The 288,358-nt window shown below is 37.5% G+C and overlaps 8 protein-coding genes, 1 long non-coding RNA gene and 1 pseudogene across 19 annotated transcripts; 9 read left to right on the plus strand and 1 right to left on the minus strand.

Annotated features, from left to right (window-relative positions):
* Nucleotides 1–3,057: 3,057 nt before the first annotated feature.
* On the plus strand, nucleotides 3,058–8,197 carry LOC145963862 (LIRP-like). The gene is made up of 3 exons (XM_083086145.1): nucleotides 3,058–3,233; nucleotides 5,292–5,574; nucleotides 7,876–8,197. The coding sequence occupies exons 2-3, from the start codon at nucleotides 5,292–5,294 to the stop codon at nucleotides 8,031–8,033; spliced, it is 441 nt and encodes a 146-aa protein (XP_082942271.1). The 5' UTR covers nucleotides 3,058–3,233; the 3' UTR covers nucleotides 8,034–8,197.
* A 4,835-nt stretch (nucleotides 8,198–13,032) lies between these two features.
* LOC145964107 (odorant receptor 30a-like) lies at nucleotides 13,033–16,120 on the plus strand. The gene is made up of 7 exons (XM_083086516.1): nucleotides 13,033–13,063; nucleotides 13,517–13,786; nucleotides 13,897–14,365; nucleotides 14,912–15,011; nucleotides 15,327–15,449; nucleotides 15,770–15,925; nucleotides 16,070–16,120. Exons 1-7 carry the CDS (start codon nucleotides 13,033–13,035, stop codon nucleotides 16,118–16,120), a joined length of 1,200 nt encoding a protein of 399 aa, XP_082942642.1.
* A 16,467-nt stretch (nucleotides 16,121–32,587) lies between these two features.
* On the plus strand, nucleotides 32,588–35,547 carry Shu (inactive peptidyl-prolyl cis-trans isomerase shutdown). Its single transcript, XM_083087687.1, has 6 exons — nucleotides 32,588–32,798; nucleotides 32,897–33,146; nucleotides 33,373–33,833; nucleotides 33,908–34,096; nucleotides 34,180–34,291; nucleotides 34,370–35,547. The coding sequence occupies exons 1-6, from the start codon at nucleotides 32,755–32,757 to the stop codon at nucleotides 34,652–34,654; spliced, it is 1,341 nt and encodes a 446-aa protein (XP_082943813.1). The 5' UTR covers nucleotides 32,588–32,754; the 3' UTR covers nucleotides 34,655–35,547.
* Nucleotides 35,548–35,775: 228 nt separating this feature from the next.
* On the plus strand, nucleotides 35,776–37,789 carry LOC145964675 (pancreatic lipase-related protein 2-like). 2 transcript variants are annotated; one of them, XM_083087689.1, is made up of 5 exons: nucleotides 35,776–35,863; nucleotides 35,983–36,422; nucleotides 36,754–37,105; nucleotides 37,179–37,425; nucleotides 37,650–37,739. In XM_083087689.1, exons 1-4 carry the CDS (start codon nucleotides 35,824–35,826, stop codon nucleotides 37,394–37,396), a joined length of 1,050 nt encoding a protein of 349 aa, XP_082943815.1. In that variant the 5' UTR covers nucleotides 35,776–35,823; the 3' UTR covers nucleotides 37,397–37,425; nucleotides 37,650–37,739. The 2 variants fall into 2 exon arrangements, with proteins under 2 accessions (XP_082943815.1, XP_082943814.1); XM_083087688.1 differs by having other exon boundaries at nucleotides 37,179–37,789.
* Nompc (no mechanoreceptor potential C) lies at nucleotides 37,439–60,392 on the minus strand. 5 transcript variants are annotated; one of them, XM_083087681.1, is made up of 16 exons: nucleotides 60,326–60,378; nucleotides 58,053–58,526; nucleotides 57,715–57,816; nucleotides 55,920–56,021; nucleotides 55,383–55,499; nucleotides 54,134–54,334; nucleotides 52,580–52,963; nucleotides 51,323–51,643; nucleotides 49,856–51,083; nucleotides 49,403–49,578; nucleotides 48,649–49,077; nucleotides 46,512–47,544; nucleotides 38,767–38,894; nucleotides 38,534–38,682; nucleotides 38,113–38,278; nucleotides 37,439–37,854 (listed from the first exon to the last, which is right to left on the minus strand). In XM_083087681.1, the coding sequence occupies exons 2-16, from the start codon at nucleotides 58,380–58,382 to the stop codon at nucleotides 37,645–37,647; spliced, it is 5,076 nt and encodes a 1,691-aa protein (XP_082943807.1). In that variant the 5' UTR covers nucleotides 58,383–58,526; nucleotides 60,326–60,378; the 3' UTR covers nucleotides 37,439–37,644. The 5 variants fall into 5 exon arrangements, with proteins under 5 accessions (XP_082943807.1, XP_082943806.1, XP_082943809.1 ...); XM_083087684.1 differs by lacking the exons at nucleotides 37,439–37,854; nucleotides 38,113–38,278; nucleotides 38,534–38,682; nucleotides 38,767–38,894 and adding exons at nucleotides 41,602–42,190; nucleotides 42,538–43,269; nucleotides 43,598–43,865; nucleotides 45,670–45,783 and having other exon boundaries at nucleotides 60,326–60,392; XM_083087680.1 differs by lacking the exons at nucleotides 37,439–37,854; nucleotides 38,113–38,278; nucleotides 38,534–38,682; nucleotides 38,767–38,894 and adding exons at nucleotides 40,654–41,306; nucleotides 41,438–41,705 and having other exon boundaries at nucleotides 60,326–60,379.
* On the plus strand, nucleotides 60,033–68,085 carry Acsf2 (Acyl-CoA synthetase family member 2). Of its 2 annotated transcripts, none has more exons than XM_083087686.1 (9): nucleotides 60,033–60,167; nucleotides 62,195–62,357; nucleotides 62,842–63,367; nucleotides 64,612–64,795; nucleotides 65,569–65,778; nucleotides 66,430–66,564; nucleotides 66,712–66,825; nucleotides 66,913–67,149; nucleotides 67,535–68,085. In XM_083087686.1, exons 2-9 carry the CDS (start codon nucleotides 62,255–62,257, stop codon nucleotides 67,832–67,834), a joined length of 1,809 nt encoding a protein of 602 aa, XP_082943812.1. In that variant the 5' UTR covers nucleotides 60,033–60,167; nucleotides 62,195–62,254; the 3' UTR covers nucleotides 67,835–68,085. The 2 variants fall into 2 exon arrangements, with proteins under 2 accessions (XP_082943812.1, XP_082943811.1); XM_083087685.1 differs by lacking the exon at nucleotides 60,033–60,167 and adding an exon at nucleotides 60,195–60,403.
* Nucleotides 68,086–69,166: 1,081 nt separating this feature from the next.
* On the plus strand, nucleotides 69,167–76,404 carry LOC145964293 (medium-chain acyl-CoA ligase ACSF2, mitochondrial-like). 2 transcript variants are annotated; one of them, XM_083086884.1, is made up of 9 exons: nucleotides 69,167–69,252; nucleotides 70,680–70,842; nucleotides 71,165–71,690; nucleotides 72,927–73,110; nucleotides 73,877–74,086; nucleotides 74,743–74,877; nucleotides 75,030–75,140; nucleotides 75,228–75,464; nucleotides 75,850–76,404. In XM_083086884.1, exons 2-9 carry the CDS (start codon nucleotides 70,740–70,742, stop codon nucleotides 76,147–76,149), a joined length of 1,806 nt encoding a protein of 601 aa, XP_082943010.1. In that variant the 5' UTR covers nucleotides 69,167–69,252; nucleotides 70,680–70,739; the 3' UTR covers nucleotides 76,150–76,404. The 2 variants fall into 2 exon arrangements, with proteins under 2 accessions (XP_082943010.1, XP_082943011.1); XM_083086885.1 differs by lacking the exon at nucleotides 69,167–69,252 and adding an exon at nucleotides 69,985–70,051.
* Nucleotides 76,405–78,332: 1,928 nt separating this feature from the next.
* Nucleotides 78,333–84,396, plus strand: LOC145963931 (medium-chain acyl-CoA ligase ACSF2, mitochondrial-like; annotated as a pseudogene). Its single transcript, XR_014436315.1, has 9 exons — nucleotides 78,333–78,364; nucleotides 78,927–79,089; nucleotides 79,415–79,937; nucleotides 81,173–81,356; nucleotides 82,071–82,280; nucleotides 82,893–83,027; nucleotides 83,173–83,283; nucleotides 83,371–83,604; nucleotides 83,966–84,396. The product of XR_014436315.1 is annotated as a medium-chain acyl-CoA ligase ACSF2, mitochondrial-like (transcript).
* Nucleotides 84,397–85,183: 787 nt separating this feature from the next.
* Nucleotides 85,184–87,136, plus strand: LOC145964229 (splicing factor U2af 38 kDa subunit-like). The gene is made up of 5 exons (XM_083086718.1): nucleotides 85,184–85,356; nucleotides 85,451–85,538; nucleotides 85,842–85,908; nucleotides 86,069–86,357; nucleotides 86,448–87,136. Exons 1-5 carry the CDS (start codon nucleotides 85,313–85,315, stop codon nucleotides 86,680–86,682), a joined length of 723 nt encoding a protein of 240 aa, XP_082942844.1. The 5' UTR covers nucleotides 85,184–85,312; the 3' UTR covers nucleotides 86,683–87,136.
* Nucleotides 87,137–108,915: 21,779 nt separating this feature from the next.
* On the plus strand, nucleotides 108,916–198,724 carry LOC145963718 (uncharacterized). 3 transcript variants are annotated; one of them, XR_014436239.1, is made up of 3 exons: nucleotides 108,916–108,962; nucleotides 141,018–141,122; nucleotides 198,658–198,724. It is a non-coding gene; the product is annotated as an uncharacterized LOC145963718 (long non-coding RNA). The 3 variants fall into 3 exon arrangements; XR_014436238.1 differs by lacking the exon at nucleotides 108,916–108,962 and adding an exon at nucleotides 134,981–135,047; XR_014436240.1 differs by lacking the exon at nucleotides 108,916–108,962 and adding an exon at nucleotides 135,378–135,492.
* Nucleotides 198,725–288,358: the final 89,634 nt, after the last annotated feature.

The following is a 288,358-nucleotide window of genomic DNA, read 5'->3' on the forward strand; positions in this document are numbered from 1 at the left end:
TATGATCATATAACATTACCTTCGAGCAATTTTTATATGAACTTGTAATATTCCGTATCTTTAATTGTTTATAAAATAATATATCTAGCTAAATCAGATACAGTGCATATTATGGAGCAAATAAAATTTTCTTATAAACTTTACAAAATACAAAAATTTTTATAAACTTCACAAATACATCCTCTTATCATTTAGGAACATCTTTACATCATACATAAATTACAGTATTTATTTTAAAGTAAAGCAACTGTTATATTTCAACTTTAATCACAAATTTTTTATAATAAAATAGTATGAATTTAATGATATTTTGAGATATAAGTGGCACCTATTATTAATTTAATTGGTACTTTTTTCAGGATGCCGGTTACACTTTATATGGGTCGAACACCTTCAAGAATATGTTTGACGAATATGATCCTGTATTCCAATCACGCTACAAGATAACTAATTACAAAGATTGCATGGAACATGTCAAAAATTCGTCGACCGCTGTATATGTCGGTGACTGCTACGATTTGTATTACAGAATCAAGAATCTAGATCTTATTAGATCAAAAATGTTGCGTCCGATGATGGCATCGTATATCACCCGCGAGAATTGGCCACTCTATAATCGTGTAAACGATATTTTACATCGGATGATGCAAGCTGGCTTACTGAAGAAAGCTCGAAATGAGATTCACTGGGAAATGGAACGCGAGGAAGAGAGAACCGCTTTAACGAAAAAAGGCTTCAATGTAATTTCGCTAAAGCAGCTAACATTTAGTTTTTATATTCTTGGACTTGGATACGTTTGTGCCATTATAATCTTTGTGCTGGAGTTGGCAATCGGTGGTTCTGTTCCCATATGTCAAAAGTGGAAAGTGATCGGGAAAGGAGAAAAGAAAAATACGAGAAAAAGAAATAAATCTGGAACGAACGGTAAATTTTCAATTTTCAATATTAACATTAAAAACCGACTTGCAATTTAAAAGATTGTGTAAACAACAAACTTTCTCAGCGAAGAAATAGTGCATATTTGAATCATGCACATCAACAGATAACGAAAATCAAAAACGATATGTGTCACAACGACAATGATACCGACGACAACGACGACAACGACAACAATAACAATAATAACAATAATAATCACAGTAGTAGAACCACAATAATTACATGTGGCTAATCTTTCTTCGCAATTGCTGAGATACGCATAAGAAATATGCGAAAACATTTATTTCCGTTACTTGCACTTCACGCACAATTTAACGCATAAATGCGTACTCTCATTGTTATGTTCTGCATAAAATTACAGCACAGAATTCCGTATAACGGAGTGTGTTTTAATTAATTACGAATTACGTTTAACAACATCGGAACACTATTTCGATTTCAAGGCAATTTATTTTTAATGTCAAGATCAAACTATGGAATTGATTATTAAATAATAATCTTTCTCAAAAATTTATTTTTAAAACATTTACATATATTAATCGATACTTGACAATTGCTATTGTGCTCGATCACGCTGGATAGATTTCTTGACATGTGTGTGTGTGAATTATATTCATTCAAAGAATCATATATATTATAGACGAACAACTAAATTAACTCCAACAACTAAATTAAAAAACTTTATCGTTCATGATTCACGCAACGGAGTCTCCATTGATCTAGCATAATTTTCCCTCTCTAAAAACTTTTCTATTTAAGAAATAAAATATAATTCTTGATAAATATAAAATAATGTCAAAATGAACAACAATAATGATCGCAATCATTAATCAGTTTATATTATACATTATTTGAATTTATATAGAGAGTTATATACACGATAAAAAGATTAAAGATAATGAATATATGTATATGTTAAAAGTTGCATTTGTTGCCACATAATGAGATATGTAATTTATTTTTAATTAGATTTTTGTAAAATCAAGAAATCGCGCAATTTGATAGCAAAACAACGCGAATCCATATGCAATCGAAGCGATTTAGAGATTTGGGATTTTTCAATTATTTTCTTTCACACCTGTATAACTGCGAGAATACGGAAAGATTTCCCTTGTATGCATTCGCGCTTTAATCGGAAAAGTCGACCATCCCTGGCCGGTTCACACTCAATCGGACATCAGTGCCTATAGTTTAGTATTTTTCCGAGTGTTATATTCACGTGTTTATGCATTATTATTCGTGGCGTCTGCCGGCAGTACTTCGCAGATACTAAGAGAAAAGAGAATAGTAAGAAAATATTAAGAGAAAAGACAAAGACAAGAATAGAAATGCGTTAGTTTTTCGAGAGACAGTAAACGAGAGAGAGGAAAAAAGATCAAGAGAGAATAGTTCCGGGGTTGAGGTAGGAGAGGGAAAGCAATCAAGATAAACGAGTTCTCTTTTCAATTTACGGGACTTTTCGCTATCGTAAAATGCGTCTCTTCTTGAGATTGTCGGGAGGATCTATATGTAGTTCGGTACTCTGTTTACGATCATCGAAGGCGCCAGACGAGAAGCTAATGAACGGCACACACGTTATTATCGACACGTATAATTGTTGTTTAATCTCATTTTATTTAAGAGAATTTGAAGCAGCGATACAGCCTGATATCTTATTTCATGCGCAAAATTATGCGAATTCAAAGAAATTAATAAATTCTTAATCGGTCTACATTGACAAAATTGTAATATCAAAGAGAAACAAGTGCATGAGAAAAAATACATTAACATAATATCTTAAATTTGTGTTCCAAAAAACAATTCATTTCCCGATCTCTTCATTTCACTTTTCATTCACTCTTGCGAAAAAACTAATTTTAAACTTATTGTTAGCTAGTCTCTTAGAAATACCTTACGTAAATGGATTACTGCATTAATAGATTACGAAAATAAATTTAAGAATAATGAGTTATATCATGTACCACGTACGAACTAATTTTCGCCGATAAATTAGGCCAATATATTTTTATTTGTTTTGCTCTCACGGCGTATCGACGACGTGCGATCGCGTTTATCATTTTCGCAGTAAGATGCCACGAGTCTCGTTGCCCGCGTTCGCAAAACATAAACACAATTATTTCCCTCATCCGGGTTCATATTTTGAAAGATGTACGACCTTCTTCAGATCGACGAGAACGACTCACCGACAATCACGCAGTTTCTTTCAGAGAATGAAAAATTATAGTTGGATTACCGTTCTGGAGATTTAAGAAAGATTTCCGGATCAGAGTGCAAAATCTTTATAATCTCTTAAGGTATGAAAAAGAAATTTTAAAGTAGATATTACAAATAACGTTTAGAAATTGCCTCATCAACTTTAAAAACAGAATGTTGATTTAGTTTGGAATTTAATTTCAGCATATATATTTAAAGTTTTATAATAAATCGTGAATATAATTAAAGTTTGATCCATCGGCGCAATAATGCTACGGATTGTAAATGTACGCGTGTTTTCAGCCTTACTAATCGCGAGGAAAAGATAAATAATGTTAGAAATAATTCGACATCAACACATGACATGCGTTATTTCTTTCAGTTATAGCTTAGTTGAACGCTAATTTCTATCGCTATAATGCGCCGGAAATAGAAGTGGTTTGCCCTATATTCGCGTTACGCGTGTTGAAAGGGGCAAGCCAATGTGTCTACTGCGGTAATGACTCTGACACGTCTAATGATATGGTGTTTGCGAATCGATCGCGAATAAATTCCTTCATCAACCTTGAAACATCAAAATAAAAGTGCATTTATATAAATTGAAGCCTAAAACGATATAGTTAAAATTAAAAAGAATACCAATATACAAATTGATATTATATCGAAAGCACATTTAGAGTCGATTTATTGATATAATGAAAATGTTGAGACACTGAGATAGTTATCGCTATTTAGTTGTAAGCTATTGAAATTGAAATTTTGCTTTTTATAAAACAAGCTTCGAAATTTCGTATATTTGTATAAAATATATTTATATATAAAATTATTCGTTCATTAATTCTAAAGACATTTTAATAGACTTTTAATTTTTAAAGCTCAATTATTGATCTTTCTCGATATCTTTACTAAAAACCTTTTTATTTTCAAATTTAACGGAAATACATGCGCACATGTATATGTGTATTTTCGTACAAACTATGAACAATACACGGTGTCATTATTGGAAAGTCACATCCTTAAAAAGTCGCGACACAAATATCGTTAATCCTAACCGAAATATATGAGAATATAATTTTGAATTATTAGACTCGTATTTATTTATATTTTTATATAGATGCCCGTGCATTGTATAAAACCTTTTTATTTCTTTAAAATACAATCTGCATATAATTATCTGTTTGTCCGAGATAGTTTTTGCTGTTTTCACAAATGTAGTTTTCAAAAACGCACTCCTTCGATAAAATATATTGAATGCCTTCAAAATTGTCGAAATAGACGTGAAATGAACATTGCACGTGCAATACCTTAAAATAACAAGATCTCCACGTATCAATCTCCATTTGATTGCGGGATAACATAATACTGGCGCTAACGTGTGAACAAAGGTCACTATCATGGATAAGCAAAAGAGAAGCTTCTCTTTTTTCTTGTTTTGTCGGAGGCGATTCCCGTCGCGACGATTGCGTGACACGCGTGAACGAAAATATGCGGTCTATCTCTTTCTTTCTTGCATCGTGAGATTTATATTTAAGTGAGAGATATCTAAAAATAGAGACCCTACGCACCCTACGCGATCGTTGGAATGCCGCGATATTATATCCGCGATATTATACCCGCATTTAATTAAACCCGATACGTAAACAGAAGCAACATTGGTTATTGAGGTTTCTTGGACGATGAGCGGCATCCATTTCTACGCTTAAGTGGCACCTAAATGTGTCACTTAAAAGGACAGTTAGAAAAATATATAAATATCTCTATGCTGTATGTCGAATATATAAAGAGTAAACATTAAATATATATATCAGTATTTATGAGATTTTATTTTAACATAAACAATTTGTCTGGTCCGCGCGTGTTCTAGATAACTTCATTTTTTAAATTCATTTGGTCGAAGGCTGCATGATGACACCGCTGTTCACAATTTCAATCTACTTTTAATTAACACATGCTTATTATGTTTTATATTCTCTAATTATTTTTCTATTCTTTATTTATCTTTCTATCTCCGAAAAAGCTTATTCCCTCTGATATAAATATAAAATATATAATAAATATTTCTCTGATAAATATAAATATATAATATATTCCCTCCTTTCGTTTTTTAATCCAGCCTCGTGTATGCGTTCGCGTAATTAAATGAGAACGGATACTTTCAGATGTCCACGAACCAATTGAACGTGCTTGTGAGCCTGATGATCGCCATCGCGTTTCTTTTGTCGGAATCAAGAAAAGCAGAAACGAATGGCCACCCCCAGTTTGACCAGAAGCTCGCGAGCGACTCCAGAGCGGCCCCTGAGCAGCAAGAACTAGAGCAAGAACTAGAGCAAGAACTAGAGTCCGATAACTATTGTGGCGACAAGCTCTCTAATACTCTACATACGCTCTGTAAAGGCGTGTACTATTCCTATGATAATAGTATAGATAATAATATAGATCAAGGTAAGCATAAAAGCTAATCAATACAGAAGATATTTTTTTTCGCTTATATACACGAATCCAAACACCAAATAGGATAGATAATATATCGGTAATGGATTAATGAGCAAAACTTTCTATTTCTGTAACAATGTTAAATAATATATTTGTTTCCTAAATGTATGCAATGTTTTCTTTATCAGATTTTAACATTTGTAATTATAGTTGAAGATGATAGTTTAACCAGCATGATTCATTTATGAATTATTTAATGTATCTCTTATTGTTAAAATTTAATCGCATATGCGTGTGTGTTTTATACAATAAAATAGAAGAAATTTTAATTAATTGTTAAATATTGTTTTAATTGCCATTTAGATTATAAATATTTTATAAAATATTTTATAAAAATTTTTTAAATACTTTTATTAATATGATATACTGATAAATCTATTCTGTAATCTATTAAAAATCACATAAATGAGATAGTTGTTTTTTTAAAGAACATGAAATATTTATAATTAGGCATTTTTTTGGACAACGATTATTTATCGGTGTCATTACGCAGCCTTCGACTAAACAAGTTTAAAAAATGAAGCTATCTGGAACGCGCACGGACCAAATGAACTTTAATAATGCCTGATTATAATATTATTGACCATCTCATTTTAACCATTGTATATATGATTTGCGGAAATTCTCGATGGAACGATTTTGCGCATATGTAATAATCATAATGTTTAGAAAGTTAATAGGAAAAGTTTGAAAGATAATATTCACACGCACAGGAAGATTTTTCACGTGCGACAGCAGTCTATTAGTTATAAAATTTGCTTTTTTAATGCAACGATTGGATCATTAATATTAATGTTCGCATTCCTTCTTTCTCGATTAATATCACCCGCGATGATACGACGAATATTTCATAATGCAACTAAAGTGGAATTATCGAGATAAATTATCGTCTAAATTATCAAATACAAATCTGGATGTCGCAAAATATTTGAATGTTTGAAAAAATATATACATGTGTGTGTGTGAAATAATTTTACAATTTAAAATATATTTAATAATTATAATATTAATCACATAAATATATAAAACGACTCGAAAGTACAAATAACGTTTAATTTGTTCTGGACTTCTAATTGAATGGCTCAATATAAGAATGAGGTCAGTCAGTAATTTATAAAATGATCACTTAAATACAACTTCACATTTAAAGTGAACGTTACGGACACTATGGGTTGCTTCCAATTATGAGAGAATTTTTGCTTTAAACCCATCAATTTCTTAATAGCTCCTTAAGCACAATATTATATGAAAGGCGATTAAGCACATGATCAATCTCTGTGCCTGCAATTAACCAATCACCACTTTGTCACTAATGAATAATGCATGTAATGCTCGTATTACGTATTTCCGAGTGGGATCATCTAAGTCGATAAAGGCACTCTCTATAATCGTCACACTTTTAAATATGCCAATAAAAAATAGAAGCATTATAGGAGTATCTCTATTCGCTGATTCAATTTTTCATAGAAAATAAATATAAGAATTTACATCAGAAATTTGCATGAATCTTTTTCGGATACATAAATCAATTTATCACTGGGCTTAATCGGTCAAATAATCTGACACTGAAATCTAGATATACCGTTTATTGACAATCATGGAAAGCACTTTCTAGTCATTTACATCAAATAATATACATATGCCTTGTATGACGCAAATAACACGCAAATATAAAGATACCCTGTCTTTTTTCTAAAACAAAATTTGCCAATCAAAACTAGCACGATTGTCATTTAAGACATTTTCATTGCTATCAAATTAGATGTTTAACTTTATTAAAGTTGATTTTTTGCTGATTATGTTTATAATTCATTTAAAATATTTAAAAATAATTTATCTTTATAAATTAAATGAATTGTATTTGTGTATATTAATGTGTATCTTTTTTAACTTATTATTGCTAAGAAAGTTTTGAGATTTTTAAACAATAATATTCTATCTTGAGTATTTTCCGAACCGGGAAGAAGCGAATACCGACTACCGCTAAGGGTATCAACTTTGATTACGTATACACGCAAGATATGATCTTGAAGATGGCATGTGACGAAAGAGCTTTCTAGAAAATCTCAAAACTTTCTTAGATTTTTAAATGAGAAAAAATAAGAAGCAGAATGTAATGAATAAACAATAATAAAATGCCCGTAAAAATTGTTCAATTAAATGGTAATGCATGTAGATAGAGAATGTGGTAGAACGATCTTTTTATATTATTTGTACACACTGCTACAAAAGTTTGCACTTTTCTTTCAGAAATGAATATGGACGATCATCTGTTCGTGCCCCGAACAAGAGCACGGAGGATGTTGAGTAGACCGTTCGCCGGTAGGCGAAGAGAACCGCGAGGCATCTACGAGGAATGCTGTCTCAATAAGTGCACAACAAGCGACCTGTCCCTGTATTGCGGTTAACTGTCCCTAAGCGTTTGTCCGGAAATCAGTAATCCTTCGAACTCCGCTTTACCGCTCGATCACCATGCAATCGAATAATCCCAAACATAAGTGCATATATCCATATACTCATACACACACACACACACACACACACACACACACACACACACATACATTACATATGTACAATACACGTTTGGAAAGTTTACTAGTTGCATCATCGCTCATGCTAGAGACTGATTCTATAATGACGTGATAATTATGTATATATTTATGTAATTTTTTGCGAAGAAACTGATTCTCCTGACGTATGATCGTGTGCGGGATTCTTTTGTTCACGATTTCCTTCCGAAAGATGAAGAGGCAGCGAAGAGAAGGCAAAACTTAAGAAAATGAAAGAAATATCTTAAAAAAATGAGATATAAAAACATCAGAAATCTTATGTTCTTTAAATTAATCGTCATAATATTGTTTAATATTAATTATAATAATATTTAAATAAATATTATTATATTTCTCTAAAATTGAAAATGACTTTTTTGTGAGAATGCTTTTATATACTGTAATAATGTGATAATCTATTATGTAGATAAATTATTATAAAATAATAATTAATAGATATTAATTATTATAAAATAATAATTAATTATTATAAAATAATAATTATAAAATATTATAAAATAATAATTAATTAAAATAATAATTATAAAATAATAATTAATTATTATAAAATAATAATTAATATAAATATTGATAAAATAATAATTAATATAAATATTGATAAAATAATAATTAATATAAATATTGATTAATATAAAATAATTTAAAAATAAAATCTATTTAATCCGATTTAAGTTTTTTCGGTTTTTAAGTCTCGATATTTATTCAAATATTTTACAAATTCGAATATTTTTTGAATAATTCTTCCTTCGTTTACTCTGTCTTTTCTATCATCATAAAATAATTAATGTTTTCGAAATTTCGGACAATGTATTAGCATTATACGTGCAAAACAACATTTTAATAAAAAAAAATTATTTTACTTAAATTGTTGATAATTTAATAAATTGATAGTAAAATAAATTGAACCACACAGGTATTATGACAAATTTCATTTTGTTTCTGTAAATATAATCCTTCCGTTATAAATGTGTGCAGTGATCAAGAGCTCTGGATTACGATTTATAGATAAGCTATAATATACATACAATCGAGAATGTGTAAAAGGAAAGATTAACGATTTCTCGAAAAGACATCAAATTGCAGTCAAATTAAATATTTATATAGCTTATAATTATATATGACATTTATCATACTTTTTATGGTCAAAAAAAGCAGTCAGACTACATTTTGTGGATCAGTCTACGAAAGTTAAATCGGAATAAAGAATCAACAAAGAAAAAAAGAGAGAAACCAATCACGAGTCTATAGTAGGTCATATATATATATATTTATATACACACACACACACACACACACACACACACACACACACATACAGATAAATGCATACACATATACGCAAAGCATAGAATTATACATCGACTAATTATCCATTTACTAATGACATTCTTAAAGAATCATTGAATAATAGGTGGATATTGGAGATACAAGGAGTAAATTGGAAAATTGGAAGAATAATAGTAGGCAGGATTAACGAAGCGAAAGAATCGAAGAATATACATATAAATGACAAACCGCACCAAGGAGAGACTAAATTATATCGTTTAATGAGATCTAATTACCTACTTGCGATAAATGTTTACTTTAGGTTACGCAGCTCGAAAAATTCATCCTATTAAAGATGCATAGAACTGAAAAAAAAAATTTACAACGAAATTAAAGTCTTGATAATATACATCCGCACTAGGATACATCGCGATCTGATCAGAGACATAAAAACTATATGAAAAATTTATTATATGACTAAAATCAAGCGGCTAATACTTTACAAATACTATACTTTATAGGTTCGTCGATATCCTTAACAAAACGTTCAATTTAATGCTGCTGGCACTATTAGTACATTTTGGTATATTGTTTTGTCTTCAAGGTTTTCTGATTATTAACGTAAGTTATGAGAAAGAGAAAGAGAAGGAGACTTATTTTATTTTGATAAATTAAATTAAAATAAAAATTAAAAATCTATTACCACACAACATTCCGTACAACTCATGTAATAAATATTTATCATCAAGCTACAAAATTCTTTTTTAATATCTATTTCCTTGTATACAGGGTGTCCCTGAATGGTCTGTACAAACTTAGTGAATAAGTTCCAGGGACCTAAACAAACAGAAAATGTCCTATAAACATGGGGTCGGAAACGCTTGCTTCTGGAGTTACGACGGTTCGAAGTTTTCCTGCAATAGCTGGAGAAATTATCACGTCAAATCGCATAGGTGTTACAAAACTGTGTTTATTTATTTCCTCGGTTTTGCCACGGACATAACAGGACAGTACACTTGCTATAGCAAATGCTCGAAATGGTCTCCGTTAGATTCCAAGGAAGCCTGCGCACGTCGCCGCATTGTCTGGCGAACCGTCCATTTCCACCGGCATGGCCATACACCAGATGGATATCCGCCACTTCATCAAATGAATAATTTGATTCATTCATGTTTTTAAACACAGTTTTGTAACACCTATGCGATTTGACGTGATAATTTCTCCAGCTATTGCAGGAAAACTTCGAACCGTCGTAACTCCAGAAGCAAGCGTTTCCGACCCCGTGTTTATGGGACATTTTCTGCTTGTTTAGGTCCCTGGAACTTATTCACAAAGTTTGTACAGACCATTCAGGGACACCTTGTATAAGTAGTGATATCTTATATTTTAGAAAATGCTAATTTATAAACTGGTATATATATGTTTTATAATTCTAAGTTTAAAACTCAAAAAAAATGTAATTCATACATGAAAAAATTTGTAAATAATAAAAGTTAATGAAAAGTAAAGTTAATAAAATGTAATTATGCGTACAAACATTGTGTTAATGTATACAAGTGATTGATGAGGGTAGCAATGCTTCTTTCGTGCGAATATGTTGGCTCGTGTCAGTACTAATTAATACGTTCGTTCACATGTGCGTGTATTGCGTGGTCGGCGAAATTCTCATTGAAAAAGTAAGTATCATTTTTTAATTAAGAGAAAAATTTTCACGCGTTAACTATTGATCTGAAACACCGTAATAGATTAAAATAATAATATCATTTATTCAGAAATATATCTCAACGACTATTTCTGAATAAATAATATTAGCGCTTTAATCTATGGCATTTTGCATCAGCGCTTAACGCATAATAATGATGTGATTTTATCTTTATGCCATATGTGACAGAGATCTTAATATACACTTATTTAGATAATAATAATATGTATGCAGTATGAAGACATATGTTATGCGATCTATGATTATGCATGGTATACACTAAAACCGGTTGAAGTCAGAAATCTGATAATGATTCGCGCCGAAAAACCTCTCTATATTACAGGAAAAATATTTCCAATGACATTATCCATGTTTTGTAGAGTAATCAGCTGGTTATATATCCGTACTGCTCGCTAATCAATGATATTTGGACATTGACTTGAATATAATCTCCGACAGACAACAACATTTAATTAATGCATCAAACTGTTTGATTCATGTGTTCAGTGTTTCACGTGACAAAGTGGTATCGCTATAATTCGAACAAAAGAAATTCTCATGTGTATAATCAATTGCAATAAATAATCATATTTATATCATTGAGAGAATATTTTAAATTTTATCAAAACTGTCTTATATATTATTCAAGCTGTTTAATTGATTTAGAATCTCAATAAATTGTAGAGACATGCATTTAAAATGTTTCAAATTAATAATATTATCTCTTTACATATACATATAGACATATTTAATATAGCAATTTACATTTTGAAATTGTTAATAAGTTATTATTTTTCATTACTCACAAAATATATCGATCGCACTTGAAACAGTGAACTGTTAATAAACATCATCTCTCGCACACTCCATTATATTAACGATTTATATCTTGGTAGACACGTAGACACATATACACTACTCAAAAAAAGAAATATATACATGTGTAGGAAAAACTTTTCATAAAAATAACTTTCCCTAAAAATTGAACAATTTTCGTTTCGTTAAAATTCAAACGAAATTTCATTGTAGATAAAAAATTAAAGAAGTATTTTGAAGTTTCAATTTTAAAATAATATTAGTAGTTTAAACAATTTTTTTATTTTCCTTTTCTTTGCTTTCTTTAAAAAAAGAAAATATTATTTATTTCTAATTATTTATTCTTAAAATTATGTATTTTTGATAATCTGCAGCTCGATGAAAAAAATTAACTCGAAAAATTTAAGCTAAATTCCATAAACAGCAAAATAAATTTTTTTTTAATTCTCCTATGATTTTTTTGATCGGGTGTTATATGATTTTAAAATTAAACGGTTTTCTTTTGCACATATTCATTCTATTTTGTTAATTCTTATAATGATCTTAATATTTCGTATTGTCATCTTTCGTTGGTAAAAACATCAAAACTATATCACTCAAATGTATCGCTTGTAAAACTCTGTGATGTCGATTAATTCTTTATATTTTTAAAGTTCGTTTAATAAAAGAAAGACTCGTCTCAGTTAAGTTTCAGAAAATTCAAATTGTTGAAAAAAAAGTAAGTTCAGCGAGAAAAGAGATATGGGAGGATAAATTAATAATAAACGTCGGGAAAATTGGAGGCCGTTACACCTATTATTTATCAATTATTTAACGATGTTATAGGAGGGCTATACTAATTCGATTCTTCGAATTACGGTTTGACACGCGTAAAAAAGACACGGCGAACATTGGTATTTGAAATATTTATGCACATGTCCGTACTTTGCATCGACAAAGTTCGTGGGTTTCAGAACTTTTGCCGTGGACATGCGTAATTGTTGTATCCTAAGAAGTGAGGGAGAAATGCTAAATTCATAAAAAAGTATCAGTCTGCATTTAGCTTCCGACATGGACGATTCTAAGACATTGGCGTACACAGGTCTTTATATTTTTATTCATTTTCACATATTTTTCATATATTGTTATTATTAAACTCTGTAAACTCTGTGTCGTATAATAGATAAAGATATATATTATGTAAAGTTGAGATTCAAATTAACATGGGGCTTTATCTAATATTTTTATATAGCATTATTATAAAAAGTTGGTGATATATATATATTTCATAAATTATATAATCCGACATATTATTTTTCCGGCAATATTAATAAAATAAATAAAAAATTTTGTTTGAAAATTAAGTGGTCAAAAGATTTGCAGGCGATAATTACTTTAATATGTCTCATTTTTTATATGTGAAATTCTATACATTTTTCCGTCTTAAATTATCATCAATTATTCGGGCAATTAATCGGGCAATTATTCCTGGAAGGAAGAAAAAAATTTGTTGCAAATAACGCGCGATTTAAGAAATAAAATGGAATTTACATAGACTTAGATTGGGCGATCGGAATAAATCGGATTTCTCTGAAGATCCTTGGTCTCTGGCCAGACGATAAGTTAAATCGTTGGCAAAAATTTTTGGCAAATCTACGCGCCTTCATTATCTTTATCACAATGTTTATCACATCGGTTATACCCGGGATATTAGCATTGTTGAGGGTCTGGGGTGACATTGTGGCGATGGCAGACAATCTGCAGATCGCTCTACCATTTTCGGTGACTGTCTTGAAATTTATTATTATGTGGTTTCGCAAAGGAGGTAAGTCGACATGAATATGATAGTTTATTTTATCGGTATTTTTACTTTATCTATTTTTCTCAAGAGTATTGAACTTCAAAACCGTAAATTTTGAAATTTCCTCTCCGAAGATCTTGTACCGATCATAAACATGATCGTGAACGATTGGATTAAAACGAAGACAGTGCAAGAACGAGATACCATGATAAAGCAAGCGAAAATCGCGAAAACGATCGTTATGTTCGGATGTATCATGATGAGTTTCGCATCTGTCGCTCTCATCATTCCACCTTGCTTTGGATACTCGGTACGATATCTGACGAATCTCACGGATGGTGCGAAGCCGATGCTGTTCCAAACCTATTACCTTCGTGACATGACAGAGAGCCCATATTACGAAATCGTGTTCGTCGCTCAAGCCACATCGATCATAATGGCCGCGATTTCTTACACGGGCATCGATAATTTTTTGGGTCTGCTTGTATTTCATATCTGCGCTCAGCTGGATATTCTCAAAGTACGATTGCTTAATTTGAACGATTTCAAAAGCTTCAGCACCGGGTTATCCTTCAATATTGAGGATCATCTACGTCTCATTAGGTTGTTCTTTAAATTCTCTCCGTTTAAAAGCTCTGTAATTTATACATTTACATGTAAAGATTTAAACATTATGTTTTGAGGCTCTAATTATATAATATTTATATGATTTTTTAAAAAACTCGAACGTATTCATTCAGAATATATTCTAATGATATTTTTATTATCACATTATTTATATAATTAGCCGTAATAAATGTATAAACCTGTAACAAATAGATTATATATTGTGCATTTTCGTATTAAATGATACGGCTTCAGACGACATCGTTATTTGCCAAAAACTCAATATAAATATATTACACTTCATATCGCAGTTTCATGTAATATACATGATAATTTAATATGTATCGAAAATTTTAACGTCAAAAAATTCTCATTAATACAGTACTTTTGTATCATGTCAGATAAATGCATCGTTTGTAGCTGTCTTTAGACACATATTATACATTATACATCTTAAAAATATGCCTTTAAAACATTGCTTTTATTTAAAATTGTTTATTTAAAATTACTCCATGTTACAGTATGTGATATCTTATATCGTAGATCCGTTGATGTCATCGACAACACGTTCAACTTGATGCTTCTGGCATTGTTAGTGTATTTCGCTATGTTATTTTGTGTTCAAGGATTTCTATTAGTTACCGTAAGTTGCCGAAAAAGAGAAGAGCTATCCTTTCGAACATTGTATAATCCCAGATAGTATAAAATCTCCATCGCTACAATTTTTTGTTGCAACGGAAACGAAGACGCGACATGAAAAGACCGTCTTGGTCGTGATACTTCTCTCAATTCTCGGTGTAAATAATATATACATTTCTGGAAAAATTAGATTATTAAAATAATTTTGATAATATATGTATTAATATTTTGATAATATATGTTTTGATAATATATATATTTTTCGATGTGAAAAATTGCGCAGAAAATCACACATACATATATTAATGCATGTCTATAGATCATTGACGGAGTTAACGGAGATATTTCCTTTATGCGAATAAGTTGGCTCATTTCGATTCTTATTAATACATTCGTTCACATGTGCCTGTACTGTGTGGTCGGGGAGATTCTTATAGCCAAAGTAAGTAATATAAGTATGTAAGTATTGATACAAGTAATTAGTACATTGATATATATTATATATAGCATTATACAGAACTACATATTAATATTTTTCGATTGTTGCAAATCAGAAAAATTTTAATACAAAAGATTTTTATTTTTTAAAAAATTAATACTCTTTTTTATAATATTTAATACTTTTTTAGTTTGATTTTTTAATATTTTCAATTTATTCCTTTTCTAAAGATTTTTATTTTTCATTTTGTAAAGATTTTTATTCTTATTTTTTAAAAGATATGACAGTGCGTCTCCTGTGACAGATTTATAATACTTATTTAGGCCGAAGGAGTGTATTATGCGGCATACAACTATACGTGGTACTCACTGAAACCAAATGAAGCTAGAAACCTGTTGCTGATAATGATTCGTTCTGAAAAACCTCTTCTCATTACTGCGGGCAGAATATTTCCCATGACATTGTCCATGTTTTGCAGTGTAAGACATCCGTAATTCGTTCAAGTGTTCATATAAAGGCGGCTTTTACACAATGGGAATCTTTTTTTCTTTTTTTTTCTTTTGATTTAATTATTCATCATTGTTGTTACTGTGTACGTATATGTTCATACGTCACGTTTTCAGTTAATCAAGACGTCAGCTGGTTACATTTCCGTTCTGCTCGCTAATCGATAATAATTCTTCGCCTGATTCGATTGATCAGAAATTTAGACCATGAGCAATTTAAAAAAAAAGAGATTATGTAACAAAAATAATCATGTCTCTATTTTCATTTGACGTTTATGTGATGGTTTAACATAAAGCAATCATTTTATTAAACGAAAAATTATACATTTATGTATGTATGTCAATTAACAATAAAATAATCATAATTATGAAAATGTTTTTGATAGTATATGATGCGTTCAAAAATGCTTTGCGTTAGCAAGATGGATGATATTATACTTATACTTGTAATAATTTTAAAATTTATATTAAGATTATAATTTTATAATTTTATAACTTATACTATTTATATTAAGAAAGAGAATATACTAATACAATTTATATATGTATTATATAATTTAATTATTATTTTTAAATGTATATATAAGTTTTCATTATTATTTTTAAAAATATATACTATACACATCAAATATTTCCTTCGATTCTTTTATATTTTGTATCTGTATATCTGTGTGTATCTGTGCTGTGTTTGTGACATATAATAATAATAATTTCGCAGTGTAACAATTTTATCAGTTTCTGCAGTTTGCGCGGTAGTTTTGTGTGCATAAAGTGCATTTGTGCATAAAGTGCATCCTTATATGTATAAGTGAATGGTCAATATCGACAGTATTGAAAAATCATTCATATATTCATTCATATATATATATATATATATATATATATATATATATGTATATGTATTATTCATACATTCATTCATAAGAGTGAATGTAATCATTCATTACCGATTGAGAAAGAGCGGGAGAGACCATGGAGATCTCGGAAAATTGAAGAGGTTTGTCCTTTTTCTCATCGCTTAAAGAGAGAAGACTGAGAGATGTCATGGTCTTTTAAGTGATCCCTGAAAGCAATACTCCCTCTATGGACATTGAAAACATGGATATGAACTACAAAGCCAATATCCATGAATGTTCTCAGAGGATAATATATATAATGTGCACAATTTCTGGTTTTTATTCCGTGCTATGTGCACGAAATGCCGGTAGCACCAGTGCTATATAACAAGATACTTATGTATGTAAATTGATAGTAAATAAATTATTCAATCGCGAAAGATACTGTAATATTCAAAGATGAAATAAATATTTTTCTATATTCATTGTCATATTTATATCTTTTTATTTACAAAACATAAAATGCCTGCTGTGGGATAAAAACATTTTTAACCGTATTTCTATAAATCTTCTTAATTAGCAGTAAACTGATCTTTGATATTTATCAATCATTTTTTTAATTATTTAAAAATTTAATTATTAATACATGTATAAAATTTGTCAAATTAATCACTGATTCTTCTGAAGTTTTTATAATTAAGACTCGAAAAATATAGATGTTGCAAAATATTTTAAGTCTCTTCCTTTATATAAAATATAAAGAATTCATATATTCCATTCTAATATAGTTAACATTATTTATATATTTTTATTATAATTTTCATACCAGCATAATACTTTTATGCTTAATACTTTATATAATACAATGTACTAAATTATAAAATTTAATATAATTACAAAATAGTATTACTGTTAATAAATAGGTTGTATGCATACTGTCTTTTAGTTTCTAATCATTTCCAATCACTATGCATTTCTATCCAATATATTCTCTTCTTCTCGAGTTCTTGGATTATTATGGTTTATTGTATTACTTTGTGTTAACATCATAAAAATTATCATCACTTGTCATGCTTATTCTTTCCTACAGAGTCCATCGGAATACTTTCTATGGACACTTGTTCTCAGGTATAGATATTCAAATCACTGTAGTTGCCTTTTCTATTTTCTCGATTATTGTCCCTTTTTCTTTCATTTTATTTAAAAATATTAATATAATTAATATAACAAATATTTATATAATCTTGGTATCTCTCTTAGTCTTCCCCTTCGACCTGTCCGGCATGGGTGACCCTATCAGTAACTACGGTCGGTATTCAAATTCACTTTTATATTTAAGATCATACTTAAAATTATCTTAAATATAAGAAAAGTCTATATGAATATCGGCGTATGTTACCGCCGACTCTCAGGTTCATTAGAGTACTCAAACCTCACCCGGTAAATGCCTTCGTTAAGGTGGAGATACTATCGAGGAGGAAAAATTTTTTATTTTCTTTCAATACAGAATTTAATACAAAAGTTAATGTAAAATATAATATAATTTGAAATGTAATACAAAATAATTTATAACATGGAATAATTTATTACACGAAAATGTCCAAAATATATGTATAATATTTTATAATATAAAATTTACTAAAAATTTTTACATAGTCCAGACAAGATTAGCGATGATTAATCCCTAAGATTATTGAAATTTTAATATATTTTCCTTAGCATTAAAGGAATATTTAAAAAATTTTAGTGATCACCTTATAGTCCTAACAATCCTTTTTATTTCTTTTTTTTTTCGTGGGGAAAATGCTCCTTATGCACACCCTGGCGGGACCTATTTAGCGGTCCCGCCGGGATAGTGTTAGGCTCTCACATACATAAAATTTCGTATTACATAAAAGTACATAAATTTCGTATTACATAAGTACATACAATTTCGCAAAAACGTTCGTATTACTATAAAAATTATTGAGTGTTAACAATTTAATTTTCATCCTTGTATAAATAAAATACCTATAAAAAAATTTTATTATAAATGTTTTAATTATTTTAATATAAAATGGAATATTTCTTATATGTATATGTATTATATATATGTTATAATTTAAAATTATAATTTAAAATCACTATTGATTAATCACTATTGATTCACTATCTAAGAAATAAAGCAAAACGAGAAATATGTATATTTTTAATATATAATATGATTTAATATATAAAATGATAAATAATTTATATAAATGATTTACCATATCTTATTGATCTATCTATTACCGAAACCTCCTTTTTTCTTTTGCCTTCTTTACTTTTGCTCGTGGCATTTGAATTCTCATTACACTTGCAATCGTGTTTAGAGAAAGAATTTGATAATATATGAAACATTTCGCATCACTACTTTACTGCTCAAGAGCCACTGAGCGAATGATCGTACGTCAGAAACATTACCGCGGTACTGTTTATATCGCCAAGATCGACTTATACTAGATTATTGTTTTTATAATTCATCGTTGAAATATTCTATGAGTGATTGCCGAATAAGAAAATTTAAAATTTAATTGGTCAAAATTTATTTAATTCTAATAAGTATCGTTAGAGAAATTATTATAATAAGCATCAATAATCGAAAGATCATAACAAAATTAATTCTCTTATCTCCTTTTATGTATACCCTGTTACAATTTTTAATCGCGGTAATAAAGCATTACGATTCGATAAAGATTTATCGTTTCGATACAGTTTTATGTCGTTAATTAATTTTTAATTAATTGATTTTTATTAATATTTAAAGCAAATTATGTTTCGATATTAATCGTAGTTGTGTTTAGTAAAAAATTACAATATTCGAAGCGTTTCTCACCACTACTTTATTATTCGAGAGTCACCGTGCGAATGATAACAAAGCGGTAACGTATAGCGCGCTACTGTTTATATTTTATATTGCCAAAGTCGAACGCCGTGTTATCGATAATTCCGAAATATTTTATACATTATAAACTATACACTAACGGAATATTAAATTATGGAAGTATTTTAATTTATTGATTAAAATTGATTATTTATTAAACAATTTATTATAGAGCTTTTCGTTATGTTAATTATTTGCATCTATAATTCGATTGTTTTACTTCGTGTTCTCTCACAATCTAAATTATATTTAGATTGTCAAGTAGAACGATAAAGTAACACGGATGAAATAAATTTGTGACTCTAAATATTAAAATAATAATTATTGTCCGTAAAAATCGCAACGATCGAAGTGATTATTTAGTATTTTGGATTCCTATAATTTAATCGATTCTCGATTAAATTGTATATTGTTTAATTAAAAAGTATTGAGAAAATTTAAAGCATTGGTCGAAATATATTTAATTCTAATATTGTTAAAGAAATATTATAATTAGCATCAATGATCGAAAGATCATTACATAATTAACTTCTTTTATCCCCTTTTATGTATACCCTGTTTCAATTTTTAATCGCGGTAATGAAGCATTACGATTCGATAAAGATTTATCGTTGCGATACAGTTTTATGTCGTTAATTAATTTTTAATTAATTAATTTTTATTAATATTTAAAGCAAATTATGTTTCGATACTAATCGTAATCGTGTTTAGTAAAAAAATTACAATATACGAAGCGTTTCTCACCACTACTTTATTACTCGAGAGTCATCGTGCGAATGATAACAAAGCGGTAACGTATAGCGCGCTACTGTTTATATTTTACATTACCAAAGTCGAACACCGTGTTACTGATAATTTGTTACCGAAATATTTTATATATTATAAAATATACACTATCGCGTAATATTAAATTATAGAAGTATTTTAATTTATTAATTAAAATTGATTATTTATTAAACAATTTGCCCTAATTCACCACTCCTTCCCCACTCTCCGTCGCGCGCCTAGTATAAGGTTACAATCGGACGACTCTCGTTGCTTCACCCAAATTGGCCGATTTTCTTTAATTAATTTTTATTACTAATATTGCAAACAGAGCACCTTTCTTCTTAATTTGAGCCAATCTACCTTCACACTTCGGGACTACAAAAAGTTATCAGACATCCTGTATACATATCTTATAGTACGTAAAATACATATTTCGGCAATGAATTTTCAATAACATATAGATAGTGATACGAGTAAAATTACTACATGTTCTATACGAATAAAATTACTTCTTTAATAATACATATAGTCAAATATATTTCGTCGTAAAGTATAATTTATTATTTTAGATTCGTTGAAACTGTTCAAAACGTAACGATATATCCATCAGGTAATCATAATTTTATTAATCGGGTAATAATATTTTTAATAATATTTTACGATAGTAATTTTTTTAATTAAAAAATAATATGAATAATATATAAAAAAATTATAAATCACTTACCACGCAATTTCATTACTCCGTATGTTGTCTGTTCTATATGCCTTTCCCAATATCATTTTCCTCCCTTGTTCGTCCTTTGTTATTTTTTCGTGGCACTCACTCTCGAAAATACGACTAATTATAATTATGGAACGATTGTGAGATACCTTGCACGGCATGCCTCATCGCGGAATAATTATACAAGAAATGCACTTTATTATATTATAAGAGATAGAGAACACACGAGGGACGTATTCGCTCGACATTTATATCGGGCCAAATTCAATACTACTTGTTAAATGCTATTTTCATTGTTGATATATGTATATATGTATATTAACACGAATTATAAAATCGAAAGATTAATGTAATTGAAGTCATGATATGTAATAATCATTTAATTATTAATTCGATAATATACAAAGTACTTTGTATCACTATCTTTGCTCGAGTCACTGTGCGAATAATATCAAAGTCGTGGCATGTAAATATTAGCGCGCTGTTGTTTACGCCACCAAGGCCAAGATGTTATTATCCGTTCATCATCAAAATATTTTACATTCTTTAACAAATATATGCGCGGAATATTAAAGTATAGAGAAATATTTTAGATTATATAGATTAATTACATAATTATTTATGAAAAGATTAATGTATCTTTTATGGAGCTTTTCGTTATGTTAATTATTTAGATGATTCTACCATTCGACGTTTTAAAGTGCGCGTTTTTAATCCGAATTATATTTAAATAATTGAAAAATAGATGAAACGTCGGAAACGAATTATATTTGACTCTATATAAATATCAAAAAATAATTTTCCTTCGTAAAAATTTATTTCATATTAATTAAATCAAAATTGCACATAAATGCCACAGCGCGGTAGTTGGAGCGCAGGAAAGAAACAACACTTCCTTCTTATTAATTGTTGTTTATTTCGAACTAAAAAACTACAAAAATAACGAATATTTCGGATCGTCTTTGACCCTTCCTCAGCACGAGGATTAACAATATAAAATTATATATATATATAATATTATAATATTATAATCACATAATATTTTATTATAATATTCATTGCTGCAATATTTTTTATATTTAAAATGCTCTATATTATATAATACAATGTACTTAATAATAAAGTATAACATAATTACAAAATATATTATTATTATATTATTAGTAAATTTTATAACTATTTGCAAGCTGTCTTTTTATATGTCTAATCATTATGCGTCTCTGTCCAATGCATCTTTTTCTTAGAATCTTCGGATTGTTATGAACTATCGCACTGCCTCGTCCTAAAAACTGTAGAAACGCTTCTTCTTCTTGTGATGTCCATCGGAATACTTTCTGTGGCCATTTGTTGTCTTCAGGCATTTTTAAGAAATATTCAAATTGCTGAAGTCTATTTTTCTTTATTCTTTCGATTATTGTCTCTTTTGCTTCATTTTACAAACATATTAATAATTCATTTTATTCAAAAATATTAATATAATAATATAATAAATATGAATAAATAATATAATAATTTTGGTATCTCTCTTAGTCTGACTCTTCCCCTCGACCTATCCGGCATGGGTGTCCTTGCCGGTAACGACGGCCAGTATTCATAATTCACTCTTATATTTAAGATCGTCTTAAGTAAGTTGGAAAATATTATATAACTATTTATTATATAACTTATTATACAACTTATTTTACTAACTAAACGGAATCTTAAGAAGCAATCTAAGATACTTAAGATTATTTTAAATATAAGAATATAGTCTATATGAATATCGGCGTGTGTTACCGCCGGCATAGCTCTTAGGTTCATTAAAGTACTCAAACCTCCTCACCAGGCAAATGCCTTCGTTAAGGTAGAGATATATCGAGGAGGAAAAATTTTTTTTATTTTTTATTTTTTTTTCAGTACAGGATTTAATAAAAAAGTTAATGTAAAATATAATTTGAAATTTAATACAAAATAATTTATTACATGGAATAATTTATTATACGAAATGAAATTTAATACAAAATAATTTATTACATGGAATAATTTATTACACGAAAATATCTAAAATATACGTATAATATAAAATTTACTAAAAATTTTTACATAGTCCAGACGAGAATGATTAGCGATGATTAATTACGCGACATTTATTATTAATAATAGATATGCAATAATAGAATTTAATGTAACGTAATTATACGTAACGTAAATAATCAAAAGAGTCATTAATAAAATTATTGATCATTTCTACGATTGTAGAAGAAAGTATTTGCATTACTGACGCATTTTGCGCGGACTTATTAAAGACAATATTCAAAGACATGGAAAGAGAGACAAAGCTTCGATGTATAAGTCAACGATTAAATTATAAGATAACGTTAAATTATAAGATAAATCGTGATTTAAAATTCCCGAGAAAACGCGACGATTAAATAAATCGATAATATTCGGAATATTCGATTGCGATATGTATAATTTTTATAATATATAATAATCGAAGCTCTCAATAGACACGAGCGCGATATAATTATTGTCACGTAAATATAGAAAATCGAAGATGTTTCGACAAACATTGGAGGTCTGTAATGTTTGCGAATATACAATTCACCGACCGATATATTTGCGAATTTTTATAAGATAAATCGCGATTTAAAATTCGTGATAAAACACGACGAATAAATAAATCGATAATATTCAAAATATTCAAATGCAGATACGCGAGTGACATACCGGTAATATCCGATAAAAAGAGGAGCGATCTTAAAAATGGAGAACGATTAACATCTTGTTTCTACATCAGATTTCGCAAGATCAATCTACAAAGAAAAGTTAAGTGATCCATTGAACGTCGAGAACTTCACTGTAGGAGGGAACGAATCCCGGATCTTCCGGACTATTCCCAATAGCAATGATTTCAGTAATAAATCAACGACAATTATCCCTCGTCATTATGTTCAATTCACGAAATTGATATGCACGCAGAAAACATGTTCTTCCATTACTAAGAAATATATTTCTTCATTGAAAATTAAATGGATATAACGATTTTTTTTATAGAAATGTGATTACGAACGATTATATTTATAAATAATAAAATACATGCATCATTGGAGTCTGTGTTAAATGTGCGAACAAATAATTTGGGGTACTGTTTGCGCGCGCGAGACGAATCGAACCCGATAACAGCAAGATTTAAAAAATTTCAATTCGAATAGTGTGCAAAATAAAATAAATGAAATAATTTTAAATATATAATTAATTCTAGATTAATTCTCTAGAGATTCTCTAGATTCCTTATTCTTATAACGTTTAAATTAATCATTTTTTTTCTTTTAATCAATCTTACTGATATAGGGGTACCCATTCGATTCGTCTCTAAATTTTTAAGTATTCGCACATTTTATGTAACATTCATATATAATTTCGCGTATATATAATATATCATATTAATCAAAATTATAAAAATATTTTGGATACGTTAATTTGTGCATGTATTTTATTATACATATATATAAAATAGTATATATCTAAAAACTAATATTCTAAAATGGCGATGTCCAATACCTGCAAATAGTTTCTTAAAAGAAACTAAAAACTAATATTAATATCCCCAGTACCTAGAAATAATTTTTCAAATGAGATAATTAATTAATAATTAATAAAATATATTCGTTCGTAATCATTTTTATCCAAAAAGTTAATAAAATTACAATATGAAATTACTTAAAAAATAACTTTATACACAACGCTATATCCATATTTTATCTATTATTAAATCTCTCTGGCATTAAATAATAATAATACCAATCCTAATAATGACAGAACATTTTTAACAAAGAAAAGAATAGATGCATTTCTCTCACATCTAAATATATATTATTTAAATTAATTCGATTTTAAAGAAGCGTATGGCGTTCGTCGTTGTATTACTACCGAAATCATTGCTTTCGGAAATTGCCAGGAAAAACCGGGATTAATTCCATTCTTACAATAAAAATTCCCAATTTTCAACAGGGCACCGAACTAGACGTCGCGAATGGATCTTACAAGAACCGATGAGAAATAATTCTCCATAATGAAAATCGTCTCCTCAGCGGTACGAGCTACGCAACTTTCATTAACGTTTATCTAACGAAAGGAACAACGATAACTCTTTTATTAAAATGATAATTTCGTATAAGAACGCGAAAAGAACGCGGGAAAAACACGGTGTTTTCACAACTGTAATTTATAATTTATTTATAAATATTTTCCGATACGAAATTCGTAAATACACAAATATAACTGAAGAAACAAATTATTAAATTCATAATAATTAACTCGCGATTCTATAATATCGAAGGTGATGGTTAAATTCATAATAATTAACTCGCGATTCTATAATATCGAAGGTGATGGTTAAATTTTGTGAAGCTAATATTTCGTAATAATCGTTGACTTATCATATCGAATCTTCACATTCTTATTCCATATTTCTTTATATTTAATTAACAATATTTAGCAATATTATCTGACGATAGAGACGGCGATAAGATCTTTTATTAATTCAATCTCGTTTGAAAATGCAAAAAAAACGCGGAAAGAGCACGGTATTTTCACAATCATAATTTATTAATTTATTTTACGATTATTTAGTTATGCGCGATATGGAATTCATAAATAGATAAATTTAACGGAAAGCATATCATTAAATTTATAATAATTTGACTCGCGATTCTATAACGAAGGCGTTCGTCAAATTTTGTAAAGCTTATATCTGATCATTAATTTAGCACCGAATTTTTACATTTTATATAAAAATTTTCCGAATTTATTAATGACTCTTTGATATAAAAATATAAACAGTTACTCTTTTATGAGTATTTCAAAAATATATACTATAGAATCAAATATGTTAATTTAATGAAATTACTATTATATCATCATTATACGTACTTTCGATAATTTTTGTGTAATTTACATAAGAATGTATTTACGTAATTTACAATCGTAAATACAATTTCATATAATATAATTATAGTTATAATTGTATTTTATACACATTTATGTCAATAATTAAAAATATCAATATTATGATTAATATACAATTATAACTATTTACAATTTACAAAACACAATTTACTAATTACAAATTACAATTTACAAAATACAATTTATGTTATCAATATCAAATAAATGTACTTGATTTATTCAAATGTTTAATAACATAAATAATTTGACATTGACAGCATTAACATTTGGACTTAATATTATAGCTATATATTAATTTACACATATATATGATATATTTTTAATTTTTAAAATAAAATATAACATGTTAAAATATATCTTAAACATTTATAATTATGCAATTTGTTTAATATTCTTGAAAATAATTTTGATAATTTAAATTTCATTTTTAAAACATTTTTAAAAGTAAATTCAATTCGCGCATGATTAGTTAAATGAAATAAAATGAATCCTACAATTTTAAATATAATTAAAAAATCACGTTGTTCGCCACGGTTTAATAGAGAATAACGAAACGAATGATTTTACCAAAGTCCCTCTCTAATAATTTAACTATCTAACTATATCTTTAACTATCGATGTATTAGTAGAGTTTAATAAGATTTATATAATGATTTAAACAATCGCGATTAATCATTAATAAAATTATCCATCATCTTTTTAAATAGTAAAAAAAATATTTGCACTACTAGCGCAGACTATAAAAGATAATATTCAAAGACGTGGAAAGACAAAGTTTCGACGTATAAATCAACGATTAAATTATAAGATAATATTAAGATAAATCGCGATTTAAAATTCCCGAGAAAACGCGACGACTAAATAAATCGATAATATTCGGAATATCTGATTGCGATATGTATATCTTTTATAATATAATAATCGAAGCTCTCAACAGACACGAGCGCGATATAATTATTATCACATAAATATAGAAAATCGAAAATATCTCGACAATCATTTGAGGTCTATAATGTTTGCGAATATACAATTCACCGACCGAATTACATCCAAATTTTTATAAGATAAATCGCGCTTTTGAATTCGTGATAAAACGCGACGAATAAATAAATCGATAATATTCAAAATACTCAATTGCAGAGGGACAGCGATAAAATTCTTTTGTTAAAACGGTAATCTTGTATAAGAGCGATTAAAAATTTTATATTGATTTTATATATGATCACGCGATGTGTATATACTTAATATGTATATACTTTAGACGGGACTCCCGGTTTCGGTACGAGCGAAAATTCCATTTCACTTACGAGATTCAGCTTCGAGCCAATAGGTCGGGAACGCAACGATACAACGAGCAAGGATTAAGTCCAAACCGGAAAGAAGACGAAACGATTGACGGAAATAGAGGAAAATGAAGTTCACCAACTCTTTTTTGCGCATAATTATCCTATCTCGTATCGAACCTGGACCCGCTAAGCACGATTTCAGGTGCTCCGCCCGGACATATTATGCCTCTCGCGGTTGCTATATGCTACACCAGGCTAGTAGACGGCAAAAGAAGAGGATACCCACATTTTTTAAATGCTAACATTCAGCAATTTAGAAAATGGGGAGGCAACCCCTTTTACCGAGCGAAAATCGTGCCTAGGGGAATCCACTCGACTCCTCGACAGGGTTAACACACGCAGTGCGTGTGGCTGTAGACGAGCAAAGAGAAGGGACCCATTGACGACCATTCCGAGCAATCGATCGAGTTCTAATCAATTCGGGCCGAATCACTTGACGAAGCACGAAGCGCGAGTGTACGTTGCAGAGCAACGTGTGCAAACCCGAACATCCCAGTTAATTGGCATCGGAAGTAGAGACTCGTGACAATAAATGAAATTGGGATTTTATATGAAAAAGTCCAAAAGTTCCGCGAAAACGCGACGACGCGAGAATACTACAACGCGAAAACACGGTAACGAAGCGCTTGCCATCCACGGCACGTTGACAGCACCGACGACGCGAAAGGGTACTTAGCTTCCCATTCAGGCACCTTGAGATTTATCATAAATAAAAAAATTTAAGGTAAACCTCAAGGCACCATCCAAGTACTAAGCCCTCCCACCGCGACAAGGTGTACCCCATGGGAGGGTTATATTATATATAATTTTATATATAATATAATACATAATTTAAAATTTATTTTGTAATATAGTACATAAATTTAAATTCGCAAATATAAATGATAAATAAAAATATAAAAGATAAGAGAAAATCTATTATATAAAGCAATGTTCAAAATAATTGATTTTAAAACTAATTATTGCGCCTAATTAATTTTGTTATAAATTGCGTAATTACAAAATAATTTATATTTCTTAAATATAAACTTTTAAAAATATGATAAATAAAAAATTTCTATTTTTTTATATATGAAGTATTTAAATAAATATATTAACATGAAATATTTTTTAAAATATAAGAAGTATCTGAAAATATTAATTAATAAACATTTTATAAATGTTTTAATTATTTTAAAGTAAAATGGAATATTTTTTATAAGTATATGTATTATATATGTTACACAATTTAAAATCACTATTGAATCACAATTAAAGAAATAAAACGAAACGAGAAATATGTATATTTTGAATATTGTTACGTCCACGGCGGCGACTTCGAGATATCGAAGCGCGTTCAACACAATGGGGCACTCGCGGACCGCATAAGATAAGACACTTTTAACGGAAATTAAGAACTTTAATTAGAAACACAGAATACACAAACAACAAATAATAACAGGGGAAATCTCGCGATAACGACCCGTAATGTAAAACGCGTCCGGATAGCTTGACAGCTATTCTTCGACTCAGCTCACCATCGTTGTTATACAACAATATATACTATTGATAAATAATTTATATGTTGTTGCGTTCGCGGAACGATATATATCGAACGCGCGCGACACAATCGATCGGCACGCTGACGTTCGCGCAGTAAATAATAACGCGATTTAAGGTATAAGAACTTTAATAAACCACGAGTAACATACAAGAATTCGGAATAATCGTAAAACGGATCACAGATAGACGTGTCCGCACAGCTTGACAGCTGGGCTCAGACTCTCTGACAGTCGTTGTTTATACCAACATCTTGACAACGCGCGCGGAAATGATCTTCTTCCGTCGACGTACTTCCCGCCGAAAGAATTCAACAGATGGCGAATACATCCAGAGGGATGGGACGCGGGGACGTAACAATATAATAAATAATGAATGTGATAAATAATTAAAATATTAATGACTTACATCATATCTTATTGATCCATCCATTTCCAAGACCTCCTTTTTTTCTTTTATTTTTTTCACTTTTTCCTTGTGGCACTCCAATTCTCGTTGCACTCATTTGAATTCCTCGTTGCACTTACACTCATTCACGAAAAGTTCCTCGTTGCACTTGCAATTGTGTTTAGAGAAAAAATTCGATAATATATGAAACGTCTCACATCACTACTTCACTGCTCAAGAGCCACTGAGCGAATGATCGTAAGTCAGAAACACTACCGCGGTACTGTTTATATCGCCAAGGTTGACTATGTGAAGAAAGACTTTAATAATATGTGAAACGTCTCTCACGTCACTACTCAAGGCCACTGTGCGAATGATAATAAAGCCGTGTAACATATTAACAATAGCGCGATACTGTTTATCAAGGTCGAACACGGTGTTATTGATAATTCTCTCGTTGCCAAACTATTTTCTGTAATATAAAATATTCGTGCGCTGAATATTAAATTATAGAAGTATTTTAATTTATTGATTAAGATTAATTAATTATTTATTAAACCATTCATCATGAAATCTTTCGTTATGCTAATTATTTGCATTTATAATTCGATTGTTTTACTTCGTGTTCTCTCATAATCCAAATTATATTTATGTATATTGTCAAGTAGAACGATAAAGTAACACGGATGAAATATATTTGTGACTCTAAGCATTAAAATAATAATTATTATCCGTAAAGATTGCAACGAAATGATTATTTATTATCTTAGATTTCTATCACTTTGATTTTTGATTAAATTGTACACATCGCTAAATATGCATTTTAAGATCTATCGTCGCGACACAATTTTGCGTATTATTTAGCATATATAAAATTAAGTAATAATCATATCAAATTATTTCTTAATATACTTCTCAATCGCGTTTAGAAAAGGAATTTGATGAAGCTTCTCGCATCACTATTTTGTTCGAATTCATTTCGCGAATGATAATATAACTAAAACATGTAAATTATATTAATAATATTAATAATATTAATAATATTAATAAATTATATTAATGCGTTATATGTTGCAAAGATCGGACGCGGTATTATTATTAATTTGTTGCAAAAATATTTTATATATAGCATACATATACGCGCGAAATATTAAATTAATTTAGAGAAGTATTTTAAATTATTGATTAATTTATTATACGATTGATGTGTCACGAATCTTTATATTAATCTTGACTTTGCGATTTGACTGTCAGACTGAAAACAATAACGAAATAAGCATATTTAGTCAAGTTAATATTTTTTTGTATAATATCTACATATATGTTATGATTATTATATAAATAAGACATCTAAATAATTTTCTTTTTTTAAGAAAGAGAAAGAGAGAAAGAGGAAAATGACTCGCAGTAATATTAATTACAATTTCGAGAACTTCCTCTGATTATTTGTTATAAACGCCAAGCACAAATTGCAAAGCATGCAAATAAACAGTACTTTTACAAATCTCTTTTATATAAAGCAAAGTGTCCAAAATAAATGTAATAATTTTAAGAAACTAATTATTACGCCCTATTTATATTTTTATTTGTCCGTTGAACAGATATTTAATATCATCAATTGCACAATTATCGAAAAAATTGTTCTTGAATATAACTTTTAAAAAGTGTAATGAATAAAAAATCTAATTCTTATATATAAAATATCTAAATAAATATATTATAAAAAATATTTTATAACATATCTATTAAATGTTAATATTATTATAATTAAATATTAATATATTATAATGTATCTATTAAATGTTAATATATCCATACTTTTCATGTATCTCGTATAAAAATATTTTATTTTATTTTATAATTTTAAATATTTGAAATTAAAATATGGAATGTATGTTATATATATATATATTATACGTGTATGTGTCTTATATATTATATATACGTTATATTGCATGATAATTTAGAATGAATCATTATCCAGACAATGAAAAAAGAACAAACAATGTTTATTATGTGCGAAAATAATATATAAATATGATAAATAATAAAATTACTCATCGCATATGTGTGTTCCGTACGTTGTCCAATGTTTTTCCAGATTTTTTTTCTCCCTTGTATATTCTTCACTGTTTCCTGGTGACACTCATCGTAAATACGATTAATTACAATTCGTAGAATACGATTAATTACCATAGTCTAATACGTGGGACATTTTGCATGCTATTCTTGAGCGCGGAATAATCATATGAAATTCGCACTTTATTATATCATAAGAGCAACATTTATACGAGATTAAAATTAATAATATAGCAGTAATAAACAGAGCGAGTAGCACTAGTACTGTTGATGTATGTATATATAGTATATATGCATAAAATACAAATCTCGTAAGATCAAAAATTAAAATAATGAAAAATCGTGATATAACTATTGTTTAATTAATAATTAATTTATACTTGCTTTTTAGAAAAATTTAATCAAAAGATACTTGTTAATTATAATAATTATAACGAATTATGTTGCAATGTTAGTCACGATCGGATTGGAAAAAGAATTTGGTAATATACGAAGCGTTTCGCACACTACTACTTTATTATTCGAGTGTTACCATGCGAATGATGACAAAGCCATGACATGTATAGCGCGCTTGTTATACGTCGCCAAGGCTAAACATGATATTATTGATAATTCTCTACCGAAATATTTTACGTACTACATATACACGCGGAATTTTAAATTATAGAGGTATATTTTATTTTAAATTAATTATTAAACGATTGATGTATCACGGAACCTTTTGTTAATGATTTGAATTTATTCGATTGTTTTACCGCGCTTTTCTGAAGTCAAATTTTATAATATTTAGTTTTGCATTTTAAAAGACTAACTTAGAACGAACTAAATAAATAAATAAATAAATGATGTTGAGAAAAAGAAAAAGAAGACACATAAATAAATAAATAAATAAATAAATAATAGCGTGAAAAGAGAGAACATACTAATATTTTTATATAATAAATTAATATTAATTAAATTATTTATTTATATTTTTATTTATATTATTTATATTATCAAAGGGACATATATGTTACCCTCTGAGAACATTCGTGGACATTGCTTTTGTAGTTCACGTTTTTAATGTCCACAGAGGGAGTATCGCTTCCAGGGATCACCTAAAAGCAAGCCATGACATCTCTCAGTCTTCTCTCTGCATGTGATCTTGCGTTGCTCTCGTTTTTGAGAGAGAGTGCTCCAGACTTCAGACGAGAGATTCAGGAGGCAAAAGTGAATTGAAAAATACAAGATAAAAAATATCTCTTTGTCATTCTCCGAAGAATCAATTTATTAAAATGGCAAAGCACATATCAGATCCTGCGGCTGGATTCAGACTCGAGTACATTAGAACTGATTAATTTATAATAAACTTGCATAATCCTTACATGCAACCCCATGCTATTTTTATATTTATACGGATTATATCGTTATTTTCAGAGATTTGATAGGCGAAGAAGGGGTTACTTTTGAAATTGGAGAGGATTATATTGGAGAAGATAATGATGACGAAGACTTTTCATTTTCTCCATTCGTACAGTTCAGCAATGAGGAAATGTTAAATATGTTAAACATGAATGATTTCGAAGATGAAAATGATAGAGATGATGAGAAAGGATCTGTATCCCTTTACGGTATGAGCTTTGAAAAGTTAAAAGCGAAGATGACAAGTTTGACAACAGATCAAAAAGTAAATCAGATTTTATATTATTTATAAATTATGTTTTCTTTAGAAAAGAGATATAATGGAGGAGATATATAATATTTTTGATATATTGAAAATACATCAATAAAATTAAATAAAACTAGATAAAACTTGCAAAAATATTCTTAAAAAAATCAAAGTGAAATGTAACCTTTTTGCATGTTTTACCTAAAATGTAAACAATTTTAATTATGAAATTATGTTATGTTAGGTCATGAAATATGTGAAGCAAAAAGGTGTTGGAGAAGTTGTTCCTGCTAATGGTCAAATTACTATTCATTACATTGGATATTTTGAAGACAGAGATGAACCTTTCGATTCAACTTATTCTTCTGGAAAGCCAAGGACGCTGCGTTTAGGCCAAGGATACATTATACCTGGTTTAGAGATTGGCATCAGTACTATGCAGAAGCATGAAATAGCAATATTTTTGATACATCCTGATCTTGCTTATAAAGCTTTTGGATGTCCACCACGTATTCCACCCAATGAGGAAGTAGTATTTGTTGTCCACTTAATTGATTATCTTGATGATGGTTCTGCAGATACTTATCAAAATCTTCAAACAGAAGAAAAGCAGTCTTTTAGACATATAGAAGAGCCAGTGTTACATATGTTTGTGGCTGCTAAGGATTGTTGTGCAAAGTTTAATTTCAAACGTGCAATACGAGAGTAAATAACATTATATTAGAGACTTTCGTATAAATGTAATATGGTCATATCTGTATAATATATTTTTTTTGTAGATATAAAAGAATTATTGACTGCTTAGAAAATGTGCAATTGAAAGATAACTCAGAAGAAAAAGAAATGAATGAATTACTTTCAAAGGCTTATACCAATCTTGGAGTATGCTATAACAAAATAGAGTTACCACGTCTTGCCTGTATGGCTTCTGGACGAGTACCGATACCAACAGCTAAAAGCTATTACAAGTATGCGAATATGCTAATTGATGTAATATTTATAAATTAATCATATATTAAATTAATATCATAATTGAAATCATTTCTTCTAGTTTTGGAAAAGCTTTATTGAGTCTTGGAGAATATCCTGAAGCAATGAAGAAATTGCAAAAAGCTTATACATTGCAACCACATAATGAAGAAATTAGAAAAGCAATTCAGCAAGTGAGTTGAAGATTTTTCAAAATATGTTTCTTCTAATATGTTAAAATAAGATATATTAATATCTTTTTTTATAAACAGACAAATGTGAAACAGCGTCAATATTTGGAAATTGAGAAAAAATTGTGGAAAAATTGTTTCAAGTCTGGAGAAAAACAAAAAATTAACGAATTTCGAAAAGTCATGCGTGATTTTTGCGAAACCATTATCGGTGATAGTGATGTATCAAGACTTTCTCTTCCTGAAGGTCTTACAGAAGAAGAACTTCAACTTGTACGTGAAGAAGCTGCTATATTAGGATTGAATGTTATTACAAATATAAGATATGGCAAAGAAATCGTCTATCTCCAAAAGAGCAAAGTATAAAATTAAGTTTTTGTTTATTAAATTGCAACATTATAGAATTCTTAACAATCCTTAACAATATACTATTGTAATAATGTTAATATTATTATTTTAAGATTTTTTTGATAAATTTTAAGCTTATTTTTTAATTACTTGGTCGATATCTGACAATTTAATGTTGCAATTTTTCAATGAATTGCCAGGAAGATATATAAGATAATTCATATGAGATAAACAAGTCTTGACTCACTATAAGAAAGCGATCCTTAGTATTTTTCTTATAAAAATCCAATTCTTAATAATGTTACAATTTTGCATTGTTGTATACCCTTAATAATTTTAGTATGCAATCATATACATTCCCAAAGATTAAGTATTAATTTTCTATCTTTATAATTTTGATAATTTTAGATGTTTTTTTAATACATGATCTGTATGCCGAAAAAAGTATAATAATTAAGGTTCTCCTTCTCCAGTGAGAAATACAGATCGAAAATACGTCTATTAAATGTCTATTAGATGTTTATAGACGTTTATAGCTGTCTAATAGCCATCTTTCCTATCATTTCTCACAGGTCACAGATAAATAGATTGTAAAAGAAAGTGTCTTTATATTAATAATATCTGTTTATTAAATATAATTATCTGTGTGAATATTGACTTTATATTAAATATTACTTTTTCTAAAACAAAGAAAATTTAAATTTAAATAAACTCGACGTTTTTTACATAAGCAGCATTAAGGAGATTTCAATATGACATATGCCAAAATGGGAGTTTTGCCATCAAAGAAAATCAAATGACAATTGCCTAGCATTAAAATATATCATAAGTTAGTATCTGATACAACTCGACAATATTTTTATACTTTGTTTCTCTTTTACTATTAATAAAATATTTTTGCAAAAATATAATTGTATTTTGTATTTATAATTATATTTATATTTGGCTGATCCTGAAATGTAAGATAGTAAATGAAACTATATCAATTTCCATATGTGGCATATACTGTTTCGATACATTTAAGTATAGAGTAAACAAACGCCGGAAGTTCGTGGAGCATCCTCATTATGTATTTCTTGTTCGGCATAATAAGATGTAATGGATCAAGCGATATAAGGTTTCCGCTGATGTAACATCAAGGTATATAAGAAAAATTTCGCAACGCAATAATATCAAAAAATAGTACAATGTTTCTTATTGCAACGTTCTTCATATCTTTGCTCCTAAGTAATCTGATTTTTTCCATATCTAGTTTCAATTTTCTAATCGAAAATATAATGATTTACTTACAAATTGAGGTGAGAGTGTCGTCCACATTTTCATTATTTTTCATTCATGTTTTTTAGATGTACCTATTAATTCAGTTGATTTACCAAATCATCGACCATCGATTCAAAACTTTCAAGACTTTCGTCCCGAGGAAGGTCTCCTGGAGATCTTCCTGAACCCGATACCAGTCATTTCGAATGATCACGCGGTGATCGGCAACATCATTGATTCGGATTTGAAAGCGGAGGATATAAATTATGAGCTTTACACCAAAGATAATAAAGAGCAATCTGTTTCTCTACGAGAGGGTGATAGTGCACAACTGAAAGAATCGCCGTTTAACTCTACATGGCCAACTAAGATCATCATTCACGGATGGATAGAGAACGGAAATACTTTCTGGATAAATAACATTCGACAAAATTATCTTAGTATCGGAGATTACAACGTAATCTGCGTAAATTGGTTCGCTGGTTCAACCAAGGAATATCTAACGTCTGCCAAACTTACTCGTCAGGTGAGCGAAACTTTCGCGTATCCTACAAAAAAAATTATCAGATCAGTTAATGAAAAGAATTTTTGAAATTATAGTTTTAATGATGCTGCATACATAATCGCAAAATTTATATCAATCACATATTGCGAGATAGAGACAATTTTTTTTAATGCACAGATTATAAATACTATAATATTGATAGATTAATTCATAATTAATTCGTAATTAATTCATAAATTTATATTAAAACAAAAATTGATACATGGCAAAATTCTGGAAATTCCTTTATTCTAATATATCAACTTTTTACAAGAAATTGCACATGTATTACACAAGATTTGTGCGTTTACAGGTAGGAGAATACATAGCTGCGTTTATAAAATTTCTCGGGTCGGAGGTTCAAGTTTCCTACAGTGATATCCATGTACTGGGACATAGTTTGGGTGCCCATGTAGCCGGATACGTTGGTAATTACATGCGGGGAAGACTCGGTCGCATCACCGGACTTGATCCGGCTGGACCAGCCTTTGAGACACCTTATCTGAAAGACGCGGCTGAGCGGCTGGATTCCACAGACGCCGATTTCGTCGATATTATACACACCTGTGCCGGTAGTCTCGGCATCCTCAGACCCATCGGCCACGTGGATTTCTATCCGAACGGAGGAACATTCAGACAACCCGGATGTCCAGTACTTTCAGCCCGTACGATGTCATACATATTTACCTATATAAGCTTTATAATATGTGACCGAACTGATCCAATTTGCATTTTTAGAAACCTGTAGTCACAGTAGATCGCATGAATTTTTCGCCGAGTCTATCGTGCATCCTGACGGCTTTCCCGCTCTATGGTGCGCTAATTGGATAGATTTCCAGCTTGGTAAATGCAGCAATAATTCTACTGTGATGGGAGAATTTGTCAATACTAAAGCTCGGGGTACTTTTTACCTGGAAACCAACGCAGAACCGCTGTTTGGAAAAGGCGAGATATAAAAGGAAGTCGGTGGAAACATTTAGATAACGTAACTTTGCATGTCCACTTATGACACGTATATATATTTTATTACAATTATAGCAATATCGCAGAGAAACGTACAAAAGAGTATAGAAAGTATTTTACTTATATGATATACATATATGTATCTATTACACAAATACGATTACGATATCTAATAGGTAGTAATAAAAAAAACGACGCCTATATATTGCACATATATATATGTTGCATAGATTTTATTTGTTTAAGCCATTCTAGCAAGCTTTGCCGCCCCATCAGACGATTTCTCGATTTCGCCGCAAAACTGCATGCGATATTTTCGACGAATTGTATCCCAATCAACGACGGTGTCTATCCTCGAAATATTACTCAAAGAACTTTGACTGTTGGCCGGACTTGATTGAAGTAATGAAAAATTGACGCTGTCCTTTGTTCGTGGAATTATTCTGTTATTCTAAAAAGACGAAAGAGGAACAGATATAAAGGCCTGAAATTATTTAATAAATTGCATATTTTCAAAAATATCTGGAAATTAAAACTTTGCATATGTAATGATATGTATCCTCGTAAATACGATAACATTAGTAAATTATAACATGTTTACAATATATAAACAATAAAGAATATAAAATGGATATGAAAATTTTAAACAGTCAAATAATTATGAATTGAATCGATACGTCTGCAACAAGCATATCTGATATCTACGTACGCCGGAAAGTGGATATTTCGGAAAGTCTCTTTGATGCACATCGGGTTCCATGTAACCATGAGATCTGCCAATCTTTTGCCTTGCAATTCGTTTCCTTATACAGACGCTCTTGAAATACTCCATCCATGTAGTAATGAGATTTAACGGGGCTGGCGCGGTTTTTGTTCTTGAAAAAAACAAGATTGATAATAAAGGTTTTTTTTTCTAAATTTACAGAAGCGCATCAAAAATCTCGCATCTTAAATTTTCTATGGAAGTCTCCTGTCTCTGATCAAAGAATTACATGATAGTGGAAAGTAAGGAATTTAATTATCTCCATATAATTAGAAACAAAAAACTTAAGTTTTATTTAATTTAAAATTTAAAATTTGAAGAGAGAGAGCAAGAAATTTTATGGAAATGTGAAAACTTATTTACTTACTTTTGCATCTTACGTATTAGTTTGCTGAGGCCATACTTCCATTCGATATCGCTCTGTGATATCACTTTGTGATACGTATCGCTCATCATAGCAATTAATAAGTTTATCAATACTATGACGCTAACGAGCATATATAAGGAGAATGATATCTATAAAGGCGAAAATAATTATTTGTTACATACATATATGGATACATTCGACAGATAATGTGTAATATAATGTCGGTTCCTCACCTTGAAGAAATAAACCGTCCACCTTGGCTGCTGATTCCTTTTGAGCGAAATTGTAAAGTCGTCAGTATCTTTTTTGCCGAAAATGGCAAAGAGAAGATTCTCTGTGATATTGATCGCACTAACTTTAACTGTGCAAACAGAAGAAAAAATCAATAAATTAAATGAATCCTCTTTATTGATAAGTTAATCTTATCATGTATACGCAGCTATACGTTATTAAAAATTATAGATTTATTCCTATGCTAATATACAGCGGTATAGTACAACTGAGTTGGTATGTGTTTATAACTAGTAGCAATTCTCAGATATATTGCATTTATGATTGCAAATTTCGCATTATTCTGATACGAAATAAAAATCATGTGTTACTATTATCGTCGTTTCATTCTGGCTATAAGCAGAAAAATCGTATAATATATATATGTATATATATATGTATTTACAATTCTTGGGCTATTAAAGTCTGTAAAGATTCATGCTGACGATAGTCAACTGTGTTATTCGTTCATTAGTAAAAATTGATCAATCAGAAGAAAAGTCAGCGAGCTTTATAAGATTTAAAACATGCGATGAGATGAGCAGAGCAGTATAGATTTCGATAACAGTAAACATTGAGTAATTGCGATGGTGTTTATATTAGAGAGATTACATCGGTGAAAAAAGTTTTTCAACGCATTCAAATGTAAGATGGATGAGATGAATGCGGCTTGCAACGTGAGAACTGCATTTCGAGTCGTTTTTATGCACCCTGCGTAAAATAGGAAAATTAAAAAGAATCGACAGAGAAATTTTTTTCTGTCAAATTAAAAATCCTTAATAAAATAATTAATAATTAATAAATTATCTTATAAAAATCGAATGTATGGAATTCTTAAGTTATGTCTAGAATTCTTAAGTTTTTTCTCTTTTCTAAATGCATATTTTATTCTGGCAATTAAAATTTTAAAGGAAATCAAATTCTAACTTAATTAAATTAATTATTAAAGTTTTATATTAAATGAACTAAATTATATAATATTAAATTAATTATTAAAGTAATATTTCTATTTTAAAAATAAGAATATTTAATTTCTTTATCAATCTTTTACATTCAATCTAAACTGTTTTGCAAATAGAATGAAGATTAGCAAATTCAAGAGGAAAAAAAATTCAAAATTTCAAAATTAAAATTTGATTTTAAAAATTATATGATCATTACGTACAGAAATATATCCCTTTGCGAATTCATTTTAATTCAACCATTTCTAACAGGGTATACATTTTGACAATGCGTGCTGGCTGAACTTGAATGTGCGTATGATCGGAAGGTGAATCCGTAAAGTAGGCGCGCGTACAACTTTGTTCAACTTCACAATCGACGCATCAGCGAATATACAAGCTACACATCAAAATTATGTGTATATAATGAATGACATGAGCATCGACGAAGGCAATTCTAACATGATGTCGCGATTTCGCAGCCCTATATATATGGATACACATTTTATAGATATGTGTACCGAGCGCGTCAATACGCAAGAATATCGTGAGCAATATGATGCAGGCATAATGATCGGTGCGTGCATCGCATTGCAAGAGAATCATTATATAATTGCGCTATATATATATATATATATATTACATATATATATATATATATATATATATATATATATATGTATATATATAAAATCGATAAAACATTCCAGGCGGAAGAGAGAAAGATTAATAATTAATAATGTTAATGAGAGAGAGAGAGAGAGACTAACCGTCAAACGTGACGTGGAACGATCCCTATGCACACGGGTATTCCCCATGGTAGTCTCTAAAACGTGGTACAGGCAATCAATTAGACTATGGATCACAAGGAGCGGGTTCGCTAGCTTAATAATAACTGTACAAGCGAGGCAAGATCGAACTAGGCGTTTATTTTCAAAGGTATTGACACAAGGTTCTTCACGTTATACGCGATACTGCGATATGTACAAGTACATAAATGCATGCAATTTTGCAGCGCATTTAAAGCGGCGGATCCGCAAAAGCGAGAATCCTTTTCTCTTTCTGTGGCTACAGAGAATATTGTCGGCGAATATATATGTCTCCTTCTCCAGTGTTCCCTTTTCGATGTTCAAGCCCCAAGTAGCTTCGATTTCTCGTCGACACCCTCCAAGGCTGCCAGTGGATTCGGTTCCGTCGATTCCTTGTTCTCTTCGACCGGCTTTTCCTCGACCTTCTCGCCGTACAAGTCTCTGTATTTGCGCCTGACGACCTCCCAGTCGACCACATTGTCTATCCTGACGGTATTCCTGAAGGATAATTGGCTCCCGAGTGGACTCAGGTGACTGACCGATAAGGCGACACTGTCCTTGTGCGCGATTTGTCTACCCTTCACTTTGGACAGCCATTTTGCTCCCATTCTAGAGCGAGGGGACATGCGATTGCTGATCAGGTTCATCAGAGAAGGTCGTTGTTTCTTCTTGTTGAAGCGTTTCTTGCAGAGCTTGCAAAAGTACGTAATCCATGTAGACAACAGATTCAGCGGGGACGGTGCCGTGGTAGTCCTGTTACATGTCGAAAATACGGAATTAGACACAATAATGAAAAACACGATGACAAATCGTGCGATCGTTTGTTCCTTTCTTTTCTTTCGTTTCTTTTATTTTCTTCTCTAGAACTGTTTTTTTTTTCTTACCTGTGCATGTTTCGAACAAGCTTGCTCAATCCGTACTTCCACTCGATGTCCGACTGAGCCTGTATCCGCTGATAAGTATCGCTCATCATGGCGATCAAGAGATTAATAAGCACCACCACCGACACCAACATGTAAATGCCGAAGGCGAGCTTGAAGAGGCCCGTCGTCCATTCGGGCTGGTTCGATTCTACCTTGAATTCTGTGTGCGTCGTCTGACCGAAGATGGCGAAGAACAACAACTCGACCACGTATATGGGACTTATCCTGACTGTAAATACGTATTAATAACGTGTCTCGTAAAAGTCTCGTGTAAATGCGCGCGAACGTATGCAAAGTTTATGCAAAGTTCTCTGCCACTGTTCAGATACATGCTAACGTTGCTACTACTTCAAACGTCGAGAAATGAATCGATTTCAAGCCATACAAGGTATGTTTGCTGCAATTTGCATGAATTCTTTGATTCGTCAGAAAAGGTTCAAGTGTCCTAAGAGAACGAAATTTTTTTTCTAATAGGACGGTTTCTAATTTTAAGCGCATGAGACATAAGAGGAACTAGGAGATTGTGATGTATGTTTCGTGCAATCCCAACTATCCAAGGAACATCTGAAAAATTGAGATACCTTTAGATGAGATGCCTTCTTAGACGTTTGTGTTGTCAGTAATGTTTTATTATATGAACTGTCCGCGTAAACGTTAGTTAAAGTTAACTGTAGCCTCTCAATTAACTCAATAAACTCAAGTAGCCTCTCCATCCTACAGAAAAAAATGTATAGGTTTTTTAAAATTATAAGTCTTACAATTAACTTAAATTGATGTTTACAATAAAAGGCTCTGAAAAAGAGTTTCATCGCACGAATCGAAATTCTGTATCCTAGGAACGCGAAAATTATAATGTCGCGAATGAATGATCCAACATTCAATGAAGCATCGAGCGAGCGGATGTGGTAGGGTTTTAACATTCGCAGGCATTATCTGGTCATGCCATGTGACGGAGAAGGATATGGTGTGTCGACAAAATCAGTTTTCATACTCATATCTGATAAACAACATCAATTATGCATTCCTACGAGATTCACGAATCACATCGGGACTTTACTTACTTAGATGCTTAAAATGCTAGGCCGGTCGTCGCGCAAGGATCGATCCTTTATGGATGGTCTCGCTCGATCGTCGGGATTTGTATCTGCGGTAGCGGTTTATAATTTTACGTAAAAAATTATTCGTGGCGAATGTTTGATGAGTATCTTCTGTACAGCGTTTTGTTTTTTTTTTTAAGTCTCTGTTAAGTACGTAATAGCGGAACTCGCGACTGTATCTGATCGCTCGTTTGCTCGCGCTGCTGTTCAGTATCCGTGGATGACGATGTTTACACAGGCGGATTTGGGACCGTCGTCGCCGGTATCGTCGAGGCGTTGGAAGCCGTCTGCCCCTTCTCATCCTCATTTTCGTCCTCGTCGCTCTTCCCCTCCTTCTCCGCGTCTTCCTTCTCGGGTTCGTTGCCGGTCAGAGCGAGATACTTCTTCCTGATCGAATCCCAGTCTACCACGTTTTCTATTCTGGTCGCTGTATTGAAGGACAACTGGCTACCCAGCGGGCTGAGATGCACCACGGAGAGGGTCATGCTGTCCTTCGGACGGACTTGACCCTTCTTAACCTTGGCCAACCATTTCGCGCCCATCTTCGATCTGGGCGATAAACGGCTGGCGTGCTGCAGCCCCATCATATGCACCAACGACGGTCGTTTACGTTTAGCGGCGCGCTGCTTACATAGCTTGATGAAGTACACCATCCAGGTGGTGAGCAAGTTTAACGGGGACGGAGCTGTGGTAGTTCTGCAACACGCAATCGCGTTTCCTACACGGTGTGCTCCGTTAACCCCGTATGCTTAACAGCGAGCTAGTTAAAGGACCGCATCGAGTAGCATTGTACTTATATAAAAGCGAACGACAACCGCGAACTATGCCTTATCAGACGCGATAGATACGCGATAGATGAACACGAATAGGAACCGCGAAAGATCACGGTTACTTTATTTTTAACGTTAACGTTCTCCGGGCCGCGGACGAGGTAAAAGATAATTCGATATGCTATTTTAACCAGCGCCCAGTTATCATATGCTTATCGCGCTCTTATTCGGGTCTTAAAAGATCGCGGGCTTACCTGTGCATGTTACGGATCAGTTTACTGAGTCCATATTTCCACTCAATGTCCGACTGCGCCTGTATCCGTTGATACGTGTCGCTCATCATGGCGATCAGCAGATTAATCAACACCACTACCGAGACCAACATGTACACGCCGAAGGTCAACTTGAAGAGGACCGAGGTCCACTGCGGCTGATTGTGCTCGACCTTTAGCTCGCCGTGGGTCGTTTGTCCGAAGACGGCGAAGAACAAATACTCGAAGGCGAGTATCGGATTCATCTTTACTGGAATTACGAGGCACACACACACACAAGACGTTTCTTGGTAGCTCTAAGAGCACTTTCTTTCTCCTTAGCTCATTGCCATTCGTGCCATTACAAATTCTGGCTACTACTGTGGGTACTCGCTATTTTATAATATATGAATGCACACGTGTGAGGTTCCATAACGAACGATCGAGCGAGCGAGCGAGCGAACAAACGAGCAAACGGAGGAACGAACATGCTCATGCATCTTTTTATATAGACTCTGGGCCATGCTCTGCAGCTGCAGCTGCGGACTAATGCGCTGGATGCATGCCATGACAATTTCTCATTGCAGACTGCAGCTTCATCGTCCAGTACGTACTGCCACTCGATCTTTCAGCACCTCGTCGCTCGAATTTGCCTTGCTTTTACAACCAATTCGAGTGTAATCGCTTCGCGTGATTCATTTCTTTTTTTTTTCTTTTTTATTCATCGTCTCGCTAAAAGACGAAATTTCGATGAAAATTCTACGCGTTTCAGGACGCGCGAAGAATGTCTTGTTAAACGGACGGAGAGATGCGTTCCGTTTTTTATCGATGCAGCTTCTTTCTCGAGGCAGCCAGTGGTCGAACGATCGGCGGTTTAATCGTACAATCGTGCGTAACCGTGCTGAATGAGAGGGGGGAGGGTCGCGGGTGGAGATTTTGAAACATACCGCACATATGTTTGTAGTGGATAAAAAAAGATGCGGCATGCAGCTCGGGGATGCACGCCCTCCTTGCATGTCTGGCTTGCGCGATTCTTCAAAGGTGAACGCAACATGTCGCGTTGCTTGCATGCAAGGACACGGGAGAGGAAGGGGAGAAATCTTTTTACGTCCAAAGGGCTGTCCTGTCCAGTGTGGAGAAAAATAAAAAAAAAAAGAATACGCGAATACGAGCATTCTTTGTGGAATGGAACGTGGAATCCGTAAGCTCGATCTCTCGAGAATCACACATAAACGTGCGTGCGGTTGATACACATCATGAACTGAGAGACAACATCGGCGTTCACTAGCATAGAACGATCTCTAACAACCTACTAAATAACACAGGTAATATACAGATATGTAGAAATACATACACACACGTACAATACACATACGTGTGCGCTCATGTATGTACACATATGGACGTATACGTACAGCGAGACATGGGGATGCACACGGACAGAGGCTGTGAAAGAAAACACGAGCACATATGCTCCGGCCAATAATGCTAATCGATATCTAATCAATTGCACAGACAGAACGTTGTCTGAGATCAATACAAGATATTCATTCGGTAAGCTGCGACGCGGACACGTAGTCCAGAACTAAAGAAAATACATTTTACGTAAAAAATGTTGAAAAAAAAAATCTTCAAAAAAGCCTACAATTTAAAAAAAAAATAATTCATACGATTCTTGCAATGTTACATTGTGTTATATGTGTGTGTGATATAACATATCCCTTCATATTTATTATAATTCAGATATTCTTAACGAACTCCATCGATCGCTTTCTCTCTTCGTGTTTTTACCGTCGCTTCCGAATCGCAGCATACGAGATGAACGAAGAATAACATCGGGCGTTGCGCTATCTTTTCTGTCTTCTCTTTTTTTTTATTCTTTTTTTTTCATCACATCAGGCAGCAGTCTCAGCAGACAACATACACGCACACACACACTGGCCAAATGCACGATGCAGACGAGACGACACCGAGATGGACCGTGTCCTGCATTCAGTTTCGCACGTGCGATTGTTGTTTAGTTCGCTTTCCGCTTGGTTGCTTCTGATTAATCTTTCTCAACCAGCAAAACTTACTATCTCTGTCGTTATCGTCACAACACTCATTCTTTTTCTTGTAGCGGCCGTAGCGACGAGGAGGCGCCGTTGGTGGCGTCTCCATCATCCATTCCGTAACATTGGCCAACATATCTATCATTGTAATTCATTCGATTATGATTTCGTATCGTTCCGCGTGCCTCTGAGTATGATCGATATAAAGCAGACTTGCTTTTGGAATCTCGATAAATAATAATTATGAAAAATATCTATCGCGCGAATTGACCACAGCATCCACAGTGACTTTTTCGAGACGGGGATAAATTTAGCGGATGGGTGAGGAGAGAAATTTTTCTTCCATAAACTGATATAAAAACTAGTCACTGAAACACCCGCAAAATTCACGCGAGTTTCACTTTAGATTTCGACGTCACATCGAAATCTAAATTCATCCAGAGATTATACCAGTTTTCTAACTCTCGATATAAACTGACACTAGGAATGGAAAGGAAGTTACCAATTTACAGAAAGAGTAAAGGGAACTGTGTCGTTATTTTGGTACCCACGCGAATTAGCACCTGCGTGGGCGAAAGCACGGTCTACATCCTGTTCATAGAACCAGTACCGCGTCCAAGCGATTGCCAATCTAAGATCTAGCCCTACGTATTTAGGTATCTACGTAATGTATCTACGATATCTACAATATATATGTGTGCGCATATATTTATATATGTATATGTATATATATCTTATAGATGGAAAGAGCTGTAAAAAATACAATTACTGCGCCACTAGCTTTCGATTGGCGTCAAATTGTACAATAAAAAAAAGAGATCGATTGAAGAAGGGGAAACATGGAAAAATATGAATCTCGAACTTACCGTCGTCGAACGGCTTTCTCGGTTTTCTTTCCTCCGTACGCGCCTCCTGCGGCGATTGATAGTTCTTGAAGGCCTGATTGAGCGCGACGAAGTGCATGGAGAAGCCGAAGACGAAGATGGCCAAGACCGCGAGAAATCTCGCGAGATCCTTCATAAGATTACCGATAATGATCGCCCATGGCCCGAATAAGTGATGGAACGACAGAAAGTCCAGTATCTGCACGCAAGCTAAAAGGAAACTGAGGGCAAAAAGCTGGTTTCTCAGGTAGAGCAGGGTCGGCCAGTACTGTTTCTCGACGATTACGAATCCCATCAGGTGAAACGCCACGCCGAATATACCGAAGAGCAGCACCGCCAGCTTGATCCAGCCCAGACCGCTCTTGTCGCTAGGATTCGTCAGCTCGAACAGCAACAGGCCCGATAGCATCACTAGCAGGCACCACTCGTACCAGTACGGTATCAAATTCACTCTCACCACTACCGGATAGATCGGCGTGATGCCAACCAGCAGCAGAAAGATCATCAGATAGATGTGCGACGTGAGATACGACATGAACTTGATGATGGGCACGTTATTGTACTTGTGCCCGAGTGGAAGAGCGAACACTACCCAAACGGGCGGGCAGATGATGAAGGCGATGAACAGCAGGATTGTCCGGAATGCGTTCCAGTTCAAACTACCCTGCCAAAGTTCCTGCAGGTAACGCTGCACCACCGTGTGCGCGATTACCTCCTTCTGCTCGTTCTCGATGAGCACGTCCAGGAACTCGACGTTTCGACGATCCATCGACGTCAAGATCTTGCCGGCCGAATCGGCGCCTGCCGCCAGAGCAAGCAATTCGGTAGCCATGGCCTCGCACTGTTTCCCGGCCGCGATCAGATCCTTGGCTCGCTCCTTCTCCTTCTCGGAGAGTTTCATGTAAATATTGGACAGCTTGGCCGCCGTGTCCACCGGTGCGGGCGACACCAGAACAAATTCCTCTATCGGCTTGTTGTTGTGACTCTTGCTGCAGACCATCATGTTGTAGACAAACTGTAAATCCAGCAGTTTACTCGAATTAAAAAAGCTGAATCGAACAAGGAAAGCAAGAAGATTTTTATGATCTCATGATTCTTGACATTGCATAATCATCATTAATTGATTAAATAATTCCAATTCCTTTTTATCGTGTATTCTATTTATATATAAATATTTTTTTATATAAATTATTATAATGAAAAATTTCGAATAATTATAATAAAAATTTCCAATAATTTATATAGATTATTATAATTTAAAATTTCTATTTTTTTTCTAAATGAAATAATTATAGTTGCATCATGATGTTTTAAATTCTTTTACGCTATCTTACAATTAAATTCTCCGATCTACTTCAAGTTGCGGCGAATAAATATATACAGATAAAAATCATGTTTTATGGATAACTCCAGACTTTGATTTGCAGTACTTCGTTTAATTGCTGTGAAGCTTAATTAATCGTATTACGGTAAAGTTTTCTGCAACGGCACGACTGCAGAATTTTATGCAATAGATACTGATCTTGTTTTAAAATTATTTGAACTGAACGCGTGTATTATCAATAAATTTTTGATCACGAAGTCGGTGCAACTGCACTTCGCGTGTGTACCTAACATTAAAGCGCAGATTTATTAGTTCGATTTACCGACTTTGTCTGAGAAAATTAGTAAACTTTCTAAATGTCGTGCATCTCTCGATCCACAAAATGCTACATGGTTTGGGAATTTTTCAAAGTATAATACTTAGTCCCCAATATAATTCTACGAAACAATTGTTATATGATGCCGTGTGACTTTACGATGAAAAGAAGTCTTTAAATTAAATCGTGATATCCGCGATGGAAACTTTTTCATGGATATAAAATTTAAAAAATATATACATAATTTCAAATAAAATAATTTAAATATGTTATTATTTTATATAACACATTATTAAAAGCGTATTTATACTTTACGTAATTTTACGATTGTCATATTGTAAGCTATAAAATCTGTAACTAATCAAAAAAAATTCCCAAATTCGGAAATTATGATGTTTGAAGAAACCTCCTGTTAAGAGAGTTTTTCCTCAGATTTCCCAAATTCTATTCTGCTTATCGATTACAAATATCTTTCTTACCCTTCTATCTTCCATCAGAGCGTACGTATCGTGCTCTTTCTCCATGAGATACTTGAGCACATCGTTGTGACCCTCGGATGCAGCGAACCAGATCGGCGCGCAGCCAAGATTCGTCTCGCTCTTCGGGGATGCACCGCTCTCTACGAGCAGCTTCACCACGTCAAGATAACCGGCGCGTGACGCGCAATGCAATGGCGTCCAGCCGTTCTTGTCGGTCGCGTTTATTTCCGCCCCCTGGCCCAAGAGGACCTCCACCATTTGATAATGACCGTGGGTCGCCGCGATGTGTAATCCCGTTTTGCCATAACGATCCGCACTGTGCAGCAACTCTGCCGATCTGCTTAACAATAGACCCACGACAGTTATGTGGCCGCCGAAACAGGCCAGATGCAGGGGGTTCCATCCGTTCTCCGTCGTCGCTGCGTCCACCTTCAAGTTTTCCAGACTGATGTAAATTTAATTTTCTCAAGAAATTAAAAATTATTAAATTTAATTTTCTCAATTGTGAAATTAATTTTTATATTTTCGCGTAGATCCTCATAAAAAATAGCGATTAAATGGCTCAACTCTTTAATTTCTTCGGCTAATTATATGCGTGAATATTGTTAGAATATATTACTTAGATATCTTATGGTATAATTTCTTAGAGTAATGCCACAAATTAGGATTATATTAATTAAGCTAACCAATTAACTGACTTTTTGTAAAATGTCACAAAAAAGTTCATGATTGATCGAAAATTTTGTTCAATTACCTGAACTCCGGCAGAATTGAGAAGAAGCCGCACGACGTTCTCGTTTCCAGAATAAGCAGCGAGATGAAGAGGAGTCATGCCGGATTCGGCTCCCAATTCTCCTACCAGAGATCCTCCGGTTGGTGGATCAGATTTTACAGTTCCAGGTATATGAGTTAGTAATTCTCTAACCGTATCTAGAAACAATTAAAGATTGATTTGTTAATAGCTTATTTGCTATAAACATGTAAAAATTTTGCGTAAAAAAATCTTGCACTAGTGTAAGTTTGTTTAGTTTTCTATTATTGAGATCAGAATCTCACTATCTTATTAATCAAATATAATCAAAATTATTTTAATTAAATATATTTAATTTTTCAATGTAATTATTAGTAATCTAATATAATTATTGTTAGTATAATGATCATTGATATTCCATAAATAAACATGATATTGCTATTGTCTTTTACTCACCAGCTTGCCCGAAGTAAGCAGCAACGTGAAGCGCTGTGACACCGAGTTTCTTGCTAACTATTTTAAGAGACTGCGACGATCTCATCACTTCGAGTACCTGGCCATGGCCATATTCAGCCGCCAGATGAACCGCGGTGAAACCCGCGCGATTCTCGTCGGAGCAGGATGCTCCGGCCCTAACCAAGACCTTCACCACTTCAGCGTGTCCGCCTTCCGCCGCCAGCTGCAACGGTGTCGCGTCCGTCAATTTATTTCTGGCATTTATCACGCCCTGTCTATCGAACTTCATCAGTTCCTCGATCACCCGAACGCTGCCTTGCATCGCGGCGATGTGGGCGCAAGTGTTGCCGTCCTTGGTGCAGGCCATCACGAGACTGGGATGCCTCTGCAGAAAGAGTTGCACCACTTCGGCGTAGTTGTTCATAGCCGCGGCGTGGATCGGTTTCTGTCCCTGATCGTCCGTGGCGTCTATATTGGCACCGAGATCCAGTAAAAGTTTGCAGACCTCCAACTGGCCAGCTCCCGCCGCCAGATGAAGGGGAGTCTGCTTCCTGAGGGTGAGCACGTCTATCGCAGCGCCGTGATCCTGGATGAGAAAACGAACGAGATGCGTGTAACCGTTCATAGCGGCCAGGTGCAGGGCGGTTCTTCCCACGCGAGACTTGGAATTTATGAAAGCTTTGTTCGCCAACAGCGCGTCGCACACTTGCAAATAGCCGTGTTCGGCGGCTAAATGCAAAGCGGATCTACCCTCGAGATCGAACACGTCGACTCTACCGTGATTGGCGAGGAGAGTCGTCACCAGTTCCATGTGGCCTCGATTGGAGGCGATCAGCAACGGCGTCCAACCCACGGCGTTCTGTCGGTTCAAGGCCTTTTGCACATCCGTGGACGACATCCGACTGATCATCTCCTCCAGGATCTCGTTGTTGCCCGCGAGAGCACAATGATGGAAGGCCGTTTCCTGGGCCTGTTTGGTTTGCAACGAGACATCCGCGCCACTGTCGAGGAGAGCGCGTACAACGGCGCGATCGTCACCAGGGGTGATGACCTCCGAAGGTTCGATCTGAGCGGCGTAATGAAGAGCGCTGGCACCATCGTTGGTTAGGCTGTTCACGTAGGCGGTAGCCACTTCCGGACCTTTCGTGTTCTTTACAAATTCTATCAACTGCCGAACCACATCCGCCTTGCAACCCCTGCAGGCTAAGTGCAAAGGCGTCTCTCCGTTCTGTGAGGAGAATCAGAGTCTCAAAATATAATAGAAGCAAGTTCAATTATTGTGCGTAACAAATTTATCGTATATTTTGACATTGAAAGATATCTTTGAGAAAATAGTGCATGTACATTACTTATATTGATGTAAGTTATTATTGTTCCTTACACAGGATACTTAATTATTCAACTGTTTAATTAATATAACATTATATTAAAAAATACATTTTGGAATTAAAAATCTTGTGGACGTACTTTCGACTTAAACATCGGATCTCCCCCGTCCTCGAGAAGCAAAAGGAGCGTCGCTAAATTTCCGTGACTGGCTGCCACGTGGACGGGGGTTTGGCCGTCGTCAGTTGTCAAATTGGGTCCTGCTCCGGATTTCAGTAACATCAGAGCGCATCTGTCACCGTCGATCACCCTGGCGGCTATGTGAAGTGGAGTTTCCCGAAGTTTTCCACCCCTCACGTGCACTTCCGCACCGTATCCTAAAAGAGTTTCCACGACAGCCGGTTTGGCACTTTCCACGGCTATATGGAGTGCCGTGTAATTATCGTTAGTTATCGCGTCCACCTGTCCATCAAACCCGAAGAAGTAGAAAATGTAAGATGAAATTTAAGATAGAAATACTTTTTAAACTTGGAATAAATTATAATATTTATTCTTGACCTAATTTCTCTAGCAAAATTCTGGCGATTCTAATATATTAATAATAATAGATAAATATTAGGTGTATAACTAAGTCCCCGCCGCTCATAATTAAATGGCTCCAACTGCAAATGTAGTGAAGTTAGGCATTTGTCAATAAAATTGAGTGCGCAAAGATTTATTTTTTGTGAAAGAGATATTTTTTGAATCGATTTAAAATGAAACGTGATAAGTTGTTTTTTCGACATATACTTCTTCACTGCTTTGATTTAAATAAAACTGCAGCTGAAGCTCATCGATTGATTTTTGAAACAGTCACAGCTGACCGCTACCAACAACAATTATACTGATTGAATGATGAATTGATGCGAAAAAGGCCATAATCGACGTAAAGTGATTCTTTTGCATGACAACGCGCGACCTCATGTTGCAAGAATCGTAAAAGAAACACTATTGGAGCTCGAATGCGAAGTTCTCCCGCACCCGCCTATTCTCCAGACTTGGTCCCATCGGATTATCACCTTTTCAATGCAACACGTGCTCGCCGATACACACTTCTCCAATTACGAAGAAGTCGAAAAATGCATCGATCAATGGATTGCTTAAAAAAACAAGTCGTTCTATCGTCGCGGAATCCAACTTTTGTAAAAAAGATGGGAAAAAGTCATAGAAAACAAAGGATTATATTTTGATTAATATATTAACTCATTTTCTTATTGAAATAAATGCATTTTTCAAGCAAAAAACGGCGGGAACTTAGTTATACACCTAATATATAGAATTAAGAACTGAGGAATATGTGGATGGTATTCATATATTCGCCGAGAGAAAATCAGTTTCATATAATGACAGATAACTTACCTTCTCCCCACGTTGCAGCAAAGTGCTAATAATACCCACGTGACCGTACTTCGCAGCCGTATGAATAGATCTAGCTCCACGTTTATTTGGCATGTGCAGATACACGCCCTTCTTGAAGAGCATAGTGGCACATTCCGAGTGCCCGTTCAACGATGCTATATGCATCAGAGTCGAGCCGTCCTTCGTTCTTTCGAAGATACTCGCTTTGAATTTATCGGCGAGCAACTCGATGATGGAAGCGTGGCCGTTCTCCGCGGCCAGATGCATTGGCGTTCGATCCTGATGATCGGTGATGGACGCGGAGGCTCTGACACCGTAAAAATATTTCACCAAAGTTTCGTCACCTTCGGCGCTCGCTATATGTAACGCAGTTTGTCCATCGCCCTGAAATAAATGCTGCGCGCTGAGATTTCTCAAGTAGAATTACATACATGTGTTTTTTCATCACATGTAGAAAATCATATAGAGACTCGAGTTAATATATTTTGATTTAAAAAGTTAGAAAAAATGTTCACTTTTGCATTTGCACTGAATTGGTACAAATAAAAAAATATGTTTAGTGAAATTGAGATTATTCATAATAATTAATTTGCATTTTAATGATTGATTATCATCTTGTTTCTTAATATCATTCATTGTCTTGTACGTGAGAATAGAAATTCCTACGAGCAGCTAATGCTGGTAGCTTCTCTTAATACGTGTCGTCGTTGACTGAAAATTTAATCCTGTCTACGATATTATCCTTGCTCGACGCAGTGCGACAGTTGATCTCATTACGCATGCATGCCCTAGTATATGTCCACAACTTTTTTTTGTGACGCAATTAAGACCTTTGCACTGCTGGTCATATTATTACGCGCCGGCAAGAGAAAGGTTAAAGATCGTAAAATAATTTTGCAAGGTGAATATAATTAGAATAAAAATAATCTTCAGAATGTTTTCATAAATTTCAAGACTGTCTTGTTCTCATTTGGGTACAAAAATGAGTAAACTTGCTGTTCTTTCTACTAATATTTGCAGCAATTTGTAAGTCACTCCAATATCGTGTATGATCGATTTCTCGTCGAGTTTTATACTCAATTTGCTCGCAGCTTTAGCTCTAGCTTAAAGCTAGAGTGGAATTAATAACTGCAGTATACGAAATATTTGATGATTTGTGTCATATTTGTAGCTTCTTCGCAAATTTTCTCGTAAATCTTGTATCAAATTTCTGTTGATTCTATCAATTTTAATTAGAAATTAATTAAATCATAAAAAAATATCTCGTTATACACATATTTACACGTCTAAAATTCTTGAAATTGTTCATGCAGAAAAGATGAAAGAAATATTTCTCCCCAACTGTGACATTATGATTAAAAAAAAATGATTAAGAATTGCGCATAACAATTTGTCGAGGAACGATAAAAAGTTCGCATCGCGACCTACAATTTGCTTTAAAAGTACTTGCATAATCGCCAAAGTTTGAACGACACGGTCTGATTACCGGCTTCAATTTTCCGCTTCATTTAGGTTCTTCGTGCTTTAACGTACATTTAACGTAATTTAACGTACATTTTGCATGTCGACGGGCGCGCCGTAATCTACCAGGATCCGCACCATGTCGATGTCTCTTCTTCTAGCGGCCAAATGCAGCGCAGAATCACCTGCTAGCGTGGTGGCCCGAAGCTGATCAGGCGCTTGCTGCGCCAAAAGTTCCCGGCACATCGATTGATTGCCAGCCTCGACTGCCAGCAAAAGAGGTATCTTTCCTTTCTGCGACGAGAAATGAGATTTGGAAAGAATTATTTGAAAATGAAACATTTTCCTCCGGAAAGGAAGGCACTCGTGGTATGCGAGTAATTACGCGATGTGCTATGTAAAACGGAGAAAGAATTTAAAAAATGACGTAAATGTGAAAAGAAAACACATTACAATTCATTTTTATACTTAAAACTAATTACCATGTAATTAAATGTCTTATAAAATTCAAAGAATATTGTTTTATTTTATTTTATCATCTATGCTTCTTTTTAAATTTTAAAACATATTTTATTTTATCATCTATGTTTCTTTTTAAATTTTAAAACATATTTTATTTTATTATCTATGTTTCTTTTTAAATTTGGAAACATAAATGTTCTCGAGTTGCAGAAAATCATTTATAGAAAAATTTATAGTAAAGAAACATTTATATTAATCATGCAAACTGTTGGAAAGGGGAAAGGTGTCTAAAGGTATTATTTCTCATATAAGACGTCTCTCGACAGGTACTATCGTGACAGGTGACACGAACATTTTTCGTGTTCGTCCGAAACATCTAAATATGCGCATCTCGTCTCGATATATCATGGCTATTGTTTCTTTTTTTCCTGCTGACGGCGAGGATCACCGTGGCTGTCGGCGACCGCCGACGCCTCCAGGATCGGTAGCGTCGTACTATCGCGACGGGGATGTGTGACAGAGAGCAAGAGAGAGAGAAGGAAAGAGAGACAGGGTGGAAAAAGCAAGCTGGAGAAGAGTTATGGCGTCGTTTGGTACCAGGTAGCGATCTCTCGGCGAGCGGCACCTGTCACGCGAGAAACGCGAAATGGGAGCATCGTGCCGCGGCTTATTGCAGACCTCTATCTTCCGCAACTTCCATTTGAAGTTTTGGGGCCACGAATTTACCGAGGTGTCGCACGATTGAAATTCGCCCTGGATGATACCGAGATGATCGAGATTCGACGGTAATTTTCGGAAAACTCCCGAAAAAAAGCACATTTTATCGACGAGTTTATTGGGTTGCACAAGTTTGTGAAATAATGCTGCCCATTAGACTTACCCCGTCGACCTTTAACCTGATGTCTCGTCCGGCAGCGGCCAATAGAGCTCGTAGGATCGACGTCGCGGTACCTGTTTGTCTTGACGCCACCAGATGAACCGCCGTTTGTTGTCTTGGCTGCGTATGTTTCAGGAAATTATAGACATTTTATGTGAGATCGCTTAAGTATAATAAATTTGATGTCAGAAAGTACAATAAATTTGACAGAATTCAACCATTCTTTAACCATTATTAATTATTATTAAATAATTATATTAATAAATTTTAATAAATTATTATTAAATCAGTCTTTAACCATTATTCTGACATTGAAATAGAGTCCAAATAAAGTAGTCACGAAATTTATCCTGTATTTCTGTGTCTAAAGAAATAAAATACAAAATCAAATAACAAAATTAAATTATTTGAAATTATTCGAAGAATGAATCTATATTATATGGAATAATATTTCTTTCAATATTCATATAAGATAAATCTTGCAAAGAAATTCTCTCAAATTTCTTTCTAAATATTACAAAAATAAATATTTATTCGTACCCCTCCTGTAGCGTAGGGATCAACGCCTCTCTTGGACAGCAACAATTTAACAACGTCCTCCCTCGAATACATAGCAGCGATATGGAGAGCATTGTAATTATCCTACAGAAGCCGATAAAATATCTTATATTCCATAAAGTGTTTATCTCTCAGAAAGTCTTATACATAAACTTGCTTAATTATAAAGTTAACATAACTTTATTTTCTTTTCCAAGAACCAATATAATATTTTCAATTAGTTGCATAATTAATCATTTAATTCTTTATATCTATTCTTTTATGTTTAATGTTGATGAAAAAGCGATATTTAAGAAACACGATATAATTAGCTCGATTATTTCGTTGAGTCATAACGGAATTTTATGAAGATGGAATAATAAAAATCATAAAAATTTTGCTCTGCCGCACCCACAAATTCGAGCTAATCTTTAGATGTCAGACTTTCGATCACGCGTATCATGTATCAGCATGCTATTCGAAAATTATATCAGAATCGTGGGAGTGGTAGGCAGTAAATCAATAGCAGTGAGTACATAATGTCTTGCATGTGCTTACAAAGTGATGCTCTAGCATAGTTAATGCTCATCTCTGCAATGCCTTTTTACGAAACACTCCTAACATGCATTGCAAGTAACAGGAATGATGCTAATTATGCTGTTGAAATATTTATTTTTCTACATAATAAATTTTCTTTATAAAAAGGAGAATTATAATCTTTGTTCATCTAAATAAATAATTAAATATGATACATTACATATGTTTATATGCATAAAATTTTCTATTCTGGAGACTTTGAATAACGCAATTAATAGCTGCCATAAAACGTCTACAGTTAGTGATCAGGCCGCAATCTGTACTAATGTAAGGCAAGTCATTCTTGACTTAGCACAAATAAGAAGAGGGGGAAATAAGTCGAGAGAACGATTGCGTGAAGGAGGGCCAAGGTTAAGAGAGGGTTAAGGGACTTGAGTTTACTGATCAAATGAATAAGACAGGCATTCGTGTAAAGGGATAAGTAGGTTAGCCGCCCATCAACTTCAACGAAAAAACGGTCCAATTTTTGGAATAGATTAAAGTCGAATCTTTAGAGTTAGTCATCAAAAAATTTTAACTGCAACTGGTATTTTGTACCCGATAAAAGGTTAATTATATAGCGCGCTTATAGAGTGTAACCTTCTAAGAGGCATTGAAAATGCTCCCGATAAGACTGTGTGTAATAGTATCGAGTTCGAAATGTGTATTATCAGGATATTAATGTTACATTTACTGCAACGGTTTTCACGTCTGACGGAGAGGGTCAATTATAATAAGATGCTTACAATTAGTGCAACCTTCTGCGAGTCATGGGAAATGCCGGAAGGACTATGCCTTATTTATTTCTTAGCACGTGTATGTATCCCTCTTGCTTATTCGGTCAATAAACATAAGCTCCTTGACCTTGGCCCTCCTTCACGCAATCGTATCCTCTACTTGCCCCCTTCCTTCTACTTCCAGTGACTTGACTTAGCACAAATTGCCTGATCATTAGGTGTACACTTTTCGCGGCACGCGTCACCTTTGCAGCTATTACGTGCCAGTGCCACGTAATTCTAACACGAGAACCTATCGCGACGGCATTGAATAAACAAGAGGCATTTAATCAAATGTTTTCTTTTCAAATGGAGTATTTTTCAAAAAAAATTACGTCTTTTATATTTATTTTCCCTTTTACGAAACTGTAGAATTCATTTTTTTTTAATTTATCAAAGAGATAAACAACTTTCTTGATTATTAAACGTGATCATGGGGTACTTGCATTGTTTCTGGCGGTCACGTCGGATCCGAGCTCGATCATCCGATCGAGCAGCGCGCTGCGGTTGTCCTTCACTGCGTACATCAACGGTGTCATCCCCGTCATCTGTGAATTAAAAGTCTTCATCTAGGATCATACAAATCTGTGATAAAATGTGTCCTTTTGCAATCCAAAACTTCTCGCCAAAATTTTCTAAGAATAAATCGTGCGAGAGAAATTTACTTTTGTTCACAAGAACTTTACTTTTTCTCTTTCGACTACTTATTTCATTTGAGTACATTAATTTTTTTTATACTAAGAACTCTTTTTCCAATCATATCAATCGTATCGATGAAACTGACCGGGTCCAGAACACCGGCGAGCGGGACGATGAAGCCATCCTCCCCCGCACTTTGCACCGTCTTCTCCAGAGATTTGAGCAGCTGGTCCACGGGGGCCCACTCGCCGCGAGCCGCCAGGCCCAGAAGCCTCTGGGCCCCTTCCCTGGCGGTCGCTCCAGCGGAGCTAGGCTTGCTTCCGGGCTGCGACGGCTCTCCTCCGGCCGCAGCCCCATTGCTTCCGGTCGAGGCCGAACCACCATCGTCCTTCCCGCCCGACGGGCTCTCCTCTTTGCTGGAGGGATTCTTCTTGTCGTCCTTGCCTCCCGGTGGCTTCTTGCTGTTACTGCTCATGCTATGCTACGATCCCTTCGCGAGCATGGTTCGCTCAAGTGTCCAACTCTCGTTCGAAACTGCACATCGTTAACGATACACGGGAACAGCGAGGAATAAACGGCCACTAGATAGATACTTCTCGGTTTAGTGCGACGTGGAACACTTGGCAAGTAGAATAATATTCACATTTATCACATTTATAATGATTTCGAGAGACTTCGCGCTAATTAGAGGAAAGGCAATCTCGCTTTATCGATAGGAATAATAATTACGAGACTCGTAATATATTTGTAGACAAGTGGGATGTATATGAATCACTTGTAGTTTGTTCCAATAATAGAAATATATAATATTTTAAAATATTCGATTAATATTTTTACAAGTATTATATAAATGTAACACGAGTAAATGTCCCCTAGTTAATTGGGTAAAACGTAACGACTTCTATTGGATATATTCTTCCTCGCGTTTCGTGCGGCAATATCGTCCTGGCACAAATGACAGATTTTCGCATGATTCGACACTGCTAATTATTTTATTATTCGAATGAAAATATATTAACGATACCAAGAGCAAGAATGTTAACGGCACGGTTAGTCTAGTAATTCTGAAGACGCTACGTAGCCGAGAGGGTCGCGAAGAAGAGAGAGGGTTGCTTTTCCTTCGAGCCCTGGCGGGATCGACCAATCGCCGACTCGTTCTCGGTGTTTCATTAGGGTAACGTTGCACCAATACTTGCTCACCCTCGATCTGCACGGATTGCAAATCTCTCGCACACACGGGCCAATCTCGTGGTAGGCCGTGCTAGTCGACGTTGGTAGAAGCTAAGGAAATCAGGCAAGAGGTGGTGGTTCGGGTCGAGGAAGGGCGAGAGTCGCGGAGGGGCTGTTATGGCTGCCGTCGACACGCGACTTCCGGACCAGCCTGGCAGGCACGCTATCCGTCTATCTCGAGTCCACCGGACTCTGCCACGGACTCTGAATAAACGTCCCTCGATTCCTTTTCCCTTTCGCTCGCTCGAGACTAGAAAGACTTGCTTGTGCGTGATCTCTATTTTTCGCTCTCCCGATACATGCTTCTCAGATGTATACTTTCAGCGTGCAGAACAATGCGAGCCGCGTGATAAGAACTTGATGATAAATTACTTAATACAGTGAGTAATATTCCCTCGCGAACTAACTAGTTTGAAAGACTGACCCGAAGATGTTAAACAAATATAATATATTATATATTATATAATATAATATATTTTTTTTAAATATCGAGATAATATTTAAGACGTATTAAAATATGAGATCTTGAAAAAGAATTCTACTTCAAGTTTTCTTTAAATCATAGATAATAATTCTTGCAATTAAGCAAATATTTCTTTTCTTGTATCAATTATAATTTGTACTAGTTTAAAAGTAAAAGAAATGCTCGTTACTCATAAAAAAACATAGCATAAAGTCGATCATGCTTTCTTACGATAAGTCTATCAACTGCTTAGCAATGTAAAAGTAATCTTGAATAAGTAAAAACTATAGATAATAGTACTACTAATGATTCCAACTTCTCTCCTTCTATAAATACATGATAGCGTCAGTTCGAGTCAGTTTATATCAATCAATCGACATCGCTTATATAGACATCGCGTTAATGAAATCATTACAACGTCTTGTCGTGTCTATTCATATATATATATATGATTCTGGGCGAAGAATAAAATATTATCGATAAGAGATTGAGTTTTCAAAGAGTGATTGATTTAGATACTTTGAAGTTGAATTTTTTCGAATAGAATCATAAGTTTTCTTTCTTCTGGTAAAATCACATATATACATACATACATTCACTTTGTTTTACGTCATTGAGATTGTATGGCCAACGCGAGAATCACATTGATAAGCGTATCAGTCGAGTGAAAATATTCTGTTAAAGTTCTCTCTACTGCATTGCAGTGAAAACAGTGATCTACGTACCATATTCTAACGCTTATTCCTACACTCACGATATATTCTGCACTGAATGTACTAAATCAACAAATAAGTGCTTCGACAGTGCGTAGTATATTTGTAACGGAAATGTTTAATGCATGTCCCAGTGTGTGTGAGAATAGAAAGGAAAGATTGTGTAATAGGATAATTAATAGATAAAATCGTGTAAAGAGCAAGACAATAACATATGTCATATCGTGATATTGACGTCATATGTCATTGAAATGTCATTGAAAAAAATTGCGATATCATCCTAAGTTTCATTGAAATATAATTTGATATCGAATTGAAAAAAATATGATAATGTCATATTTAAAACCACAAAAAAAGATTATTATTATTTTAAAAAATAAATAATAATAAACAATGGCTCGAGAAATTTAAAAAGAAAGGTAAACAGTAATAGGCTATATGAGCCAAAACTACTTAAAGAATTCAAGACTGTGATCGGTAAAATTAATAAAATATTAATAATAATTGTTAGGTTTATTAAACATAAGTTAAAATAATATAAAATAAGCGGACGTTTTGATCCCTTTTTGGGTCATCTTCAGCGACATTAACTAAAAATTAAGTTTGTGAAAGACTTAACGCATTACGATAAAAATTGAAATTAAATTAAATTATTCTTCGAATGTAAATAGATCCTCCAACGCAACGGTCAATGATAAAAGTAATCGTCAGATATCCAATCACACTCATCCTCGCAGTTGAAAGACCATAGAGGTGTAAGAGTAGGGACAATCTCATATTTGACTATCTGCAACCATTTGAAATTTTTGTTTCACAACTTTAGAAACAGAGTTTTTTAAAAATAAGAAAATGTATTCGGATGAAAATAATAACCACACTATATATTTTACTGGACCATTTGTGCTCTTGATATACGTTTTAAACGAATGACTAGAAATCTAAAAAATGATAAAGTTTATATTAGTCTAATGGATAATTTTATCAGAGTTCATAAAGATCGAAAACTTTCAAAATCTTTCAAAACTTTCTTCAAGTAATATTGTCTATAAACTCGACTATAAGGATTGCAACGCATCCTATGTTGGTCAAACCAGTAGACAATTACATATTAGAATTTAGGAACATCGTAAACACATAACTGACAATACTTCAATCCGTTCTGTCATTACTGAGCACAGAGTTAATTTTAACCATGACTTTAAATAAGATGATGTCACGAGCCATTTTATAATAAAAGATTAATTTCTGAAATGTTGTTTATAAAAAGACAAGCTAATAACCTTAATTTACAAATTGATACTGAATACCTGCATCATAATTATGTATCTATAGTAAATAAGCTTTCCAATATTTAATATTTAGACTATGTGTGTGTGTGTGTGAGATCCTGTTAATTATTTTATATGTATAGATCTCTATTTTTTATGTGTAATTTCATAATATTAGAAGTTATATTCGCTATGTTCTCTCTTCAGTCGTAAACAACACATACGTTACGATCTTACCATTATCAACGGTTATTTTGAATATTTTAATTTAACAGTTATTTTCTCTATTCTAATGCCTACTAAACACATATATGCACTCGATGTTTAAGAATATTTAATTAGCTTTAATAATAAAGGAATTATTTAAAGTTATTTTCAAAATTTGTAGAAGTTATCGTCATTTTAAGATTTTGATTATATTATCAAAAAATGATCTCTCTCTCTTTCCTTCTTTCGCATGATAATTAATCTAATTATAGAGAAATAATATAAGATTCCATATAATAAATATTTAATATTAAAGAGATAACACTAATTATAAATATAGATTATTTTATCGTAAACAAGATAAAACATAATAATAATAAATTTTTTATTCTGTTTTGGTGTGTAGTTGCAGCGTGTATTGTACTTGTTTACACAAGTGCGACGCAAGACTATCTTTTTTGGAAAGATGCTTCCTCTGTTTAACTCGATTTCACGATATATTATATTCAGAACTGTAAATCGTCACAGCTATTTACGATGTTTTTCTATATTACACACTAATTTTGAAGGTAAGTGAATAAATCAATAGAACAAATAATGATGCGACAATTTTAAAGTTTGTGCTATTATTATATATTAACTATTTTATCTTATCATCTCATTATACTGAAGATTGCGCCGAATCCAGATTATTTCCATATTTGAAAAAGAGAGAAAAGATTTGTTAATTATATTTTGTTTAATTTCCGAAAATATATATAGATGTTAGCACAGATTGAATTAGAAGTGAAATTATATAAATAAAAGACATTATTTAATTCATTAGAAGTCTAAATAAAGATAACAGGATATGATTCATATCGTTAAAACTCCTATACCGTTATTTTAACGGCTATTATCTTAATATGAAGATTAGTTACATAAAAATTTAATAAAAGAAACTATAAATTAAGAAACTATAAAAGAGAAGAAATAGAATCTAAAATTCAAAGCTATATATGATTTAAAAAATGATAGTGTATAGACTTACATTGCGATTAATTGCAATTGCAGTACGATGTCAGCATCGCAAGTCCAACATCCAAACGAGAGCTAATCTTTCACAAGCAATCAAAGTTGCTCATATGTATAATCCCGGCGAATTTCCATTGTCGAACAAAACCGTCGGGCAAACACTCGGCGAAGCTGTTGCAACATGGCCCGAACGAACTTGCATCGTTTCGATCCATCAAAATATTCGATTAACGTTCTCTGACCTTCTTCGACGGGTTGACGCTTTCGCTGCGGGCCTCAAGAAATTAGGAATGAAGAAGGGCGATCGGTTGGGCATTTGGGGTCCGAATGATCTCGAATGGTTCATAACTTCCCTGAGTGCATCGAGGGCGGGATTAATCGTCGTCGCGATTAATCCGGCTTATCAACAGAATGAATTAGTTTATTGTTTGCAAAAGGTTGGCGTAAAAGCGATTGTCTCACCGGACGTGTTCAAAGTGCAGAATTATCCGAGTATGTTGTTGATCGCCAAAGAAGTCTGTCCCATTTTGGAGCACATTATCATTTATTCGTCTAATCATATAACGTAAGAGATTCTATTTAATATTAATAAAATGCTAATATTAGTATCATTTATTCTGTTTAATATTAATATTATTAGAAGAATTATTTCCTATTTAATCACGGAATTGTGGCATGAAAGATTTTGTAATTGATATTGTTTTTGATTGATATTAATATTAAAAATATTTATTATTCACAGAATTCCGTAATCGCATTATTTAATTATTTCAAATAGAATTAATATACTTTGGAAAGCAATGAGAAAGAATAGTTTTTAAATGTTATAATACATTTAATTAAATAAGGTGATTATTGGTTTCTTTCGGTGTTGCTCGCTTAGATAATTGTAAATTTCCACATAATTATTTGTGAACTTTTAATATGTCCACACATTGAAAACATTTGCATCATCGATTCGTGAATATCGCGTGAGTTCTCGCACTTTGACTGACGGGAACCTTTTGCTCGATTTTACGAAATGGATTAAGAACACACTATGAATGTTGTCAAATTATATTTCGTGTGCTCGCATTTTTAGATAGATATATTTTAATATATCACAGACATACATGTTCTATATCATTAGATTTTAAGAATTCTAATATTAATAATTTGTAGTGATTTTTTTATTGTGTGTTCTATACAATTATAAATGTTTTCCTGAGTGCTTAATAACATTCTTTTGTTAGCAAAATATTTATAAATATGAAAATATATAATTATTTAATTATATGTAATTTCTAAATAAATTAGAAAGATTGATATGCTATGTATTCATAAAAATTATATTGATAGCAAATAATTAACATAATGAACATAATATCATAACGATTTCGATATATTTTCTCATAAATGAGGTACAAATGTCCTGTTTGATGACGTAAAAATAGCATATCGATCTGAGGTCACGAAAAAAAAATGAAGAATGAAACGACTTTAAAATGCTGAAAAGGGTGAGGCGGAGTAAAGCGAAACATAGTTTCGATGTCGAGGTGAATGTTAATCAGCAATCACACAAGCACTCTCATCGAAACTTTGTACGTATTTTCATTATATACTTTTTTTATTCCGTGTATTCCGCGTATTTAGCCAGTACTATAGTTCTCCAACTTTCACCGATCAATCGATTTGATTAACAATCCTTGCCGTATGGAAGAATCATGGCACAATTAGACTAATTGCCTCACTGACATCTATCCATTCACACTCGTAAACAACACATCATTGAGAAAGGATGTAAATGATATTAGTACGTTTAATTTATAGCGGTACTCATCGTTTCGCTGATGTTGAAGCTTCGGCGACGAAAGCGGAAGTAGATGCGATCGCGGCGGAACAGGCTGAGATATCTTGCAACGATGGATGCAATATACAGTTTACGTCCGGTTCCACCGGCAAGTCCAAAGCCACTCTCATCTCGCATAGGTCTATTGTAAATAACAGCAAAGAGGTAAAACGATAAAATTAAATATCAGATATATTAATTACTTTATAATTCGGTATGTCAGATTTGTGAAATAATATATTCTGACATAAGCATTATTTACAGTGCTATCTTTTTTTAATTTGAATTAATATGAATATAATAATTTTTTTATTAACAAATTTTTTATCGACAAAGTTAATTTCCTTATGAAATGGAACGGAATGACTATTTTCATCTTATTTTCTTATTTCTCTCTATCTATCTCTTTGCCTTATTGTAATCTATTTACTAAATCCATCTCGAGACCTCTTCATTCATATGTACATAAATATTTGCTTATGTTATTAGCTTATTCTTAATCTGCCTTATTTTCTATGCATGTAATTTTGAGATAATTGAAAGACGAGATTTGTTTCTAATAATAATTTACTCTTATATGAATCAATTTAATTACAGGTTTCTTGTTATTTCAAAAAAATCTTGAATTATATTTTATTTTTTAAAAGAAAATAAAATATATGAGAATACAATATAATATAATACATACAATAAATACAATATAATTAACTTTTTAATATATGTAATTAACTTTTACTCGCTTGTCCTTGGAATTAATGCAATGATTCTTTTAGACTTGTCCTTAGATTCGAATAAACTGCTCATTTCAAATGTCTCGATAAACTTGCAAATCTCAAGATATCTAACATTAATCTGGACTGAGAGATTTGATAACTAGTAATTTTTAATAACAATTTAATATTTTGGAAAAAAATGTTTTGTATTTTTATATGTGACAGAGTGCACGTAGAGCAAAGTTCAACACCGAAAACAAAATATGTTTAAATGTACCATTCTTCCATGCTTTCGGGTTAACAATGGCCAATATACTCATCTTGCACACTGGAAGCACTCTCGTTATAGAAGAACGTTCATTTAATCCGATAAAATCTTTGAAGGCGATAGTGCAAGAAAAGTGTGCCGTAACATATGGAACGCCAACTATGTGGGTAAGCAAGGATAAAAGACAAGGTTAGCTAGATTATTTGAAAAATATCCATTCTACATAGTAGAAAGCAAAAACGCATGATAATATATATTATTCATATAAAAATTGTGCGATTTAATTTAAATATGACATCATAAATTCTCGTCATTGATTAACAGCTAATTCGAACAATCGGAAAATCGTTATGTTGTGTGAAAAAGTATTATATGCATTGTATAAAAGTTACATAAATAATAAATGCAAAATTACACAATAAATATAATAAAAATGTATAACATTCTTATTATTTATTGTATAATTTTACATTTATTGTTCATGCAATTTTGCAACAGTTTTACAATAATTTTATTTTTTACAATTGTATGTAAATGTAATTATTCGTGATTTATAAAAACATGCAATAATAATTGCTGAAATCATGCAGGCTAAGATTTCAAATTGTTAAAATATTAATTCTGAAAAAAGCGTTGCAATTGCTTTTTGTTTAAAATTTATTTCAAATTCATTATATTATTATTAGTATATTATTATTATATTCGATTTTTGCAATTCAATCCAATTTCTTTACAAAAATTAATAAAATTTCTTTACAAAAATTAATAAAATTTAATTTATCCTAATTAAGTTAAATTTTATTTGGCTCTATTGTCAGGTGAACTTACTCGAGGCACAACAACGGTTGCAACTTCCGGTGGACAGTCTTCAAGCAGGGATTATCGGTGGTGCACCTGCGTCTTCTGAACTCTTCAAACGAATACGAGATTTATTAGGTTTTAATGATTTAATGGTAAGTTCACAATCAAGACTATTTATAACATCTTTCGTTTATCATCGTGCGATCAACATTACAACCTTGGGAAACTATTAACGCGCTGATCAGATCTCTTCGAAAAATCCGATTATTATTATAATAAATTTTCGATTATATACACAGAGCATATATGGTCTCACAGAAACAACAGCTGTAGCATTTCAATCGATACGTGGAGAGGATAAGTACTTATCTGAGACCACCGTGGGTTATTTAGGAGATCATGTCGAAGCAATGGTATATATTGCTTTTAATTTCGATACAATATTTTGTTTAAAAATTTACATTAGAGCTTTTAAAGTTTTATTAATGTATTTCATGAAGGTTGTCGATCCAAACGGTTTGCCCGTTGCCTTTGGAAAACCTGGTGAACTTTGGGTACGCTCATATAACAACATGTTAAATTATTGGAACGATGAAGAAAATACAAAGAAGACGTTGACGCAAGATGGTTGGTTGAAAACTGGCGATCAATTCATCTTACAAGAAAACGGATATGGCCTCATAATCGGAAGATTAAAAGACATGCTTATTCGGGGAGGAGAAAATATTTTCCCTAGGGTAAAATTATATAAATATCATTATTATATATTAGTATTTAATTCGCACTATTTGCTATAACCAATTAATATGCGTGTTATTATATATATTAAAAAAGAAAAAATATTTTATAAAAACTCTTTTCGAAAAAAATGATAATCCAAGTATAAATTCTTTTATAGATTTCATCTAAATACGTTTTCTTAGATATATCTAATGATTTATCTAAATATGGCTTTATCTAAATTGAAGATTTATTTTGTTTGCTACTACTGAACGATATCATTATTTTCGATTTGATTTAGATTGCCACTTTTCTGAAGCAAGAATCAATATATTTCATTTTCTGAAGCAATAATCAATATATTTCACTCGTATTAATTGTATATTTTATTTTTTATTATAGGAAATTGAGGATTTTCTAGTGACTCATCCTAAAATAGTGCAAGCACAAGTTATAGGAGCGTATGACGAAGTCTACGGAGAAGAAATTTGTGCGTGCATTCAACTTAGCGACAATGCGAAAATGACAAAGAACGAACTGATAGATTATTGTAAAGGTAAAATAGCACATTTCAAAATACCGCGTTATGTGCATTTTGTAGATGACTACCCAAAAACTACTAGTGGAAAAATTCAGAAGTTCCGTTTAAAAGAACAGTTGGAGAACAGCGGCGTGATACCAACGAGACAAAAGAATTTATGATAATAATAACTCATTTTAGCGAAAATTTTGTGATGAAATTTAATTTTTAAAATTTTTAACTGCATTTGTCAAACAAAATGTTATTAAAATTTTCTATATATAAAATTATTAAATGTTATTAAATTAATGTTATTAAAAGCATAATATTATTGAATGTTATTAAAAGCAGTTCTTATGATGTCTATTTTATTATTTAAATTATAAAATTTATTTTATCGTTGTATAATTATTAATAAATCTTTTCAATTCTTGCAGTGTGTACTAATTTTGTACATCCTGATACACAAAACGATCCTGAATAATAATCCATTATGATTTTCTCGAGAGCGGTTGATAATACAAAAAAATGATAAAGAAATGAAAGAAAGTTGAATAATATAAAAATAATTATCTTTCAATAATCTTATTTTTTTCTTGAATGCCACGATGCATAGAAAAGATGCAATTATACTTTTTGTAGTCAAATCACTCTATTGAATATGTACAAATAGAAACACAATCTGCGTGCAAAAATATAAGATATTCGGAAAATGAAAACTTTGCTTTAAAATATTTCAAGTTTTTTATTTTTTATTTAAGGAGATATAATAAACATATTTTATATCGTTTTAATATGATTGAAAAACGCTCAAAAAGATAGAGCTCCCAGATTGAGAGTTGGACAATGGACTGCTTTATCTTTAATCAGCAATCATTTTAAAACGATATAGAAAATGTTTATTGTATAATTATATACAATATTTATATTCTTATTATGCTATAATTTATATAAGTTATATAATTTATATATAAATATAATATTATATTATATTATATTTTCATTATATTATATAATATTTATTTATATTATTATATATATTGATATTATATAATATATATTATATCTATTATTCTCTCTCCCTCTCTCCCTCTCTCTCTCTCTCTCTCTCTCTCTCTCCCCATACGGAAAATAATTGGTATTAGATATTCACTAGATATTCTCCATAGGCATTGAGGATATCCACGAATATATGAAAAATAGTTATTAGATGCTGTAGATATCCAAATGTCCCCAATTTGAGGTTTCATAAGTATCTCACAGGATATGTATAAACCAATATCCTGCAAATATCCGTATAATATTCAGATATTTATTATATATACATATATAGATTCATTTATTACATGTATATTGATATTTATTTTTGGATCGATATTCGTTCAATGTTCTGTACATAGATACATATATGACGGAATTCGCCATAAAAAAAAATTAGCCGTCTGACGTTAATTTATGGAGTTCTGGAGTTCCTCGCAAAAGCTAGAGGAGATGCGGCTATAATAGTCTGCGCTCTTTGACCGATAAGCCACAACTCGTTGAACCTGTGCCGCGGTCTTATATACTACCTTAGATGAAGTGATTCTTTGCTGATTTATTGGTATTGAAAGATGTTAAAGAATTGTGCTAAAATTTAATGTCCTGTATTTTTGTGTGTGAATGTAGATATGTGGAATATGTGTATATCTAGTGGATTTCTCCTGTAGCTACTTAGTGGATATAGGTAGGTGGATGATATATGTACACAGAAAAAAAGGACATTTTTGAAAATATCTTTAGTTTTAATATGGAAATCTTGAAATGAGATTATATTATATATATGCGTTAATTAACGAAAAATATAATTGCTTGAATAATTACTTGCTTAAATGAAGCCATTTTATATAGTTCAATCAAGGAAAATATATTCTTATGATTTAAGATTTAATTTTCTTCAGTGGAAAGGAAACAATGTTAAATAAGAAATAACATTTTTAAATCAAAGATTGTAATTTTCTTAAAGTAGAATTAAATAATTATATCTTGAGATGACAATTACAATATTGAAATAAGGCTATAATATTGTTGAAATTTAAAATTATTAAATTCTTCTAAGAAGATTATAGATTGTTGCGTATATACGAAACAATGAATGCGTTAATTTAAGTATATAAGTTTTGATTTGACACTTATTTTTTTTCTGTGTATATGCATCTACTTATTTATCTAGTTATTTATAGAGGATATAGACCTCATGTAGACATTTAGACATTTATTAGATATCTATTGGATAAATTTTTCCGTGTGGGAAGTCATACCCTTTGCGCTATGTTCTCCCCTCAGTCGTAAACAACACATCATACATTACGGTCACATCAACGATATTTATCAGCGGTTATTTTGGATATTTTAATTTAACGGTAATTTTCTTTATCATAATGCCAACTAAACACTTATATATGTACTCGACGTTTAAGAATATTTAATTAGCTTTAATAACAAAGGAATTATAAGCTATTTTCAAAATTTGTAGAATATTTAATTAGCTTTAATAACAAAAGAATTAAAGCTGTTTTCAAAATTTGTAGAATTTATGTCATCGTCATTTTAAGATATTGACACGATATATTATCAAAAAATGCTCTCTCTCTCCCTCCCTCCCTCCGTCCCACCCACTCACTCACTCTCTCTCTCTCTCTCTCTCTCTCTCTCTCTCTCTCTCTCTCTCTCTCTCTCTCTCTCTCTCTCTCTCTCTCTCTCTCTTTCTCTGTCTCTCTCCTCTTTCTCTCCTTCTTTCGCATGATAATTAATTAAGGAATTATAAGCTATTTTCAAAATTTGTAGAATATTTAATTAGCTTTAATAACAAAAGAATTAAAGCTATTTTCAAAATTTGTAGAATTATAATATAAATCTAATTATAAATAATATAAGATTCCATATAACATATGTTTAATATTAAAAAAGTTAACACTAATTATAAATATGGATAATTCTTTCGTATACAAGATAAAGCATGGCAACATTAAATTTTTCATTCTGTTTTAGTGTACAGCTGCAGGGTTTTGTACTTGTTTACGCGATACAAGTGACTACCTTTTTGGAAAGATGCTTCCTCTGTTTAACTCGATTTCACGATATATTATGTTCAGAACTGTAAATCGTCACAACTATTTACGATGTTTTTCTATATTAAACGCTAATTTTGAAGGTAAGTAAATAAATCAATAGAACAAATAAAGATGCAACAACTTTAAAGTTTGTTCTATTATCATATGTTTACTATTTTATCTCATCATCTCATTATACTGAAGAATGCGCCAATATAATTCATATATTGTTATTTTTAAAACGTTTGTACCGTTATTTTAATGGCTATTATCTTAATACGAAGATTACATAAAAATTTAATAAAAGAAACTATAAACTGAAGAAACTATAAAAGAAAAGAAATAGAATCTAAAATTCAAAGATATATATGACTTAAAAAATGATCGTGTATAGACTTACATTGTGATTAATTGCAATTGCAGTACGATGTCAGCATCGCAAGTCCAACATCCAAACGAGAGCTAATCTTTCACAAGCAATCAAAGTTGCTCATATGTATAATCCCGGCGAATTTCCATTGTCGGACAAAACCGTCGGGCAAACACTCGGAGAAGCTGTTGCAACATGGCCCGAACGAACTTGCATCGTTTCGATCCATCAAAATATTCGATTAACGTTCTCCGACCTTCTTCGACGGGTTGACGCTTTCGCTGCGGGTCTCAAGAAATTAGGAATGAAGAAGGGCGATCGGTTGGGCATTTGGGGTCCGAATGATCTCGAATGGTTCATAACTTCACTGAGTGCATCGAGGGCGGGATTAATCGTCGTCGCGATTAATCCGGCTTATCAACAGAATGAATTAGTTTATTGTTTGCAAAAGGTTGGTGTAAAAGCGATTGTCTCACCGGACGTGTTCAATATGCAGAATTATCCGAGTATGTTGTTGACCGCCAAAGAAGTCTGTCCCACTTTGAAGCACATTATCATTTATTCGTCTAATCATATAACGTAAGAGATTCTATTTAATATTAATAAAATGATAATATTAGTATTATTTATTCTGTTTAATATTAATATTATTAGAAGAATTATTTCCTATTTAATCACGGAATTGTGGCATGAAAGATTTTGTAATTGATATTATTTTTGATTGATATTAATATTAAAAATATTTATTATTCACAGAGTTCCGTAATCGTATTATTTAATTATTTCAAATAGAATTAATATACTTTCGGAAATCAATGAGAAAGAATAGTTTTAAAATGTTATAATACATTTAATTAAATAAGGTGATTATTGGTTTCTTTCGGTCTTGCTCGCTTAGATAATTGTAAATTTCCACATGATTATTTGTGAACTTTTAATATGTCCACACATTGAAAACATTTGCCTCACCGATTCGTGAATATCGCGTGAGTTCTCGCACTTTGACTGACGGGAACCTTTTGCTCGATTTTACGAAATGGATTAAGGACACACTATGACTGTTGTCAAATTATATTTCGTGTGCTCGCATTTTTAGATAGATATATTTCAATATATCACACACATACATGTTCTATATCATTAGATTTTAAGAATTCTAATATTAATACTTTGTAGTGATTTTTTTATTGTGTGTTCTATACAATTATATATCTTTTCCTGAGTGCTTAATAATATTCTTTTGTTAGAAAAATATTTATAAATATAAAAATATATAATTATTTAATTATATGTAATTTCTAAATAAATTAGAAAGATTGATATGCTATGTATTCATAAAAATTATATTGATAGCAAATAATTAACATATTGAACATAATATCATAACGATTTCGATATATTTTCTTATAAATGAGGTACAAATGTCCTGTTTGATGACGTAAAAATAGCATATCGATCTGAGGTCACGAAAAAAAAATGAAAGGACTTTAAAATACTGAAACGGGTGAGGCGGAGTAAAGCGAAACATAGTTTCGATGTCGAGGTGAATGTTAATCAGCAATCACACAAGCACTCTCATCGAAACATTGTACGTATTTTCATTATATACTTTTTTTATTCCGTGGATTCCGCGCATTTAGCCATTACTATTTCTCCAACTTTCACCGATCAATCGATTTGATTAATAATCCTCGCCGTATGGAAGAATCATGGCACAATTAGACTAATTGCCTCACTGACATCTATCCATTCGCGCTCGTAAACAACACGTCATTGAGAAAGGATGTAAATGATATTAGTACGTTTAATTTATAGCGGTACTCATCGTTTCGCTGATGTTGAAGCTTCGGCGACGAAAGCGGAAGTAGATGCGATCGCGGCGGAACAGGCTGAGATATCTTGCAACGATGGATGCAATATACAGTTTACGTCCGGTTCCACCGGCAAGTCCAAAGCCACTCTCATCTCGCATAGGTCTATTGTAAATAACAGCAAAGAGGTAAAACGATAAAATTAAATATCAGATATATTAATTACTTTATAATTCGGTATATCAGATTTGTGAAATAATATATTCTGACATAAGCATTATTTACAGTGCTTTCTTTTTTTAATTTGAATTAATATGAATATAATAATTTTTTTATTAACAAATTTTTTGTCGACAAAGTTAATTTCCTTATGAAATGGAACGGAATGACTATTTTCATCTTATTATTTTATTTCTCTCTACCTATCTCTTTGCCTTATTGTGATCTATTTACTAAATCCATCTCGAGACCTCTTCATTCATATGTACATAAATATTTGCTTATGTTATTAGCTTATTCTTAATCTGCCTTATTTTCTATGCATGTAATTTTGAGATAATTCAAAGACGAGATTTGTTTCTAATAATAATTTACTCTTATATAAATCAATTTAATTACAGGTTTCTTGTTATTTCAAAAAAATCTTGCATTATATTTTTTTTTTAAAAGAAAATGATATATATGAGAATACAATATAATATAATACATACAATACATACAATATAATTAACTTTTTAATATAATTAACTTTTACTCGCTTGTCCTTGGATTTGATGCAATGATTCTTTTAGACTTGTCCTTAGATTCGAATAAACTGCTTATTTCAAATGTCTCGATAAACTTGCAAATCTCAAGATATCTAACATTAATCTGGACTGAGAGATTTGATAATTAGTAATTTAATAACAATTTAATATTTTGGAAAAAAATGTTTTGTATTTTTATATGTGACAGAATGCACGTAGAACAAAGTTCAATACCGAAAACAAAATATGTTTAAATGTACCATTCTTCCATGCTTTCGGATTAATAATGGGCAACATACTCATCTTGCACTCTGGAAGCACTCTCGTTATAGAAGAACGTTCCTTTAATCCGATAAAATCTTTGAAGGCGATAGCGCAAGAAAAGTGTACCTTAGCATATGGAACGCCAACTATGTGGGTAAGCAAGGACAAAAGACAAGGCTATAGCTAGATTGTTTGAAAAATATTTATTCTCCATAGTAGACAAAGCGAAAACTCATGATAATATGTATTGTTCATATAAAAATTGTGCGATTTAATTTAAATATGACATCATACATTCTCGTCATTGATTAACAGCTAATTCGAACAGTCGGAAAAACGTTATGTTGTGTGAAAAAGTATTATATGCATTGTATAAAAGTTACATAAATAATAAATGCAAAATTACACAATAAATATAATAAAAATGTATAACATTCTTATTATTTATTGTATAATTTTACATTTATTGTTCATAAAATTTTGCAACAGTTTTACAATAATTTTATTTTTTACAATTGTATGTAAATGTAATTATTCGTGATTTATAAAAACATGCAATAATAATTGCTGAAATCATGCAAACTAAGATTTCAAATTGATGAAAATATTAATTTTGAAAAAAGCGTTGCAATTGCTTTTTGTTTAAAATTTATTTGAAATTTATTATATTATTATTAGTATATTATTATTATATTCGATTTTTGCAATTCAATCCAATTTCTTTACAAAAATTAAGAAAATTTCTTTACAAAAATTAATAAAATTTAATTTATCCTAATTAAGTTAAATTTTATTTGGCTCTATTGTCAGGTGAACTTACTCGAGGCGCAACAACGGTTGCAATTTCCGGTGGACAGTCTTCAAGCAGGGATTATCGGTGGTGCACCTGCGTCTTCTGAACTCTTCAAACGAATACGAGATTTATTAGGTTTTAATGATTTAATGGTAAGCTCACAATCAAGACTATTTATAACATCTTTCGTTTATCATCGTGCGATCAACATTACAACCTTGGGAAACTATTTTAACGCGCTGAGATCAGATCTCTTCGAAAAATCCGATTATTATTATAATAAATTTTTCGATTATATACACAGAGCGTATATGGTCTCACAGAAACAAATGTAGCATTTCAATCGATACGTGGAGAGGATAAGTACTTATCTGAGACCACCGTGGGTTATTTAGGAGATCATGTCGAAGCAATGGTATATATTGCTTTTAATTTCGATACAATATTTTGTTTAAAAATTTACATTAGAGCTTTTAAAGTTTTATTAATGTATTTTATGAAGGTTGTCGATCCAAACGGTTTGCCCGTTGCCTTTGGAAAACCTGGCGAACTTTGGGTACGCTCATATGGCAACATGTTAAATTATTGGAACGATGAAGAAAATACAAAGAAGACGTTGACGCAAGATGGTTGGTTGAAAACTGGTGATATATTCATTTTGCAAGAAAACGGATATGGCCTCATAATCGGAAGATTAAAAGACATGCTTATTCGGGGAGGAGAAAATATTTTCCCTAGGGTAAAATTATATAAATATCATTATTATATATTAGTATTTAATTCGCACTATTTGCTATAACCAAGTAATATGCGTGTTATTATATATATTAAAAAAGAAAAAATATTTTATAAAAACTCTTTTCGAAAAAAATGATAATCCAAGTATAAATTCTTTTATAGATTTCATCTAAATACGTTTTCTTAGATATATCTAATGATTTATCTAAATATGGCTTTATCTAAATTGAAGATTTATTTTGTTTGCTACTACTAAACGATATCATTATTTTCCATTTGATTTAGATTGCCACTTTTCTGAAGCAAGAATCAATATATTTCATTTTCTGAAGCAATAATCAATATATTTCACTCGTATTAATTGTACATTTTATTTTTTATTATAGGAAATTGAGGATTTTCTAGTGACTCATCCTAAAATAGTGCAAGCACAAGTTATAGGAGCGTATGACGAAGTCTACGGAGAAGAAATTTGTGCGTGCATTCAACTTAGCGACAATGCGAAAATGACAAAGAACGAACTGATAGATTATTGTAAAGGTAAAATAGCACATTTCAAAATACCGCGTTATGTGCATTTTGTAGATGACTACCCAAAAACTACTAGTGGAAAAATTCAGAAGTTCCGTTTAAAAGAACAGTTGGAGAACAGCGGCGTGATACCAACGAGACAAAAGAATTTATGATAATAATAACTCATTTTAGCGAAAATTTTGTGATGAAATTTAATTTTTAAAATTTTTAACTGCATTTGTCAAACAAAATGTTATTAAAATTTTCTATATATAAAATTATTAAATGTTATTAAATTAATGTTATTAAAAGCATAATATTATTGAATGTTATTAAAAGCAGTTCTTATGATGTCTATTTTATTATTTAAATTATAAAATTTATTTTATCGTTGTATAATTATTAATAAATCTTTTCAATTCTTGCAATGTGTACTAATTTTGTACATCCTGATACACAAAACGATCCTGAATAATAATCCATTATGATTTTCTCGAGAGCGGTTGATAATACAAAAAAATGATAAAGAAATGAAAGAAAGTTGAATAATATAAAAATAATTATCTTTCAATAATCTTATTTTTTTCTTGAATGCCACGATGCATAGAAAAGATGCAATTATACTTTTTGTAGTCAAATCACTCTATTGAATATGTACAAATAGAAACACAATCTGCGTGCAAAAATATAAGATATTCGGAAAATGAAAACTTTGCTTTAAAATATTTCAAGTTTTTTATTTTTTATTTAAGGAGATATAATAAACATATTTTATATCGTTTTAATATGATTGAAAAACGCTCAAAAAGATAGAGCTCCCAGATTGAGAGTTGGACAATGGACTGCTTTATCTTTAATCAGCAATCATTTTAAAACGATATAGAAAATGTTTATTGTATAATTATATACAATATTTATATTCTTATTATGCTATAATTTATATAAGTTATATAATTTATATATAAATATAATATTATATTATATTATATTTTCATTATATTATATAATATTTATTTATATTATTATATATATTGATATTATATAATATATATTATATCTATTATTCTCTCTCCCTCTCTCCCTCTCTCTCTCTCTCTCTCTCTCTCTCTCCCCATACGGAAAATAATTGGTATTAGATATTCACTAGATATTCTCCATAGGCATTGAGGATATCCACGAATATATGAAAAATAGTTATTAGATGCTGTAGATATCCAAATGTCCCCAATTCGAGGTTTCATAAGTATCTCACAGGATATGTATAAACCAATATCCTGCAAATATCCGTACAACATTCAGATATTTATTATATATACATATATAGATTCATTTATTACATGTATATTGATATTTATTTTTGGATCGATATTTGTTCAATGTTCTGTATATAGATACATATATGACGGAATTCGCCATAAAAAAAAAACCGTCTGACGTTAATTTATGGAGTTCTGGAGTTCCTCGCAAAAGCTAGAGGAGATGCGGCTATAACAGTCTGCGCTCTTTGACCGATAAGCCACAACTCGTTGAACCTGTGCCGCGGTCTTATATACTATCTTAGATGAAGTGATTTTTTGCTGATTTATTGGTATTGAAAGATGTTAAAGAATTGTGCTAAAATTTAATGTCCTGTATTTTTTGTGTGTGAATGTAGATATGTGGAATATGTGTATATCTAGTGGATTTCTCCTGTAGCTACTTAGTGGATATAGGTAGGTGGATGACATATGTACACAGAAAAAAAGGACATTTTTAAAAATATCTTTAGTTTTAATATGGAAATCTTGAAATGAGATTATATTATATATATGCGTTAATTAACGAAAAATATAATTGCTTGAATAATTACTTGCTTAAATGAAGCCATTTTATATAGTTCAATCAAGAAAAATATATTCTTATGATTTAAGATTTAATTTTCTTCAGTGGAAAGGAAACAATGTTAAATAGGAAATAACATTTTTAAATCAAAGATTGTAATTTTCTTAAAGTAGAATTAAATAATTATATCTTGAGATGACAATTACAATATTGAAATAAGGCTATAATATTGTTGAAATTTAAAATTATTAAATTCTTCTAAGAAGATTATAGATTGTTGCGTATATACGAAACAATGAATGCGTTAATTTAAGTATATAAGTTTTGATTTGACACTTATTTTTTTTCTGTGTATATACATCTACTTATTTATCTAGTTATTTATAGAGGATATAGACCTCATGTAGACATTTAGACATTTATTAGATATCTATTGGATAAATTTTTCCGTGTGGGAAGTCATACCCTTTGCGCTATGTTCTCCCCTCAGTCGTAAACAATACATCATACATTACGGTCACATCAACGATATTTATCAACGGTTATTTTGGATATTTTAATTTAACGGTAATTTTCTTTATCATAATGCCAACTAAACACTTATATATGTACTCGACGTTTAAGAATATTTAATTAGCTTTAATAACAAAGGAATTATAAGCTATTTTCAAAATTTGTAGAATATTTAATTAGCTTTAATAACAAAAGAATTAAAGCTATTTTCAAAATTTGTAGAATTTATGTCATCGTCATTTTAAAATATTGACACGATATATTATCAAAAAATGCTCTCTCTCTCCCTCCCTCCCTCCGTCCCACCCACTCTCTCTCTCTCTTTCTCTCTTTCCCTGTCTCTCTCCTCTTTCTCTCCTTCTTTCGCATGATAATTAATTAAGGAATTATAAGCTATTTTCAAAATTTGTAGTATATTTAATTAGCTTTAATAACAAAAGAATTAAAGCTATTTTCAAAATTTGTAGAATTATAATATAAATCTAATTATAAATAATATAAGATTCCATATAACATATGTTTAATATTAAAAAAGTTAACACTAATTATAAATATGGATAATTCTTTCGTATACAAGATAAAGCATGGCAACATTAAATTTTTCATTCTGTTTTAGTGTACAGCTGCAGGGTTTTGTACTTGTTTACGCGATACAAGTGACTACCTTTTTGGAAAGATGCTTCCTCTGTTTAACTCGATTTCACGATATATTATGTTCAGAACTGTAAATCGTTACAACTATTTACGATGTTTTTCTATATTAAACGCTAATTTTGAAGGTAAGTAAATAAATCAATAGAACAAATAAAGATGCAACAACTTTAAAGTTTGTTCTATTATTATATGTTTACTATTTTATCTCATCATCTCATTATACTGAAGAATGCGCCAATATAATTCATATATTGTTATTTTTAAAACGTTTGTACCGTTATTTTAATGGCTATTATCTTAATACGAAGATTAGTTACATAAAAATTTAATAAAAGAAACTATAAACTGAAGAAACTATAAAAGAAAGGAAATAGAATCTAAATTCAAAAATATGTATGATTTAAAAAATGATCGCATATAGACCTACATTGCGATTAATTGCAATTGCAGGACGTCAGCATCGCAAGTCCAACATCCAAACGAGGGCTAATCTTTCACAAGTAATCAAAGTTGCTCATATGTATAATCCCGGCGAAATTCCATTGTCGGACAAAACCGTCGGGCAAATACTCGGCGAAGCTGTTGCAACATGGCCCGAACAAACTTGCATCGTTTCGATCCATCAAAATATTCGATTAACATTCTCCGACCTTCTTCGATGGGTTGACGTCTTCGCTGCGGGCCTCAAGAAATTAGGGATGAAGAAAGGCGATCGGCTGGGCATTTGGGGTCCGAATGATCTCGAATGGTTCATAGCTTCCCTGAGTGCATGGAGGGCAGGATTAATCGTCGTCGCGATTAATCCGGCATATCAACTTAATGAATTAGTTTATTGTTTGCAAAAGGTTGGCGTAAAAGCGATTGTCTCACCAGACGTGTTCAAAGGGCGGAATTATTCGAGGATGTCGTTGATCGCCAGGATGTTGTGTCCCACTTTAGAGCATATTATCATTTATTCGTCTAATCATATCACGTAAGAGATTCTACTTAATATTAATAAAATGCTAATATTAGTATTATTTATTCTGTTTACTATTAATATTATTAGAAGAATTCCTATTAAAAGATTTCCTATTTAATTACGGAATTGTGGCATGAAAGATTTTGTAATTGATATTATTTTTCATTGACATTAATATTAAAATTATTTATTATTCACAGAGTTCCGTAATCGTATTATTTAATTATTTCAAATAGAATTAATATACTTTTGGAAATCAATGAGAAAGAATAGTTTTAAAATGTTATAATATATTTAATTAAATAAAGTGGTTATTGGTTTCTTTCGGTCTTGCTAGCTTAGATATTTGTAAATTTCCACATGATTATTTGTGAACTTTTAATATGTCCACACATTGAAAACATTTGCCTCACCGATTCGTGAATATCGCGTGAGTTCTCGCACTTTGACTGACGGGAACCTTTTGCTCGATTTTACGAAATGGATTAAGGACACACTATGACTGTTGTCAAATTATATTTCGTGTGCTCGCATTTTTAGATAGATATATTTCAATATATCACACACATACATGTTCTATATCATTAGATTTTAAGAATTCTAATATTAATACTTTGTAGTGATTTTTTTATTGTTCTATACAATTATAAATCTTTTCCTGAGTGCTTAATAACATTCTTTTGTTAGAAAAATATTTATAAATATGAAAATATATAATTATTTAATTATATGTAATTTCTAAATAAATTAGAAAAATTGATATGTTATGTATTCATAAAAATTATATTGATAGCAAATAATTAACATAATGAACATAATATCATAACGATTTCGATATATTTTCTTATAAATGTTCTGTTTGATGACGTGAAAATAGCATATCGATCTGAGGTCACGAAAAAAAGTGAAGAATAAACTTAAAATGCTGAGATGGGTGAGGCGGAATAAAGCGAAACATAATTTCGATGTCGAGGTGAATGTTAATCAGCAATCTCACAAGCACTATCATTGAAACTTTTTACGTATTTTCATTATATACTTTTTTTATTCCGCGGATTCCGCGTATTTAGCCAGTACTATAGTTCTCCAACTTTCACCGATCAATCGATTTCATTAATAATCCTTGCCGTATGGAAGAATCATGGCGAAATTAGACTAATAGCTTCACTGACATCTATCCATTCGCATCCGTAAACAACAAATCGTTGGGAAACGATATAAATGATATTAGTACGTTTAATTTATAGCGGTACTCATCGTTTCGTTGATATTGAGACTTCGGTGACGAAAGCGGAAGTGAATGCGATCGTCGCGGAGCAGGCTGAGATATCTTGCAATGACGGATGCACTATACAGTTTACGTCCGATTCCACCGGCAAGGCCAAAGCCACTCTCATCTCGCATAGGTCTATTGTAAATAGCAGCAAAGTGGTAAGACGATAAAATTAAATGTCAGATATATTAATTACTTTATAATTCAGTCTGTCAGATTTGTGAAATAATATATTCTGCCATAAAGCATTATTTACAGTGCTTTCTTTTTTTAATTTGAATTAATATGAATATAATAATTTTTTTATTAACAAATTTTTTGTCATCAAAGCTAATTTCCTTATGAAATGGAACGGAATGACTACTTTCATCTTATTTTTTTATTTCTCTATATCTATCTGTTTGCCTTATTGTGATCTATTTATTAAATCCATCTCGAGACCTCTTCATTCATATGTATATAAATATTTGCTTATGTTACTAGCTTATTCTTAATCTGCTTTATTTTCTTTGCATGTAATTTTGAGATAATTAGAAGACGATATTTTCTTTAATAATAATTTACTCTTATATATATCGATTTAAATTATAGATTTCTTGTTATTTCAAAAAAATCTTGCATTATATTTTATTTTTGAGAAGAAGAGGAAACATAATTAACGAAACAACATAATTAACTTTTACCCACTTGTTCTTGGAATCGATGATTTCTTAGATTTGTCCTTAGATTTGACTACTTATTACAAATATCTCGATAAATTTGTAAATCTCAAGATATTTAAAATTAATCTGGACTGAGAGATTTGATAACTAATGATTTAATAACAGTTTAGTATTTTGGAAAAAAATGTTTTGTATTTTTATATGTGACAGAATGCACGTAGAGCAAAGATCAATACTGAAAACAAAATATGTTTAAATGTACCATTTTTCCATGCTTTCGGATTAATAATGGGCAACATACTCCTCTTGCACTCTGGAAGCACTCTCGTTATAGAAGAACGTTCCTTTAATCCGATAAAATCTTTGAAGGCGATAGCGCAAGAAAAGTGTACCTTAGCATATGGAACGCCAACTATGTGGGTAAGCAAGGACAAAAGACAAGGCTATAGCTAGATTGTTTGAAAAATATTTATTCTCCATAGTAGACAAAGCGAAAACTCATGATAATATGTATTGTTCATATAAAAATTGAGCGATTTAATTTAAATATGACATCATACATTCTCGTCGTTGATTAACACCTGACATCGAAAAGTCGCTTCATTGTGTAAAAAATATTATATACATTGTGTAAAAATTACATCAACAATAAATGCAAAATTACACAATAAATATAAATATAAAAATGTATAACATTCTTATTATTTATTGTATAATTTTACACTTATTGTTCATGCAATTTTAAAAGAATTTTATAACAATTTCATTTTTTACAATGTAATTATTTGCGATTTATGAAAACATGTGATAATAATTGCTGAAATTATGCAGGCTAAGATTTCAAATTGATAGAAATATTAATTTTGAAAAGATCGCTGCAATCGCTTCTTGTTTAAAATTTATTTAAAATTTATTATATTATTATTAGTATATTTTTATTATATTCAATTTTTGCGACTCAATCCAATTTTTTTACAAAAAATAAAAATTAATATCCTAATTAATTTAAATTTTATTTGGCTCTATTGTCAGGTGAACTTACTCGAGGCACAACAACGATTGCAACTTCCGGTAGACAGTCTTCAAGCGGGGATTATCGGTGGTGCACCTGCGTCTTCTGAATTCTTCAAACGAATACGAGATTTATTAGGTTTTAATGATTTAATGGTAAGTTGACAATCAAGACTATTTATAGCATCTTTCGTTTATCATTTGATCAACATTACAACCCTTGGGAAACTATTTTAACGCGCCGAAATCAGATCTCTTCGAAAAGTCCAATTATTATTATAATAAATTTTCGATCCTACAGAACTTATACGGCCGCACAGAGATAGGTGCAGTATTTCAATCGATACGTGGAGAGGATAAGTACTTATCTGAGACCACCGTGGGTTATTTAATAGATCATGTCGAAGCAATGGTATATATTACTTTTAATTTCGATACAGTATTCTTTTTAAAAATTTACATTAGAGCTTTTAAAGTTTTGTTAATGTATTTGATGAAGGTTGTCGATCCAAACGGTTTGCCCGTTGCCTTTGGAAAACCTGGCGAACTTTGGGTACGCTCATATGGCAACATGTTAAATTATTGGAACGATGAAGAAAATACAAAGAAGACGTTGACGCAAGATGGTTGGTTGAAAACTGGTGATCAATTCATTTTGAAAGAAAACGGATATGGCATTATAATCGGAAAATTAAAGACATGCTAATTCGGGGAGGAGAAAATAGTTTTCTAAGGTAAAATTATATAAATATCATTATTATATATTTGTAGTATATAATTCTCACTATTTGCTATAACTGAGCAATATGCGTGTCATTGTATATATTAAAAAAGGAAAATACTTTATAAAAACTTTTCGAAAAAAATGATAATCCAAACATCAATTCTTTTATAGATTTCACATCTAAATACATTTGTTTAGATTTATCTAAATATGGATTTATATATATGGATTTATCTGATTTTTAGATTTATTTTGTTTGCTATTATTCAACGATATTGTTACTCTCGACTTGCTTTTAATTGCCACTTTTTCCCGAAGCAATAATCAATATATTTCACTCGTATTATTTGTATATTTTATTTTTTATTATAGGAAATTGAGGATTTTCTAATGATTCATCCTAAAATAATGGAGGCACAAGTTATAAGAGGGTATGATGAAGTCTACGGAGAAGAAATATGTGCGTGCATTCAACTTAGCGACAATGCAAAAATGACAAAGAACGAAGTGATAGGTTATTGTAAAATAGTACATTTCAAAATACCGCGTTATGTGCATTTTGTAAATGAATACCCAACAACTACTAGTGGAAAAATTCAGAAGTTCCGTTTAAAAGAACAATTGGAGAACGGTGGCGTGATACCAACGACACCAAAAAATTTACGATAATAATAATTCATTTTAGCGAAAATTTTATGATGAAATTTAATTTTTAAAATTTTTAATTGTATTTGTCAAACAAAATATTATTAAAATTTTCCAGATATAAAATTATAATTAAATGTTATTAAATTAATGTTATTAAAAGCCTAATATTATTGAATGTTATTAAAAGCAGTTCTTATGATGTCTATTTTATTATTTATATTATAAAATTTATTCTATTATTGCATAATTATTAATAAATCTTTTCAATTCTTGCAATGTGTACTAATTTTGTACATCCTGATACACAAAACGATCCTGAATAATAATCCATTATGATTTTCTCGAGAACGGTTGATAATACAAAAAAATGATAAAGAAATGAAAGAAAGTTGAATAACAATAATTATCTTTCAATAATCTTATTTTTTTCTTGAATGCCACGATGCATGGAAAAGATGCAATTATACTTTTTGTAGTCAAATCACTCTATTGAATATATAAATAGAAACACAATCTGCGTCTAAAAATATAAGGTGTTCGAAAAATGATAACTTCGCTTTAAAATATTTCAAGTTTTTCATTTTTTATTTAATGAGATACATTAAACATTTTCTATATCGTTTTATTATGACTGATAATTAAGAATAAAGCAGTCCATTGTCCAACTGTCCTCTCAGTCTGGAAGCTTTATATTTTTGAGTGTTCTTCATTTAAGTGACACATGTCGGTACTTGATTTTATGAAAATATCGATAATGAGAATATAAAATATCATATTATAATATATTTATATATACATTATAGCATTATACATATACATATATATAAAGAAAGAGGTAGGAGAAAGAAAGAGAGGGAGAGAGGAGAAAAATGGAGAGTACTTATTATCATTGTATAAGGAACTAATCGGAGATCAGAATATCGACAAGCGTAGTGTCGGTAAAGCAGTTTTCTAACATTACTCATGTCGTGCGCGAAATGTTGCGGAGTTTTTGTGTGAAAGCGAGAAAAAATCTCTTTTCTCGTAATACAAAACTGTGAGACTCGCCCGAATCGGATAATTTCGCACCATGGCTGAATATCTGGCGTCAATTTTTGGTACCGAGAAGGACAAGTAAGTAATTTGCCGCATATAATGACAATTTTACGCATTTGATTCTTAGGTTATGATCGCAATGTAAACTTTGAGTCTCTTCCGCCTCTTCCAGAGTCAATTGCTCGTTTTATTTCAAGATTGGCGCCTGTCGACATGGTGATCGTTGTTCGCGAATTCATAACAAGCCGACCTTTAGTCAGGTAAGACTTACTTGCGTATCTTGCGCAATGATTTACACATTGCAATGTTTTTATCTGAAAAAGTATACATTTGCAAAAGGTATATTTCTCCTAATTTGCTTCATTAAGACTGCAAATTTTTTTTGCTAAATATGTTATTCCATGATTCAAAAGCCTCTTACATTTGAGCAATTGAATTTATAAATCAATATCTTTGCTTTGATTGTATTTCGTACCCTGGTGCGATCAAGTTATTTATGGTTCAAAATGATCCAATAATAATTATTTCGCGATGTATCGTTCATGCAAGTCTGTATTCTTCAGACATGTCTACTGCAGAATCTTTACGTAAATCCTCAGAATTCTGCCAAAAGCGCAGATGGATCTCATCGTAAGTACATTGCATTAAGTTTTAATAAAATATATATATAAATATATTATATAAGAGAGATAAAAATGTATTAATAGTCTAATGAGAACATTATAGATATATTGTGCCCAAGATAATTATATCGTGTAGAACATTCTATTTTATTTTTATCTTACAATAGTGGTTGCAAATGTATCGGACGAAGAGATGCAAGAGCATTATGATAACTTTTTTGAGGATGTTTTTATCGAATGCGAGGACAAATATGGCGAGATCGAAGAGATGAATGTGTGTGATAATCTCGGTGACCATCTAGTTGGGAATGTTTACATCAAGTTTCGCAGAGAGGAAGATGCAGAAAAGGCAGTCAACGATCTGAACAATCGTTGGTTCGGTGGCAGACCGGTTTACGCTGAGCTCTCGCCCGTTACTGATTTCCGTGAGGCTTGTTGTCGTCAGTATGAAATGGGGTAGTTATAAATTAAAACGCAATCATAAAGTATGATAGATAATATGTAGCATATACAAGAAAGCGTATATTGTGAATTGTGTATGTTTAGCGAGTGTACCCGCTCCGGATTTTGTAACTTCATGCACTTGAAGCCCATCTCCCGGGAACTTCGTCGATACTTGTACAGCCGAAAGAAGGGCAAAGGACGATCGAGATCGCGCTCGAGATCGCGTGGTCGCGATCGCAGAAGGAGATCCAGATCTCGTGATAGAAGATCCAGATCTAAAGACCGGCGTAAAGGAAGAGACGAAAAAAGCAGGGATGGCCGATCTGGTCGTTATTAAAATAAATTTTTGTCGATGTATTTTTTTAATGACTTTGATTTTATCTTTAAATTGATTTAAATTTCATTTCATGAATTATGATATATATTTGAATAAATTACACAAAATTATTTCTTTGTTATTAAATGTACGAAAGATCAGAAGTATAAATGATTATAGATAAAAGATTACAAATATAATTTGTATTTTGTAAAGTATTACATAATTGATTGTTTTTTTATACCATTGGTATATTTTATCATTTAATAATGAAGTATATCTCTTTCTTTATACAAGTTTAGTGACCACGATATAGAAGGCAGCACTCATTCGACGATGTTCAAGTAGATATAATTTTTACAAATATGCTATAATTATATTCTTTGCATATTTGTATTGTTTAAAATAGTTCATTTTCCTAAGATTAAATTGTATTCATAAATTTTTAGTTTTTAAATTAAAGTTGATAAAAGTATTTTGACAGTGTTCTCTCTTTCTCCTATTTACACACATATTAAGATCTAAATCTACATTGATAATTATATATTTTATGTACAATTTTTATACATATATAAAATATATATATGCATTTATATATTTTTCTTATTTTCGTTATTTTAATAATAATGTATTGTGATGTATTTATAAAAAATCATCTCTGATATTTCAATAATTATTTTACAGAGATCAGAATTTGAAACAGAAGATGTATGTAAATATATATCAGAATATCTTTCTTATCGAATTTTAAATTACTAACATTTTATGATAGAAACTTGTCCCGTTTGCCGCAAGATTTCGCTCGTGGTATCTCGCATACGAATTCTATTTTCTCTTTATACCGGTGCAATTACTTCAGGTATAAATTATTTGAAAAAGTATTTTGCCCGCGTAAATTTCAAGACTATAAATAAAAAAATAATCTATATGAATTTTAAAATAAAAGTTGTTTTCTTTTAAAAATGTACATTTTTATGAAGCACAATTCTCTTATATTACATCAAAATTTGAAACGGAACTCATATTTCAAGATATAAATTTATCAATCTGAAGTCTTAACAAATATTCAAAATAGATATATTACATTGAACATGGAATTTCTCCTGTGATAACTGGTTCCCATCAATAGTAATTTTTTAAAAACAGTAGCTTGCACTTTTCATGCATAATTATTCGCACATCTCAATTCTTCGCTCTTTCTTGATTTTTTTATCTTAATCTGCATCGGTGCGTTGTCTCGTGCCGACCAACTGTTGCTCAACAAGTTGCTGTTGAAAGATGATGCGAAGCTGCGGCGGGCGTGCGCGCAGCCAAGCAAGCGCGGCAAAAAAATTGGAAGAAAGCAAAGAGACAGAAAAAAAAGGAGGGAAAAACGCAGATGAGGGGAGGGACAGCCAAGGATTTCCAAGGAGAATCACGTCTCCTCGAAATTGGCTCATCCGTACCGGGCACGTGTTTCGGCTGGGCCTAATTGGCAGGGCTTTTGGGCGGATGGGCCTCTCACTTCGCTTCAAACCTTCGAACGGGCGTGCATTACCGCAGCAGATGGTGGTCGTGATTGCAGCTGCCTCCCAAGAACACCTGCCTTTTCCTTTGGACGGCTATCGGAATACCGATATCTGTTCTTTTCGCCGCTGTGCATTTCAGCCGGTTTATTTTGCCCTCGAGATTGCTGTGTCAGCTCGTTTTCGCTTGCCGAAGAAATAATTGTCCTGTTGATAAATTAACGCGATGACGAGACACGGTCGATTAATCAATACTTATTCAATATTTGTTCGTGTCCAGAGAAACAAGATTGTCCGCGATATTAACATACGGCCGCGTAAAACGTGGCCAATTTCGCAAAACATATGTATACATGATTATTCGTTCGTGTCCATACGTTAAATTCGACTATGGATGAGATCTGTAAATACATTTGTGGATCATAGTTTAATGCATTATGCATTGAATTTCGATTTTTCAAATCGCCATATTTTCTCTTTTACTTGTTTCATATTTTCGTAACGTTACACGACGAATGAATAAATTATGTTTCATCGAATACAGGGAATATCTTTATGAATTTGGAAAGATGCACATTTTCATCAACAGATACTGAAAATAATGAAATTAATTAAGATCTAAGATCTTAATTAATTTCATTAGATCTAATTTAGATCTTATCTTTTCTTGACTAATTTTGAGTATTTGATTTACGGAATTATTTCACTCTGTATTTTCCTTAACTAAGCTTTCCTTCAACTTTCCTTAAATTTCGGAAAAAAAATTCGTCCGCGAATAAGACGGGAAATCCTTGCGGGCATCAATACGCGAGGATGCAAATTGAAAGCCCAGGAACGGAGTACAACAGTCCGCGAACAGGCTATCTGAGTACTATAATTAATCCTGGCGATTCGCCAGACATCCTGGCCACAAAAGAGAGATTCATTTCTACGCTGCCAGATAATGAGGGCAGAAGGACAAGAGAGACGAGAGAAAAGAGAGGGAGAGGGAGAAAGAGAGAGAGAGGGACAGGTCGGACCTCGAAATATGCGCGCAGAAAATCGTGCACTCACCGGGTCTGACGGGAACAATGGACAGTCCTGACCGCGATTTCCCTCGTCGGGGAAACGAGCTAACGAGCTGTCAAACGTCATCGAGCCGGAAGGGTCTGGGCGCTGTTGAATGTCGGTAGCACCGACGATGCATCTTCGATCGGCTTTCCCGTATCGAGCTTTCCGGAGCAGGACGTGTCCCCGTCTTCCGCTAACTGCGACGAAGATTGGCAATTACGTCGGTCGAGATCGATTTGATATTGAAAACTGGAAACGTTTCAAATAACAATCGGAGAATCTCGGGGAGCCACGTCGGTGGGGCTGCTCGAAGCGCTTCGCGCTCGAAGCGTTTGACCCGCGCGTTTGATATCGCTCTTCCTTATTATTGCAAGTACAAACGTCGTCGTATTAACGTGACGTCAATGTGCAAAGCCCTCCAGTAATGGGTCGTATTAACAGCGGTCAATTATTTCCGCGCTCTCTTCGTCGCCTCTAACGAGATTAAACCGACTTAACGAACGATACGCGCAATCGAACGTCAGTTGCCTTTGCGACATAAATGATTTATGAAAGCGGGGAGGAAACGGGAGGGCTGATCGGGGAAAGAGAGCCATTTCATAAAACACGGATAACACTGCGTGTCGGTGAGAAAAGGGCGGGAAACGCGAGAGAGAAAGAGAGAGAGAGCGCCGTTCAATCTCTCTGTATGAGACGACTGGTTCGATGGTTATGGCGGGGAAAAAAAAATATTACGCAGGACCATTTAATCGCGGGGCATCGAATGCCGCCTGCGAAAAGCCCGAACCCAAAAGCCGGCTTCGAACAAAAAAAAAAGATAGGCAGGCGTGTCCGAAATTCGATGCAGGATCCAGCCGGTGATCTTGCAGGTGATCCGACAAAGACGGCTACGCGAGGAGGGCTACCGGGACGGGCGCATGCATCGGCGAGGAGAAAAATAATAACCGGTGGAAATTTGTAGTACGCGCAACGTGACGACCTAATTGGTATAATGATAAAAATGGCGCGTTTCAGCGTTACCACGGTGAATTCTCGTTTATATGCAAATGCGGCCCGGCCGCGACGCTTCAACGGCTACACCTACCCCGAAACCTTTGCAAAAAGCCGATCCGCTTCTTCTGTTGACGTTAAAACAATCTAGGTGATCTAATCGCGCGAGTCTCGACCGAAAATATGTATCCTGTGCCCCTATAGGTGCGCACCTCGCGTCGCGCGTAATTTTTTTCAGCGGTTATCGGGGATGCTTTTATTTCGAGCTATTTTGCGATAAAGCATGCCGCTCCCCCCAGCCCGCTGATGTTTTCGAATCTGCATACAAACATGAAATTATGTATATCGTGAAATTTTAACGATATATATGTATTTTATTACACGGTTATAATGAAAGCACATCAATCCTGTATATAAAACATACATTGTTGCCGGTATACAATCGAACAGTAACACGAGGAATATAAAATTAAAACAATACACATCACAGAAAATACACGTATATATAGAACATTTAATAAATCTAAACCATTGATATTTTATACGCGCGATAACGAGAGATCACGAGAGATATCTTTGTTCTATTTCATGAAACCTCGTGGAATTGATATGGGACAGAGATATTCCTCTAAAGTATATATTTCGTCCGCTATACTTGTTTTGCTCCCCCTTTTTAAAATCACTCTTGATTAACATATTCCAAGATTCGGGCATATATTTACCTCGGGATACTTTGCCCAACGATGGGGCGATATAGCGAGAGATTTACGAGAGACGTTCTTTACACCCTCCCTCCTTTTCTCTGCTTTAGGAAAGAAAACCGGTTCATCAGAATTCATTGCAATCGGCGTAATCGAAATTTGTTTTTGTTCTTCCTCGATTGTACCGCGATAATAGACAATGACATTGTTAGGGGACGCGAAAGAGAGGCACGAGGAATGAATGGAAAAATGGAAAGAACTGCGCCGGCGAAGAGGGAGACTGTCGTCGTCGAGGGTGAGACGACTCCCAAGAAGGAACCGGAGAATAACGGCGAGTTTAATATGGCGCCTCGGGGCTCGTTTAATCATTTAATCGAGTCCCCGGCATACCTCGGTTCTCCACCGCGTCGTTTGCACCTCGTCCCTTTCTTCATCGCGACGAATACCTCCGTCGAAGGGCCGACGATTACTTAAGGACGAATTCGCGCGCATTCCCTTCCTTTCTCCTCCCCCGTTTCCTTTCGCCTTTCGCTGAGCAGTCGCGAACCCTTTAAGCTCGGCAATATCCGGTTGTAAGCGAAACTCATCGAGTCTGGATCGGTATCCGCGTAGGCTCGAGTCCGGCAATCGTATAAATGATGATCCTAGACAGCAATATTCAAATACAAAGGCTCTGACTAAGCCTTCTCGAGTGCAGGGCAAACACTCGGCGGGTCGTGGGTAACTTATGGGAGCATCGATGTGATGAAAGAATCCACATGACTGAGAGACCTATGTCTTTCGAGTCATAAGGTCATGAATCACGAGTCGCCTAACTTTTATAGACAGCTCTATTTTTTAATTCTAAGCAATTGATTTTTTTTAAAGTAACTATATTCGAGCTTCTCAAACGAACATTATCAGGAGGATATATACAGGGTGTTTCATTTTAATTTCCCCAGGCAAATATTTCGGAAAATAATGAAAATTCGAAAAAATGTTTTAGACAAAAGTTGTATGGTTTCAAGGGGGACATAAGGTGGTGTCATTAATTTGACCTTGAATAGTTACTTGAAAGTCACGTGAAGGTCACCTTCAATTTTTTAAATGGAACTGCCTTTTTATTACATATTCTTGTAGCTTATCTCGAGAGCTTTCCAAAACACTATAATTAAGTTAGTTTTCGTTAAGTACTTTCCGAGTTATGAGGCTTGAAATCATTTCTTAATTTTACATAAACCGTAAAATATCTTGTAAAATATTCATTTTTCGATTACCTTAATACTTTTATGTACAAAATAATGAGAGGAATCAATTGGTGTAAAGAAAACACAGTTGTTTCGAAGAAAAAATATGTAATTTGCAATTAACAATTACATATTTATTCTTAAAAATAACTATGTGTTTTCTTTACACCAATTGATTCCTCTCATTATTTTGTACATAAAAGTATTAAGGTAAGGTAATCGAAAAATGAGTATTTTACTAGATATTTTACAGTTTATGTTAAATTAAGAAATGATTTCAAGTCTCATAACTCGGAAAGTACTTAATGAAAACTAACTTAATTATAGTGTTTTGGAAAGCTCTCGAGATAAGCTACAAGAATATGTAATAAAAAATAGGCAGTTCCATTTAAAAAATTGAAGGCGACCTTCACGTGACTTTCAAGTAACTATTCAAGGTCAAATTAATGACACCATCTTATGTCCCCCTTGAAACCATACAACTTTTGTCTGAAACATTTTTTCGAATTTTCATTATTTTCCGAAATATTTGCCTGGGGAAATTAAAATGAAACACGCTGTATTCCAACATAATTGATATAGAAAAAGCTTCTGAAGGAGAGATCGCTCTTTTTTATAGTTTAAGGAAACATCCCCGCAAAGCATCTCCCCTGGCGCTCTCGAGTCAATACGATTTTACGAGAAACAACTCAGGATTTTATTGAAATTGTTACGAACGCGGGCCTCAGGCTCTCGAATTGTTCGATCAACGCATTCCAGCCGTGCTCGATCGTACGTGAAAAGGGGATGACGACACCGAGGGTGGAAAATAATGGCAACGAGACGCGCGAGAATTACGGGCTTGTCAAAAACGCGACATCTAGCCAAAAAGCAGTTTCGCCTCTCTGCCTCTTCATTTTCCCTTCTCCTCCTCCTCGTCTCTTGGCATCGGTTCCGCTCGGCGGTGCGACAGATTACGCGAGAAGAGGTAAAACGGCGAGAATGGAGAGCGTAATAATTCGGTGCTAAATGCGGAGAAAACCCGGCCACGCTCTGACGATTAGTAGGTGGGCCATAAAGCCCGGGTCAGAGTTCTTCTGGCTGTCGAAAATAATGACGACGGGAGATATTCGGCAAGTATCTCGCGCTCGCAAGTTACCCGAAATTAAATACGAGTGGCTCTCGTTTTTGTGAAGACAGAAAAAAAGAAAAAAAAGGAAAAATACAGTGTTTGGTAGACTTAATGAAGAAAATTAAAGAGGAGGCGATGCAACCGCGATGACACATTTTGTGCCGACCATTTTATTCCATCGTAATCGTTTTGACTTACTAATTGCAATTAATATTGCCAGAGAAGAAAAGCTTCTTGACAAGCAGAGCCGGAAGAAGAAGCGAGGCAAAACAATGGGAAGTAAACGAGCTCTAAAAAATCTGCAAAAGTAGAAGTAGTTGAGGATGTTTAATGGAGCGTCTCGGTAAAGAAACGAGCCGCTGCGCGAGTGCTCTTGAGAATCTTTCTCGCTGCGAGATCGGATAGCTTTGTTCGGAAAATCTCGTGACTTACAATTTGTCGAAAAGATTGGAGATTGAAATGTAAGAGGACAAGATATATTCATCAATTATTGTATTGTTTTTAATCTTGCTTAATCTCCTTCTGACAGACAATTAACATTTTTTTTATCCGCGAGGGGTTGTTTACGAGATTTAAATACATTTTCATGTATAAATTCTCGAAAGCTATTATAAATATAAATTTATAATAAATAATAATATGTATTTTAATCTATTAATATAAAATTGTTCTTATGAAAAAAAGTAATAAAATATTATTATGCTGGCCTTTATTGCCTCTTTTTGCTTATTATTTGATTTATGAATATTAGAGCCTTTTATTTGATTTAAATATATATATATATTTTTACGAAATTATTAATTACAAATTTATAATATAAATTTGTAATTAATAATTTCATGAAAACAATTTTTATATTAGGCTGACTAAACTTTTACAATAGGCTGACTAAAATATCAATCGATTGGAGAATAAAAAATTGAAATGTTTGTAACTAAACTATTGAAACTATCTTATCAGCCACGTTACATATTTCTTTATACCGACAGCAATTTCCAAGATACCTCTTTATATTGCTGAGGGCTTGCGCGCTTCTTTTGTTCAAGATCAAAGAACGCACGAACATACTAGCTATGCCGGATATGAGAATTTGCGCGCGTTTCCGATAGAATTTGTGCGATAGGTCTATTCCGTTACAAATCTTTTGCCGCCAATAAAAGTCTTTATCCGAAAAAGCTTCCGCGGAAAATTACGAGAACGTGGATTCACTATTGGCTTTTCCAACGCGAGGAAACTCGGATGGGACGCGGAAATCCGGTTCCCCGAACGTTTAATTGGGATTTTATACGACGAATTAGACTAAAAGGCTATTCGCGTAGGATCGCTTAACGAGTATGAAAGAAAACCTCGGATGTCCAAGTGTCGCTGGACTCGGGCTGTCTCGCTGACACGTGTGCCCGATAGATATTTAAACCCGTTGACTTTTCAGCTTTTTGCTCGCATAACTACACATCTATAGATGAGACTAAAAAGAAAACATACACACCTGCAAAAGCGTTCGATTACTTTGTACTCTCTCTGGTTTGAAAGAATTACGGTCGTAGAAATCCTTTCGAGCATGTAAAATGAGTTGTACTAAATCTCTCTATATTTAAAACTTTGGAATCGCTTGAAAAATTTTTGTCCTTTAACATATTACATTTTTCTCTTTTTCATCGCGAGCTTTTGTTAATATGAACGATAAAAAAGATAATAGGTAAAAGTTTAATAAAATTAAAAGCTTTATATTATTCCGTAATATACGTGTATCATTTTATATAGACGAAAAAAATTATATTCTCTCTTCAAAATTGAACCACGAATTACGCCGCACTCTGTACATTGGAGATCAACGCACTACACACGCGCTGCACCGCAATGCGGTTCGCGTAGATTAATAACTAAAACATTGGGATATATCCAATGTCGGATCGTTATGAGCAGAAACGTTCGCTTAGATATAGAAAAAAAAAATGATTGGTTGATATTTGTTAACCATATTGTTCGTGTAAAAATTAAGTGACACTGAGAGAGATGAAGCGAAAATTATTACACGTGGTTTTGCGCGAAAGATTATTATTTCAGAGATCCGACATGTAAAAGACGGCGATGCTTGATGCGGTGTCGCGGAGACGATGTCCGGTACGTCGTTACGATAGATTTACGACGAGCGATTTTCTCGTCTATCTGATAGCAGTCGACCAAAAAGGAGATATCGGAAGTAGATGGCTGGGGGAGGGGGTGATGGGACGTCGGCGAGGGGGATGAGGTGGGACCGGGCGGAAGGCACGCTTCGTCGATTTCGAACCCCTTCTTCTCTTCCCTCCTCCTCCCCCGCTTCTGATTCTTCCCACGTCCATTTCCCTTTGTCGATGCGTTTTCCTGCGGTTGCCGGCACTATGGCCGCTCGTCGTCGTGCGCCGCTTTTCTCCCCCCTATCGATCGCGAAACGCGAAATGGGGGATTCCCTTAATTTAGACCCCGTTTTGATGGAACACTCGCCCGATAATGGATTCGGGATGCTTTGACGTTTGGACGTTTCCCCCGTACAGGCTGACTCTGATTTAGTGTGGATTCGACTCCGAAGCGAGGAACAAAGGACCCGTAAAGAGGGCCCTGACGTTGGGCCAACGACGGGTAAAAAGCTGTAAATGTTTCTGATAATTGTTAAGACAAAGTCTTCTCTCTCTCTCTATGATTTTAATCCTACGGATGCCGATGATAGTCGGCAGAATAATTTTACGCGATCTTGAATAAAGGGAAATAACGGTAGGGGAAAGCACTGGAGTAAAACTGCCGGTTTCATCGATAATTAGAAAAAAAAATAAAAAGAAAACACAAAGAAGGATAAATTGGAGAATCACGCGCCGATGTAAATAGAATTAAATTATTTGCTAAACACCGCGTCGACGATGTATGTTTGCGCGACAACAGTTTCAATTAGGTTCACCATTTTCTATTATTTTATTAATGCGCACTGGTTCTCAGATCAACAGGCTGCGCATTTCCTCTCTTTATTTTTCATACCTTAAATTAATTGACTCCAATTTACAGTTGCACGTACGTGGCAATAGTTGATATTTACTCGATTCAAAAAACAACGGTACCATGACAGCCAAACAAAAATTGTCTATATTTGAACAATTATCATTGTTTGCCAAAAACCGACGATATTTTTGAATAATCGCGTGCTGTGGCGGCGCGCACGAAAATGTAAATTTTTCATTCAATAACAAGACGCGATATCACGAGGCAGATGTTACTGCCTCCGTTTTCGCGAAGGTGACTGTAAAAATTGATGGAACCGGTTCCACGGAACCGTACAGATTTTTTTGTATAAATTTTCTGGCTTCATTCAGTATTTGAGTGCATTGTATTCGGCGAACAATAACTCATCTCGATATTGCTAGGCCGGTTCTCCTATCCGATATTCCCTGTGCATATCGATACCGCTTACTCTTTCCTTTCACCGCTTTCCGTCCTTCTTCATAGGTCTCTCCTTCTCTATCTCGCTCTCGCGCTATGTAAATCCCTTCCTGTCTCTCTCCCTCTCCTCTTCTCTCGCCTCCCGTGTTCTCTGTCCTACCTTTTCTGCCAATAAAGTGCATGCCCGTTCGCGATTTTACGAGGCGAGACGAAACTTCGTCTATTAACCCATGACTTATTAGTCGCTGGCTGCGATGCACGCGAGCTGCAAGCGATCACGTCGATGACATATTTGACCGATGAATATAACATATTCATTGAAATGCTAACGATGCAACGAGAGTACGACGTATCGATGCGTCTGCCGCTGGATAAAGTAGATGGGATAGATTTTGCTGAAAGTATTTCATTCAATGTACCTACATTCACCTCTCTTATAGTTTCGAAATAGAATATTCGTGTCTGACCTCGCGAAATCGATCTAGTTCCGATCCATATCGTGGACTGTTTTAAGCCATATACATGTTTTATTTTTAAAACTTTTAAATAATTAAAATACGAAATTGAACGTGATACATCAAACTTTCATGGGAAAAAAAGCACAGTCTTCAAGAATCTCTTATTTAATTATTATCTCTATTACATATTGTAAACAAATCGATTTAAAGCTGCAATCATTTTTATTGCATTTTATTTTTCCTCTGTCAAATCGATACGCCGTTGTAAATTTTTAACCGCTTCTAAATGCGCGCGAGGATATTTTTGCCTGCCATTTAGCACCTGCCCGCACATTCTCTCGGCTTCTGCCACGCTCCACATCTGTCACAATTTCAACGATCTTTCACCGTTCGAGCTCAATCGTCCGATATTTTCACGCAAAATAATCTTTCGGAGATAGCCAGGTGTTTCGAGTTTTAGCAAGTCTCGTCGAAATCTTCAAGCAAATCTGACAGCAGAGAAAATAAAGAGCATAATATATTCTTCAAAATTCTCTCCCTTTCGATGACAAGAATATAAAAGGGAAAATTATGAATTTATCAAAATTCTAGACAAGAATCGTAGAGCAAGCAGTTCAATAAAAGACTCAAACATCTCGCCCTCGGTGTCTTCCCCTCAGAGTTTCCTCCATTCTGTCGGGGATTAAGAATAATCTCCCGGCGTCTTATTATTCGCTCTAGAGGTTTCATGTGCTCTTGTCGCGCGTTTATGTTTGCGCGGCACGTGGACTCTCTCGCTCGTGGGATTCTCTCCTCTCGACAGGATGGCGGGCACGAATGAGAAGCGAGATAATGAAGGATGGAGCAGCCGGTCAGTGTTTGAGAAGCACTAGTCCGGTCCCTGCAGAGTGGTCGGTCTTCTACAAGGCTATCCGGTGGACCCGGTGGCGACTTGGAGCGGGCCACTTCCCGTGGGAGCCCGTTCCATCTATCGCGCTACCTGGCCGAGTGCCTGAGCGCGTGAGTGAGAAACCAGGTTATATGCAGATACGTACTCCCTTGCCCCATATTCTACCCCTTCTCGCGACCGCCATCCCCTTCTGTCTACTTTCCTACGGATTGTCACCCTCGAGGATCTCGCAACGGTACCCCGCGGTACGTGCCACGCCGAGAAAAGAAGTCTTTCCCGTTAACACACACACATATGAGCGCACATGTACACGCACACACATGCTCGTCATCCTCCTTCATGTGATATCCTACAGCTTTCATCCTTCGCGAATCGATATTACGTACAGCACCACGTCTACTTTAAAACCACTCTCGACGTTTTCTCTTTCTCGCTCGCTCGATGAAACCTCGGAATCGGAGACTCCCCGACAATGGCGGGTAGGTAATGTTGCTTTGATATATCGCTTGCTTTTATACCGTGCGATAGACATGTAGATTTTTTTCTCTACACGTCAAGTAGATTCTTCCTTTTCACTTTACCTGTATCGCCGATTCTGCGGATCGCATAAATTTATATTTAATTATTATGCAGAATCTCCGCTTTTTTCCTAATTGATTAAATTGAAGGTAATTTCTCTTTCCAAGAAATAATTTTTGTAAATAATAACTTTTCGCGATTGATAGCAAGATGGAAAATGTCAGAGTTTTGATTCCCAAATAGGGAGATACAAGTTCGATGACTTGTAAGTCCTTCTTACGCACTCTTTCAAAAAATGATGAAATTATCTGAGTAAATAATTTCTCTTTCTAAAAAATAATATTTGTAAATAGTAACTTTTCGCGATTGGCAGCGAGATGGAAAATGTGAGAGTTTTGATTCCCAAATAGGGAGATACAAGTTGTTCGATGACTTTTAAGTCCTTCTCACGGACTCTTTCAAAAAATGATGAAATTACCTGAGTAAGTAATTTCTCTTTCTAATAAATAATATTTGTAAATAGTAACTTTTCGCGATTGGCAGCGAGATGGAAAATGTGAGTTTTGATTCCCAAATAGGGAGATACAAGTTGTTCGATGACTTTTAAGTCCTTCTCACGGACTCTTTCAAAAAATGATGAAATTACCTGAGTAAGTAATTTCTCTTTCTAAAAAATAATATTTGTAAAGAGTAACTTTTCGCGATTGGCAGCGAGATGGAAAATGTCAGAGTTTTGATTTCCAAATAGGGAGATACAAGTTGTTTGATGACTTATAAGTCCTTCTCACGGACTCTTTCAAAAAATGATGAAATTACCTGAGTAAGTAATTTCTCTTTCTAATAAATAATATTTGTAAATAGTAACTTTTCGTGATTGGCAACAAGATGGAAAATGTGAGAGTTTTTATTTCCAAATAGGGAGATACAAGTTGTTCGATGACTTATAAGTCTTTCTTACGGACTCTTTCAAAAAATGATGAAATTACCTGAGCTATCCCGATGGAATGAGAAGCCATCACACGTGCAGGGCACGCGCCTCTGCTCAAGTTACGGAATAAATGATGAAAGCGTAAGTTTTCAAGACCTTCAGCGAGCCAGATCCGTAAAGTTTTCTTTTTTCGAAGGATGATGCGCATCGATCGGCCGGAAGTTTTATGTTGCTTCCGTTTGAAACGATGTTAACGAATCCTTATCGAATTTATGTAGCGGGTAAAGGGTTCGAGAAAGGGAAAGACACGAAGAATCCTCTCGGATGAGTCGTCGAGGCCTCGACAATTTGTCGAGCCTCGCAAAATTTTCTCATTTAATAGCGCAATGAAGGCAAAACGACAGTAATTACTCGTCCTGGCTCGAGTACTCTCGCGATCTTCCTTCGCTGTTTGCGTCTCTCTATTGTTTCTCTGTAACCGACTCGTTATATGAATGAATCCAGCGAATGGACTTCGAGCTCATGCATAATAATCTCCTTTACGCGATACGCCCAAGTGCTCGGTATTTTGCATAAAAAATAGGAAAACTGCGCGTCACGTTAAGGTTCGTCCGATTCAATTGTCGTTACATGTGCTGTATCGAATAATCCAATTTCGATCAAAATTCGCTATCTTTCCCTTTTTTTCACGTTGCATGGTACACTTGCTTCCGCAACACAACTACAATTTTGATAACGCCAGTGTCAATATTTCCGTGTTTTTTTGCAGATGCTTTTTTTCGAAACGTCAAATGTCATCTGCATATAAGGAAACTGGTGTACCATATTATGTATGTAAAAGTGCACGCTTTGCCACGTCTTCAAGTCGGCGATCGATTATTGAAACAATTTCTTTTAGCTCTTTTTGCCCGGTGATTCGCTTATCGAGCGACGAAAAATAGAAAGAAATAATAAAAAGGAAACCTCGCGCGGGTAAACGCTTCCGTCATCATTGACGATGAGTTCTGCCGGCGACCTGGATTCGTCGCGGCGAGATCGTTAATCGCGTTACGGATCGAAGGAGCGCGGACCGATCTCCCTCGAACATCCCGCCACTCACATTTTTCCCTTCTCGTACTTCGTAATTCTCCTACTGCCAGATTCGATTAGACATCTTCCTTCCGCGGCTCGGATTATGCGAGGAGATCTCGCCGGATGGGGAAGAGTTACTCTCACCGTTCCTGGGTTTACCCTGCTTCTTTCGCGCTCGACGTGGAAAAGTTCCCCGCGACTATCTTCTTCCCGAGATCTTCGTTTTCTTTCCGATTTTCCTCTTGAAATATGTATAATGTATATAACCGCTCGTCCATTCCGAAAGTGGGAAACTTACCTCGGGACATTCCTCGTCCCCGCCCCCAGCAGCGGGACTGACTTTTCTCTCCCGGTGTTTCTTTCCGTTCCGGTTACTTCCGAGATTACGAGATTTCATTTAAATTATAATCGCGAGCGCTATAGCGACGACCCCGACCGGAGCGGATTTAATTAATAGCGTCTATAGAAGCGCGAAAAAAGAACGGGCCTCGGGGAGAGGAAGAAATCGCGATTCGCGTTTCGTTAGCTAGGACTTAGCGTGCCAGAGATAGTGTTCTCGTCAAACAATGAAAATGAGACGAACTGACAATTAGTCGGCGACTTCCCTTCGGCTCCGGAAATCCGGCCGTATTTTTAGATTCGCGATTCTGACATGTTACGCGGTATTTTTACTTGTAATGGCACGAAAGATTAGATGTCATAAAATAGAATACATGAATATTATTCGTGTGTCTCTAATTATATTTTTATACTTATCGACAAATATTGACTTGAAATAGAAGCAAGTACCTTAAATAATTGATGGCTCGAATTAATATAACCGAGCGATAAAATCTTTATGGGTACAAACTTAGGCGAGGAAAGCGTACATCCTGGTAGATACTGGATGCCAGGGAGTTAATGTCTCGACGATAATGGCCGACCATAACGCATCTGTATCTCCGCCGCGACTTCAACGAGGGCCAGCATGCGTTCATAAAAAAAGGGTGGTTCTCCTGGTGTTTTTTTTCTTCCCTTTCCACTCGCAAGGGGGTCGAAAGACAAGCGCGTAAGAGAGGCTTTCTCTCTGTCTCTCCCTCTTAAGAGGCCGGCAGGCGATTGTCTGCATGCGGCAGGGAACGGGACTAAACATAAAATATAGCCGGAGGTACACGCCCACGCATCGACGGCGGTTTCCCGCCGTTAAATACCTAAATGCCGTCAGCCCGGGTACGTGCGCGCGGCATGTTAAACGATTAATCGCACTGATTGGATTCCAATTAGTCCGCTAACTGGCACAACCGTCATTGCACTGAATGCCGGGTACTTTCGGATTTTAGATATTACCGCCAATGTGCCCTTTAGTAGACGCGATTCATCCCTAATTCGCGGCACGCGAAGCTCCCGTTCGACGCGCGTACTTTCGCGCGACCCTTTTTGGTACGAAAATCAATTTTCCACAAGTTTTCTCCAAATCCGAGGTAAATGTGTATGTCACATAGCGAAGAAAGAGAAAATATTCTATACTAAATTGAAGGATTTTATAAAAATGATAGAGTCAAATAGTAACAATACTATAATAAAGTAACAAAAATAGCTTATTTTATTAATATCAAAAAATCGTATAAACTCAGACGTGGATAAACAAGATCTAAAGAAGGTCAAAATAAAAATATTAAATTCATACACAGAATGTCCCGCAGGAAATTGCTGAAATAAATCAGCTGTCATATAACAGCTGATGACAGCTGATGATGACAGCTGCTTTAAATATGTCATCCAAATTTTTCGCAACCTTCGAATACATGCGTTACACGAGCGGCACCTGCGTTTACCTGCGATATGTCATGTATTTTACACAGTCTCTTTGCTTTTTTCCTTTCGTTAAACGAGCTTAAATGCTCGCAAGATGAACTTGATAAATTTCACAGCGCAACGAGCTCGAGTTACCTTTCTCGCTTTTGCGCCAAAACTACGCGAGTCGTCTCGAAATCACGCAGCGGATTCGCGCTCTTACTAGCCGCTAAGCCGAACTAAGCCCCGGCAAAGTGTCGCCGACTTAAAGCACGAACGACCGTCCCGGTTAAGCCGCCTCGCTTTCGAGCGCGTGTAAAGTAATTCCGTTTAGTCTCATGGTGAATTAATAAAGAGTCAACCCCGAGGAACCGTCTGTGTGATTCAGCATCAACGGAGTGGCCCGTTTTGCTTGCGCGGGAGTTCTTCCTTACTTTTCCCTCGTGTCGAGAGATGCTTCCCTTTCGGTCCACGTGTGTTCGCTTCGATTCGAAAGCCATTTCGAAGCGACGATTTCAAGTAAACTGTGGCTGAACTGCAGGCGACGATTTTCACCGTGCTAGCAGAAAAAGGGACGGACAAATTGTGTATTTGCGTATTTACATTCAATTTCGTGGAGTCCCCTTTGAGGAGGAAGAAGGCGTATGATGAGGGCTCGAGTGATAATCTTATGTAGGTCGCTAATAATTTTTTGAGGCTGTAAAGAGGAGAGTCTCTCCTTCTATTTCTAACGTAATTATGGACTTTGATGATCTTGCTGAATAAATTGAGAGGTTCCTTGTTAAGTTTAAAAATTTCCATACTTCAGAATACAAGATCGTTATATAAGCTTTCGCGTATTTTGAACTGTTATCCTACAGCGTATTGAAAGCACGTTGTGCGGCATTTTATTGATCATTATACGAGTGTTTGAAGAGTGTGTTGAATGGCAATCAAGTGCTAATGCATCGCCTCTCGGAGGCTGCATTCTCTGCCAAGCGTGGCGAGTTTTCTTAATACGGATTAACTCAAGTACATTCAGCGAATGAATTAGTCGGATTCCGTTTCTACGGAGAAGAGATCCCTCGCAAAGGGACATGAGAGAAATACAGAGTATTTTGCGAGAAAGCACGGAAACTGGATTGAAAGTTTCACGAGAAATTTTTGTTTGTGAGCGCAAATTACCTGGTTTTCGAGATCTTCCTTCCGTTTGCGCATTCTTTTTAGCGTCTCTCTCCCGTTTCCGCAAAGTTGCGTCTCCCACAGTAATGGGACTTTCTACATAAGAAAGAATAACTGGCTACGACAGATGCTGTAGGAAAAATATAATATATATTTTACGGAAAAATATTTTTAAAATATATCGCGCGAAGAATTAAGAGAAATATTATAAAAATATCGCGTGTATCTAGGTTGCAAAATAATTTGTAATATATTATCGATAGATAAAAATTATATCGATGCGAAGGTAACGAAAAAAAAAAAAAATCGTTATTCGAATAAAGTGGAATGATAATCGCTCTCGCATAAGTGGCCTTTATCCGCGTATAAAGGTATTTTTAAGGATTTGTGAGCTCACTTGATAAAATTCTCTCTATTCCGGCCCATTTGCCATGAACGGAGGTCTACTCAGACACGAGAGATTATCGTCCCAAAGGATGAAAGGAATACGGACGCGCACGATAGATGAAATTATTAAAGGGATATTCGGCGCGCGGCGTCGTTTGAGCGCCGGCATTTCGACATTCGCAGAAAATTTATGTGAACGAGCCCCTGATCGATTACCGTGGCATTCAAAGGCGTCCCTCGTGTTTCTGTGTAAGTGGAGATAAAACATGAGGAGTCGCACCGCCCAGAATTATGCAGATTATGTCGCTGTAGAGAGGATGGGGTGGTGGCTGGCGCGAGCCAAAGAGTCGAGGGGGAGTCTCTTAATAATCCACGAACTCCACCCTTAATGAAGAGTCGCGATGAAACCGCGCCGCTTCTTAACGATCTAATCGAATGAATCATCTCGGCAGCAGTTGCGTTGCTAATGCTGTGACACACATCTTCATTGTTACGCACAAATATACACTCTCCGCGAAAAGGATATACATTCGAGATTCGTTAATCAATTTATAACGAAGTAACTCCCTCGCACATGCTTTATTTCAAACAATATACGAGTACTCTATTCCTCTTTAGATTGCTCGCGGGTGAGTAATAGTTGAGCTAAATTCATTTTACCGAGCAATTAGTTTGGTTCATAAACAAAGCCAGTTGTTTGTCGTAAAAACAATGGGATCATTCATTCATCAACAGTGACTTCATGATAATAATAATAATATAATAATAAAATAGTAATGTATAATGATAGCAATTAATTATAATAATAATAGTTATAATTATAATAATATAATAATATAAATTAAAATATAAATTAAAATATATAAATTAAAATATAATAATAATAAATAATGATAATAAATAAATAATAATAATAATTATAATAACAATAAAATGATATAATAATAATAACAAAATAATAATAAAAAATCGTGAATGCGAGAATAAAACGCAAGTTGCAGCGACGTAATACGTGGATATTAAAAAAATTGACGTGCGGGATAAACAAGAATGCGAATGAAATGTTGGGATGGGAATGCGATATATCCGTCGATCGCGACGAAGGCAGATTCGTCCCCGAAATTGCGTCCCTTGAGCCTGCTGACGCTTCACACGCGTCTCGCAACAACGAGACGTTGATGAATCACAACGGCGATTACGACGCGGGTGGTAACACGGCGCTACACAGATTACAGGAGATGCTGCTTATTACACAGGCAACGCCGGAGGATGGCGCATACATAATGTCGTGGTGCACGCGCTCTTGTAGCTCGTGCACGCATCGCCGCGTACGTGTACGAAGGCGTACACGTGTGCGCCATTATACGAGCGGAATTAGGTTATACCGGAGTCGGTTAGCTAATTATTGGGCTTACGCAGTCATTTGGCCGGTTCAATGCCTGGAGGATCTAATTCGCGCTACTTTCCCTACGCGAATAATGCAATCTTCGGCCCAACTTTATCTCCCGATATGCGCGAATTAAATCGCCGTAATAATCCGCAACCTTCCGCCCAACACCGGGAACAGAGAATTTAGATACTGGGATAATATTTATTCTAGATTGTTGGTGGAACGCGATACATATCGTGATTTCCATTGTTCCCGTTCTCCGCAAACGTTGTTAAAGCATTCAACGTTATGTTCGAAAGCTACAAACGCAAACGCGATATTCTCATGCTGCGATACCTATTTTGCGGGGAATTCATTATCTCGATTAATGGTAATTAATTATGACAATGGATCGATTAGAATGCCACGCAACTGCTCGCATTATCGTATACACGTGGCGCGATTAATGGACGCGGAAAAGTCGGAGGCACTCGCGTATGTAAAGTACCTCCTCGGATATTTATCCGCGGGTCGAGACGAGGGGACGGGATAGCGTCGACGGAGGGATATTGTCGGAGAGACGGAGATAACGGGGGGTGGTCCAGGTCGGCGCACCGAGATTGGAGTCGGCCAAGTCGGTGAGACACTACCGTGTCCCGGTGTTACGGTCGGAAACGAGCGGCAGAACGCGATGAAGTGTGCATTATGCAACGGTTTATGCGCATCGCGCAGCCCAGGCTCTGCCAACTCGCTCGTGAAGCGACCGACCGGCCGACCCTCTCCGCTCCATCGGCCTATCTAGGAGCGCATCCGCGAATTAATTAGTCCCCGGAGCGCAGACCGTATGCCGCATACACAGAAAATTGTCGTCGTATGGGTCCGGCGAGAGAGAGCGCATTTTAATCGATAGGTCCGGTGCCGATCGATCGCGCTATTATTATGTATTGCCTCGCGGATATTCCTGACCCGGTCCGATCCGGACGATTATTCGATTTATCGGCGATCGCGCCGTTAACGGGCGCGCGCGCGAATTAGCGAGATTGTTTTCTAACGAGGCGCGCACACACACACACATATGCATGCACATATGCACGCGCTTGTATAACACGGAATTAACAATCCGGCGGTGGCCTGTATCCGATCGCGTTCGATATCTGACGCGTATTAACGTAGTTGGCCGCGGATTTTCGGAAATATGGCGGTCTGGAATGCGGCGGGTATGCGACACGCGGTCCTGCGGACCTCTCCAACTAATTGCACATTCCGACAGAGGGGAAGGTCTTCCCGGTCTTCCGAGAGAGCCTTCTTGATTAAATGTTCTATCTTCTTTCCGGTGACGTCTTCGACAAGCCGCCGCATGATCGATGTCGACGCACGAACGTTCGCGTATTCTCCACGATGAAAAATCGCCGAGTCTAGGGTACTTTCAAGGATAAATGTCTTTTTGCCATAATTTAAGTGTTTATACATTTGAGTAAAAATTAATTTCAACAGATCATTTCCTTTTCGATATGTTGTATAGAAGATATACTCCTAAGTAATACAGGCTTTGAATTTTGTGTAAATTTTTCTCTTTTGATTCTTGATAATAACTTTGAGGTAAAATTTTATTAATGAAAATAACGATTTTCTAGAAAAGAAGATTTTTCTAATGATTTCAACTTTGATATGTATTTTCAAAATCATGATTTTTAATCATTTTTTCATCATTGATAAGCATTTATAATTAAACTCTTTATCACATTAAACATTTACTTAAAGATTTAAATATGCAGGTATATCGAATTCATTCTAATTTCAATTTAGAATCAAAAATATATTTGGGTTAAGTTAGAATTTTTTTCGGAGATGCCCAAAATTCAAAGCATGGATTATTTAGGGATGTCTCTACAATATATGTCAGAAGGAAAATGGTCTGTGCTTTTATCATAATTCATTAAATTTATATCGAATAAGAACGTTATATGATTTCCATCTTCCTGTTTATCATTAAACATTCATTTAAAGATTTAAATAAGCAGGTATATCGAATTCATTTACTTTAAACTTTCTTTTTTGCGGAAAACTATATATTTTATAGTTTTATTCTATTATGAAATAAGGAAAAGAGAGGGAGAGGGAAAAAAAGTCTGAAAAAAAAGAATTAATCAAATCTAATTTCAATTTAGAATCAAAAATATATTTGGGTTAAGTTAGAATTTTTTTCGGAGATGCCCAAAATTCAAAGCATGTATTATTTAGGGATGTCTCTACAATATATGTCAGAAGGAAAATGGTCTGTGCTTTTATCATAATTCATTAAATTTATATCGGATAAGAACGTTATATGATTTCCATCTCCCTGATTGTTCGTAGATGAGCATAACTTTTAACGAAAAATCCCGACGGTTGAATTTAATTTCTGTCAAGATTCATGTAAAAAACTGGCGCAACAATTTTTCGTGATATGAGAAAATTCGCGATAACGAACGATCTGGATAGATTACAGTCGTCGTCCATATTAAAGATAACCGGCGTCTGTAGAGGATCGTTGAGACATATCGTTTATCTTGAAGAGGATTTCTGAATTACGAATAGCCGGAAGACACTTATTTCAACAAAGTTTAATCATGACATCTTTGATAACTTTAGTTTCACCATTTCCCAAGTAGTCTTTTACCAGGTAGCTTTCAGGACGCATTTGATTCAAAGTAACATCGTTATTATCCGTTTCTGTATGGTGCACGTTAAAGTTTCATGAATTAATATAATAATTTTCTCACAATGAGGAGGGATAATATCATTTATATTATACATGGGAAAATCCCGCGGTAACGAATGGCTCACAAATTACGATAAACTCAATCACAACTATCGGCGAATGAATGTAAGAAGCATCCGGAGCCTCTGAAGCATCATCGGAGGCGTGTCATTGATTTTGAAGAGGGTTTCCGAGCTTGAGTGGGCTCGGGAGATAACTCCGATTTCAGCAATAGCCGCGATGACTGTCGTTCGCCGAGGACGTTGCCGACGACGTTAACGATGTCTTGTCGTGAGAAAGCGACGGGGCTAATGTCGGTGGGCGGGCGAGAAAACTATTAATAAGAGAAAGGCTATAAAGATGGATTGGATAAGCCAGGTGCAACCACGCGCATTCGTCTTAACGATACCGCGATCGATACGAAGCGGCATCGCTTGGCGTTTGTATACAAGGAAAAAAAAAGGAGGAAAAAAGAATCGCCCTCTCCATCCCCCACATTTATAATTGTATATTATAGTTGAATATCTAATTAATGCACGAAGCGAAAATTGCGCCGCTCGGCTCGATCTTTATCGTTGCGTAAGCGATCATCGTCGATAGCGTTGGCGCATTAATTTACCGCGGTTATTTTCATGAATTCAATTATTCAGTGTAATTATTGAATATACCGAGATTTAACCGATATCCGTGTTACGTGCCGCGCAACGTGCTACACCATTCTGGAAATCTCGTTTATTAGAGGCACCGGTATCCCTATTTTGCATATTAAGATCCGCGCTGCCCCGCGGATTCATTAATATTCATTTTCGTTCGTCGATAACGGATTCCTCTTTTTCCGCAGGTGAAGAAGACTCCGGTCCCGGGATAAGAGGAGGGTCGTCGCGTCCTCGTCGATTCCACGCACGATCTGATTATTTCACCATTAAAATAAGGAAACTCCCTGATAAAGAGCTGTACGCCGAGGCAGAGAGATCATACTTTCAAATGCAATCAGCTCGCCGCCGCCTCGGGAGGACAGGTAATATCTAAGTATCCACGCGCGATACGATGACCGACTTACTTAACCGAAGGGCGGTATCGGCTCCAGCCGCATACATTACGCCGGCGGACAATGTGATTTATAGGGGACACTTCGCGCCTTGAATACCGCATCCCCTGATTTTCCGCGAAAGTCTATTATCCGACGTGATATTCGCGATGACGCAAAATTCGATGCGCATGTTCCAACTGGAAATGAGATCAAATAGCCTTTGAAGGTAGTTTCCAGACAATAGATTCAGATTCGCGATGCGTGGTTTATACGTACTTGCTAGGAAACAAACGGGATTATGCTAGGCATCGAGAGTTAATAATGTTGCGAATCAAGCGCAGCTCGCTCGACTCGTATAACAAATCTTCTCTTCACTTTTGCTTGTTATAAAAATGTATGAGGAAAACTGAAATTTAATTTAATTTAATTCGATTATTTTAATTATTGAAATTTATTTCAAGTTAAATTCTTCAAATTACTATTCGATTTTAATAATCGTATATATACAATAGAGGCGTCATCCCCGTTGTATATAGAACCGCTAAATAAATGTTCAATCTCGTGGGCATTTACGTTGAATATTTTTAGTTTCAATTAAGCCGAGTACTGTAAAACGATAACTCAGCAATTTTCTTCGGCCCAATGATGTGATACTCGACCTGGATTGAATTGAGATTCACGAATACGTATTGCCTTGATTCCGTCCGTAGTTCTAAAGCACATTCCGGAGCACACCGCCGCGGATGCGGTATATCTTTCGAAATTGAATGGTGAAACCGTCGGCGACTTCTCCCGGAGTGCAATCGGTTGGTAATTCATCACGGTCGTCGCGATCAGCTGAGCAGAATCGCAAAACGCGCGGACTCCCGAGTGCGAATCGCTCCGAAGCGGTACGAGGGGGATTACACACAAGAAACGTTTACATACTGAATATTTATTTTCCCGCGTTATAGAGAGAGCCTCGGCGGCTTTCATCGTGGATGGACGTTCGATTAAAAAAAAAAGAAAAAAAAGGTAACTCGGGGAACACAAGAGCGATATAATAACGCGCGCTGGTCTCGTATTAATTACACCGCTCCGCATACACATATAATCGGGGAAATTAAATTGTCTCGATCGCCGAAAACTAATCGTCTCGGATGAGGGGACCGAAATAAATTTTTTTTACATTTAATGGCAACCGTGCTCCGCTAAAACGTCGATTTGAATAATGCTCCGAGCATCCCCGCCGACGGCTATTTTTGCAATTACCACTCCGATGAAATCGATCCCCATTATTTTTAATTGCCCGCGGCTGCTTTATTCAGTATCTTGCCCACCTGACGGCCGAATGCGGCCAGTAGGACGCAACAATAACGAAGATCTCGGGCGAGAGTGGGGCGTGAGTGCGACGAAGACTGTAACGGGGATGTGCGGGCGTTAAATAGTGACATCGCGGCATCCATATCGACGATCGGGACAAAAATAGCCGATCGAGAGTCGTTGCGCGCATCATCGAATTGTCGGTCGGGAAACGAATGCGCCAATTAAATTGGATTTATTAAAATGATAGGCTGTCAGTTATCAAGCGTACACGCGCCGGCGCGTTTCTATCCACTACTTCACGTCCCCACGTGCTCAGGATTTTAATGGCCGCTACATCTCGCACGCAGTTATTACCATTGTTCTACTGATCTATCGATCGGACTCGCGGTGTACATTATCCGGCACTGTGATTCTCCTCTATGTTTGCCGACCGTGACTAAGTGTCTCTCATTAATTAGCTAGTCGCGATTTGTCGTTGATTATTCACGAATTATTGATAAATTGTACGAGTCCATTGCATAATATTGGCTTCGACTATGTGCCATTAATTGCCCATGATTTCTGCATAATTGAAAAATACTCGACGAGCGTATAAATTGTCACGGTATTATTGAGGGGAAATTTTACTTTTTTTTATTACGAGCTCCTTTTTTCGGTCCTATTCGACCCGTTCTTCCCAGCAGGCATTCAATATTTTGCAAAGAGCAAGAATTACATTTTCGAATCGGTTTCGTGTGTTTTCGACGAAGATCAAACATTCGAGAATTACCGGGCTCGCGGCATTAAAGTTTGCGCATAATGTAATCGGTACGTTCACAGTTTTTAAACATTGACGAGGTACGACACGCAGCGCTTGGATGATAAATAATTTAAGCTCAAAGCTCCCTTACCTGTCGCGACGGTCGTGACGTGCCGCTTCATCGAATCTATTTAGACTTTGTCCGTGGGAAGAAACGGAAGGCTGAGAGCGATGCTAAAGGCAATGATAAGAACAGGATCGTAATCGAATGGACGGGGGACGTAAAGGACGGATAAAATCAGACAACAAATAGGAAAAAACGAAAGCTCTCTTATTTTATTCTAGTTCTCAAAATTAATTGAATTAAAATCAAATATTTAATATTGAACTGTCAAATGCGTCGCTCAGCCTGACAAGCTTTTATTGACGTGACGTAATGACAATTCTTTAATAATAATTTTTTCTTTAATTTAATATTATACAATTATTATATATATTCAATTTTCCAACCAATATATAACCAATTTTTATTTCCAAACTATCAAGATAATCTTTGCGATGTCAGCCGCCAACATTACGAAGCATGCGATGATCACAGCAAAAGAACCAAATCAATGTCGCGGAAAAAAGGCAAAAAAATTCACTTTGAGACTTTGATACATTCGAGTATTAGATTTAACAAACTTTTTTTAAAAAGTGAATATACCTATAACTTTAACTTATAAACGATTAATGACTACAAAGTTTTTTCACGAATGAAATATTTCACGGATAATATAACAAACGCTTATTTAATTACAAATTAAATTCTGTTCTTTACAATATTAATTTTACTGTTCTTTATAATATTAATACAATATTAATTTTAAAATTTTATTGTCGTGATTTAACATGGAAATTATTAATGTAAAAATAATAATAATAAAATAATAATATTAATAAAAAATTAATAGAAGAAAGATTTAAGTTAAAAATAACAGATATGAGGATATTAAAAAATATTGAAATACATGATATTTAACGTCGAGTTTTAGAAGATCGCGAAAGGAAATAACGTTGAATCGAAATTTCCTTAGGAAAAATTGATTTTCTAATTTTATCGGGATACCTTTGATTGAAGGGTAATATGTAAGCGCTCGAATATCTCGTACAGAAACGTCTCCGAGAATCGAGAGCCGAGCAGTATCTCCGTGAAATTATAACGGGCGCTCAATTTAAATCCTTGGGGATACACCTGGAAACCCCCGAGTGGTTCTTTCTATGCAAACTCGGCTTACTCTTACTTAACAAAGCGTAATTTATCGAGCCGCGGAAGCGAGATGGAGAAAAAGGCGAAAGGAGAAGACACGGCGCTTCTTCTCGATATTACGCGTTTTCCATCTCGTCGCTTCCGTGCGTCTGCAGCTCGGGAAAGCAATCTCGGCACGACGGACGGGCTACGTGTCTCGCAATTTTTCAAACTATTGCGTCATAACACCGGTAATCAACTATACGTACCGTCATAACACTGTACAAGACGCGCGAGAATCTCATTTGCGCGTTTTTCCCGAGTCGGCATGCTCGAATGCGCATAATTTTTCGTGCATTCTTCCTTCTCCCTCCGTCTGACCTTAGATGCGTGGGAGTAAAAAGCGCCTGACAACTCTTAAGCGACGCGCCTGGCGTTTACTTTCTCTCTCTCTCTCACTTTGACACACACATACTTCGCATATTACATCATATTTATTTTCCACGCGCATCTAGATTCTCTCCTCTACGCGAGTGATATAACTTCTTCGCAATAATTGTCATACAAAATGTATCACGTGAAATAGTAACACTTTAACGAATCTAAAAATCTGGATATTGCCCGAGGAGAGGTTGAATATTCAAACCGGATAATTGAAATGTCACTTGTTACGCCATATATAGATTCTAGTAACGCTCGCGAGAATCCAATAACGGACGAACCTTGAACGCATCGGAAGCGTCCGCGCTCGTTCTCACCGAAAAGCTTTCCGTGCTCCCCCATGTCGGTCTTTCTCCCTTGCGAATTCCACCATGGAATTCCCACCGTGGCGCTCCGCACAATTTTCCACGCAGATTTTTCCCATTAGTACTCTCCAGGATTACCAGTTCTGCCAGTCAAGTGGCTTCGTCGTCGTGAGGTCCCATGCATGAAGACAACAATGAAACGAATAAACACGCACGTGCGTATATCCCTTGTCTCGATTTATAATCTACCCACGTAACAGAGTACATCATGGTTCTCAAAGTATCGCTCGTTATTTTCGGGAGAAATTATTATGTTTAATTGGAAAAATGCTATGATATATTGATTATGATTACGGAATCAATTATACTTGTCTCTGTTATTGTTTCGTCAAAATTATATATTTATTGTATATTAAAATTTACTGTAAATTAATTATTTATTATAAATCAATATTCACTGTGTCATATTAAAATATTTATAAATATGTAACTACAATATATTGTGATTAAAATTATGATAATCAATATATATTGATTACAAAGCTGTATAAACGAAATATAAAGCTGGATAGTATCGAAATTGACGTTAAAAAATTGATCTAAAATATCTCTCCCTTATCAATGTTCAATTTTGAGAACCGCTGATGTACGTATATTTTATCCGGGTTTCATCCAACCTGCTTGTCGAACGAACGAACCTGCATCGGCAATAAAAACAGACTACTTCGTGCCTCGAGCAGGGGAGAGAAGGATAGAGGAAGACAGACACATGGTTACCCTTACATAGAACCAGAGCCGCGAACAATGAATCCCGGGCTCGAGCTTGCGGACTCATCTTTCATCTCGACGTGGCACGCGCCGCGGTCGCATCTGGCAGGTTCGTGGGGGGTCAATTGAAATTGCGACGGAGATTATACTATGGATCGCGTGAATTCGCGTTACTGCATAACTTAATTTCGATCGCGCGAATCCGCAACGCGGGGGATTATCCGCACCGATGAGTTTATCAAGGGATAACAGCTCTTTCAATTGAAACATAAAAATGGACATGTATATATTTATGCAAGCGCTCTTTATTTAGCAAGCTGCATCGCTCACACGCGATATCTCGCTTGCAAAATTCCCATGGTATTATACTAGTTTTTAAAACGCGAGTCGTTAATAAAGAGATTGAAATATCTCTTTAAACGATTTTGAATAATCGATAAGTCGATCAGGAATAGAAAGAAATGTTAATTGTTATTCTTTTTTCAATGTCAAATTTTATCGCATTATTTATGTCTTATTTTCCTGATTGAATAGTGTGTAAAAAAAAAAATCAAAATTGCTGTGCGGATAAATTGATTCTACCTCACCTGTCCATCGTTTTTGCTGTTTGACGAGGACTAAATTCGACCGGTCAGCAAAACGGCAATTTCCACAGCGTGTTATTTTTTTTGGAGGGCAAGTTTTTTAAGTCTTCTCAGGTTTGGTAACGTGCTGATCCACCAGTTTCACATACGCGCAATCCTCGAAACCAGTCCGTTTTGGCGCCGTTCGATATTTTCGTTTCTCGTCCGATGCCTCGCTATCCTTCTCTTCTTTCAGCGAGCTAAACTCGAGACGTCTGGCGTTGGCGGAGCCTGATTAACTCGAAAAATCGACTCGCTCGCTTCTTTTCCGGGGAAACTTTGCCGGTCTCTCCCTCGGAGAGGAAGAATGAGAGACAAAGAATGAGAAAGGCGCGCCATTGTCGACGGTAGAAAGTAGTAAAGGCCGGAGAAAGAAGTTAAAGGCAAATAATGGCGCGGGGGGGTACGGGGTGACGAGGTGCGGGAAAACGGGGTAAATCGAATAAGAAAGCGTGCCGTATTTTATTTCTCTTCCCCGGGAAACTCTCGCGCCTCCCTCCGCGGTCATGAAATTCAGCTCCGCGAGCGCTAAAGGAGGAGCGGCTTGTTCCTGAGGGTGCCATAATACCGACAAAACGGATCGAGAGGATATAGGCATTACCGCGAAACGGAAAAGGAAGAGAACTGGAGAGCTGTAAAATACTCGTCTCGGTGACTCACCCGAGATTCGATGATTCGCGGTATTTTCGCTCTTAAAGTGAAAATTGCAAACATCGAGAGAAGCATCGCGAGCTTTAAAGATCCCGACATTTTCAAAGTCGGAATTTTTCATAACCAGTTCTTTATATCGACGTTTAACTAGAATCTAAATTGCATAAGATTCATATTGCATGCAAAAATGAAAAAAAAATTACAACTGCTGAGAGAGAGAGACGAGACTTTCCAGAAATAACAATTAAAAAAATAAAGCTTGGAATATATAACTACAAAGTGTGCACGGACACGTCTCGCCATTTTTAATTCAATAATTTTGCTATAGATACTTTTTTTCGTCGGACATTCAAACGTCGTGCTTTCCATTCTTTTAAACATTAACTGTGCCGATCCGAGAATATCAGAGTAATCTCCTTTCATCCCGACTCATTATCTAATGAGCGCGACATGTCGGGATCGCGCGGATGATGTAAGAGATCCTTGTTTAATGCGAGTGCGAAGGGAGTGGATTGGATGCGGAGGGTTGATTTAATTCATTTATAGACGCATGTGGGATGCTGGGGTGCGACGGGAGCCTCTGGCAAACATCTGCGAACTCTTGCGTGTTACCAGTATCCTCGGGAGAGAAACCCGATAATGTTCTCGCGGGTGGCACGGTATGAATCTTCGATATCGTGAGAAAATTCGCGACCTCGATCGTGAATTTCGATATCAATCCCTGATTCTGTCGCCCCAACATATCCGACAATCATAATATTGTCTCGACACGTTGTCTCGAAGAGCCTGACTTCTTGCAAATCCATCACGACTATAAAAACGTGGGATAATGAAGGTGTAAACAAGAAATATCCTTTTCACTTTGCCTGCTCGTCAAATAACATCGCACGTTTTAATCCAAACAGCTGTTGTTGCGACAGCTCCCCAGCCAGCGGCTGTCAGACAATAGTGGCGGTTTTATTCGCGCGAGAGATTAATTGTATTCATACACAGTCGTACTTTATTTCGACTATCCTGTACAATCCCCGAATTATCACGGATGTGAATTTTATCGCGTCGAAAAGGCACGTACGCCGGGGTCTTCAACAATTTCGGGTGCACGGTAGAAACGCGACAATGATACGCTTTCCGCGATATGTAAACGTACAACGTGTACGCGCGGATGACACATGCTAGGCGACGGGAAGACGCGCGTGTAACGTATTACGTGGATCCAGCGCGAGGTGTCATGTACCCACGCCTCGGCATAAAGCGGGCGGCTGGTGGGACAGGATTTACTTAACGAGTGAGCGTTAACCTGTCGGAATAATCCACGTGGCAGGGGTAATAATGGACTCAAGTGCAAATGCACCCTCGGTGTCCCGGGGAGGCCGCCCGTGGGTGTAAATAATGCACGCTTTCCCAACAACCGTCTCTGTCCGACCTGGACGCGCTGTTTCACAGCCCGGCTGGACTGGAGTTAGCTCCCCTTAACGAATGCCCCTGGTCGCGTTTGCGCCATGCGAGTAGACCCCGAGATCGCGTTCATCTATGACGATATAGGAGACGGGACTTAGGCGGAGGAGCGTTTTGCCTACCCATCTACGACCCCGACCGGTCAAAGCTCGTACCCTGTCGTCGAGCCCGGGTAGCTGATGACGTCGCAACATTTCGGCTTAGGTTACCACAGCGATAACGAGATTAAAGACACGTTGCCACGTAGTTGTATTATGTATCCCGTGGACAAAGTGCTCCGGAATGCAAGCTTTAATGACGGATACTCAAGACGACCCAAACGCGACAAGAGTATTTCAGCGTCAAAAAGCGGCAAGAAAAGGACAATCTCTTCGAAAATATACTCGAGGGCCGGGATCTGCAAATTTCGCGCTCCAACTTGTAGTTTTAATGACGATTGCCCAAGTAAGATTATACAAGGATGGACACGAGGTATTAAGATAATTACGGCGAAATGGGGGCGCGGAACAAACGTGACGTGCTCCGACGAAATAAGAGGATATTTTCACCGTGCAAATTTCCCGGGGTCGCTCCTTTCCTCGGGGATGGGCACGCACGCGCGTCCCTACGAGCTCACCTACGCTCACGCTTCGGCGAATACGAATAAACTTCAAAGAGTGGCGGAACCGCGGCAACGGAGAAATGTCGTTACGAGCGACGGCCGTTTCAACGACGCCGCTTAATTGAATTTCCCTCGGTCGCGTGATCGCCGCCATCCCTGTAAAAATGCAACTACCCTCGACAACGACACCACCCACCCACCTGTTTCTCTCCCTGAAACCTCTCTGTCTCTCTCTTTCTGTTTCAAAGGCATAGAGCAGCTGTTAGATGCGGAATATCTGACCAATTCCGTATATTAGACAGCCATTGCGAGATCTCTTTAATCTTTATACGAGAAAGAACAGCGAGGGAAAGATACGTACTTGCATTATTACGTGGAATACAAGCATGAAAATGCAACATTCGCCAATGGCGATGACACGACGGTGGAACGTGGTAATGAGAAAAACAAGTCAGATTTCAGTTTTTGAGATGACGGGAGAATGAGAGGAGCTCACAAAGGCGAATTTATACGGTTCAATCCTTTGTGATTATTTGCAACGTCCGCATAGAATAAAAGGAATTTTTATCGGAGAACTAAAGCTCGAACAGCAGAAAGATAATTAGTTGTTTTTTTGACATTTAATACACTCTTAATGTAAATAATATTAAATTAAAATATTGCAAAACATCACATGTAGAATATATGAGATTGCGTATTCTCGTACAAATACATATAAAGTTAAATATTTACGTCAATTTATTCGTTGCGGTTTATTTCGCAAAGTGAAGTAGAGTAAAACACGTGCGAGTAGATTTTTTCCCCATTGTGGGAATTATTTTTGCATAAATATTACCCTTTCTCTTTCTCTCTCTCTCTCTCTCTCATTTCTTTTTCCTACGGAGAATTTATCTGAAATGTATTCATCAAAAAGGAACCTCGTGTAAATTCGCCTTACGCCGAGAAACCTGGCCGAAATGACTGCGACGGCGGTGGAGGAAAATCAGACTAATTACTTTGAACATGCGGCTTTCAGCGGAATGGGCTCGTGATTATTTTCACGACCGGGTATAATCCCCGGGAACGTCTCTCTTGTCTCCCCATCGCGGAGACTCGTGTCAACCGGGTGTACGAACTTTGCTGACGTACAAGAAGCGATGCCGGGACAAAATTTTGCGTGCCATCTTTTAACCGCGACGGCCCCGGAGGCTCGTGTTCCCGGTGAACCGCGGAAACCGCCGCCGAAATAATGAATCGTCTTGATACACGCGATTAATTATCTCCGTCGTGTAGAGCAGGGGAAACAGAAAACGGGCGCTCATTCACGTACCACGGCCGTACATGCAGATATTCTTTATTCCCTTTATGGAGAACGTAATACGGAGGGTATTACGTTGTTCTCTTTATCATGATGTACCGCAAGTTTTGCCGAGAGAGATACATTATCCGTTACTTTCGGGCATATAAATCGACGGGAAACGGTAAAAAGCGGCGAGTAAAAAGAAACGGAGAGAGAAATTCGCCATAGATGGATTGATTGTTCTACGCGATGACTCCTCGGCTCGAAGCCCTCGCGAGCAAGGGATATGAAAACGTCGTACTTTTTACTTTTAACACCCGGCATGTACGTGCTTGGCCCCGTCTCCCGCGACTACTTTCATAAATTTCAATTAATGTTATTTGGTCGCCCGACACAGGAGTACCTTGTTACTCAGCCTCGCATTTTAGCACCAATTTACAGTTTATGTAGCTTACGGACGAAATTGTGGCATCATGTTCGCAGCGTCGTCTTTATGGCTCTTAAAAATTACTTTTTATGTCTGATATTAAAATCAATATAAAGTAAGAAATTATCTACGTTTTCGTGGGAATTGGCACTTCCTGTATCAAAGATTATATGGGATCCTTGAAAGCTGTAACAAAGGCTCACGAGCCATTGAAATGATAATTATTCGAATAATCAGGAATTATTTTAGCTCGTAACTAGAAGCGTACGATGGCGCTTTATCTAAGACGAATACGGTGGATATATCTCGGATAAAGGAACTTTCATACAAACGTACTCCGCGAGCGGACGAATTTTCAAAAACGGAAGAGCGAAACGACTCAACAAGTGGAGACCGCCGCAATCCTTTACAATCCACGACATCTTCCTCGTCGCTAAGCAATATCTCGACCGAGCAGCTGGGGGTCTATTCTTCTATCTAAAAGCGGATTGGAGTCTCTTATCATGCGACTCGGTGCGCACGTATTTCATGCTAACATCTATTTCTCAATTCTCGATTGAATCTTTCCTGTATGCAAACTACGCTCGCCTTTACTTGATATTTGCTTGTCATTGATATCGCTGGTTAGGCCTTTATGGTTCGTTGTCCCTAGTTGCTTTTATACTCGTATAACGTATTAACGCATATGTTCGTTAAAAGCAGATTGGGGATTAAAAAAATGGCGATTCGACTGAAAAATGATGGGACTTTTTATCGACGAGATTTTTGCTTTGACAACTTGTCAGACAAATTGCCTAGCGGGAGAGATTAATGGCACAGCGAGATATTTCAGCAGAAAAACAAAATAATAAAGCTGTGCAAAATTTTTCTAATGCGTACACACGTCGCGTGTTTTTGTATCTTTCATATTCAAATTGTTATTGTTTTTCATGATAAAAAAAAAATACAAGACCTCCAGAGATGTTATCGTTCAAATTCAATGTTATTGACAAGGTGCGAGGCTATTCTTTTTTATCGAACCGGTAAAAGGGACGTACAAGAGTAACGTAAAATGTAACAAGGGATCGATCGAGCTGACGTGTCAAAAGTTTACCCCGTGATATTGAATTTTTACAAGTTTCTGCGAGGTTGACCGGAATCCGCGCGACATTATTTCGGGCGTCGTTAAAGATTGAGAGAAAAGAAACGGCGAGAGGATCGATATATCCGATGGTTTCGAAGCGCAAGAGTGCCGGTTAATGCGCGAAATTCGCTTCGAGCGCGAGCAGCGAGAGAGAGATGGCCTGGAAGAAGGAAGTTTCGATCCTGCGGACGGAACGTTTAGGGGCGCAATAAAATTGCCGGGGAGGTTTCGGAGAGGAAAGCACCGGCCATCGTCCGATACCTGTCCCGTCGTAACACGTCTCGTGCTCTCTCGTCGATCGGATCCTCGACCACCGCGCGCGATTCGGGAAAACGACGCGACGGAGCGAAAAGCGGAGCGTTGCCGCTCGAATCGTCCGAGAGAGGAGCAACTTCCGTAAATTGTCCCGGTCTCGGGAAGAGTGGACTATTCAAGTCGGTTTTACTGCCGGGCCAAATCGAGAAACGATCGGTGTAGCTGCTACCCCTTCTATCCTCCCTGCCTCCCTGACCGACCTCCCCCGATCTCTTTCAATTACTTTTCCTAATGAATTTAATTTAGGAGGCCGTCGTTGCTCCCCTTTTCCCGAACGGGTCTAATTCGCCGCGATCGGTTTCTTCGACGAGGCGGAAACGGATCGCGCGGATTCTCCCGATGCTTGTCGTAAATAGAATTCATGCACTGGCTTAGGACGCCTCGCCTCTCACGCGCGAGCATCTGATTGTGTTCGACGAGTACCCGAATCGTCTCGAACCAGCTTAAACTTTTGCGGAATCTCATGCCTTGGATGCAAAGAAAGCCTGCGGGAACACTTTCCACTCGAGCGACGTATCGATTATTCTAGTCGGAGCGAAATCTATGGAAAAATTTCGCGGTTGGCACATTTTCAAGTATGAGCATTTTCGAACATCTGAAGGATATACATATATGTATATCGTAAGGAGAGAGGGCGTTTAAAGCAGATTCCGAATTGTTAAAAATGTCTGGAATGTATCCAGTAATGAGATGGTATAAACGTCTATTAATTATCATAAGTAATATTTTTCTTCCGGCAATCTCGTCTGAATCCTACCAACGAAAACTTTTTCCTATCCTGGGAAAACGATTCCATCTTCGGAATATTTTTTGACTCGAACGGTAGCATATTCGTGCTCCCGATATCCTCCTTTATTGATCGAAAGACGATGTTTACAATTCCTGTTACAGAATACGATCTTGAACGTGTCCTGCGGCGAGACCAAGTGGATGCGTACGATTTACAGGCGAGACGCCGACTATTTGTATTATCCCGCGGTAGAGGATTCGCGCAATGCACTATAGATCATCGGCCACGATCTCCGGATATACTTGGGCCGTTGCACTCGACAAAATGGGATAAGAGCAGTCCATTTGTAAAGGGCGAGCTGAACGGCAGCAGGTGGATAAGAGCAATTTGAGGCTGTCTTTCGTGCCCCCTCTGTCATTCTCCTTTCAGGTCGACGAAGAGAAACGGCGCGAATCTTGGTCGCCAGGAAGTGAAAAGCACTCTCTCTCTCTCCTTCTTTTTCTCTCTCTCTCTCTCTCCCTTTTCCCTTCTTAGCGGCTACTTATGCGGCCAATTTTGTCCACGTTCCATGTACGATTTCCGCAAGCAAGATTCCCCATTCAATCGTATTTCTCTCTAGTGATATATACGAGATCGCTATTTCACACGCGGCATTAGATGCGACAATAAAATGGAACGTTGAAAAAAAAAATAGCAACGAGTGAGTTGATCGAGTAAATTTTTCTTGCTCGTTTTTATGGATTCGATTTTGCCGAAAGGTTATAAAATATTATGTAGGTTTTTTCAATTTTCCTGTCTTGTAACGTTCAACATTTATAAGGAGAAATAATATTTAAATGCATACTTGTTATGCATCTTATTATATGTGTGTGTACAGTATCAGGAGATAGCAATTTTTATTATTTATTTATATCGAAGCATCGCACACTTGTATTATGTGATTCAATTTCAAGGCGTTATTACTTTAAAAAAAAGTGACGACCCTTTAAATATCTTACAATTTGATACACATTAAATATTTAAGTACCGAGAGTACTCTGTCGAGCGATCGTAAATGAAGAAACGAGATATAAAATCGAATGAGACGCTTTTAGATTTGCCGAGAACAGTCGGGAATCGACGAGTGTCGTAAATTCGGCCGCGACGGCGCGAACGTCCTCCTTCGTCTCTGGATTCCGCACCGGCAAACATATCGTTCCGGGGTGGCGTGGGTGGAGTGCTCGCTCGTAAATGATTGCGATTCACGTGCAAAGGTGATTCACGAGTATAGAGTGCCGTTATCATGACGTACCGTGACTGGAGCGTAGAGAGGTCGAACTCCGGAAAACCGGAAACGATGGCGTTAGGAGGGGAAGGAAGGAAGGGGAGGAGGGGGGAGGGTGAAGCAGGAGAGCGGACGAGGTGTCGAGCGGGAAGGGACGAAAGTACGAAAACAGCGAGAAGCCAGGACACGATACTAACGTGGGTGACACGTCGCATGCAAGTCAAATGTAAAATCATCCGCGAAACATACACGTGCGGATATGCTCTTCGACAGAGAGCTGTCAAAAAGGAGGAGTTTCTTCAGTTGTATCATTCGGATTTATGGCGAGAGGCCGATTATTCTACGAAAAGCAAAGTGCTCTAGACTTGTTACGATATGTTTTCGAAAAATTATTGAATATTTATAATTTTATAATTTATAAATTATATTAAACATTTATGACATCGAAATGTCGAAACATCGACTTGTTGTATCGATATTTCAAATTAAAATTTAGAAATGTCAACAATTTGAATAATAAATACTTTTTTATTATTTTAAGTACCTGGAATTAAATATTACTACACAGGTCTTGCTAATTATTTAAGATTAAATTTAATTATCAAACTATTTATATTTCTTATTCGATGTAATCTAAATAGTGTGATAATTAAATATTAATTTGTTTTAATTTCAGATAATTAACAAGATTTATATAATATATTTAACTCCAATACAAAAAATATATATATATTTATTAAATGTTAAAATTAAAGTGGAGACTTCTGTGACAGTTTATATATGAAAAATTTATTTAAAGTCTATTTGCAACGATTGCTGCATATTTTTAGAAGAACGTGAATATTGACTTTGTATTTTCCTCTTTGCGTGTTTGAAAAGCTTGCATCTTTCCCGACAGCATCGCTCTCGCTTTTACGAAAAGTAGTTAACTCGAAATCACCGTGTTTGTAGTAGTGTTCTTGTAATGTGACTGTAATTCTCTGGAAACCGAATTTTAGTCGGGCAAATTCAAATGTTTATTTTATTCTATCTCTGAAATGGAATTACTATATAATTTATGACTTCGGTTATCTGTGAGAGTCGCATATGAATAAATAATGAATAGAGCGTTATTGATTTTTAGCATTTAATTCCTATTTTAATGAATTTTCCCTTCGCATTCCTTTACGTTTTTAACTGTGAAAATTTTTAACTCGTAATTTTTTTTCCCCATTACAACGCATTAATTTTTAATTCACTATGCATTTCATTTATTTCATTATATATTATATGCGCTATATCTCTTAATCTCGGCGAAATTTGTCGAAAGCATGAATCAGCCAAAGTTACGTGCAAAATGTTCGTATGCAACGAGTTGTATGCGCGCTTGTCATAAAGTCCCCTATTCACGCTAACTTTCGAGAGTCACTTTCGCAAGCGGACTCGTCCGCCTTTGCGAGTTGAAACGTCTGCATTCGTAAACAGATTTCTTGTCGCTACATTTATTATGCACGAGAAATGTTTGCCGACTGGTCCCGATCGAAATATATCTAGCGTCTCTCCGAGACATCGCAGCGATAGGAAGTGACTCTCTCGCGATTTCGCGTGTCGCGCAAAATCTTTCAGATGACACGACGTTAAAACAGAAATATATACGGGAAAAAAAAAATTCTCCCCTGTTTTTTTCATCATCGATATATATTATACTTTAATAACGATATAGATAATGCTTATAAAATACAGCCTGCGCATCGGAATGAAATATGGAACTCCCGCGACACTCGAGAATCGAACAAAGGGGATGAAGGAGGTTCGACGAGGGAGAGCTTCGAGCTTTCGGCGGCACCCCACTATCGTCCGATGTAAACATTTACCGATCGTACGCAAAGCCGGTGCCGATGGCTGTAGGTTGAGCAAACTCCGCAAACTGAATATAGTATATATACGATCTCGCGTTGCCGGATTATCGAGGAATCGTCGTTCGGTGCATACGTAAGCACCGTGATTTGGTAGCATGTCCATTGTTACACCGCGAAATCGACCTCCCATACATCGAGAATCCGACGAGGGTCGGTGAAATGAAATAAACCTACAGGGGGGCAAAACAAAGGGATTGCGTACGTGCGTGCGCGCCAGGGATGTAGTCGGCAAACAATCTTAAAGGGTACAAAGAGATCCCATTTTCTCACCGTGTGAGATGAGAAAAATATTCTTTCCCGCCAACATTATTTATTTTAATATATTCCTTCAATTCTCTCCTCTTTTAATATTAATAAAATAAAACTAATAAAATATTAAAATTAAATATATTATTTAATATATTTAATATATCATTTCATATATTTAATTCCTTATTTATTTTATTTCCTCTAAAATTCTCTTCTTTATTTCCTCTCTTTTAATATTAATAAAATAAAATAAAATTAAATACACTGATGTATTTATTATATTTTTATACATGGAAAGATAGTTAATTATGATGCTGTTATACATATTTTTTCTGAATTACAAATCGTTAAGAAACACATAAATATCTGACTCACGTATACGTGAAAATATCTCGCGCAAAACAAACTTTGTGACGAAAGTTTATGTATTATATAATCCGTAAGAAGCAAATGTGTGGCAAAAAGTTAACGTAGCGACGGCACTTTTGATGTATTACCAATCGGAGAAAAGTTTTAATAGGGAAGCACTCCAAATACGACGGCATCTTTCATTCTTAATAACGATGAAAGAAGTAAATCGATAGTTATTATCGTAACTTTGATATCGAAGTATAGGAATTATTGCATAAATAACGAGATTGCTTATAATAATCAGATTTTGAAATCATTCCAAGCAACCGAATGTACCTAATAGCTGCTGACTGATTATTATCCGAGCTTTTAATGGACTAACATGAAGTTTAACAAATCGTTTGTATCATTTATTAATTCAAGATTTCCTATGTGATTTATTTAATTATTTGAAAACATCAGAATCTTTGATAAGACAAATAATATATCAATGATTTTAATCATCCTAGTCTGAGAATTAGAGCTAAACAACAATTTCCATTGGAAATAAAAATTCAAAAATATTACCAACTTTATAAAGTTTGCATTAAAAAACGAATTTACAATGATTTTTGCCATTTAGTGTCTCTCGTCCACGGAATTATTTTTTGGAAAATAAATCCCCTGGAAAATGTTCCAGATATCTGAGCTAAATAAGCCACCCTGTTGTATATTTTGTTTTTATTAGTCTTTCGTTTTTCAACCCTCGTGCTAGATCGTCGAAGCGGTTGTCCAAAGGCAATAACCGTGTAGATTTCCAGGTGACATGCTAAATTTTCTCTTGCGCTTTTTCTTGAATTTCACGTCCGTTTTGGCACCCGTTCGACGAACATATCCACAAACGGTCGATAATTTATGCGAATACCAACGGCGAATAGCCGCTTTATCCCGGACTCGATGCACCGTATAGAAAGTAGCCAAATAAAAAACACCAAAGTTTTTATATTATGCCGATGTGCTATTCATTTTATCTACCCTTCATCATATCCGACAATGGATCGAAAGCCTAAATTAAGTAAGGTATGAAATGATATTTTCACATAGATTCAAATTTGAGTTGGAACCCAAATGAAAAGGACGCGCCATTCTTTCCATCTCTCTCTTTCTTTCCGATTTTATTGTGCATAAAATGCAAGAGATATTTTCACTCTATATTTGTCCAAATTACATTTCGTCTACACTTACACAAGGTATATTTTAAATGTATAGTATAAAAATACAGAAAAAAATTCTCTGCAATAGAAATTTTCACGCGCAAATCAATATCATTGTCAACGAATTTGTTCGTCATTTGACTTTTTATTATTATTTACATGTGAACTTTATTTAATTAAATTTTATAATTTCGACAGAATTCACACACATTTTCGTTTACAGAAGAATGTTGCTAATTTAAATCAAATTATAGTATGTGTGTGAAAAAAATTCATTTTGTAAAGTTACAAAATTTGCAAGGAATATTTATTTTCCGATAAAAAAATTTTTTACAAAGTTCTTTTTGAGAGCAAAGTTTTCTCGTTTAGCGAAATGTTTCATATTTGCTTATAATTTCGATGAATTAATATTTCATATAGCTTTTGTATCTGTGTAAAATATGTAAAATTCCGATAATTTGTCGCAACCCGTCAATAACAAATTTTTCTATATGAAGTAGAAATTATTTACTCCTCACTCATGCGAGTTGGTACAGTATAGATTTGGCAAGTTTTTGCATATTTCTATTTTTCTTTTATCCCGCCGACAGATGTTTTTTTATGTTTATGAGACAGACACGTGTCACGCACGCTTGAAAATTTACATATTTCTCTGAAATTCGTTACTTTATCAAATTGATTGAAACGAAAACACTTGTGGAAATATATTAATATATGCGACGAATTTTATCGTTTTAACTTTCTGGCATAATCAATGAACCGGGAAGGGAAAAACCCGGTAACAGTTTGTGATTCTTGTGAAGTCAGCTTTAACCCTCCACCTTATTTTTCATCGAATGCGGAATTGCCTGTAAAAACGATCCTAATGATCCTGAGCCAGAGAATGTTACGTTTCCATTGCAGACATTTTCTCTCGGATTTTACATCATGGTTACGAACGCCTACCTAAAACGATTTTCTCCCCCGCGGCATGCGATAGAGACGAGAAGAATGAATCGAGGAGAAAAGTCTCTCGAGAAGTTCCTCTGGTGAGAGAGCGTTAATACGCTAACTGCGTTTTCCGGGGGAAAAAAAAATTTCTCCTCTTTTTTTCGCTCGTCAAACATTCCGTATTACGCGAATACGCGAAACCTCGTGAGCTGGCTGGCCGTTTTGATCAGACCGATGTTGAATATAGGGCAAATAGAATATCGATAATATCGCAAATATCGCGACCGATGTAAACGAGGCTGGCATCGAAAGTCGTCCCGTCGGTTCCACCGTTTCCGGCGTGCACAATGTTACCGCGGGATTTATGCGGAATATTTTTATCCACCGCACAGCAACAGAGGCGAGAGATCCCGATGCGCGTACAAAGGGTGGATCCGAGCGAGCCGCAGTTTCTGGCGTATAAGCGTTTACGATGCACTGCGACGCGACGTGCTTGTAGGTAATTCGTTTCGTGCTTCTTCGAGGGAAGAGGAGGAAAGAACCTTCTTCCTTTCTCCCCCATCCCCCTTGCTCGTCGAGAAGGAGCAACGCGGAGACACCGATTTTCCCGGCAAGTAGGGCGGAGCGCAGTGGCTGCTGGAATTTCTATGGAATTTCCGCGCTGTAGCCGTCGAATAACGGATTGCATTCGGGATAACATCGACGCGATTTTTCCTACGATTGGGAATTACGAATTTTCGCTACTCCGCTGCTAGGAACTTGCCGCTGAGAAATGCAGCATCGCCTTTGCCGGGTCAATAGTCGCTGAGGCGCGAAAGTTCGCGAGGTTTCACACGGCGAATCTTCCTCCCCCCTCGACCGTTTTAAGGATATTGAAATAGCGCATGTGCAATTATATACGTCGTGTATACGTAGTTTAATTTCAACGAAATCTCTCGACCGTAGTCGAGAGAAACGACCGGGGTCAAATGCATTTCGGACCATCCGAGTAGAAGAGCCCACGGCGAAACTTTACCGACTTCCGCGCTTTAACGATCATTGATCAAGCGCGAAGCGGCCTTTGATACAGGGAAATGATTCGTTAAATTTACTGTTAAAATTAAGAAAAAAATACAAGTATCAAGATGAAATAATTAAATGAAAATTCCAAAGAAACGTATACATGTACGTAATAACGAGAAACATGATGATGATTTCTGGTACTCTTCTTCAGAGATAATGACGCACCGCCAAGTGAGCATCACGATATTACGCGCGCCACATTACGTCCATTTATCCATCAACGCAGCGACAACATCCCCGTCTTCCGGTCGTATGTTGGTTGATCCCCTTACCCTATGTGCAAACGACACAACACCGCTAACGGCGGCGTCTTTGTCCGGGGCGCAGCGACGTAGAAATTGCTTCCACAATATTAATACGTCCGATAATCTCGCAAGGCTCTGTTTTCCGTGTAGATACGCGCGGGGGCTCGCGTTAATCCTGCGTATAGTTTCCGACTATAACGGCCGGCTTTCATTAAGCGCGCGTTCCTTTGTCCCACTATACCATTTACGTTGCACATTCGTCGGCGCAGTCGGGTCATATACGTTATATAACCGTCTCTGTCCGAAACATTTTAACGTTTGATACCGTTCTACGTTTTAGCACGCTCGACATGACCGCAGCCGCGATTGCGGACGCAGCTTGACACTCTACGAAGACCCGGACATATTATACCGGATGCTCTGCCGCGCGAAAAGCCGCATATTAACCCGGAAACGGAAGGGTTTCAACTTCTTGTCGAGAAATTAGACGCGAGATTGCGAGATGAGTGCTCTTTTCTCCTTCTCTCTCTTTTTTTTCTTCACCGTTTCCCTGTTTTCTAGAGAGCAAAGTTTCCGTTTTAATCGAGAGTATACAGCCGCATAAATATTTATGCAAACCTGCTATTTTAAAAGTTATCCGATGCGCGAATAGTTAATACGTTTCATGTAGGTGATAATATATTTATCGTTCATGGAAATATGCTACTGGACATTGATGTTGAAAATTATAACATTCTGACCAATAAACTGTCAAGCTGTCATGAAATTTCTTGGAAGCGCCAGTAATAATTTTTCATATTTTATGCATTACAGGATAAAAGTTTTAATTTATAATATCGAATGACATATAGAGCGTTAATTTTTGAAACATGTTCTAAAAAGTATATATATCATGAATTACAAAATCGCGTATTTATTATAATTTTATTAATTCGCCATATATATTTTATATTAATACTTATGTCAGTCAAATTTAAAATGCCCGATACTTTATCGTTAGAATATTTAATTTCCGAATAAATTAGAATAAAAAAAATTCCGAGGCGAATTCTTCTAAAGGCAAGCACATCGAGTTTAAATCGATAGGGGGAATATGCAAAATGGATCGTGGATATACGGATGAACGATCATTGGATCTCTGGCGACCTCGAAGACCTCGAAGATGCTGACAAAATATCGGACATTTGTATACCGGGCGCGGAGGGAAATAGAGTTTAATATTACGCGGGATGATCTTGTTGGCAGCGGGAGTATAAAAAACGCGCTGGCCACGTCGAGCAAAGATCGAACGTCGGGACTGTTTCGTTGCCTACGGCGCTCCATTTACTATTCCCACAGGGTACCGAGAGGGAACGCTTATGCGGGGCTGCCATTGTATTAGGGTGCCGTAGCCTCGGGGTCTTCTATCTATCATCGAGCATCATGCTGGGATCGCAACCCTCGGCGCTCACCGCTTCGCGAGACGTCGTATTGCGTCCTATTGCGATACGTCCGAGCTATATCCTCGCGATAACGAAGCGGCGTCCATAACACATTTATTATGTAATATCCGCGATATACAATTGCATAATATTGCGAAATAGGGCGCTCTTAAACGCGGGGGGGAAAACCCAATTCCCGATCCCCGCAAAATGAAAGCATCAATATCCATCTAGAATAAGCCATCCTAACATCCCGAGTAATATAATTATAATTGAAAAAAAATATGATTATTTTTTATCGCGAATAAGCGGAGACGAAGCCGTGGGACGGATTTCCCGCTCGCGAGGATTAAGAAAATTTTTCTGTCCCTCCTCAGGAGGGAGGTGTCGCTGGGAAAATCTGCATTGGAAGTTGGAGCGGATTAGAGCAAAGTAGAAACTACCGGGTGGTCGTAATTTGTTCGTAAAGTGCCGCGCGGGTCGGTGTTAACCGTAATGTATAGCGTTATATGTAGTCGGGTTAGTAACCGTAATAGGTGAGAAAAGGGATAGGTGAAAAAAAAGGGGAAAACGCAGCCGGGGTTGCGAACTAAAGTATGGCGCGGGATATTAAAAGAAAGCAGTTGAATCGACCGAAATCTCGATATATGTGGTGGAACGATAGGAAGGCGCTCCTGCATTTTATTCGCCCGCGCATCCGGATGGTAAAAGGAGAAGCTTTTAACAATTGGCTCGAAGTTACGTAAATTCTCGAATCTCTCGTATTTTAAAATCGTGTAATAGAATTTCTGGAAGTTTAACTACATTTTCACACCAAGTTTAAGTATCCAATTCAATTATTTCAATATAATTACGAAAAGAAGTAGTCGGGGAGAACGATTTCAATAATAAAAATATCAGAATAACTCTTCCTCTTTTTATTAAACAATTGTTTGTGTAACGCATTTAATAAGATTTAGAAAAAGATTGAGAATAAATCACGTATAACGTTTTTGAATAATCGTCTTATCGCGAATAATTAAATAATGATACCAGCCTTCATGAAACTTTAATCGATTCGTATCGCCTAAAGGTTCCTCGTACCATAAGAGAAGCGCGAGTAGGGCTCGTTGAAAAGGGTCGCTCATCCGATCTCGTAAGTTCATCATCCCTCGGCCCTTCTTACATTTTGTCTGCGTTCGTCTGTATGTGTTTCGGATTAGCGACACACGAAACTGTAGGGTGGTGCTATCCCCCTAGATTCCATCGATGATTACCGTTATTCACGGACAGGCGGTGGTCGAAATAAATACGACCTGTACCCTCAATCCCTGCGATCCATTGTGACGATTAAACTGAGCTACGCGAGTAGCGATTTACGTCAACTTTAACCGCAACCGAAAATTCTGGGAAAATATCTCTCGTCTCGTTTATAAACGATGAAATGGAATATATCTTATACACACCATATGTATACGTTTTATTATTTAATTTATATTTGCTTCAATTCGTTTATTCGAATAGATCAATATCGTTTGAAAAAACACGAAAGATCGAACGTAACAAATAAATCTCTCCGGAAATTTGAACATGTATATCGAGAAAAAATCACACGAGTGAATAAATACAGAGTATCTGACGATCTCATAATTTTTATATTTGTAACAACGGATGTGTGTGGAGGAAGATAAAAAGAGAAAAGGAGATATCGAACGCGAAGAAGGAGAAGAGGGAAAAGGGATATGTAACGTCGATCACGGAATATTTACGTCGCGCGAGGTCATTATACGGATACGCTTCCAATTTCCCCACGAACATCGGAATGTCGATCGAATCGTAGGCCTAACTCGCGCGTAATCCTTCCTAATCCTAAGGGAGAACCGTGGGGATCCCTGCAAACCGGCAATCTATTCCTAATGTCTGTACTAATCCCTTGTCCCGCGATCGGCGTAGACTGTCCTGTCTAATGGTCGTATATATTCGTCAACAAGGTCCCTCAGAAGACCTCGTACGACTGGATTGATAAGAATGAATCTTTCCCGATCACCTAGATACTTTATTCGCGCGACTATCAACGGAATGTCATTTCTGAGATCGTCGGATTCTGGAATCGCGTCGGTCTCCCCATTTACTCGATCGAGAACGACATCGTTGTTTTCCCGCATCGTTCGGATCATTCGTGACTTACGGGAAGTGTCCTATAAGACTTACGAAGAGGGCAATTATTTCTCGCTTCGCTAGTATTATCCGTGATGGAAGGTTTCGTTATTGGATTGCTCCATCATCTGAATCAGCGCGGTGTGTACGTTAAGTGCCACTAATGTCGCATACGCAGTATCTCTGCTCTGATGGATGAGAATATTCCTCTGCTCTCGGAGAGCTGCACCATTGCGTGAAAATCGTGCAACCATGTCCAGGCATTAATATATATATATATATATATATATATATATATATATATATATATATATATATATATATGTACGATATTACGTATTTTCCATTACTCTCTTCTCTTCTCTGATATAAATTCAAAAAATCAAATTGACAAGAAAGCTATTTATTTTTCTATGAAAATATGAATAAAGAGAGAGAGGGACAGAGTTTTTTAGCTCACCATCACAATAACATTAAATGTAGAGAAAAATAAATGATAAGAGGTATTACTTTAAATTTATAATTTTTAAAAAATTTATTCTGATATTTAATGTTAAAAATTAAGAGAATATGTGAAAAAAGAACAATATACTGTTTACCTAAAATTTCGTTAAAAATTAAATAGATATTTCAGATAGTCCGTAAATTAGTAAATTATGTAAAATCGAGTTATTTCCTGATTCTTTTTAGATTCTTTCTAGATGATTTTTTCTATTATAGGAAATTTCTTAAAAAATATTGCAACTTATACATTTTTTATACGAAATGCAGAATTTTTCATATACATGGCACATACAAGTGCAAGTATTTTAGAATATAAAGAGTCCTTTTAAGTCTTGGCTCTTAGCAAAATTAATTTTTTCTATTATATATTGTAAGGAATCTTAAAGTGTACCAGGTACTTGCATTTTTACATCAAATTAGAACACATAATTATATTACTTATAATGAATGTAAAATTCTTAACATTGAAATATTCTAATGGAATTGTACTTGCAAACCTTACTGAACCCTTTGCTTGAGGATCAATTAATTTTTGTATCACGTTGTTTGCATTATATATTATATTTCTATATTATATTTTTATTTCTTTACACACATTTTAATCTCAATATAGTGAATATATTTATATTTAAATTACCATTATGTAATGTTTCAATTACTTTTTAATATTAAAAACTAATCCTTTTGTAAAATAATTTTTGAAATATATACATAAAGTTTAAAAAAATATATTTTTTGAATATTGAATATAAATAAAAATCTAATATAATACATTAGGAGAAATATTTTTTTCTTTCTCAAAAAAATATCTATTATTTTTTTTAACATTTTGATATGTAACTATAATTAATTCTACAATAATTTATATAAAAAAACATCATTTTTTTTCGCTCAAATAATTTGTTATATAATATCGTAAAAAGAGATATAATTATTAATCATTAAAGATTTTTATAAATCAATCAAAATGTTCCAAATAGTTGTGAAGTATTCTTTTATTTATTCACTTATAACACGCAATATTGAACTTGAATTTTTAATTTTTTATATATAATTTATAATTTTTTATATATTTTTATTTTCTAATTTTTTACTTTATTATAGTAATAAATATTAAAATAATTAATAGGATCAGATGTATTAAATAATTCATATAAAGATAAATAATACAAAATTATACTATTGCATTATTATCATTGTAAATTTAAATTTCCAGACGATTATTAAGGAAAGATTTTAATTTTTTTGATATTTTTTTATATACATTCAATTTAATTTTCATACACGGATTTATATTGTTTTGAGATTTAAATAAAAATTACATAAATTAAAGTTCACCGATATGATGCACAATCTTACTTACAATAGTACATAATAAATATGATTTGTAAAATATTAATATATACATATTATATAAAGTAGTGTCCAAAATAAATAATAATTAATATTAAAAAAAAATAAATAATTGTTAATGTTTTCATTTGTACTTTAAAAAAAAATATATAATCGATAAAAAAATTTTTAGATATAAATTTCCATAAAACATTACAAATTAAAATCCAATTTGTACATAAATAATTTAAATAATATATTAATGAACGGATGAATCACTAATTATAGTATAATTATAAATTTAATAAACACATAAATTGAAATTGTATTGTATGTATTTTTATATGTGAAAATATCAATCTTTATTAATATTTAACATTTCAAGTATTTTTTAAAATGCAACATTTTATATATTTTATATATTTTACACGTTGATACACAAAATGAAAACGGTATAAAATGGTTTACTCTATTTTTCTCCAATATCACGGAGATAAATTAATTAATTTCAAAGAAACAAATAAGAAACTAAATAAATTGTAAATTTTGCTTACTTTCTTATGATTGTTCCGTTGTCATCTCCCCGGGTCTTCTCGTCCCTTTTCTTCATCTTTTGCTGTCCTCTTATGGCACTCACTCAAAATACGATTAATTACGATTCGCGCGCGCACTAATCATCTAAAATACGACGATCACGCGTATCTTTACAGGGCACTCCCGACATCAATCGCACGCGACGCGCACTTTATTATATTATAACGATAGAGAACAAAGAGAAAATTAAAATTAACTGGTCCCATAAAAAATTACGATATACTCAAAATTCACGCGCAACTCGCGGCGATGACGCTACAGCTGACGCTAATATTTTAATGACGTCATTTCGATACGCAATCTCGTGAGTCGATGAGATTTTGTTCATGAATGATCACATTTGACACCTTCTAGTACTTGTCGCGATCATGTTTCAAATAATACGACGACATCACGAAGCAGTTTGTTTACCTTCTTACGCTCTTCTTGCCGCGCGAATAATAACAATGTCACCGCGTAAACATGGCCGCTAAAAATTAGTAGCAAGCTTATACGTTTTCTCCTTTCTATAAATACGTATTACGTTTAACAGTCGATAACTTGTGAGATTAATTAATTTCTCACTGATAACTCATAGGTACAAGTATATATAAAATATGCATATAAATATAATTATAATACAAAAGCGTGTTACATAACAATATAACAAGCATTAAGATCGTTCCTTACGATAATTACAATGATTCTTATTACACCGCGTCATTAGTTAATTTCTGCCATCATAAATGTACACGCAATAATACACTATAAATACGTCGTAAAATTGGCCGCTCACCTTTTGTGACGTACACGCCATTGTTTATACGCGATGGCCTTGTTATCATTTGCTGGGCGGACTCGAGAAAGCAAGCATCAAGGCAAACCGCTCCATGTGATTTTCATTATTTCTCGAAATACGATCGCAGTAAGTACTAATGATATGTATTAAACACAATCATTCTTTTTATATAATTACAATAATTAGTAAGCTGCGTGATTAATTAATTTCTTGAATAAATAATTTATAATTATGCATACAATAGCGAGTTACGTGTAATAAGTATTATGTGTGACCGTTTCTTATGATATTATAATTACGTACAATAATCATTATTAAACCGCGTGATTAATTTCTGCTATCAACCACTCGTAAACGTACACGCAGTAATACTGTACGTCGTAAAATTGGGCGGTCATCTCTTGTGACGTATAACGCGCTATTGTTTACGTGCGGTGGCCTCGCTATTTGCTGAGCGAAACTCGAGCGAGCAAGACACGAAGATCGTTCTGTGTATTATTTCTCAAAATACAATAGTGACAAGCACTAAACGTGTGTATTAGACGCAATCATCTCTCTATTATTATTACGGGTAAGCAATTATTTCAGCGATATTCATAAATATTAAAATACTCGATATTACCTTGGAGTGATTTCGAGAGAGAAAGGTAGAGTGTGTATTTTTATCATAATTTTATACTAATGTATACGTAAGACTGCTGCATTTCTGCAGACCTGCTTAAGTGCATTAATGAATTTTAAATTTTCGCTGCGAGAACATTGCAAATAATGAGCTATATCGGCTTATATTATGGTTATATCTATGACTGTTGCACCGAGAACCGGGAAAGTTGCCGCCACCTCCGCTAATTGTAAGGTACTCTAATAATAGTAATAAATATATGGCAGAGAGTTCAGGGTGGGAGGAGGGAGTACGGCGGTTTTATGAAAATATGGTAGACTCGGGACACAATACCATCCCGTAGAAACAATTATCGGACTTTGCGGCGGTGGCAACTGCTATTTGTATCGCGACAACGAATTTCCGTTGGGAAGGAATTAGCGTTGTACGCGGGCGGTGTCTTTCGCACAAATCGGATTTACCTTCGACCTTTAAGAAGCAACTGCACGAATCAGCTAGGAGTTAATAAATCGAATACATGTCGGGATTCATGAATTTGACATTACGTAAAACGCTCTTATTAAAATATAAAATTAATAATTAATTTGCGTTAAAGATCTTTGCCTTGTAAAATATAATTTATAATCTCAATATCGTAAATATATATTTTATATCAAACTAATTTTTTGACGGTAATGAAAACTTTAAAATGACTGTACACAAAAATCCATGCGAATAAAAATTTTAATTCTATTAATCATTATCTCAACTCACACATAAATTAATTATTAGAATATAATTTAATTTCAGCATCATAAATATATATATTTTGAATTAACTCGAGACTGTAATAAAAATTTTATAGTGACTGTACACAAAAATTTTTTGAGAAATTTTTGAGAATAAAACTTTTTAAAGAGAAAATCTTTTTATTTTAACTCAAATACAAATTAATTATTAATTTTATATTTTAAATGATTAAAGTGTGCTTTGCTGAATGTCGAATTCATGAATCTCGAAATGTATTAAATTTATTAACTCTTAAGACGCAGCTGATCCGTACAGTTTCTTCTTAATCTTCTGATGCACTTTTCAATTTCAAAGCTGTGCATAATATAATTTATCGTAATGATAAGATATTTGCATTGCTTTTGCAGCAGAATATCGCGATTATACAGTGTAAAGAAAATATAAATCTCAACATCCTTAGTTAAAATTCTGTTAAAGCACAATTTATTTGAGAGTAAATAGAACTTTGCTTTTTAATTATGATTTTTGCAAGAATCGATACTTCTGTTTGTCGATATTAATTTCGCATATTCAGATAACTTAAAGAAATTCTTTTCGCGTTTGAAGAGAGAGTAAATTAGAGATAACAAATCAAGTGATAAAATTGAGAATATTTTAAAACACGTATTTGTAGTTAAATTATAATATCCGTAAATTTCGTGCGCGATTTAAAAATGGTGGCTATTATTTTTGTATTTCGAAATATTTTATGAAATTTTTTCTCTGAAAAAATATATTTGAAATCAATAACTAACACTATAAAAGATAAGCTCCGTTATTTAGTATCTGTGAGAAATGAAAGAGAGAGATTTGAAGAAATAAAAACTATATTATAAAATATCAAAAATATTTTATACACCACTCGCAGATATGTATATTCGAAATAAATAAAAAATATTCAGAACAATAAGTGCTCGTATATTGTCGCGCTCGTTGAAATCGGGGATCAAAATGCATACGATTTTATAATACATTTTATTTTATACGGATTGCACGGATCTTAATTGTTTGTCGATGCAAACGTTCCTCGTAATAATCCGGATAATCATCGACGACAAACTCCGGAGATAGTTCAACCGTATCGCTTCCATTTTACACGGTTTACGATATTAGCTGTCGTGCTTTACGAGCCATGAGGAAGCGAGAAAGAGAGAATTACACAGACACATCATTTTCCTCGGGCAAGAGCGTCTTCTGCTGTCCGCGTCTCAATGTAATCCACCTCGAGGGGGTTGCACCAACGTCGGTCATTTCCGGAAAATTGCGGCTTGCATCGGGTCGAGATTAAACCCCCGACAGTTTCCGCCAACGCAAACGCACAGAGGAAGGCTTTCGTATCATTACGTCTGTGTATATATGCATATATATATACATATATATATATATATATATATATATATATATATGTATATTTGTGTGTGTTTATATACATGTTATGTGTTTGTGTTTGTGTACGAATGAGTGGCTACATGCGCTCATGTACGAGGAATGAGCAGACATCTGGCTTGTACATCTCGTCTAAGAACGCAAGAGGGTAATGTGGGAAAAGGGTTACGCCGGGGAAGAGCATAGTTCGCAACCCTTTTAGCTTCTTACCCTTCGCCACGCGCCATCAGCGTTTCCTCGCACTTTCGAAATGTAGTCGCCAGTGGTGCATTATCGCGCAGATGCCTTGAGCTTCGAGAAAGTCTGCCCGAAACCTTGTGAAACCTCGCGCGATGTGTATCTCTCTCTCTCTCTGTAAATCTTTTATTAAAAATATTAATAAAAATATAATATATATTCACAAGCAACTATAAAATATTAATTTCCAAGCTTTCAATCTATTTCACAGCGATAATAAAATTTTATGCGAAAATGTGTTACATCCGCTCCGCGCGGGAATGTTCAAAATAATATGTAAAATGAATAAATTGTACGTAAAATAAATAAAATACAATATAATGTATAAAATAAATATAAAGTATAAAATAATATATAAAATAAATAAAGTATAAAAGAATAAAGCATTGAAAAAAGAAACCGTTAATTATAGTAAAATTGAGATCATTCATCAAGTTTTTTTCAAAAAATTCTACGTTCTAAATTTTTTACTAACAGCTTAGACATAGGAGGTTTCAAAATTAGCTCGTGTCTTTTATTTCTAACTACCTTAGGTTACCGCTAGTCTTCATTTTCCTTGCTAGCAGTAGTTCGCGTCGGTTCAGAGGGCCTCTTTTTCGTATTTCACTTCACTTTTTCGAGATTGCCAGCCGCCTTCGTTATTGCCGCCGCGAATTCTCGAGTTTCCCGCGGCTACTGGCTGGTTCTTTGTGTTTGCCGGTTGCCCGGGTAATCTTCGAAGAGTTTGCTCAGGATGAAATATGTAGTTTCGAATTAGACGGGCACAACGTCGGGCTCTGTAGGTCCATGAAACGCACTCTAAGATGACGCGTTCTCCTCTATACGGATGAGTGGCTCTTTAGAAGCGAGGTAGAACAAAGCACGTCTGAAGAGCGGAAGGAAAAGGTGCGCGTGGGCGTCTCGCGGTACGAGATTATTCATATTTTGGATACTTAGAAAAAGTATAACGCGACTGGTAACAAATCTCTTTGTTTCTTTTCGCCTTTGCGTCAAATGCAATCGCTTTTCTTTCGCAGAAACATCAGGTTTTGGCGTCACATAAGATTTCTTATCTCATCGAGATTTAATTATATATTATTATTATTATTATTATTATTAAAAAGTATTATTAGAGATATTAAAATTACTAATTAACATTTTGTTTTAATTGTGTGTGTGTATGTGTGTACACACACTGTTAAAGCGAAACGTTAATTAATTAATTTTACATATGCATATATATATAAAATTAAAAAGCAAAACATTAATTAAGTAATTTTAATAATTAATATAATAATTAATTTTAATAATTATAATTAATTTTTACATTAATTTCCTTCGCTTTGCTAAGTAGAGAGCTTTAATACGTCTTTCATTCTTTCCTACATTCTCTAATTATTTCGCTTAAGTGTATGTGTGCGGGCGTGTGTGTACGTGTGTGTGTATTAGTCGATGTATTTAGTCTATAAAATTAATTGAGTCTATAAAATTAGTTGAATTTTTTCAAACGAGAAATCAAATTTTAATATATCTAAGTATTTGCGTTTACAATATTTTATTATTTTTTATTATTATATATAAGGTTAAACGTTATTTCACATTTCTTTATGAATGTACGGTTTTTAATTAACTAACTGTATTTAACTTCTCATTAGCTAACTGGGGCTCCAGTTCTTGAAGAAAATTTCGCATACTCTGGTTTTTATTTTATCACAATTAACAAGCGTTGTGTGACTACTCAAATAAAACAAGGTGTTCCGTAACAATTATATATTTTGATAATGTATTGTAGTAATTAATTAGAGAATAGAAATTGATTATTACAGCAAATTTGAATTCTATGAAATTCATATAACTTAATTAACTCAATTTTCAATATCTATTTTATATGAAATATCTGTTATTTCGAAGGAAATAAAATAGTAAAACAATATTAAGTAAGAAAAAAAAATTAATTGAACATTTTAATCACTTTTAACAATCTTGTATAAATAATAAACACAATTTACAGAAATAAATTAAATATATATAATGTGTAATAATATATATGTAATAATATATAATATTACATATAATATGTAATAATCTAATCTAATTAATACAGTAGATATAATTTATATTACATAATTAATATTATTAATATTATAAATATTATAAGTATTATTGATATTATAAATATATATATTTTACACATATATGCATAATATTTTATATATAATTAATACATACATATAAATTTCGGAATATCCTTTATAGCATATCGGTAATATAGAAATCATTAGCTCGAATGATTCAAGTAGATGAAAGGTCGTGATATATCATCATTATCCCGGAAATATTAATTATTTGAAACGTAAACGAAATTTTGATTGTTCATTTTCAAACGATCCGTCACTTTAATTAACCAGCCATTAATTTAACTCGCGATATATCGCGCTGTATTAGTATAAACGAACTTAGCGCGCGATTTTTCGATCGACGAAACGTCACGAATGTGGAACGGAACGTCACGAACGTGGAACGGAACGTCTTGAACGTGGAACGAGACGTGGCGTAGATCGAGTCCGCGTTTAATTAGTAAGTAGTGTCCTAATTTACTTTATATACTGTTATATTTATTATAATATTAATTTAATATCGATCAATTTTAACTTAATATTGATCACGAACTCGACGGCCCGTCTCCTGTCAAATCAAGCGAGAGTTATTCGATCGAGACGTCGTCGCGCGGACATTTCGGCGAACCTAACCACATTCTCGAGTGTTGTACATTTCGCGCGCGAATATTCATCATTTATAACCCGTGTATTTATTCACTTATGATGCAGCACGAGATGGTATAATCGCTGGAAAACGCGCGAATATATTACCTGTTAGCAACAGGTGTAACGTTGTTGCAACGAAGGGCGCATTTGTCGAATTTTCTCCCGCCATTCAAAGATTCACTCATCTCGCTTACGAGCGAATCATAGCTTTGTACGACCGTGATACTCGCGTTATTCTTTTTACTACGTCCCGTAATAAAACTTGTGCGCCTCGTATAAAATGCCGCATTACGATGATTATTATTTTACGCCCAGCTGTAATTAATCATGTTTCCGCAGGTGAATATTGTGCAAGTGAACGAGCAATTTGGAAAAATAGGAGCGAGGAAGGAGGAGAAGGAAGGGAAGGAAGAGACGAGAAAAACGTCAGGTGACAACTGCAAAGTGAGTAATGCTTTATTTTATTTATTGTGTTATTTTTTGCGTGAAAAATAGCAGGTAGGAAAAAGTTTCTGTGTTACACGCGTGTAATGTATTAATCTCTCTTTTAAAATTGTTTAAAAAGAAAGTATTTAAAGAAGAGCACACTTTTCTCACACATTTTTTTGTATTCACTGTATCTGATATTTATACAAGTGACTTTTTCCTACTTGGATATTTTATTTTATTGTTAGAGAAGCATGATTATCTAATTATACGCAAGCCGATAACGTTTGACATATCGATTTGCTGCGCTTATCGGCCTTTGTTTCAAATGTTGAGCTTGCATAGATACGGATAGAGACTAAATGCGGCGCAAAAAAAGGTAATTGAATGTGGGCTACGCTGTTCTCACTAATCTCTAGACGCAATTAATCATCGAATATCGCGGATACGCTCCTATGTTTTTTATCGCCGTTTTGAAATGCACGCATTGAATAAATTTCTTATTCATGCGATGTGAAAAATTGCCGCTTAATAACCTCGCTGGAATGCAACATTCCCAGATACTCTTTTTCCATGCGATTCTTATACGTTTACTTGTAGCTTTAAATTATTTTAATTGCAAGCTTTATTTATTTCCTCACACATAAAATAGCCTTACGCTCGATTCAATCTCAGGTCAATTGTAATTAATAAAATTGCTCGCGCGCAAAGCTCTTATTTGGTTACACCTTGTGTATCTCTCGCGAACGATAAGGGAATTAAGTTCTTTAATTAAGTTTAATGGTGTGATGTAAGCAACGCGTTACATCGTATGTAACGCGAGGATAATCCCCTTTCACTGTTAGTGCTCGTTGAATAGTTTGCCCCAACTTGGCGGCGTCGTTATAGCAGCTGGAACGAGCTGTGGAAAAGCAAAAAGATGAGGGGGAAAAAAAGGATATGGTGCAATCGTCGCGGTCGGTTTAAGAAGAATCGCTGGCGCCGGGCATTCCCGACGACGTCGAAGCGAGAATAGTGGTCGAAGTAAGACGTGGACGAGGGGGGAGGCGCGGCCAGGAAGCGCGCCCTTTCCTCCAGATGGAGAAATATTACGGTCATTATCGCGGTGCCACGAAAGTTTGGCCGAGTCGGTCCTTTTCCCTAGTCCCTGAACGCACGATGGGGATGAAAGCTCCAGCAGCCAACTGCGTGTTTTTTATCAAACGATTCTCCCCGCACGTATAGTATCCTGTCGAATTCTCGTCACCATTACTGTCCGACATCCCGTAAAAATAACTCGATCGTAAGGTTCTCCCATTGTCGGTCCCGAGAGAAGCGAAAACTCGCGGCGCACGAATTATCAATTATCGCGTGTTCCTTGATTTATCGGAGCGTTTAATGGAGGGAGGGACTTTCCTCGCGCAATTTTCGTCGACGTGATAACTCGTACACGTGTTTTGCGGAAAACTTATCAACTCCGCGTTATTATCGAAAATTATGATAATTACGTTCTCCCCTTAATTTCATCAATCGATGGTCTTTACTCAGGAATGCAATATCTTTATCAATCTTGTCTATTTATCTGTGCTATTTGAATTAAAACGCGAAATGTAGAATCCCTAGTAGTATAAGATATAGAATCCTGATTAATATGACTTATCGGAAATAAAAGAAAGAATTAAGACAATTATTTTATGTCATCTGCGCGAAAGAAAGACGATTCTTGGAGATTTGTCTGTTGATTTATTAAGAATAAGAAATCGAAGATGTCACGACAAATTGAGACAAATTGCCATTTCAAGAGTTTTTGCTCACAGGCAGAGTCGCAAAATCCATCTTATTAACAAACAATATATAGGGGGAGGGAAAGGGAAATATAGAGCCATTGTAACATATAACGGCTCAATTATCAAGAAAGACGATGGTTCGTTTGTCGAGCACGTCTGCCAGCTGGCTCCCGCTTGTATATATCGCTGCGTGCTCACGAATCACAACGACGACAACGAACGGTGTTTCCGCCGGTTAATGTTCGCGATAGTTTCCTTCTAGGTCCTTTGTTCCACCGTAATGACCAGGACGCTTTCCTCTTTCCAGCCGGCTTCGAGATTGCGTCGTAAAGAACGTTATCTCGGAGCAGTGTTTTCATCGGATTCTCCTCCGTCTTACTTGTTCTCTCCTCCTCATCCTCGTGAGTAGCGTCGCGCAACAACGATCGTTTTCGTTTTCGCGAAGGAAGAAAAATTGCGCCGTCCCCGTCGTCGCTGTTGCCGTTGCTCGAACATATACATGTATATATATATATATATCGCCAGCATGGTCCGTCTATGGAAATCGTGCGCGAATCTAAATATTTATGTCCTGGGTATATGCACATATCTTACGTGCTGCGGATTTTTCTTCCAAGAGTTGTCGTTTGTGTGTGTATGCTTGAACATTTAGCAAGATCGCGCCAAGTGTTCGCGACACAATCGTATAATCTAACGTCGTCGGGACACTGACGTTTCGTGACAATCGTGGTTTCCACGCTTTCGATAAGCGTAATTGATCTCCGCGTCTAATTCTCGCGAATTAAACACGGTAAAAAATAAAATGTTAATTATAACATTTTTCACATGTCCCGGAAAGTCCACTCTCAATTTTAAATTTAAAAAACTCATTCGTATGTTACTTATTGACAAACTTAAAATGTTAAATAATTGACATAATATTTTACATTTATTTTTGTTTTTGTGATTTTAAGTGTAATGTAAAAATAACATACAAATTAATTAAAAATTACATGAAAAAATAATTTCAATAACTCGTAAGAATTGTTGTAGGACATTAACATGTAATAGTAATTATTTTAACTTAAATTAGTTGTAATAGAAACATTTGATTTTAGTAAATTTGATTATTTTGTATGTCAAAGTTCAAGATTATTTGAAGATTTACTTTAACTTTTCTTAGAATATTAAACTGACTTTGAGACATGTTGATGTTTAAAATGATTATATTAAAAATACTCAAAATAATATCCATTTCTATTCTATATACAAAGTGTTAAGTTATGAAATTGACATAAATGTAACACATGAAAACGTTATAAAAATAATAACATATATATTGTATGTTAATTTTACATTAAAGTACCAATCAAAACGTGGTAACATAAGAAAATTTTAACATATGGACGCACAATTTTTTACTGTGTAATACATCAAATTAAAGTATTAAATGTGACGGGTAATATTTATAAGCCTTACGTCAATTCAGTCTCTTCTTCTTCATATATTAATAGTTTAAAAATAATTAAACGATTACGTGAATGAGAGGAAATTGCACAGGAAAGGACGTGAAGAAAATTCATCCTGCATTATGAATAGTTTCTATAAATCAATGAACACAAGAATATTAATAAATCATGTACCGCGATAAATCGAACTCTCGCTTGCTTCTCGATATCGACAGTCGGAAAAATCTGAGTTATTTTTACGGATTGTTAGACAGTAATAGCGATAAAACTTGAATAAAGGATATATTAATATATTTAATCCTCTTCTTCCGTCTTTTTCGCTCGCCAAATATTTTATGTTCCATTAGGATAAATTTGGATCTTGCCACCATCTTCAAGTCTTCTATCCGGTGATATTTTTCACGACCCTGAGAAAGTTCGCCCCCAGGACAATAACGAATGCGTCTCTTTTTTCATTTCCCTCTTTTTTTTCTCTTCAGTTACAAATAGATTCGAATTCGCGAGCCAGTTTACTAGAAACATTCCAGCCATCACCGGTATCTATTTCCTCCCATTTGCCTGCCAACTTTTTTCCCCCTTCGGGTGTATCTTCCAGGTAAAATCGAGCACCTTTACTCGTCCGTGGAAACCGTCGATTTGCCGACTCGTAAACGCACGACTACGATCGCTTACACTTAGACTATGTTTGAGTTCGTTACCCTTGCGTTAACATTTATGTTATCATTTGCCATGAAAAATGGAGGACGGAGATCGATGTCGTCGCGAACTGCGGTTGCTCGCCTCGGCAAAATGGCGATATATCGTACGATGCGTGAGCATCCCGCCGTTATTTCCATAAATAACGTACAATATCGCGTCCCCCTTTCATTTTTTCTCCAGCCCTTTTCTTCGGCCGATGATAAACTAAAACGACATCGAGGTCTCCTTTAGCATTCGTCTACCGCATAACTATTACATCGAATGCGAGTGCGAAATAGAATCGGGTTTAATAATACTTGTAGTTCTAAAAGTGACCAATCAAAGTTATTCTTCTAGGAATAGAATGACTGTCATAGAACTATAGAATTATACAAATTAATTATTAAACCCGATTAAGGATGGGGTGAAATTGTGGTTATAGTTAAATAACGTGTTCCAAACTAAGGATTTGAATGGAAAGATATAGATGCGTACACAGTAAAAAATAAAATGTTAATTATAACATTTTTCACATGTCCCAGAAAGTCCACTCTAAATTTTAAGTTAAAATAACTCATTCATCGTACGTTACTTATTGACAAACTAAAAATGTTAAATAATTGACACAATACTTTACATTTATTTTTGTTATCGTGACTTTAAGTGTAATGTAAAAATAACATACAAATTAATTAAAAATTACATGAAAAAGTAGTTATAATAACTCGTAAGAAATGTTGAAGACATTAACATATAATAGTAATTATTTTAACTTAAATTATTTGTAATAGAAACATTCGATTTTCGTAAATTTGATTATTTTTGTATGTCAAAGTTCAAGATTATTCGAAGATTCATTTTAATTTTTCTTAGAATGTTAAACTGACTTTGAGACATGTTGATTGTTTAAAATGATTATGTTAAAAATACTCAAAATAATATTCCATTTCTAAGAGACATATACAAAGTGTTAAATTATGAAGTTGACATAAACGTAATACATGAAAACGTTATAAAAATAATAATATATATGTTGTATGTTAATTTTACATTAAAGTACTAATCAAAACGTGGTAACACAAGAAAATTTTAACATATGGACGCACAATTTTTTACTGTGTAAACATTTGCAATGTTTTGAATGGCAACGTGACAGAAACTCTGCACATGTTATCCTCAAATATAATTACAACGATTTACAGCGTTAATTCTCTAACTGCTTTCACGTATCGCGATTGATTAACTTTGCATTGGAGGAAGTTTATAATCGAATTGATGCTTGTATGCGATCGAAATGACAGAATTGCCGTTGAATAAGCTCAAACGTTTGCGGCCACTCGACGTTTCTGCTGACACTATTGGCCACGGTATTCGCTATATGTATTACAATTGCTTGGGCCTGTTAAAATTGGACATCAACGCGAAATGTCAGGCCGTGATTGGTTCCAAGTGACGAACGTCATTGTCGTCGATGTCGTCAAACGTTGAACGTTTCGCATCGCTCGTACTGTTTGTCCTGCGCGCACCGACCGGAAATTTAATCAGCGGTAAATGGCTAATGCTCACGTACACTCACTGTCTCTAAACTGTCTCTTACAGTCTCTAACCGTCTTCTTCCTTCTCTTTCCTTTCCGCATTGTTTCCCCTTTTTGCTGAGCTTCGGCCAAATTGAATTAAATCAAAGATTAATTAATAGTACACAGTTTGCATGCAACTTTACATGGGCGTCATTTCAAGTGTTAAAAGATTAAAAAATTGTGTCTATAATAAAAAAAAAATTACTGCATAAGAATTATTTTTTTTCAACATATTTTTCTAAAATATTTTTTTTATATATATTTTTTTGTAAAGTTAATATTTTTTTTAGACATAAATTTTTGTATCATTTTTTTAAACACCTCATGTTATAATAATTTCATCTTCGATAAAATGTTAAAATTCATGATTAAAATTTTAATTAAATCTCTTGCTTTTCTCGATCTCTCTCGTTCTTTTTTTTTTTACAGAGAAAAGCAGAATTTTGGAATATTTTTAGAAATATCCTCTCTCTCTCTTACATCGCCACGTTTCCCGTTATATCGACAGAACAATTATTCGCGCGATGGGACGAGATAAGCTTCGGTAAAATTGAATTAAATCAAGGCTTGACCGGCGGCGGGCATTAATCAGCGTCAATTACGGTGCGTAAACGGAACGCGTGCCTCGCGCTCTCGCCTTCTTGCTTCTTCTCTTCGTCGGCGGCCCCCGCTCCCCTCGTGGCACGACGCCATCGTCCACCCCCGTCGCGTATGCTCACGGCAGCGTGTTATTACGATAGCGGACCGACACGAACCCACGACGGAGTCGAGCAGCGCGACACGCGGCTCGTTTAATACCGATAATACCCCTTGCGTTCCTCCCTCGCCCTTTCACCATCCTCTCTTCTCTTCCTTCCCCTTCCCCTTCCCCCCTCTCGTCCCCCTTTCTTTTCGTCGCGTGCTCCTACTCCGTTATTATACTCTTCTTACTGATTATTATCGACACGCCGCTCGCTTGACTAAGAATTCTTCGCGTTTTCACGCCGGATTTGTAACTTTTATTCGCTGCTTTCAATGATTAAAAGTGTATTATTCCCGATATTTTCCCCGAGATTCTGTTTAAACGTTAGGCGATAAAAGCCGACAAAGTCGGGCACATTCTACGCGAATAAAATAATAATATAACATTTTCTCTCTGGATTAATAAATTTTTCTCTCTCTCTCTTTCTCTCTCTCTCTCTCTCTCTCTCTCTCTCTCTCTCTCTCTCTCTCTTTTCCTTAAGAATTAACAGATAAATAAATGAAGCAATTGCGACAAGACTGCAACAAGTCCTGAAGCGTATTTAAAATCGTATTTAAGTTTGGTACTTTTAGTCGCGCGTATACGATGTTCTGGAAGATGGCAGGGAAAATGGCGGGAGCAATATTTCATATTTAATCTCTAAACTCTTAAACGTCCCCGCGATAAATTTCGAGTGATTAGCATAATGCGTTAGCGTATACGTGTGCGTGGCATGTGCAATTAAGTAAGTGTGCCATACTCGGCTTTTCGCGCGCGTTTTATCTCCCTCCTGAGGGTCCCCGCGATACGGATACGTGCATAGGGCGATGCACGTGTGCATCCTCTTTGCACCAAAGGCGTGTCGTCGTTGGCCCCTTGATCCCCCTTGATCGATGAGCTTCGTCCGTTCGTCCCCTTTGTGGTACTTTTCGTTCATTCGGCGACATTGCCGTTTGATAGCCTGCCTCGGAGTCTGCAGGAGCGAGATCGTAGCACAAATGCAATTCAAAGTTTTCGACGACGGTAAACAGTTTCCTCGTTGTGTTGATCCGACGGCGACTCAATCGCCCTTTGTAGCAACATAAAACGAAATAGCCTTCCTGTGCATCTTCGTAAAGAGAAAAAAAAAATATGCGTTCCACTTTGGATGCATATCTCTGCAACGATATATTTCGAGCTTCCGTTATGAAATATAAATTCCGATATCGTTTAGCTCTTCCATAAAAACATATTTGATATAGGGATATTAGGATGGAGGGAACTAATTTATTTTTCTCTATGTATATAATGCTTCTATTTATTTTCGTTTTCCTCCACTTGCACAAATTTCGTTTACATTGTAAAGTACTGACAAGTTATTTTATTATCAAAACAGTTGATTTTATGATTTTTTTCCTTTTTATTTGCACTCTTCATTTTGTTCAAAATAGTTTATTATATATTTGCAGATTACTATATTGGATTTGCATTTGACGAACAATTTCCGCAGATCTAAACGCAACAATGTTATCGTTGCCCGCATTTTTTACTTTAAAGAATGAATTCAACCAATGATGCTTTGATCTGTTTTCTCTTTATTTTTGACTATCTCGAACCGACATTATTCGTTCAAAATTTTGCACTATGTTTAGCGAATTGTAAAATTTTAGGTTCAAGTGCGATCGATTATGTAATATTAAGAGATCGATATTGAATCAAAATTTAAATTACATCGCGCGAAGATTTAGAAGTGGACAATACGAGTCATCCAAAAAAGTTGAGCAATTTTTTCATTTTGTTAAATTATATTAGGAAAGTTTTATTAGCGCCGAAATATAACTCTTGAAATATTTTGACCAGTTGATCAATTATACATTTTGACAAATGCACGTGAAAGCGTGAAATATTTCAATATGAGAAAATAGTAGTCTCTTCAAACGTTTTGTAACCAAAATTGAGAGGGAGAGAGGGAGAAACAAAAAGAGAACACGTTAATATTTCACACACGTTTGATGTTTATTTAAATATTTTATCGGGCTCTGTATATATATATATATATATATATATATATATATATATATATATATATATATTTCACATAAACGTTTCATTCTCCGCCGACTGGCCTTGGATTTACATTATTTATATTATTATATTATTTTTATATTATTTCACAGACGCCGTGTACTCGGTATGAAAATTCCTATATAAAATAACAAACCGCCAAGTCCAGTGGTTTTTAACCCCTTGCGTGACGCCGTTGTATGCATCACAGAACGCAGATAAAAGTTAAAGAATTCTAATGTAGATTATTACGGGACGGTGTACTATAGCTACTCCCCGCGAAATGAAATGAGCGAGGCGACAAGTACGCTGCTGCAAATCTAAGCGGGAAAGTTATGCGAAAACGCGTAATTTTGCCTGATTGCGAGTGAGAAACGCACTCATTCTCTACTACTATGCTCTTTGCGTTTTATATTGCCGCATATTTTCTCCTCTCCTCATTATTTCCTGCGCGTTGCTCGCGCGTTACTCTAAATATAAGAATTTTTTGTTTAAATAGAAATTAAATTTAACACAGCTGATTCTCTTAACGACCTCTCGTGAATTTTGAATCATATTTTTTTTTTAATTTACGCACGCTTACATTCGAGGCTTAAGATCGCGATTCGTGATTGATAAAATGAGTTACCAGCATGAGTTGCATAGCACCAAGTAATGAGAGAATAGCGGAAAAGCTTGCGGAGACGACTGATACATGTGGCTTATGCCATTTCGTGACTCTCGTCCGGCGAAATCTCGTTTCGCGCATCGTGGCCGTTTCGGTGCGGCTGCGTGACATACCCGGCAAGTTATGATACTTCGTAATAAAAAGGAAAAGATAATGGAAACGAGGAAAAATAAGATTCGCGAGCGAGGGAAGAGATGCTGTAAAATCTGTCTACTCTCGCAATTATACGGCCTTTGACGTCGGGTTTTCTTGATTACGTCGTCATTAACGGACATCTTTTTGCCTGGAATTTTTTAAATGATGTGATTTTAGCTCATTTGTCCTCGATATTAAATATACTTTTTGATTTCTGTTTTTTTGGAGAGGGGTATAATGTACTTAAAAATTGTGTGTTATATTTTTTTGCATAAGATTTTACGAGGATTTGTATTCTGAGAATACATTTGTAATTTATCCTGCGAATATTGCAAAAGTAATTTAGAAAAGTGATTGTGGTTCTGTTTACTTCTGCTTATCGACACGGTGTTAATTGCGATGCTTTTGCCGGTACGATTAATCGTAATTCAAGCTTGGTTTCTGCATCCCAGTTGCGTTAACTTTGACATTTCGAGGGTAAAATCTATCGAGTACTCCTAACTCGCGTGAAGTATCGGAGATCGTGCATTTAGCTAGAGGACACAATGCATAATTTATTGCGTTATCTCCTTTCATTTGTGAATCATGGTAATATCGATCGAATCGTGAAAAAGAACAAATAATAGCGCAAGATAAAGTTCTATTTTTTCCTTGTCCTCAAAGATTATAATAGCCAAATGGTTTAATTAATGCATTTCTCCTTTAATATAAAGTAATTGAAAGCTCGCATATCAAATTTAAATATTTTCTTTTAAATAACTAACAATATATGGGTTAAATAATAATATAATTTTATTTAAATAATAATATAATTTAATCTTTATAAGTAAAAGTTTAAATACATTTTTTAATGAAAGAATCTAAATATGTATCTAAATTAATATTCTTGTATAATGATTACTTAAATTAAAGAAATTCAATAGAAAAAGATTTCCACATAAATATAAATAAATTTATACATCAATTATCAATTAATTATCATTTAAATCAAATATTATAATTATGTATATAAATTTATTACAAATTTATTTATATAAGTTATATATATAAATGATATAAATAAATTTTAAAAAAGTTTGTTTACTATGCACATCTCTATTGCATATTGTATAGAGAAAAAAAAGCAAACTTGATTACATTTATCAAAAATTTCTTGTAACGTTTGTCGATGCGCTTTTATTTCTTTCTCATAGAAATAATATATAAATGTGTATACATGTATATTTTTTTCTTTTAATAATATTTTTGTAAAACGTAAATGCTGTAAATATTTTGTGTAAAACATTTACATATCGTCTTTATTTAGGTATTATTTTTTTTATAATTCTTTATTTTGTATTTTATTATATATTTATTTTGATATTCCCTTAAATATTGTCACAATGTATACAGGGTGTTCCGAAACTAACGCTTGATATTTTAAAGGCAGATTCTCTGGCCAATTTAAAAACGATTTTTCCTCAGCGAAAATGTCGAGGGAGATCATTATTTTTTGCATATTCCCAATTTTTGTCATCATGTATCTTTCTAACTAAGCCTTAAATTAAAATTCTATTAAAGTAAACTCTACCTAAAATTAACTAAAGAATGTGACTTTATCAATATTTTATTCCCATAAGCCTTAGTTTGCGAAAAACCCTTTATTTTCAATCGTTTATAACTCGAAAATTATTAATGCCGTGACATTTTCGCTGAGGAAAAATCGTTTTTAAATTGGCCAGAGAATCTGCCTTTAAAATATCAAGCGTTAGTTTCGGGACACCCTGTATAATAATTTCTCACAAATGAATATATAATAAAATACGAAATATTTATATATTCTATTCTCTTATACATCTCAGATCCGGTCTAAGTGTTCTATTCTCTTATACATCTCAGGTCCGGTCTATGCTGGCCGCTCGTGTTCCATCATTCGCGGGATAACAATAGCATTGTATCTGCGTTCGTCGCGTAGAATGGTCGATTAAATTACCGTCCTTGTCATCCAATCTTGTCATTTGTCGCCCCATTATCAACAAATCTTCATCTTTGCCTTCTTTGACGGCCACTCGTTAACCTCTCTTCTCTGCATTCTTCCTAAGAGCATAATTTTCTTAACTTTAGCTTCCTTCCGTAGCGTTAAGGGACTCTTCCGAGTGACGGTTAATTATCTTCCGTTTTTGCTACGACGACATATTGCTAATCAGCTGACAGTGATTGATTAGCATCGATCCAGTAATTATAGACTATAAAGATTGGACATTCAATTTGCGTAATAAGCAATAATTACATGTATTAAAAAAAAGCTTGAAAAATATTAAAGAGACATATTCAAAATGCACTTTTCCTAGAAAACCTTTCTCAAATCATTTCAGCATATTATAGCAATATAATAAACATTTTTTCCTCATGTATTTGGAGTAATTCAAGAGAAAAGATCGATAGTGGAAAATCTCTTCAGAAAACTCGTGAAAAATTCGACTTTGAAATGCACACGTCGATGTGTATGCATTTCCAATGACTATCTAACATTCTAGCGAATCCGAAATGTAGTCAATTTCCCTTTCGCTCTCTCTTTCCCTAGCTATCGGTAGTGACCGGGCTCCGATTAACATGGCAATCCCGATGTCCCGGGCGCTAACTGAATATCCGAGCGTGCAAATACGTTGCCCGTCAACGAACGCCTCGTGCAACGGAGCAAAGTAGGTGCGGGATGTTGCGGGTTCGCGTCGATCTGAGGCCAGAGCCGATTTGCCGATGGCAATCACGGGCACGAAGAAATTCAATTTATCGGTACGGTTCTTGTCGCGCGGGCGCCTGTATCGAAATTCCCCCGGGGCTGCTGTCATCGTACTTTAACCCCGAGATACGTTCGCGTGCCGCGTTATTGCAACGCGTTTTCACTCGCTCTTATTTATCTCTTGTCGGTGCCCGAGCCAATCGCGAGCGTAATTGTAACAATTATGGAGCAAGGGCCGAGGTCCGAGGGAAGAATTAACCGGGCAATCTCGATATATCTCTGAATAAAAGGGAAGAGCGATCGAATTCAGAAAGGGTGAAAAATCGTCCAATCGAGAAAGAACTCGACATGCTTCTCTTAAATATTTATTGTCGCAACGTATCTACTATTTCCACTGGTAATTGTATAAATAGTTTCTTTTTATTTCACATTTTATATAACTTTGCAGTGTGATTATATTGGGTTTACTGTTAAAAAATACTTTACCACGTTTCCGTTCCGATTAAAATTATTTTTGCCTGGAATTTCCGTCCCATTGTGTCGAAGATTTTCTATTTTTCTCTTCTTTATAAAATATCCCAATCCGATAACACCGCGCATTGGTTTCATCTGTCCTCGATGGGGATGTAACATTTTAGACCCGACGATCGCGCGATGAATGTACACGACGCGGTTACGCGATCGCGCTGATCTATATAAGCTGGCTGATCATGCTGATGCAGAGCAAAGCAAATTCGACAGTCTGGGGAGACGGAATATTCAGCTGAGCGGGATTACGATGCGGCGTCAGGGAGCGGAGGAGCGGGGGAGGAAGCGGATCGAGGTTACGGTAAGGCCGATGGTCGATATCGATTTATTCGCAGGTTCAATTCCGGGCCACGTAGCTCAGAATCGGTATGCCGTGCGACCTCCGCGAGAAATCCATTATTCGGACTGTCCTGCGTCACCATTACCGTGTCCGCCCGGGTCGTTGTAACTCCTTGGCAAGTCGTTTCCATATCGGTGAAACGTGCGCGCGGAAGCGCGTAAATGTCCGTAACTCTATTTCAGACGACATTACGGCGATCGCTTTACGACACGCTTGGCGCGCCGCTAAGTGCACGTCCGCGCCGACGTTGTTCTCCTCCCCTTCTCGCCACCCACACACTCGGGAGCTCGGTGCATACTAATGGCATCTTTTTTCCGCCGTTACCGGAAGCGCCCCGGCCTTATCACAATTGGCCGAAAATGAGAGCGAGCATCGCGCGATTCTCTCGCCTATCGCGTACGCACGTCGCACTCGCCCGTCTGCCGCCCTTATCTCGCCAATTGTCAAACATGAAAGTGCGGAAAGAGGGAGAGACTGCATTTGCATCTTTTCGTATTTTTTCGGGAGAAGAAAAGAATTTTTAATTGACAAATATCGCTTTATTAAGTAATGAATATGACTATAATAAATTAATCCTTCGATAATATACTTATTTCTTGGCAAGAAAATTTAGTTTTGACGGTTCTTTTTTTTCGGAAAAAAAGAGATGTTTCTTATACTCGCATCGAGCAAACATCTTCGACTAAGAGGAATCCCTGGGGATGCTTTGTATGATTTGCTTTTCTCGTGCTATATCGGTAGAAAGATTACTAGATAAGGAGGGATGAATGAAAATAGAAGGAGAGAGAGAGAGAGAAAAAAAAAAGAGAGACATAAGACGAACAACAACGATAATTTCCCGATTGTTCTCGCTGTCAGAGTAGGTTTGGCGTAACTTTCGCGACAATGAAGAAGTTACAGGAATCATTGACGTCCATTTTCATTGGCTTTGAAATGTTCCGAAAACGAAAACACTTCGCTCTACATTTTCGTTGAGCAGAGAAAGGGATTTTAACCAGCAAATACTCGCGAAGCTTCAAGGAACTCAAATAATGAATATATAATACTGTAATATACGTTCTGTATATAAATATGAATATATATTTAACTGAGAAAAAGAGCTATTAACTTGATTAAATACGTTTAATTCATTGTCATTTCTTTAATTGAAATATTTAAGTCTTTAAATCAAATACATCATATTAAATCAAATATTTAAATTCCAACTTAAAAAATGATAATTGACTAAACACATTTAATCAAATTAACAAACATTTTTTTTCACAATCAGTGTATTCGTTTTCGTTTGGTGTTTCGCGTCTATTTTCTTATCTATAGATTCCTCTAAATAAAATTATCTCAATAAACTTTTTAAATTATGTAATAAATATATAAAATAAAATAAATATATAAAATATATAAATATATAACTAAAATAAATATATAAAATAATAATAAAAAATAATAATAATAAATAATAATAAAATATAGTATAAAATATATAAAATATATAAAATGTATAATTAATTATTTATAAATTATTTAATCTTCAACATACTTTGATAAATACGATCTAAATCAAAACTGACAAGTTAATTAATTAATTGCAAATTATTTATTTTGGATAAAGATTACGCTGCGATCGAGGCGGGATTCAATTGGCATTTTCCCGGGATGCGTCTGAAATGTGTTTCAATAAGTTCTTCTCGTGTCGCGCGCGTAATCCCCCAAGTCACGCGCCGAATCGGCGGCGCCGAATAGAAATAGCGAATAGATTCAAATCGAATCGGGCGCGATCGACACGCGATACCTGCTCTCGCGTGATCTCGTCCGATTTACCGCAGGCTTTCCGCGTCATTGGCGTCGTCGGTGAGACAATATTTTACAACGATAAATTATTATGGCCGCATCGACCTCACGCCTAACGCGGATACACAAATCACCGCATCGCCTCCTCTTTCCCCATCTCCCTTCCTCGCTCCCTGCGCGTATGCGTCGCTCCTCTTTGCTATCCTCCCCCTCCTTCCCCTCTTTCCCCTCCTCCTCCCGTTCTATCGTATTGCATGTAGATGCATCGATGCACTTGGCTAGATGCATTAACTTTGTTACGATCGTGTCACGCGTGTGATTCACGTTTTTTAATCCGCGAATATTTATTCCCGTCCTACGCGCGACAATTATGGCGAAATGTCCCGCGTTTTATTATGGAGAGGATTTGGATTTTTTTTTTTTTTTCCCCCGAAATGTATATTTTACACGATTCAAATCTGCGGAAAAAAATCGCGCTCGATTAAAAAAGATACCTTCCCGCTATTCTTTCCCGCGAATCTGAAACGACGCTTTATCTAAAATATCCAGAGATTAACATGATTCACGCGTAATTTTGCGTTATTACAGCGTAACACATTGTAATTATCGCCTCGAGCTCCTCTGCATTATTCGCTTATTCGCTCATGTAACCGCTATAATTCGAACCACAAGCAGTACGGGCGAAATTTAACAATCCGCGGGTGAAATGAAGCGAAGCGAAGTTTGAAAAAGAAGCCGGAGAAAGAGAGAATGCTCTCTCGAGGCAAGAATAGCGGGCGAGGATAGTCTTGCTCGGGTGCATCGATAAACTCCGAGAAACTCGAGAGGTCACATTGACGCTGCTGCAACGTCGACCCCGGTGACGTTGATTAGGATTAGCGGAAGTTCGCACAATGTTGGCAATTTGCGGAGCGACGAAGTCGTCGAGTGGACGGTTGTTGAGAGAGAATACGGGACAAAGAGCGAGCGGCAGACGAGGGAAGGGGGGGGGACGACTTCCTGAAGTGAAATTTGCATAGTTCACTCTCGATGATGATCCACGCGATACATTCTAAAACCTGTATAAGCAGTGTTTCATTCCGTACGACGTTCTAAATTAGCGTTAACGTGGAGAGCGCTAAGCGAGCTTTTGTTTCCAACGAGAAATGGTGTCGAGAAGTCAAACACGCGAACTGTATAGTCCATATCCTTAATCAGATCGCGTATAATACATATTGCGAGTTACGCCATGAATTTCCCGGCGATAAGGCTTTATCCCGCGGGAGACGTATGTTCGAAAATCACGCCTTTGTGGATGACCGCCGGAAATTTTAGAGCCAATCTCTGGGGGGGTGGTTCTTCAAGATTGTCGATCGTACGTTTCTCCGGGAGCACCGAGAGCCCGGTCGCGATTGAGAAAAGACTTTCCAGAGACTGCTTCCGCGTAACTTTTCCGCCGGCTACGCCTACTCCTGATCCGAGATCGATAATACGAGAGAACGGTGCTATAAGAGTTCTAGAGATGATAATGCGAGTCGAACGTTGCGGTCATCAAAGATGGAGAGGCGGATAGCGATAGGGTTCGATATTTTTTAATCGTACTCGGTTATTAATCGCGATTAATATCTTTATCGATAAAAATGAGAGAGAGAAAGAGAATATCTTACTTTCTGACGTTTGAGTTTGTGGAATATTATTGATTAAACACTGACACACATAGCTATGCGTTTATGGTCGGAGAACACTCTGGAGACTTGGACTTAGGAACGATTATAATCGATTTTGATATATTATAGCATAAATGCAACGCCGATCAATTATCAAGTACATTGATCAATCACTTATCCGCTTTCTATGCGAGTTGTTTATTTTCAAAGTGATTTAATCCGAGTTGCGAAAATTTCAGCAAAATCGATACAAAAACGCACACTGGTTTATATTCATCGAGCGTTTCATTGAAATTCATCACTAAATTGGATTTCAAAACTGATCCAGCACCACACTCAAGATAGGTTCACGTACGCGAATTGATACTCAATATATCCGTGTCACAGAATGCGTAAAAATGAAAATTCAGAGTGATATCAATCGAGGGAATTATTCAAAAATCGACATTGCTGTATAGTGTTAAACGCATCCAATTGTCACTTTAGTTAAATCTGCGCACAATTCCCATCGGATTAACCCATTGATTGTCAGCAGCCGTTTATTGATATTTTAATTACTTTAGGGAGTGGATAAACATTATCAATCCTCAACTATCACTAATAATGTCAAATTCGAGTGTGGGTATTATTCATATTGATTATAATGAATGCAGGTAATAAAAATCATAAAGATAAAACAGAATTGTTTTCTGATCTACTATCACAACTGATTTTAATTACATTTTTATATAAATAGTTTTAAATAAATAATATAAATAATTAAATAATACATTTTTTAAATAAATAAATAAATACAAGTTTTTAAATAAATTTAAAAGCGATCGAGAGTTAAATCTAAATTTGATTGAATATCTTTTTTACATTAAATTTATATATCCGTATCTGGGGTGTATGCATAATATAAGCTAAATTAAAAGTAGTACATTTTAAAATTTTATAATTCTCTTTTCGTCGCGAAAATCCGAGGGGAAGAAACGTTTTTATGTCAAGCACACGTTATCGTAATTCCGAGTATTTGAGTCCTATGTAACGGGAAGCGTTGTTGAGGAAGGATTTCCGCAGTACCGTTGCAACGATCGGTTTCCCATCGAGTCCAGTTTACGTTTACAAGAGCTGGGAACGACGGAAGGTCGTTAAAACGTCAAGCAAATTGTTCACCAGTCTCTCTTGCCTCCGTTGTGGTAGGTTTAGTAATATCTGCTGTGTTTTTGAAACGTTAGAAGCAAGGTGTTAGAGACATGATGAGTAACGAGAGCAAGTTTTTAGTGATACGTATTTTTTCGCGCAATCAATATTTACAATAAAATATTTTTTAAAATGTATAATTGATTGTTTATAATTAAATAAGATAATTAATTAACTCTCGAGCGGAAAGAGAGGATAAATTTATATTGCATTACAATTGGCTCTCATATACATTTATATTTGCGATTTAATGACTTTTATATTTTCATAATAATGTGAACATTTTTGCAAACTCACTATTGATTATAAATCAGCCTTTCATTTATATAAATCGTATGCACATTAAAATCTCGATTTGCAAGCATTTCTGGTAAATTCAAACAAAGCTGTTATTCTCTTTTAACAACAGTAATTGGTTATTAAATTAAATATATTCAGGCAATTTATCATAGCCTATTAATTATCGGAAATAATAATGGGTTACCAACGTTGTCGGATTAATGTTAATATGAAAATAGCAGTGACTTTACAGTCGATTCTTTGTCGCGGAAGTATCTTTACGTTGCAGTGCCATTGACCGTTTTTTTCTTCGGTCGAGTACTTTTCACCTGCTCGTTAAGCAAGAAGAATAGAATTAAAAGGTCGTTAAACGCGATTCATTATATTTCTTGAAACGACATTGTCGATACATCTTGGAAAAGAGCCAGCGATGCTTTGATCGAGACGTGAAATAAGTTAACACTTTTATTTTCATTCTCTTTCTGACAATTGCTTCGATTTCCTCTCGAAAATTTTTCACGCTTCGCTATCACTTCCGCAAAATTATTCATATTTAAAACAAATATAAATATGATATATCAAGAGAAAAATATTTCGTAGTATCGAACAATATTATGTTACTTTCAATATCAGATTTAAAATGTTTTAAATTTTTTTTTTCATCTTTATTATTAAAATATATACTGGCATTTATTCCACAGCTACTTTCTTTTTTATAAAATTTTGATCTTTGAAAATATTTTAATATAATTGTTATATACATAGGTACATGATTAATGTTGTATATCTTAAAAATTAAATTAGTTATAATTAAAAAAATTCACGCTAGTTTAATAATTATATATTATTAAATCAAGCTTGTTCAAGCGGAAAAACTTCTTATCTACAATCGTTCACACCCCGTCATAACTTTTTCCAACGATAACGATTAACTAAAACGCGTATAATTATATCTAATACGTATGTGAAGACCTGTTGAAGTAGGATATTAGTGTCTTTTTCTTTTTCCTTTCTCTCATCTCTTTTCCTTCTTCGCGAAACGATAGAGAGAAGAAATTTTATTTGCGAATGAAAACTGTCTATCAAATTTTTTACGTGTATAGAGATCAAACTGGGTACGTTAAATTCGAAAGTTGGTCCATCGCACGCGATGCTTGGAGATGTTATATATTGTCATCGCGAAGTGATGCCGTCATCATGAAGAGCGATAAACAGAAAACTGCGTTTCGGCCAAATTTACGCGCGTTAACTACGTTGCTTGTAATTACTGTCTAATGGTCGTGCAGCAAGAGACAATGCGATTAATCGCGAAACGGCCGAAATGAGGAAGACGAGAGGCGCGAGCGATCCAGCAGCAGCAGCAGCAGCAGCAGCAGCAGCAGCTGCTGCTGCTGCTACATCGCTGTCATAAGCTCTAAACACTTTGTTCGAAAATGCCCTAAAAGCTTGCCGCCTCTCTCGCGTTCGACAAATTGGAGCACCAGCCGGACAGTCGCGTCGTCGTTAAAGACTACTGCAGTATCTCGGGTCCGGTACGTTTTACCGCTCGTTAAATTGAAAAACTCGTTAAAAATTACCATTAGAGGTGCAAAGGGCGCGAGGAAAAAAATTCCATGGATATTGCGCGTGCGAGGGAAAAGAGAAGGAAAGCGGATACTTACAATTACCTGTGTTTAATTCCTCGTCCCGAGGCATGATATGCACTTTCGTATAAATGCTTATGATTATTCGCATTTCGCGTATCGTTTATTAGAAGCGGTTAATTAAAATTTAATTGCCACATTTGTATTGCGAAAATCTCAAACTTGTCATGAGTTATCGAACCAATTAAAAATGTGCCGATAACGAAAAGTTAAATGAGACGAAATGGAGACGATACGACGGTCCCGCGATTACTATGCGGATGCAATGGATTTGGTATAATTACCTATCGAAACGCTGTCATTCGGCTAAATACGAACAGATGGGCAAAGAGAAAGATAAATAGGCCGATAGGCGACGAGACGGATGGGGATGAGAGGGGAGGGACTTGATCGGGCGACGAGGAGCGCGATCGGAACCGACCACCGGATAAACGCGGTGGGTCAAGTTAATTAATCTTATCGCTAATTAATTTCACCTGGCGCACGATAAGCCGCTTCCGAACGAATAACACGAAATCGGTCGCGACGCGACTCGCGCGGGCCGCGCATGCATTTCACCGGGTATTGTATATACCTCCGAAATAGATGTGCAATATAATATATGCGCTCTCACATTGAAAGAGGACTCGGAATAACACTTTAAGCATTATGCGGCACGCGATAATACTCGCCACCACATTAATGTCCATACGAACGATAATTCCCATTTAATAATTACCGTTAGCATGATAGCGCGCGCGAAGCCTGGGGCCATAATTACTACGCATCGACGGAGTACATTCCTGCCAATAATGTCCGCGAGCACTATGGGGATTGCTTAAATACGGCTACTGATAATATTTTCATTAGCTGCGCCATTACCGAATTAATTAATAGAGTATGCATGTCATAGAGAAAGAGCAAGGAAGAGAGAGAGAGGGAATCAAGGAAGGAAACTCTAGTATTAAAGCGCGCGTGGGGAACAGATTCTACAGATTTGTGTCAAGATTTCTGTAAGGAGGACACATGAATTTGATGTAATTAATATGTTACGGTAGCGAGAAAGAGTTAAAAATCACATTAAATTTATTAAGAATATATAATATTAAATATTGCATACAAGACTATGACTCCCTCTGATATTTTTTGTACAGATAAATTTGGATTCATTAAATTGACTCATGGGACACACATAAACAGACAGACAGACACACACATACGTACATTTCGTTTAATTTTTTCATCCTTTAATCAGTGCGAGTCGCTTTTACTATATAAATTGAGTAAAAAATTAATGAAGAACTAAAGTTATTTTATTACTTTATATATGTAAAATTAACGTGAGTAAAATGTATGTTTAATGGCATGATAACATTGCCAAACCGGTGTTTTTTTTTTATTAGCATAGCTACACAGCCATCTCAACTGCAAGCGCTACCCTCGCGCACAGGGATATTTTCGCCCCAAGGCATCATCAAATTAAATTTGCAAAGTAAACGAAATTTCGGGTCGTAAACGTCGATAATCCTGCTCTTGTTGAATACTCATTACAACGGCAAAGCGATCCTCCTCTATAAAACATTGTTTTTCATGTTGCGAATAATCGAATTATCATCAGAGAGAATTATTTATATTCATGCGCCCAGAGGATTACCCATCGAACGGATATTTTAGCGGCGTGTAGCAGATTTTGTAACAAATTTCTGCACAAATTTCTGTCGTTTAAATGCTAAATCAATCAGGAAACTAGAGAAAGAAGATCGAAAAGACTGAATTTGCGTATTCAGGAAAAAATGTAACTGTTAATTTCTCTGAAGAGACGAAAAAGGGATTCGAAATTTGAAAAATTTTTTAAAATACTCGAAATATCATCATGTTTCGAGCGTTCAAAATTTTTGCACAAATACGTTCTCATTCTACAAGGCAAAACGGTACCGATTGTAATCTACGTGAATCTACAAGTATATATGTACATGTATATGGAAATCATGCATCTGGCATATTCGTGCTGCAAACAATAGAGAACAATAGCGTACGATCGCTATCACTGCCGGCTTCAAACTCTTGCATTTCGATTATTTAAAAATATTAAGCACATAAAAACTAAAATTAAAATTGATAAAGTAAACTAAAAGTTGACAGTTAAAATTGGAATGTAAAATTAACAGTTAAATTTGGGATATATTTAAGAAAAGATTAGGTTTATAAAATTTTTAATCTTTTGCCAAAAGTTTCAGATAAAAAAAAGTACATTTATTAGAGAATATCTTTATTTTTTCGATTCAAGATAGAAATTTTCTCAATTTTTAAAATAAACTTTAGACTTTTGACACATTTCAGACGTTAATTTGTATCATTATTCATCTCTCGGTAACCCATTTACGTCGCTTTAGCCTTTCGCTCATCTTTTCTTCCGGCGTTCACATTTTTTGGGAAAGCTAAAAACAACAACTTATACAATTGAATTATCCAATAATGTTGTGACAAATATATATCCTGATGGATATTTTAAAATTTTGTTGGAATAAATTTTATTAAAAAATAAATTAAATAAATAATAATAAATTAAATTTAAGTTGTTTGCCTGCTACACAATTAGGCACTGCTGTTTCTCGCAATCGCTTCGTCTTACGAGATCAGTCGTGTAGGACGTAGCTGCGCTGCAGGCGAGACAGTCATGTCCTTGAATTTTCCAGGATGTCGCGCTGCTATAATTCCCATTCGCGACGAGGAGCCGACGACTACGGGAGGAACGGTGGCGAAATAACCTTCGCGCGTTCTCACGCGAAGGATACGCGCGCCTATTAGCCTGGGCACGACACGCTCGTGTATTATCCAGCGCTCCGACGCTCCCGGGACAGGGACCGTCGTAAGGAACTGCATAGTGTACGCAGAGATGCGTAATCCCAGACCTCCGGCGTGCGCTTTCTCGGCGACCTCGTGATTCATACATATTAAGAACGAGCAGCGGGTAACCCGTCACCCGGTCTGATATATGCACGTGTGTGTACAACACATGCGTACGTGCTGAGAAAAGGGAAGAAGGGAACGGACGCGCGATCGTAATAACGCTCCTTGACAAAGACATCGGTCGTACGACGACCTGGCGAAAGATGCAGCTGAAAGGGACGAAAGGTGAAGGGGTAAAGAACGTGTCGCAGGGTGTGGGAGAGCTAGACGATCCGTCCTGGACATGTCCCTGGAGATGGAATTTGCAATCCGGAAGATGTCAGCGCGGTATCGCTATCTTTCGATGTTATATTTACGATTCGATTCCGCTCCTTCGTTAAATTCGCGTTCGTCTCGTAGCGATATTGTAGAAATATCGTGACAACCGCTGTTGCCGTATGCATCGTATATCGCGGGATAAATGAAATTAAGCTTAATTGATTGCAAGCTCGGATAATACGAAAAAAATTTCTTTATTACCGAGTGAATTGTGAATTAAATATATAAAAGCTGTCGGGGAAAATATTGCGATAGACGGATTTATTAATAGCTTGATTTTGCGAAAAAGCCAGTATGAAATAATAGGTTCAAAGTTTATACAGTTTTATCACACACATGAATCATACATCGTTTCAATCGGACTCTTTTTATACTAGTATTACTGTTAGTATAAAAAGAGTGTTGATCTCGCTTTTAATCGTATCTTAAATATGACTTCAATCGTATAAATACTGGATGAATACATGCTTGTTTATACGACTCGACATCTTATTTAATATTTGATTAAGAAATTACAATTTTATTTCATTGTGTGTTTTACGATTTATTTCTTTATCTAATTAATTCATATTATTTGCTTTTTAAGCAAAGTATTTCCTTTTTTAGAATGTACAATTTAAGTCCCGTGTATATTTTAAAAAATTTTTATAAAAATTGAAGAGGAATGAAAATAAAAATGAAAAATGCGCGCCGGATTTTTCATAAGCCATGAAAAAAGATTAATTCTAAAAAAATAAAAATAATGCTAAAGATAATTCTTGACATTTCAATAGAATCGTTAAAGTTATTTAGGCTCTTTATTTTCTTGTTTTTCTCTCAGTGACGATGCTTGTAAAGATGGAAGAAACCAGACTATTACGTGTCATGTGCAATGCAATTTCGAAAGCGTACCGCTATTAATGAATCAACGGTCAGGCTCGCTCGTAATAATACGAGCGAGATAGAGAAGTCGAACGTTTAACTACTTTCGCTTACTGTTAGTAGCACAACGACGTAATAAACGCGAGTTGGTTTAAAAAGCAAACTCGTATTCCATTCCATGGAGCTTCGCTAGCAGCTTCTGGTCATCGTGTTGTATTTTGCGATTCGCGAACGCCCGTCAAAGATGCAGATTAACGCGTAATGCAAAACGCAAACGAGTCAGCGCCGGAGGATACGGATCACCGGCTCCGCTTCAGTTTTGCATTTTTAGAGATCGCGCTGTGATTCGCATTCGTGACACGCGAATTTAAACGTCACCGCGCAAACGATGGCTGAAAGAACACAGCTACCATAAATAAACGTAACACGTTCGTGTACGAAGCGATTAATGAAAACAGTATTTTTTATATCTCGTTTCTTATATAAAACAACGCGGGGTTTTCATACTGTTTTCAATGAAATATAAAGGACGACGATATTAAAAGATGCAATATATTCACGCAATATTTTTATAGAAAAATCTTTATTCCGACATGAGATGAAAAAGGGAAGGACGAGAAAACGAGCTTAAAATAAAGAGACAATCTTTTAAATACGTTTTCAAATATACATATCTCACACAGGGGTACTCGTTTTTCTGATCAAGAATTAATATATCGTTGCAAATGACAATTTAATAAATCCGATAAATTTAATTTGAAATTATATAATTACGATAAAATGGAATTTATACTTCTATCGCGACACACTCATCAGGGATTAAAAATATTACGATACTAGCAACAATCGCTGCAAGACAATTTCCTGCAGCACCGATAATACGCTGAAAAATTATTATTTTTCCCGGATTTTAACGGGGTGTTTCAATTCGCGTATTCAAACGTACATGAAATTCGCACTCGCTGTATTTGCGTAATGGGATTACCCCGCACTAATATCGCTGTTGATGCCTCGCAATAACACCGAGACTTATTGTTCGCGATCCTAACGCTGTTTCGCGCGATAGACGCGGCGCGATTGAAAAAAAAAGCGATGAAAAATGTAGGCGGAACAAGTTTAAAGCGCGGAACGCTATTCTGTAGTCGATGCAATTTGAGTGCACGCATATTCGAGTGCAGGACCATTTCTCGCCTCCCTTTCCCTCTCCCTCTCTCTCTCTCTCTCTCTCTCTCTCTCTCTCTCTCTCTCTCTCGATTGGCTCGCCGAAATACATGGCGAAAAACGCAATTATTCGTACGCGCGCAGTTATCAGCAGCACCTGCAATACCACGTGTGATTGTACACGAGAAAATGTTGTTTCGAATATTTCGGTAATTTCGAAATTTTGTATCCTATGTAAGTATTGTTCAAGGAAACTATTGCACGCACACAAGAGAGAAGGAGAGGGAAGCTTAAACTTCCATGTTATTTTGCATTATATGCTAAGTTAGAAATTTGAATAAGATCGGTTGACGTAATTTCTGAATTATAAATAACTGGAAACAAGTGCTTCGCGGGGAAATTTACGCTTAAAATAAAAATATTTTTGCTGCATAAAATGCAAAAATATTGCTCGCGATATATTGTGAAAATATCTGGCTGAAAGAATAGATCAGAGACTATTGGAATATGTATTAAAAAAAAATGATGCGATCTGGATCCACTGTTGGTCGGTGGAACCTATCGTGCAAAAGGTATTGCGCATTGTGATACACATTCGGCAATATTAATCCGAATATATTTCCGTAAAAACATGCGCGGAGATCGCGCACAATGCGATCAGTGACGTTGCACTCTAAAAAATTGTTTTACGCATATCTTCGGAGTACGCATCATTGTCATACAGATTCAATAGCCTTTCACTCTCGTATTCTTATACGAGACGCGGAAGAAGCACTGACCCGAAAAGGCAACAAGAGCTGCAACTGGAAACAGCGTTGCGCGAAGCAGGTAATCCAGAAGGAAAGAGAGCGAAAGAAAGAGAGAGAGAGAAGGAAGAAGAGAACGGCGAGGGAGACGACACGGAGAAAGTGCGGGGAAGAAGTACAGAGGGAAGGAATAAAGCACGGAGAAAAGCAATTCCGACGGCAATTGTCCGTAAGCCGTGCAAAGATTGCGGGCCAATTTCCGCCCCTTCGTGCGTGCGCGAATTTATTTCTTCTCCGCTTTTGCCGTTTCGTTCGGCCTCCACTTTTCCCGACCTCCCGATTTTTACGGTAGCTTCGGTCCAGCGGCGTTTTGTATCCGAACGCGAGGGAATAACTGCGGATGCACAAAAGGGCACGCCCCTCGATCTGTTTAGTCATTTTAGAGCAAGTCCATTGTCTTGAAATTTGAATTGGAATGATTTGCTGAATCAATGTCACTAATTTTTTACAAAAAAAAAGCTAGAAATTTTTTTCATAAAGAAAGAAAATTTGACACACAGTGCATAATTATTTAAAATTGATAGGATGTTATATAAAAAATAATAATAAAATATAAAATATTTATATAATAATAAAAAATATAAAATGTAATTTATATAATAATAATAATAATATGAAAATAAATACAATATATGATGACATAAATATATACAATATAATTATAAATAATATAATCGAGCTATACAAATTTATTATATTCTGGTATTTCTTTGTGCGCTATTCGAATTACTCGCTGAACAAATCCGATCTGATTGGGGGAGGCTCGTGTTATCCAGTCACTGGGCACGCTCGACCGATTCGGTCATCTTGTCGTCTCCGGGTATAGCGGCGATATCAGGTAAATACGTGCAGAAGAACTTTTGCTTCTGGCATCTGGCCAGAGATCAGCCTCTTACACAACTGGGAGGGACGGATGAATCCGTGGGTACACCGCGGAAAACTCGAGTAAAAGGGGAAAAGAGCGAGTAGAGAGGAGAAAAGAGTCGTCGGTGCGGCAGCGGCTAACTGGCGTTTCGTACATGTTCGCGATGGCGTCCGCAGGATGCACGTTCACGTTAATAAACGAGCGAGTATAATCGACTCGAGCGGGTATTCTCTCCCATCGCGAATATCATCGTAGTGTCGCTTAACTTTATCTAACTTATCGTTAGAACCCGGTAGCTAAACGCTCCTACTTAGCTCTAGCGCTCTGCGGTTCTCGCCTTATCTAAAGCCGCGGATGATGTGACGGTGGCTGGAATTATTCATGTAGCGCGATATAATTTGCGTACGATGACAAAAAAATCTCTAATATTTCATAGATATTGTATTCATGCGTGAAAAGCTTAGTCGTAGATGTTGCACGGCGATATTTTCCGACAGCCGTGATTTTGCAAATAATTCAATTTTAACGCGATTTTACTATCGTTTTATTTCACTTTCGAGTGAAAAATCTCGTAATCTTACAATTCGACCTGCTGTCGACGGTCAATATAAATTTCCCACGCAGCTTACAATCACCCCCGCGATAGATCTCTCGACGCGATAAGTTTCGAAACGTCCCGGTTTGAACGGTTGCTGGGGAAGCTTATCGCTCTGAGAGAATTAATCGTTTTAAAACTGTGCGCTCTTCTCTACGTGCCGCGAAGCGTAATAAAAGTATCCCGTGAGTTGATACGCGAAAAGCGTAAACTAGCGTCGGATTTTCCGAAGGTTTTACCCGGCTCGGCCCGACTCGCCGAGGTAAATCGTTGCTCCGCGCAAGGTTGAACTCGCCGGGAATTTTAGTGCGCCCTATGACGCGCGGTATAACTTTTAGCAGCGCACGGATACCTACACCCGGGGTATCCGTTCGCACACAGGAGTTTTGTGCGAGCACTAACTGAGCCGCTATCAGATAGTATACTCCGGCGATTTTTCCCCCTGTTTTCCTTTTTTTTTCCAGTCCATAGCGAGACGCGAAGTGGCGCGGGTGTAACGAACGCTAAATTGGACAATGTGACCTACGAGCGAACGATATGGCTCGAAAGCTCGCGCGTTTCTTCCACCGATATCAATTCGCGAAGATTTACAACGCAACCGGGCGGAATGGTTGATGCGACGCTTGGCGAGAGGCGTGCAAACGAGAGCAAAAAGCAAACACGATCTGTTGTATGCGTCATCGAGGCGATTAACGTCCTGCGATTTCGATGTTGCATTGTGCGCGAGCGAGCTGCGACTAACCGAGGATTCATCGGCCTCTAATTTTTTCCCTTTTTTTTCTCTCTTTCGAATCGCGAATAAGCGAATCGTGAAATTGATACTTATTCGCGGCAAATCTGCCGCGGGTATCGTCGAGAGAATAAGCGGAGGATTAAACGTATAACAGCTTATGGATACTTAACGAAATAAATCGAATATTTATTTTAGGAGCGATTACCTTCGAACGTAACTTTGTTTTAGTTTACTTAATCGAGGAGATTAAATATAATTCACCGAGAAGCTTTTTCCCCACGAATATCGCGGCGCTGGAAAATGTCGCAACCATGTGTGTAAACCGACCTACAAACGAATACCAAAAAAGAAAAAAACAACGAATCGCTACAGCCGAGCGGTGTTATTTTTACGTTAAAACCAAGTTGGAGCTTTTGTATCTTAATCGTATGCTCGATAATCGGCCGAAGGAGACGATTTAAATGAAAGCGCTTATTATTTTTAATCTATCGTTTACGCGCGATTAAACTTCTTATAATCCTCGGTAGTTACTTTCAAAAACAATTTCACATCGCTTTTATCGCGCGACATCGTTTCTCTCCGCGCTCCGTGACCGATGCGAAAACCCGGAGGGCTATCAATTTTTTTTTTTTCGAGAGAGAGAGCCCGTAGCACTTGGTTTCCACCGCTCTTTCGGTGCACCGAATTTTTTGATCCACTTCATGTTTTTTTCAATTATTTCTCGACGGTGGCCTCTGTGTCCGTTCTCATTTCGTCTGCTCTCTGTTTGAGTCTCGCATGTTGGAGAACGAACGAAAAAAAAAAAAGAATGGCCCGTCAGTGAACCAGAAGAAGAGCAACCGGACCCGAGTCCGCCGCGACTCCAGCGCGCTCGGGTTTTGATTAAAACTAAACAGTGAATAAAAATTCTTTGCACGGCACGTACACGACGCGCCGACGCCCGGCTCGGAAATTCTTAGTTGCGTCAGCGTTACACGCACGAAACGTCCAAACATTTTTCCTCCTCCACCCCTTCCTTCCTCGGTGGTGCTGCAGCTACGGGGGAGGAGGAGTTGCCGAGGGAGAGCGGAAGCAGTTCGATTTAATTTATTTATTCTGCCGCATTTCTCTCGCATTTCTCTCTAACCGCCGTTGCCTCGTCCAAGAGCGCACAATTCCCGTAGCCGGAAACCGCCCCCGCGTTATTGCTGAAACGAGAAATCTTTCGAGGCCGAGCCCGACTAATGAAATGTTGCCTCGGTGGCTTTAGGTAATGCGCGGAAACGCTGAATTTCGCCGCCGGAAAAAGAACGTCGGTCAAAAGGGTGGATGACGAGAAGGGTTCATTTGGTACGCGACGTGTAACAAGAGCTCATAACCGTAGCTACGGTTCCCGCTTCCGCCCTCGCTATCCGCCCGGATGTATCTCGTGCACCGTGCGTCGTATTGGCTATCTCATAAAAGTCGCCCCGGTGTGCTGTTGCTGTTCTACTTTCCTCGCGGGAAAAAAGTCGAGAGCGCGGAGGAAAATGAGGGTATTATATATCTAGATGTACGAAGAGAGAGGTCGGACATGCGTGTCCTGTAAAAAGAAATCAGGAAACCATTCTGTATCCGTCTGTATCTTTCATAATTTTAAACGGCACAGCCATGATCCCCAACATCATTTTTAAACAATTCTTCAACTTGTAAATCTCTTGTTATGTCTGACGAAGAATATTTCGAAAAATTCAGTAGTACGACATATTTCTTCCTTCATTCCGGTCGGTAAAAAATTATAAACTACAATAACAGTGAAGAGACAATGGAAACAAAGTCTCGTGAATGTTGCCCGCGGTTACCCGAGGAAACCAGTAACGACCGATGTGGCAGTTGACAGAAGCGCACGATTTTGTCATTAGGCGACGAAGAAGAGTTCACTTCGGGTTCGCCTGCGCTTGGCAGGAAGGAAACGAAGAGAAAGAGGCGACAATCGGGACGAGGGAGATGGGTCTCCTCGAGAAGAAAAGAAAACGGTGGGTCCAGTAACGCGTGAAGCACCATGATTACCCTTCCACCGTAGGCAAAAACCACGAAGAAACGAGAGTAAATAGGCGGACGGACGAAGCGGAGGAGGGAGGAAGAGAGAGGCGAGTGGTACCGAGATGAGGCATAGGAAGAAGAGGACAACGCGGTCGGAAAGGGTCGCGCGGTCTCGACCAGAGTTCAACGGACTCGCGCGTTGAATCTAAGTACTCCGGTGTAACTCCTCTCTCGCTCCTCCTCTCTCGATATATATGTTCCTTCTCCATCCACTCGCCGTACATCTTTTTCCGTGCCTAACGTTTCTACGTACGTGCACGGAGAGGTCGGTATCGGACTGGCTGGCTGGCTGGCTGGCTGGCTGGCTGAAGAGCCGATGTAACGGTAGCCTTAAGCGCGGTCCGCGAACGTGGGCTTAGTCCGGAGGATAGATAAACGTATAGTAAGATGGATACTGTCTACGTGTTCCGAGATAGAGTCTCTCGGGTTCTAAACTACAGCACGAGAGTGTGCATAAATATCTCTTTGCTTGGCTGAGATTAAGGAAAATTTCGGTAACGTCGATGGGAAAATGTAGCGATATAATATCAAATTTGCAAACATGTATCTTGTATGATAGGTCTTTGATTTTTTTAACATTTATTTTTAATATTTTGGCTGCAATATTTGATCTTTTTTAATATTGATAATATACAGTACATTTTGAAAGATGTTAATTTAATGCGTCGAAAGCGATTGAATTTTAATGTTGATAAGAATTGCGAAAAGTGGCAAACTCATAAAAGAAACTGTATGCGTTATAATGAAACCAGTCGACTATTAAAATCGTATTTGCGTTAATGATGATGTATCTGTGTGGCGTAAGCGAGTATAATTATCTTTTGACGTAGAGCACATCGGAGTCGGTTGGCGCGCTAGAAGAGGGTAGGTAATAAAAAGGTCGAGTAGTCGTTACGTCGCGTATACAAGAAATGATAGCCCGTGGCTGAGAACCGGGAGAAGACGATCCGGTTTTCGTCATGAATAACGCACCCGCAGTGTGTCCGCGAAAGCGTAAAGTTTCAAACATGCTTTTTTGATTTGGCAAAGAGCAGACGGAACGGAGAGGCGACACGTGCACCCGACAAACGTGAAAAACTTATCGCAAATAACAATCCGAATAGTTGTTCGTTACGTTGATGGTACGCTAACCGGACACCATCTGGAGGTCGACGATTCTCGTGACCGTGCAAAAATGTTGCAAAATTCTAGAATATCCACTTCATGTACTCGCCAATTTTTTTTTCTTTTTAACAAAGGTTTAAATAGAGAGGAAGCTGTTCCAACGAATTTAAACGAACGCTCTAAAATCTATCGATAAAAATTAATTAAATTGATAAAAATGAAAATTAATTGAAATAAATAGATTCTACATTTCAATTTGGATTGGAGGATTGAAAGAAAGGAGAGATAATAGAGACTCCGGCTGCGTCAAGTATTATTAAGACGTTAAGACTAGAGGATGAAGATAGACATGGCTTTCGGTAAAAGGATGTTCAGTTTCCGTCCCTCATCGCTCCATCGACCCTGCTTAAAGTTTAACCTCGCCGCCCTCGATTGCCTTCGTTAACATCGTCGGCGCATACGCACTTCCTTCTCCGCCCGCACTCGCTCCCGCCCTTCCTCGCCGTGCGAGTGCATCAGCTCCCCTTAAGCTGTTCCCAGAACACCTTGGTTGCGCGCCATTGCCTATCCGCATTCCCGTGGCGGTACATCCGGGCCAAAGTTTGCGCACTTAGACGAGCTGGGAGTAACGAGACGAGGAAGAGGCGAAGCAACACGTTGCACGAAACTTGCTCTATTTATCAGCGGTTAAGGGATGCCCCGGCGAGAGTACTCAGCACGTGTATATTCGCGTTTGATGCATGCAAGGGGCAGGTAATGTTGGGAAATGTTGGGAAGAGTCTAATCACGTACCTGGGAAAGAAACGAAAGACGAACTTTTTCCAGAATGGAACTCATCTCGTCACGTCGTTATTGGTATAACAATGGCAAGGATCCTCAGGATCCAGTCAGATAAAAGATTTCGTACAACAGCCAGAGAGAGGAAGAGAGAGAGAGAGAGCTCTCGTTTAAGATTAATATATCAAAAAAGAATTTTTTTTCTTAAACATGATGAGAAGCTGTTATCGCGACATTATTTTTCTTGCAAAAAGTTGGAAAATATACTGAGCGCGATCGATAACGTTACATTAATTAATTTAGATGAGGAAAAGTTGATTTATATATTGATATCCGGCTCGTATTAATTATGGGTATCCGAAATATATCCGAAAAATATTGCTTATATTTTATTTATCATTGTATTGATATTCGAGGGAAAAGGTGAAAATTAATCCGTTTCGAAAATAGATTATGATTTCTGCGCGCGTAAATAAAATAAAATAAGCTCTAAAAATACCATAACTCCGTGAAATTTACATATTAACTCGCAAGCAGCAATGATTTGATACAGTACAATATGAATTTACATAGTTCGCATAATTCGCGAATTTCAATAAAGCATCAATTTAATAGCGAAACCCCGTTTCATTTGTCGTTGTACGTAATCACCGTTGTGATGTTCGATTAATTAGCATTGCTGTAAAATGGAAGCTAACGTGTCGGTGAGCAACATATATAAACATACTCGCAGCAAAGCTTAATATAAATGCAATGTATAATTAATATGCGCGTAATATGCAATAGTGTCGTGACGCCGAATCATTAAATAGGATACATTATGTCTCGATGCGACGGTCTAGAATAATCTTGCCGCATAAATCATGCGACGGTCACCTTGATCGCTATTAGACACTTTGTCAGACAAGGATCTAGGAGAATTTTCATGCGCATTTTCTCTGTAAATTACATATACAGTCGATATTCCAGATAATCCTTCTAATCTCTCTTCTAGCCTCTTCTAGAGAAATTCTTCTTCGCCTCGCGAGCCTAGCATTTTTCGACTTAATCTCATTGTCGCGAATTTCCAGCGTGCCTAAGAAAAAGATCGTCACTGGGGGCTGGCGAGACTGCCCCGACATAGTACTTAGAAGTGAACGATCTGCCGTCATTCGAGTTTACGACGCTCTAGCGTCCACGGTCTAGGTTTTTATATTGTTTTTACGAGCGAGCCTTCTTCCTTGGCGAGAAGAACCCGCGAGACGTGGCTTCGCGTGCGAGGATCAGGGAGAGGAGCGAGTGAGGGCGGAAAGGGGGGTTAAGAAGAGGCGAGGATCACCCCAGGATGCAGGAACAAAGGACGAGAAGACCGTCGCGGCGCTCCGGATATGCCCGCTGTTTCATCTCGCGTCGTAGGGAACACACAAAAGGGATTACAGTTTCCGAATCACTGGATGTCTCGCTTAGTCGGCGTTGCATCCGTGTATGGGACCGGATGCGCGGGGGCCCAGGGCGGAAGGACCGCGAAACGAGAGCAACGGGGTTGCAACAAACTCGAGTAAGTCTCTTACATCCCCGGGTCGACATTTGCCCGGGGATCGTACGCCCTAGGCCGTATGTTTGCTCTTTGTCGGGCGCGACGCAAACTCTCTCGCGGGCGAGAGATCGGGAACAAACGAAAACCACCCCCTTACCCCGCTCCCTCGTTCCCTCGCTGGTAATATCTGGCAGCGCGGGTCGATGAACCGCGCGATTCTCTTGCGGTTTCCATCGCAGATTTCGTGCCGCGGAAGTCAATCGTGTTCGCGGTAACGCCCGCGAAAAATCGCGACCTATTGAAAAGTTCCGCAGATTCTCGCAGAATTCGACAGGGTAAATGCGGGAACGCGCGTCGCCGACGTGAAGGAGTCGAAGGTAAAGAGAGGAAATCCAAGAAGCGATTTGTCGCTTCTCAACGAGGTCGCGCTTCGAGCTACGAAATCACGTCGTTGCCCCGCGCCGCTCTCTCTTTTTTCTTGTTTTCTTCTAATTTAACTCTCTCGAGTTTCCGCCACCGGCAGATGGCTGACTCAATTGAAGAAATCCCTAAAGAGACTAGACTGGAAAGTAGGGGTTGACAAGGTAGATTGAGAGCGGATGGAAACGTGAGTTGCCGATGATAATTAGACCTGCGACAACATGGCGGTTATTTGTTTTGCGTTGCTTCTGCATTACTCGCGACTTGTTATCGAAGAAACAATTCGAATTTATAAACGTAAGAGCGCAAACAAAAATTAATAACGTCAATATGTTTCGATCTGTCTAAAGAGGAAGGATAGACTCAACTGGAGTGAAACTGAAATCTGTCAAACGATGAAGCAAAGAGATAAGAAAGTTGGGAACTTGGGCAGCTTTTAAATAAAGAGCGAAGCTCTCGTGGTTTGCAACTTCTCTCGATTTTTTTTTCATCCGTTATTCGTAGATCGGTTCGCTCTTTTACCGTACTTTTATCAGTTTTTTTATGACCGTCTCTTTTGCGCAAATAACAGACGCGATAAGCAGCGATTAAAGTTTGACGCCTAATAAAAGATAAAGTGGACTTTATGTCTAGATTAAAGCTACCATCCATGTCATCTATATCAGCTTCCAAAAACTTAGATTATCAAAATTACATGATCTTCTATGACATCATAATATTAATCATTCTTGTAAAAAATATGGACAAATTTTCATTTTTCTTGTTTTAAATATTTTCAAACATTTTCATGACTCACTCACTTTGGTAGATCACGAGATCGTAAATACAATTTGAGAATACAATATAAATTATTACGACGAATGGCTCAGCTCGTAAAAAGATGAAGACAGGCAGTTAAAATTCTGGAAAGTCTATGAATCGCGGAAAGAATTATGGCCAATTTGCAGGCACGAAAGAATCGAAATTCCACTGCGGCTGATGTCGCAAAAAATTTTTTATCGGCCGTTTAGTCTCGCGGTAAAACATTCTCTTTGACTCGTCGTCAAATCGGGTCGTCCATATTTGATTCTGCCATTTTGCACTCTTTTTATCGAGCACGAAAAGAAACGCAAGAATATTCTTTATCTCTCGATTCGCTCGAATTAAATCTTATCGAATTATCGATCAACCAAAAAGTCTAATTTTTTAGCAAAATCTTTGATTAAAAAAAATTTTTTTTTAGTTATGACTAGAGAAAATTGCGCTCAATTGTTAGATAACAGATACGTTACATAATTTCCGATAACCGTCGTCCTAAAGATATCAAATAAGTACGAAATTTAATTCTCGGATAAAATTGCAAGATTGCTATTCTCGTGGAAAATGAGTAGTTCTCGGTGAAAAACTTGGAGATTTATTAGAAAATTTACGAATTAATTAAAGAAGCGAGTTACGTTTTCTAATTTCGTTTAATTTGTCGAAAATAGATATAGTGATGTGGAGAGAAGTGAAGTAAAGAAAGACAAATGGAAAGAAGGTTAAAGTCAGGGAGGTCGCTCGCGTGACAAGATATACGCAAGTACACGAAGATGTACATTGTGGTCGGATTGAACGATACGGAACGAATGGCATACACCACGAAGAAGGCGCATTATGGCTTTTAAATGAGTCGCTGACTTGTGCGAGGCTTTCACTCGCCAGAGTTTTCGCCCGCGCGACGTCTCACTGCGCTCGTAAAAGAAATAACGTTTCCCGACTACTTTGTCTTCCTCCCTTTTTCCGTTGTCTCATTTTTCGTTCGTCCGAGACGGCCGTAAAAACGGAAACGCCATGACGAAGGATGGTCTTCGAAGAATCCCAACTTTTGCCGAAACTGTCAACAGTATGCAATTCTTTTCCGAATAGCTCTGCGTATATTTTTCTTACATTTAAAACAGTAGCAGTTTGCACGAAACTAATTTATTTTTTTTACACGTTATATATAGTTAATTATTTATAATTTATACATCTTATGGATTTAACCTCAATGAATAAAAAGCATCTTTATGTTTCGTAATTGATTTATAAACGACGTCTGTAATATTTCCAATATCTGGCGGTATAATAAAATTATAAAAGTAAAGACAGTCATAGATCTATTATTAAAAAAATATTGTAATAGAAGCTGAAATTAATTTCTAAAATATTTGATATGAATTTAACCCAATTTTTGAGAGAGATGGATAAAAGTAGAAAGAGAGAGTAATTCTTAAATAGCCCGAAAGAGCGGCGTTCTTTTTCGTCGGGGTTCCAAATACGAAAATCCTCAGCTTAGATCCGACAGATCAAAGTGGACCGTATTTACGATCGAAGAGGAAGAACATGAGCTTATATACGCCAGCCTAGGGTCTCTTGATCCCAAGACGAGACAAGTAATTCCAGCTGGCTATCTATTTATCGATCTAGCTCTCCCTCGTCCGTGTCCTTTCTTTCCGCTTTTTTCCTCCGAGTATCCTCTGGTGAAACATCGCTGCTCGTGTTCATGCTCCCTTTGCCACCAGGATGTTTTGTCATATGCGCTCGTCTTGGTTTTGCGTTGCCTCGCTTGCAAACAGGAATGAAGATTTATCCCGTCCGTGTACCGCGGTTGACTTCCGTTTGTCAAACCGCCCCTGTCACGCGATTTCTCCAGGTCGCCGATAATCGATGTCGCACTCGCGCGCGCGTTCAAAGTTTCTTCCGTAATTGACGATGAGAAACGGAGAACACGAAGGTGTTTCGCATCATGGACGATTTACCCACGTGCGAACGCTCTTATTCCAGGCTCGCGGCGCGCCGCAAACGATCCCGATTAATCAAGTCGTTAAATCGCGCTCGGAAACTCGCATAGCTTTCCGCCCCGAACCGGGTTAAGTAATACAGAGAAATTAATCGCGGACGGTCTTGCGGGTCGAATCGAACGATCGATTTGACTCGCGATATTCGCCGGAACAAACGACGCTTTCCTCCTCGATCGATGATCTTATCTCTTATTTAGAATGCATTGCACTCGAGTAATTTGAAGGGAAAACGCCTTGGAAAACGCGACGAGATACTCCTTTGTTGTTTAGAGGTAATCTGGGAGTGAAAGAATTAAGGGATGAAGAGGCGATATAAACTTGTTATTTTTCCTCGAGCTTCAACTTCCCTCGACTTGCTCCGCTCTTATCGCGCGTCAATGAGAGGAAGGAAGGCGCGGGCGATTACGAAGCTGAGAGAATAAAGAGATAAGAGGAGGCGAGGGAGGAAGCAGCGTCCTTTTGCTCCTCTCTCTTTCTCGCGGGACGGTTTTCTCGCTTCTTGTAGTTTGTCCCCGATAGTGTCTCATTCGAACGTACGTCGAGACGAAACCGGTGTTGTTGCCAGATATCGGATTTGGCTTTGTCGTAGCTACCCCGTCTGGTCTTTCCCAGCCAGGATGAATCGAGTGGGATCGTGTTCCGGAAGTCTCTCTAAATCAAGTATCCGCGTCGCTCGAAACAATTTCTCGAGAAGTGTTGCGGTCTGTGAACCGTAATCGTCTTGCTGAATTTCGTTGCCCAAGTAACACACGTAGTTATTGGAGAATTGTTCGCTACTTGGAATCTTGGCGAAGAGGCACAGACGGGGCTTAACCTGCTTCTTTGTTTCCCAATGCAGTTCTCCAACATTGGTTTCCTAATCTAATGGCTCCAACTTGATTGTTAATGGCTACTATCATCGCGTGCAACGGTATTAAATGATTTGTGAAAACAGTAGCTCATTGTTTATTGTATGTATCATGTCTATCGCAGAGTTGATTATAAAATTGCAAGGTCGAAATTATAATACGCGGTTACTGAATAGACTCGGTTGTTTTATTCATGTCCTTTTAATTTCACGTTGCAGATTTATATTTATCATAGAGAGATGAAAGCTAAAATTGCTCTTTTCAACGAAACATGTCAACATACGATATGCCTCCATTTATTATTAGGATTAAAATTGATCTCGTGCGAATAATTTTACTCAAAACATATCGATTCACGTATAATAAAATGGATATATTGCCGCTCGAATAATTATTCTATATACATTATTTTCATAATTTCAACTGTGAGATTCACATTACGATGTAAATTATTACATCTCCCTGCCTGCTTGTTTTGCGATTTCACGTGACAGATGGAGGTGTGTCAAGGACGTAAGATAAGCGAGGACGATGAACGGCAAACAGTGTTGATGTGACGGATCAGTCATCCGGTGTTCATTATGAATCAGCCATGCGAGACGCGTAAGAGGGTTTTCGTTTTGTTACGTTACGGTAGAAATGTGCAATGTCCGTTTTAACCCTCGGATAAACATGTTATTTTATACCCGCGTGTTGTAAAACACCTGCAGTTTTCCCCCGCTTCGCGTCGCGATTCATGTAATTTAAATATCGGAAGGACTAATCCGTCAAAGTTCATAAATTTCTCATATAATATTGTTGGAATAATAATTGAGGTAATGTGTATATTTCAGTTATTATCGTGCGCACGAGTTATATTTTTATTTCCAAGTTCTCACGTGTATTATAGGGAAATTTTCACGTTATACTTTACATTTATACATGCAGCAATGTATTTTATTATGAAAATGCACTATGTACGCGCGCATAATAATGCTGAACAAAAGTAGCTTAACGGTATTGAAATATAAATGAAATGAAAATCCGAGGATTGTGTGGGAGTAATCCATGCGCGCCATTAATGTACAGTTTTACAATGTCGGCGTACGATGTAACGTCCGGTGCCGGTCTGAATTTAAAGCGCCGCTCACACATCTGATATTCTTCTTACATCATGGTCACGGCCTTCTGGTTTAGACCAAACGATAAACGGTCGTTGGGGCACCTGCCAACCGCCACTCCTCGATGCCGGTCATCCTATGCATTGGACACGGTGATGCACATGAAAACCGTTGAAGCTCGCGTCGCCCTATCTCGTCTTCCGGTTTCCGAGTGCGTTACCTGGTCAAGTTCAAAGTTTTACGTATACTTGAAAATAAGTTGTATAAATTGAATAAATTATATAGACGAAGAAACAAATAACTCTTTGTGAACAAATTGGAAATATATACGTTGCTTTGATTGTTTCTTTTTGCGAGAAAAATATATTTTCATATAAAAGTGTAAATATATGTAAACTTTTACATAAAAATCTATATCGTATAGTATACTTATATTTATATGTAAAAACATATTATTTTTTTATGAAAAAATACGTACTCTTGTGATATGAAATAAAATAAATATATTATATTTATAAATATAAAATAAAATAAATATATTATAATTATAAATATGTAAGTATACAATATAAATCAATTATATAAATTATTAAATTTTTGAATAATGCGATTATTTTTCGTCATTTGCGATAATGCTCCGATATATAATCGTTCCTTCAGTTTTCGCGAATGGCAAATTTCGAATTATGTTTGTAATCGAATTATGTTTCTCGAAACTCATCCCGATGTCATGATCGAAGTTGCATCTATTATGCATCGTATTGTCGACACCCAGACGACGGGAATCATAAATTATCCAATAGATAGGGATGCTGAACGAGAAGGCAAACTTGGTTAACGATACCCCCGATGAACGTTAGCGGAAAATCGACGAGATTAACGCGTTATCGTGTTATCATCTCGCGTTAGTTATATCCTATAATGGAGACTCTTTTTATCAAATATTATACCATCTAAAAAGATATTATTAGAAACTTTTATTGCTGGCACTTAATAATAGTCATTCCATCTTGTCAAACGCATATTTTTTTAACACATATTGTGTTGATTATTATGATTGTCAAATCAGGTAGAACCTTTAGAAATGACTACACCAAGCAAAACGCTTTTTACGCGAAGCATGGAAACCGTGACGGCGCATGTTAATCTCGTGTCAGGTGCGTTAGTCGAGGCCGGATATGAAAATGAGATGCTCGAGGAAGCGAGTCAATGTCACTTGCGATCTTTGTGTGTTTACCTGATACTCGATTTTCGCGTCAATATCTTTGGTCCCTTCATCACTCCTTCGACTATTAGAAAGTTAGACAATTTAGAAAACTCTGTTCCTCTCTTCATCATTTAATTGTCATCATAATTACTACCAAAATTTTAGAAGAAAAAAAAAATTGAAATTTTATCTTGATATCTCGAACAATGATGAGGAATTGAAATTATCCTTTTGTTTACATCATCGCGACGAGGTTTGATATAAATAATTCGCAGGTCACGCTCGACCGCGAGCGCAATCCTCGCTTCGGTTTCCCTCTCATTGTGAGTCCCGCGTTTATTCCCCTAGTCGCGCCAAGGGCGACCTCCTCGCGCGGTCTACTCTTTATCTTTCCTGAACGTCTATGCGATGCGTGCGTAGGCCGTGCGACCGGAAGCCTCCGTCACGGCTCGTCGAGCCACCGTTTCGTGGACTTTGCCGTGGAAGAAGACGATACGTGCTCGCATGTGAATCGTTCGTCCAAGTGGCGTGCGGCTGGAACAGAGATGGAAAACTTGGATAAGAAACGCGCACCTGAAAAATCCTGGGAGAGCGAGGCCTCCGCAAAAACGACATAAACAATTATCTAATTTCAAAGATATTAATTGCAGGATCAATTCCGTTTAAATTCGTCGAGATATTTATTGACGGCAAGAAACGGTACGTCGCGAATGAAAAAGAGATCATGCGAAAGATCGAGGATGATCGTGAGCGGATGCGATCGCGTATCGTGTCTCCCATCGTGTATGCGAGCGATTACAGCCTCCCAAGTCTCATTGTCACGCATCTCGCAATCACTCTAATTACGCTCTATCGCGTCGGTCCGGGAGCTCGAGAAACCTGGAGGTTCCTCGGCTACCCTCGTGCACATTAACGATAGAGACCGCCTGAGATAATCCGAGACTCTCGATTCGCACGACCATGTATCATGCTTTCTCGGTGTGTTTAGCGCCATAGATACAGTGATATAGTATACCGTGTGGACTCATTCTATTAGATTTGTGTCCTTAATATTACCGTTGGCTCCGGTGTTACATGAGAGCGGGGGAGAGAGGGGGAGATAGAGCGGGAGATTTATCCCGGGAATGTTTCCCTGCGTCAGAAACGTGTACACAAGTGCATATTTGCATAATTGTAACATTAACCGGTGTATGTATAACGCGCGTGTTATTATTACGCGAATTTGTCTCCTTGATTATGGAACGACGAGCGCGGACACATCGATGTACCACCCGCAGATTTAATTCGTAGGAATAAAAGTGGGACGGCGGATCGATAACCCATTAAATTTTCGCGTATCTAATTGCGCGACATCGGTCTGGATGCGCCAGCGATTCGACCTATATCCGAGAGACGGTATCACGATCCTCGGCCTTCGTTAAGCGCAGTCTTAGAGGTAATTTGCAATCGCGTCGGCGCGCCGACATATTTCGGATTAACGCCCTAATAACGGATGATATCTCGGCCCAACGGGATACGGTCCGCGCAAACTTAGACGTACCTACTTGAGCAAGTTTGAGGGGTCGTAAGAGGATATGGCGGCCTTGGCGAACCAAGGCTGGCACGCCGCCCCTACGACGGATATAAACGTATCGCATGGGGATTTGGCAAGAGCGGGTGGAGTATGTTAGGTGAAGGCGCGTACGCGAGCCATATTTAGCGGGGGCTGTGGTACGTGTGTTAGGGACCACAAATTTCGGTCGCTACTTGGCTCGCTTATTAACTCCGTGGCTCTCCAATGGGAGTATACTTAGGGCGAATTTACAAACATCGCGGCAACATCTTCGGAAGAAGAATTAAATCGTGCGCGAGTGATATTGTTGTCGCAAAATGGGAATTATATCGATTAGATTATTAGGATTTGAAAAGACAATTTTGTAGGATAATTCTTTTTTATTGTCAAGGTTTTTAAAATATAATATGTCGATTATCCAAAGAGAGTTTTCCGAGAAATTAAAAAATTCTGTTTCATTTATAATATATAAAAGAGAATTAGAGTTACACTCATTGTATAATTTTCTATATAATATAAAATAATTAACTTTTAAAATAGTATTAAAATAAATTTTCATATAAAATACATTTTTTATACGAAATGAATTTTTTATACAAATTTAATTTTCATGTAAAATAATTGACTTTTACATTATATATAATATATTATGACAAAAATCAACTTATCGCCAACTTGTCATTTTCGATCATCTATATAAAATCGTGTAAATATGTCGATTATCCAAGAGTATTTCTGAAAGAAATTAAAAGAAATGAGAGAGTTACATACAGTTTTTTATATAATATAAAATAATTAATTTTTATATGAAATTAATTTTTGTAAAAAATAAATTTTTATACGAAATTGATTTTCATGTAAAATAATTGACTTTTACATTATATATAATATATTATGACAAAAATCAACTTATCGCCAACTTATCGCATTTTCGATCATCTATATAAAATCGTGTAAATATGTCGATTATCCAAGAGTGTATCTGAAAGAAATTAAAAGAAATGAAAGAGTTACATATCATATAGTTTTTTATATAATATAAAATAATTAATTTTTATATGAAATTAATTTTTGTAAAAAATAAATTTTTATACGAAATTGATTTTCATGTAAAATAATTGACTTTTACATTATATATAATATATTATGACAAAAATCAACTTATCGCATTTTCGATCATCTATATAAAATCGTGTTGGATGATAATCGTAAAAAGCCGTTCGATGTAAATTCGCCTTTATCTCGCACCTGACTGATCATCACGATATACGTACACCTTCGTCGGATCCAAAGACTTTCGAAATGACGCGACTGCGGTGCTATTATGCCGGGTTGTCGACACCATAAAAGCCGTTTTCACGCCCCGCGCGATGTCAGAATCCGAACGAGATCGAGCGATATACGGGATACGGCCACGGTTACAGAATCGATTCCTTCCGCAGTAGAACGGAAGGAACAGGTCAGCGGCCGTTTCCCCGGAAGGCCACGTCCCAGCTGGACGAGAGGAGCCTCGGACAATCCCCGAGATATTCTTTCGAAAGAGTATCTCAAAGATCTCGCTACGTTTTCGGCATATATGAAAGCGTTCCTCTTGCCGTAAAAGTGGTCGTATACGCGCACAGATATTTCGCCAAATTGGATCAAGATGGTATCATGAACACGGCCAGCATCCTATATCTTTTTTATCGGAAAGAAAAATCTCCTCGCGTGAAACACTGGTCGAACCGAGTGAAAAATAAAATAACTATCTCGTAATAAACAGCTGTTTAATCATAAGCGTCTCTCGATTTACAAGAGTCTGAAATCCATGAATTTAAAGATCCATGAAAATCTCGCGGAATTACGAGTCGATGCATTTCATTTCGAAGAATGTCGCCTCGCAGGAATACAGGGCAAGTCGCACGTAAGCGCTCGGCAATATGAGAAATTCGCTGAAGCGACGCTCGCCGTCACAAGCGTCGATCGAAGGATCAATTAACGCCCTTTTAATCGAGCGAAGCCGTGATGCCGGCAAACGTGGCACAACAAGGACGCTCGGCCCTTCGCACAATGGTTCCTCGTCTCTATGGCGTTCGCGAACCTCTAGAACAATGGATCCCAATATCGCGCTCGGCGAGTCGCCTGGTCTTCCTCGTCCTCGGTTTCCCCGATCTCTCTCGGTTCGCCTCTTCCTTCGTTTAGACAAAACATCCAGCCTAACCTAGCGTAACTTCGACAAGTAAGGGCGATGACGGCGACGACGATGAAGCCTCCAGCCACGTTTCCGATATTGCCGCGTCGACAGTCGTACGCCTTCGCCTTCGTCTTTGCTCAGGTGCGCTGGTGGATTTAAAACTTTTCAAACGGCACATTTCGAGATCTCATATGGCGTGGTTCTTTCAATCAGAAAGCATTTTCTCCACTTTTCCACTTTTCACTTAATCTCAACTGTTTATTAATTATTAATGAAGAAGGCGAATAAAAATATTATAAATATCATATTCGAATTTTTAGAAATCCTATTCCGTGTGCGAATTTTGATTGAAAAATTTACGCAATTATTTATTAGTTATTTATTTATTTATTTAACGAGAATTATTTTAGAGAAAATATATAAACAAATATATAGAACAACAGTGGAATCAAATGGATGATTAAGACCGTACATTTGTAACACGACTGAATAACAGATCAATTACGTTCGCTTAAAGAGGGCAAAAGAAATCAATTTGATTAGAAAATTCGCTATCAAGCAAGTGTAATCAGTTCAGTAGTTTAAATTTTTCATATTATATGAAATTTCGTGAGACAGTATTTTACTTTTAAAAGCAATTCTAATTGGAATATGAAGTTTTTATTACTTCTAATAATTCAGGACAGGCTGTATAATTATTTAACAGCTCAAAAAAATACATCGTTTATAGGGTCCTCATTTCGGCTACAGTTGAGATCTTGAGATTACATAATAGATGAATATAATTATATTCCGAGAGACTCGTATAATACTCGTATAAGCTCATCAAAATAAAATTATTATTCAGAAAACGTAATATTGTATTCGCTCAATTATTATGATATGATTTGCTTGATGTAGAACCCGAACAACAGACACCAGTTATGCGATACTCCAGTTATATAATACTGCAACATGTGTATCAAATTATACAAATTTCGAATTAAATTATAAATTCATCGATTATATACATTTAAGAAATACATACAATAGTCGAGAATCTTTTAGATTGCTAGTCAACAATTCCGTCGTTGCACTTGCGGACTAGGGATATCGATTGATACGGTCGAAAGGAAATTTCGAGGTGTCAACGATGCGCCTCTGATCGAATGGACGATCACCAGGATGCAGGGAGTTCGACGCTCGACTTTCCAGGAGGAATGCGACACGTCGCGACGCCAACCCACGAGGCATCACGACTGCTCGTAAAAGTCGACTATTTCGGCCGTTCGATGTCGTATCGAGAAGTCGTTGTCCGTACTTTTCCCGTCGATATGTCGATCGGCAAAGTGGATCGGAAACGTCTCGCGCGCGGGGAGACAATCACGCAAAATTGCATGACGCATCGTGGAACGATTTCTCGGCGAGTATTTCGCCGTGTCACGTAAAAGCGTCTCGTCCCATATGATTTTTCTCGCGTATGGAGTCTTTCATAGATAGGACTTCCCTGCAAACGTGTGCAAATTGCCGAGTAACGCGTTCCTCAGTTTGTTTAACAGAGTTCAAACGTTAGTTAAGGCGAATACTGTCAGTGGTTGCGAAACGCAATAATTTATACAATAAGGGCACAAAATGAGAGACAATAACAAGATTTAAAGGAACACTTATGGAGCAAAGTGTACGATAAGTAGCTGAGTGTTATTAGCATAGCTAACGAGTACTGGGAATAATCGATGGGACGGGCTCTTAAGCGCGAAGCGACTTCGCGACATCTCAAAGATGCATGAGCCGAGTTTCATGACGTGCTCGCACGTACAGTGCGTGGAAAGATCCCCGATAAACGCGAACTACGCGATATCGGTACTTCAGACTTGGGTGTCTCGCACGCGATGCACGTTGACCGAGAATATGTGTAGATTAAGAGAAGGAAATGCTGCGGATGCTTCTGCGTGCATAAAAGTCGAGCGAAAAACATTTTATAATTTGCATTTGGTCCATTGAAATTATTTAGATTATTTTTGTTTCTTGAATCCTTAACTTCAATCATGTGAATCAGCGGATGTAAATTATTAGAATCATTATTTTTAGCCTGAGATATTTTTTTTCTTCAATTTTGCTCTACTTTTAACATAATCGTATCTTGCTTGCTAAAGTTAATTTTTAGAATGAGATTTTTTTTAAATCCTTTCTCGGCAAAATATAAAATTTATTCTCTGCAAAAATATGGAAAACTTAGATTCTTAAAGATTTCTTTTGTATCTAGAAAAATCAGGAAATTTTTATTCTAATTTTGCTCTTATATTATGTAAGCAATTAAGAATCCAACAAGTCAAGTTGTGTGTTTAAGATATTAATTATAAATAATAATTATATGTATATCTCTTTTTATACATTCATAATGTCTTAAAAAATATTAAACATATCCTTTATTGTAATTTTTAGTGATTAAAAAATGAAAAGTGTTATCTTACGAAAGCTATTCCGTTTCTTTTCATTACATTTTTAATTAAAGCAGTTGTAACTTAAGTGGCTCTGTATTTTATATGAATGAAGAGCATTAGAAAACGCATCTAATAAAAAAACTAATTTTAAAAAATTACGCTAAAAAGTCCTCAAAATATCTTTATACCTGGAATTTTGAATGAATACCTGAAAGATCGGAAAATTTTCTTTACAAGACTTAATGTCCTTAAAAATTTCTTGTAAAATTTCCTTTTATAAGGTTTAATATCCTGTGAAAATGGCACCTGTTACTTGCGAATTTTACCCTTGAAAGCAACAGAGCGAGCGTCCGCAGAAACAAATCATCCGCTCGACAAGCTACCTTTTAGACACACGGCCGATTCTAATGCCACAATCCAAATTGCCCCGATGTATTCGCGTGGCCCGTTCGTTTTACGACATCCCGTAAAAGACGCGCGACGATCAAAAGTGCGGCAACTGCACGGGAATAATAGCGTGAGATAAACGTGGCGCGTGCAGCATGCGACAAGCTCGGGGCGGCTATTCTCTCGTTCCGGCGCGATCGCCTTTAATATCTCCGGCGGTATCCTCGTCCTTATCCGCATCCTCCGACGCGCGGTCCGGAGACCGGTTCAATCTTCTTCTCTCGCATCCGGCGATCAGGTATGCCAGCATCGTCGAAACTTTTCCAATCGGGTCGAAAGTTTGTTCCGGTAATTAAAGCCGCATGAATACTCGATGGGCTTACCCATGTCGGTTACCGCCGACTGCTCTTGCTTACTTCTTGAGGTCCGCCGAGGAGCGAAGAATGGTTAAGAGACGAATCGTCAATTGCGCGTTCGTGTGAGAGAGAGAGGGGCGAGGGGGGTGGGAAGAAGGGGATCTTTTCGTTTCCGCCTCTGCCGCGCGCTCGACAGGCTGTAGATCCGGCCTTCGTCACCGTCGACTACTTTATGAATTAGTAATGAACTGTATAATTCGATGTAAATCCGCGCCGTGTCCCACCCTATAATGACGCCATTTACAATTTGTCCGCTAATAGCGAAATAATGTGGTTTACTTGTCATTAATACCGCAAACAAATGACAATCGAATCCGCATTCAAATGCTACTTAAATTAACAATTAAATTTTAATTAGATCAAAATTAAGGTCTAAATTTATCTAGTGCGATTCAATTAAATTGCCAATTGATTTAATCGCGACCGGAAGTTGATCCGAATCTCGTAAACACTCGGTCGTCATCAAACATCAAGATAATAATAATAAAATGAATCTAATGAATCTCTTAAATTACTATTTAATTTAATGATATCAAGAATTGCATTTTTATGAAAGATGCGAAAAAATATAAGTGTCTGCGCCGATCTTATTGCTCCGCAATCTTGCGTTCCTGCTCGTTGCCCCCTCACGATTACCTTCTTCACAAACGAGACTCGTTTCGCTTCTTTTCTTCTTTTGCATCCACGACTTATCGCGAGGGCGGAGGGAGGGGTAGGAGGGGGAGAGGGAGGGGGAGGGTCGGCATAAAGGCCATGTAGTTTCCCTCGGTCTCCTCGCGGCGGGGACGACCGCGGCAGTTAGATTAGGCGAAACTGCTTAAACTGCTCCCTAGACGTCCCTTCATTAGATTCCGCGCGGCCATTACCCTTCCACGTGCTGCGAGAATCGAAAGCTCGCGCCGATCGTCGTGTGCCGCTCGGTTGCGTCCCGAATCTTCGATCGGCCGTCACGCTCTTCGCCCTTTCCCACCCCTATCCCCCCTCCCCCTCACCCCCCTGCGACTTCGCCGTCGTCGTCCCGAAGGATACATCCGAGGATGTACGAGCAATTTGGACGCGTGCGCTCTATTTGGCCCGAAACCATCGAGAACGAGTCATTAACCCTCAGATGCGCGCGCGCTACCTCTTTCCTTGCGATGTCACATCGATGATAACGGAACTGTGAATTTGACAGCGAATATATTAAACATACATCGATTAATAAATTGTACGATCATATATATACGGTGATAAAAGTTTATTGCACGCATAATGTAATCGGGGAAACACGCTACGAGGAAGGGAAGAGGGGCGGATACGATCGGAATTTTGTGCTTCAAGAGTTTACGTATGCGTGATCTTAATTGTGGATAAGTATAAACTGTCATGAAATGAAGTTATTCTCATTGCGAGTAGTAAGAACGCGCGAATAAATCTAATAAAATTCATATTTCCGCGCGTCGGGCGAGCAACGACCGTGAATGTGCGCGCCCGTCAACATATTTCTCGGCCAGATTGTGTATTGAGAAATTAATGGGCGCAATGTGACTTTATTTGCAAATCGCACGATGAAATTTATCATTGACAAATATTGCCGTATTATTAACAATGTTTTGATACACGTAATATATAATATTTTAAGGAAATTCTTCAGCAGAAACAAAGCGACGATATAATTTTACGTTACAATAATTTTAATCTTCATTTTTCTAATAAAAAAAAAGAAAAAATACCGCATGTTTCTCGTATAATTTTTCCAATTTTTTTTTATATATGAAAACATTTTTTGCTGTACACGTATTTATAAAATTCGATTTAAAACGTAATAAATATCCCCGCTCTTGCGAATTTACGCGTGTATTCAACTACTTTGTCCTTTTAGATTATAATTCAACCGCTACATTATTAACATGTAATTTCTATTAACCACAGAAATGACGTATGCGCTCTCTCTCCCTCTCTCTCTCTCTCTCTCTCTCTCTCTTTTCATTTCCCCGCATTATTTCGTGTTTTTAGTTGCAATCATCTCTATATTTTTGAAACTTTCGAGTAGATACAATTCGCTACAGGCAGGACCCGGCCACAGACACTGAAAATTTCATTACTGTATTTTTTATACACAATGGATTATGTTTGCTTTCATCGGCAAAGTACAATTTTTCTGCCGAATAATTTGGCGTGGCGAACGCGGGTATATCGAGGCAATTTGTCCTAAATGAGGTAATTTTCTGTTTCGCGACGGAATATTAATATGACATAAAGCAAATGTCGAGGTGCATTTGCAGTTTCATCGACTATTCTAGCAATTAATATAATTTGATACATAATTCATGCATCCCCGCTTACTTTACGCTACTGTCAAATTTTTCGTCCGTATTTTCAATCTGTATGTTTATTTGCGTTTTGCCTAATTAACATACAATTACGCTTTTGTACATGCACGCATGAAAACTCTTAAATTATTTAGCTTTCAACAATATAGTTTACGGAAACCGTCACGCATAAATGTGCGCGTATGGTCAATACAAAATACGAAAATAATTATTCATTACTCAAGTAACCATAACAAACGTAAAACATTTTTACCGCGGTATGTTTTCCCCGTTTTGCAAAATTAATATTATTTTAGCAAGAAATTACATCGTAAAGGGATATTAAAAATTAGAAGGTAAATTAAAACAATAGAATTATCTCTCTCTTTGGGTGCTTTTCATACGAAGCAATTATAATACAATTACTGCTAATTACACGTACTAATGAAGTTTTATCAAGGAAACGAATCGGAGATCGGATGTACGGGTATTCGAGGCAATATTGCAGTCTTGTCCGCGCAATAAAAAAAACCTTGGCAAATTGGCAACGTATTAGCGGAGCCAGAAGTGGCCCGGTTATGGTCTGTAAATTACATCGGCGTCAAAATCCTTTCCCGACGAAAGTTCCGAGGGCATTTACCACGATTCCGAGACTCTCCTTCGGTCTACACCGATTCTCGTGGCGATCGAAGATCGCGGACGCGAAGCGAGACGAGCCACGTCCATGTTTCGCCCGTAACTACGAATCGATTCTCGTTTTTCTCGGCTTCTCGACCGGAACGGAATCGACTCGCCGTCGTGCCGTGAACGCCCCATTGCATCCAGCTAAGAAGGAACCGCAAAGAGTACGACATCTCGCCGTCTCTCCTAACATCCGTCCGCAAAGATTGGCGGCAATGGCGTAACTAGGTGTACGTGTGTATGTGTGTTGGACCGAACGCTTCATCAAAGCATCCCCTTTCTCTTTTTTCTAGCGCAGTCTAGTTCTCTTTTCTCTCGTGGAATATTCAAATTTGTTGCAATAAAAAAATTAAAATTATCGTCAATTGATTTTCCAGAAAATTAATTATTTTCTAGAAAATTAATTGATACAAATATCGTATCGCAACTCGACAGTTTTGTATTCTGGGCGATCCTTACTTTTCTTTGCTAATCTACTTACGCCATTGATCGTCGAATCTGGTGAGCTTTGATGATGCCGCAAAAAGTTGACGCTCGCTTTTGCCTACGGTAGTTAGCTACTTTCTGCGGCCGATGAGCAATCTTGCGGCCACGCATCGTTACGGCAGTATTTTTAAAGCGCGGGACAATTGTGTTCTTGCGGTGCACGTAATAAGCATGGCGAAACTTGTCGCGGACAGCCATTGAACGAGCACGTGCTTGATGTACGTACGTGATTATGTACGTACGTGATTCCGAAAGTTTTCTCGTTTATAGATATATATATATATTTTGCGCGAGTTCAATTCTCTTGTCGGTACGTCTAATCTCTTTTTCGCGGATTTCGAGATATTTTTTTCATCATCAATCTCATCGTTTTACGACGCGGTTGAAATTCCTTCTTTAAAAATAGATGTTCGAAGGACACTTTGGTTAAGTGATCCCATAAAGAGGTTTATGTCCCAATATTTCATCGGAGATGCTGAAAACAGCCTGACAGGTAAAATGCGCAACGGCATTTCGATCGAACGGAATCCCCTTTGCCAGACCGGAGCATTTTATTCGGAGAATAGAATAAAATGCCGTCTAGGCAAGTCAATAATCTTGAAAGGAGAGAGAATTCGCGATCGAGTTGAGAAATGTTATGAATATAATTTATCATGATAATAATACACGACAATCTACTATTATAATTTAATATATTCGAGATGGAGAAATCTATACGTTTGCGCTTGTCAATTAATTGACTGAGAAATTTGTCTCTTACATATACGTACAATAAACACCGCAAAGTTATGCAGCTTTAATTGTTATGCGGCATCTTAATGAAGCGGATTCAGCGCATCCGACAACATGCGCAATCGCATACGTTACTTCCTTACTTGGCCTCTCTCGCTTCATTTACTCGTGTCTGTTTAATCCCGCGGAATTTAGTGAACTTATTTGCCTATTCACGTGCGGTTCTTGCTGGCGGTGTACTGCTGGTTACACCAGGCGTATTTCTCGCGACGAGAAACTCATCGGGCCGGGCATTAAGTAAGGAAGTCTCTCTCCGCTCTGTATAAAGGCGTGCCCGCGCTTTCTTTGCATAGCCACTCCTCAGCAAGATTCACTGTAGCGAGAAGTCGTGCTCGTGCAACAGCGAAGAGATTACGCGTAGGGGACATCCACCGAAGACGTTGACTCCTGTCACACATCCATACATCCATACGATCCGGTGGAGAGAACCGGTTTGTCGACGCGCGCGTTCCAGCGTAAACGCTTCGGAACGCTTTGTACCGGTTCACGGACACGAAAATTTCTCGAGTTTCCTCATTCATGCCGTTCATGCAGGTGACATTTATTAAAAATTTCACTGCTAAGCTATATCCCCAATGGAATTCGTCGGACGATAATTGGATGCTCGAGACGAGAGAGAGAGACTTCTCTTCTAAAGCCGATTTAGGAGACTTTCGAAGTCGAAATAAGTCCCTCGTAATGTGTGTTAAGCTCGATCGAATAATAGTGAATGAGGGGAAAAAATTCCAAGATTTTACAAAGGATTATCAACCGGAATGTCTCGAGTTTTATACTAACTTTATAATACTTTATAAAGGATAAATTGAGGACGTTTCGAAAAATGTAACACAAGATCGGAGATATATTTTCGATTTTTCGCTATTGCCCGGAACACGTTTTATCAATATACAACGATTGTCGAAACATCTTCTGAATAGTTTAAAAGTAGTCAAAGAGACCGAATGCAAGCAGATGTGAGCAAGTTTTAACATTTCAAAAACTTGCTATTCCTCAGCGATGCGCACAGTTTACGTAAAACAGAAAGAGAATTCTATCTTTAGAGATTATTGTGCATCATAAAAAGCACAAATATAATACGAATGTCTAAGAGAATAAATAATATATACATATATATATGATAATTATAGCAGAAAAGTTTATTTATTCCAACAGATATCGCGATAATGAGTTTACTTAAAAATTGTGTATTATTTTAACAAATTTGTGTTTCTAAAATATGCAAAATATATTTTGAGACATGAAAACTGTTAAAACAAATAAGTATAAAATATGCAAGACAATATTAAATATAAAAATTAAATATAAAATATTTAACTATTAAATTTTAACAAAAACTGCAAAAATCAGTTTGCATAGGAAATTCTCATTAATTTCATCGACCTTTATAATCCACATTTTATCTCATTTGAATATTTTCAAATGTCATTTACAATGCGTATCTGACACGCTCTATAAGATCAAAAGATTGTAATTTCGAAAATCTGATAATTTATTTATATCAGCGGCAATTTCATTTTTTCGTTATTATAAGCGTTATTTCAACATTTTAATTTAAATTATAAATTATGAGTGGAAAGTGTACGCATACATACGTATGTGCTTGTAAAACATTGCTTTGACATCATTAATTATAAAAAAATTTAACAACGCATAAAGCAATTTGATGAAATTTACGAAATTTACGAAATTGTCTGAAAGTAATTGCCTTTACCTATATCGAGTCGATGATTTAACGAAAGACATCGCGGGAAGGGAGGGTCGGGAAGGGATTTAATAACGTAATTAGAACATTGTTACGGGAACTGACCGTAACTCGACATGCAATGCGAGATTTTCGTTGAAAATACATTACGCGAGCGAGGTGATTACATTGCGTTATTGTTCGCGGCATCACCACGTATACCTCTTTCGAGGCTGCTGCACTTAGGAACCGCTCGCGGTACTCGGGCAATTTACAGAGACCAGAAACCTATTCCCCGGTCTAGATCTATCCTTTTCCCGTGAGTTTGAACGTGTTTGGTCGTCGAAATAAAGTAAGCGAGCCACGGGGGCTCGTCTAGCTGCATTTGCCTCTCTCTCCTTTTCTCCTTCTCTTTCTCAACACGAGATGCAGCACGCTAAATCACAACGACTATCGCCGTCGAGGGAAATATAGCGGAACCGCGATGCATCTCGGTGTTAATGGCACAAACACCGCGAATCGAGGGTGGACCAAGGCGCGAGATTTACGGACGAGACGGCGGCGAACGCATCCGCGACAGCGACTCCGGTAGTGGATTCTGGATATCCCGCGGCTCCTGGATATCCGGTCCGAGGAGCCGTTTCGACAGGCAGGAAGGAAGGAAGTCACCTCGGGCAGAGAGGTATGCGCTACCCAAATAATATGCAAATTCAATGCTCTTACCGTGAGATCGGTTCAAAGCATCTCAAAGACGACGGTGGCTGGATGGTTTACGGCCCTGCAAATTCGCGCAGGTGGCTTGCCGCATGAAATATTGCGTCCCGTGTACCTGACAATTAAGGAAACATTCCGGCTCTGTGCGCCTTAAACAAATTGCGAGATGATTGCGACGCGGAAAGACGACCTCTGTCTCCGTTGTACATTTTCGCTCGCGTGTGTTTCCTCGCTTCAAGTTTCAGACGTGTATAAGCGAAAAGAAAATCAGCTTTATTAGCGCGCAAAAAAATTTTGCGTACACAGAAGCGTCCGAGTTTCTTCTTTGAGCGTAGTTTTCTTGAGTAATAGATTTTCCATGATTTATTTTACGAAACATCTAATATAAACAGGGTATATTCCCGGGAAAAATCTTGAAAATCTGATGTCCTCAGGGATTTTTATTCTACCTTGAAAAATCAGGAAATTTTCGTGGAATTTTATTGGAATTTAAAAAAATTGATAATTTTATTTTTATTATTAAATATTTATGTTAACGTAAACAATATTAATTTCGAAAGTCTAAAGACTGTTTTTTTAGAGTAGCTTAAAAATTCTTTTGCAATATATAAATTTTATATGATTTTATTGATTCTTTTTACCAACATCTCTTGTATTAATTTTATCTTGTATATTAAATTATTTTATATTAAAAATATTTTTCTTGTATTTAAAAAAACACAACGTGTTTTATACACACACACATTTTTTAGTTTATAATATTTCCAAAGTTTAGATATTTTATTACGTATTTCATGAGTTTATTTAGTCAGTATTAAATATTAGTACTTTAGAATTTATATTTTTTATTCAATACATAAATAGTTTTATTAAAATATATTTATAAACAATATAAATTTTTTTTATATTTAAAATATATATTTCATATTTATATTCACAAATCTCGCGCACTCAAAAATAAGCTTGTTTTAAAATTGCATTTGAAAATATTTTAATTCTACTAGAATTTTGAACAAAAGTATCTGGAAAATCATGGAATCCTCAGGGAATTTATTTACAAGATTTGAGTATACATTTTGATGATGAATATCACGTGCTCTCGTTAACTTCAATTTAAATTTAAAATTAAGTTACAAATTGAGATTTAACATTTTATATAAAGGGACCCGACAAATATAATGATCAAATTTTGACTTGAAAAAAATTAATGATTGCATATTAAAAAATGAAAGAATTATTCCAAATTGTTCCGAAAATCCTGTAAATAATTAAACGAGCCATAAACCATATGCGCGCGTGTCGAGTTAGATATTTATATGTAAAGTGCGAGTGTTAAAGAGAGAGAATGAAAGATGATGGCGGCGATTAAGTGGCGCATCATTTAATCGAAATGTTTTATCGGCACTGACATGTCGCGCACATCGACGCGCATAATTTAACGCTCGAATAATGTCGACGATGCGTCGCGCTAAAAATTTTCAATTTCCAATGAGCGTCGCGGTAGGACGCATAATTGATACCCGGGGTCTCCGTAATTCAAACTATTTCGCCGTAAATTACACGTGTACGAGGGATATTCGTAATAACAATAATTACAATAATCTGATGGAGACTGGCACGGGGTATCGGCACAGAAGCAAATGCAATTAGCGCACGCTACATTGGACCGGGGGGGTACCTGAAATTGATGAGCTAGTTAGATAGGTTCTCGGCACGCTGGATTTAGGTACAGAACCGATTAGGATATACCTATATAAGGCAACCCTTGTGTGCGTCGCTGACCGAAAATCTCTGCCGTCGCGACAAATCTGCTCGGCTCCGAGATAAATCGAGCCAATCGCGAAAAGCATCGTATGATATTCGAATATTTTAACGAGTAAAATTCCGATTTTATGTTAGAGACAATCCATATCAATAGTGGATATAATGGAGGATATTAAATTCAAGGTAGAAGGAGAGAAATAGAGAGAAATGCAATGATTGATGATACGTCGCTCAATTATTATTTTAGTTTTCGACGGTAAACGTCTAAAAATATATATATATGTTTGCGCTCAATCGACGTTTGCCGATCTCGTCAATTATTTTAACCATCGCCTCTCTCTTCTGCTCTACCTACTCCAAAGTTAACGATCTTTCAAATAGAGAGCGACGGAAGTTTCTATAAGAGATGTCAATTTACTCTTCCATCTCCATAAATTTTTATCATCTCGGGCCGCGCGCGATTCTACACGTTGGATCCGTCAACGGATGCAAAAGCAGGGCGAGCGCGAAGAACTGACAAGGGGTGGAGGAGAGGCGAGGTGATCTCTAGCGCAATCGTCGAAAACTTTATCATGATTCTCGACAAAGCTACCGGCATAAAGACAGAGAGATCAAAGAGCGATCCGGCATTGCGTTCCTCTTACACATGCACTCGATGGCGGCAGCGCATCTCTATCATCTGCAATGCGCCTTCCTCATACGTACATGCGCGAGATGCTCGTTCCATTAACGTTATAACGTCAGTATAACGCAAAGAGGGTCTTGAAACACGTGACAATGCGCGATGCTCTCTTTCTCGGCGCGATGCAAAATATTTTGACAAGGCGTCGAACATAAGGTGTTACTCGACGTGCTCCACTTTCGCCAAAACTTTTGCGCGCGCCTCCGTTAAAGCTAGAAAATGATTGGGTAAAACACATTAGCTTATTGCGTTGCAATATTTATTAAGATTATTTTCGAATAATTCCTCGAAATATTTCATCGGAATATGAATTGGAAGTTTAAATTTAGAGAGATTATGAAAAACGAGCTGTCGCGAGGAAAAGAGAGATTACGTGATGCATTCGCGACGATATATATGACGTTATAATTGCCGTTTCTGCGGATTTATTTTTCAACTTACTTCACCCTCTCCTGTTATGTCTTTTTATTGTGTTTACGTCGCTTCTCTATCAACCTCTCACGATGTATCACGTTGGCGTAGCGCTTTGTCAAGCTGTCAGCCAAGTATTGCTTTCTATGAGGAGCTACCGTCTCGCCAATACTCCAATTCAATATCGTTACATTCCCGACAACTCGACAATCTCTGTCCTACGTTTTTCGATTATTCGGCAAATCCGCGAAATAGAAATATACACGTACGTTCGCTTCTTTTATTCGAATTTTCGCGCACGATACGCGATGAAGAATCGCGATTTACCGATGTTTAGGGTGGAAGACAAGTTCCGTCGTTGATTAAATTTACATTCCGATTACAGATACGTGTAATATGGAGAAGATGGTATCTCTCGTTCTTTGCATGCTTTAGAAATGGGTTATTCATCGCAAGCGGAGAACGACTCGGTTTATTAGATGTTTGCTCGAGAAACGCGGTTCTTTCTTTAGTCTCTTTTCGCGTCTCCTCGTAACGTGTCTCACGAAGGTCTTGGGGAGAGAGAACTCATGGTTTTTACATATATACGTAGAGTCTGAGACTTCGCGTTGTACACGAAACGAATCCACTTACCGACGCGGCATACTCTTCCCATTTCCTTCCGCCCGAACGAGATGTTTCCAACGAGATTCGATGCTTTTCCGAAGGGATTTTTTTGTCATTTATAATATATACACACGTTACGTATATATACTCGCGACCGAACGCGAGTCGGGCATAAATATGTATTCGTATACAAGTCATTTTTCGATCCGAAAGTACCGAGATTCGTTCAGAGATGAAGGGAGACGCGGGAAAAAAAGAAGAGGAATTAATCGCGAGTCGCGCGGATTCTTCGGCACTTGGACATTTTCGAAAGCGTCGCGCCTTAATCCTTCAGCAGAGTTAAATCCGGAATTTTAAGAATTCCGCCTCCGCCTCCTCTTCCACCATCGCCAACCGTCGTAAGTCTCTTTTCTATCTGCCGCCCTTAAGCGAGTTCCTTGTCCCCGACCACGACGTTGCGGCGTCCAGGCGCATCCTGGACAGGAAATTAAAAAGGACCACCCGCGGATGCTGCTCGCAATCTCACGAAATTCCGAGACGAGAGCGATGATGCGAGACTCGTACTTTGCGCAGCTGCATCTCGAACGAACAGCGACTTCCTCGATCGATATTCGGATACATTGAATGAGATTGGTTATTGCAGAAAGAGAGTTGTTTTCCTTTTTTTTTTTTGCTTTCCTTTGGTGTGTTGGTAACCCCTTTTTTCTTTTTTCGCGACGCATTCGAGAGAAACGGTGGCTGTCTAATATTTGCGTTCTGTCATTTCGGTTATACAATGTTAATTATTTTAATTCATTTTTATTATTAAAAATGAGCATCTTGTAGCGCAATAATATTTAAACTTGTGAAATTATAATACTTCTTTTTATATTTCTATTTTTTATATTTCTTTTTTTTTTGCCGGTGTCTGGAATCTCCCGAGTATCTCGAACTCGTATATAAAGATATAAAGCTATTTACATCCAGGTGCGTTCATCTTTTATGTATTCCGTATTTCTTTTTGGGCCATCGCGTTTTCTCGTAGGCATTATAAAAATAGATACATGCACGCTCGAGTTACGTCGGTGGGAAACAATGGGTCTAAAATTAAAAGTGAGGAAGAAATAAGTAATGCTGAACCCGAACATGCGGAAGATTCTTTGTTAACGAACAGGGGATACTAATTAAAGACATTAAATGTGAATCGTATAAGCTTTCAAGTGATCTTTAATTTTCGCGTTCTATTATTAAAAGAAATAAGATACACAACATATAACTATTCTAATAATTTTTCAGATCTGTGCAACATCTTTGCGTCAAATCCACAACCGAATATGGCAAGCATGAAGAAATCACGTAAGGGGTGAGTCTATCTGTGATATATTTTTTATTGTAGGGAGGAAGGAAGAGAAAGAGAGATTTTTTTATAGCTCTTGCATCGTTTGTATAATATTACATTCCATTTTAAATGTGTATTGATTAATTATTCCTAATGATCCCCCCCCCCCCTCTTTCTGACAGACGTAATATCTTTCTCTACAAAATACATGTATACAATATATGTTTTTTTATAGCTCTTACATCGTTTGTATAATATTACATTCCATGTTAAATATGTATTGATTGATTATTCTTAATGATTCTCCCCCCTCCGCCCTTTCTGACAGACGTAATATCTTTCTCTACAAAATACACGTATACAATACACTTTTTTCAATATTTTGAGAAATTATATATTATTAGAAATATTATATATCATTAGAGAAATTATGAAAAAAGTCCGGAAATTATTTATCGTTCTCGATAATCACGTGCAGGCGCGTTAAATGCACGATTTTGCGAATCGTCAAGCACGTATTTGCGCCCCTTTTTCGCCGCGCGAGATGCGGCGAGCAAACGTTCTCTCTTCTCTTTCTTCCCCCCTTTTACGACGGCCGATCGTTGCATCTGCCGCGCAGATATCGTCGAGTTGGGGCGGTACCCCGGCTGTTATTTCCAAGTCTTTTTGCGTAGGCGCTTTGCGTGGTATCTGCCTACCTACCATTATCCCGACGTCTTTGTCCGACCGGTTTCGCGATGCCTCTCCGTCCTTGTTCCGTCATCTCGCGCAAAAAAACGATATGCTTGCACGTGTCCCTCTCGCGATCATCAGTTTCGTCTGCCGAAATCGACAAACGATCTCGAGAACCGCTCCCTATAAAACACTTATAAATATCGCATTAATTCCCTCAATATTGAACTTAATCGACGCGATTTATTCCGATATATTGCTATTTATGTCATGCGAAATTAGCCGATAAAAATATTAATTTATCGACTTCGAAACATTTATATATTACGAGCGATTGGAATAGATTATTTCAGATTTCTCGAAGCTCAAGTATAATAATAGATAAGAAAGTAATAATAGTCTAATAACTGAGTGCTAATATATTAGCCTAGCGACTAATGAAATATCGATATTGATATCTATATAAAACACCCATCAGCCATTAATACATTCCTCAAGATGTAATTACTCCCTCGATTATAAACGACTTATCATCGCTCGTATTTCGATCGCAAGTAGACACGATCGGTATTGAACCCCACAGAAACGGAGGGGAGGGCGGGGATGAAAGCAAGGGGTGCGTTAGGGATCGAGGGCGCGAGCAGACGGAATGCCATAAATCTCATGTAAATTCGGTCTGCTTGATTTGCAAGCACAATGCCGGACGATTCTACCATCCGCCTCGGGCCGTCCATGTGTTCCCCTCTGAACGTCTACGCACTCTCCGATCGAGTTTCGCGACGACGACGTCGTCGGCCATACTGGATGTCCCAAAATGTGCGCTTCTTATGCCTCGAATTGCGATTAATTATGTAATAATGAGTGTGATAAATTTTTATGGAGCGATTATTCTGTACACGAGATAATTATACACATGTAAAGATTACGTGGAAGATGATGTCGTCAGCAATACTGGGTGTCCCAAAGTGCGCCTTCTATGCTTCGAGAATTGCGGATGATTAAACGTGGAAATTTTACAGATAATAATGGGTTTGATAAATTTTTATCGAGCGATTTTTCTGCACAGGACGTGATACACATGTAGAGATTACATATGTGACTAAAATATCCGGATAAATGTGAATATATAGTATACAATAACTTTTTTAATGCGGATTTCGAAATTAATTCTGTCGTTGCTGATAAACTTGCTAAGTAGGTTAGAGGTAAAAATGTTTTTCGAAAAAAATTTGGGAGCTAAATAAATTTCAACATTTATATTTATATAACTGGCAGCTACAATAAGTTTCAAATAGAGAGAGAACATTTATAAATTGATCATTCGTTCTAAAATCTGCACTAGTAATTCAATATATACATTGTGATTGATATAAGGAGATTAATGGGAATATCTTGTGGCGCGAGATAGACGTGATAGATTTCCATTAAAATTTTCATCAAATAGATCGCATTTTCACATAAATATGTATGATATGTACTTTTTGGCGATTTTATTAATATCTACAGGTACATAAATCATCAGTTATTCACGTATAAGTGAATTTAATCGAAAAATGTTATCGCCAAAAATCACCTACACATAATACATGTCATTACGTTATTACTTATTCCACAAATTATATAAGACATTTAAAAATAATTATAAATGCATATCGAAAAATGTCACTTTCATCGAGATTCGTGTAACATATATGAGTTTTTATTCCACAAATTATGCAAGACATGCACTTACAAACGCATACATACATGGAATGAATGTCTAACCCATATATAGCCGACTCTAGTTTTGCTCTTCTTGCGGTACAACGCCTATAACGTCTTTTGCTCTTATGTTAGCGTCGATCGATCCGTCGTCGACGGTCAAGCGGTTTCGGACGTAATTATCGCGGCGAATCGCGCGGACGCGAGAACCAGCGGCGGAACCAGCTGATGTAGCCGTGGCGGAACAACGGCGCGTTAACGTGGAAACGACTCGTGGCGGACGTGAAGCGTCGGGACGGAACCCGCCGCAGTATTTCACGTCGCGCTCAGGACGACCCGCGGCGTTGGCGGCCATTATATTAACGATCCTCTCGACACGTTAAGAAACCCAGAGGTTCTCGCTCCGATCCCTTGAAATATCGGTGGCCGGGAAAATTGTCGACGACGACGACGCTTCCGTCCTCGTCGTCCAGGCACGCGAGGTCGTCGACGGCCAGCGACATGCCTCGCTTCGTCCGCCGTTTATCGTGTCCCTGGGCATCGTCGTCGTCGTCCTTTCGTGTCGGTCACAGGGAGGGACACCGGTTCTCTCGGGGGAGAACGATCTTCGCCGGTGTCTTCCGGTCCGTCACGTTCGCAACGAACGCAATTCCGAGTGAGCTCCGCTTGTCTCGTGCACCCCACCGGAATTCGTAGCGCGCAACTTGGAGTCCTTCTCCATCGCGGGACAATCCGCATTCTCGTCATCTAGAGTAGCTTTGTAACTCGAGCATCGTAAGAGGAATCATTTCTCTCTGATTAGCCGGGGTTGTTACGTCTGCGACTGGTCGAGAGTTAATTTCGAATGGCTCTCGCTTTTGCGAAAACTTGGTCCGGATTTCGTAACGCGAACGTTTAGCAATGAAACTCGAAACGATGCGACGAGAGAACACAAGGGTAAACTTTCTGACGTAAAAGAGATCGATTCACTTGAATAAAAATATCTATAGCCGAAGAAGGGAAAAGTCGCAAATCTTTCTCCGAGATACTTTGCGTTTTATTTGATAGACGAGGAGCTTGAGACCAAAGGAATCAAGTTTGTCAAAGCGTGAAAAGTTTCAAGTACCATTAAATAGCAAACACTACTTTGGAATCTATCGAGGTAACCATTCATTTTTAGAAAGTCAAGTTTCATCAGTTGGACTCTTCCAGTTGAAGGAGTCGATGCGAATCGACGAGAAACGCTAAATTTCATTTAGGAGGTCAAAGGAAGGAGAGAAAAACATGACGATTTCTGTTATTCCGCGCACAGAGGGTAGTTTGACAACAATTAAGTTATTCGACGTCGCGTGGCTTTATGCTTTTTCGCGCGATGGCTCCGACGTTTCATACGGGAAACCGCGCAAGACGAGAAAACGTCGTGATAAATTCACGAGTCGTCTAGTTGAACGCCTAGATACGAACGCGGACACAAGCACCTGCAAAACGCCACCTGCGACACGTGTGAGCGCGCGATGAGTAGGTCGATCGATGGGATCGCTGGAAATACGGGTGCATATATACGGCCTTCGGCTCGAAAGACAGAGAAGCGACAGAGGGAAAAGGAAGGCTGAAAGGAGGAGAGAAAGGGGTGGAAAAAAGCATCGGACGGAAGAGTATTAGCTTGTATCCGCGCGAAGATACTCGACGTCGCGTCGTGGCACTTTGGCCATCGAAGTCGACTGAAAATCGATAACGCGGCTATCGAGCGTCCGCCATGCAACTGTGTAACAAGTTAATGAACTAACGTCGATACGGCGGCGAGCGTTGAATTACCCTTTTCGTGCGCGAGGACGTCGATATTATTGGAGGGAGGCGAATTTATCTCTTCTGACGCGCAACTTTTCTCGCTCTCGGTCTCGTTGGTGCCTCGGAAAATTCGCGGGCTTCAACAAACAACTTGTTACTTCTTCCTCCCCCACCCGCGACTTTGTAATCTCCAGGTGCTTTTGCCTCGGTGACTGCGAGCGCGATGGAATGTTTTTCTTTCCAATGGTAGTAAACCACCGTAGAATGGATCGCGGATGGCTTGATCAACCGAGTAATCGCGTAATCTCCGAGAGGTTATTTCCTCTTCGTACATTTTGCTTTTCCCCTTCCGCCTCTTTTTCTCTTCTTTTTTCGAGAATACAAGGCAACATTTCTCTCAGAAATAATCCAGATACAATGTAGCGCGCACTCCGTTCCTATTTTGTCTCTATAAGCAAGCAATATCGGCATTTCTTTCTCGGAACGTAACGCAAAGAGGACGATTACGTCGCGGAAAATAAAGCGGGGCGCGGAGGAGTTCTGCAGGTATGCGCGGAATAATCACGCTGCCTTTATCCCTTATTCTCGGCTTGTCCTTAAAAGCGAGAGACATCGCAGCGAAGATCCGTATGTTCCGGGATTACATGGTGATTCGGCGAAATTGAAAGCGACGACGTTACACGCTCGATTACGACCGTTGTTGAAATAGGTGACAAATCGCGGGACACGACTCGATTTGTTCTCACCTTGAGCCAAGAATTCTTCAAAGGGATCCCTCGTTGAAACGGCAACATTTTCGCAATTAGCTCATTTTCAAGAGTGAATTTACCAAAGGACGAATGACGGCATCGTGTCGTATTGTCCATCATCGGTTATCAAAGCGCACGAAATGGCCACGCAAATTTATCTGTCAGATATCTGTCAATTATCGTCAATTAATGAAATCATCGAAAATGTCGAATATCCCGTGATATTGTCAGTTCCTTTTGGATATGCCTCCTAATGCGATGTTCTGACATCTCGACATCGTGTCTGCTTTAGGTGTTTGATCGGGGAACAAGTTTCTCGTCTGGGTCATCTTCGACCGGCCAATTAACCGGCGAAGCCGGTAGATATTTAAGTCCTCGATTTCGCGTGACCGGAAGGACAAGCGGCCGAGGTCGAAATGGCATCGCACGTTTGCCGAGTTCCAGTTTTATAATCACCTCGGTCGATAGACTATTGTATTATTCGCTCCTCCGATCAGCATCATTAATTTATTTAGGAAGTTACAAATATATACGTGACGTATTTGAATTTTTTATGCCATGAATTATAAATGAAGGTGGAATTTTTGTTGCGCTCTTCATCTTCGGTGCGACTCTCATATTTGTATTGACGTTTTTATATCGGACTTTAGATTTTCAGACTTTTATTAGTCGCAAATCTGATTTGCCTGTCGCTTGATAATGAGATGATACAATCTCGACGCTCAAAGATCGTTAAAAATTCAAAGTGAACCTAAACATACACAACGAAAGAGAGTGTCTCTTGATTCACCAAGAAGACAAAATCTCATTATCTAGTGTTATCACTGGCAACACTGAGAGAAGGCGATAGCTCTTTCGCATCTTCATATTATGTCTTTATAATGATTATCAAGAAAACGTTTTGATGAACACGTGTATGTGGATTATCGGCTTTGTCTCCAAAATAAGTCAGCGTTTGTATCGAAAAAAACTGTAGAAAAAAATTATGTCAATGATGCTTTAGTTTGAAGTTTTTAAGATTGAAAGAAAATTATAATTAAATAACATAAGAAAAAGCCAAAATATTGTCAACATGCACGAAAACATATAATAATTTGATCCTTAAATACCTGACCTGACGGAATAGCTATTCAATCTCAGTTGAATAGAATTGCGTTTTCGAACATCTAAAGAAAATTGGAGAAAAGGTGATTGAAATATATTTTAATTTAAAAATTATATTTTAAATAATTTAAATTCTTTTGTAAAATGAATAATTATATGGATATTATATTTAATATATCATATTTAAAATTATTATAATATATATAATTTAAAACATATTAATTATATCATATTTAAAGCACTATTATAATATAGTATAGTATATTATAATATAGTATATTATAATATATATAATTTAATGAAAATATATATACCTTTAAAATTAATAATAATAATAAATACTATTACGTGTAGTGTGAAACAATTTTGCAATTTGATTATAGTTTATGTATAATTTTAAAAAATTTTTTCGCGCAACGTCAAAATCTTTTACAATTTATCGCACATGTTTCAAATTGGCCGTAAAAATGTAACGCTTGAAGCGAAAGTGTTGCTGCCTCACGATCAATTTATGACCTCGAATGCATTAAAATGAGTCCGGATAATATAGCTGTACATTATCGCAATGGAAAAACAATAAATGTAGCAATGTTTATGTTTTTAGAAAGCATTTCTCTTATTAAATTGTTTATTAATATAACATCAACACATGTTGCATTATTAAAACTACTGAAGAATATATTTTTAAATAATTATCATAAAAAACTATCCTCTTATTTACTTATGCATATTTCTAATTTGTTAAACCTATAGTTTAAATCTTCTAAATACATTTGAGATATATTTAAATAGTAATGCAGTCGTTTGCAAAATATAATGTTACAAATATAATATGTAAATATAATATGTAACATATGTTTATTGCAAAAATAAATGCAGATAAAAAGAAGAATATATCGTCATTGTTACTTAAAAAGGAATTTAAAAAAATTATTGCTATTTGAAATTTTAAAAAAAGAAATTATTGCTATTGAAATTTTAAAAAAAGAAAATGTAAGAAATATGAGAAGATATGACAAGCAAAAATATGAAAATATGAGAATATGAAAAGACGATTATATTAATTTATTAAAAATTGATTGCCCCTTGAATGTGATTTAATATTTCACGATCGCGACGCTGTTTATTTCTATTTTTATTATCTGGGACATTGACACTTTGAAACACGAGGTATTAAATTACGTTATATAAAGATGAAAACGATGGATTCGTGACTACGTATTTCGCTCAAATTCAGTGGCGTTTTCAGTGCAAGACCGTTTCTCATGCCAGGCAGATCGATATTTTAACCTGGCGTCGCTGACAAAATAACAGAAATCTCTCATTAACCAATAACATAGCATTTGCCAGGCTAGTTTACTCGCATACAAAGCCATTATAAACATGATTTGGATTGTTTGCGAGTCAACAGGTTATAATGGCATTGTTCGCGCCAAGTATCTTTCCCGCTCGCATATTGGCCTTTATGCCAACTGAGACTAAATTATCCACGCGCAGCCATGCAGAAATTTATACAGTATAGAAATCATTATAACGGGTCGTGCTGCGAAAATATTTGCTGTAAAGAATAATTATGCTTAAAGTAATCAAGCGCGAATTATGTATCCGACAATAGATCGGTTGAAAAGGATGTCACGAGAATCATGTATTAATTTTTCAGAACATTGTTGATGAATTTTCTCTTAAACGTTAAATTTGATTTTTTCGTATCAATATCTCGATGAAAGTCTCATTAGACCGAAGAAGGAAAAATTGATTTTAAATTTATCGAAGAATCTATCACATAAACTCGAAACATGACAAGTCAGGATATCGAATATACTTCGCAATTGAATAACGTACATTACATATACCGATATTTCTTGCATCAAACAACACAATGCAATTATAAAAGTCACAATCAGCGAAAAGTCATGTTTCCTTTTTCTGAGAGAAAAAAACTAATATTGTGGAGAGATTTTATGCAATGCAAAATTCACTTATTTTATCGCGGCATTTTTTGCAGGCTTTTTAATAAGGAAAGATTAGTCACGCGCGAAATAATTGTATGCCATACGGGGAGGGCAAGTCCTCCGAAATTGTATTTCTCGCCGACTTACGCCTCTATTCCACGCGGCGGCCCAATTATCGTAATTTCGCCTTAAAACGCCGTCTCCGTGGATGCGCGTCCGGCGAATTTGCGCAAATCTATAAAAACGATACGATGCACCCGGGCCGGGGCGAAGCGGAGCGCAAAAATTGGAGCGGGATGGGGGGGACAGGATGGCTTCGAATAAGAGAGAAAATAGACTTGGGTCCCCGCCAGGCCCGCGAGTATAGCCGACGATTACGACGTGGATTACGGTCGGGAGGAGATTCTTAGGTAACTCGCCCGATCCTGGCTTCACCTCCGCCCGAGAGGGCGATCCTGGATTTTCCCGATTACCCCGAGAGCCGAATTTCATCTCGCGACGCTGGGCGCGCTCGCACGTCACGCGATAGGATCTCCGTAAAGCGGTTTCGCTCGTGTACATTTTATCCCGTGAAAATGAGGCTTTTGTAATTTCGCGGCGAATATGCAACGCCCGTGGAATCGAATCGACAGCCATTCGCGTCGCCGAGATCATTGATCTAAAGGTCGATGTGATTTTCCCGAATCTTTTGCACGTAAAAAAAGTTTCTCCGGCTCGCCGAGAATTTTTCATCTAAAAACGATGGATTAAAAAATTGCTATCGATAATACAGCGGGAAAATTGAGGAATATAAATTATAATGGAAACTGAAAGAGATATTTGATGGGATTCAATCTTTCCTCGAGTTATTTTCTCTTCCAGGCAATCAAGCTCCGAAAGATCGGCGTCAGTTTCGTTGGGAACTTTTGGGCCACCTTGTACGTGCATTTCTTTTTTTTCCAAAGTGAATTGTGTTTCGCGAGATGCATTTTAAAGTCCCGTAAGAAACGACTCGTCCAGCGCGTCGGCGAGCCCAGCATTCGTCTTCGCTTTTCGTATTTTTCTTCCGTTTCTTTGCCCGTGCGGCTTAACGATGCCGCTTTCGGGATAAACCCCGGCAAGCTAGTTCGTTTAAGACTAAAAAGCCCGTCCTTCGTGTACTAATTACCGTGAACCGTCCGGCTTGCTCTCGTTTCTCTTGTCGCTCCCTTTCTCTCCTTCTCCCCCGCTCTTTCTCTCTCTCTCTCTCTCTCTTTCTCTGCGGATAGCGAAATAAAAAGTCGGCTCTTTGTAGCGTTTGTTCAGCCAAAATTCCGGGCTTTCTATCGCGCCCCTATTTCCCGTGATCAAACTGCATTATAATGAGCTCAGGAATGAAGCGGAGAATTCTGATTGGCCGATGAAAACTCTCCGATCGCGCGTTCCACGAAATGATTATACATTTTTACATTTTCGCAGTTATTTCGATATTGTTTTGGAGGCACGAAACGTTCTCTACATTCCCGACTCGCGAATCGGTTGGACGTAATCCGTTCAGCTCCCTGATTCTCGAAAATACGCGAATAATAATACGACGAGGGAGGAGATCGTCCTCTCCTTTCAATTCAGCACATTCCAAGTCGCATCGTAATCGCTCTTGTCTACTGTAAAAGTTTCGTGTTCGCCAGCTCGTAAGAAACCGGCTCCGGTCAAAGCACCCAACGACCACCCACCTATTTGCGACGACCGCGAACTCTGCTGAAACGCATCGCATCCTCGGCGCGACTCGGCTCGATTCGCCGGCTATATTCGCCCCGATTGCGCTCGGCATTGCTAAACCAATTACGCTTACGCTTAATAAAACAACAGTCGGATGCATTTAACGAGAGACGCTCTGCTACTGGCGCGGTAATTTCCACCCACGCGGTCCTCCCCCGTCTTTCCGCTCGCTGCCACCCCCGCATTGTTCGTAGCATCCGAAGGCGGATTTACACGGTTCGCTCTTGATGATCTTGGAACGTTTATAAAGAGTCGTCTGAAGAGTCCCGGAGTCGTTGGAGGGTAAAAGAATTTGAGAGAAATAAAATTGTCCCGATGACGCGTCTAATGAGAGAGCCTTCTTATCGTCGCATCAGACTCAACGACGAATGAAATTGAAAAAAGATTAGGCTAAAGAGGAATCTATTGCGAGTTTGGCATAAATTTTTAATGGTCGAGATTGGAAACCCCTTCATTTCCCGTGCATCAACCTACCTCGCGCGATTCAATCGAGCTGCTCGTCGAAACGATGAGCGTGAATTCGCCTTTACCGTCGTATTCTCCGCATATCCACCTCCCCCGCATCCAATCGTCGGGGCTCCTACTTCCGTAAATGGCACGTGCGTGCTCGAAAGCACTCCGTCGACCTCGTTTAGTAACGTCGCCGATACGCGCTCTTACGAGACGGCGCGGCGTTTCTCACAAATGTCGTTCGGATATCAAATTAGTTAGCTTTTCGTATCGAACGCGATACATACGGTTTTTTCACCGATTATTCAGAGGAAATATAAAGCTACTAGCGTCGCAGATATCAGAGTCGCCAAAGGTGGCTCTTGCGATGAAATAATAAAAAGGAAAGGAATTTTGTTTAATGCAATTACGCTCGCATGCGAAACGATGAATCGGAAAACAAAAGGCTATTAATTATCGTTATTTAATTAATATTTAAAAAAAAAAACACTGGACGGTTGATAATTTATATTGATATTTGTGAAAACAAAGGGCGCAATTTTTGCGATTCGATAGCATCTCGCTAAAAGCCAAGTGGATGCAGTTCGACAAAGAAAAATATCATAAACTATTCGTAGATGAAACGATACGCGACAAAGACGACACGTCGTGTAACACTGTTATCCCCTTTGGGGGATACGACTTTGAACAGCATCCTCTTCCGCGTGTAAATATTAATATCGGCTACACTCGGCAAAAGAGTGGCGATGTAATTACATAAATGTTGCATCGCGTGTCTAAATATTGTCGACGCAACTCTTGTCTTTACACTGGAAATCGCCGAGTGTAACTGACCTCGTGCACTCTTTGCGCACGCCACGATCGATCGTCTTTATCGTGCCATCTTTCTCTTTTATCGTGGTTTCGTATTGACTTTATCAGAATTAAAAAATTCGAATTGGACTTGGAAAATATGCGCGTGGGAAGAAGAATCAGAGATGCAAAGTATTTGTTCTTAACGACTTCTCTCAAGGGTAGATATAATATATTTACACAGTAAAAAATAAAATGTTAATTACAACATTTTTCACATGTCCCAGAAAGTCCACTCTAAATTTTAAGTTAAAATAACTCATTCGTCGTATGTTATTTATTGACAAACTAAAAATGTTAAATAATTGACACCATACTTTACATTTATTTTTGTTATCGTGACTTTAAGTGTAATGTAAAAATAACATACAAATTAATTAAAAATTACATGAAAAAAATAGTTACAATAATTCGTAAGAAATGTTGAAGTCATTAATATATAATAGTAATTATTTTAACTTAAATTATTTGTAATAGAAACATTTGATTTTAGTAAATTTGATTATTTTTGTATGTCAAAGTTCAAAATTATTTGAAGATTCACTTTAACTTTTCTTAGAATGTTAAACTGACTTTGAGACGTTGATTGTTTAAAACGATTATGTTAAAAATACTCAAAATAATATTCCATTTCTAAGAGACATATATAAAGTGTTAAGTTATAAAGGTGACATAAATGTAAACGTTATAAAAATAATAACATACAGGTTGTTAATTTTACATTGAAGTACTAATCAAAACGTAGCAACACAAGAAAATTTTAACATATGGACGCATAATTTTTTACTGTGTAGTAACTCGAATATCGCGCAAAAACAGATTAATATTTTTCAATGATTAAGGTAATCGTTTTAACCAGGATTTTTCAAACATTTTTATACATATCATGGTCCACTTCTATGATACTTGCAATTTTCGAATCTTAGAATAATGTTCGCTTATTTCATCTAGTAAAATTCGAACATTTTTTTCTTTATTTATTGTTTTTGTTGAGAAAAGAAAGGAATTTTATTGAGAATAGAATAAAAATAGTAGATACAAGAACAAATTTATTCAAAATTCAAATCCTCTAACTCAATTATTTTCTGATTTCAAACTACAACTAATTAAAAGTTTCGTTCATGGTTCGAAACACATGGTTCGAGGCGAAAATCTATAATTAGACCTCGATTATCTAATTCCTTACGTTTGACAGCTAAACATTTTCCTTCTCACATGGAAAAAGATAAAATCACCCGACATGTCAAAGAAAATGCATTGTTTGTACAATAATACCAGAGAAAAAAAATAAAACAAAAAGATGCATTTCTAGATGCAAAAGATGTAAAGTCGGGCTTTGTATTATTAATAGCCTTGACATTTATGAAAAATGAATTTTTAGTATAATAAAATCATCACTTGTCTCGAGTAGAAACTTTTCTTTAAAAAATCCTGGAGTCACGTAATAAAATAAATTAAAAAAGTGACAAATCTTTCATCGAATTTTGCGTTGAAGTATATTAATGTCGATGCACTTAGAGTCGGTCTTTCTGCCGTCGCATCCGACACGTCGTCGCAACGGAATATCGCGGCTTGTTCATTTCATCCAGTCGTAGTGCACTGTGCTGGATTGCTTCCGAGAGAATGAAATTTCGTCGTCCAATAGCGCGTCACGAATGAAACAATACGGTAATTTCCGGAGATGCGTTAAAAGCCATCCACACGGTGGCACGATCTTCTTCAGCCTGTCAGAGCTAACAAAATGATCGTGTGCTTCGAAATATTGCGCTCGGAAGGATACAGCAGCACGATATTTCTCATCCTATCAACAACACGATGTGTCTCGAGCATCGCGCGCTTTCTTTTAAACCTTGATTGAGCCTTGTCATCGGAGAAAATTTATATAGCTTAATTTTTATTTATTACACATCATGCTTTAATTTATGAATATTGCGAGCAACGTATCCCTCTTGCTTACGATCGATAAAGACTATACATTCCTAATTGGCAGTATTTCTCCAGTGCGTGTTGCTGATTTGAATTTGAAACAAACGGCTTCTCGCAGTCTCACGCTGATAAAGTCGATGTAAAAGAAGGGTTTCATTGCGCATTTAGCTCGCGAATGCAGCAGTGTGATTCTCATCTCGTATTTACGTTACGTTGCATTATTAGACGAGTAAAAAATCTGGAACGTGACCGTCACATTTAACGCTGGGGAAACAGCTACCATTCTCCAACATTACAACGCTTGCATACGACTATTTTGGATTCGTTGTATTTTTCAATAATATTACGGGGAGAAAGAGTATAAAGAGAGCGAAGATGCAGCCGCGTTGCGTCGTAAACGTAAAAGCGAGTGAGCAAAACGCGAGCGTGCTTTGGTGGCAACGAGATCGGCGAAAGCCCGGCTACCTCCGAGAAGGGTTAAGAGGAAGAGTAAACGTCATTGAGGCCTGAACTAGCGTAAACGCAGCCGTCGAACAATCGCGGCGAGGCCGATGATTTATACGGAAGCGACAACGAGAAAATTCGCATCCTTTCCGTCATCGCGTCGTCGAGTCGTTGACCTCTCCGACATCTCTCGTTACACCCCGTAGCCACCCTCGTCTCTCCGCACTTCCTATTTCCGTTCACTGATATTCCCTGATGTTTTTATAAACGCTAAAAAGATTAGGGAGCTTCAAACGCGAATTGAGCTCGAAGAGCGTAATTTGAAATCGACCCCGAGCAGAAATTAATCCGATGTGATCTTAATTGACGATTGGCTCTTGACTTTAAAATATTAAAAAAATTCGGCAATTATAGTACACATTAAAATATTCTGTTAATGTCGGCTTGAAATTGAGCACGGGATAAATTCTCGGCGTCGTGATTTAATTATCGCGAGTCCTTTAAATACTCGTAATGTATTATTCAACAACCAGGTTTCAACGTTATGAAACCGACTGTACGTTTGGTCTTTAATATCCATCGCCGAGAGAAAATTCGTATAGGACATCCAGCCAAAGTATCCACCATTTTTACGCCGTCTTCCTGATATTCTTGGCGCGGAGGTTTCCGGCGATGCTGCTGGAATAGCATCGCCTTGCCAACCATTGGCGGTGTTGCAATAAACCGACCGAAAGATCAGCCTCGAAGAAACCGTCCGAGGCAATTGGGTCGCGGATAATTTCATAAACAAACAATAGCTGCGCTAGCGGAAAATGCGAAAAGCCAGAGACAGTCGTGCGAAGATGAGAGAGCGCCTCTTTTTGCCAAAAGCAACGTGCTTCGTTCGGAAAAGAAAATACGCTCCGCGTGCCTTAACGCCTTCTGAAAAAGGTGTTTGCGGTCGTGACAAACATGTGCGACAAACTTGACATCTCCGGGGCAGTTAAAAATAAAGTTTAAACAAACATCGCGCTCGAAATAAGAATAACCCTCCAAATGTGGAAATTCATTTTCTGTCCGTATGAATGGTACTTGAAATATAATAAAGTGAAAATTGCGCTAATACTTTAATCAAACATATTTACTAGGTAATTTGCATCGTAATTTCGCTGAAATCTAATTACGAGTGATAAAGCGAGCGGAATAGCTCGAAGCGATTTCAGATATGACTCGCCAAGTATCTCAATTATTCGTAAAGTTTTGCAAAAAATGCACGAGCGTTATACTCGACGAATATAATGCATGGAAGGGATTGTTTGCTTTCCAAAGTACATCGAAAACGAGCTAGCTTGCACTTGATGTTGAATCGTGAATAGCGCAGAATATTGTCATAATTTGGAGATGTCCTCGCGGATGAACCTATTCGTAAATCACGATTCGACAAACGCATGTAGAACGCGTAGCGGTATTTGTAGTATCGAAGAATATGATCGGCGATGTCAATCCATTTACAATAACAGGACCGTTCCCTTCATGCTCCGCAATTACGTGCGCGTTGCTCGTAATATATCGACAGACGATGACGCGTTTCGGTTCGCGGTCGCTAAAACGAACGGTGAAAAAAAAACGTGGCTTGTCGAGCGAACTTGTACTTGGCAAAATTTGCAGACATTATATGACATAGTATACCATTAATCGCGTATAGTGGTTCAGAATTAATAAATCTTTTCAATTTTGTTTTCCAACGTATGCGGGATAATTAAATTTCCATCCATCGTGTTTTAATTGTCGCTAAAAGGGTACAGCTGCAAAAATATATATCTTGTTACATTTTATTAATATTTTTAATTCAATATTACCTTCATTTTTTTTTTAATTGAAATGTAAGACCCTTATGTTATGCAAAGCGAGATACACATGATGCAAGAGGCTCTTCACAGCAAAAATGACACAAAATCACTATCAGTGAATTAAATAAAATTATTTTTCACTTTTAATTTTATGCAAATTATTTTTATCAAAGTAAAATGCAGAGAAAAAAAATTGAAGAATGATTCAAGTGTTTAGACGAACGACTCGATTATGGGAGAGTGTGATCGGTAACTCTGTATCGCCCAGTGTGTCGCATGCGATCCCACGCGCGGATTAATGCCATCCAATGACGAAACAAAACCCTCTCTCTCTCTCTCTCTCTCTCTCTCTCTCTGTCCGCTGTGTCCGCGCTGTCAGCTCTCCCGTAACTTTATTACAACCGTAATAAAGTTGTACGCCGCTAGGCTATCGTTCGTATTAAACTGCGCATCGCGGACGGAATCGATGGGCGCGCGATTTCCATCGGTCTCGTAGTGCGGCTCGCCTCGCTTAATACGATTGGCGGTCGGATTCAGATGAAATTGGAAGGTGTAGGAGATACGATCGCGCACGGGGTAATTACCAGGACAAAATGCAGTGTCGTATTTGTATTTGTACCTTTATCCCGGATAATTTGCCGCCAGAAAGAATCGGGGGAGAGAGAAGGGAGAGAAACAAAAACGCCACCAGATAGGACGATAATTATCGAGAGCTCCGCCAACATATGTACTTGCGCGAATAAACTTGCGATTCAGCTGCAGTTGCGTTTAAAAAGGCGACAGATCCAGGTAATGACGTGAATTTGTTTTTTTACTGATATTCTCCTTTTAATTATAACTTTTTTACCCCATGATGTAAATTTACGATGATTCATGCCTGTTGCAGTTATTCCTCTCGTTTTAACGAACATTTATTTTGATACTAATTAGTTAGTAAATTTTCGAGTCACCAATCAACGGCACTCGTTAGCATCTCGCAACATTTGAGACTCGAAATGGGTAAGGTATACGACCTGGTGTACGACCTCCGTCGTCTTTCACCGGGAGAATCGTCCCCGGTGCTCCCACGACGGCGGGTTGGCACTCTCTGTACCGTGTTTCGGAGGCGAGGTCAGGTCGAGCATGCTAAAAGGGAGAAGCATGTGGTAATGCCGAGAGAAAAGAGGCGGCAAAGTAACGTCGACGTCGTAGATGGGTGGCCGGCGCGTTAAGATCGGAGTAGCTGCAGACCCTAGCATAGGGATTTTACACATGTAGGTCAGAATTTATGCGAGATTCTCATACGCCGCTAAATATCCGGCTGCATCATTATACGATCTTCCCTTAGCGGGGTTAATGCAGCTTTGTCGGAGGGAAGACTTTAGAGATTCTCTCTCTCGGCTTCTTTTTCTTCAGAATCCAAGAGGAGAGCGAGACAAATGAGTGAATCACGCGATTTGGTGCGGGTTTCTCGGATACGAAAGTCAAGCTCGTCGCGATGAAACGGAAGGAGGGGAAAAAAGATTTCCCTAATGCCTGGATTATTCGAAAAAAATACGATAAGCTTCTTATTCTCGTTGCGCGATTTCGTCGACGTATATAATAATAATCTGGGATACTATATGTTGGAATAACGGGAGAATAAACGTTCTTACTCAATGTCCCGTTCAAACGATACTTTATGGGCTTACGACGGATTGATACCTCGTCCAGGGGAATTGATATCTCGATAGGAACTATTGCTCCGGACAACAGTAACTTCCGGAAGATTGATTCATGTCCCACAAGGAGAGACTCGAGCCGGTATAATTCCGGTGAATTGAAATTTCGATTCTACGTAGATGCACGTGTGATATATTTGTCGCGATTTAACGATATCGGGGAAGCAAAAATTTATCGTATTTCGCGAGAAATTTCGTCGGATAATTTTCAATATTTTTACCGAATGCGATTTCCATTCGCGTTCTCCCTGCCTTATCGCTTAACTGCCATTAACGTTGAAAATTATTATCATGAAGCTGCGCGTTTGATTTCATGAGCGGCATGTGTAGTGCCGAGAGTGTGAAACGCTTCATTCCGAAATCATTCAGGCTGCAAATTTATGGCGTGAAATATCGGGCATGTGCAATTAACGCGGCGTCGAGTTTGTGTTGTAAATAGAACCAAAACTTGTTATGTTAATTATTATATAGCATTATTATATAGCATTATTATATCGCGCGCGCATAAATTATTAAGGTACACGAGCGATTGACATTGCGTGTAATATCTTTGATAACGCTCCCGATAACGATCGGCCGTGCATTGTCGTTTAAAAAATTCATAACTCGAAGGGAGAAAAAAAACACAATGTTTCAGAAACAGTCTCTCCGAAATTCGATGCATTAATTGCACGAGCGACTGATCGTAAAACATCCCGATCGCATTGCATCAACAGCGCGCGTAAACTTTAATGTCGTTATCCACTGAAAAATGTCGTGTCATCGGATTTCCGTCAAAATTACGAGATCATTGCCGATTCGACAGCAGTATTTTATTATTGCTGAATCTTTTTCGCGTAAGCCCGCTCTGTTATTCCGTTGATAATCTCATTATCGGACGAGTGAGGCAGGTGTAGCGAGGATTCGAAAGCCCATCACGAGCCGTCCGATCGAAATAATCGTAGTGTGATTAATTAGCAACAGCAGCCGTCCGGATTGACGTGAGGTATATTGCCGTATTTGCGAGAAGGAAAAAGGGCGAAAAAATAAAAATGAAGAGACACGGGATCGACAGGGACTGTCGTTAATGGAGTCATTTTTGAACAAGAAACGTAGTTAACCGTAACGTACGTTGCATTGAAACTGTGGCAACGTATGTTTCCTGTTAACGGCCGGTGAAAGATTCAATTTCTGGACAATACGTCGGAATATCGGCCACGCAAAAAGAGAGAGAAAAAACGCGACTCGGGGGCGGCGGAGGCAAAAGCGATTGCGTGAAGCACGTCGGGGAGAGGGGGGGGGAGGTAAATCGCTGCGAGGAATTCCGAATATCCGAGTAAATCTCGCGGCAGATTAAATACGCGTGAGAAATTCAGGTCAAGTTGAACGGGGCAAACACTCGATCGAGGGACCTACCTACCCTTCGTCTACCACTTCGCTTGCGCGTATGCGCGATATAAGTCAGTGGGGAATCACAATCAGCGGGAACTCGCCTACTGACACGTTCGGGAAAAGAGGAGGGAGAGAAGAAAAAAAGAAATAACGACCCTCGATAAATATACCCGCGAAACGAAGGCATTCATTCAGAAACTCCCACGTTCGTGTGCGCGGCTCTATTAAAAACGCAAATTTTCCCGCAAATTTTTCACGCTCTACGTGCTCTAGAATCTGGTTGTTTGCCGAACGGTGCATGTCCCTCGTCGCACGTTCCTCGGAATGAAAATAGATCCATCTATTTACGTCTATTTACTTTTGTCAGCCCCACAGTTGGAATTATCGCGATTTTTAATGGAACTCAAAATAGGAAAGAGATTTTTCGTGATCGCGCGTGCGAGTTTAAATTGGAAAATTCCACTATATAGAAAAGAACGTGTTGCCTCGGGGCGTTCCGGATGGACAAATTTGTTGCTCGAATCGGCAGGTCGCGCGTGCTAACCATCAATTTCATTGCACATGCATTGATCGCGCGGATAAATATAAAATTGTTGATTCTCGCGACGCGATATGACTATAACGAGATTTCGGGATCCCGTGATCCTATGATCAACGGGATTCGCATAAATAGTGGGCAGCGAAATTACCGCTACTATGCAAATAAAAAAAAAATACATGTTAAATGGATTTTCGGGCAGCGGCAGTTTTTGCGGGCTGCGGTCGACGAAAAAAAAATTTGCGTATTTTGCAGTCCGTTCGTGGATCGTTATGCACCCTCTCTCCTGTTGCGCGACAACAATTTATCGGGGTAACGTGGATCCGATCGCGTACAGGGAGATGAAAATAAGGAAACCCCACGTATGACGAAAGTCCCACGCATGACGGAATTCCATAGGAAAATTCTATCCCTCGCCGTTAAAATATCACCTCTGGGGCTGAAGTGAAAATACAGATCCACTCATCCAACTCGAACATGGACGACAAGACAATGCTTGATTAATCAAATTATATTGTTACCACAAACGCCATGAAACTTATTATTATTAAAAGCTTTTATTATTCTTATGCATCGTATAAAATAGATAAAACTTTGATTATTCTTATATGTCGCGCAACAAAAATAAGTGAGCTTTAATTATCTCAAAATGTACCGTCTTTTCATTTCATTTTTAATCCAACTCTAAAAACAGATTAATTTTAAACGCAGAATCTTTAATTATATTTTGCTAAAGATACAAGCTTTTCGTTTGAGAATTATGATGCTTTTTATGCTTTAATATTTTTTCTCGTGCTAGTCGTTTTTAGACACGTTTGTTATTACAATGTCAGTTATATATATTTCCAGCCTAGAAAATCCGATACATCTGTGATCTGCACGTTATTATATTTTAAACATACACCGGAACGGAAAGTAAAAAGTGGATCAAAACGAAAGTGGCTTTTCAGTCTTCATACATCATACATACTCTTGCCTCAGACAGAGTGACAACACTTTTATCCTCTTCATGTTCGGCGCAGATATCGATTTATATTTGTCCATAAGTTAATGCGGTACAGCTTTGCGCATGTGAAATTGCATAATACTCGAGGGTCAGAATGACGACAAAAGCACTACACGGAGATATATGCATACACACACACACACACACACACACATATATATATATATATATATATATATATATATATATATATATATTTGAGAAGTCAAGGAAGGGTATAGCGCTTCGTGGCAACATGCCACGTACCCGCCTCACGTTCGCTACCAAATTACGTAGCGAGGCACAAGCGGTATAAGTGCGCAACAGGAAGGCGTACCGAATCAGTACAAATAGCTTGATTCGCAGAATACTAGAATGGTACCGTATTCCAGACGGCGAACGGTGGTAAGCGGCTCTTAATCAGAACCGATGTAACCACTCACCTATAATCGGAAGCTATATGCGACGCCGCCTCGATGCAGATATATCGACGTTGCGATGCATGAGGGATAAATGGAGGCAAAAATAATTTTGTTTAAGAGAGCGAACACTCGTTCAATTTATTATAAAAATGTCAGGCATATATATAGGGGAAAATCTAGCTGCTCGTTGCACGTTCATATTTTTTTCCGGAAAAAACAATCTGTTTTCTTTACACCAACTGATTCCTTTCAATATTCTGTGCATGAAAGTATCGAGGTGGGATAATTAAAAAATGAATATTTTATCGGATATTCCTGGCTTATATATAAAATTAGATAATTTAAAGTGTAAAAAAACTCGTCAATTATTCAATGTTTGACCTGTCTACCATTAAACAAGGAATTAATTTACGTAAATAATTTAGAGTAATTTCATTTAAGAAAAAAAACTAGATTAAAATTTTTGAAAAACACCTCTCTTTATGAAAGGTTATTGTAATATATATATTAATCCTCTTAAATTATGCACCTTTTATAAGAACAATTTTTTTAATTATCCCGTATATTATTATTAAATCATTTCTTTATTTCGATGTCGAGATCGATCGTCAACAACCTCGCAGTTGTCATAGTCGAAAACACGAAACGCGTAAGAACTTTGTCGGCGATATCCTCTTGGATCGTCGGGGAATCGGGATTTCCGTATCCCTGTGCGCGCGCGATGTTGCGCCCATTTTCCCTCCATCTCCCTCGCTTTCCCATCCCTCGTATTTCCCCCTCGGCGGCGCGCGAGGCAACGGTTACACGAGCCGTTCAATAATTCGCGACTTTGTCGAACACACGATTCCTCGTGAATCTTTCACGCATGCACCGCCTGGGAATGCGGTCGTCGCCGAGAAGTCAAACCAAACTCGCGCCCAAGATCCACGAGTATTGCCCGCCGCCGGCCCGAAATTGCCAGTCCTCGGCGGAAACGAACGGGGCGGAACACGTTCGCATGCTCAACGAGGGAGCGATCCCGCTCGGTGAAAGTACATTCTATATTTAAATGCTGCGGCGACATTACTCAGAGCGCTGCATTTTCGATGCAGTCGCATTGTCCTAGCCAGAGTTACGCATCTCGGCTCTCTTGGCCAAATAGAGCCTTATAACAGATTCATCAGCCCACCCCCTTTCCTCGGCGAGTCGATAACAACCGATCCGATTCGGCGAACGTTTTCGAATTTCGCATCATTATCGTGCGAATAAACGTCGCGAAATTTAATGTCCGCGCGTTAAAAGGGACGCGCCAATTTTTTTTTCTCTTTCACGTTAAATACAGATGATATCCCCTCAAATGAAGCGGTTTGGAGCGCACTTTGGAACGACCGATGAAAAAGTTAACGCGACAGGATTAATAACGCAGGCGCGTCAATCGAGATGAAAACTGTTAGCCCCGACCCGGGTTAAACTGCCGAATGAATTCCAAACGACGAGCGCACTACACGCGTGTCCCGCGCGTAAAATGCACCCGCGCAAAACAAATGTACGGGCTGTCGTTCGCCCGAGGGCCCTTCGCGACGGAAATCGCCATCGGTCGAAATTCGCGAAAAAAAAAATCCGTCCGACGCGAGAAAGAGAGAGAGACTGCGAAAAAAAAAGAAGGAAGGAAAGACAGGAGGACCGGGGGGAAGGGAAAAAAGAGGAAATACTCGTATCTCTCGGCCCTCAATCTCCGATGCGACGGCGTTGTCCATCGCGTCGCGCACCGTCGATCCTCTTTCCACCGGTGGATTTATGGAGAACGATGCATTACGTAAATTGCGAGCGCGCCGCGGGCGATAGGGGGAAGAGTAACAACACCGGAACGGGTCCTCGTGTTGTTGGAAATCGCGTCGCGTCGATCGAAACGTCACCGATGTCACGCTCGGACCTACGTCCGAAGATAACGCTCCGGAATCCGCGCGGATGACGTCTACCGACGACGCCACCCCCCCAGGGGATGCGCTCGTAATTTCGTAACCGAGGGAAAATCGCGATCGGACGTATCGTCCGGCGAGTCCGAGGTGCCCCGTTGGAGAAATTTCACGCCTCCGAGAATCCCAAAGTCAAGGGACAAAGGTAACGTTGCTTCTCTCGCGGGATTTGGCGCTATAATTGACATATTCGTAGTTCGCGCCAATTGAGGGCTCGGTCCTGTGCTAGGATTTACCCTCGTTGGGTAAGCGGATTTCCAGAGGAGGGGGCGAATCGAAAAAACACCCTCGACACCAAACTACCGCGCGACCATTCCAACGATCGTGTCCGGTCGTAGCGACTGGAAAAAAAAAAATAATGGAAGAGGAGGCGAAACGGCGCTTCAGAACTGCGAAATTTGGGAGGGCACCCCCGCCCTCCCCCGGCGCGAGGTAAAAGTTTAAAGAGCCGCCCTTTAATTTCGCGGCCGCGAAATTCGCGCCGTATTAATCCCGATTTCATAACCGTCATTATTTTCGACGTGCAACGGGCGGCCACTTTGCGGCCGTGCAGCGGACAATCGGGGGGTCGATGCGTCGCATCGGTTAAACGCATGCATGCGTGCGTGCGCGTTTAGCGCGAACGAGTAATGCGCGAGCGACGATAAAACGTGACTGTCCGGTCGATGACGATATCGGGCTGCTATGGGCAAACAGCCCGGTCGAGCAAATATTTCGCAATGACGGTCCGTGCTGGCCGTCCACATCGCCTCCCTCCTCCCTCCTCTCCCCTCCTCGCGCTCCCCCGCCACCCCCGCGGTTTATTATTAGCCGGGATTTCAGGATGGTCTTAATTACGTTTTGCACCGCTCGATGTAAATGTAGGCGAGTGGCCCATTAAGCCGCTTCCGATCGCGTCTGCGTTGAAAATTGAAAATTATAAATCATCAATCAACCGCGGGATCGACCGCGAATGATAATCCGCCCCGTGCTTTATTCGCGTAACTGGAAGGAATTGGTACAAACGGTTTGGTTATAGAAAGTGGGGCAGCCGTGAAGAGAAAATTTTTTTTTCTTCTTCTCTCTTTCTTTTCGAGCGAATCGTTTATCGCGTCAATAATGTATAATAGTGTCCCAAGATCGCCCCGTGGTTATTGTACTTTATTACAGATCGCATATTAGATCATACTTTTAATCGTATTTCAGACGATACACGATTGGAATAGTTTTGCGAATATTTCTCTCAAAGACTAGAGAGAGATTCTTATCCTCAATTGTTGTATTAATTCTTAGCTTGGGCGAAAAATAATAAAGAAATTGATTTTACTTTAATAGAGAGTTTAGTTTTAGGAAATTATGAATATCTCGTATTGAGTGAATTTTAATTGTAGATAAAAATAATGCATTTGAGAGCCAATTTTGGAGTCGTCCCCATTTTTATTTTAGACTATTTATAAATCTTATAAATCTTACAAAATTGAAAATAGTACACTATTCGATACATTAAAATAAACGATAATTACATTAGCCTAGATGATGCAAATGAATGATATTCGGTAGATAGGCCTTCTTAGCGACAATTTAATTTGAGACATAAATACGAAAAATGAGAATATAGGAAAATTGATTGCGGGCAATTTGTTGCCAAATTTTCATCAAATTTTCATCCAAATTTTACTATACGTGAAAGAACAAAAAATTGTATGAATTGATATTTAAAGCGCCCCAATTCTCGGCTTTGATCGCGTATATATGTATAAAATACGGATCGAATATTGAAAGCACTCTCGTTCAATATTGGACCTGATCTTATCCTTGTGAAAGTTTTAAAATTCCGTACAAAAAAATTCTCCGCCGCGGCTTCGCGTCAGTCAGCTCCCAAAGTCTGATAAGGTTCTCCCTACGAGGCACTCCATGGAATAATATCTAAAACACAGAGGAGGATGAAACTGAGGGCAATAATAATACGATCGGGGATATTGGCGTTCTTTCGGGGGGGCAAAGGGGGGAAAGGCGAAGTCCGCTCGTACGCGAATCGAACGTGTTATCGAGCAGCAGGCATGCCAGTCCGCGCGACTCGATTGGAGCGATATGCGTCGGGCGAGGCGTGAAAAGGGTACGGAAGATGGGAAAGGAGGAAGAGGGGGAGGGGGTGAGATAAAGTGGTCCGTAGAGAATGCCGAATCCGGGGAAAATATCGAGGAAATCTTCGGTGCCAAGAGAGGACCTTTGGCGAAAGAAATTGAAATAGTTTTGTAACGGCTTCTTAGAGTGAAATCAAGTGCTCTCTCGGATAGGATCGTTACGAGATAAAGAGGAAAAGATCGATCCCTTTGTGCGAAAGGGATTGCTCATCTCTCGAGCCGTAATATCGCGACGATGGCCATGTGAAATCGGTTTTTACGCGCGCGACTCTTTCCATCCCGTTCTTCCTTTCCATTTCCTTCGAAGGACTGTATCGATCGCGCGGGGCTGGAAAGGTGCACTTCACTAATTACCCTCCACCCTCATCGTAACGAGATGCGTTTCCACGCATTTCATTCATTCTAAACAGGACACGATCCGCTAGAATCGCTAGGAAACAAAGCGAAATGGGATGATACGAGGCAAGAAGCAATATGGGTGAAGAGAAGGAAAATGGATGGGGAAATAAATCGATTTCCTCAGTTTTCCTATGTACTTGCGCTATATCAACCGGCAGCTCAACGAATATCGGAATTTATTTATTTGCGAAGTCGTTAAACGTAACGTAAATTTAAGAAGGACGCATTCGCTCCCTTCGTCGCTGTACATTTCCAACTAAATTAATAAATTTTATTTCAAGTGGAACTTATTATAATAGAAGAGAATAGTGAACTTCTTTGACGCTATAATTTCAACTAACAAGGGAACCTGGCGAACTGGAAAATCCTGATTTTGATGAAACTTTAAATACATTCATTTTATTAATTAAATAGGTATTCTTACGATAAAAGTTTAGTATAAAACATTTTTCGAGTAATTTCTCAGATTTATCGAAAAAAGCAAAAAGTCGCTCTACACATGAGAGATAATTTCATCCCTTAGAATCGTTTCTAGGTCGCAACTGAAAATTTCTAAATTCATCTATTTACCCTCCCTACTTGCATATAAAGTTTTATCAAAATTAGAATTTTTTTAGTCCGCAAAGTTCTTTTGTAGAAAATATGTAATGATATAAATTATCAATCTTAATTTTTGAAAAATTTAATTTAATTTCTATAAAGTTTCAAAGTCAGAATTTTTTTAGTTCGCAAAGTTCTTTTGTAAAAAATATATAACGATATAAATTATCAATCTTAATTTTTGAAAAATTTAATTTAATTTCTATAAAGTTTCAAAGTCAGAATTTTTTTAGTTCGCAAAGTTCTTTTGAAAAAAATACGTAATGATATAAATTATCAATCTTAATTTTTGAAAAATTTAATTTAATTTCTATAAAGTTTCAAAGTCAGAATTTTTTTAGTTCGCAAAGTTCTTTTGTAAAAAATATGTAACGATATAAATTATTAATCTTAATTTTTGAAAAATTTAATTTAATTTCTATAAAGTTTCAAAGTCAGAATTTTTTTAGTTCGCAAAGTTCTTTTGTAAAAAATATGTAACGATATAAATTATCAATCTTAATTTTTGAAAAATTTAATTTAATTTTTATAAAGCTTTATCAAAATCAGAATTTTTTTATTTCTTTTGTAAAAAATGTATAACGATATAAATTACCAATCTTAATTTTTGATAGAAATAATGATAAAATAACGCGAAAAAAAATATCGTCGAAATACGATGTCATTTTTTGAATGTTTTTCGAATGTAGCCTTTGGAATGTGAAATCTCGGACCCGCTGCTATTCGTTTCAACTACGCTAGCGAAAAACCGCAAACTTTCATGTACGCAAATAGACGACAATAAAAGACGTCGGGGGGCTTACAACGCGGATTTACTTGGCGAATGCAGAAGGGGCGCATAAAAGGCTAAGTAAAGACTTGAGAGGAGGGAAAGTAGTGCACAAGCGAGTGGAAAAGAATACGGGAATAAAGCGGGCCAGCTGTAAAAAAAGGAGACCTTGAGGGCGAATTCTTCTTTTCTCTTCCATGTCGAAAGAAGCCGAAAGAAGACTGATACCAGATTTTTTGCTGTTTTTAATCTGCAAATGCGTCGTGGGTTTAAGTTGGAACCCTCCTCGAATATACCTGCCGTGCGCAAACGCAGGTATATTCAAAATTCCAGGGTCCTTTTTGCCTTAATTCATTTAGTAAAATGGTCGCTCTTAATACATTGTGTTTGAATATACGCATTTGAAGAGAGAAATAATAATTTAAAACGTACGTACGAACATCGGGAGGTCTGGTTTCTGCGATATACGATTACTTTTTAGATATACTAAGGGGTAGAAAAGGGATCATATTTCTCAATTTTTCTGTTTATAGATAGATTGTATTATCTTTTCCAGATATTCTGGCAAAATATATAATATCCGCAGAATCCGGAAATAATCGCATTTTCTAACATAATAAATAGAAAACTTTACTTGTGAAAACATTTTCGCATGCTTAAATGTCGGAGAAGCACGTCTTGGCCTGATTAGGATCAGACACAGGCATAAATCTTCACGCGTATAAATCTATCGCGAATGCGGTAAATCTTGGTGACATTTCGGTCACTACGTAAGGAATAGAATTTAGTTGGAAGTTCCTATTCTTTGGACGAGCCTCGTGACTCTCCTCCAAATTGTATTTTTACGTTAGAACTTTTATCGCCGACACGCAGAGTCCGAGTCTCGCGTTTCGTCGTCCGACATGTATCCGGACGTAACTAATGGCAGATCGTCGTATCGGGAGAACCGTGCCAATCCTGAACGGGGGATACCGATAAAAATCCTATACGTTTATATCGACGTATCTCTGGAGTAGCCTGGACGCAGGATATCGGATTTAGTACGGTCAACTTGTTTCTCTCGCCTTTCTTCTCTCTCTCTCTCTTTCTTTTGGGTAGAACTTATCCCTCCGAGCGGCATTTAATTGGAGGATCGAAATTCGGATGGTCGTTATACGAGAATAGAGATCCATCTTTGTTACAGGATTAAACTGTAAATGTGAACAGCGGATATCGAAGCTAATATAATGTAAATCTTTTAAGTCTGCTAAAATGTATCATTAACTGGCTATTATAGGACGATCCTACATATCGCGTAAAAGTGTTAATTTTAATCGGCGTAATTAGGTTAACATAATTGAGGGGAAGATTAGATATTGGAGAAGGATAATATATTTTTGTCATTTAAAATTTTTTATACTCATTTCACTTGTAGCGAAGTATCCAAACTTACTCGGAGAAATTCCGCGTTGACTGTGTTGCGGTGTGACATTTGTCAGATGATTCCAGGCGCTCGAACAGCTGTTTGCTCGCCTTCTTTCCGAGGCATTAAGAGATTAACCATGCGCGCGGGTAATATGATAAGCGCCAAATTTAATCCAACATGAGCGACCGTCCGCACGAATTACCGCGCTATGTAAAAGGAAAAAAAACGTACGCGCAGGCTGCGACAATCGCTTGGATTTCGCAGCGAGAAAATTAGTTTTTCTTAATTGAACGAGGGGTATCCACTTTCGATCCCGCGTAATTGGAATCGTAAACCGTCGTCGGTCCCTTGGCGTGGGAGGGAAGAGAGAGAGAGAGAAAGGGGGCTAACGATTTCACGTCCTCGATGGCTCTCTCTCTGTCTCTCTCTCGCGCGGTCACGATTATCATGAATGGATTTAATCGGAGATTAGAATCTCGAAATACCGGTGGCAATCTTCGCCGGTTGTATCAAACATCCCGAGGAACAATCGGATGAAGGCGATTCTAAATTTTTTTACGACAGATAGATGGTAAAAGCATTCGTAATCGCTCAAAGAAATGGTCTGGCAATAATTTTCTAGGTGTGAAAAATTAACTGAGATAGATAAATGATTAGGAAATATCGTGTGATGTGTGTTTTTGAAATTCATATTTATTATATATTCTGATTAATAGTTGATAGAGCCTAGATTCGCCTGATGGTCTTATTAGAAAAAATTTGTTGCCACAAATTAAATTTATATAAATGTTACAAATAATATTCTAGAGCAAATAAATAGCGGTAGATTTTTATTGTGACACCTAAAAATCTATCTACATCAACAAAACATTTTTTCGAGTATATTTTCACCTTTATAAGATGCTTAAAATGGAAAGAGCGAAAAAGAAACGATTTTTCGAAAAAATGACATCTGACATTTTGCAAAAATTTTCTTGCGCATGGAAAAGAAGTAGCACATGGAAATTATAATATGAACAAACTTTTCCCATTTTACACGTAATCTTTTTAACATCGCGTTACATAAACAAGCATGCTTTTGCTGAAGACTCCTCATTGCTAGACTCGGTCGCATATATTTTAATTCCGATCTGCTTCCTCTCTTCTGAAGGCGTGCTTCGTGGATCGGAAAATTCTCAAACATAACTTCATTTTCCGTAAACTCGCGCTCGCGCGCGAATATGTATCCCCCTGGGGGTACGACGAGTGCGCTAACCTCAGGGAAATTTACGCGTGCGTATTATATATACACACTTACACGTACACCCGAGATGCATACACCGAGATATACCGTGGTAGACACGAACGGATACGGATACGTTTCCGTAGACGCGGCACCTGGAAACCCCTTCTTTTTTACCTCGCGAAAAGACGCCGGCCATCAGTCGCTACCCGACTCTCACGTGCGAGCCAGTGGTTTTTCATCACCAGCGAGGGGAGATCTAGTTAGATCTGGCCGGACGGTAGATCCGTTTCGTGAAGCGAGTGATTTAAGCGGTGACCGAGTATCGAGTCGGCTCGCCCAAGCTTCTCTACGGTGCATGTGCAGTCGTTGCGCACCTTGCTGCGATCCTAGAGTACGAAAATATCCGGCTGGCCGTCGGCCAAGTAGCCGCCGCCGCCGGTCTTCTCCTCCTCGCGCACGTACCGTCAAGTATTTATGGATAGCCATTCGCGGATTTATTGGTATCGGGTGTATTTACGCGATACTCGGGCTCGTATAGTTCGTCCTAATAATATGCCGGGGCTACGCGCTGCCAACGATGGTATCGTTCGTCTCGCCGGCGAATATTTACGACGTTACGCCTTGAAAAATCGCACCCAGGCTGTGCCGGCGAATATTCTCTCTTCCCTTTCTCTCTTTCTTTCTCTCTGTTTCTCTGCCGTTGCAGCTACTGAATTCGCACGTGCATCCGATGATCGTTTACTCCTTTATATCGCTGATCTTTATTTAGTTCCTCAACTGATGATGCTCTTCGATTGCGCGAGATTTTATGACTGATACTCCCAACACGAGCGAACCTTTTGACTACGTGCAACAGATTGTTTTTTTTTAAGGCATGATGTTTTGATGCACCTTAAAATTTGATTGAACCATCCGAGAATATGAAAGAAAGGGCTCCTGTTTCCAGGAATAAATCTAGATTATTAACGAAGACATATGAAAAGGGAAAAATCGCACCTGGACTGTATGAATATTCTCTCCTCTTTCTCTCTGTGTTGTTGCAACTATTGAATTCGCACGTGTATCCATCGATCAAATTTATTCCTTTACACGAGTGATACAAGTCCATCCAACTCAATTACAATTTAACAGATTTGAGGTACGAATAATGTGATCAATCAGTATATTGAATTCTGTTTTCAAAGTGAATTAGATTGCATAGTTTATGTATTTGTGATAAAAACAAAGCAAAAGTCTTTATTTCTCAAATTTTTGTTCTTCAGATTTGTATCACTTGGCACTTGAGCCACTCATATATCGCTGATCTGAGTAAACCCTTTGATTGATGCATGCAACAGATTGTTTTTTAAGCGAGATGTTTTGATGCGCCGTAAAATTTGATTGAATTATCCGAAAATATGAGAAAAGGTTTACTGTTTAAAACATCAACTACGGAGACACATAAATATATAAAAGATAGTAAAATCGATGATACGATTCCCTTACAAGATACATATATATAATAAAGAGGAGAAAAAAAATCGCACTCTGTGTGAATATTCTCTCCTCTTTTTCTCTCTCGGTCGTTGCAGCTGCTGAATTCGCAGGTATATCCGTCAATCGTTTATTCCTTTATATATCGTTGATTTTTATTTATTTAGTCCTTCAACGATGCTACTTTTCGATTGAGCGCGATGTTACGACTGATGCTCTTGATTGCAGCGCGAGTTAAACCCTTTGACTGAACCTGACACATGCAACAGATTGTTTTTTTTTTAATACATAATTTTTTGATGCACTGTAAAACTTGATTGAATCGCCCGAGAATGAAAGGAAGCTTCTGTTTAAGTTATCAACTACGGAATAGGGGCATATAGGTAAAAGGTAGAAAGTAAGATCGATGATACGATTCCTTACAAGATATAATGAAGAGGGAAAAAAGACCACTGGGGGTTTCTATCTATAGAGGGATCGCCTCGCGACTCGCAAATATTTGATGGAAACGCTCTCCCATTCAAACTGGTGGAAGGTGATTGCGGTTAGCCAGTTACATCGGAAATTCAATCGTTGTGTGCCAGTGAGCAAACGCCGCGGGACTCGCAAATCCCTCGCGGCTTCGCTCTAAGGAAACTCGACTGGGAGAGCCTGGCTGGATGTGGAAGCGAAGGGAAGAAGAAAGTAGGAAGAAACAAACGAACTCCTGGCACAAACTATTCACATCCCTCGTCGTTTTCGTCGTCGACGTCGACGTGGTTCTCGTCGTCAGTCGTCATTGCTGTCGACATGAGTCTCTCGTTTCATTAATCTCGAGATCTTATATCGCAGTTCCGTTCACGTTACCTGGGAAACTTTATCGATAACGCAATTAATAATTAATTTGCGATATGACTATCGGACTCCCTTGACAAGGGGGGAAGAAACTGACAGTCCTCATCTTTCATCTCGCGAAAAAGCAAGGGGGAGAGAGTAACCTAACGACAACGGGCGGCTCGTTCCCGGAATTCCTCTTTTTTTCCTCTTCTTATTCTCCCGTCCCGGCTTTCAGCGACTGCGAAAGGGCCGAGTCACGAGTGCAGGGCTCGCGTATCACGCGATTCCGCAATCATACCAGGTAGGGTAACATGCACTCGCGTCCTTATCGCGGCCCGCAAAGTGAAATTATTCGTCGCGAGCCTCTGTTTCTGATACGGGAAGGGGTTCAGCCTCGAGGTGCACCTCGCGCGACGCGTTTGGCACACGTAAGGGTCCAACCATGAGCTTGTACGAGGGAGGAGGGGAGGGACGCCTCCGGAGATAAAAAATGCTCCGGATGCTTATCCAAGTGTTACGTTTCGTAGGGGGATATACTGTGTCGATATCAATTACGGTGGATAATGATTCGTGACGCACGAGACGTATCGACGTCGATTGTCATCGCGAAAAATGGGGCGAGTTGGCGCGCGATCGAGGTTAATTAACCCTCGGATTAACGACCCGCTAATCTCTCTCTAGATTTTGCAACGCTGGTCGCGTTATATTATTCGGAAATATAATTCAGTTAAACCGGATTAATACTAATTAATGTAATGAGGTTCGAGATTTTATGAATCACTAAATTCGCGAAAGGATATTCGGCAGAGCGATTAAATTGCTGCGAAATTTTCAGTAATCAAAACACGAAGCGCAAATTGCTAAAAATTGCAAATTTCCATCGTGTTATAAAATCGTATTTTTCAACAATTATCAAGCGTAATTCAATTACAAATAATCAATAACACTGAAAATTTTGCAAATTGCATCACGCGCATTCTAGTACGACCGGACGAGCGTAAGGGCCCTCTACGCTATCTGTCGCTGATTAATAACGATTACCGTAAATTTGTCATTCCGCTGCGCAAAATATATTCATCATTTTCAATCGCACTTGCTTATAATGACAAATGCGACTCGTCTTTGGCACAGAGAGAGAGAGAGAAAGAAAAAAAAAATATACGTGTGTGCGCGTCGAATAATAAATGGCCGCCTTGACGCGAGAGAGAGAGAGAGAGAGAGGGAGGCGAGTTTCGCGTTCGAGACCCGCCGAAATTGATTTTTATGTTCGTGAGCGGGGAGCGCTCGATCGTGTCGGTATTTCTTAACGAGGGTATACTTTTTCAGTCATTAGCCGATCGCAATCGCGCTAACCATTGTGATTACGCGACGACGTTGGTGCACGGTACGTCGTTGGAGGCTCACGTGCCTAAGTGGCTTCGGCCGCGAGGTTTCGTCGTAACGAACACGCGGGGGTGGAGGGGAGGGGGGGGGATAAAGGGGCTAAAGACCGTCGTTATAGACCCGCTGGTGAGAACACAGCCGGCGTATCGAGGAGGGGGGAGGGGGAGAGGACGTGTTTTCGCCGCACGAAATACATATCTCTCGTGGGCGTCGAAACGAGCGAGTTCCCCGCGAGTTCCGCGAGAAAGGGATCGATTACGACGGTGTAATTAATAGAGATTACCGGTCGTCGAGAGACGCTCGATGATGGAAACGCGAGCGACCCGCCTGTTTCCGCCGAGGTCAGATTACCGTCTCTGTCACGTCACTCGAACGGGTATAAGCGGTGATAAGCCCACGTAAGGGCGGACCCGGGTGTCGCGTACGCGATACGGGAAATTTAAAATCATCCGCCACCCCGGAAGTCTCCAACGGGGGACGTCGATTACAGCGTGCTCGCCTGGAGCGCGTATTCGAGGGAAGAGAACGAGGGGTGGAAGACGGGTAGAGCAATAATTTGTTAGCTATGACGTCTCTTCCCTCGATTATACAGATATTCCCGCAGCGACGAATAAACGGTACCATCTGGCGAATTCGATCGGTCTATAAATTATCCAGACACGTTGCTACCATCGACTCATTCCATATCGCTGTAGGTACCCAAAGAAAATCAAACATCGAGTATCAAGAGCCACGTTAATATATTTTCCGATTCACATTGGCGCATATGTGTACTTAATGCTGATATTATTACACGATTAGACACGCGAAATAGGAATTAACAGAGCAAACATTTTATTTGCTGTAGCGAGTTTAAACGAGTCGTAATTTCTTTTATTCTTTTAATCATCTTGCGAGAATGTTTGAAGAATAGGATCGTTAAATTCAGCAAGAAGAAAAATGGCTTGCGAAATATTCTAATATCTAAGTATCATGGTCGGACAGCACGAACGATGTATGCTCTTATTCCCGCACACGTATGTTCGTGCTCGAGCAAAGCACGTATATAGTTGGAAAATCAAAATGGATGGAACAAAAGTTGCGCTTATCGCAAAACTTGCCGAGCATGAAAAAAACACATCAAAAAATATGAACAATCCTTTTGAAAATCGCTTACGACGCGTAGTCGATTCTGAATATTGCCCGCATACGGGGTAATCGAGGTTAATGAAAAAACAAAGCGATTGCGAAACACGCGAACTACTCATTCGGATATTCTCGTTACATTCATAAAAGGCATGCAAAGTATACAGAGCACAAACGTGCCACTTAAATTGTAACACCGTTAAAGAGGACGTATTATCAATAACCGAAATATCCTTGTTTTTCATCCAAAAAGAAACGTGATAAATCAAAATATAATTATATTAAGCATTAATCATAAAGTGTCGTATATAAAGTATCCCTCAAATACTCGGTAGACTCGAGAATTAACGCTCAAAAAAATGATCTTGCAACAATTTTCTGGATATGAAAAATTAATTGAGATAGATAAGTAATTAGCAAAAACTGCGATATCAAATGTTTTGCAATTAATCAATCTAAATGGCAGAGACAGAATTTATATATGAACTGTTAGTGAAATTTAAAAAGAAAATCTTTCTATAGTGCCTATTCATTAAGATTAATCGTACTTGTTATAAAGTTTGATATGGTACACAGAAAAATCGTTTCTTACAAAGATCTATCTATAGATGTAATCTAAACTTATTATATTTAATGATATAGTCAAATGTAGTGATTACATAATATTTGGCAATATTTGGGACCTAAATTTACTAGAAATTAATTATTAATAAATTCTACATATTATAAGCAATGTTCCAGTAGATGCAAAAATAGCGATAAATTTTTGTTGTTATACCTAGAAATTTAATTACATCAGCAAAATATTTTTTTGAGTGATTAAAATTGATAAGTTTTAGGGATTCTTTGCAGAATATTAGAAATTGATTTTTTGATGTTTTACATATATTTTTATTGGCGTTTAAACAGTATTTGAGTATTAAGAATCCAATCTCTAGCAATATGAAAAAATTGATAAATTTTTAGGAATTTTTTTTTGAAGAATATTAAAATTAATTTTTCTGACATTTTGCATACACTGTTATTAACGTTTATACATCTATAAACAGTACTTAATATTTTAAATCTTGGATACTTAGCTTTGTTTTGTCAATATAAACCTCTAGACAGCGTATTTGAAATGCATAGTTTGACGATATAACATACTACTCCTGTGTAATTGTGTAAGATGAGCAAGCTCGACCTATTTTTATTCTGTAGAATATTTATAGGATACTAAATTTAATTTCATTAGAGAAAATTGAAAAGTAACAAAGTAATGTCATTCTAATTTTGCTGCAATTTATTCATTTCTCGAGGATTAGAAGAATATCAATTATTAATTTCTTAAATTCTATTTAGATTCAGTAACCCAGAAAATGTTGTCTTTCATTTTAAAAAATTGAAGTTATTCAATCCATTAGTGTGCAAAATGTCTGTCACGCTAACTTCGAGAGTAGTATTTTCAGAAAAACATGTTTATAAAAGTTTCACAGACTCGTTCAAAGAATTCGTGCCACTATTTTATTCAATTTTGCAAATTTGTGCAATAAAGACACATTCCTCGGAAGACATGATACCTTCAGAAAATGTAAAAAAAAGAATAGAGAACCAATTTTTATCGACCTTTTAAAGCAAAGGGTTAAGATTCCCCTCGAGATTAAGATTCCGTTTCATTGCGCGCACGAAATTGAACGTGCAAATGCATCGGGGGATTTGAATTATATTTCGCTAGTGTGGGATCGACCGTTAAAATGCGGTGAGGTGGTGCAAGTAACCCGACGCCTTGTAATATTAATCGGACGGCAACGTTTGCGCGAGAGGCAGCCGCGTTTTAGATGCGGCGAATCTGAATCCAGCCACGGGGTTCCGGATCCCCGAAACAGACGTAGGAGAGAGAGTCGCATCGTTAAAATTCAATTCCGCGCCTGGAGCGCGTTAGGCCGTTGAGCGAAAACGCTAAACGCGCGCACGTTCGAGGCCCCGAAGAGGAACGTTGTTCCTCTTCGCGCGTGACTGGTAGGAAGGTCAGCGACTTTTGCCGCGTACCCAGCATTTTCTACCCCCTTCTTCCTTTCGCATATGCACGCCGGCCGATACCTCTCGACGTTTTATGCGCGTCTACTTGCTTGCATCTACCTACCTTACCCACCTATCTATCTGGACCCCACGTGTACGCATCTACTTGTTCGCGTCCAGGATGTACAGGGTGCTCCGAAACAATCGTGGCGGGCATTTGACCGAGAGATTTAACGAGGGGGTAACGTTTTAGCCAAATTAAACCAGATATAAGTGTCTAATGAAATTTCATTTATCCAATCAAGCCAAATAGATTCCATCTTTATAAACTTGCTCCGAAACAAAATTGTCCAGGATAGTCAATATTGAAAATTAAATTAAATACTTTAGAGAAAGAGAGATGTATTCCCTTGCGCGCGAAATCTCTTTCCAAGATTTTATTTTCCAGATTCGTTAAAAATTTCATGAATATAAATTATATGGGAGGAACACGCGCGTGATACAGGGAATTCTGGAACATTGTAAATTTCATTTTGCACACGCGAGATAACCGTGCTATAGAGCGTATTATTACCGCTATTATTATTATTATTATTGTTATTATTATTATTATTATTTTACAAAGGATCGCTCACGCGCGCCCCTTTGAGTAAGGCAGGTGCATATGCGTGGTTTACAATTAACGGATTTTCAGCGGCAAGATCGAAACCAGGACGGAATTTCAAGGATTAACGCTCAGTTAAGCTTATGCACCGAGCAACGACTCGATACGAACCAGCGTAACCGTTGGCGGTAGAGTAAACGTTCGGTGACGAATACCAATGAACCATATATGTCTCTATTTACACTCGCGTGCTATGTACGCCCCCGCGTACATTGGACATGGAGGAGTCATACATATGTGTATGTGTGTGTATGGCTGTATATATACATGCACACGTACAGACGCACACGTGGACATGTTGATGTACCTATATCGGTCCTCGACTTGACGTTTGGGGACAACGGAATGAGAGCCCGGGCTCCCTCTCTTTTAGATGAGCTGAAATACTGAGGAACTTAAATATTTATTGGAATTTAAAAGTTCCTGCTCCTCGGAGTATTTAAGAGTTTGCCGAAGCAATAACGGAGGGCGGGTCTCTCGGCACGAACGAGACGCGCTGCTTCGCTCCGGGAAACAAGGTTCCGTTCCCGGTCTCTTTTCCTCGTCCCTTTTTCCTATTCCCCGCGCGCGTGAGAGCGATAGCGGTTGAATACCTATGGAAGGCGCCGTAGACTGGATAGAGGAGCCTCGCGAGGGCCTTCGTTCTCTCCACGTCGTATATTTGTCGATGGGTAGGTATTTGTCGATGCGGCGAGGTGCCTCGGAGTTCCCGTCTATGCCTCTAACTTTTGAATGTTCGCGGATAAAGGATGGAACCAAATGCCAATAAAATAACGACAGAGGACATATATATAGGGCGCCATTTCCGCGACCGCGAGTGTTTTGGCAGCCGGAAAATCATTTATCTTTACGCGCGTATTCAAAAGTTTGAAGGGATGGATGATGATCCGGGAATATTTTATATCGTATATATATATAATGCACGTCAAGAATATACAAAAGAAAAATTTCGCGAGAAAATTAAATATCTTTCCCGTCTTTTCCGTAACTTTTAATATGCAACTCTTTCGGTGTCTTTATAATTAGTCTTCAAATTAAAAATCTATTGAAGTTCAGTGGAATTTAAATAAGGAATAAGGTTTTGTCGTACCTACTTGCAGTTCTCCCGCAGCTTATAATTTACGCGAGACTTATCCGTTTTTCAAATCCTTTTGAAATTCGTGACTGTCGTCCTAGGTAAAGGTAACAAAAGACCAGCAATGTAGCCGATAAATACATGTTTTAAGACTAGTATTTTCAGAGTTTTCGTTGAATAGAAACTATCCAGTATTTATTATTTTTTCTGGTCTAGTTTCTGACCAAAAATGCCAAGAAACCATGGCCAGTATTTTCAGTTTTCGTTAAACAAAAAAACTGTTCAGCGTTTACTTACGATTTTTTCTTGCCCAGTTACTGACCAAGAATGAGTCAAAAAATTATAGCCGGTATTTTCAGTTTTCGCTGAACAGAAACTATCCAATATTTACTTACCATTGTTTCTTGCCTAGTTTTAGGACAGTAACTGGCTACGAAAAAATAGTCAGATATTTCCAGCTAGTTTTTGACCACTTACTAACGTACGTCTAATTAATCTTGACCAGTAAAAACTGGTCAATTTCTGGATAGTGACAAGTTTTTCCCAGAAATTTTTCTATTCGGGCATATATCCGCCTGCGATTTTTCCTTGCACATTATTATTCGAAAAAACGAGGTCGCCCAAAATCGTCGAGTGGTCCTCGAGCGACAAGTGCGTCTCGATCGGATGAATTCCGACGACAATCGGCGCAAAGCGATGCTAATCGTCGACGGTTAAGAAGGACGCAGAGATGTACACCGGATGCGCCGACACGCTTCCGCTTCTCTGGGCGGGAAAGTGTGAACGATGAGCGTCACGGATGAGCGGAAGCAGCCGCCTTCTTGACGCAAGCTCATCACCCCGAACCTTCGTCGAGCTAATAATATCCTCGTCATCGAGGAAGAGCTTGTCCACGAACGCGACCAGCCAGCCACCACCTGATCGGATCGATAATTCGACTCGTCGGCCGCTGCTCGGCCGACCATCGCATCAATCGGAACAGAAAGCCACGAAAGTTTCGTCTAACGAGCCTGCGAAAATTGCAATTTAATGGCACGGTTTCCATGAAACTGCGGAGAGCCGTTAATTTGTAACTCTCTCTCTCCGCTCGCCGATCGGCAAAGTGACTCGCAAATGGCACGTTTCGAGAGCGTGATATTTTCCACCCGCTCGTTACCTTCGATCATTTCTTCTGCTTTAAAAAGAGCAAAAAAAGCTCACACGAGATATACAAGTGATCTGCATATAACCGCTGCATCTTACGTACGCGATGCATAAGTTACGCCTTTGAAAATATCACCTGCCAGCGCGCATGTATCTTTAGAAATGCGCTGCTTTGGCGTATCGTGGTACATAATTGTTCGTCCGGATACTTTAATTATTCAACGAGCGACAGGAAACGCGGTTATTTTCAGAGGAGTCAGTTTTCACCGGGCAGTAAACCAAACGGAAGAACGCGATTTTACGTCGGTCTCGATCACATGGACCGTTCCCCGTCCCGCCAATGGTCGCGTAAAGGCGTAGTCGCGGAAAGGAAGAGGGTATATGCACCGTTGAAAAGGTGAAAGAGAGAGAGATAGAGACCGGGGATAGGAGAGCGGAGAGCGAAGGATGAAAAAGGCAGAAAAAAAGAAAAAAAAAGAAGAAAGCCGGCTTTGTAATGCAGAATGACTCCGCGATCCCAGGAGCGGGCGCGGTGCGTCGCCGGGTGGGGGACTTCCGGGGGGGGGAGGGGGGCAACGCGGGAGAAACGAATTGTCACGCGGATTGTCGCTTTACCAAGATGAAACGCGAAGGTCGTAACCTTAACGAGACGGAAACCGTGTGCCGTGACGGAGAGAGGAAAGGAGGGGAGGGGAACGGTGGTAAATTTAATTAACCCGGCCGAGCGCACCCCCCGCTGAGGAGGGCGGGGGGAGGTGGGGGGGGGAGAGAGCCGCCGTTGCCGCCTGCAACGTATGAATTGTAAAACCGCGCGCCGCGCGAATATCCTCGGAGGATATTAAAAAGAGCGTGCGCCGGAAGCGCAAATGAAACACGTTGCGCGCCCGTATTGTTGCGCGAGAGCGGAAAGAATAGAGAGGGAGAAGAGGAAAGGGGGGAACGGGGGGAGGGGGAGGACGACCGCGGATTCTTTGATACGATGACTCGTCGATTTAGCTCGCGCCAATTAACGTAACCATTACGACGTAAAATTTGCATCGTCCTCTCTCACTCTCCCCTCGCTCCCGCTGCGACCGGAGACATGAAAATGGAGACATCGCGAGCCGCGTATCAGATCGTCACGGAGAGAGAAAGAGAGAGAGAGGGAGAGAGAGAGAGAGCCAACCGCATTGCGACTTTTACGTTAATTACTCGGTGGTTTTGCATTGTGACACATCGCTCTGTCTGGACGTAATAAAGCGCCGCTCGGTATACAGTGTGTACCGAAAAGTATGTCTCGTTTTTCTCAATCGGTAAACATAGTAGGAAAGGGGAGGGGAGGGGGAAAATATCGCCGGATATATTTCCAGGGTCGAGACGTTGATGGATTGTGAGTTTAGACGATCGAAGAGGATGAAAAAAAAATTGCAACAAAAGAGCGAACGTGGATTATAAAAAAAGAAACCTCATATACTCTTAATTTCAGACTCTCAATTTGTAGAGGTCTTTTGACGCGCAAATTTAAATGTTGGAAGAGATATTTTTTCAAGGGATTCGTCACTTTCGCGAATACAAGGAGCAGAAACGTGACTTTTGACGCTACCTGTATGCATCACAAAGGATAACGCGACGCGCGATTTCGCCGGGGCCTCGATTCCTTTGCATTTCGTACAACCGTAATCAACGACAATAACCATCGATCTTCCAAAGCTACCTGACGCTACCTCCGACCCGCGGAAAGACGAAGCGGCGAGGAAAAACGTTCCGTAATCTTGATCGGGCCGTTGGATCGTAGAAAGCGGTGATAAATACTATCAACCGCACCAGCTGACACGCTTGAGCTACGACGGCCTGCGAATCCCGGATCTCACCACGTGGCGAACATACAGTCCCATCCATTGTCGAAGTTAATAGACAGCTAGAGATGCCTGCGCATAATTTCGCGATAATAACGGTCCGAATCGCAATATGTGAGCCTCGAGATAAAAACAATCGGGATGAAAACAATGTTGAAATAAATGGCAATATTTACGGCGGGAATATTGACGCAAAGAATAAGGCACGATGGCCAATTAATCTTCCGGACGTTTCATATCATCGTACGCATCGCATTTTATTATGTATGCGTGCGTCCGTACAGAATCATTTGTCCGTCTCTCCCTCTCTCTCGCAAAATTAACGGTTAAATAATCATAATTGAAATGGTCGGTAATTTTATCGTCCGTTAATTCCGTATGCGCGAGGGGACGATATTCCGAATATTGAAATGGAATGGCGAATGTTATAATGTAAAGTTTTGACAACGCTCGGCGTCGGCGGAGAAGAGCATTAAATTAATGTCGAATACGAAAGCAGAAGGGTACGTGGGGGTTTCGGGCGCGGGCGAGGGAGGAAAAGAGAGGAGGGGGGGGAAAAAAAGAACGCGGAATAATATCCGCGCGCGGTTCGGAAATGGCGGTTCGGAATGCAAATTGCCGAATGCCGGGGTCCATTCGTGCAACGGCGGTGACATTATGTGGCGGTGACGTCATGTTGACGTCAGGGCGACATTCAAATCGCGGATTCAGACGTCAAATAGCTTTTTTGCCCGCGAAAAAATAGCATATGCAAATCGCCCGGCGCGAAAACGCGGATTTTCTTTCGTAAAATTTCGCGCTGCCGGATCTCCGACGGGAATCCGAATCCCTCTCTCTCTCTCTCTCTCTCTCTCTCTCTGTGTGTGTGCTACGCGTGTTTCAGGCTCGAGTTACCTTGCTTACCTTTCCACCCTGTTCACGGGGAAATATCATCGGAGGCACCGTGTCACCGGCGGTATTCCTATCAGAATTCGTAATTAAACTTTTCAAAGCTCCGCCGTGATACACGTGATACGCGAATCTCGAGTCTCGATGGTACGATGACGATATGAAATATGAATTAATCGCTTTATTATAAATTCCCTTCGATGTGTTTCGCGGCAAGATCGCGCCAACGTTTACCGCGAAAGCCGAATCTCGATCAACAGTCGGAGCCAGAGATGAATTCTTCGACTAATTCTCCCCGGTAGCCTTCAATCTGTCGCGATGTCGTTTACGGTAGAGGAACCTCGCCTCTATCGCGAGGTGAAAATAAATTAATTACCGGTCAGACTCGCGTTAAATCTCTTTCTTGCAAGGCTGATCTCTCCTCCGTTTTCAATTTATTTAGCGAGCTTTTACGCTTTAGCTTATCGTATGCTCCGTTCGCCGCTGGCTATTTATTCGCACATTCAACAACTCTAGATAGAAATAAAAAAAAGAAACTTCAACGTATTCTTTTGTAGCTGTTGAGCGGTTTATTCCACGTCTCTTTACGTCGTTGAAACAGTCCGAATATCTCGGCTCTCGTTCGATCAACGTGATAAATACCAATCGATGACACGATTCTTTATCACGTTTCATTGCGCGCGCATTTAACGGCTTCTCTCGTCGGGCATACTAATTATTAATGAAAAATGGTCGGCGCGTTGGGTTGTCGGGAAGTGACGCGGCGGCTCCGAATAGCTGTGATAATTATCAAGATAGCGCACACCGCGAATTATTAATATTCATTAAAAGTACAACGGCGAAACTTTTGTCCCTCGAAGGAGGCGAGGACCGCTCCGTTTAGGAAGCAATTTCCTCGAGGGATAAAACGTCATCGCGCGCGTCGTCGCGCGTCGATGCTCGTATTTACGTCGCTTTGACGTTGGAGCAAGACAATCACTATCCGCGATCGCGGTAACGAACGAGTGTAAGTCGACCGCGTGGCACCGCCTCCATTATGCATCAATGTTCCCTCGTGTTCGCCTCCTTCTTCTCTCTTTTCGCTTTTCCCAACGCGGGGGAGGCGAATGTCCGGGACGGTTAACGAGTTTGCGCTCGACGCGAAGTCCACGACTGAAAACTTTTGCATTGTAATACGAAGACAAGTCCGTTCGCTTCCCATCCCGTCCCCATTTCCTTCTCTCTTTCCCTCTTTTATCCTTCTTCCGCAATCTTTCGCTTGTCTTCTAAATTCGCCGTAGACCAAAAGACTTTTGCATTTCCCTTCGTCCTCCATGTTCGTCATCAGTGACGGATTTCTCGCGCGATATCTCTCTCTGATACTTTAGAAAGAACCGCATTGTGATTATGAGAAGAGACGAGGAGAAATTGTTGGAGCGGATATTTATTTATAAGGATGAGATGGTATATTTATTAAGGTACTTTTACATCTTGATATTTTTGTAATTATTATGTGTCTTGTAATTTAATGATACCATTAAATCTAATTCGTCATCTAGCCGTGTTTCACGCTTTCAGACTCCATATTCTCTAAATCCCTCCTTGTTGATCTACCATCTCCTCTCTTTATCTTCATCTACCCCTTCAGCGCACGCAGTGACGTAAGACACTCGCGATAATTAGGCGCGGCTCCTCCTCCCCTCGCTCGACGGTAAATACCGTTGAAAGTTCCGACATCGTCGGTTCAAATCCCAAGTAGATCCAGCACGATACCTCTCTTAATCTCACCGAGTCGTCCCACGTTAATTTCGAGGAGACGCGTTTGCGAGTTGCACGACCGGGCATCGTCGTTAAGCGTTCTTCAAAACGTAACGGCGTCAACTTGAACGCCTTCCTAGGATGATAGAAACGTACACGAGCGCGCGGCGCTTCTTCTCTCTTTCTCAGAGTTTCTATTATCCCTGCCATCCGTCATGAAGGCTTTGTCGCCTGATGCGGGCATGTCTCGTGCGAGTTGTAAATCTCGCGCAGGCTACAAAATCTTCAAACTTGTTCGCCGTCAATCTCACCTCCGCCCCAAATAGATAACATTTTGTTGCCAACGAGGAGAATTATATTAATCGTGATACGATGCAAATATGATATAATCGAGAGTGAAATATCGATTTTTCTGAAAAGTAGTTTCGGAAAAACCGATGCTACGTGATTTACCGTCAATATTTTATACGAGTAATACAGATGAAAGATACTTTTGTGAGCAAATAATACATGGGATTCGTTATCTATATCGTAAATAGCAATTAAACTTTAATCAGTCGTGATTCCATGCATGTTAACCATATTATTACCCAGTTATCTCATTGTTCGTTGATTAAAACAAATGTATGCTCTATATATTTGCGTACAAAAAGTGGCCAACTACAATCAGTGACTGTAGGCGATTCGAGATAATTAACGATAGAATATTGTCCAGCCAACAAAGATTATTGCTCTAAATAAACGGCCATGTTTTTATTACAGACGTCTATTTACTGAGCGATTCAGTCTACCTTTTATACCGTTAGTAAAGTCATTATCGATCATTGAATATTAATATTTCAAAGACTGTGTTGGGTTTTATTTTTTTGATTTTTAAAATATGTGCCACGTTGATTACGAGCGACCTTGAACGATGCAAGATAATGCAAAGGCCACGATACCACAATGTTCGTTCACGCGATGTAGGATGCCCTTTGGAAATATTCGTTAGGTGAATAATAATGGTTCTCATCGATAAAATCTTAAATATCACGCAAAGTGATGATGTTGAGACGATTTATTCCGACGATGGCAGATTCAAGAAACGCGAAAATCAAATAATTTTATTTTATTACGCGCACCCGATACATACTTTGCAAGTTTCGAGTTTGAACTTTGCCATTATAGTTGACTGCACGATACACGTATCACAGGAAGGTACGTAATGTCCAATGAGTCTCGCTTTAACGAACGCGCGGAAGTAGTTTCGCGTTAACTGCAGCCTTTTGCACAAACTTCTAAACAGCCAATAATGACGATCTATTAATCGCGGTATGTGAGTAACGAGATCGATCGAGCTGTAACCCGCAAATGTCTGCCTCGTAATAATATATACGACCAATAAAATCCAGCCACGTTGATATTAATAATAGCAGCCAAATTGCAGCATTCGTTATCTTCATATATATTTCTGAAGTATTCAGTTGTTATAAATTTAAGTAGATAAATGCACGGGAAAAATACATGCGAAGAAAAATTTTATGTACGTTGATATGACTGATAAAAGTGACTTTTATTACGAAATAATTCTAATTGAGAGACTTCATTTAAATTTAGGTGCCGCAGAATTGGTCTAATTTATTTATAGGAAGCGTTATATTCGCGTAAAAGATTTAATTACGAGAGAACTTTATCGGAAGAATAATATAGATATTGCACATTTTTTTCTATGCGACTTTTATGTAAAAATATTCAATTAAAATCTTTATCTTAAAACTACATCAATAAAAAGAAATTAATCAAATTTTTTTATTAAAACATAATAATTCTTTTATGCCTTCTCTCTTCTTTTTATGCGAATATTAAATATAAATATGCTGTACTTTTAACATATTAAATTTTGCATTTTATTAATAACGTTTCAAAAAACAATATTTGGTTACTTTATTTACCATAAAAGCTGTTTAGTAAATTACAAGCGTCAATAATATTGAGACTCAAACCAGGTGACCGGTACGTTATTTCAGAATTAAAAATAAAAGCAGGAGTAATGGAAACATGGTCGCGAGAGGAAGCGCATTTACCTAAATTGAAAATTGGTTTAACTGTTTGCGGTGCTATAATCACGAGCTATAATTTTACAAGAGAAGTAAAACTATATCAAATTTTTCAAAGGATCACAAAGAAGAGAGAACAATAGAATTGATTATCTACGCATGATTTCGACAACTTTAACAAATGAAACATGGACTTATCGCGAATAAATGTTTGTCAAAATACATAAATTTGCTCGATAAAGGATTTTCCATATTAAATATTATCAGACGAAGGCTATTTATAAGTCAAGAAGCATTCTAAAAATATCCTGTCATCTGCAATTTAATGCAAGTGAATTACGAGCGTTCCTTAATAATGTTATTAATCGGCACAAAGATCCAGGTTTTTTTCTCATCTCACACTGATTCAATTATATCCGGAGAATTTCTTTTTTAGATGAAATTCTCTACGAGGCTCTCACAGAAAGCAATGAAACGATGAGAGAACGACGAAGTGGTTCAATAAGCAACTCCAGATTCTATTGTTTTCAAGTACATGCACACACACATAGACGCGAACGCGCACACACGAGAGAAATTAAGCGCTCGAGATTATGATCATTCAGAGCTCCTGCGATTGTTTTCCATTTTAACAATTACAATTATCTTGCCCGATTCAAAACTCGCGCATTGTGAGTCGTTATGCATAGATCGCTCCAGAAATTTACTTTTTCACCGACTTAGCAAATTAACGTAAAAAAAGATTGGCAGCCTCGGTTACAATCAATTTTATATATTTTGCATTATTTAATTATTGTCCTGAAAATTGTGAAATTTTCATCAGTCAATTTCGAAGCTGTGTAAATTGATATATATATATAACTTTATATTTTATATGATAATTTTATAACATAATTATTTTACTCAATTAGTAATTGAGATAATCAATAATCGATCAAATATAATTATTTTATTCAAACTTTAAAGGGGACCCATTCAATCGGAACCCGAGTGATAATTGAGCCAAGTTCGTCGTCGTGTCGTGATGTTTCGACACTGAAACAATCGGCACGCCCAACGAAGACGCGGAATAGAATCTTCACGTAATAACGAACTAACTGCATTATTCCTGTAAACGTGATTTAATATCTTGGCACTGCAACTGTACGTCGCTAGGAACGCAAAGACAATCCTAATACAATGCGCCTGGCAAGTTCCAGTTTCATGTATCAAGGTGAGACAATGGGATCGGGGGATTTCGTGGGATCTTTATGTACCGGCGACCGGCAAAATTCCCGTTTCTGCATCTTGCAGAGAGGGCAGAAGGGGAGTAGGGCAAACAGCTCCGTCTTCCTCGCAAAGCCCGCGTTAAAAGCGCGCGGGCAACGTGCGTCCCGGGCTAAATTTATCCGCGAAATACCCGACATTCCCAGCCGCGCGCGGCCGAAAACGAGCAGGCCCGCTTCGTGGCACGCTCGTTTATGGACCTCGTCGCTGCGTTATTATCGCAGCCGAGAGTTACGAGCGTCGTCCGGTCGTGAGCCATTTTGTCGGTCGTGTTCCGGGGCTCGGCGGGCCAGGCCTCCTCGCCTTCGACCAGGACTGAAAGGTCTCCTGGAGCGAAAATATTTATTTATTATTATTTGTCTCTTAAATCGCGTCTTTGAATGGTTTCCAGTTTTACTTTTGTGATTTTTTTGTCTAGTCTACTTTTTAAATATGTAAAGTTGAAATGTCCACAGTACCTGACAGTATTTTGAGTAAAAACAGAGATTATCATAAAATGGACCCACAAGAATGAAGTGACAATAGAGTATTGAACTTAATCTTACTAAAAATTTCATAAAATTGCAATATACATAAAAATATACATAAAAATATAAATTATATAGGAAAAGGATTAAATAAATAAATAGATAAATAAATAAAAGTAAAAATAACATGTAAAGCTAAAAATAAGAATTAAAATAACAAAAATAAATCAAAATCTTGTTATCCTTTGTTTTTCAAAATTAAAATTGCAATCAAAATCAAAAACCGAATTAAAATTGAAATTGAAATTGAACTTAAAATTGAACTTAAAATTGAAATTGAAATTGAACTTCATTATAATTTAAAATCAACATAAAAAATCTAAAATCTAAAATACATAAAAGAAACTCCCAAATTGAAATTAATATGAAAAATTAAAATCTAAAAATCACAACAATAGACTTAAAATCTAAGACATCTTTGGTTATATCTGACAAATTCCTTTTGTCTAATTTCCTAATTTTCTTTTTTATATTTTACTTTCTTTTTGTTTCTTAACTCAAATTTAAACTGATATACGATTACAAATACGATTAAGCCTTTATACTTTCAACACATCAGTAATTATATTGTTACATAAATATGTTATATTCAAATTATTTCATTTTTTGCACTGTCTCTTTGATATATTTCTTTAATATTTTCTTTTCTTTTTTCTTTTTACACCTCTTTACATCTTTTATGCTGGATATTATAACCATTCAATTAAGCTTTAGTATAAAATAGAAGAAGTTAGAACGTAAAAGCATGAGTGCATAGATATGGTTCATTATTGATTACGTAACCTGAGAAAAGAGAGAGAGTCTGGAAAAGTAATTTTATTACATTTAATTTTATGTGAAAAATATATATCTCCTCGAAAAAGCAGAGAGATTTTTCCTTTTTAAAAAAGTCCTTTTAAAAAAATTTTTTAAATTTTTTAAAAATGGAAAGAAAAATTTTTAACTAACGATATATAAATCAACGATAACAAAATTGGCATGTTTAATAACGACTATCAAGGTGTGCATAGAAAAAAATTCATTTAAAAAAAATAATTGAAATGTTTACAAAAAAATAAGTTTTTTTCTAAATATCAATATTATTATTTTTATATATATTTTTAGCATCATATTTTTCTATCCACTTGCCGTTGAAATGAATTTGTTTACTTGTGGCATAACGTCATTCAAAAGTATCGTTAAAAAGGAAAAAAATGTTTTTTTGCCAAATCTCTCTCTCAAATTTTGAAAATGAAACGTTGCAAAAAAACTTATATATTTTATACATTTCATTATTTATTGTTCACACATAAAATTCCCAAGTTGCATCACCAATAATCGATCGTCTGATACACCTTGTGTTTGAGTATACCCTTCACATTTCTCTATTATTTTCTTATTACTATTATTTTACTTTTAACCAACATGCTTGATATAACGAAAGAATTTAAAATTATTTTTTTTTACAAGATTTATACATAAAGGGAGGGAAACTATCTCTTTCTCGGGGCAACTATCTTATAAATCCACTCCTTTCCGACTATCCTTCGGCTATATGAGAGCAATGTGTCTCGGGTTCCCGACTTTCAAGGATTCTCAAATACGGAGGGTCTCCTTTTTATTATATTAAATTGAATATACCAAGATTCCTCGCGTTCCTCGCATCGATCGGTCGCACGGTGAGTTTCGCGAGGTCTCTCTCTCTCTCGGCAAATTGTTCGGGAAAGTTTATTCGAGCGCGAGATCTGTTCGGGAAGATGCGATGCGCCTCGCTGTCCTCGCGGAAAGACCGAATTCGACTCCAGCATTCATCATCCCCCTGGTTCTTCTCTCTCCGGTAGAACGCGATCGCGATTCCGGGAGTTTTTCTTTCCGGAAAGAGCAAGTAGACCCCGGAGCTGCGGATCGCGATGTTCCGAGGGCTCGCCTCGTGGCGTGTTTCGGATCCGTTAAATGGACGGGAGAGATCGACGGCGCAGGATATACGTGTGGCCGCAAATATTTGCGGAGCGCTTTTGTGAAGTCGCGAGGCAGTTTCTGCCCGTCGTACGAGGAATCCGTTTGCCTTGGAGTAATCACCTCCGTGCCACCCCCGCCTCACCCCCGATCGGTCGATCGCTCGATCAAATCAAATCGGATCGATCGATCGACCGAACGACCGGGGAAAACTTGGAGGAACGACCTCGATGTGCCCGACGAGTGGAAAAGGGTATCGTTGGCTACTTTATTGACATCGATCGGCACTTAAGTCCGACTTGTCACATCAGATCGCCGATGTAGCGTACAATAATAATTTTGGATTCGGAGCAACATGATTTTTTTAAAGCGCTTTTTTTATCGAGAAAAAAAAGAGGTATTCTTTTTTAGAAAAATGTCTCCTTTTTCTATCGAGAAGAAAAGAGATATTCTTTTTTAGAAAAATGCTCCTCTTTTCCCTCCTCGATATATCCCTCCGCTATTATGACCGAAATTCCTTTCCTTTACGATACGACCACGCTATCAGCATCCCTCTCTCGATATGAATAATGAACGAAGTATAGACACGTTTCTCTCCGAATGCTGCATCTCCGCTTCGCTCTCGTCGACGTGGAGGGAGGGAGAGAGGAAAAAAGGAAGGAGAAGGAAAATACTTAGGAAGCAGGAGGGCGACCGTACGACACTCGAGAGAATCGTTTCTCCTGGCGGATACGGAGTATACGCATTAAAGACATTTTGATATTATGCAAATGCGATTAAGCGCGCGGAAAGTAACATGGTTCGTGCGCGAGCGCACCGGAGAACGGCTTTGTCGTTCCCTATGGTCTCCTCCCGGGGTACTTTCGAGAAAAAAACGATGCTGCTGTGCACGACGCGCCGTTATCAACCGTATTCCACGTTAAACGCTCGATCGCAAAGCGCCGGATGTATAAAATCATATCCGGCGAGCCGCCGCCTCTCGTTTTGCAAATCGCTTCCATGATAATCCATCGGGTGAATGTAATCGGCGAATCTCCGCCCCGTGCTCGATCGAACGACTAATTTTGACTTTTTACCCTTCGCTTTTCGTCGCAACTTTTTTCGGATGGCATAATTAAATGAAGCAACACTGTAAAGTAAACCGGAAACGAACTTTTAGATAATTTAATTTTAAATATAAAATAAAAGAGCTTGAATGATATGTAAAATGAAGTGACATTTTAGAATGGATAATGTTTCAAAATAATACATCGATTGATTCGGAAATAATATTGTACAAATATATAGGATTAAGGGGATTTTTGAATTGACTACGTTTTAAAATAAATTGCGGTTACACAATTGGATTTTTTACTTCGATAAATATCCACATCCCGTTCTTCGAAATTTCATCTTATCCATTTTCGAGGTGTCACGTATTGTAAAGATGAGTGCACCAGACGGTCTTTCAGCCTGTATCGGCCAACAATTATCGACATGTAAACGAGTTGTCGACAGTCAACAAGTGTTGGCCAACTCTATTGTCCAACAAAGTTGTGAATCCAGTTTAGAGCGAAATTCTTTGTTGTCCAACTTTGTTAGGAATCCGTGTGAATAGTGCGCGGACAAACATTTAGTTGCGCCTCGAATGTCCATTAGCTACATATCATAATATGACGCAAGCAGATGAAGTATTGTCCGAATTCATCGCACATTGTCCGCAATAATGGGCGCCATTAAACGCGATATACTCCCAAAGGCACTTTCATTCATTAAATTTTCTACGTCAATGAATTGTTCCCTTTTTTCTGCAAATTTTTTCCTATATTCTTCTTGGCAAAAAAAATCACAGTCATTACGCGAACGTTACGCGTAATGGCGCGGCAATTAAAAGAGAAGCGTTAGCGAAGACGTAGAAATATAATTGTACGAGATGCGTGATGTTGCACGAGCTTTTCCGTTTTCCAAAAACCGAACTAAATGGAACCGCAAGCGTAATGTTTGCTAATGTTTGGAATAACGTGTCGGAATGCAGTTTAGCAGTTATAGCAGACGGGGAAACCTTTTGCTAGCGTGCGAGCGCGCCGAGGGGCACACGAATTTACCCCCGGGGAAAATTTTATGCATATGCGCCGGAAGTGGATTCTATATAAACGCGCTCGCTCGCGCTCGCGCGCGCGCGCGGGGGGACGTAAATGCGTTCGTATCGATCAATGGGTACGTTATGGGACGCGTAGGATATTAGAATACTTCGCATAACGTTGGGGTTTATACGGAACGCCCTGCGCGCGTCCACATACGAAACGCCGACATTCCATTGATGCCGAAATGTACCTATTACGACGACCACGAGGCCGCAGCTCGTGGCCGCAGCCACGAGCTGGCGAGTCGCGGGTCGAACGTGACCTAACCAGAGGCTAACCTCGGGGTCAAAACGACCGAACGTCGAGAGTTGAAATAAACCTTTTGCGCGTTTATCGAATTTATGAAAATATAACTGCCGTCCTTGTGCACACGTCTAATACAAAAGTCATAGCGCGGGGAAATTACAACAGAAGCCACGCTCGATATTTGTCTGGTCTACTTTAGCGAAATCGTGTGCCTTACAATTTGAACCTCGCCCATTTCTGCCATGATATTTTCATATACGCGAGATTATAATAAATTCACCATGTCAAGAGACTTGGAAATGATTCCGGATACATTTCTACAATATTTTCTACTCTGTCTATAAAATGAAAATCCTTCAATAGGGTATCATTATACAATGTATTTCGCGTAATTAATTTTATAGAAGGTTACGTAATTAATTTTATGGAGGAAAAGTTTGCAAAATGTACAATTTTTAAATATATGTTATTATATATATGAAAGGTTGTACGATACAAAAATCATAGCATGTGGGAAATTACACAGAAGCGAATTTGATATTTGTCTGGTCTACTTTAACAAAATCGTGCCTTACAATTCGTGAGCTTCACCCATTTTTATCCCGATATCCTCGCATATACATGAGATTATAATAAATTTACTATGTCAAGAGATTTAAAAATAAATTCCAGATAAATACCATTTCTATAATATTTTCATGAAAAATCCTTCGATTATATCGTTATAGTCCGTTTTGCGCAATTAATTTTATATAGAGAAAAAGCTTGCAAAAAACATGTAATTTTAAATATATGCTATTATATAACAGATTTTATATGTACGATATAAAGACCGTAGTATGTGAGAAATTATACAGAAGCGAATTACGTTCGATATTTGTCTGGTCTACTTTAACAAAATCGTGCCTTAGAATTCGTGAGCGTCACCCATTTTTATTCCGATATCCTTATATACAGAGATTGTAATAAATTTACTATGTCAAGAGAGAAACGATTACATATATATTTATATATACTTTTTCTTATAAAATGGAAAAATCTTCCAACGATCGTATCGTTATGATTTATTTTATTTATGCATTTAATTTAATTTTATTTGCAAAGAGAAAGTTTACAAAAAAATATGTAATTAAATATATGCTATTATATATTCTATATAAGATTATAATAAATTTATTCTGTCAAGAGAAATGATTACATTTATATTGTATATAAAATATTATACATAAATTAATATTTTATAAAATAATTTCATTGATAAAATGACAAATTCTTTCAACGTTGTATCATTATAATTTGTTTTATGCAAGTAATTTTATATAGAGAGAAAGTTTACAAAAAAATATGTAATTAAGTTTATGCTACTTTATATATATGTATATGTAATCTAATAATTTAATTAAATGCAAATCACTCGATCTTTTGACAGATGCGGCCTTGAGCGTCTCCCATGAATTTCATTGGCTAAAATAAAATTCGCAGAGCGTATTAAACTAACGGGAAAACTTGGTCGCGAACCGACGATGATTTACGCGGAAATAAGTTACGTGCTTCGTTATAAAGCAACGCTCCTCGGTCGTTCGTCTTAAAATACGACGCAACGCGTGTGCGTCGAACCGTTAGATCGTAACTTGGCACATGTGACGATCCACGACGAGCATCTCTGCGAAAGACACGAGAGGACGAGAAATCTCTGAAAATCTGACTCAATGCTGCGATTATTCGAACCACTGTTATATTACATCCGCTGCGATCCGATGACAAAAACGGACATGATTATACGAATTGTCAGCAGTTTAATCGATGATACAAGAGCTAACGTCGAATCGAACTGCATTAAATGCATATCGCAAAATGATATAGAGTCAACGCGGCATATTAACGTTAAATAAACATCAAGCCATCGCATAAGCATCAAATAAATCCGTATTTTCGCAATATTGTATTGCGTAGACGCCCCGGATTACGGTGCGTGCGTGGGCGGAGAGGTTTCTCTATTTACATCATACGCACCAGCGGCGCGTGCTTATGGCAGTAGATAAACTGACTGTAAAAGATATCCAGAAAGCCCGTGTGTGTTCTCCGCGTATGTTTAATCCAGACGAGGTTCCCCATGTCGGGGCAAAGGTATAAGTCGAGAGAGCGCAGCCGCCGCGGCAGCGAGCTTGCATAAAGTCGGGGCAATAAAAATAGTTGTAAAAGTCGGGCGTTATAAGTCGAGGCGCGTATCTCGGCTCAATTTATGCTAATAGAGTTGGCCCGGTCTGGTTGAAGATGCATTACGTTTATCGTGCCGCGCAACGTCCCGTGGAAAACATGCCTGGATAAGGCGCGGGAGGATCGAGCGTCCTCCTGGCTAAATCGATCCTCGCCTTCGCTTTCGTTCTGTCTCGTATTCGCGATTTAATTTCGGACAGGTGCGATTGAGCGGCGCTTTCCTCAAGTTGCTCCTCAACTCTTCGTCGTAAGAACTCACGTCGCTCTCTTTCTCCAAGAGTTGCGAGAGCGCTCTTTCTTCGGGCGAGTTTTCGAGGACATCGTTCGCACCTGCTCGTGCCCCAAGTTCGGGAATTTTCGACGTTAAATATTTTACAATTCGGAGAATTAATTGAGATTTATTTAATCGACTTAATTCGAGCGATAAAAATCTACGATTCCTTTCTGGAGTTATCAAATATCCCGTAAATATTTCCTTATATTTCATCTGTCGGCCGTTCCGTATAATTTTCATATTTCGAGCTCATTAATCTCTACTCGCTCTCATTAGAGATGATCACGTCAATTTCATTTTATATCAATTCTCTTCATAATTATTCTGATTGCCGCTTAGTAAGCTCGTTATTATTTTGATATTATTGTGTATTTCTCTTCATATTACTCATCTCTTAATCAACGTATAATTCATGTCGCTCAAACAGACGTAATATCCTAGAATCATGATTTCCAATATCTTTTCATTCGTAACTCACATATTTTTTTCATACATGTATCTGTGTGTGTGTGTCATTTTTAATTTTCCAAAGTTACAAAACATAAATTTATACAGACGTTATTAAAATATCATATCAATGCAAAAAATTCAAGAGCTTACAAGCTACTGTCATTAAACTTGCAGTACATTAATTAATCCACGTCTATATATCAGTCCATCTCTGAGATGTAACAAACTGGTTTACAAACTAGTTTATTTTTTAGCACAACTACTAATTGTTTCAGAGAATGTGCCTACATGTATAGTTTTTTCCTCGATATGAAACATTTCATTTATATTGTCACATGCAATAAATCGTTTCACGTCAAGAATAACTACATATATAGGGATCAATTTTGAAAATATCATTGCAAAAGAACACTATTGTCGATGGCACAATTGTGTTATTTTTCCCGACTTTCTAACTATGATAACACTCGTACGCTATGCGAATACCGATGAAGCCGGTAACAGCGAAACTTGGGGAGAAAATACGCTTCGCAATCCGAAACCGTTTGTCTCCAAAGTTGTCTCGAAAGAAGAAGAAGAGAAAAAAAAAATAGTTGAAACATCAGTTAACGTGTGCCGGTAGTTTTCGTGCGCTAAGTACATTTCAAGCGAGTCGAAAGTTGCCGCTTGTACAAAATCACGTCCCGCAACGAGCTATTATTTATTGATCCACTTGAAAAGGGCGGCTTCTTGTTTATTTCAGTCGAGTCAATAAATCCGCGAGTACATCCGCGACTCCGCCTACTGCAAGAGTAAACCCGAGGAACGCTTATATTCCGTACTCGTCGCGACTCGTCTCGTCAAAACTTTACAATATCTGCCGATCCCGTACAAAGTTCCGCTCGATTTCCTTTTCTTCCACGTATCCGGAATTGAATATCCTCGGATTAAAATACGGTTCGATATGTCGAATTAAGGGGAGTGAAGGGAGGAGGAAGGGGTGGGAGCGAGAGTCTCGGGATAAACGTTTTCCTCGCGATCTGTTTCCGCGCTGTGAGCGATTTTCGCAAGGACGAGAAGGAAGATCCACGTCCGCGGTGCGGTTCAGTGACCGTCGTTCAATCTCCAGGCAAATTGAATTTTTTCAGAGATCAAAGAACGCGGCGTATAAGCCGGCGGGAAGGACGGAGGGAAATATCCGTCCTTTAGGCTTATAGAACGGACGATCCTCTTTTATGCGGTACGCGCGACTCGGTGGAAGGATGCGGAGGCGGAAGGATGCGAGCGTCGCATCCTTCGGAAACCTTCATTCAACGTTGACGTTCACGGTCTTATCCGTGGATGGCGACCGCGCGATTATCGAGGATTCGCCGAGAAATGCGCGCGCGCGGCATATTTGACATTCCTGATAAAAATTGCGGACGGGGGTTTTTATCGGCGCGCGGAGGGAGGGGAGGGTGCTTGTTACGAGAATTGTAAAACAATCGATACACCAATTGCCGCGAATTCGCGTCGCTCGTGTTGATTCGTGTCGCGTCAAGCCGATTTCATAAAATAGAAACTATGTTTATTAAACGCGGTGCGCGCATTTCACCCCCGGGGGGGATAACCCCGAAATTTTTCGCAATTTTATTCCGCTTGAAACCGCACCGAAACGCCGGATATATCTACACGAGCGGTTTTATACGTTGGTTTTAATCGCTATCGTGATACAGCTTCATCGTAGTATCATCGAGAGATAAATGAATCGGTTGTCGCAGCTCATGCACTTTTATCCAAACGCGCGCGGTTTTATTTTCCATTTGTATTTTCCGGCTAGTTACCTGCTCTATCCTCGCCGCATCTCCGGGACGAGCGCGACAAATTTCGCGGAAGAAACGGAACAATAACGTCGCGATTAAAATCTTCCCCGGGCGTAGAAACGTGTAGAGCGGAACGAGTTGTTATCCGAACGAATTCCATCGCGTTCCTATTTCCTCTCCGCGGCCCGATTCCCAGTGCGCTATTTCTCATTACATGTTTCAGCCAACTCCCAGGCGCACGTATGTAGGTAGGTATACCCTCTCCGTATTCCGCAGGTCGAATGAAACGAATAACGTTTGGTACCTGGTATCCCATTGAGCCGCGACCGATGCACCTCCCGACGTTGATACCGTTGCCGCCCATTGTGAGCGCACCTGCCGCGGTGGTCTTTGTCGAAAGACGCGAGAAAAGAGGGCGAAGCCATATACGGTGGGCCGAGGAGTAAATTTGCGGGCGTGCGACGAGAACGGGAGAAAAATTGCCACGTAATTCGTGACAATAACGAGAGATCGAATTGCTTGGCGTGGCTCGCTCGCGATACTCGTCGAAAATTAACCCTTTAAATTGCCCACCGCCAATTTCGGCCCGGTTTCGTCCGTTTGGCGGTTTTTCCATTTATTTTTGCGCGCGGGCGACAATTGACACTCGCAATATTTTTTATCATTTTATTATTATCAAAAATATTGCTGAAAATATATCGTTGCATTCGGGACGTCCCGTGAGTCCGGATACACCGGGTATAGATTAAAACGCGCGATTTATTCAAGCTTTGTGAGAAACAATTTTTATATCGCATCAAGATTCCCGTCTGTTCAAATATATTCAAATCCGTTTTTCGTGCGACGATAAAAAATGATTTAAACGCGTGTCTTTATAACAGATCCCTCTCTCTATTTAAATCTAATTAATTTAATCCTCGAAAAGTCGTATTTTACGCGAGAGGAACTTGGGGAACGGGGATGTCGGGGAACGGGGGATTTTTCTTAACGAGAAACTTCCAAGTTTGACACCGCGTCTGACTTGGCATCCACGTCGCATCCGTCGCAGATATATATTCACAGCGGTAACAGTAACGCGCCAGAGAAACTTGTTCGCGATAAAAACTTATCGGTCCGCCACGCCACGGTGCACAAGTAAGTTGTTGCCGAATTTCGGCGGTCTCGTGGAATTTCCTATGTGGCTTTCCTCCCCGAACCGGTGCCTCGGGAGCGGAAGCCTCGTCCAAGTAACCGTGCAATTTGTAAAAGTGCACCGCCGGCCGAGTCCATCGTCCAAATGAAAAGCGAGTGCTACGTGGGCGCCCTTATGCCGACTTTCTACCATCCACCTTGCCTTTTACGTCGGCCGTAGTTAATTAAGGAATACCTTTCGCGTCGAAGCTAATATACACGGAACAGATCGAAGACGGCGAGCTAAGCGCCCTCGAGAGACGGGACGTTCGCATAATTTTTAGTTAAGTAACAACGGACGCGATTAAATGCCGTACATTTTCTTCTTATTACAAGGGTACAAGAGAGTTTAAATAAAAATTGATCACTTTGTAATTTTAAAATAGCTGATTCCGCGATATAAATTCATCTTAATAACTGCGAAATTCTCTGATTCCAGACTTTATTTGGGATTTGATATACTACGTATATAAGTGAAATTGATATGAAAATTACACCTGGACACATTTAACTCGAATTATGAAGCGAGAATAAGTTCTTTATATAATAAGAGATATGAAATCTCTATGTAGTTATGTAATTATTTTATATGAAAGTATATTGACATTTCTAATTTTGAATAATTTAACGTGCTGAGAATATTAATCTACAAATTTCGCTCTTAATATAGAAAGATGTACCGAGACATTTAGATTCTGCTAATTCTCTTTCAACACAATTATATTATATTATATTTACAAGATCACGCATTAAAAATGAGAAAATTAGAAATATATATAAACCATTTGATGTCAGAATAAAGGAATCATATTGAAAGTATATTGACATTTCTAATTTTGAATAATTTAACGTGCTGAGAATATTAATCTACAAATTTCGCTCTTAATATAGAAAGATGTACCGAGACATTTGGATTCTGCTAATTCTCTTTCAACACAATTATATTATATTATATTTACAAGATCACGCATTAATAATGAGAAAATTAGAAATATATATAGACCATTTGATGTCAGAATAAAGGAATCATATTGAATTTAATATAGAATCTGATCTATGAAAATTAAAGACCAAATTATATGAAAATTAAAGACACAAATTATATGAACATTTAAGAGACGAAACACCTATATACTTAGTGAAGTTGTAACACGAACAGTTGTCCCTTTAAAATTTTTGCCATTCTTATTTTCGTTAATTTATTTTTAAGTAAATTGCATTTTTCTAATTTCCCCATTTATGAGAAGCATGTAATTATCTAGTCGCAGACGGAAAATTACATGGTTTTCATAAACGGAAAAACTAGAAATATGCAATATAACTTACAAATAAATTAACAGAATATGAAGAATGACAGAAATTTAAAAAAGTCCAACTGTTTGTTACAATTTCACGAACTACGTTGATGTCTCTCTTTTCAACCGTTCGCATATAATTTGCAGCGAATGGACAAAAACTAGAAAACATAAATGTTATATAATTAAGGGAGTTTTAAAAACTGAATATTAAAGAGAGAGAGAGTCGATTAATAATGAGACGGTATAAACATCCGGAAATGGCGACTCCTCCCCCGCTGCTCGGAATAAACATCTTTTTCCACGGTTTACGGAGGCAATTTCCAATTTGTCATTGTCGCGTCGCCGCGACAGCGCGCGGGCGGGGGGGGGGTGAAAGGGGGGGTTCAATCTCTGAACCGCGCGTCCCATCGTCTGTTAATGATCGGATACGATGCCATTGTTCCTCGAGTGACGCTCGATGTGAGGAACGCGATAACAAGCGCCGACTAGGACGCGGTGGGACGCGAAAAAGGGAAAAAGGAAGAAAAAACGGACGAAAGGGACGAACGTGGAAAAGAAAGAAAAAATGGCGACTTTGTAATCGCGCACTTCCTCCTACGATGCCATTAACCCAACCGGGCCGTTCTCACGGGCTGTTAATATCGCGGACTCGCTTATACGCGGAGCAGCGCTATTTAACGTCGCGCGGAAGGAAGCTATTGCGGAGAGACGCGCCATGTACAAACGTTGACCCTTGCTCTTTAAAGTGCCCCCATTCGAGAGAGGCCAAGATATTTTTCTCAGCGATCATATCAAGATAGCTCCCTTTCTTTATCAGATGATTGATTTATTCAGATGCATCATGATCGATACATGTGCACGTTGAGAAAAAATCTGATTGCACTCATTAGAAATCTCGTAGATTCGACCAGTGTGTCTGTTGGAAAATGGACGAATCGGAATTCCTTTAGGAATTACCAGATGAGTATGATTAATTTCTCTTCCTGTTAAATTTACCAAATTTTCTTGATAATAATATTAAATTTAAAAAAAATGACATTACTGTGTCTATGTTTAATTAATATAACAAAAAGTCTTATAGATCCAACTGAAAATACTAACCAAATCCTTTTAGTAAAGTCTATTAAACGTTGTAAAAAAATCTAGTTATAAAAATCGAGTCTTGATAACTAGAAATTCTGCTTTAATCAAAATGCTTTCTATCCTATACATCTTGTTGTACAATCAAACGATTTTTCTCATTTGATTCTTTCAGAATGGGATATTTTAAAGAGAAATTTTTACTCGAAATGATGACTTTATTCAGGAAAAATTTGTCGCTGGAGAAATTTGTGCTTCTAACCAAGTCTAACGCAACTTTTTGATAATATATTTTTCTTAATCATTATCACACAAATAATTTCAGAAAGAGTAGAGTTAAAAGACATTTCTATATCGAATTCTTTCCAACAAATGAAATAAGTGAATTTTTTTCTTTCTTTATTGCTGTTTTTCTATTCTTAATAAAATTCTTATCTTTTTTTAGCAATAGCAATGAATGAAGAGAAAATTTCCAAAGTTTACTAAATGACTGTAAAATAAGCAAACGTAATTTTAAAATTCGAAAATAGCAAGCACCAGCAATGGATCGTGATACGTATCAAAATGTATAACCTGAAATTCTAATTAAAACGATACCTTACTCATTAAAAAAGTATTAATCCGATATTTTCGAGACATTCGAGTTGCTAAATATAATACGCCCACGTTGAACCGATTAAATAATTTCGTAATTTCGGAAAATAAATCCTTTTTAATTCAATAATGAAGTCTTTGTTTTTTTTGTTTATAAATAATGAAGCTTGACTTCATTCCCATCCACCGGTGAATAAAACACGACGAGGTCCCGCGTTGGAAGAGAGATATTGATCTGACGAGAATCTCCTGTTTCTCGATCGAGTATTGCAGTCGAGATAATCACTTGCGTGTAGGAAACCTGTTCACGTAAATGCTATCGCAATGACCCACGGTATTTATCATCATCTGAACGAGTATACGAGCGGTAATTTTGCGAAACGATGGTCTCGGGAGTCTCATCTTTCCTCCGTTCGCCTGTCGAACAGGTTTCGCACGACTAGCAGAACTGAGTTTTCTGATCATCCAACGGAAATTTGCGAGATATCGCGAACGTGGCAAGTGGATAAATCAATTCGTAAATCTCTCCATCTCTCTCAAGCTTTCATGTAAACGTATCGCCGACGTATCGCTCGAAATCAAAACGTTCAAGTACTTAACATCTTGCTTCCGAAGCAAGTTTCGCTTCACGAAAACCATCGACTTAGCATAAGAATCTTTTAAAAAAAATTCCTGATAAATATTTAAATTAACGTACATTTATTATACATTCCTGAATAATATACACTTTGAATTTTACAGCGCTCTCTTTTATTTCTTGAGATATGCAATTTTTGAAGTATTAAAAATAACAATTTTTTAGGATTTAATCCCAATGACGTTAATCTTGACATTAATCTATATTTTCAACATCATGATTGTCAATAATTTTCAAAAGATTTTCGCCATTATTAAGCATTTATAACTAAACTATTAATCATTAGACATTTATTTCGATTTAAATATGTAAGTGCATATCAAATTCATTTATTTCAAATATTCTTTTGTGCGAAAAATTCCAAATGATGTCTTTTATAGTTTTAATTTATTGTAAAGAGATGCTTTTATTTATAAAGTAAAGACGCTTATTATAAATTAATAAGGTTTTGTTCCTCCTTTTGCAATCTCACTTAAAAAAAGAACTTATCTAACCCAAAAACCCACTTTCGATTTAAAATCAGAAATGGATTTAGATTAAAACTCTTTTTGGAGTGCAGAATGGGAGCTCTTCGCTTGTTCATACGGTTATTTAGATATTTATTTTTAATAATAAATAAAATGGCAGTGCCATAATGGCAAGCAAATATAAACAAAAAGAAACTAAACAGTAAGCGACAATAACAACTAGATGTATAAACAAGAGGAATATAAACACACAAGGATAAATGAAAACATGATACAAATAACTACGAAAATTATTTCAAAATCGCATCTCTCGGGAACTAAAAGAAGGGGTGCCACAAAATTATATATTACTTGGAAATATACCCCCTACAATATATGTCAAAAAGAAAAATAATCCGTATTGTGTGTTAAAGTTAATGTAAACATTTTCTAAATAATTTTCTGCGTAAGAAAAAGAAATTTCTCATTTGCTGTATAAAGCTATGATGAAGGAACAGCCCCGGGAGTAAAGAGGGTGCGAAGAATCTCGCAACTCTCGTATTTCTCAGGCGATACAAGCGGTGGGATAAGTGTATCGATGATATTCGATCGTGTCGCGTATATCTGGACGAGAGAACATCGCTCCTCGCGCAAACTACTCTATGCAAGTTTCATGAATCATAGATATCGACAGGGGGTATCAACATTATCTCGCTGATCATTTTAAGGGATAGTTTCTCCCGCGCGAGGCTCCACGGGATATATCCTTTTAATGAAGCGCGTTTGCCCGAGCGCATCCGTCTTCGCTTTCACGCTTTCTCCATCAATCATTTATCGTAAAGCCGGCGATCTTAGTCCAGTCTAATCGTACGCCGCAAACGACACCGGGAACCCAAATTACACAGCATCGCCCTACGTTGCCCATAGATATAACTAACGTCGCTTAACGAGGCTAGTCGACCAGATCTAGTTTCTACTCCGGATGCGGCTCGTGTTCCATTGACCGCGACGTTATTGGCTCTCTAAAGGCACTACGATTCCGTAATTTCCATTAAGCTTCTCGTACTGGTATACTTATTTTTGCAAACGAGACAGGAACGAATTTAGCAAATACTGTTTTCTCCGTTCCTATTTTGCATGTATTTATAGCATATCTGTTTTCGATAAAAACAAAGTTCAAACGAAAATTATACCGTGGTTGTTAAAAAAATAAAAATAAAAAAATACATATGAATATAAACAATTGTTTAAAAGAGAAACTATTAAATGAAATATTCCGAAAAATTCAATCTATTATTATTTCATCTTTAATCAGAAATTCTTACGTGAGAAAAACTCGTATAGTTTTCTCCATAATTTCTATTGAATATTTATAATGTATATATCTTTAATTGACATAGATTGTATAAAAAATAAAAAACTAGATATATTTAACAAATTTTTATTTAAAACTTAATTATAATATATGAAATTTTTTTCTAGATATTTTAATTAAAATAAAATATTAGTAAAAAAATATATATATATTTTTTAAATATCTTTTAGAGAAAACTTAATCGCGAATTCTTTTATACAATGTGAGAAAAACTATTCGCATGTAAGATATCTTGCATCGCTTTCCGCTCATAGGAACAACAAACATCTTGTTGCAAAGGGGAGAAACGTAAAGTCCACATATGCTTACTTAACTTACGTCAGATGCCAAAGTTACGACGGTAATCTATACGTTGGCAGGCCGCGAAGTTGGCCTGTAAACGCGATGCTATCACTGCGCGTCACGACAGTGCGAGACAATGTCTGTCCTCGCTTTCTTTCCTCCCTTTCTTCCTTCCTCCTCCTCTCGTTATGTTTACGCTGCGATATCCGGCAGTTTGATCGGGCTATCTCTGATATCTGAACTGTCGAAAGAAAAACAAACTGTAACTGCGTCGTTTGAGTTTTATTCACAACAGCATCGTCCACACGCGACTCTTACAAGGGGGGAAAGGGAGAGAGGGAGGGAGGAAACCATCTCTGATAAAAATTTCTGCGCGATATATGGCACACGAGGATGATCCTCTCTGTCTAATACAACAACGAATATTGTCGACCAAAGTAAACTGAATAGCAAATTTTGCAATATCGAGAAATCAATTTGTTTTTTTATATTTTTCATATACCTTTTTTAATTTCAATTCGATTGCATTCTCTCTGATTCATTCTCTCTTCAATATGCTCTTTTTGAAACGTATTGTATTATTTCTCAAATATACATGTCTTTTTCAGAATTATTTTAAAATAATTTCACAGATATTTTAACGATATTTAATACTCGTTTTTATATCAATATTTAATGATATTTCTTTTTAAAAACGAAAATGAAAAGTTCAGTTGTGCGAGAAATGGGATGTATTTTTTATTTTATCTGTTATTTTTTTCTTTAGTCCTTGTGTTTTATAAGTTGAATGAAATTTGAGAGGATACGCATTTAAAAATGTAACTTCATCGCTTTTTTGTCCTTCTACAACTGCTGTTGGCATTAAATATATTATTAGTTAGATTACTTTTGCCATCTGCTCCGTTTAATTCATAAGCGTGAGCGTAATCAGATATAACTAGCATGAAACTAGAACGTTACTGGGAGGCAATAAAGTAATTCGATACTATTCGCGATCATTAATTGTGTGTTGTTCATTTACACTGTATAAAACGGAAATGGATATTTCCAGGCGAACAAACGTAATTGACTGCCATTGTTTAGATATCTCCTGTCATGTCTCGCTTTAAATGTCACAGAGCAGTAATGTATATCGCTTTTAATGATCCCTAACGAATGCATATAGGATATCCTACGCGCAATTGCACGTTTTCTCTCAACTGTAAAAAGCTCAAAATTATTATAATATCGAAGCAGATGTATTTCTTTTTTCATATTTTTCTTTTTATATATTTCTTGTTTTTATTCTTTTTTTTATATGATTTCCAAAAAATTAAGTAAAAATGTTTGAAATTATCCCGTATACATCGGGCTACTGCGGCAAAAAATAAACGCGAGTTTGCAGCAGGAAAGAGCAACAAAAGTGTCGACAGTCAGCAAACATAAATTATCCCATATCATTGTTCTTGTCTTCCTGTCTGCTTGTCGCGGTAGAGCCGTTTCCTAAACACGCACATGCGGTCTAAAAATAGCTCACGACTAGATCGCTTAGTTTCTAGAGTTAGGCGCAATAAGGCGCGTCGAATAGAACGAATTCGGTGTCGAATATCAAGTAGACCGACGTAACATTCAATTAACGCGACCGCCCGCGCGATGGACGCCTTTCGTAAAAGCGACGAAGACGCGCGACAGGCTGACGTGACGGACGTAAAGGGAGCGAAAAGAAATAAACCCGGGGCCGAGCCCGAGTAATAATACGGCACGATTTCGCGTATTTCGTCGCGAAATCGAACTGCCATCGAGCACCGCGAAGCTCGGCCCTGTAATTGGATTTCGCGGAAACTTGATCGTTCATCGGAATTATTTTCGAATGGACTATTTATTTTTAGCGCAACGCGCAGAATAAGCTATTTCGCTCTTGTCGGGCTGATTCGGAAAACTAAATGAATAGGCGCTATTTCAACACTTCGTGTTTGAAAAATTCATTTGGGATATTTCGAGATTTCAATCTGGGCGTGAACCGAGAGTTCGTATGAAATTTGCAAAAAAAAAAAAAAAATATGTATATTCTTGATTTATTTTTTTTCTCGCGTAAAATTATCGCGAGTCGCGGTTATGTTATAATTATATCGCGAGGTGGGACAATCGAGCTGATGGTCACTATAAATCCATTAACAAGTCGTGCGTCCCTCTCTCAGAAACAACCCCCGTTTACCGCGAGAGAATTAACCGCATATCCTCGTACTGCGGAATCAACGGGACCAGCTTGTTCGATACAACGTTCTCTCTCGTATTTGCTATTATTGCTTGTACACGGACGCATTATGGACCTGTCTAGAGGTGCGAAGGCCTCTCATATCGACGCCGCTCACAATAGGCCGGTGCGGTTGACTCTTATCGGGCTATCCGATCTCGGGGGATGTTTTCGTTTGAGGTGTTTGAGGTGTTTGAGAAATCTATTAGGGGCTTACAAGACGTAAATCTTTCGAGGAGATAACGTAAAAACCTCGTAATCTCGCCCCTAAATACTTCACATTCTTTATTTTAGTTTCTTTTAAATTTTGATGCTCTCAATTATTATATAGAGCAAAAAGAAAGATAATTGACCTTATAATTTTTTTCATTTTATTTTTATATAATATTTTTTATAATATTTTTTATATAATATTTTTATATAAATCTACAGTATTTCAAGTTTTATTTAATTGGGACATTTAGAGCTAATTGATTTGTCCTCTAGAAGCGTGAAAAAAAGGAAAAGAGGACAGGGCAAGAAGACAGGAACCGAGATTTTCTTACGTATAGATAATTCGATATCGCGCGTTTGCTAATGCGATTTACCTTAATTGTAAGTTTTATCCGGAACGGTATAAGAAGGTTGGAAATAATACTGGCAGCCTACGCTTTTCCGCTAACCTCCGGCAATACTCGAAGGAAATCACCGCCTGAGACTTTAATTCCTCGATTATCCTACATTGCCCCGTTAAAGGATATTGCTGGCGTTATGCAGGTTCTACAGGATAACTTCTAACCCGCTTGGTACAGCTCTTTTTCTCGAAAGCGAGCCTGTATATCCGAGATGCGCTCCGTGTACTTCTTACTTGAGGAATCCTCATAAACATCGGCGCCAGAAAATTTATGCGCTTATCATGTACAAGTGAAATAACGGATATCTTTAATCTTTTCGCTGTGAATTCCATTTACATGTATAAGCAAGAATTAAGACATTTACAACAACCGCGAGACGCAAGTTACGTATCCTTGTATTCCATTTATTTTAGTTTTTATTTATTATATATTATTTTATTTATTTATTATCTTATGTTACTTAATTTTTTTATTATATTATATTATATTATTTATTTATACATTATTTTATTTATTTATTTATTGTTTATATATTATTATTATATTATTATTTATTATTTTATTATTTATTATTATTATTTATATTTTATATATTTATTTTATATATTATTTATTATTATTATATTCATTTTATATATTTATTATACTTATTATATTTATTTATTATATAATACTATTATTATTATTTTGTATTATTATATAATATATCTTTTTACTACAGAAACAATTATTTACAAACCATATTTGTGAAAAAAATATTACTTTAAAAGAATAAAAAAAAACCCAGACATATTACGTAACTAGAAAAGCTCTATTTCTATTTTTCTTGGAATTTTCTCGTGGAATCTTCTACTTCTCTTAGAAATTTCTCGCGTGTCCTCTCTTAAAAATCACGGTTTGACGTTAATCTACGAATTGTCGAAAAAAAAAAATGCATTCGATTATCGCCGAATGTTGACGTGAAGAATTTCAGAGCTCGAAAAAGATCTGCTTTTATCTCTCTCTTATCGTAACTTCCCCATAGTCATTTATCACGAGATACGAGATACGTGTATCTTGCGATTAAGTAAGCGAGCCACGTACAACAGCTTCCTGTAATTTCTTACTTATTAACCGCTTAACTTGTTTTCCGGATTAAAACTCGAATAACCTCCCTCTCGAGCTCATCGGCGTCCTTGTGTACAGTGCACAACTCGTGTCCTCGTCCGGATAGGATCAGCCCTGCCTCGTCTGTGTTATTGCGCGCATATTGCCAAGCGATTACCCGCGACGGTGTCGCGTTTCCGGTGCCGCGTCGTCCTTTTTTCTCATTCCCTGTTCCGGTAATGGAAACGTTTGGGCGCAACGGTTCTATCTTTGCCGATTCGGATTGAATTGCCTTTCCGGTTATCGTTGGTATTACCATCGCGGTCGTTATTCGCGTCCTTTTCCTCCTTTATCTCACCGCCTCTCCCATCTCGCTCCATCTATACGTCGCACACGCTCGTTGGAACTCGTTACTAGGTTTTCAGAAAATATTCCGATGTAAGCCTCGACCGAAGAGGCCTTACGGTGCACACAGAAGACCTACAAGACGGCCAAACAGTTGCGATGCATAAGAGTTGAACGATATAAATGCAAGTATCTGTGTCAAATTGAGAGTGGCAATCGTATTTTTGCAAATGCTAACGCGTATCTCGTATAGATTGCTGAATTTGCACGTACAGGCCGAGTCGGGAGGAGAGAAAAATATTTCGACAAACGGTAGTATGAGTTACGGTAGTATTATTGTAAATAAAAAATATGAACGCGATTATTATTCCCAGTGGTTTTGAAAATACAGCTGTTTGAATTTTGTTGAAATAATAAATGTTTGATTTAGTAATGAATGATATATGTATGTCACGTTCACAATAAAAAATAAATGTTCAAAAATTGAACTGTGAATCTCAATATACTCTATCTCGTGTCCTAAAATGGGGCATGTTGTGATTTATAAATATATATGTATACATATGTGTGAATTATTATTATTATTATTATATAATATTTTTATTATATTCTTTTATTATAATTATATATTTTATTATTATATAAATTTTTATTATATTATAATAGTTTCCCAAAAATATTTCCTCTCCTCTCGATTCACTTTGTATAGAATATTTCGAGATAATGATTGAAAACGAAAAAAAAAGTCTCTTTACTACCTCCAATTATATATAGAAAATAGAGATTTAAGATGAATTTTTCTCCGCCTTTTTACTCCATTTTGTTATATAATAATTCAACAGACTCGAGCGGAAATAAATATTGGCTCTTTTTCACATATAAAACATTTTCCTCGAGATCAAAAATATTATGTATGTTTTAACTAAAACGCAGACTGGAGGACGTTATTGTTCAATAAAAGTCTCAGTTTACCTTTCGATTGAACGCGTACCATGTCTAGATAAATATATTCTTTAATATATTTATATATACTCTTCGCTTTTCCTTAAAAAACATTTACGTGTGATTCGATGGGAGAAACGTATATTATGGGACATTTCCTTATTCGATTTCATTACAAGAGCAGCTGCGGGAGAGTCCACTTTTCCGACGAGCATTTTGCCGACACGCGCGAATGTCCGTGCACGCATTGTCAGCATCTTGTTAATCCTCCCGCATCGTCAATCTTGTTCCGCCGATGCAGCTTCCCATGCTCCTCTCGCGGAAACACAATACGAGCCGAAGAAGCGACAAGGTCCGCTTGCGGGGAAAAATCGGGGGTGAGAAGGCGCGACATTCACATGTAAGAGAGCAGTGGCAAAGATACATGCATATATAAGATACCATATGTGTATGTGTGTGTGTCACCGGTTGCGGTGACATCTCGTACTTGACCGACATACCGATACGCTCCAAAGATACCCTTCCCTTCAGGTATTCTTGAACCTCGCATGGGCGTTTCCGGCTTCGAAACGTTGCCGGGAAAAATCGCAGGAATATCGCGATAAAACGATACTCGTAACCGAAATCTGTAAAAATACGCGAAATGTAGGGCAGCGAGCTCGGATTTTTCACTAGGATCCTGGAAACGGCGGTTTTTTAAATTAATTATTCGCGCAAGTATATATATATATATATGTTTGCACAACATTAAGTGTATGTCACCGCAATTTTGTAATTTTATAATTAAAAAGATCAGCATGTGTTTCTCTCTAGCCTGAAACTCTAGGGTAAAGCTCATTCGCTAATGTTTGTATTTTTTCAGCTTTAGAGCGCTATTGTGTTTCGCGAAAATTTATTCAAATACACCAATTATGTTTCGTGAATATAACGCATGAACGTAATTGATATTTACACAAGACGTATTATATTTAACATCGCATTTGATGCATTTTGAATTGATCCCGCAAGCTATAAAATTTCATTTTACGTCATAATATACGCAATATTTACGCGAATATATGTAACCCCCGATGCACATATATTTAAAATATTGACATATATTAAAAACTTTTGCGCATAAAATTTAAAATGGGGACAGGAAGAGGAGCACATCTCCATTCGAGTTTCTATTAACGTGTTACCTTGGACCTGGAATAAGAAAACCGCCGAAAGAAACGCTCGGGGTATCCCGGGCAGATTTACATAAATCGCATCCATATGGCACATCATCGTTCGGCGGAGGCGAATATTTTCCCCCGAGAGATCGGAAAACACGCGATCCTCGACGGGGATCTATTCCAGTTGACGAGCCTCGCGACGATGTCCTCCGGCAACACCGACGAGGCATCCTCCGATATAATCGGAGACTGCTTTTCATCTTGAGGCGATGCACGTTGCCGCGCGCTTAATTGGCGCTAGGGCGGTTCCGTTCGCGGCAGGAAACCGACGGTGCGCTAATAAATGAAGCGGGAGAAGACGGGAAGGCTCGCTTAGCGCGTCAATTTACGTTTTAATTTCTCTCTGTTCTCTTGCCACCCCCTCCCTATCTCTCTCTCTTCCTCCCGTCTTGCTCAGTCGCTCCCCCATCTGTCAGGAGCGATATATACGGTCGCCCATTCCGCATCTGTAATGACATAACGACGGCCGCATCTAGTTGTCAATAACGTGATATCCAATAACTTAATTATTCCACTATACGTAGGAGTGTTGGGAACAGTGCTCTAAATCGATCAGCATCGTCCTCCGCCCCCGCGCCCTCCTCTCCCATCCTCGTGACGAGCAGGACCAGAACAACTTAGGTCCGCATGCAGGAATCGCGAAGTATGCATTCGTGTATTATCCATCAACGGTGTCAGAATGTCTACGCGTAAATAATGGTGGTCTACGTATCTACGTGTTGGACCATATAAATTACCCTTTGCGTGTGCATTATGCAACTGGCGGCGCGTCATAATCTATATTAGGAAAACAGCCCTGAACTCTGAATTTCGATCGAATGAATATTTTGTCACTTTTATCGAAGGATTATTATGGGAAGAAAAATGGCGATTTACTTGTAATATATTGATTTTTAATGACGCGAAAGATATTAATCTCGAGAAAAATACATTTTCTTTAAATGCGAGGTATATAAAGTATACGGATATATTTCTCCGAAATTATTCTTTGTTACGTTAAAAAATTGTATCGTGATTAAGAATCTTGGTGCCAGTCTATAACCCCTTTCCGTCAATATTAGTTAAAGTTGATTGAAGTTTAATTAAATCTCTCTCTCTCTTGCACTCCTTGTTTTATCGTTTTTCTTCTCAAGCAACAATACGAAAAAGAGAGACGGAAAATTATTTAAACCTTAATTAATTTTTAATCGTCGCAGAAATGACTCGATTGGAAAATAAGTGATTATTTTAAGGTCGATCGAAATTATTAATGCAACGTGATCCGAATTGAAATACCCTCGTACGCGATAACAGAAGCGAGTATCAATCTTACAAGGTTAATAATATCGTTGAGACGTAACTTTTGCAAATTTCGCGCATCTAAAATCGCTTTCAATCGTCCTTCGCTCACGCGTTTTGCGCAAGAATTCGCAAGTATTTCAGCTTCGAAGGAGCTTCGAGGATCCTCTGAACTTTTACTCGGTTCACACGGTACACCCTCGTGCATATCGGTCCTTCTCACTCATCCAATCTCGAGTGCGTTCGAGAGTCGGGGACAGCTTAATGCTCGGGTTACAAGCATCGCTATGCGAACTTGGAGCAAACTCGACGGGAGCAAAATGTTCGAGGCGGACAAAGCGCTCGTTCATCAAACCGGCAATGACCATGTTGTCCGATGATAAATAATCTAGGTGGTAATAAATTTAGCAACAAAACGCGCAGGGAAAGGAGAATTCCTTCCTCCTTCCTCGTGTCTGAGTCTGTCTACTGTTTCAACCGGCTCTCGAAAGAAAACCGCAAATATTTGGCCTTCATATGGAGATTGGATATTATGCTCCAAAATGCGCTCTGTTTGAGTTAGCTCTTCGCAGAAATGGCGAAGGAACCCATATGTAAAACATATGCTTCACAATGTATTGTGGCATATATACTTGATATACGCAGACTACATCGGTTATTTTCGTTTCGCGAAGACAAAACGCAGTTTTCGATGAAAATTTAGCAATAACACTCTTTGCTTCTTAATAAAAATCTTGACAAAGGTCTTGGGTATATTTGACAGGACCAGAAGCATTTCGCGCTTCGCTTGAGCTACGGTCGCTTAACGATCTCTCGGGGTGTCGGTCGTCGCGTTTCGCTCTCCTTTTAACCGGAGCAAGCGCTAAAAGTGAGGGAACAACGGGGTGGACAAAAATCGTCCCGTCGAGTTTATCTTTGCGATAAAAGTTTACCTTTCGTTAGACGGGAAGTGCCTCGGTTTCAGAAGGCACTTACGTGCCGTGTATCCCGCGCGCTTCTTGCCCGTGATTCGCGAGAAAGTACGGTTGACGACTACGGTTTCTCTCACGGAAAAGCGAACAAAACCCAGCCGAGGAAGCAACCGAGATGGCTCTTGTTTCGGACAAAGTCAAATATCGAAGCGACGCCAGTTCGAGTTTCGCGAGAAAGAAAGAGAGAGAGAAGAGAGAGCTCTGCGGTATACTTACTTCGCCTCTAATTACAACGTAACTTGCCGACGAGAGGAGGATACCAGACGATGCGGGCCAACGATTTATCGCGGCCGGCATATTGCCGAGATATTTTCTCACCGAATCTGGCTAGTCTGGGAAGACGGTGGCGGTGGAGAAGTTCTCCGTGAAATACGACTTTGAGCGAAAGCTCTAGCGAGCGAGCGTCCAGGGAGCGGGTATCTCTCCGTCTCTCTTTGCCTCTCCGCGAAAGAAGTCGCGCAGTCTCTCGCTCGTAAAAGGCGAGATGCGAGTTTGCCGGGCCCTCGGGAAAAATGAATGAAAAATATTGTCTCGGACACAATGGCCCAGAATCCGGGGTGGGATATCCCCGGCGTCGTAGCCGACGCTCTTGACGACGGAGGGTGAGATCGGCCGCATCGTGAGCGCGGAAAGGAGGGGTGCCAAGGGGGGAATCTTGGCGAGGAAGGGGATGGGGGTTGCGGGAGTAAGTTATAGGCTAGGATTACGAGATTGCCGCGAGGGGATTACGACGATGGCTCCTGGGACGTCCAATCTCAAGGATAAACACTTTCTGACGTTCTTACGCTCAGCCGGCTCTCCCTCTCTTTAGCGCCATACTTGGACCGTTCCTGCTCCCCTTGCGGCCTTCCTGGACGCGCTCTCCGCGTCCTTTGTCCTCTGTCTCGCGCCCGCCATCACGGGGCCATCATCCCCCCACTTTCCGGCTCCTGCTTATAAAGAGCTCTCTCGCGGGTTGCCGACTACTTGCGCGAAAACTCATTTCTCCCGCGTTGCACCCTCGTTCCCGCCATCCTGCCCCCTTCTCACGCCGACGGGCTTCTCGTGTTTTTGACGTGAACAGGCGCATCTATCGGGAAAGGTTTGGAAAGGACGTAATGAAGACCTTTCACGCTTTCGGTCCGAGTGGCGGGACGCGCCTTTCGATGGAGCGTTTGTCAAACATTCTCGTTTCAAAGTGCGAGGCGGGGAAAAAGACAAAGGAGAGAAGAAACAGAGAGGACGAGAGAGAGAGAGAGAGAATATTGGCCATTGAATTTAAATCGGTTATTTTGGAAACAATGCAAAGTCCAAAGATTAAACTTTTCTTCAAGTAACATGAAACAACTTTGCTATTTTTTGCGCGTAAATATGTAAACGTAAAGTAATATCTACAGATTGCGTATCCACTTCTGCCACGTGGAGCATTAATTTATCGTACACGAACGGATTGTTTGATAGCTGATCCTCGCTAACGAACGACAATCGATTTATTAGTAATTTAGTTTCCGGCATCTCAGCGAAACATTCCGGAAGATAATTAAACCATTCTGCGGAAATGTAATATTCCGATATATCTGAGAGCGCTTGCTCGGAGAAGTAGATTACCGACATAAACCGATGCCCGCCAACCGATTAATAGTGCCGCACTTAACGATCCACACCGTTCATTTAATATTTCATCAAACTTTGATCAGCCTGAATATTGCTTCTTTAAACAACGCCGATCTCTCGCATGACGCCGCGCATGTTTACAAAATTAGCGATCAATTCTTAATCTAGATTTATTTTAAGATTTAGATTTATTTAAATTTATTTTAAGATTATGTCTAGAATTATTTGAAGATTTTTCTGCGATACTCGCTCTTAAAAAAAAACTAATTTAATGATTTTTAGGAGATTTCCTCTTTCAAAATGATAGCTCTTGCGAAGATGTAAGCAATAAGAAGTACCGAATTTGGAAGAATATATCGAGAACTAATTTCCAACAATTATTTATTTATAAGGAAACTATTTATAAGCAGCATTTACTTGCAAAACAATTTCTATAAAAAACTTAATCGATTTAATTGAGAATAAAGTAACTCGAACATCTTATCCGTTTTTCTTGCGATTCAATAAAAGCGGTTTCATCCAGTTGAGATAACGCATGACCGGGTTAACAGACTAACGAATTTCGAAATGGACTCTTCCTCGATAAAGATGCCCAAGTATAATTAATAGAGGGATGGGTGAAACTCGCTAATTTGACACACTAATCCCGCGGGCTGTTCCGGACTTTCGGCGGAGCTCGAGAAGCGCTCTTTGACGGACTTAGGGGTTCCAAAGCAACCACCGCGACCGAAAAGTTTCCTTCGCACCGCACAAAGAACCGTTTCCCGCTACTTTTACTTCGCCTCTTTTACCGCACCTCCGATGGCACATCTTCGCCCTCCGGCCACCCCCGCGCCTCTTCCCTCGCCTACCCTATTTGGTCGTTCTTTCCCTCGCTCGTTCTATTCTCGACGGAACTACAGAAGTTTAGGAGGGATGCGTCTCTCGGACCTCCGAGTTGGCTCGTTCTCGACTTAACCGAGCTGCCGATATACCCGGGCATAATAATTCCCGCGCATATCGCGCGAGCTTTTCCTTAGGTCTTAGAAGAGAGCGGTGAATTCATTAAGAAGTTTCCACGCGGGCGTGCATCCGGCGAGGCCGCGCGAGCGCGAGAATTTAAATTCAATGTTTAAAATTGGTATTTCTTATAAAACCCCGTGCCGAGGATATATATGAGGTGCGGAGAATCGCGGGCGGAGGTGGTGCGCCTCGATGACGAGAGGGGGAACGAGAGGGAGGAGGAAAAAGAGAGTCGCAATTTATTATTCCGCAGCCAACTCCATCAGAGTGAAAACGCACGTAGTACGTGTATAAATATGTCTGCGAGGTATAGTAAACGATTTTCACGCGCGTGGAGCGGTTTACGCGCGAAATTAGTATGAGATAAACGCGGGGCAGCGCGTTTTATAACGTAACTCGTGGATAATTGATGGATTGATAAATTATAACGCAAAGCGAGATCGGGCCCGAGACAAGCAAAGAGAGTCGTTTCTTCGTCTAAGAATGACGTTAATTTTGTAAACTCCTTAGAACAATTTATATGCATATCCCATTAAAATTCATAATGTTAGAAAACTCGGTTTGCATCACTTTCGATATAAGCGGTTTAAGTGTAACATACTACACAACTTTAATAATATAAGTAGATTGAAGAAGGAGCGGAAATGTATTTCGGTCTTAATCAACAAACTTTTATAATAAGTGTATTATCAAATCGGACATTTCTAATGAATATATTTCAATAGCGCGGGTACTTGAGGAATAATTGTATCGATGGATCTCTCTTTTCTCTGATTTTTTGCTGACGTAAATTGAACGGAATATGAAATATCTCTATTCGAAGAGTACCAAGTAAGAACTGAGAATAATAGAAAATCTATAAAATATTGACATCTAGCATCTGCAACAAATAGCTTCAAATCAGAGATAATATATGAAGCACAATATGTGCTTACACATTTTCAGAAACTCGTTTTTGATAAATGTCAATTTTCCTGGGATGCAAATTTTATAAAATTAAACAACGAGTATCCGTTTATCGTAATATCCGTTTATCGTCAAAATATAAAGTATAACATATCTAAATTTTAAACTTTTCACAATTTACCGAGAAATTGAAATTAATTAAAAATATACATGTCAATATCCCGAGTTTACGACACAAAATCAAGTTATATCTTGGAGATTTAATTAACCGAGACTTGTCGGAATAACAGTTTTCAAATCTTCGCATCGACTCGCGAATTCAGGCGATGTTTAAAGGTTTATTGACTTTATTATAAATACGACGAGAGAGAGAGACGGGGTAGGCAAATATGAGGAAGACGCGACGAGAAGAGAGAGAAAAAGAAGGAGAGGGAGAAAAAGTTGAGGCGGTAACGGGTCGAAAGGACGAGGGGTCGCGGGGGGGAGGAAAAGGGGAAGGCGGAGGGAAAAAGGAAGACGCCGCGAGCGGCTAGAAAAGTTATGCCGGAGAGTCCGGCGTCTAGACCCGGGGCTGGAGCCGGAGAAGGCGCTGTCGTTAGCGCGCAAAGGTCCGCTCTCCGTCTCTCCGCAGCCGCGTAAATGCCGTCGACTACGTAACGACGCAAACGCAATGCCTATAAATAAGGCGCTCGCGGCTAATAACCGGCAGCAGGCGCAGCGGGCAGCAACGCGAAAGCCGCCAGGCAATCCGTTTAACTTGGCCGCTTCGCTAGAAGGCGGCCCCCCCGGTTTCGCGCTTCCGGTCCTGGCCGGGTGGCCGCTTACTCACTTACTCGCGGGGGAAAAGTCAGCGACAAATTATTAGTTACGGGGATTAAATCCACCGATACGAAGCGCGAAACTCGCGGAATCCCTCGTCTCTCTCTCTTTCTTGTTTCTCCCCTCGCCTCTTGTTTGTTTCCCCGCTGTTTGTTTTATTTATCTTCCTTTATTTAGCCACCGTCCAATATTCCGTTGATTAAACTTGGAATTAAAATACCGAAAAGATAGACTTCCGGGTGGGATTTGAATGGGAAATAAGACTTTGTTATTTCATTGCTTTCCATCAACTTGGCGCACGAAAAGCCATTGTGTGTTTATTAGTCGCTTATAATTGGAAAGTTATCGGCAGGCGCCTTGACATTTTAATCAGAAAAATTTAAATTAATCTGTAGAAGCTCGTTGTCGCGATTAATCTCGAATAATGTGTATTAATTAAGCGACTCCGCGACGCTAAAAATTCCGACAAATTATTCCGTAAAAACTTGAAAACTTCCCACTTCATTATAAATAAAAAAAAATAGAACGCTCGTGCAAGAAGTATGAATGAATAATATTGGGGGAAAACTATATTTACAGCTGTTGCTTATCGAGTTTATTTATCGCGTGACGCTTTTTCAACAGAGGAACGTCTGCAGGATGTAATAAAGCTGCGTAAACAAATGCAGTGTATGCTGTTTTATCTCGTACAAGCGTACGGGCCATTATCACACAGTCCTAGACATTTATCTTTTTAGCTACATTTGTATCGTGCAATAGCAGAAAGGGAGAAGAGACCGCAACAAAACTTATTAAAGCTCGCTGTTAGGTTCAAGCGCCGGAGGTCACCGTCCGCGCAGATTGCATATCAGCATTGCAAATAATTTTAACTTCGACTGTAAGATATTTATGCGCGCTTCCTTTTGTAGCAGCGCGCCTGGAACGTACATCCCGTGCATCAACCTCCTTATTCTCGACGTTAAATCCCGCTTACGAGTGTGTGCGCGGGATATACACACCGTCAAAGAGCGCCCAGGGCACACATTAATACCGCGATTAATTGGAGCGGTCGTATCTCGGTGACGGCGAACAGAGCTTTTCGAGCTCCATCCACTCAAATTAAATAAGGAGCCCCTTTATACGCGGCTCTCTGCAAATGGCTCACTTAAGCCCTGATCATCCTTTTGTTATGTCGCTGATGGTAATTTTACGTCGTTAACGAGCCCGAAATGTCAAATAGTGACGGATGCTAGATCTCGTTTCGTTGTGAAGACCGCTTTATGCCTTGGCATGCCGTGCCCTGTTGACGTGTGTGCGTTTGTACGAGAGAAATGTGGTAGGAGGTGCGAGAGAAGAGAAGAGAGAGAGAGAGATACATAGGCCAAAACGATGATGAGGAGGATCGAGGTGAAGATGAGGCAGAAGGAGAGAGGACGAGTGGGAGACGCAAGTCAGAAGGAGAGGACCGAATGTTAGGTAGGTAGGTTGCGAGTGAAAAGACAGGAGGTGAGACGGGGCGAGGGGTGCGCCGCGGAAGGGAAAGGAAGGTAAATGCGTTGGTAGGAGCGGCAACCGGCTCGACTGGAACCCAACGGCGTGGAACGAGCGATTTTCTTCCTCGGGCCCGACCATCTTACGTCGCGACAACGTTTGCGTACCCTTGCTCCAAGAGATTAGCGTAGAGTCGGCTTATCCGTGATTTTAAATTCTTTCGTGCGAGCTTTGGTCGACCGAAATTTATTTGCCCTCGTGTCTCCTGTCTACCTCTGTCTCCCAGCATGTTTGCACATCGATATTTTTAAACATGTCCAAGAGTTGTTGGTCCATTTCCCTCGACAATCCCAAGTCTGGAGAGTCTGGAGAGAAAGAATGCACGTGGCTTCTTTCAGAGAATGGCTTGATAACGTTTTACAAACCGGAACTAGGACTAATGCTTTGACGTGGACGCACGTGGCATGATACGTGTAAGCACACGTGTCATCGGGCATATCGTTCTCGCCGACCGGGGAATGTAATAACATCGTATTGTTATTACGCTAAAGAGTGGTGGATTAATATAGAGATGGTTTCATGACTCTGGACTCTCCGGACAGATATGATTGCAAATGTAATGAAACATGGGAATGTCGGCGAGATATCCGAGAATCGGGCATCGTAAAAGGGGCGCTCGCGCGTCTGTGTAGGTTTTTGCGTCTGTGTACTCGTGTGTGCATATGCGTCTGTGCAAAAAGGCCACCTCCCCCGAGCCAAATAAATGGGGGCTTTGTAAAGGTGGCTCGTGTTCGTCGCTGAGCAAATGAACGTGTCAGCCGCACGAATGCGCGGCGTTCGAAGCGCAGCACACACTTTGTCGGATGAATTTCGTAACAGCGCAGAGGGCAAACGCGATATTGAATGAAAATGTTCGTGGTTCTTGCAAAGGGCTTGCCGCGAATTGTAATTGGCCGAAGGTATTCGGCCACGTGCTCCTGCAACTGCAATCAGCGAATCGTGCATCAAGATATGTATCGAGAGAGCGAGAGAAAGAGTGAAAGAGGGAAGGCAGGGGGAGGAAGAATGGAAAGCGGGAAGGAATATTTATTATATTCCGTGAAAGGTAAACTCTCGTTTCTGCAAAACGCGAAATAAAAGGTACGCGTTACAACAGCGCGGTAGAAAGGAGTGCATTCATAATTGCGCTGTTTATAACAATTAGAAACTGAGTCGTATTAATTATGAGAGAAGAGGATTATTTATCGAAACAAAACTGAGAGATTAAAGAAAATGGAGACGAATAAAACAAAAGAGTCTCAAAGAAAACGAAAAATAATGAATTGAGGGAATTTATTTAAATAGAGAATACACAGGAGAGAAATGTAAGGCGTGTATAATATGTATAAAAAAAAAAGATCAGGAGAGAGAAGGAGAGACACGGAATCGGAGTGAAAATCTCCATCATTCTACGCCACTGGAAGAAGCGGGACCGGTGTGACTGGTTCGCAGATGCGAGACCCTCGCGGCCAACGCCGTCGTTCTCGACAACATGTGGTCGAAGCCAGTAGCCGATCACTCCGAAGCTGAAATTCCTCGTTACTGTATCATTGCGAGAGGAGAGAGCCTCTTGGATGGAGCCTTTGAAACGAAGGACACTAGATACAAATTAACAAACCCCGTTGTCCTCTTTCTCCCTCTCGAATTGGCGCCATTTCTTATATTTATACACGTGTTTATCGCGTACATTTATGCCTTAGAATAGACCTCGTCACAACGTATTTCGAAACACAAAAGCTGGCGTATTCATCGGCTTAACGAGCCGATGGATCAACTAATACCTCGCGTTTCCATTCTCGTTGTCATATGCAGCCAATATGTGGATATGCTTTAAACAGACTTCGCTATTAGATACACTGATGCACTATAAAGGGATTCCCTCCCTTTCTCTCTCTGCTCTCGCAGCCATTGATATTTAAATATTCGTTCGCCTGGGTGCCCGAACAATATCCGGTTTTTGATATCGAAAATTCAAACGGTGAAAAATACCTATTATACGCATCGCGGTATTTGTCACGTTGACGTGACGTCAACCGTCAAGTATCGTTGCTCATTCATCAATTTGTCGATTTTTCCCTGAAACAAAGATATTTTCACGTGAAAGCGTGTATATAATATATATATATATATATATATATATATATATATATATATATATATATATGTACACAAACAAATATTTGTTGCTAAACAATTTTTTTTTAAATTCTGTATTCTGTATTCAACATATTCAAGTATACTCGAGGCATCAGGTAAAATATATAAGATTATTCCCGTCGCATGCAGCGGTATAGATATTTTTTTTTTACAAAAAAGTGACACGTGTACATTTATTTCCACAATCATCGTGTTTGTTCTGCATTTTTACAGATATTATTTCTTGTTATCGCCAAGCAAAATAAAACTGATATACGGTATAAAATAATACAACGCGTTTCTCCGCAACAACAGTAAATAAAACCTCGGTTTTTATAAAAATATCTTTGTATTTTCACTAGTTTTTTTTTTTCTGAATAGCGAGTTGGCTGAATTGAATCGAAACAAATCGATTAAATGCATCAACAGGCTCCTCTATTTTTTTTCTCGCTCGCTTACCCTAGCACGAAATCATACCAAATTCGCAAACGCATTCGTGTTTCACGTATGTACGCGAGTTTTGTCGGCGAGGGATAATTCATTAACAATAGCAAACGGTGAACATAAGCGGATTTTCGGCGAGAAGATTCGTGACCGATCCTCCGTGTCAGCATTTTCGACGGCCAATTACCCTTGTCTTTCTCGTGTAAAAAAAGAGAAAAATAGGAAAAAAAGGAAAATAGACAAAAAGTAAAGATGTGCGTTCGAGATGTCCGGTCACGTAAAGGCTCCGCCGGCTGAATACGTAAAACGTGGATCTCGGAAATAAATACACGGTCGTGATGGCATGCACGTTTCGTGCTTTCGAATGTCTTAAAAGCAATGGCGAACGTGTTTCCTACGTATTTTCGACAAGACCTGTTCGACAGATCGAACCGACGACAACAGCGAAGAGCGAGCTGCGCTATTCTCGTGTCACGCATTCGCACTGGGACATCCATGGACCAGGAATCCCTGGTGCACGAGATGTGACTTTACAATTGACGAAAAATTAAAACATTTGTTTGAGATTTTTTTTTATTGTCGATTGATGACAATAAACTCCAGCGTGCGGTGAAATTTAATTTTTCGCCCAAAAAGACTGCGACATGTACGACTAAATTTCAGCACACATGCACATACATTCATATAAATATTATGTAATGTATTTAATATTATAATATAATATTACGTAAATATATATAATATTATATATGATGTATTTAATATTATATAAATATATATACATATATAATATATAATAGTACATAATATATAAAAAAAATAATATATAATATATAATAATACATAATATAAAAAAAATAATAAATAAAATATGCAATATATAATAATACATAATAATATATAAAAAAATGATAAATATCATAAATAAATTTATTCTTTTAAAATAAATATATGGGAAAATTTCGTTGTCGTGAAATCGGTCAGGAAAACGAAGCGATCCGCGCCAACTCAGCTTCCGCATAACTAACGCGAATTTAGCGAAAAGTTATGATTTTGACAGGCCGTCACGCGAATCGCGTCACACATACCGATCCGCAACTATACCATACGCACACGCATACGTACGTACGTCTGAATCCGGCGTGCACGTATACGCGCGTACACGAGGAAGCGCGCCGGAAATCTGTGCAACAGGTGGCATCGACGAGCACCGTGCACAGGGCAGTTTCGTGCACTTTCGAAGGAACATTCGGGCGGATGACGACAAAGACAATTTCGAATCGCGCGTCGAATGGGACCGAGATTAAATGGACTCGTTACGCGAGATTCGCGTCGGTCGGATAAGTCCGGATAGTCGCGAAAAGATATCGATCTCTGGTCGGTCTGTCGGATAGGAGGAATTTCCGATAGGACGAGAGAGAGAGAGAGAGAGAGAGAGAGAGAGATGCGGGGAGGGGGGAAAGGGGGGAAGCATAACTGATCGTTATCGTATGCTCTCCGCTGCAACTAATTGCATCGCGCGTAAGAAACGCGCGGATCGGGACCTTGAGCCGAGCGAGAAGCCGAGCTTGAAATTGCTCGATGCGGAATTACTGAATGTGAATCATTGTGTGGGAAGCGGGGGGGAGGGGGGTGGCCGGGGAGGACGGCTTTTACGTAAGCCGCGACATTCCCTCGCGATTACGCGCTCTCGCAACGAGGACATCGCGACGGGATAAAATAAAATCCGCGAAGCCGCGCCTTGGAGAAGCTGTGTTGGAGAAGCGATAGCTGCTGTGTATCTCCCCTTCTCGCTCGCGCGCACGCTCGCGAGCTCGCATCACGCTAGAATGATTCCGTTTATCTACATCAGGGGGGTCTTCAATCCAGATTGTCGGCTGTGCGCTGTGTGTTCAATGTAATAGCCACCTTTCACTTCCGTTTCAAGCTGAGAAATTTGTTATTATTTTTCTTTCTCTTGGAAACTTGAGATTATTAGTATCGGGATAACGGAGATTTTTTTTTTTTTTCAAGATTTCAATTGTAGAAACCGCGACAGAGATTCAATTGATGATTATCTCGTTGGCGTGTAATATTTTCTACGAGAAGTATTACTTTTCTCAGACTAAAAAAAATAGTGTTACCTAATCTAAATTACCTAACTATATTGCCTACTCATTATTTTACTTCATCTAGCCTAACCTTGCAATTTTTTAAGTACGAAAAAATAAATAAAATAGATAAATGATTAGTAAAATTGCATTTAATCAATTTAAATGACAGGAATAAAATTTATATCTGAATTATTGGTGAAATTTAGAAAGTTTTTCTGTGACACGAATTCATTTTAAAGGTTAATCATGCTTATTATAAAGTTTGATTAAATCGAAAGTTGTGGAAAAATTTCTCACAGAGATCATTCAAGCTGCAGTAAATTTCTCTATTTATCCAACGCAGCGATTAATATTTAACAACAAGACCTAAATTTGCCAAGAGATATTATTTGCTGCAAATTCTGCGTGTTGCAATATTTTAGCAAAAAGATGACGATAAATTTTCGTTGTTGCACTTAAAAATTTACATCGGCAAAATATGTCGAGTGGCGGCAACGTAAACGAAACCAGCACATACTTTTATAGCGGGCACATTCATTCCGCTTCCGTCTGTCTTGATTCCACGACCTAAAATCGCCGGTTTCTTTCGGCAAAGAATGGAGAAGGGTGGGCATCTGGCTTCGTACGCGTACGATGTCCCACGCTCTCGCCCATTGTTCGCGGAGGATACGTGTTCGTGGAGAGAGAGACGAGTATTTCCCTCCGAGAATATTTTTCTGAGAATACTGTTAAACCGAGAGAGAAAGAGAAAGACGAAGAGGACAGACGGTGGTTCTTAGCTTTGGGAATCATTGCAAGTGGCAGTGCAGCGAAAGCTTGACAAAAGCGCCGAATGGAGGAGAAGGAGCAGGTTTGACACCCACTGAAGCAGAGTGTCGATTATGAGAACGAACGATTTCGTGGAGAAACCCGCAGTGGGAAAATCTCGTGTCGATTGTTGCGCGTCTCGTAAATAAACTCGCAGTTTATATCCATCGAAGGAATCGCGCTGAAGGCGCGGAACATCGCTGTCGAAAAGCGAATCTCTTCAGCTTCATTTATTATGGGATTTCTCTCATATTTTCGAACCTCAACGTCGATGAAACTTCCCGCTATTACATTTCCTTGCTGAATTAACCACGGAAATATTTAATACAGTAATAAAGATTAATTACGGCATTCTCTCGAAATAAGTTTCAAGAGCGATAAGCGCGATAATCCTTATCCCGGGGAATAATATTTTAGGCGCGAATTAAACTTTGTAAAAGTTCGCTCGAGAAAAAACCTCGACTTAATCTCGACTTAATCTCGACGAGTCTCACACGTATATCATTACGTATTCATACAACGTCACAAGCACACGTGACTCCCGACGCGAGGATTTACGCGCGAGAAGAGCTCGAGACGACCCGCAAATAATGAAAAACCTCTCGCGGGAGGACGTCCTCTGGCCGAAAAAGGGTGCGCTGTCAATTCGCCGTCAGCCCGTAAAAGGACAGGCTTGTCACGCGATTTATCAAAGTAAAGCGATGAGATTAAAGTTCGGGCGCGAGAAAGATGAGCGACGATAATGTAAAAGTGCAGGAGGGAAACGACGTCGCGTCGAAAGTTAGTCGCCGCAACCGGCAACTCCCTCCCCCGATGGGTACCCGGGGCTCTCTCCTCGTTTTACGAGGGGACGGACGAGCACGCGAGTAGAGAGCACGAACGAAGTAAGTAGAACACGGGCATAAAGTCGTTATCGGGGCCGGGGAAGGAGTTGGGCTTATCGCTCGTGGGCAGACTCTTTGACTTCTATCCGGCGAAGCGACTTGGCCGATTAGCGTGTCACGTTTCGACGACTCTAGATCCAATTATAGGGAGAGACCCGGGAGAAAGAGAGAGAGAGAGAGATAGAGAGCACGCCGGGTTTCTAATTTCCCCCGATCGCCCTCCTCCCCCCTCGTGTACTCGGTCTATCTAGTGCATCGTGGATCGTCGATACGAGATACAGGGCGTCTTTCTCTCTCCCTCCCTCCCTCCCTCTCTCTCTCTCTCTATCGTTACAATGGATTAACGTAAATTATTTCCCCTCCCCCGATCCGTAAGGATTACACTAGACTATCGATGTATCGCGTCGAGGCTTACGCTAAACTAGATGCATAGGATTTCGCGATACCGGTGTCTTTAAAAGTGCACGAGAATCGCAACCGATTAAGCGCGACTTTCATCGATTGAAATTTGCCGAAAAGCAAGAGATCGCGGTATAAAATTCTCGAGTATCCCGTCAAGAATCGACACATTCCGTCACTTTGGTCGCGGTTACGAGATGCAGCGTCGCTAGAGAGACGCACTGTCAATCGTCCCGTTCGATCGCCAGTGAATGAACGATCGTCCGTCGCTCCTCGATGAAATATTCAGCGTTTATGATTCAAATCGAGAGGCGATTTTCGCGGCCTTGAACGAAACAGGCGGATCGCGCGCCACTATGACGCGAGGCACGGTTAAATTTAGCCGCCAACGTCTCTTAGGAAACGTTGAACCCAAGACCTTTCCTCGTCCCCCTCTTCCGCACCACCTCGTGGGCAGCCTGCCATCGCTTTCCTCGTCTCTCTCCGTCCCTCTTTCCCTCCTTCCCTCCCGCGTCATTTCGCGTCCCTTTCTCTCCCTCGCGCCTCTCGTCTCAGCATCCTTTGCATATCTCTCTCTCTCTCTCTCTCTTGGCTTTTTTCGACTGTCCTTATTCCTTCCCACCCGAGGGGCGAGGGTGGACCCGGAGAGCTCGTCTAGTGTTTCTCTTTGTAACCGCTTCTCTCGCGGCCTTTCGCCTCTCCTCGCAGTCGCCGTCTCTTCGATGGAAGCGCGGATCTAGAAGCGTACAGACTCCGCTTTCGCGCGAAGGGAGATAAGCAGTTTGACGCACTCTTCCCGACAAAGTGACGATAATGCGCAGCCGACGTCGGCCTCTCTCTCTCTCTTCTCTGCGCGATGCTCCGAGCGTAGCTCTCTCTCTCTCGTAATATTAAAGTTTTATAGTTTTGCGACACATGAGGACGGCGTCCTTCTTCCCCCTTATCTGCATACCTATCTCTCCTCCACGTCATCTCTCTCGCTCTCTCTCTTTCCAGGCCTCTCTCTTTTACCTTCCTCGCTGCTCTCGTTTCCTCGTCGCGTCACGCTCTCAACCTCCCCCACCGCTCCTCCTCCTCTTACTTGAGGGTGATGCATTTTTTGTGCGGCGGAGCCTGCCGCGGTCGCTGGAAAGACCGGAATGAAAGAACTCCTTGTTAGTTTCCGAGCTTTCGTTCCACGACGGCTACGAGCTCGTGTGTGGAATGCGCGGCGTATGCGCTTTGTGGAAATATTACGCTCGTTCGTATCCACAACCGAGACCCTAGCCCGAGTCCAACGGAAATGACGAGGAGCATAACGATCGCTGGAATCGAGCGGCAGCGGCCGGATTAGTGAAAGTCTCGGTTTATAAACTACAACATGTTAACCCACTTGCGTCCATGGCTTTGCGCTAGAGAGTAAAATGCCTAAACGTATATATATCTCGTGGTAGATTGCGTATCTACCATTACATGAACACATCAGCGGGAGACGCAGATACGATGTACAGTACGTTTCCTAATTATATACGAGCGTAAGTCTCTAAAGACGAGTTCATTACGTGAAAATAATGACCGCTCGTGTCTCGTAAGCTCTTGAAATATAATGGCTTTCGCGTTATCGTATATAATCTTTTATATAACAAAACGAGTCGCTAAGATGCGCGAAAATTGCTCCAAGTTCGCGAAAGTGAAATCCTCTAAGAAATAAGCTGGATCATGGAGTAAAATGAGTCCAAAGTGTCAGGTCGTCGAAGCGGAATCGAAATATTTCACTCCAGTTAACAGCGGGGATGATAAAATCAACGAGATAAAATATTGCACGCTACGAAATAACTCGCGAAAATATGACGATTATGAAACGGACGGAAAATTATCTCGAGTTTCGCGAGAACGGAATCCACCAGGAAATAAGCCGGATCATTGAATAAGGTCCATAAGTCTAAAGTGTCAAACTGTCGAGGCGATATCGAGGTATATTTCATTTCACTCGCTAAGAACAGCTCCTTACACGCACGAAACTCGCGAATTTAATTGCGCGATTGTGATAAATAATTGGACGGAGGTATTTCGTTAATTGCGTCACATTCTCATTTCTTCGTGCATTAAAATTTCTCGCGATATTGGCGAAAGTGATCAATTATGTGCGCAGATATATCTGCGGATTTATCTTCCGTAAACAAGCAAGTTTCAGTGATAATAGATGAAATAATTAAAGGAAAGCCGAACGCGCGAAAGCGTTAATGGATAAATCAGGCACATCGAACGTCAAGAAGAGAGAAATCGCATTTCCCGGACGAATTTCGGAATGTGATTTACGACGCCATGATATAAGAGAACGTGCGAGTTTACCCCCCTTTTAGACTTTGAGAATATAACTTGGCTTTAATGAAGATGTATGGCTAGAGAGTCAAGAATTATCCGATGAGGGTGCGATGATGCGATATAATACATCGCATTAACCCACTTGGTGTTTTTCGCGGAAAATCGGAGCAAGTTTCGCAAACTGATCGACACCGCCGATGGAGTATTAATTACATGTCGAAACGGAATTCAATTTCGTCGTATTTTTCACGTTTTTTACATACCTTGCACTGTCCTCTTCTCCTCGATTTTCAATCATTTCGCTACCGCTTTGTACACACGTGGAAAACCCGAATTCCATATTTACCAAGAAATCATATTTACGATCGAAGCAGAGATAAATGCGTCGCGAGGGAAAAGTCTCTCGCTGTAAAATATTGAAAACTTGAAAGATAATTTTTTTCTTCAACAAGATTATTATTTGCCATTTGATCAAATCGGAGAGAAAACGTCTCCCTTTTTCGAAAACCGTAAAGGGACATCTTAGAAATCAATGTATCTGGATGTTGCTTATATTTGTCTCGTCTGTTGTTAAATCGGATCTTCTTCGATTGCCTCGAGGCTAGTATCTTGCGGTAAACGCGTCTAGTTTACGAGATTTGCCTTCTACCGCTAGGAAACCTCAAATGCGGTTCTTAATAGCCGCTTTGTAACGCAAAACGTATTACATTCGTATTCGTCCAGATTTCGAAATCTCTCGCTAAACTAATTTACAACAAAGGGAGTCGCGGCGTTCTTTCTTCAAGAGAAAAGCAATTCCGATCCCGTGGAAGAGAAGATGTCAAGGTATCGCTGTCGCAACAAGCGGTCATCCGTACAAAACTATTCGGGGCCGACGTTATTTAATGATCACGTGCTGCGGCGTAAAGTTTAAAGGGAAATGGTAGTACGCGTGATTCTCTCAGGTAAAAAAAAAAGGGATCGCCTTTGTAGTAAATAGGGGTATACGCATAAGACGTAAAGGGGGGGCCCTACTGCTCACCCGGCCTTCCTCTCGCCTGAGGTCAAGACAATGCCAGGCTAGCGTCAGAGAGGCTAGCCGGTTCTTGACGCCTCGCCAGGAACGGCGTTGGATCTTTCCCGGCCACGTTCGCAGATTGCAATATACAAAACGAGAGTCCCCATTTGTCTCTGCAGTCACATGATCGCTTGCCAAATTGGTATCTTGATTGGTAAAAGTCATAATCAGGATTAAAGGCGCTTAATTAACTCGTATTGCTATTTTTGGCACCTTCACAAGAGGGTCATTTTAGTCCGATGTGTTTTTCAAGGAGTAAAAATGTTGAAAAAATCTGAAAAAATTCATGTTTTCTTAGGTTCTTCTAAATAAGAGCTGGAATAATAAATTTGCAAAATAATTTGCTTCAATATATTTTATTATAAATACATGAAGCGAAAGTGCTCAAAGCGCTATAAGAACATTGATGAGATCAACAATGATCCTCATATTTGGAGTAAGTTTTTGGAGTAAATGGTTAATCGAACCTTGAAGGGTCGAGTATTTTCGCCGGTTCCCTTTTCCGCGGACAAGCTCGACGTAATTTAATTCACATAATTGAATCCACCCGATTCTCGACATTCAAAAGTTCCCACATGTTACTTGTTCAAGTGCTTCGTCTGCTGCACATACTCTCCATCGAGCGAGTCGCGAATCATTAAACGGTAAAAGGTGCTCTCAAGGCTAACGACAATCTCGTGTCAACAGGCGCCACTCGTAAAGCGTCATATATAGGGACGGGGTTGGGGATCGCAATGGGAACAGCCGGCCCTGGGTTCCCGGACATAACGTCGGCGAGGTAGCCGCAACGGGCCCCCGGTTGCAGGCATAGCGCGATGTTGCCACGCGTTTCTTCAACAGCGGGTCAGTGAGGAGATCGGGGAGACGGGAGGAAAACGGAGATCACCTCGCTTGTAGAGGTGGGATTCGCGGGAAAGGGAAGTTCGTACGTGCCCGGCGGGTCTGAGGCCCGCTCGATGCTCGACGTTGCCACGTCTCGATGGGGCCCGCAGGAAACGCTAGGTAGTTTCTCGAGCCGATGCTCGGGCTAAGCCACTGGCGACCATCTGCTAGCCCTCGGGGCCTTTGAATCGCTGATGGGTGGCGTGACTCGGCAGCAGCCGCAGCCGGAGAGACGAGAGATGGACGAGTTTCCTTACCGCAGCGAGAGGCTGAAGAGGCCATCTTGGAGAAGAACAACTCTCGGTACTCTTTCGTCCTCCGTTCGCGTACGAGGAAACGCACGATCGATGACACGTCTTGGTCTAGAGATGAACTTTGCCTTTTAACCTCGTCTCTCTTTCTCCCCCTCTCCATTTACGTTCATTTAAAACTTAGGCTTCGTCAAAGCGATTAGACGCGCGACGTCATTAACCTCGTCGAGCTCGTAAGCCGGGAAACCGCTTAAATTTTAATGATATGGGAGCTTCCGAGGGAAATATATCTCAAGCAATTATCGTTGCGTCATCGCTATGAAAGACATCGCAATTTCCATTCTTTTCTCTCGTTTCTATTTGATTGGGGATAATCATCTTGATATATATCGCGGATTATGTAGATATATTTTTAGATCGTACGGTTTAATCGTCGTGTGCTCGGAGAACACGAATACAGAGGCCTTAATCAGCCGTTAAGTACACCGCGTTAAAAACACTGGGGAAGAAAAATAGGGTCATAGGAAGTATACACCTGAGGCGCGTACCTCGTCGCGCGCTTGCCACCCCCCCCCGCGTCAAGATAAAAATGGAAATTGTACGACGGATAGCGATGATTTTCCGGCAGATAGTCGCTGATAAAAATAAGACAGCATAAACAACACGAAGAAAAACAGCGTTAGCTGGCGACCTCTTATCTCATAGCTCCGAGTTATGAAATTTTCTACGGCTTCATCACTACGTTGTAACTCTCGCCAAGCGTCTTGTCACTGTTTGTCGAGATAATACAATTTCGTAGTGCGCGGAGTGACTGGAATAACAGAGGAAAGAGGAGACGGGTCTCAAAGTATCGTATCCAACAAAGACGATTCCACCCGACCGTAACGCGACGATGAGCGTCCCTTCGATTTCGAGCCGAAAACTTGCTCCGGATGACGCGACAACCCTCTGATTTCTCCAACGTCTATTTCTTCTACACGTGCTACGAAATCGACATCTACGGCGGCTACGTGCCGGGGATACGGGTTCATATATGTACCGTTACGTCGTTCAGGCGAGACGCACTCGATACCAAGTATGCCATGCCGCGGTTGTCAAAAGGTCATCGTGCGCTCGCCAAGATTTTACTAGGCAAACGCGCATACGTAAACAGCGTAGAGGGCCCTTGCAATTTTTCAAGGGTATTAAAATCCATCGAGTACAAAAATTGGATTGCAAAAGTAATACTCCACGCGATACCGAGCTATAATAATAATTCTGCCGCGGAATTTTCTATTAGATTATAACGTTGAAAAGTTCACCCGATAAGGCGCGCGATATATATATAGAGGGATCCA

The sequence above is a fragment of the Camponotus vicinus genome, unplaced genomic scaffold, assembly GCF_025532165.1.
Source record: "Camponotus vicinus isolate PSW18456_S1 unplaced genomic scaffold, iyCamVici1.0 SCAF_13, whole genome shotgun sequence".
NCBI lineage: Eukaryota > Metazoa > Arthropoda > Insecta > Hymenoptera > Formicidae > Camponotus > Camponotus vicinus.

What these genes read in the sequence shown, in the direction of transcription:
- LOC145963862 (XM_083086145.1), top strand. Translation starts at nt 5,292, where the DNA reads ATGTCCACGAACCAATTGAACGTGCTTGTGAGCCTGATGATCGCCATC. An exon ending in AGATAATAATATAGATCAAG is followed by an intron (nt 5,575 to 7,875) that starts GTAAGCATAAAA and finishes CTTTTCTTTCAG; the next exon opens with AAATGAATATGGACGATCAT.
- LOC145964107 (XM_083086516.1), top strand. Translation starts at nt 13,033, where the DNA reads ATGGACGATTCTAAGACATTGGCGTACACAG. An exon ending in TAAGACATTGGCGTACACAG is followed by an intron (nt 13,064 to 13,516) that starts GTCTTTATATTT and finishes GAATTTACATAG; the next exon opens with ACTTAGATTGGGCGATCGGA. An exon ending in TATGTGGTTTCGCAAAGGAG is followed by an intron (nt 13,787 to 13,896) that starts GTAAGTCGACAT and finishes TCCTCTCCGAAG; the next exon opens with ATCTTGTACCGATCATAAAC.
- Shu (XM_083087687.1), top strand. Translation starts at nt 32,755, where the DNA reads ATGGCAAAGCACATATCAGATCCTGCGGCTGGATTCAGACTCGA. An exon ending in GCGGCTGGATTCAGACTCGA is followed by an intron (nt 32,799 to 32,896) that starts GTACATTAGAAC and finishes CGTTATTTTCAG; the next exon opens with AGATTTGATAGGCGAAGAAG. An exon ending in TTAGAAAAGCAATTCAGCAA is followed by an intron (nt 34,292 to 34,369) that starts GTGAGTTGAAGA and finishes TTTTATAAACAG; the next exon opens with ACAAATGTGAAACAGCGTCA.
- LOC145964675 (XM_083087688.1), top strand. Translation starts at nt 35,824, where the DNA reads ATGTTTCTTATTGCAACGTTCTTCATATCTTTGCTCCTAA. An exon ending in CTTCATATCTTTGCTCCTAA is followed by an intron (nt 35,864 to 35,982) that starts GTAATCTGATTT and finishes CATGTTTTTTAG; the next exon opens with ATGTACCTATTAATTCAGTT. An exon ending in CTGCCAAACTTACTCGTCAG is followed by an intron (nt 36,423 to 36,753) that starts GTGAGCGAAACT and finishes GTGCGTTTACAG; the next exon opens with GTAGGAGAATACATAGCTGC.
- Nompc (XM_083087684.1), bottom strand. Translation starts at nt 58,382, where the DNA reads ATGAGCAGTAACAGCAAGAAGCCACCGGGAGGCAAGGACGACAAGAAG. An exon ending in TCGCCGGTGTTCTGGACCCG is followed by an intron (nt 57,817 to 58,052) that starts GTCAGTTTCATC and finishes TTTAATTCACAG; the next exon opens with ATGACGGGGATGACACCGTT. An exon ending in TGCTGCAACGTGGGGAGAAG is followed by an intron (nt 51,644 to 52,579) that starts GTAAGTTATCTG and finishes TTTGATGGACAG; the next exon opens with GTGGACGCGATAACTAACGA.
- Acsf2 (XM_083087686.1), top strand. Translation starts at nt 62,255, where the DNA reads ATGCTTCCTCTGTTTAACTCGATTTCACGATATATTATATTCAGAACT. An exon ending in ATGGAACGCCAACTATGTGG is followed by an intron (nt 65,779 to 66,429) that starts GTAAGCAAGGAT and finishes CTCTATTGTCAG; the next exon opens with GTGAACTTACTCGAGGCACA. An exon ending in GAGATCATGTCGAAGCAATG is followed by an intron (nt 66,826 to 66,912) that starts GTATATATTGCT and finishes TATTTCATGAAG; the next exon opens with GTTGTCGATCCAAACGGTTT.
- LOC145964293 (XM_083086884.1), top strand. Translation starts at nt 70,740, where the DNA reads ATGCTTCCTCTGTTTAACTCGATTTCACGATATATTATGTTCAGAACT. An exon ending in TAGGTTTTAATGATTTAATG is followed by an intron (nt 74,878 to 75,029) that starts GTAAGCTCACAA and finishes TTATATACACAG; the next exon opens with AGCGTATATGGTCTCACAGA. An exon ending in GAGATCATGTCGAAGCAATG is followed by an intron (nt 75,141 to 75,227) that starts GTATATATTGCT and finishes TATTTTATGAAG; the next exon opens with GTTGTCGATCCAAACGGTTT.
- LOC145964229 (XM_083086718.1), top strand. Translation starts at nt 85,313, where the DNA reads ATGGCTGAATATCTGGCGTCAATTTTTGGTACCGAGAAGGACAA. An exon ending in ACAAGCCGACCTTTAGTCAG is followed by an intron (nt 85,539 to 85,841) that starts GTAAGACTTACT and finishes TGTATTCTTCAG; the next exon opens with ACATGTCTACTGCAGAATCT. An exon ending in TGTCGTCAGTATGAAATGGG is followed by an intron (nt 86,358 to 86,447) that starts GTAGTTATAAAT and finishes GTGTATGTTTAG; the next exon opens with CGAGTGTACCCGCTCCGGAT.